The sequence below is a fragment of the Hyperoodon ampullatus genome, assembly GCF_949752795.1.
Source record: "Hyperoodon ampullatus genome assembly, chromosome: 16".
Classification (NCBI taxonomy): domain Eukaryota; kingdom Metazoa; phylum Chordata; class Mammalia; order Artiodactyla; family Ziphiidae; genus Hyperoodon; species Hyperoodon ampullatus.
Window position 1 is genome coordinate 77,367,007 of NC_136929.1, and position 269,837 is coordinate 77,636,843.

Here is a 269,837-nt window from a genome sequence, read left to right on the forward strand (position 1 = left end):
ATCAGAATAATTTTAAATAAAAAACATGAGGACATACCTGCACAGGTAAAATAGAGATTTCCATTACCTTCTGGGAGAACACCCAACCCTAATAGAATCTCCAGAATTCAGAAAGAATTGAAGTTTCATTTATATTCTGTAATATTGAGCATATTTATTTTTATCTCAGCTCACAATCTTAGAAACAATTTCAGAGTTATTAGTTAAATCATTGGATTTGGGGCATATTTGTGGTAAATGTAGTTTGGGTCATTCTTTTTGGCCTTTCAGAGAAAGTGGAAAAGTAGCATTCTTCTGTGTGTCAGACAGACTTTCCTTTTTAGCTAATTCTAAATCTTGTAAACATATGCAGTGAAAAGTTAATTTTTTTAAGGAAGAAAATGGCGTTTTGAAAATATATTTATTTTAAACTTTATATTGCTTGGAATGTTCATTGATTTGTAATGGTATTTCTTAGGTTATATTGAGATCTGATTCCACTCCAAGGGTGGATAAAGAACCATTAGGCTGTTCAGGAACCAAGTAGAGCTCATTCATTTTCAAGGGGGGAGCCTTAGGCCCAGGCTGGTCACCTTTCGTTGGAGGGAGCTGTGGATGATCTTAGAGCCCCAGATATAAAAATCTGGTATTGTTTCTTAAAAGACATCTTTAAAATATTGGTGCTCTCTAAAAATATAATCTTTATATTGAGTGGTTTATGAATAATGACTTTGGTGCATTAATTAGATTGTGAAACATTTTTGTTTTGTTTCTTAAACATAGGGTCGTGCACTCTTTGTAATCTCGAATGGCAGTTCTTTTAAAACTAAATGGAAGCAAAGGGCATATTTGGTGATATTAAGGAGAAAATCTTTTGCTTGGAGTCTCCATACAATACTAATGGTAGCATACTCTGTCGGTTCTAGCACATAAATCAACATCCTGCTGAACTCTTGCAGTGTAAATTATTTTATCTAGCGAGAGAGTGAACTGTGGTTAAGTCATTGATGCTTCCCAGAACTGATAAATGAAAAAAAAAAAAAACTGAAGCAAAGAGAGTTTATTTTTATTTATTTTTTTATTTTATTTAAAAAAAATTTTTGGCTGTGCCATGCAGCATATGGGATCTTAGTTCCCCGACCAGGGATCGAACCCGCACCCTGTGCATTGGAAGCGCAGAATCTTAACCACTGGACCTCCAAGGAAGTCCTGCAGAGAGAGTTTAAACAGGGATGTGCTAAGTATTTTTATTCCCATAGTAGTTAGCAGTTCTGTTTTTAAGTTTTGATAGTGTTCACCGCTGATTACTTTGCCAGGTCAGTTTTCAGGTGTTCTGTTTAGTAAGCTCCAGATCTTAGGCTGCAGTTTTGCAGCTCATAACTGCACTGCCCTGCATGGTCCTTTCTGAGGACTGACTTGGTGAAGCTGTTTGAACTGGCAGAGTACAGGGTAGAGGCAGGGAGACCTAGATTCAATTGACAGCTACGCTACTTAGGGTTTACATGGATTTCCACAGTCTGTCATCTTATCATAGGACCAGAAGTGTTGTTAATTCCCAAAGAACAAATTTAAAGCACAGTGATGGATAAAATATAATAGATGCTCAGTAAGTTCCATTCTGTTTAAAGATCATTGATAAGAACACATTTTGCTCCATTAGATAAATGTGTCCTAACACAGTCTGACACCTGATAGTCATTCACTCTGGTGGTATTATGATAGAGTTAACTATTATTTACTGCATCTTCTTTTCTAAATGAGAGAATTGATCTATTTAAGTCAGTGGTTTCAGTTTCTGTTGAATATGCTCGTATCATTCCCACAACAAAAAGTCCTAATAGTGATTCCCAAAGTAAGTTTCATGCACCACTAATTCTTTATAACTTAGCTGTTACCAAGTAATTGGAGAAATAAAACTAGTTTCTTTACTGTGTGAAGTTAAATGCTTTACTGTACAAGTGCACGTTGGGAGGCTCTAGAGGAAGATCTTAATCTGACTTTACTTACGTAGTGGCCTCTTCACAAAGCACCTTATGGGACTAGACTTCTAGGGACTATCCTTTGCAACATACTTAGGTTAATTTGAGTAATTTGTTAATAAACCACTTAAAAAAGGAAGACAAACCTGAATCTGTGTTCTTGTAAGTATAGGTTATACTAGTTATTTTTAAAGAGGAAAACCGAGTCTCGCTCCATCTCTATCTTAAGAGGTCTTTCCAGAGTAATCTCCATTTCTTTTATAACCCGTTTCTGAAGAGTAGCATGACGAACAAAAATCACTTCTGAATACACAAAGGGAGTAATTCCTGAATTAAGGTTGATTTGAACTTGCCTGTCAAGTCCAGTTTACTGGACAAGTAATTTCCCATTTATTTACTTACTTAACTTACCTCGCAGCTTGTGGGATCTCAGTTCCCCAACCAGGGACTGAACCCTGGCCCTCAGCAGTGAAAGCGTGGAGTCCTAACCACTGGACCGCCAGGGAATTCCTGTAATTTCCCCTTTATTTCAACGATGATAAAATTGCCTCTTAATATTTTAAGTTTTTTATGATTTGCAAAAAACGTTAAATTACATTGCAAAATTTTCATCTGGAAAATTCTGATCTTCATGTATCACTGTGACATGCTGTCTGAGCAGGCAGCACTATTGGTGGAGGTGTAACTATTTGAACTTCCTGACAATTATGGTCACTTTAATTATAAAAACAACATAGTAATACACATTACATGCAGATAACTGTTGTGTCACATGATATGAAAGCAACTGAAACTTCGAAAGCTTAAAATAGATCTGTTTCAAACCAAAAATAATTTGCTTTAACGTAAGCCTTTCTGTTAAGCCAAGGCAGTTTCCTATGTATGGAACACTACCTCTGTAAAAAATATACTGCCATAAAAGTTGGTTACTGTTTCTCGGTTCATGTTGTTGCTTGCTTTTAGCTTGTGTATGTTTTCTTTCCTGCTCCTTTGCTAATAAGTTACAGCTGGTTTTGAAATACCTGGCTTAGTGGAGTTGTCATCAAAGCAATCAAAGAAAAACAAAAGCATGGATTGCTATAAGCCTGGAAACAGTATTTAAAATGGAAATTATGGTACTGCCAAAGTTGTAAACCTGTTTTTTCATTTATATCCTTACCTTATACCGAAAGGATGTAAAGCTATTCAGCAGAATTTAACTTAACAAGATCATAGAATTGGTAAGGAAAATGAAGGAAAGGAAGGTAGGAACATAATACAGATAGATAGCCTTGGAGAATGGAAAGTAAATACATCACTTATAATTGGTAACTGCCAGGGTGGAAGGGAGCCTTCCTTTCCGTGTGCAGGTGCTGTGTTGGGTGCCTTAGAGCCGGCCTGCGAACGCACTCCTCCCTGGAGGCTCTGAAAGACTGAGCCAGTGGGCTGACCAAACACCATCCTACGTTTGGGTCATTTCCATAGAAATTGTAGTGGCTTCATAATGAGACTATTTGCCGGATTAGTAGCTGGTCTTATTTCAGCGCGGAGTCTGCGCGTGCGTCTTCGGTTCAGGTGCATCTCGCCCTCTTCACAGCAAACCCCAGCGTGACAGGTGCAGGTGCTGGACTCACCTTAACCACGTCAGGTTTGGGAAGGGAGAGCACACCGCGGAGGAAGTCGAGCGCAGAGTTTTAAAGGTTTTTTCTAATGCTATCTTTACTATAAAACTTCAGGTTAATGTCCGAATTTCTCGATTAGACGGAGGAGACGGAGCAGACAGAGCCTTAATGTCTGTGAAACGTACAAACGTATCGAGTGCAAAAGGGCAGGTCCATTGGTATGCGTTGGACCTGAAGGGAATCTAGTTAAAACCTCAAGTACCTTTTATTGCCTCCATCTGAAGCACCTGCTGAGTCCGGCGCCTCCCAGCACGAGGAGGCGGCCCAGCGACTAACGCGGGACCCAACCGCCTGCCGGAAGCGCCCGACTGGGCGGTGTACGCGTGCGCGGAGCCAGCCACCCCGCCCACGCTCCGGTTCTGCTGGTTACTGCGCATGCGCGGGCGTGGCCCCGCCCACGCTTCCGGCCTGGCGGGACGGTGTGCGCACGCGCAGACGCAGTCAGCTGTCCGGGCCAGCGAGGGGAGGCGGCAGCGGAGGCGAGTGGGGCGTGTTGGTGAGTAACCAGAGCAGCCTCCGTGCTCCTGTGCTCGGGTTTCTGCTCCTTCGGGTTTCCCGCCGCAGCCTGGAGGCAGCGGCTGTAGTCAGCGGGGCCGGGGCGGGAGGGAGCTGAGGAGGGTCAGCCCCGGCTGGCGGGGGTGAGGCGGAGGGGCTGCCGCCTCCCGTCCCCTCAGGGCGGCCGCGGGGGCTGAGGTGTCTCGGCCGGGCAGAGGGGGCGGGGCGGGCCGGGGGCTCGTGCGCGTCGAGCCGCGCTTCAGGAAGGTGGATTTCACCCCCGTGTCTTAGTTGTAAAATAACAGGGTAGAGTTTTCGAAGGCGGGAGGGCAGGCGCCGTCCGGGGCGGGAGACCACGCGGACCGCCCGGGCTGTTCCGCTGGGTCAGTCGGGAGGCCCCCGCGCCCCCCCGCCCCCGCGCGGCCCCGGGGCGGCCTTGGCCAGGAGACACTGTGTGCGTGGTGTGGACAGGGAGGAGCGGCGGGCCGTAAACCTGACACGTGGAAGTAGGCTTGTGTGCGTTTGAAACGTGCTTGGCCTAAGGTTGCCTCTTGCGGGAGGGTCGCGTTGGTTTTGTGGAGTTGTTCACGGCAACGCAGGGTAGCCCGCTCCTCCCTGCTGACGCAGCTCCTTGACGTGCAGCCTTCGCGCGTGCTGTCCGCCTGCACGCCCCCTTCCGCATCCTTTGCCTGCCCCTCAAGGCCCAGGTATGAGCCACCTGCTGCTTCTCTCCGCTCTCCACCCGCACGCGCTGCTCGTTCTGCTCTCAGGGCACTAAGCGGTGCCCCTCGGATAGAGGGCTCGCCACGTTGCCACACTCAGCTGCCTCCTGTGCGTCTTTCTGCCGAGAGCAGGGTCTCAGCCCTAGCGCTGGTGACTTTGGGGCCGGGGAGTTCTTTGCTGTGGAGGGTGATTCTCTAAATCGTACGGTATTTACCAGCATCCCTGGCCCCTACCCATTAGATGCCAGCGCACCCTCCGCAGAGAACCACTGAGCTGCAGTAGCAGCCACATGAGGCTTAGCATCAGTTTAATAGCAGTGTAGCACAGCACTTCCCAGCTCTTCTTGTCTCCTTTTTTTTCTTTTTTGGCTGCGCCAGGCTGCTTTCAGGATCTTAGTTCCCCAACCAGATCTTGAACCGGCCCCCGGGCAGTGAAAGCATGGAGTCCTCATAACCAGCGGACTGCCAGGGAATGCCCTTCCCAACTCTTTTGGACTTGAAAATCTTACAGCAGTTTCACAGGCCCACTTAGAAAAAATTTTAAAGATGCTAGAGATATGATAAAGTAGTGACTTAAGTTTAAAAAAATTTACTGTATTACAACTAAAGTTCAGTTAGAGTTTAGTAATGTTTATTATATATAAACAGATTTTAATTTTTCCCACCTGTGATGCTCTCGTGAACTCACTCTAATAATGTATGTGAAACAGTGTATGATTGCTAACATTTGCAATTCATGTCCCTCCGTTGAGCGTCTCTTACCGTAATCCAAAATATATTTTATTCCTATTGTTTGTTTTCTCCCTGCCTCACTAGAATGTAAGCGCCAAGAGGACAGTGACTTGGATTCCCATCACCAAGAATAGTGCTAGTGCAAGGCAGTGCCTTGGTAAATGATTATCAGCTTTAAAAATAAACTTTTAGGGCCCAATTCATATTGAAATACAGATTGATATTTAATTGCTTTTTACAGCCACAAAAGTAGGCAGGTTTCTTAAATTGCTCTTTGGAATTCTTTCATTTGAACGAAGTCAACTTTTTTTTTTTTATGGTTTTCATGTGTTACTTCTAAATAATTAGCTAACAGATTTCAAGTTGCAAATTGAAAACCTTTCTCCATCCACAAATGCAGCTGTGGAAAGTGTTTAGTACTAATAAATAAAAATTCAGATATTCCTGTCTGTATGAAGGATACACACGTATATGGGTATATATGAATGTATAATAGGACACACGCATATTTTTCTTTGTCCTTCAACTCTTCTAGACAGGATTGTGGGGCAGCTTGGATCAGGAATCGGTTGTACACTTCAAATTTCTCAGGAGACATTGGATTTTAATATTTGCCTGATTCTGACTCTTGAAATACAGGACTAAAATGAAGCCTCTTAGTAATCTGTGGATAAGTTTGCTGTGTTCTCAGACTTCCTCAGCTCAGCATTGCACACACTAATAATTCTCCCTTCTTCTTTTCTTCTGGGACTCCTGCAGTGCGTATGTTGGGCCACTTGAAGGTGTACCCCATCTCTGCTGATATCTCCATTTTGTTCAAACATTGTTTTCTTTTTTTTTTTTTTTTAATGTTGAGCCTTTTAATTTATTTACTTTTATTTTTGGCTGTGTTGGGTCTTCGTTTCTGTGCAAGGGCTTTCTCTAGTTGTGGCAAGCGGGGGCCACTCTTCATAGCGCTGCACGGGCCTCTCACTGTTGTGGCCTCTCGTTGCGGAGCACAGGCTCCAGATGCGCAGGCTCAGTAGTTGTGGCTCACGGGCCTAGTTGCTCCGCGGCATGTGGGATCTTCCCAGACCAGGGCTCGAACCCGTGTCCCCTGCATTAGCAGGCAGATTCTCAACCACTGCGCCACCAGGGAAGCCCCAAACATTGTTTTCTTAATGTTCTCCACATCTTTTAGTTCTTTTAGCATCTTTAAGACAGTTGTTTTGCCATCTGATCTTTTTCAGGGATGGTTTCTGTTGGTTTACTTTTTTCCTTTGAATGGGCATACATTCCTGTTTCTTTGTATGCCTTGTGATTTTTTTTTTGTGGAAAACGCTGGAACTCTCAGATTCTCCCCCTTCCCCAGGATTTGCTTTTTTTGTCATTCTGTTGTTGCTATTATTGTAGGCTGTTTTTGTGCCAGGGATCAGCCTGAGGAAACTTAAGGTCTTTATAAGCCTACACCTTTTCCTGGGCATGCATAGTGACCTTCTAAATTCCTCCGTATATTCAGTTGCTATTTATAATGGTCTAGTCCTTAAATGTGTGGCCCCCAAAAGGGCGAAAAGAGAAAAATGGAAGCAGGGGAGGTGCTGGCACTTTAAATCCCCTCAAAGTTGCTTCTGCTGGAGGGGGGAAGTGCTAACAACAATATGAGCCTTGCAGCGATGGCTGCCTGACTCTGTCTTTGCCTCCATGATTGGAAGTAGCTGTCAACGATCAGAATACAGATCCCCATTATTTGAAGGGCAGGGTCCTTGTTGCCCACCTTGCTCCCACAGGCTGCTCCTGGAGCTGTTGAAATTGTGTGTTCTCAGACTTTATTATGTTTGTCTACTTGGTATCCATTAATTACAGGGCCAAAGTAATGGCCCTGTAATTCCTTACATCTTCTCTGCACGTTAGCTCTCACGGGCACGTGAAAGTCATATCACAGACCTCCCAAACCACACATTATAGAATGTGTGTTTTCCCTTCCTGCCCACTAGCTTAACAATAAAGACACTGTCCCAGTTCTCTCTCTGCTTCCTTGTTCCTGCATGTGACAGGTTTCATGTGGTCCTTCACCATGTGCTGTGTCTCTCATTTCCTGGGGAACTGTGAATAACAAACTCCTCTTTCAGTGGCATTGACCTCTCCATATCCTCATTCAGCTGTATAAATTAATCCCTGAGCACAAAACAGGTATTTGTGCACACCTTCCTGAGGCAGGAAGGAGGAGTGAGGGATGGGTAGCCACTGCCAAGTTAAGTGCCCAAATTGAATGAAATTAACCAAATTTTAAGTCTTCCACTGGGAGTTGCCAGCCTTTGAATAGACTCTAGGGATCCAAGATAGTTACATCAGATAGATTTTGCCAGTAAAATTATCTAGGTATGGAGACAGTCTTCCCAGAACCTTCTAATAACCTTTATATACACTCTCTCACCATTCATTCCCATTGATACCACCTTGATGGTGTCAGCCTTCAGAACAGTCTCACCTTTCTGACCACTTTATTTTGAGGCTGTAAAATGATAGATCTGTTATATCTGCATTTTGTCTAAAAGTGATAATAGTGATAACTGTATTTTATCAGATCTCAAGAAAACATGCTGACAATTAAACTTACACTCATTTTAAAACCATTTGTTAAAGTAATTTTTAAAAGTGTATCTTAAGTCTGTGAATGTGATACCTGTGACAAGTCAAAGTCAGTCCTGCTCCAGGCAGACAGCATTCATCCACCGTGCTCCATGCAGACAGCATCCACCGTGCTCCATGCAGAGTTTCCTGTCACACTTCATAGTATTCCCTTTAGTTACTAATTTCCTGTGCTCCAGTTTCACTCATTCCCTCTTCTGCCAATTCACTTTTTGTAAAGTAGACAGTCATATGAAGGTACTAAACTGTCTTATTTAGTGGTTACAACAGATACCATATTATTAGTGGTATACTTACAACTTCAGGTAAACTGAAGGTAATATTTGTGTTCCTGTTGTGTTCCAAGGACTGTTAGGCACTTTATAGGTAGTAACTCATCTAACTCAAAATAACCCTATTAAGTAGGTGTTTGTTAATATTTGTCCATTTTATAGATGAGAAAATTGAGGCATAGAGGGGTTAAGTACTTGCTCCAAGCTATGCAGTTAGTAAGTGGCAAAGCCATGATTTAAGCCTAGGTAATTTGGCTCCAGAGGCCTGCTCTTAATCCTGTATCATGTTTTTCTGAATGTCTAAATAATAGCAGAAATACTTTTTCACAATCAGCATAAAAAATGTTATCAAGTATCTGCTTCAAGTAAGAGTTGTTTATATGATCTAGTCCAGTAAAGTATTAGAAAATCTACATCTTGAGATGGGTGTGTGCATAAATTACAGATAGTTTACAATGAAAAATTTCAAACATTTAAAATGACAGCCTGTAGTAAGAAGTTTTGTATCATGATATATGACCCTGTACACACATGTGTATTTTTTGCTAAAACATTTCACAAAGCAATACTTAACTTCTACTATAAGCCATATACTTCGATACCATTTTTTCTATTTAAAAAAAAGGTTGGGCTTCCCTGGTGGCGCAGTGGTTGAGAGTCCGCCTGCCGATGCAGGGGACATGGGTTCGTGCCCCGGTCCGGGAAGATCCCACATGCCGCAGAGCAGCTGGGCCCGTGAACCATGGCCGCTGAGCCTGCGCGTCCGGAGCCTGTGTTCCACAACGGGAGAGGCCACAACAGTGAAAGGCCCGCGTACTAAAAAAAAAAAAAAGTGCTGATGTTGTCCTACTATACTGACTTCATAACTTAAGGGAGATCATTGTACAGTGTGAAAAATATGGATAGAAGAATAGATGAGTTGTTCCATGAGATTTATTCTAAGTTCTTTCAAAAAGCTTAGTACCCTGGGGTGGCATCAAACTGTTTGGAAGCCATTTTAGGCACTTTTTACTTAAGTCCATGGGTCTCTGCAGATATGTAATAAACATTTAAAAAATTATGTGTATCCTCACTCCCAGAGGTAACCACTATCTTTTTTTTTTTTTTAAGTAGGTTACATTTTTTTTTTCCCAAGATGTTGGGGGTAGGAGTTTAGTTATTTATTTATTTATCTTTGCTGTGTTGGGTCTTCATTTTTGTGTGAGGGCTTTCTCTAGTTGTGGCAAGTGGGGGCCAGTCTTCATCACATTGCGCGGGCCTCTCACTATCGTGACCTCTCTTGTTGCGGAGCACAGGCTCCAGACGTGCAGGCTCAGTAGTCGTGGCTCACGGGCCCAGTTGCTCTACGGCATGTGGGATCCTTCCAGACACGAACCCGTGTCCCCTGCATTAGCAGGCAGATTCTCAACCACTGCGCCACCAGGGAAGCCCAACTATCTTTAATCTTCAGTTTTTTATTAACTTGCTTTTATCTTCATGTTTCTGAACTTCATTTAAATAGAATTATTTATACTATATGTATTCTTCTATAACTTAGTGACTTACATGTTCTTGAGATTCATTCCTGTTAGCATATATATGGCTGTAGTTAATTATTTTTTACTGTTGTGAACTTCCACTTGGAGTAACAAGGGCTAAATGTCCCCTCCCATCTGATATAACTAAAAAACAACAACAACAACTAAAACCAGATAAAATATGTGGGGAAAAAATGTCTCTGAAAATATTGGCCACAAGACTACAAAGGGCAGTGGTCCCTGAAAGAGGGGAACAAACAAAATGAGCCTGATGATTGCCACATCTACTGCCTGAGAGAGTTTTCAGACTGCTGTGCAGGGGAGGGAAACCCAGACAGAATCCAGAGACCTCTCTGAATTGAGGAAATAGTTCATAGATCCTGGGGAAGCCAAATGGGGCCAGAGTGCAAGGCAGAGTGCCGTACCAGAGAAAGAACCCTAGAGAACTGCAGAGGGACCTCCTTGAGAAACTACCTGAGGCTAGAGAAAACAAATACCTGGAAGGATTTGAAGGAACAGAACTCACTCAAGACTGGGAATAGTGACTGTTTCCACCAGCTGTACTGAAAAACCTCATAATTCATGGGGCGTTGGATAAAGTACTCAGAAATACTGCTATTTTGCTACAGTGGTGAGCAGTAATTAGTGCTAGACTAACTGCTCTTCTCCTCTGTACTAACAGTCTTAAAAGCAAGACCTGAAAGGATAAAATTGTTTCCAAGTAACTTTACTGTGTCCCAATACAAATCTCAAGAATACTTATATTTATAAATACTAATTTATGTTTATAAATATACTTACAGGAGTACAAAAAAATCTACCATTGAACAAGTTACATTTCATAATATCTAGCATTCAATAAAAAAAAAATTAACCAACCATGCAAAGAAGAAAATATAACCCATAATGAGGAGAAAATCAATTGTTTGAAACTGACCCAGAACAGACACAGATGTTATAACTAGTAGACAAGGAAAATGAACAATTATAACTGTATTCTGCACATTCAGAAAGCTAGAGGAAAGACCGAACATGTTAAGTAGAAATATGAAAGATTGGGTTGGCCAAGTGCCTTTGGGTTTTAAGTAAAAGATACGTTTTTCATTTTCACCAAGAACTTTATTGAAAAATGTATTCACCGTTTTGTTCCACTACCTTCTGCCATTTTTCAGGCAACTTCATAAGTCCACCTTCCCAAAACGTCTTATCTTTTTAAGCAAAGAACTGTTCCAGGTGGCTTTTACAGTCTTACAGGGAACTGAAATTTTTTCCATTAAGAGAATTTTGTAAAGACCAAAACATGGAAATCCAAAGGTGCAATGCCTGGTGAATACAGAGGATGAATCAGGACTTCTCAGCCGGAATTTCCCTGGTAGTTCAGTGGTTAAGATTCAGTGCTCCCATTGCAGGTCAGGGAACTAGATCCCACATGCATGCTGCAACTGAGACCTGGTGCAGCCAAATAAATAAATATATTTTTTAAATTAATTTATTTTTGGCTGCATTGGGTCTTCGTTGCTGCGCGCAGGCTTTCTCTAGTTGTGAATGGGGGCTTTTCTTCATTGCGGTGCATGGGCTTCTCATTGCAGTGGCTTCTCTCGTTGCAGAGCACAGGCTCTAGGCGCGTGGGCCTCAGTCGTTGTGGCTCGCGGGCTCTAGAGCGCAGGCTCAGTAGTTGTGGCACACAGGCTTAGTTGCTCCGCGGCATGTGAGATCTTCCTGGACCGGGGCTTGAACCCATGTCCCCTGCATTGGTAGGTGGATTCTTAGCCACTGCACTGCCAGGGAAGTCCCATAAATAAATATTAAAAAAAAAAAAAAAAAGAACTTCCCAGCCAAGCTGTAACAGGTTTTGCCTGATCATCAAAGAAATGTACTGTCTTGCGTTATCCTGATGGAAGATTATGCATTTTGTTGGCTAATTCCGGACACTTTGGTGAATGCTGCTTTCAGTTGGTCTAATTGGGAGCAGTACTTGTTGGAATTAATCGTTTGGTTTTTCCGGAAGGAGCTCATAATGGAGGGCTCCCTTCCAATCCCACCACATACACAACATCACCTTCTTTGGATGAAGACTGGCCTTTGGTGTGGTTGGTGGTGGTTTGTGTTGCTTGCCCCACGGTCTCTTCCAAGAGTACAGTATCCACTTTTCATCGCTCATCACAAATTTGTTTTAAAAATGGAACATTTTTATTACATTTAAGTAGAGAATCGCATGTGGAAATACAGTCAAGAAGTTTTTTCCACTTATGTGGAACCCAAACATCAAAGCAATTAACATAACCAAGCTGTTGCAGATGAATTTCAGCACTTGATTTGGATATTTTGAGTATGTCGGCTATCTCCTGCATGGTATAACGTTGATTGTTCTCAATTAATGTCTCGATTTGATCGCTGCCAACTTCAGCTGGTCTACGCAACCTTGAGCATTGTCCAGTGAGAAATCTCCAGCACAAAACTTTGAAAACCACTTCTGACACGTTCGACCAGTCACAGCACTTTCTCCATACACTGCACAAATCTCTTTTTGCATTTCAGTTGTGTTTTTCCCTATAATAAAGCATAATATACCAAAAATGTTGCTTTTTTTCCTTCTGTCTTCAATATTAAAATGGCTACACAAAAATTCACCAATTTTGATGTTTTTTTATTGGAGTATAATTGCTTTACAATGTTGTGTTTCTGCTGTACAACGAAGTGAATCAGCTGTAGGTATACATAGACCCCTTCCCTCTTGGACCTCCCTCCCACCCTCCGCCATCCTGCCCACCTGGGTCATCACGGAGCACCAAGCTGAGCTCCCTGTGCTATATCACAGGTTTCCACTAGCTATTTTACACATGGTTTAGTGTTTTTATGTCAAACTTAATCTCCCAATTCATCCCACCCTCCCCTTCCCCATCCCACCCCGACCCCCACATCCACACATTCATTCTCTATGTCTGTGTCTCTGTTCCTGCCCTGGAATTAGGCTCACCTGTACCATTTTTCTAGATTCCACATATATCCATTAATGTGCAATATTTGTTTTTCTTTTTCTGACTTACTTCACTCTGTATGACAGACTCTAGGTCCATCCACATCTCTACAAATGACCCAGTTTCGTTCCTTTTTATGGCTGAGTAATATTCCATTGTATATATATACCACATCTTCTTTATCCATTCATCTGTTGATGGACATTTAGGTTGTTTCCATGTCCTGGCTATTGTAAATAGTGCTGCAGTGAACATTGGGGTGCATGTGTCTTTTTGAATTATGGTTTTCTCAGGGTATATGCCCAGTAGTGGGATTGCTGGGTCATATGGTAGTTCTGTTTTTAGTTTGTAAGGAACCTCCATACTGTTCTCCAGAGTGGCTGTATCAGTTTACATTCCCAGCAACAGTACAAGAGGGTTCCCTTTTCTCCACGCCCTCTCCAGCATTTATTCTTTGTAGAGCTTTTTTATGATGGCCATTCTGACCAGTGTGAGGTGATATCACATTATAGTTGTGATTTGCATTTCTCTAGTGATGTTGAGCATCTTTTCATGTGCCTCGTGGCCATCTGTATGTCATCTCTGGAGAAATGTCTATTTAGTCTTCTGCTCATGTTTTTGATTGGGTTGTTTTTTTTTTTGATATTGAGCTGCATGAGCTGTTTGTATAGTTTGGAGATTAATCCTTTGTTGCTTCATTTGCAAACATTTTCTCCCATTTTGAGGGTTGTCTTTCCATATGCACTTGAGAAGAAAGTGTATTCTGCTGCTTTCTGGTTGAATGTCCTATAAATATCAATTAAATCTATCTGGTGTATTGTGTCATTTAAAGCTTGTGTTTCCTTATTTTCTGTTTGAATGATCTGTCCATTGGTGTAAGTGGGGTGTTGAAGGCCCCCACTATTATTGTGTTACTGTTGATTTCCCCTTTTATGGATGTTAGCATTTGCCTTACGTATTGAGGTGCACCTATGCTGTGTGTATAAATACTTAAAATTGTTACATCTTCTTCTTGGACTGAACCCTTGATGATAATATAGCGTTCTCCCTTATCTCTTGTCACAGTCTTTATTATAAAGTCTATTTTATCTGATATGAGTATTGCTACTCCAGCTTTCTTTTGATTTCCATTTGCATGGAATTATCTTTTTTCTATCCCCTTTCAGTCTGTATGTGTCCCTAGGTCTGAAGTGGGTCTGTTGTAGACAGCATATATATGTGTCTTCCTTTTGTATTCATTCAGCCAATCTGTGTCTTTTGGATGGAGCATTTAATCCATTTACATTCAAGGTAATTATCAATATGTATATTCCTATTACCATTTTCTTAATTGTTTTGGGTGTGTTTTTGTGGGTCTTTTTTTTCTCTTGTGTTTCCCGCCTAGAGAAGTTCCTTTAGCATTTGTTGTAAAGGTGGTTTGGTGGTGCTGAATTCTCTTATTAGCTTTTGCTTGTCTGTAAAACTTTTGATTTCTCCATTGAATCTGAATGAGATCCTTGCTGGGTAAAGTAATCTTGGTTATAGGTTTTTCCCTTTCATTATTTTAAATATATCCTGCCACTCCCTTCTGGCCTGCAGTTTCTGCTGAAAAAATCAGCTGATAACCTTATAGAGATTCCCTTGTACATTATTTGTTGCCTTTCCCTTGCTGCTTTTAGTAGTTTCTCTTTGAATTTAATTTTTGTTAGTTTGATTAATATGTGTCTTGGTGTGTTTCTCCTAGGGTTTATCCTGTATGGGACTCTGTGCTTCCTGGACTTGGGTGGCTATTTCCTTTCCCATGTTAAGGAAGTTTTCGACTATAATCTGTTCAAATATTTTCTCAGATCCTTTCTCCTTTTCTTTTTCTTCTGGGACCCCTATCATTTGAATGATAGTGCGTTTAATGTTGTCCCAGAGGTCTCTGAGACTGTCCTCAATTCTTTTCATTCTTTTTTCTTTATTCTGATCCTCAGCAGTTATTTCCACCATTCTATCTTCCAGCTCACTGATTGTTCTTCTGCTTCAGTTATTCTGCTGTTGATTCCTTCTAGGGTATTTTTCATTTCAGTTGTGTTGTTCATCACTGTTCTTTAGTTCTTCTAGGTCTTTGTTAAACATTTCTTGTATTTTCTCAATCTGTGCCTCATTTTATTTCTGACGTTTTGGATCATCTTTATTATCATTACTCTGAAGTCTTTTTCAGGTAGGTTGCCTATTTCATATTCATTTATTTGGTCTTGTAGGTTTTTACCTTGCTCCTTCACCTGTAACATATTTTTTTGTCATCTCATTTTTTTTTTTTTTTTGATGGGTGGGGCTGTGTTCCTGTCTTACTAGCTCTTTGGCCTGAGGTGTCCAGCAGTGGAGTTTGCAGGCAGTTGGGTAGAGCCGGGTCTTGGTGCCAAGATGAGGATCTCTGGGAGACCTCACTCCCCTTAATATTCCCTGGAGCCTGAGTTCTCTGTTAGTCCAGCGGTTTGGACTCGGTGCTCCCACCACAGGAGCTCAGGCCTGAACCCCGGCCTGGGAACCAAGATCTTGCAAAGAAACAAACAAAAGAGCTGAACAATAACAAATAAAATTAGAAAAATAAATATATTAGAAAAAATAAAAATATAAATAAAACAACAACAACAAGGTAAAACAGGGACTTCCCTGGTGGTCCAGTGGGTAAGACTCTGTGCTCCCGGGTTTGATGTCTGGTTGGGGAACTAGATCCCACATGCATGCTGCAACTAAGAGTCCACATTGCCACAACTAAAAATCCTGTATGCTGCAACAAACACCCTGTGTGCTGCAACTAAGACCCAGCATAGCCAAAACAAACAAATAAGTACAAGAAGGTAAAACAACCGCAACAGCAAAAAAAAAAAAAAGCCTTGGCTGTGGGGGGCGGGGCTTAGGCTCAGGACCCTCGCAGCCAGAAAAGGCCCTGAGTGGGCGTGGAGGCGCAGGGCTTAGGCTCAGCATGCCTGGAGGGGGCCTCGGAGCGCGGAGGACCAGGCCCGGGACCTCAGCAGGCTCCCCGGGGCCTGAGTGGGCAGGGGAAATGCTGGCTGCGTTCCCTTCTGATCCTCTGGTCCCCCAAGGGTCTCTCCCTGTCCCCATTGATCCCCTGTGAGTGGGCCCCTCCCCCAGCCGCCCCTCGGGGATGCTGGTCCTGTCCCGCCTCCACTTCTCCCCCTCTGTCCCCCCCCACGTCCTACTCAGTCACTTGGGAGTTCCTCCCGTCCCCTTAGGTGTCCGAGGACCCCCACCAGCACCTGGTAGGTGTCCTAATTGTGAGGAGATGCAAACTCCCCATCAGTAAGTTTTTTTTAAATGCATGCTGATATGACAGCTTGTCACAATACAATCTAACAAAACTGCTCCAAATGAAGGCAAAGACATCTAAGTGCTGCTAGAGCCATCTTACAGAAAAACCCAAATGAACTTTTTGGCCAACCCAATCAAAGAGACCCAAGTCAAACTTCTAGCCATAAAAACTACAATATCTGAAATAAAAAATACACTGGGGCTTCCCTGGTGGCGCAGTGGTTGAGAGTCCGCCTGCTGATGCAGGGGACGCGGGTTCGTGCCCCGGTCCGGGAAGATCCCACATGCCGCGGAGCGGCTGGGCCCGTGAGCCATGGCCGCTGAGCCTGCGCGTCCGGAGCCTGTGCTCTGCAGCAGGAGGGGCCACAGCAGTGAGAGGCCCGTGTACCGCAAAAAAAAAAAAAAAAAAAAAATTGAGAAATAGTGGCCAAAACCTGAGATCTCTATTGTGACCTACACAATCTTGGAAGGCATAGGAGCTGTAGTATAGGCCACGTCCTATGTGTGCGTAAAGGCAGGTGAAGAACATAGAAGCTCCGTTTGCGTGTAGGTATCGAATGATTCAGCCGTAGTTGACATCTCGACAAATATGTGTGACGGATGAAAAGGCGGCAGTTGTGTCTGTTGTGTAGTGTATTGCTAGGAATAGACCTGTGAGGATTTGTATGATTAGGCAGAGGCCAAGTAGAGAGCCAAAGTTTCATCATGAGGAGATGTTTGATGGGGTTGGAAGGTCGATGAATGTATTATTGATGATTTCTATTAGCGGGTGTGTTTTTCGAATGTTGATCATTAGTGTTCTTATAGTTGAATAACAACGATGATTTTTCATGTCATTGGTCATGGTTGGAGTCCATGTGAGAATAATGATGACATACATTGTTTTTATTATAAGCATTATTTTTGTAATTAGTTTTGTGGGGGTGTCTTCAAAGCCTTCACCTATTTATGGGGGTTTAGGGTTGATTGTGGGTGGTGGTGTTGGATGTGGTATTGTTTTAAATTTTGGTGGTTCTTTTTTAGGTCTAACGGTGTTTTTGATTTATTTAAGGGGAATGTTAGTTGTGTTTGGTTATACGGCAGCTATGACTACTGAGCAGTATCCTGAGGTTTGGGTTTCTAATAAAGTTGTGTTACAGACATTTCTTCTAGGGTTAGTGGTAGAGTTTTTGGTAGTGTTGTATGTTTTAGAGAGTGAGAAAGTAGAGATTGTATTTGAGTTTAATGGATTAGGGGATTGGGTTATTTATGATACAGGGGACTCTGGGTTTTTTAGTGAGGAGGCTATGGGTATTGCTTTATACAGCTATGGTACTTGATTGGTGATTGTGACAGGCTGATCATTATTTATTGGTGTTGTAGTTATCATGGAGATTACTCGAGGTAATTAAATAAGATTAAGCTAAGGGTAATAGTAATAAGGAAAGATAGAAAATAGAACTTGATAAGACCTTGTTGGTTTGAGGTTAATGTGGAGGCTTTCAGTTGGATAAAGGCTGTGGTTTTTGGTAGGATAATTTCTAGTCAAGTTAGTTCTAGTAGGGAGGTTGATAGTTTCTGGCTTATTGATAGGTTTAGGTGAGGGGGTAGGCGATGTACGATTGTAGGGAAATAACCTAACAGGGTGGAGAATTTAGTGGAGTTGAGGCGTGGGTATGTTTTAAGTTTTGTGTGTTGAGGTTGATTTCGAATGCGAGGATAAAGCCTAAGGTTGTTATTATGAGGGCAGTTAATTTTAGGTGTAGGGGTATGGTTATTAGGGGAGTGGTTATTGGGGGAATATTATTGGATGGGATGAAACCAGCAAAGATGCTTCCAATTAATAGGCGTTTGATGGGGTAATTAACAGGGGATTATTTTCATTAATATTGATGAAGGGTGGGAAACAAGGTTGTCCTAGTAGCTGAAAAAAATGCGAGTACTGTAGATAGCGGTGAGGGAGGTGGCAGTTAGGGTTAATAGGGCTCAGGCGTTGGTATAAGATGAAGTGGCGGCTTCAATAATGGGATCTTTAGAGTAGAATCCAGCGAGGAATGGTATTCCTGTTAGTGCAAGGCAGCCAACGATAAGGGCAGTTGTGGTGAAGAGAAGGACTTTGTATAGTCCTCCTATTTTTCGAATATCTTTTTCATTGTTTAGATTATGGATGATGGAGCCGGAGCATAAGAATAGTATAGCTTTACAAGAAAGCGTGTGTACAGATATGTAAGAATGCTAAGTAAGGTTGGTTGAGGCCAATTGTTACTATTATTCAGCCTAGTTGGCTGGAGGTGGAAAAGGCAATAATTTTTTTTTCTTTCTTTTTTTTCTTTTTTTTTTTTTTTTACGGTACGCGGGCATCTCACTGTTGTGGCCTCTCCCGTTGCGGAGCACACGGTCCGGACGTGCAGGCTCAGCGGCCATGGCTCACAGGCCCAGCCTCTCTGCGGCATGTGGGATCTTCCCTGACCGGGGCACGAACCCGTGTCCCCTGCATCGGCAGGCGGACTCTCAACCACTGTGCCACCAGGGAAGCCCAGCAATAATTTTTTTGATATTTTGTGTAAGAGCACAGGTAGCTGTGAATAAGGTGGTGAGGGCGCCTAGAGAAAGAGTTATTGTTTGGATGAGTTTGTTGTTTTCTATTAGAGGGTAGAAGCGGATAAGTAGGAAAATTCCTGCTACAACTATTGTGCTTGAGTGGTGTAGGGCTGAAACTGGGGTAGGGCCTTCTGTTGCTGAGGGGAGTCGGGTGGAGTCCGAATTGGGCTGATTTTCCAGCTGCAGCTAGTACGAGTCCTATGAGGGGGAGATTTAAGGGGTCTTGGTTAAGTATGAAGATTTGTTGTAAATCTCATGTGTTTATATTAGGTAGAAATCATGCCATTGCTAGGAGGAAACCGATGTCTCCAATGCGATTGTATAAGATTGCTTGGAGGGCGGCTGTGTTTGCGTCTGTCCGTCCAAATCATCAGCCGATAAGTAAGAAGGATGTGATGCCTACTCCTTCTCATCCAATGAAAAGTTGAAAGAGATTGTTAGCTGTGACGAGGATAAGTATAGTGATGAGGAAAAGGAGGAGGTATGTGAAGAATTGGTTAATATAGGGGTCAGAGTGCATATATCATATTGAGAATTCTATAATAGATCATGTGATAAATAGTGCTACAGGCATGAATATGAGTGAGAAGTAGTCTATTTTTAAAGCTAAGTGTTAGCTTGAGGGTTCGGATGGTGATTCAGTGTCAGTTTGAAATAAGTGCTTCTTGGTTTGTGTGGAGATATATTATTGCTGGGATTAGGCTAGTGATGAAGGCACAGGATGATATTTTTGTTGGTATTGGTTGCTTTTGTAGAATTTTGTGTTGGGTACTAGGATGGGAGCGATTAAGATTAGTAATGTGAGTAAGGCGGAGGAGGTGAATAGATTTATTACTTTTATTTGGAGTTGCACCAATTTTTGGTTCCTAAGACCAATGGATAACTACTATCCTTTAAAAGTTTGAAAAAGACACATTGTTAAGTGTGGAGGCATGAGTTAGCAGTTCTTGCAATACTTTTTCGGTAAATAAGAAGTTTTGGTCTTCTGTTACTAGTTCCACAAATTAGTCTTTTTATTAAACTATATTTACAATAAAGGGGACCTAGGATGATTTTAGGATTTAGTGATAGGAGTTGCAGGGGTACACTATGTAGGGCTATTAGGGCCTGTCCTCGCGTGAAGGCAGGGGTGAGGTTGTTGATGTGGTGTGTGTGTTTGCCGCGTTGTGTTGTGATTAGAATATATAGGGAGTATAGGGCGGTAACTACAGTGTTTTTTCCTATTAGGATAATGGTGAGGTCTGATCATGAGAAGGCTGACATGCCTACGAGTAGTTCTCCGAGTAGGTTAATAGTCGGGGGTAGAGCGAGACTTGTTAAGCTTGCTCGTAGTCGTCAAGTGCCTCTTAGTGGGAGGAAAATTTGTAGGCCTCGTGCTGAGATTATGGTTCGGCTATGAATTCGTTCGTAGTTGGAGTTTGCTAGGCAGAATAGTATAGAGGATGTGAGGCCATGGGCGGTTATTAGAGCGGTGGCTCCTGTGTAACTTCAGGGTGTTTGGATAAGGACGGCTGCAATGACGAGTGCTGTATGGCTAACCGAGGAGTATGCAATGAATGATTTTAGGTCTGTTTGGCGTAAACAGATAGAGCTAGTTATGATTATTCCTCACAAGGAAAGCATGAGGAAGGGGTAGGCTATGTTTTCTGTCAGGGGATTGAGCATTGGTGTAATTCGTCGCATGCCGTAGCCCCCAAGTTTTAGTAATGCGGCTGCAAGGACTATTGAGCCTGTGATAGGGGCTTCTACGTGTGCTTTGGGTAGTCAGAGGTGTAGTCCGTAGAGGGGTATTTTTACTAGGAAAGCTATTATGCAGGCTAGTCATATGAGGGTGTTGGATCAGGATGTGGATAGTGGTTGGGCTCAGTGTTGTAATAAAAGGAAGTTTAGGGTTCCTATTGTATTCTGCAAGTATGTTAATGCTATTAATAGAGGAAGAGACCCGATTAGTGTGTAGAATAGGAAGTAAAGTCCTGCGTTAAGTCCTTCTGTTTGGTTACCTCAGCGAGTAATGATAATGAGGGTGGGGACTAATGTGGCTTCAAATATAATGTAGAATAAGATTAGTTCTGTGGCAGTAAACGTTATAAATTAGAAGTGCTTGTAGTATAACTAGTATTGTGATATAAAGCTTTTTTCGAATGAGTGGTTCTTTGAGAAGATGGGATTGGCTTGCCATTAGTGCTAAGGGGAGAAGCCATATTGTTAGTATTAGGAGTGAGGTGGAGGGTGGGGTCAGAGAAGAATGTCAGGGAGTAAGTAAGGCTGTTGTCGTTGAGTTGGTTAAGGAGGAGGAAGCTTGTAAAGCTGCTTAGTAAGCTCTGAGTTGTGGGGTTAATTCAGATAAAGTTGCTTTTTGATAATCAGGTCAGGGGTATTAATATGACAGTGGGAATAATAAACTTTAGCATTGGAGGAGATTGAGGTTTTGTACATAGTCAGTGCCGTATGTGTTGGAGATTATGACTAGTAGGGCTAGTCCAATGGCTGCTTCGCAGGCTGCGAATACTAGGAGGATAATTGGTATCATGCTGGCTAAGGTGAAGTGTGAGTTTAGGATTGTGAGGGCTGCTAGGACGAACAGTGATAACATTATACCTCCCATGCAGAGTAGTGCGGATATTAGGTGGGATCGGTATATTAGCAGACCTACGAGAGATAGGGTGAAGGCTATTATGATGTTTATATGGACTAGGGACACTTGGTAGTTGTGAGTTTGAGTCACAGCCTAGTGGGTCGAAATCACTTGTTTTATTTTAAACTAAGTACCATATTCGGCTCATTCTAAGCCTTTTTGAGTCCACTCGTAGGCTAAGCTGGCTGCTAGTAAGGAGATTAGGAATAGGGCTATGGTAAATATTGTGTTTAGATTATTTGTTTGGGTTGCTCAGGGGAGGGGAAGTAGAAGGGCGATTTCTAGGTCGAAAAGGAGAAAGGTGATTGCTACTAGGAAGAATTTTATGGAGAAGGGTAAGCGGGCAGATCCTACGGGGTCAAATCCACACTCATAGGGGCTTGTTTTTTCTGCATATGTGTTTAGTTGAGGTAGTCAGAAAGCGATAAGTATGAGTAATAGGGCCAGTGTTGTATTTGTTAATAGTGTTAATAGGAGATTTATTGTTCTTTTTCGGGGTGTACCGAAACTAACTGATTGGAAGTCAGTTGTACTTGTTGATACTAAAAGGACTATGAACCTCATCAATAGATAGATACATAGAGAAATAGTCATACGACATCTACGAAATGTCAGTATCAGGCGGTGGCTTCAAAACCGAAATGGTGGTTTGATGTGAAGTGGAATTTTATTTGATGTAAGAAACAGACAGTGAGGAAAGTGGATCCGATGATGACATGTAGTCCGTGGAAACCTGTGGCTACAAAAAATGTAGACCCGTAGATTCCGTCTGAGATTGTGAATGGGGCTTCGTAGTATTCTGATGCTTGTAGTAGAGTGAAATAGAGGCCAAGTATGATTGTGATGAAGAGGGCTTGGAGCATATGTTTTCAGTTTCCTTCTATGAGACTGTGGTGGGCTCAGGTGATGGATACGCCAGAGGCCAGCAGTACGGAGGTGTTAAGGAGTGGGGCTTCTAAGGGGTTTAAGGGGTGGATTCCTGTTGGTGGTCAACACCCACCTAGTTCGGGAGAAGGGGCAAGGCTTGAGTGGTAAAAGGCTCAGAAGAAGCCTGTGAAAAATAGGACTTCTGATAGGATAAATAGGATCATTCTGTATCGAAGTCCCTTTTGGATTGTTGGTGTGTGATGACCTTGAAAGGTGCTTTCTCGGATGATGTCTCGTCATCATTGGCATATTGTTAGGATGTTTGTTAGTAATCCTAAGATCAGTAGAAATATTGAATTGAAGTGGAATCATATGATTAGGCCTGATGTTATAAGAAGTGTTGAGAGAGCTCCCGTAAGGGGCCAAGGACTAGGATTTACTATGTGATATGAGTGGGTTTGGTGGGTCATTATGTATTGTCGTGCAGGTATAGACTTACTAGGAGAGTGAATACGTAGGCTTGAATTAAGGCAGCAGCGAATTCGAGGATGGTTAGTAGGATGAGAATAGTGAATGTGATGAAAGCTACGGATAGGTTGATGCTTATTAGTACAAGGGTTGTTTTTCCAATTAGGTGCGTTAATAGGTGGCCTGCTGTAATGTTGGCGGTTAGTCGTATGGCTAGTGCTACTGGTTGAATGAACAGGCTAATGGGTTTCGGTGATTACTAATATGGGAATAAGAAAAGTAGGTGTGCCTTGTGGTAGAAGGTGGGCTAAGGATGCTTTTGCTTTGTTGTGGAAGCCTGTAATAACGGTACCAGCTCATAGGGGAATAGCTATTCTGATGTTTATTGAGAGTTGTGTGGTAGGTGTAAATGAGTGGGGTAGCATTCCAAGAAGGTTTGTAGAAGGAATAAACAGGAGAAGTGAAATAAGTATTAGAGATCAGGTTTGGCCTTTAGAGTTATGTGTATTTATTAATTGTTTTGATGTAAGTTTAGTCAGTCATCGTTGGATAGAAACTGTGTGGTTGTTAGTCGATTTGGTGTGGGAAATAAGATAGTAGGGAATATGATAATTAGAGTGGTGACAGGGATTCCTAGCATTACTAGGACTGTGAAAGAGGCAAATAGATTTTCGTTCATGTAGTATTTCAAGGGGTTTGTTGTTTTTGTGTTTTGGTGACTATTGACTTAGGGTTGGGGGAGTAGAGATATTTTGAGATTTTTAGTTGTAGTAGCGTGAAGAGGGTTAGGAATATTGATAGAATAACAAGGAGTCATGTTGATGTATCTAGTTGTGGCATATCATTAAGGGGAGCTTTGGCTCTCAGTCTTTAACTTAAAAGGTTAACGCTAGTTTAGCTTCTTAATGAGATTATAGCATGGATGTAGATCATTTTTCAAAGTTCTCTAAGGGTACTAATTCAAGAACAATTGGTATGTAACTATGATTTGAGCCACAAATCTCTGAACACTGTCCGTAGAATAAGCCCGGTTGTGTTGATACTAGGGTCGTTTGGTTTAGGCGTCCAGGGATTGCGTCTGTTTTTAGGCCTAGAGAGGGCACAGCTCATGAGTGTAGTATGTCTTCGGAGGAGACTAGCATTCGGATTGTTATTTCTATGGGTAATACTATTCGATTATCCACTTCTAATAGCCATAACTCCCCTGGTTTTAGATCTGATGTTGGAATTATGTAAGAGTCGAAATTTAGATTTTCATAATCGGTGTATTCATAGCTTCAGTATCATTGGTGGCCTATTGTTTTTACGGTAAGAGAGGGGTTGTTGATTTTGTCCATTATGTAGAGGATTCGTAGGGAGGGTAGGGCAATTAGGATTAGGATGATGGCTGGGAGAATAGCTCAAATAGTCTCTACTTCTTGGGCGTCTGTTGTGCTGGTATGTGTTAGTTTAGTTGTGAGTATTAAGGTAATGATATATAGGACTAGGGAGCTAATTAGGAAGACAGTTATTAATGTATGGTCATGGAAATGCAGAAGTTCTTCTGTAATGGGTGATGTTGCATCTTGGAAGCCTAGTTGAAAGGGATATGCCATGGAGATATACAGGATTTTCACTTGTGACTTAAGTTTGACAAAGTTATGTAAGACTTTACTAATATCTCATTTATAAAGAAAGACATAATGGTTATGGTGTTGGCTTGAAACCGATTAGAGAGGGTTCGATTCCTTCCTTTCTTGATCACTTTGGGTTGACGTATGCTGGTTCTTCGAATGTGTGATACGGTGGAGGTCATCCATTCAGTCACTCAAGGTTAGTGGAGGTGAGGTCTACTGTTAGTACTTCTCGTTTGGATGTGAATGCTTCTCAGATAATGAAAATTATTAGTATGACTGCTGTTAGTGAGATGAAAGAGCCTATTGATGAGATAGTATTTCATGTTGTGTAGGCGTCTGGATAGTCTGAATATTGTCGAGGTATGCCGGATAGGCCTAAGAAGTGTTGTGGGAAGAATGTTAGGTTTACACCTACGAATATGATTACAAAGTGGATTTTTGCTCATGTTGAATTAAGTGTATATCCTGAGAATAGTGGGAATCAGTGAACGAACCCTCCTATGATAGCGAAGACAGCTCCTATTGAAAGTACGTAGTGAAAGTGGGCGACTACGTAGTAGGTGTCGTGAAGTACAATGTCTAACGATGAATTGGCTAGGACGATACCAGTTAGATCCCCTACTGTAAAGAGAAAAATAAAGCCTAAGGCTCATATTAGGGCGGGAGATCATTTAATAGTCCCTCCATGAAGTGTTGCCAATCAACTGAAGACTTTCACTCCTGTGGGGATAGCAATAATTATGGTAGCTGATGTAAAATATGCCCGTGTGTCAACGTCTATACCGACTGTGAATATATGATGAGCCCAGCCCATACGATAAAGCCTAAGAACCCAATAGAAACCATAGCTCACACTAGTCCCATATACCTGAAAGGTTCTTTTTTACCTGAGTAGTAAGTTACAATGTGTGAAATTATTCCGAAGCCAGGTAGGATTAGAATATATATCTCGGGGTGGCCAAAGAATCAATAGGTGTTGATACAGGATTGGGTCTCCCCCTCCTGCAGGGTCGAAGAAGGTTGTGTTTAGGTTTTGTTCAGTTAGTAGTATGGTAATTCCAGCTGCTAAGACGGGTAGTGACAATAGAAGTAATACTGCTGTAACTAGGACTGATCATACGAAGAGAGGTGTTTGGTATTGGGTTATAGCAGGTGGTTTTATGTTAATAATAGTTGTGATGAAGTTAATGGCTCCGAGAATTGAGGATACACCGGCTAGATGTAGGGAGAAAAAAGTAAGGTCGACTGAGGCTCCTGCATGTGCTAGGTTTCCGGCTAAAGGGGGGTATACAGTTCAGCCTGTGCCTGCACCAGCTTCAATTATTGAGGATGCTATTAGTAATAAGGAAGGAGGAAGTAGTCAGAAGCTTATGGTATTTATACGAGGAAAGCCTATGTCAGGTGCTCTGATTATTAAAGGAACTCATCAGTTTCCAAACCCACCGATTATGATGGGTATGACTATGAAAAAGATTATTACGAAGGCATGGGCTGTACTAGTACGTTATAAACTTGATCGTCTCCGATTAGTGTACCAGGTTGACCTAGTTCACCGCGGATTAATAAGCTTAGACCAGTACCTACCATTCCTGCTCAGGCACGAAATAACAAGTATAAGGTGCCGATGTCTTTGTGGTTGGTTGAGAATAGTCAGCGGTTTATGAACATAGGTAAAATGGCCGAGTAGGCATTAGACTGTAAATCTAAAGACAGAGGTAGAATCCTCTTTTTGCCAAGTCCTGTAGTGAATAGTCATTTTGAATTGCAAATTCAGAGAAGCAGCTTGAATCCTGCCGGGACTTCTCCCGCCTTTTTTTTCTCGCGGTGGGAGAAGTAGATTGAAGCCAGTTGACTAGGGTATTTAGCTGTAACTAAAAGTTCGTGGGAGATGTATCCCTCCAATCTAGTGAGGATTTAGCTTAATTAAAGTGTTTGACTTGCATTCGATTGATATAGTCTTGCAATCCTTATTAGGCAGGGGTTAAGTAGATTGTAATTGCTTAGAGCTTTGAAGGCTCTTGTTCTGATTTAACCTAAACTCCTATAGTAGGATGGAGAGTATTGGTGTGAAAGGTAGGAGTATTGTGGATATTACGATTGCTGTTGGTAGGAGGGTTATTCGTTTTGTGGAGTGAAATTGTCATTTTATTTTTATGTTGTTTGTAGAGGGAAATAATGTTAATGCTGTGGAGTAGGTGTGGCGTATGTAGAAATGTAAGTTGAGTAGTGCTGTAATGGCTATGAATGTTGGCATAATAAGAATGTCATTTTTTGTTAGTTCTTGGATAATTATTCATTTGGGTATAAATCCTGAAAGTGGGGGGAGTCCTCCTATGGAGAGTAGGGTGAGTATGGTGAGGGTTGTGGTGAAGGTGCTTTATTTCATGTTTGAGATGATAGTGTAGTGGTGGTTGAGTTTTGGATGAATAATATGAATATTGTGAAAGTTATTGTGATGTAGATTAATAAGTTTAGTAAGGTTAGGGTCGGATTGTATAGTAGGATAGTTGTTATTCATCCTATGTGGGCGATTGATGAGTAGGCTATGATTTTTCGAAGTTGTGTTTGATTTAGTCCGCCTCAGCCTCCAATTAGGATAGAGAGTAAAAATATAGTTAGTATTAGGTTTAGATTAACTGATGGTGAGATTTGGTAGAGGATTAATAGTGGTGTGAGTTTTTGTCATGTGAGTAGGATTAGGCCTGTAGTTAGAGGGATGCCTTGTGTTACTTCGGGTACTCAAAAGTGCAAGGGGGATAGTCCTAATTTGATAGCTAGGGCTATTGTTATTAACATGGATGCTGTTGGGTTAAATAGTTTTGTAATGGTTCATTGGCCGGAATGTATTGAATTAATAATAACAGCTATTATGAGTAGTGTGGATGCGGTAGCTTGTGTTAGGAAATATTTAGTGGAGGCTTCTGTGGCCCGGGGGTGAGAATTTTTTATTATGATGGGGATAATGGCTATTATGTTTATTTCAAATCCAATTCAGACAAATAGTCAGTGGGAGCTGGTGATTACGATTGCTGTGCCTAGAATGAGGATTATTAAGATAATAATAAGGACGGGTGGATTTATTAGTATGGGAAGGGTATAAACCAACATTTTTGGGGTATAGGCCCGATAGCTTATTTAGCCGACCTTACTGTAGATTATAGTGTAATGTGGTAGCATGGAGAACTTTGAATTCTTAAGGGTAGGTTCGATTCCTATTACTCTAGAAATAAGAGGGTTTAAACCTCTATTACTTACTCTATTCAAAGTAACTCTTTTATCAGACATATTTCTTGTATTTTATGTTTGAGGAGGAATGCCTGCTGTTATAATGGGTAGTGAGACGTGTCATATACAGAGGGCTAATGTTAGGGGGAGGAAATTTTTTCAGAGTAGGTGTATTAATTGATCATATCGGAATCGTGGATAGGATGCTCGGATTCATAGGAAGGATATTGTAAGTAGTAGTGTCTTGGGAATGAGGTTTGTTGTGTATAGTTCTGGTGTGTAGGGGTCATGGGATGCTCCTAGGAAGAGAATGGTTGTGAATATATTTATTATAATGATGTTAGCATATTCTGCTAGGAAGAATAGGGCGAAGGGTCCTGCTGCATATTCTACGTTGAAGCTGGATACGAGCTCTGATTCTCCTTCTGTTAAGTCAAAGGGGGCTCGGTTGGTTTCTGCTAGGGTGGAGTTGAATCATATTATGGCTAATGGTCAGGAAGGGAAGAGTAGTCATAGTTATTCTTGTGTTGTGGTTAGTGTGGATAGGGTAAAGGAGCCGTTTATTAAGAGTACTGACAGGAGGATATGGCTAGTGTTACTTCATATGAAATTGTCTGTGTTACTGCTCGGAGGGCCCCAATTAGTGTGTATTTTGAGTTAGAAGCTCAGCCGGATCATAGAATGGAGTAAACGGCCAGGCTGGATATTGCTAATATGAACAGTACTCCTAGATTTATGTTGATGAGAGGGTATGGTATAGGTAAGGGGCATCATATTGTGAGGGCTAGGGTTAGGGCAAGAATTGGTGCAATGATAAATATAGTAGTGGAGGATGTGGCTGGTCGTGAGGGCTCTTTAGTAAATAGTTTGATTGCGTCAGCAAAGGGTTGGAGTAGGCCACGTGGGCCTACGATGTTTGGTCCTTTTCGGAGTTGTATATAGCCTAGGATTTTGTGTTCTACTAGTGTTAGGAATGCTATGGCTAGGAGGATGGGGAGTATGAGTATTAGGATGTTAATTATAAACATTTTGTTGGGGAGAGGATTTGAACCTCTGGGTGTAAAAGTTTAAGTTTTATGCAATTGCCGGACTCTGCCACCTCAACAAAGCCCTGATCTTGGGCAAGTATAATTTGCGCTTGTTTATTAAGTTAAGATTAAATCATTAATTACTTGAAGGTGCTTGTTTGAAGTTGGCCTTATTTCTCTTGTCCTTTCGTACTGGGAGAAATGCGTAATAGATAGAAACCGACCTGGATTACTCTGGTCTGAACTCAGATAACGTAGGACTTTAATCGTTGAACAAACGAACCCTTAATAGCGGCTGCACCATTAGGATGTCCTGATCCAACATCGAGGTCGTAAACCCTATTGTCGATATGGACTCTAGAATAGGATTGCGCTGTTATCCCTAGGGTAACTTGTTCTGTTGATCAAAATTTTGGATCAATAAGTGATATTACACTTTGGCTGGTAGGCCTAGGTTTTAATCACTCGGAGGGTTTTTTGTACTCTGAGGCCACCCCAACCGAAATTGTCAACCCATATAAAACTTTGTTATCCCTTGGTGGTTTGGGTTTGTGATTTTTGGGTTGATTAATTGAAGCTCCATAGGGTCTTCTCGTCTTATTTTGTTATCCCCGCCTCTTCACGGGGAGGTAAGTTGTTGTGGAAGCCTGTAATAACGGTACCAGCTCATAGGGGAATAGCTATTCCGATGTTTATTGAGAGTTGTGTGGTAGGTGTAAATGAGTGGGGTAGCATTCCAAGAAGGTTTGTAGAAGCAATAAACAGGAGAAGTGAAATAAGTATTAGAGATCAGCTTGTGATCTCAGGAAAACTGTAAACCCACAGATCCAAGAAGCTCAGTAAACTCAAAGCATAAGAAACATGAAGAAAACTACACTGAGACACATCATAACCAAATGCTCAAAACCAGGGACAGTGAGAAAAATCTTAAAAGCTACCAGGGAAGGAAGACACAAACAAAAAGTAAGAAAACTAAGGGTGACAGCAGATTTTATGTTGGAAATAATGCAGCTAATAGTGGAGGAATCTCTTTAGGGTACTGAAGAAAAAAACTCAACCTAGAATCCCATCGCCCCCCAAAATAAAATCTTTCAAAAAGTAAGGCAATGTAAATAAAGACAGTTTTAGACATACAAGCTGAAAGGATGCATCAGCAGTAGAACTGTGCTACAGGAAATGTTAAAAGCCATTCAAGCAGAAGGAAAATGACAACAGATGAAAATATTAATCTGTACAACAAAATGAAGTTGCACTGTAAGTGGTTATGAAGTAGGTAAATATATAAGGTTTTTAAATTTAACAGTGTGATGTGGAGTTTATAACAAATGTAAAAATAAGATGTTGGTCAAACAGTAACACAAAGAATTGGAGGAGAGAAATGAAAGTTATATACAATTATAAAATTTTTATGTAATACAAGAAGTGATATGTTATTTGAATGTATGCTGTGATGTATATACTGTAAACCTTAAAGCAACCACTTAAATAACAAAGCTATAGGTAGCAAGCCAACAAAGGAGAAAAGAGTGATACAAAATGTTTTCATTGCTATGTAGTACCCCACTGTAGGAATATAGCAGTATATTTTATAATGTCCAGTGGGTGGATACTTCAGTAATTTTAGTTGTTGCTAGTACACATTTCTACTTTGAACATAGTTTACGTGTCTATTTATGTGAATTACAGGAGTTTCATACAGTTACATGATCTATATGTATATGTAGATACAGAATTACTGAGTTGAAGCAGGGGTAAGGTCAAATTGTTTTCCAAAATGTTTTCATCAGTTTACATTTCAACAGCAGAACAGGCAATTTCCATTACTCCACATCCCCCAAAAGATTTGGTATTATCAGTCTTCTTAATTTTAGTCAATCTGGTAGGTATATAGTGGTGTCTCATTATTATCATAATTTGCATTCTCTCATCCCTTTTACTTTTCATCTCTTCCTGTACCCCTCCTTTATGATCCTTCACTTATCCTGTCAGTGACACCCAGGAGCCTTAGGTCACCTAAAAACAGTGACATTCACACATAAAAAGATCTTATTAAGGGAATCTACTGTGAATTAGCTGCATGTGGCCATTGGAGTACCAGAAGAAAGCAAAACATCTTTATAGTATTTATGGTAAAAATTTCACTCTGCAAGGAATCATACAGGTGTGTTTCCTTTATACAACTCACTTTCAGTTTGGATCCCTGCTGTGAGATAAAAATTTTTTTAATTGTTGTTTGATGGAAAAGAAAAAACAAACATCACTTATACTCATTTCCCTGCAGGTGTGAAATGAGCAACTCTGAAGATGAGGACCTCCCCCAGCTCTCTTCCCATGCCCTTGCAGCTCTGCAGGAATTTTATGCTGAGCAGAAACAGTACACCGACCTCGGTGGCGATGACAAGTACAACATTGGAATAATAGAAGAGAACTGGGTAAGTTAATGCATTCCCCACCCATCAGGAAGTGTTGGTGTGGAGCCTATTCTGTACCTAGTCCAGTGTTTGTCTGTATCTGACCTAATACCCAAGTTTATCTCACTCGTCACTACAAAGCTGATAACCTGTTCAGGAGCTAAGACAGCAAGCAGTCCACGAACATTTTAAGACAATAAATGCAGATTTTCCTAATTCTGACTCTCAGGCTGCCTGGTGATCAGAGGAGGGGACATTTCAGATAGAAGAACAGCATATCATTATATCCAACACAAACTGTGCTTCCTTCTTGTATACAGGTGCATTCTGTTGGTTGTTATGGAGCCCAGCAATCCTTGAGAAAAGGGAAAAATTGATCATTGCAGTAATGGGGTAACTGGACTTAAACATGTAGTAAAAAATAGATGAAACTGAGTTTTAAAGAAGATATTAAGAGTTTCTGGGGCACAGTATGTATTTTAATTGTATTTTTATGGTCTAAAATAGGAATTTAAAAAAGTGAGTTCAGGAAAACCTAACCTGGAATATAGAAATTTACATTTTTGAAGGAGATAGTTGAGAAATAGATGAGGCTTGAAGTGTGTCTGACTACCCCTTGATAATAGATTTGCCTCTCTTCATCACTTTGCAGCTGGAAGGAGGTGTGTGTGTGTGTTTAAGCAGACTTTTACATTCTGTGTCAAGTTTAGATCTCTTAAGTTATATACAATTTTCCTGTTTACCATCTGTTTGAGACTGGGACAGAAATGTTTCTTTGTATTTATTCTAAATGTTCCACTTGCTCAGATGCCTCACTGCTTCCCTTCTTTATGTGCTTCTGTCTTTAGCTTGATTCTTTGAATAGTTAACATTAGAAACTTGAGGTACGTTATTATCCTTGAGGTGGTCTTTTTCTCTTTTCCTTCTGCTTATTTAAATACTATGTACTTTTTTCTGATTCTAAAAGTAATGTATGATTGTTGTAGAAAATATATAAAAACATGAACAAAAAAGCAAAAGTCACAACTCCACTACCTGAATTAACTATTTGTATATTTTTGACACTTTCTTTTGGTTTGTTTTGTTTATAAAATTAAGGAGATCTCCCAGGAAGTTGGGGGGAAAAAATGATACAAATTATAGAAAGAAAACATAAAACTAGAGGATAAATCCAGGAAGCTCAATATTCAACTAAGTGGAGTTCCAGAAAAATAGAACTGAAAACAAAGAGGGGAGGAAACCTTCAAAGAATGATATTAGAAAATTTCCCAGAGCCAAAGACCCTCACTAAGACACATGATTATTATGACTGAAAATTCTGGATATAGGTGACAAAGAAGATCCTAGAACCTTCCAGAGAAAAGCATGTCACCTACAGAGTCTCAGGTCTACAAGTCACATTGCACTTCTCAGTAGCTTTACTAGAAACTAGAAAAAAGTGGAGTAGTTCCTTCAAGATTTAGAGTAAAAATCTGTTCAGCCTGGAATTCTACACCCAGCTGAGTTATCAAATGTTAGGATAAAATTAAAATGTTTTAGACATGGTAAGTCTCACAACATTTACCTTCCTACGCACCACTTCTCACAAGCTGCAGGATGTTGGGAGAATTAGGGATAGGTTCAAGAATCCAAGCAAATGAAACAATCATGTATTAACTCTAGGAAAAACAAGAGGTACCATACCAGAAGGAAATGCAATCAGAGGATATTACTTGGCCCAGCAGTGAACACTGATAATTGATATAGTATGTATTGATATAGTAGATATAAATTAAAAGGATAAACTCTATGCCGGTTGTAAAGTGATTTCACTCATTCCTCTGTCACAGCAGCTGAGCCAGTTTTGGTACACTCCGGAGACCGCCCTGCGCCTTGCAGAGGAAGCCGTGGCAGCTGCTGGGGAAGGTGGCAGGTGAGATCAGTTTCATTTCTCTTTTGCCTTTTAATCTAAAGTAATATTTTAAATGTCCTTCCTATATGAGACGTGGTTGGTAAGAAGGCTGAACTGTCATCTGCAAAACCTATAGTTCGTGATTCGCAGAACATGAGGAGGTAAGAACTGCTTCACTGTTGAGTCTGGGGACACACACAGAAATCTATTCAGTGTAAGGTATCTTATCTCTGTTCCTTATTTTAACATTTTCTGCCTGTTTTATACCCCTAGAGTTTGCTTTAAAAGAAATCTTGGCCTTTTTGAAGTTTTAAGAATAGATTTTCTTTTTTGTTAATTTGGTTTTTACTTCTGTCAAAACTTTGCACGCATGTAGTCAAATGGTCCTAAAAGACTTGTTCAAAAACTAACCCATTGTTAGTTTTCCCCTTGTCCACGCCCTCGCCTTTTCAGCTCTTTCATTCTCGTTATTTACAAACATTTTAAATAACGTTTATATTGGCACTTCTTGACTTGTCACTTGTAGACATTATTTCTTGACTTCTCACCTTAAGAGAATGAGGATTTGGCTCCCTTCATAGGCCACAACTGCCACGTATATGTCTGCTTTCCGTCCACTCTCCCAATAGAGTTATACCTTTTTCTTCTTTTTTTTAAATGGCTGGACTCTGCTAATATTTTGTTGAGGATTTTTGCTTCTATGTTCATGAGTGATACTGGTTTGAAATTTTCTTTTATACTCTTGGTTTGGGTTTCATACTGGTTTTGGGTTTCATACTGGTTAATGGTAGCTTCATAAAATGAGCTGGGAAGTGTTGCCTGTATTTCTATCTCCTGGAAGTGATTGTGTAGAATTGGTGTTAAGTTATATCCTAATTTTGGTTAGAACAGGGTTTATGTTGTTAGGACAACATAGATGTTCTTTACAGCCGAGTCTTTTCCTTTTCTGTACAATGTTTCATCTTCCCTGAAGAAAATAATTCTATTTTTTTTAAAGTATTTCTATGTCCATATTACCAATTAACTCTCAAATTCTCCCCAGTGGTATAAATCTCTTATCAACAAATTCAAACATATTTTTCAGCTCCTTGAAAAAAATGACTTCCAGGGCTTTGCAACCTGTTCCATCTGGACTGGTTGATTTCTGGTTTTGCTGCAGCTCTGGTCTTGGTATTTCCTTCACCATCATGCTGAGGTGTCCTTTTACCTCTCTCTTGTTCCAGACTTCCTGTGTCCAGTACCCCAGTTCTTAGTTTACAGCTTTATCCTGGTTGGGTATATCCTTCAATAGTTTCCATGGGAGGGAAATTTTTAAAACCTTTCATGTCTGAGAATGTTTTTATCCTACCCATTCTCTTCATGTGTTAGTTTTGTTGGGTGTTGAATTCCAGGTTTTGAGGGCATTGCTTCATTGACTCCACGTTTCGGTAGTGCTATTGGAAAGTACAGTGCCATCCTGATTTCTTGTGGGAAACGTGTCTTTTCCCATCCCTGCCTGCTGCTCGCTTAGGATTTTCTCTTGCTCCCCAGTATTCGGTGTGTCTTGGAGTGGAGCTTCCATCTGTTGTACTGGGTGAAAGCCCTTCCATTCTTATAACTCAGGTCCTTCAGTTTGGGAAAATAGTCCTAAATTATTTGATTTTCTTCCCACTTCTTTTTTCGATTCCTCTTTCTGGAATGCCTGTTATTTGAATGTTGGACCTATCTACTTTTTTTCTGTCCTTTTTCCATCTTTTGACCTTACCTTCTGAGAAAATTCCTCAACTTTATCTTTGAAACTTTTTACTTAGTTTACCATTTCTGCTGTCATATACTTAGTCATCTATACCATAGTTCTTTTTTGGGTCTCTGAATATTTATTATTGTATCTTGTTCATCCTTCTGAGGATATTTTAGGATTTTTTTAAAAGGAGTTTTCTCCCTACAGTCTCTAACGAACTGCACACATGCATCTTCTGTTTATTTTGGCCTCTGGTATTAGATGCTTTCCTTGAATGTCTGCTGGCCCCCTGCTGTCTGTCCGTATTTAAGGGTGAGGCGCTCTAGGGCTGGAGGTTCTGATACCGGGGCGGGACTTCTCTACTCGGGTGTCTGCAGATGGCTGTTTCCCCATCAACGCCCAGGGTCAACATGTCCAGGCCTTTCCTTGTGGTCTGGTCAGAGCCCCAGGAAGTCTTCCTGCCTGGAAGTCACACATCTCGTTGACCTCATCCCAGAAGGCTTATTTCTGAAAGAGGGTTGGGGGTCCCGACATCCAGTGGGTTTAATGTGATCCTTGCCATTTCCACGTGGTACCTCACCACTAGCTGTGCCTGGCACCCACCCCCAACCCAGAGAACATCCCTCCAGTTTCCTACCACAGTTGTGGAGGCTTGGGATAGGGAAGAGAATCCTGGGGGTGCATTTCCTTTTGAATAGACCTTTCAAACAGTTCTCCTGTTTGTTGCCCCACCGTCACCCCCTGCTTCTTGAGTTACCTGGTTGTGCAGCTTCCTGAGCCGTGGGTACTGTGCTGTCAGCCAGGTTCCTTCTCAGCTTTCCTGGCTGCCAGTTTGGGACTTGGCTAAATGAATGTGTCCCTCTGCCATCTTTAACTGGAAGTTTGGAAGTTTAACTTGAAGTCCTAAGGTTTTCTTTTTTCTGTCCTTTTTCTTTTAAAATTATATGTAGTTTATTACATTTTTCTTAATGACATGTTTTTAACATGAGGGCTTTGGAAGCAACTTACTTTTTCTGAAAGGCATCTTCAGTATTTTTAGGAGTTATGTCATAATTTTAAAGATGAGTAATAAGAGTAGCATTTATTGGGTACTTACTGTGTGTCTCCTGGGTAAGTGCTTTCTGAGGGTCATCTTGTTTAACCCTCACACCTCTGGAGGTAGTTCCTGTTACACTGTCTATCCTAAAGACGGATGCTGAGGCCCACGTGGTCACATTACTCGCACAAGGGCCCCAGCTGTGAGCAGCAGGCCGTCCGCTTCCCCTGCCACTACACCCTGCTCTCGGGCCTTCCTCCACCTCAGACCACTGTCCTTCCGCCTGAAGTACCTCCTCTGGGGTTTTTAGGGAAGGAGGTGCTGCTGTGGTTCAAGTCCTCCGCACCCCCGGGCCAGAGCTCTGGCAGCAGCCAGGCTGGGGTCTGGTCCCCATAGAAGGCAGTCGGGATGCCCCCAGACTTCCTTACGTGCTTCACGTGCATTTGGGCCAAGAAGCCTTTGAGCCCCGCGTGGGCACCTAACCAGACGTGTAACACTTGTCCGAAGAAATGCATCTCACGGTTTTAAAGCTGAGTTTAATTTTCTAAATAAGTAGTTTTCTGAATGATTTTATGTGTGTGTGTGTATATATATCGACACATAATAAAAATCTAAAAGTGACAAAAGGGATGGAGACAAAAAGTCTCTTTCCCATTGTCTGCAGACAAGCTGTGTATCTCCAAGAGGTAAGCATAAACCCCACTCTGTGAAAGCGCAGTTTACACTCTCCTGAACTTGACTGTCTTGGAGAGTAATGACAACACGTATTCCACTGTAATAGATGTACCACAGTCAACTGAGTAATTCAACATTTAAGTTACTTCTAGCATGTTTGGCAGTTGGCTTTAAAAGTTAACTACTGGAACACTACCCATTCGTTAACTGGAGATGCTTGTAACAAGACAGATTCTTTAATTTACTTATACAAAAAGCAGCAGAAATTCGAAGTAGTCTGTCTGCACTGAGACCTAGTTTTAATGTACTTTTTTGGAAAACTAAAGTTATTTGGAGTTTTTTCTTCAAGATTACAAAGTAACTTCAAAATATTTAGTATGAGGCTAAAAAGTATTTATTTGAAATAAATGTTAAGAGACCACCATGAAAATACTAAGTAAATTCAGGTCATGGGCTTCATAACCCTTGTCCTAATAATGTTTTACAACCCTTGTCCTAATAATGTTTTACGTTTTTTTTTTTTACCATGAAAAACACATTTGTCCTTTCATATGAGTGGTAGATTTGTAACCAGTAGATTCCTTAAAAGTGAGGCAGTAGAAAGTTTTCTCTCAAAATGTATTGCTGTTATTACTTCAGTTTGCATTATTGTTTCCTTTAAGAAAATCTGAACACAGGGACTGTGGTTTTTCAGTGAAGTGGTTATTTGATGCCATACGCTGTCATAGAGCTCAGTCGTGAGTTGGCTCCTTTTGTTCCAGAATAGCGTGTGTGAGTGCCCCCAGCGTTTACCAGAAGCTGAGAGAGCTGCACAGAGAAGACTTTTCTATCTGCATCTTCGAATATGACCACAGGTTTGCCATCTATGGAGAGGAGTTTATCTTCTATGATTACAATAACCCAGTGGATTTACCTGAGAAAATTGCTGCACACAGTTTTGACATTGTAATAGCAGATCCCCCCTATCTCTCCGAGGAATGTCTCAGAAAAACGTCGGAAACCATCAAGTACCTGACCCGGGGCAAGATTCTGCTGTGCACAGGTAGGTGCCGAATTGGCAACGCACATCCCATGACTTTAAACAAGGTTCTTCCCCTCTCCGTGCCCCAGTTGCCTTATCTGTACAGTGGGGCTGAGATGCTACCTGTCTCTCAGGCAGGGTTGGGGAGAACTAAGTGGCATGATGCCTGGGAAGTGGGGTCCGGCACTGGGTGAGCGCACCAGGAGTACTTGTACTCGTCGACGTCAGGATATAATAACAGTATCTGACTCAGCCTGTACAACTGATGAAAGAAATTTGGAATCTCGGGGGTTAAAGTGGATGCCAAAGGTTACAGAGCTAGACATTAGATTAGGTTTACCAAAGCTGAGAAGGAGACTTTGGCACTGGTGATGTGGATATATTTTCTTAAGGTGGATATACTGGCATTTGACTGAGAACGAAAATGTTAACTGCTGGTCTCCCTACTTCGGGCATCCAGGCCTGCTGTGTGGGCCCTGCTTCCCCAGTGCAGTGGGTGCCAAGGACAGGGCTGGAGGGAGGAATGGGATTTGTCAGCCAGAGGCTGGTGTGAATGTATTGCTACAAGTTTGCACGATTCGCTACTATTGAAAAAGGGGTTGTTGACTCAAAGTTGGAAAATGGTGGTTTTTAGTAATTACTTTTGCTTTCCTTATGTTACTTTGTGGAATATAATTATTTTCTTAAGTATCTCAGCCTTGCAGATGTAGGAAATTAAATGAAAAAGAAAAGGAAAAAAGTAGGTAATTTGCATAAATGTTGGAGGACGTAAACAAGGAATATAGAACACTGACCTTCCCCCTCATCGCTGAGTGGTACCGTCAACACCGCTTCCCGCGTCTGGTCGAGAATACCTCCCTGGCCGGCCTGGTGGGTGTGGAGCTGAGACACGGTCGGCGCCTCAGTCTCCGGGCTCATCTGGTTGTTCTCTTCAGGTGCCGTCATGGAGGAAGAGGCAGCAGAACTTCTTGGAGTGAAGATGTGCACGTTTATTCCAGAACACACTCGAACCTTGGGAAATGAATTTCGCTGTTACGTGAATTATGATTCTGGGCTGGACCGTGGACTGTGAACGCAGCTGGTAATACAATGTAGTAAAGGACCCATGTGACATTTCCCTCTTTTTATTTTCTTAGTAGATTGAAAAGCTACGACCTCCCCATCTCCCTCACAAACTGGGGCTCTCCCTGGCCTAATTTTCAAGATGAAGAGGACAACATCTTGTTGTGATTTCCTTAGTGAGGGCATCCCTAGAGCTTGGGATGCTTTTGCCAGCTTGAACCAGTGGAATTACATTTGGAAGAAGTCATAGAAGCCATCTAGTCTACTCTCCTCACTTAACGCAGGTAAAGAGCAGTAGTAGCACAGGCAGCTTAGTGATTGCCCAGGACCTTGGCCTCTGCCGTATCCCGTGTACGGGTGGCTGTGGACACCTGCACGTGCTTTGACAGCCATGCGGTTTGGAGTTGTAGCTGAGGACGAGGGTTGTGTCCAGTTCACAGTTGCCTCCCAGGAGCTCAGTGCCCAGAAGAGGGCACATGCTCAGTAAATATTTGTCAGAGAAAAAATGCAAATACAAGTTGCCTTTCTAGATCTTCCATTGGAAATGCGTTACCTGTTAACAGCTAACGTTAGTTAAACTGATGATTAATACAGTTTATGGAACAGCAGTATTATCCCCCTGCAAACCGTTTACTCTCCTTCAGTCCACTCCTCTGGTGTTTGCACTATTTATGTTTGAGGAGTGGCTAGAAAATGTTACACAACGGTGGCAATGCTTGAAATAATTACCCAAGGTTTGAAAGGCAATTTTTCTTTTTAATACGTGGATTTTCTTTGTTGACATTGATCTGAACCTTCTGTTTTCTGGACAAGAATGTATGCTAGATATACCACCACTAGGCTTACCTTTTTTTTTCCCCAGAGGTTGAGCACAGAAGTAAAATTCCCCAAATGGTACAGAACTACCCACAGCTATCAATTTTGAATTGTTTATTTGGAAAATATGAATTTTGCTCAGCAGTGTTTTCCATGCACAACCTCTGTCCATATTTGGTACAAATTGAAAGTTCTCTCAGTACCTTCTGTCCAGATCAAACCAAGGCTGATTGTAAGTAGGGACAAGAGCACATAAACAACGATGCAGAGGCCGACTCTGCAGGTGATCTTCCTGAACATTAACCATAAAATTAAGATAAAGTGAAGACCTTAATTACCACTGTTTCCTCTGAAAATTAGTGGAGCCCATCAGAGCAGAGTCCAGCGAGAAATGCACAGCCAGCATGCCTTTCACCTACAATTGTTTTAAGGATTTTAAAGCAAGTTAAGAACTTTACTTTTACAAGTAATTGTGTTCGGGGACAGACTTAAGCCTAAAGAAAAGGGTAAAGGTTTAGCTCACTTTGCAGTTGCAGACGACGACTCCACTCCTGATTTCTGGGAATTGAAAGTCTGCAAGTGAAAAAAAATTCTAATTGTATAAACCTGCAGCGATTTATACAAGTATGAGATTCTGGGGTGAGCTGAGCCTCCCAGAGGGAGGGCAGGTCCTATGCAGCCATGTCCACTGGTGACCATCAGCAACAGTGGGATTCAGGGACCCAGGCGGGCTAGAGGGTGAGGGTTCCACCTGCACTTCTAAAAACTCCTGCTGATGAAGTGAAAAACAATGTTTATAAAACGTTTACATGTCAAGTACAGTGTTTTTAATATACTTGCTCAAAGTGGCTAATATAAAAAGTTTCTGCCCCTACTGAAAATAGCTGACTAAACAAGAAGGTATATATTCTACTTTTTTTTAAAAAGGTGCTAAAAAACAGGTGCTAAGTGTCTGTCTGTCCTCGATCTTGTGAGGCTCTGTCCCCTCCCAGCGGTCCTTGCAGCGCTACCACCCATGGTTGCAAGGGGCCGGTGGCCAGGAGCCTCAACGAACTCTGGCGAAGTGGGTCACCTGTGGTGGCCCCAGCCTTGGGCAGCCCACGCAGGGCTGCCACGTGGTTGGTTCCCGACACCTTTCACTGCCCTGTGCTCCTGCCCAAGAGGAAGCCTGGGGGATGCAGGAGGTCAGGCTCGCACGCAGTCCAGTCCAGCGCTGGGTGCTCCGTCCGAGTTTCCTTGGGGCCTCGGGGTCCCCGGGTTGGGGATGGCTGCTCAGGGCTGGGCCGGCTTCTCCAGGCTGGAGTTGGTGCCGTCTGCATCCTTGTCCGGCCCGGGCATGCAGGTGCAGCCCACGGGGATGGTGATGTACTCCTCGGTATAGACGGCGCGGCCGCCCGCACAGGCCGGGGTCCGACGCAGGACCACCGCGGGCACGAGCACTGGGGCACTGCGCAGCCGCACATCCTCCTCCCCGCGCGGCCCGGTCAGGCAGCCCCGGCACAGGCAGTAGGCCTCGGGCAGGTACCTGGGGAAGCGGCCGGGGTCGTAGGAGATCCTGCGGGGAGAGGACAGGCCCTGAGGGCTTGGCTCCTGGGCCGGTGGGCACTGGGGTCACTGACTAATAAGCGAAGGGCTGAAGCCGAGCAGCCACTGGCCTTCACTGTATTTAAGTGAAGACAGTTTACGGCCGTCCCTCAGGCCACATTCCCTGAAAACGCTTTCAGACTCGGCACCAGTGCGCGTAGGACAGGTGTACACCACACAGCCCGCATGCGCAATGAGATGCCCCCAGCCGCCCCGCTTTGCGCCCTCACCACCTCACAGGCCCAGGCTGGGCGGACCCTGGCCTCCCCGCCGCTGACAGAGCCTCAAGCAGAGGCGGCTGCCAGACACCTGTCCAGGGGACCCTGGAGAAGGCCCTGCGTCTCACTGTCCATCAGGGTCCACGTGCCCTCCCCTGTGTCGGCACCAGGATGAGCCTGTGGCTGGACCCTGCCCCTCACCTCCCCGAAACCAGGAGGTCACTGATGGAACCCAGGACTCCTCCCTAACGTCACCTTGCATGGGGACACTTGCCCCACCTCGGGATCGCCAAGACCCCAAACTCTCATTTCCATTCATCTGCCCTCTTACTTTTGGAGCTGGGTCCTTGTGACCCTGAAATCTCAGGTCACAGCTGTGACCTGACCTCTCAAGGGACACACACATCCATACATCCACCATGCACCACGCCCGGGAGGGCCCCCCGAGTGCTGGCCCGAGGGGAGCCTAGGAAGGAAACGAACCAGGCAAGATGTGCCCAAGGGTGCCCACCCCTGGGACCTGGGGCTCCGCAGGGAGGGCGTGGCTAGGCTTCCAGAAGCTTCTCGTCCCTCACACGCAACCTCTGTAGACTAGTGTCCCTCGGCCCTCACCGTGCAGGACTGCAGGGCACCAGCCAAGCTAAGAAGTTTCCCGATGAGAAGGACCTTTTGACAACCAGTTATGAAAGTGCAGAGGCAGGAAGGCACGCGATGGGTAAACTGGGCCGGGAGGCAGAACCTGACCAGCTGTCAAGCATGGGGGGACTGGAGGCCATATCAACCAGGCCAACTGCCCATGGCCTGTGGACAGCCTCAGAAATGGTATCTTCACGCAACAACAAATCCACTTGACACCAACTATGTGCCACTTACACAGCAGGAAAGAACTAAGGCGGGGTCAGGCCTGCAGCCGGAGGGAGGGAGGGGGCCTCAGGGTGCCGTCAAGATGGAGGGTGGTGCTTAAACTCAGGGGCCACGCTACGCTGCCCTGCCCCTGAGCACCCCAGAGGGACATTTCTGAGTCCTTGGCCACCATGTGGATGTGGGGATGAAGTCGGGGGAAAAGTCGGGGTGCCCAGGAGGATAGCAACGGGGGAGCAGGAAGGCCTGGCTCCGACTCCCTTCTCACTGCCGTGCAAGGAACAGCCCTGGAAATCTGTGCGCCAGCAGGAGGAGGGCGGCAGGGCCGGCCTGCGAAGGCACCTGCCTGCCCCCCGGGACACGGAGACCCACAGCAACTCCATCCGGCCCGCGTGCCCACAAAGAGTTGAAAATCTTTTATAAGCATCTCATCACTTTTCCCTCGCTGCTGCCTTTGTAAGAACTTTACTTTTCCAGCTTTTCCACCCCCATAATGCCTCATTCCCATCCCCTACACGGGCACAGGCCCCCCAGCATCCCCTGTCGGGCAGGGGCGGTCATGTCAGGAAAAACCCCAGCTCCTCGGCTTCGCCTTCCGAGGCCCCCACGACCAGCCCCTCACCCACGTACTTTCCCGGCCGTCCGCGTGCCCGACACCCGCCCCCCGAGCGGGACGCCTGGCAGGGGCCGCGGCTAAGCTTTTGCTCAACATGAACTCTCCCCCAAACCAATCTCAGCCAAGACTTACCATGTTTTAAGGTCCAATGCAAGTCATTATCTTAAGAGTTTTCAGATTTCCTTAGTCAGATTTAGCCTCTTCTTTCCCCATATTCTCAACACCTTGGGCCTCTCAGACAGAACTGCACATTTTCCACGTCTTCCCCTGGGAGGGAAGGGTAAGGACTGTATCTGGACGCACTCTCGTGCTCTAACAAGCCCACCACAGCGCCCGCACAGAGGAAGAGTTCAGTAGATGGTACGAGGGTGGTGGTGAGTCTGGACTCCTCAGCTTCCTGTCCTTCAGACCCTGAGGTCAAGATTAGACCCTTACTTACATTAGAAGGAAAGGGAATTTATAATATCTGCAATCACATTCAACATTGTGCTAGTGGTGTTTCCTGCAGTAGGACTATAGATGAAATACTATAATAATCTACCATCCAAGGACTCACCCTCTCAGGGGGTAAATATACGAAGAAACAGAGTTAAACCTGGCCATCACAGCAGAGGAGGCTTCCTGGTAAAGTGGAACCTGGGTGGACTCATCCAGATGAAGAAGGAAAAAGGGCATTTAGTGCAGAGGTCAAAGCCTAGGTTTGAGGGACCACGTCAGGCGCCGCAGCACAGGAGAAGAACTAAGCTGGGGCTGGAGCCTCTGTGAGGCCTCCAGTTGCTAACAGGAATTTGGATCTGACCCTGAAGGCAACAGGGAGGATGTTAGAGAAGTGACCCAATCAGATGGAATTTTAGGTCCCTCAGACTACAGAGTGGAAGCCAGTCTGGAGCCCAAGAGAGATCTTGGCTGGAGATGGAGATTTTTAAATTATTAGCATATGAATAGTGGTTAAGTAAGATCATTCACATAAGTGTATAGAGAGATACCAAATAAAAGAAACTCAACAGAGGTTTCATTCCAAGAGGGAAAAAAGAGGCAGGGGAACCTAAATATTAAAAGAGCTTTGAGAAATCATCAACAAAATGAAAAGGCAACCCACTGAATGGCAGAAAGTATTTGCAAAGCATATATCTGATAAGGGGTTAATATCCAAAATACAAAGAATGCATATAACTCAATACCAAAAGAACAATCTGATTAAAAAATGGGCTCAAGACCTGAATAGACATTTTTCCAAAGAAGGCATATAGGTGTCCAACAGGCACATGAAAAGATGCTCAAACATCGCTAATTATTAGAGAAACGCAGATCAAAAGCACCTCACATCTGTCAGAATGACTATTATCAAAAAGACAAGAGGACTTCCCTGGTGGCGCAGTGGTTAAGAATCCACCTGCCAATGCAGGGGACACGGGTTCGAGCCCTGGCCCGGGAAGATCCCACATGCCGCGGAGCAACAATGCCCATGGGCCACAACTACTGAGCCCGCGCTCCACAGCCCACGAGCCACAACTACTGAAGCCCGCACGCCTGGAGCCCGTGCTCTGCAACGAGAGGCCTGTGTACTGCAATGAACAGTAGCCCCTGCTCGCTGCAACTAGAGAAAGTCCGTGCACATCAACGAAGACACAACACGCTCCCCCCTCCCCAAAAAAGACAAGAAATAAGTGTTGGCGAAGATGAGGAGAAAAACGAAACCCTTGTGTACTGTTGGTGGGAATGTTAAGTTGGTGCAGACACTGGAAAATAATATGGAGAATCCTCAAAAAACTTAAGAATAGAACTACTAATATAGCAGTTCCACTACTGGGTATTTATCCAAGGAAACAAAAACACTAACTTGAAAAGATGTATGATCACTGCATTATTATCACAGCATTATTAGAACAGCCAAGACATGGAAACAACCTAAGTGTCCATTGACAGATGAATGGATAAAGAAGATGTGGCACATATATACAATGGAATATTACTCAGCCATAAAAAGAAACGAAAGTTGAGTTATTTGTAGTGAGGTGGATGGACCTAGAGTCTGTCCTACAGAGTGAAGTAAGTCAGAAAGAGAAAACAAATACCGTATGCTAGCGCATATATATGGAATCTTAAAAAAAAAAAAAAAAGTTCTGAAGAACCTAGGGGCAGGACAGGAATAAAGACACAGAGGTAGAGAATGGACTTGAGGACACGGGGAGGGGGAAGGGTAAGCTGGGACGAAGTGAGAGAGTGGCATGGACATATATACACTACCAACTGTAAAATAGATAGCTGGTGGGAAGCAGCCGCATAGCACAGGGAGATCAGCTCGGTGCTTTGTGTCTACCTAGAGGGGTGGGATAGGGAGGGGATATGGGGACATGTGTATGCCTATGGCTGATTCACTTTGTTGTACAACAGAAACTAACACAGCATTGTGAAGCAATTATACTCCAATAAAGACGTATAAAAAAACAATACTGTATAGCATATTCGAGAGTTGCTAAGAGTACATCTTAACATTTCTCATCGTGCACAAAACTGTGTGGTGACGGACGTTAACTAGATTTATTGTGATCATTTTGCCATATATGCAGATATTGAATCATTATATTGCACACCTAATAACTAATAATAACATGTCAACTGTATCTCAATTTAAAAAATGGAGCGCCTTGAGCAGAGTGATATAAGTACTGGGGCATCGCTGACCTGGTTTACACCAGCCGACCAGGTGCAGCTAGGAGTGGAGCCCCAATTCCCAAGTGTTTTCATCTGGATGAGAAACTATATGGTTGCTTTAAAAACATATCAAACCCTTAGGGACACTGGACAAAACAATGGACCAGCACTGTTCAAAAGCATCACAGCCACGAGAGACAAAGGACTGAGGGGCTGTCACAGACTGAAGGGCCCTGAGCTGCAGAGGCTGGGCCCTGGGGCAGGGAAGAGGCACGAGTAGGAACCCTCTGAAGGTCACAGTTCAGAATATGGCACCGTATCCACGCAGCGCCTCATCTTGGTAATTTTGCTGAGCTGTGATGCTGACATTTGGGCAGTCTGGGTTAGGGGTACAGGGATTTCCTTGCACTAATTTCACAGATTTTCCTGTTACGTTTAAATTATTTCAAAGCAAAGAATTAAGTAATAAAAGAAAAAACTTTATGTTTTAAAAATACAGGACAATCAAGAAAATCTAAACTGGACTATTTGAAGATAAGAAGGAAGTATTCAGTTTTAGGTGTGTTCAATGGTATTGCGGTTTTGTTTAACAAAAAGTCTTTATCTTTTAGAGAAACTGCCAAACTCGTGTGTACACACACACACACACACACACACACACACACAGTGACCGTGTGCCTCTGAACCTGTCTCAGCAGGTCAGCAGTGAGCCTCCTGCGCACAGCCAGGGGTCGGACACACCCGTGCATGGGACCCAGGGGAGGCCCAGGGGTGAGGTGAGGCCAGAGGGCTGGGCTCGAAGGTGGTGGGGGAGGGAGCCAGGGGGAGTGGCGCGTGCGTGTGTCTACATGCGTGTGTGCGGTGGGGCAGGGACTTGCGAAGAAATCTGCGATGTGGCAGGACCCCTGAGCCCAGAGCAGAGAGTCTGGAGTTACGGGTCCCGGAAGCCACAAGGGGTTGTGAGACGCAGACAGGCTCAGGCTGACAACGGGAAGCTCATGCCGACGGCAGTGTAGACGGCGGTGTAGACACAGCCATGGGACAGAATCGGGTGTGGGAGGGAGGCCCCAACCTGAGGGCATAAAGATCCCTTTCAAACAACTGGGGTTTCTCTTTCTACACAGGTGACAGTCCCCGTGTCACGTGCTAGTTTTGTAGGTGGACCTGATGGCCGCCTGGATGTGGTGACGGGTCAGAAGCCTCCTCCGACTAAAAATATCCCCCGACTCCCGCCAGTTGGCCCTAGGGACTGAAGTTTCCACTGTCACAGGGATACCTCTGGCCAAGGCACTGTGACAATGGGACCCCTGCCCACCCCACCTGGGATGGGAACATGGATGGCTCAGCATCAGGGTTTCGTGGCCAGCGTTTCTCTCAGGATAGAAATGTGCTACCACGGGACGGGGTGCAACGCATCCATCCCACCCGACACCCAGTACTGCAGGTGGGGGGCTGGCGGCGACCACGACGGGGGGTGGGCGCGGGGCTCAGGAGGAAAGTCCAGAAGCCCCGGGACACGGGACAGAAATGGGCCCGTCACCCCAACCCCCGGCCTTGAGATTCTGGGAAAATCCTCAGGAGTGCTTTCGGGGTAAAGAAAGCTGCCAGCAGGGATCCTTTGTCACCCCACAAGGACACGCGGTCGAACGGCCCCCAGTGCCCACCCCCTCGGCCTTCCCGCTTCTGCTGCCACCGTGCGCACCCAGCCTGAGGGAACACGCGGGAGCGAGGCCAGGTCCCCTCTGCAGGGACCCCACGTGTGAAGCTTGGCCGCCGGGAGCGACAGCTGGCCCAGCTTAATCCAGAAACAAAGGGCGTGCGGAGACGGGATGGAAACCGAGCCCAGAGGAATGTGAGTGACGGCAGGGCCAGGAAAAGAGCCGCCGGGCCCTGGACGGGGTAGGAAACAATTCGAGGCAGTTCCCCCGCACTCCCCCCAGGAGCGCAGCAGGTCACGGGCGGAGCTGCCACGGTGCTTATGCACAAACCCAGCCCCCCTCTTTGCAAAGCACAAATGAGTTCAATTTCAAACAGCAGAGGCTGTGTGATCACGTCTTTCACAGCAATCCCAAGACCCCAGGCCCCAAAGCCAGGAAGAAGTGGGGAAAGGCCCCTCCGCCCAGAAGCAATGGATGGAACCAAGTGGCCTCAACAGTCCAGGGTCCCCAGACCCCAAGGCCAAAACAGACTTTCTTAAAGGGGTGGCCTGGAGTCAGTGTCCTAAACCTACAATTTTGGTCCAACCTGGTTACCAACCAGCGACACTGGACGAGTCATCGCCCCTGCTGGTTCTCTGCAAAGTGCAGGGGATGGATTTGATGGGCAGGCTGCTTCCTCCACCTTCTTGATGGCAGGACTAATAAAGTGATATTTTTATCAACGTTTTCTGCTTAGAAAAGACACCTGTAATCGACACCTGTAATCCCCTGAGTTTCTAATATATCGGAGACTCTCCCCAAAGTAATCTATGAAGTCAGTGCAGTTCTTGTAGATTTCTCTTAGAACTTGGCAGGCTGATTCTAAAACTCGCACAGAGAGAAAAGGGCCCAGAACAGTCTAAACAGCTGCGAGGAAGCACAGGAGGGGCTCGCTCTACCAGCCTTCAAGACGCTGCTAACGGGAAGACATCGGGCGCCCCCAGTGTCTCTTCCCAAGCGCGTTTCTCCTGGACCTGGGCTATTAAGGCAGAAACAAGGTTTCCAAACTGTGGTTTTCAGAACCGTGTGGCAAGGGGCCTGTTCAACCCCGGATTCCCACGCTTCCCTCCACACTCAGGAGCTCAGCCTGCTGGCCGCCAAGTGACCGCCTGGCTCGTGTCTGGGAGCCCCGGACAGAAGCCCCCAGCACCTCCGAGGGGGTGACTGCACACAACCAGGGCACTTCCCCACCACCCCACCCCCAATCTCAGGACCCTCCCGCTGGACGCCCATGCCAAGGAGTCTAATTAGCCCACAAGGTCACTGCTGAGCCAGCATGGACGGTGGCGCTGGCACCTGGCTTGCTCTCTGCTGGGATGCTGTCCCCTCCCCAGGGCTGTGGAGCTCAGGGGGACGCAGGGCCGGGCCGGGCTTAAAAGCCCCCTGGACAGTCCTGACCAGCCCCGGGGAGGCCGCTGGGCCCGGGTCTGAGAGACCACAGGGCACTGAGGCAGGTCTGTGGTTCCCTGTGCAACGGGTTCGACCGCCAGGGGTGCAGGGACAGGAGATGGCAGCCTCCTGCGCGGTGCCGCCAGCCCTCCTGTTGCTCAGGTTGAGCCGGACGGGCTTTCACCGCGGCTGCCAGGAAGCCCTGAACATGGCCCTGCCCGACGAGAACCTGAGTGTGTGTGTCCCTGGGGAACAGGACATGGGACCAGCTGGGAGGCAGACAGGCCTGACCGCATGGACCCTGAGGCCGTCCCCGCGGGCGCACCTGGCCCTATGCCGGCTAGGACAGCCAGGGGTCAGTGACCCTGGGCCGAGGCCACTGTGCTGCGATCCTGAGCCTGGCCTCGGACAGCCCTGACCCCAAGCCAGGGAGGCCGATGCAGACCCACCGGCTCCTCTGCTACCAGGCTGGTCCCCGCGGAGCCTGGAAGGCCCGGTCCACCCCCCAAGACCCAGCCCTGCACGAGGGGCCCGAGGCCCCCAGGGGCTCAGCCCTACCACCACGGGGCCCTTGGAAAAGGGTGACCCAGTGACTCCGTGCAAGACCTGTCCACCTGGGAGCTCAGGGAAGAGCAGAGACACTTGGAAGGAATCTGGAAGACGATTCAGGACAAAAGCCCTGCCGAGGGACAGAGAAAGGGAACCAGGGAACGAATGAGCCAGAGCTTCTCTAGGGCCCTTTTCTCCCTCAGGGCAGATGCCACGCATTCCGGGCAGCTGGGAAGAATCTCTTCCAAGGAAAAACAGAGCTCCTGCCACGGCCGTCCGGACTCTCCGTCCAAGGAAGCTGCAGAATCTGGCATTAGAGCCACGTCCGCTGCGTCCGTCCTTGGGGCGGGCGGGCCAAGCACCTCGTGCGCGGTGTGAGGAAAAATCCACACGGAACATGAGCCCAGACGCTGCGCCTCGTCCTGGGAGCATTTTGGAAGGTCATTTTCCCCTTGACCGCGGGAGCCAGGCACTCACTGCTCTCCTTCAAGCCTCGTGTGTCGTTTCTGCAAGACCGAGGCCAAGAGGACGTCGGCTCGCGGCAGGCGCGCTCGCCCCCCAGTCCTTCCGCCGTATGAAGGACACAGACATTTGATTCAGGGGACGACGGCGTGGAATATTCACTCATCTTACGTAGAACAAGACCCGGCAGTCAGAGAAGACAACCTTCAAAGCAAAACGAATGGCCTATTTTCAGGAGAGACCGTCACCCCACGACGGCGCTCCCGACAGCGCTTCTATTTTTCACTCTGGAACGTTGGTGGCCGCAGCCCAGCCCGCTGTGTGCTGAGCAGCTCAGAGAAAAAGATCCATGCAGGACTTGGACCAATTAAAGTCACTTATGCATAAAAATATTTGGGGGGAGAAATACCATTTCCTACCAAGCTGCCCTAAATGATGAGTTTCTCCTTCTCTACCCCGGAGTCTGCCTGCGCGCAACGCCGAGTGCTGTCACTGGAGCCCCGCCCCCGCCAGCAGTTGACGGCCTCCGTCCTTTCCTCCCTCCCTGCCCTTCATAACAGAAAGGACACGACACCTGTGCTGATACACAGGCAATACACAGATACCCGGGAAGCCAGAAAGGCTTTGCTTCTAAATCATGAGAATAACGAAGCCGGGCGCCAGGCGGCAGTGAACTTGCCAACGAAAAACAGACAGAAGCAAGGTCTCCCCAGGTTGAAAGATGACCGGGGCCGGCGGGCGGGCGGGTTGGCCGGTGCTGCCCCCTGCCGGCCACCTCCCTGCGAGCCGCGGCTCCCGTCCGTGGGGAGGAAGAAAGGAGGAAGAAAATAAACTGGACACAGTCTGACCGTGCACCCGGGGGGAGGGGGCGCACGAGAGAAACAAGCGGGAACATTAGAAGGGGGCGGACCTTCTCTACCACGACGCTCCTCACCTCTGTACTTTCTCTAATTAATATTCTTTTACAATTTTAAGGACAACATAATGAAGAAAAAGCGATGTCCACAGCACCGCCTCGCACAGTGGATTGGACAACTGGGCGACACTTGTTGGGGAAGGGGCGCGGAGGCGACGCTCGGGGGTGGCGTGGCGGACGCAGGGTCGGAGGAGGGGCGAGCAGAAGCGCCCTTCCTGTTTCTGCCCTCCTGAAACCAGCGTAGCTAAATATCCGCCCACCGGCTCGTGGGAACCTGCAGGTCATCCCCGCGGGCATCTCGCTGGCCCGGCCGGAGACAGTGGTGACCTTCCCCCTGCCACGAGCTGGGAGCTGTCGCTGCTGCCGCCCCTGCTCCCAGCGTCCCCTGCTGAGAGTTCTGGCCACAGAGCAGAGCCAACCTGGGTTCTCCGTGCGAAAATTCCACTTTCCTGGCGCTTCCTAACACCCGGCCAGCGCCCCTGCTGGTACCCCCCGTGCAGGCTCATCCGTACAGGGCCGATGTGCCCACAAGCGGGTGGTCCCCCTGCCCCTCCCGTTAGGTCCCTCGACCTCCCCGTCACCCCTCCTCTCCTCTCCTCCTTGTCCTGTTTCTTCTTCTTTCCATTTATTCCCTTGCTGCTATTGTGACCCATGGAGTTGTTTATTGCAAAATAAACGTAGGTGTAGTTGCTTAAATTCCCCGGAGGAATTTATAAAGAAAAGTAGCAAAGCCTAAAAATAAATTGTTGTGCATTATTCACATCCTAGAGAAAAGTTACCTTTAGACTAATACCCAAAATTGAGAAATATAAACAAGTAAAAATTACTTGGAGTCTTGGTGGATGTGTATCTTTGGGGTGTCAACATAAATAAGCAATGTGTATCTTTAAACTGTAATAAACCTCAGTATTCCTACAATATGTTTCTTACTATGTCAATGTGACTTTAAAAAACTTACTGAGCAATCACATTGATTTTATTTTTGTCGTATTTGTTTCTAAAGCTTAAGAGAAACAAACATGATGACACAAAGTAAATGAGAAAATACTTTTATATTCTGGGGGCTGAATGTTGCTTTTCTAACAGCCCGTATGTGGGGAGCACAGCCAGGGGACCAGAGCGGTCTGGACCTGGGTCCTGGCTCTGTCCCCACCCAGCTCCTTGTGTCCCCAGGCTGTGGCTCCCTGGGGCTCTAACCTCCGTGAAGGCAAGTAAGGCCTCTGCCGGGAGCCCATAACCAGCGAGAGCAAACAGTTCCCTTGGAGCCAAGACTCTTGGGAAATCGAAGGCCGGCGTGACCCGCTGAAGCTTCGTTTCTTTAGTATCTGCTCTTTCCTCGTGGTTGGTAAATTTCCCTTTCGGCTCTCCATTTTAAAGTTAAGATGTTTTGGCCCCTTTTTTGGAGCTTGGCCGTGATGGTGGAGCAGGAAGACCCCCAAGCTCACAGGCACACCAAAATGACAAATATTTACAGAGCAACTACCAATAAAAAAAAGACCAGAACCTACCAGAAAAGATGTTCTACAACTAAAGATATAAAGAAAGAAGCACTATGAGGTGGAGATGGGTAGTAGGGGCAGAGAGTATACACAGGACATGATACTGTGCATAGAGAATCCTAAAGACGCCACCAGAAAACTACTAGACTCATCAATGAATTTGGTAAAGTTCCAGGATACAAAATTAATACACAGAAATCTGTTGCTCCTATATACTAACAATAAAATATCAGAAACAGAAATTAAGGAAACAATCCCATCTACCATTGCATCAAAAAGAATAAAATACCTAAGAATAAATCTACCTAAGGAGGCAAAAGACCTGTAGTCTGAAAACTATAACATACTGATGAAAGCAACTGAAGATGACACAAACAGGTGGAGAGTTATGTTCTTGGATTGGAAGAATCAATATTGTTCAAGTGACTATACTACCCAAAGCAACCTACAGATTCAATGGAATCCCTATCAAATTACCAATGGCATTTTTCATAGAACTAGAACAAAAAATTTTTAATTCATATGGAAACATAGAAGATTCCAAAGAGCCAAAGCAATCTTAAGAAAGAACAACAAAGCTGGAGGAATCAGGCGCCCTGACTTCAGACTATACTACAAAGCCACAGTAACCAAAACAGGATGGTACTGGCAAAAAAACAGAAATATAGCTCAATGGAACAGGATAGAAAGCCCAGAAATAAACCCACGCATCTATGGCCCATCTATAACAAAGGAGGCAAGAATGTACAATGGCGAAAAGACAGTCTCTTCGATAAGTGGTGCTGGGAAAACTGGACAGGTACATGTAAAAGAATGAAATTAAAACATTCTCTAACACCATACACAAAAATAAACTCAAAATGGATTAAAGACCTAAATGTAAGACTGGATACTATAAAACTCTTACAGGAAAACATAGGCAGAACACTCTTTGACATAAATCTCAGCAATATCTTTTTGAATCCACCTCCTAGAGTAATGGAAATAAAAACAGAAATAAACAAATGGGACCTAATTAAACTTAAAAGCTTTGCACAGCAAAAGAAACCATAAACAAAATGAAAAGACAACCCACAGAATGGGAGAAAATATTTGCAAATGATGCAACCAACAAGGGATTAATCTCCAAAATATACAAACAGCTCATGTAGTTCAATATCAAAAAAAAAACAAGGAACCCAATTAAAAAATGAGAAGGCCTAAATAGACATTTCTCCAAAGAAGACATAGAGGTGGCCAAAAAGCACATAAAAAGATGCTCAACATCACTAATTATTAGAGAAATGCAAATCAAAACTACAATGAGGTTTCACCTCACACCAGTCAGAATGGCCATCATCCAAAAGTCTACGAACAACAAATGAGGGACTTCCCAGGTGGTCCAGTGGTAAAGAATTTGTCCTGCAATGCAGGGAACATGGGTTCAATCCCTGGTCGGGGAACTAAGATACCATATGCCGTGGGGCAACTAAGCCCGTGCGCCACAACTACTGAGCATGCACACCTCAACTAAAGAGCCCTAGTGCCACAAACTACAGAGCCCACGCACTCTGAAACCTGTGCACCACAACTAGAGAAGAGAAACTCACACACTACAACTAGAGAGAAGGCTGTGCGCCACAACTAGAGAGAAGCTCACACACTGTGAGGAAAGATCACGCATGCCGCAACGAAGACCCGACACAGCCAAAAATAAAAATTAATTAATTAATTAAAAAAAAAAGAATTTAAAAAATGAACTATAAATGCCGGAGAGGGTGTGGAGAAAAGGGAACCCTCCTACACCATTGGTGGGAATGTAAATTGGTGCAGCCGCTATGGAAAACAGTTTGGAGGTTCCTTAAAAAACTAAAAACAGAGCTACCATATGATCCCACAATCCCACTCCTGGGCACATACCCAGAAGAAAACATAATTCAAAAAGATACATGAAGACTTACCTGGTGGCGCAGTGGTTAAGAATCCACCTGCCAACGCAGGGTACATGGGTTTGAGCCCTGGTCCAAGAAGATCCCACATGCTGCGGAGCAACTAAGCCCATGCGCCACAACTACTGAGCCTGCATGCCTAGAGCCCGTGCTCTGCAACAAGTGAAGCCACCTCAATGAGAAGCCTGTGCACTGCAGAGAAGGTAGCCCCTGCTCACCACAACTAGAGAAAGCCCGCACACAGCAGTGAAGAGCCAACACAGCCAAAAAATAAAAATAAATAAAATAAATTTTAAAAAAAAGGTCTACAAACAATAAATGCTGGAGAGTGTATGGAGAAAAGGTAACCCTCATACACCATTGGTGGGAATGTAAATTGGTGCAGCCGCTATGGAAAACAGTATGGAGGTCCCTCAGAAAACTAAAAACAGAGTTACCATATGATCCTGCAATCCCTCTCCTGGGCACATAACTGGAAAAGGTGAAAACTCTAGGGACTTGCCTGGTGGTGCAGTGGATAAGACTCCGCACTCTCAATGCAGGGGGCCCAGGTTCAATCCCTGGTCAGGGGACTAGATCCCACATGCATGCCACAACTAAGAGTTCACATGCCACAACTAAGGAGCCCTCCTGCCACAACTAAGGAGATCGAAAGCCACAACTAAGGAGCTGGCAAGCCACAACTAAGGAGCTGGTGAGCTGCAACTAAGGAGCTTGACTGCTGCAACTAAGACCAGGTGCAACCAAATATATAAACATTTTTTAAAAAGATGAGAACTCTAATTCTAAAAGATACATGCACCCCAGTGTTCACAGCAGCACTATTCTCAATACCCAAGACATGGAAGCAACACAGATGTCCATCAACAGATAAATGGATCAAGAAGGTGTGATATATATACACAATAGAATATCAGCCATAAAAGAATGAAATAATGCCATTTGCAGCAACATGGATGGACCTAGTGATAATCATACTAAGTGAAGTCAGACAGAGAAAGACATATCATATGATATCACTTATGTGTGGAATCTAAAATATGGTACAAATGAACTTATTTACAAAACAGAAACAGACTCAGACATAGAAAACAAACTTGTGGTTACCAAAGGGGAAGGGGAGGAGGATTAATTAGGAGTTTGGGATTAGCAGATACAAACTACAATATATAAAATGGACAAACAAGGCCATACTGTATAGCATGGGGAATTATATTCAGTATCCTGTAATAAACCATGATGGAAAAGAATATAAAAAAGAATATATATACATATATGCATGTATATACATAACTGAATCACTTTGCTCTACACCAGAAACTAACACAAAATTGTAAATAAGCTATGGTTCAATTTAAAAAAAATTTTTTTTAAACCAGTTCTAAGAGGGAAGTTTACAGTGATACACACTCAGGAAAAAAGAAAAATTTCAAATAAACAACCTAACCTTACACCTAAAGGAACTAGAAAAAGGAGAACAAACAAAACCCAAAGTTAGTAGAAGGAAAGATATCATAAAGATCAGAGCAGAAATAAATGAAATACAGACAAAACAAAACCAATAAGAAGATCAATGAAACTAAGTGCTGGTTCTTTGAAAAGATAAAGTTGATAAACCTTTATCCAGACTCATCAAGAAAAAAGAGAGAGGGCTTCCCTGGTGGCACAGTGGTTGGGGGTCCGCCTGCTGATGCAGGGGACACGGGTTTGTGCCCCGGTCCGGGAGGATCCCACACGCCGCGGAGCGGCTAGGCCCGTGAGCCATGGCCGCTGAGCCTGCGCATCCGGAGCCTGTGCTCCGCAACGGGAGAGGCCACAACAGTGAGAGGCCCGCGTACCGCAAAAAAAAAAAAAAAGAAAGAGAAAGGGTCCAAATCAATAAAACCAAAAATGAAAAAGGAGAAGTTACAACTGATACCACAGAAATACAAAGAATCATAAGAGATTACTATAAACAACTGCATGCCAATAAAATGGACAACCTAGAAGAAATGTACAAATTCCTAGAAGTGTACAATCTCCCAAGACTGAACCAGGAAGAAAGAGAAAATATGAACAAAGCAATTACCAGTAATCAAACTGAATCAGTAATTGGGGGGAAAAAAAAGAAAAAAACTCGCAACAAACAGAAGTCCAGAACCAGATGGCTTCACGGGTGAATTCTACCAAAAATTTAGAGAAGAGTTGAAGAGTTGATTCCTATCCTTCTGAAATTATTCCAAAAAATCAGAGAGGAAGGAATGCATCTGAACTCATGCTATAATACCAAAACCAGACAAAGATATCACACAAAATAGAAAACTACAGGCCAATATCACTGATGAACATAGATGCAAATATCTCCAACAAGACATTAGCACATTGATTCCAATAATACATTAAAAGGACCATACACCATGATCAAGTGGGATTTATCCCAGGGATGCAAGGATTTTTCAATATCCATAAATCAATCATTGGGATACACCACACTAACAAATTGAAGAATAAAAACCATTATGATCATCTCAATAGATGCAGGAGAAGCTTTTGACAAAATTCAACATCCATTTCTGATAAAAACTTTCCAGTAGTGGGTATAGAGAAAACATACCTCAACATAATGAAGGCCATATATGATAAGCCCACAGCTAACATCATACTCAATGCTGAAAAGCTGAAAGCATTTACTCTAAGATCAGAAAGAAGACAAGGATGCCCACTCTCACCACTTTTTATTCCACATAATATTGTAAGTCCTAGCCACAGCAAACAGACAAGAAATAAAAGGGATCCAAACTGGAAAAGAAGAAGTAGAACTTTCACTGTTTGTAGCTGACATGATACTATACGTATAAAATCATAAATACAACCCCAAAAAACTATGAGAGCTCATCAACGAATTCAGTAAAGTTGCAAGATACAAAATAAATACACAGGAATATATTGCATTTCTATACACTAACAATGAACTGGCAGAAACGGAAATTAAGGAAACAATCTCATTTACCATATCATCAAAAAGAATACTTAGGAATAAATCTAAGGAGGTAGAAGACCTGTACTCGGAAAACTGTAAGACACTGATGAAACAAACTGAAGATGACACAGATAGAAAGATACACTGTGTTCATTGACTAGAAGGATTTATACTGTCAAAATGACCATACTACCCAAGGCAATCTACAGATTCAAAGCAATCCTTATCAAAACACCGATGACATTTTCCACAGAACTGGAACAAATAATTTTAAAATTTGAACGGAAACACGAAAGACCCTGAATAGTCAAACCAATCTTGAGAAAGAAGAACAGAGCTGGAAGAATCACACTCCCTGAGTTCAAACTATACTACAAAGCTACAGTAATCAAAATAGTATGGTACTGCCACAAAAACAGACACACAGATCACTGGAACCAAATAGAGAGCCCAGAAATAAACCCACACACTTATGGGCAATTAATCTATGACAAAGGAGACAAGAATACATAGTGGAGAAATGACAGTCTCTTCAATAAGTGGTGTTTGGAAAACTGGACAGCTACATGTAAAAGAATTAAATTAGAACATTCTCTAACACCATATACAAAAGTAAACTCAAATTGATTAAAGACCTAAACGTTAAGATCTGACACCATAAAAGTCCTAGAGGAAAACATAAGCAGAACACTCTCTGACATAAATTGTAGCAATATTGTTTTCAATCTGTTTCCTAAGGCAAAGGAAACAAAAGCAAAAATAAACAAACTTAAAAGCTTTTGCACAGCAAAGGAAACTACTGACAAAAAACAATCTACTGAATCGAAGAAGGTATTTGCAAGTGTTATGACCAATAAGGGGCTACCATCCAAAATACATAAACAGCTCATACAACACAATATCAAAAAACAAAAAAACCAATTAAAAAATGGGCAGAAGACTTGAATAGACATTTTTCCAAAGAAGATATACAGATGACCAACAGGCACATGAAAAGATGCTCAACGATGCTAATCAGAGAAATGCAAATCAGAACCACAATGAGATATCACCTCACACCTGTCAGAATGGCCATCATCAAAAAGAACACAAATAACAAATGCTGGCGAGGATGTGGAGAAAAGGGAACCTTTGTGCACTGTTGGTGGGAATGTAAATTGGTGCAGCCACTGTGGAGAACAGTGTGAGGATTCCTCAAAAAAAAAAACAAAACAAAAATAGAACTACCATATGATCCAGCAATTCCACTCCTGGGTATATATCCAAAAAAAAAGAAAACACTAATTCGAAAAGATACATGCACCCCAATGTTCACTGCAGCATTTTTTACACTAGCCAAGATATGGAAGCAATCTAAGTGTCCATCAACAGACAAATGGATAAAGAAGACGTATATACATATAGAGTGGAATATTAGCCATAGAAAAAGAATGAAATTTTGTCACTTGCAGCACTGTGGATGGACCTGGAGGGTATTATGCTTAGTGAAATAATTCAGACAGAAAAAGACAAATACCATGTTGTCATTTGTATGTGGAATCTGAAAAAAACAAAGAATATAACAGAAACAGACTGACACAGAGAAGTAGTGGTTGGTTACCAATGGGGAGAGGGAAGGGGGCGGGGCAAAACAGGAATTTGAACTTGTTGTCGTTAATACCGAACTGTCCTGCAGACAAGCTGTGGCAGTCACACCCCCGGTGTAGGGAGAGCCTTCCCCGCACACCGTGCCAGCTCGGCTGGACGGGCGCGCCCACCAACACAGCTCTCTCAGTACAGTGATTTTTTTTGTTTGTTTTTTTTAACAAGAGTTAGCTTTTTGTTTTTTCTTTTTAATTTATTTTGGGCTGTGTCGGGTCTTTGTGGCTGCGCAGGCTTTCTCTAGTTGTGGCGAGCGGGGGCTACTCTTCATTGCGGTGTGCGGGCCTCTCATGCGGTGGCTTCTCCTGTTGCAGAGCACGGGCTCCAGGCGCGTGGGCTTTAGTAGTTGTGACACACGGGCTTAGTTGCTCCGCGGCATGTGGGATCTTCCCAGACCAGGGCTCGAACCCCTGTGCCCTGCATTGGCAGGCGGATACTTAACCATTACACCACCAGGGAAGCCCCTTTAATATTTATTTAGTTGGCTGCACCAAGTCTTAGTTCCAGCACTCAGGATCTTCGTTGCGGCATGCAGGATCTAGTTCCCCAACCAGGGACTGAAGCCGGGCCCCCTGCATTAAGAGCGTGGAGTCTTGGGCTTCCCTGGTGGCGCAGTGGTTGAGAGTCCGCCTGCCGATGCAGGGGACGTGGGTTCGTGCCCCGGTCCGGGAGGATCCCACATGCCGCGGAGTGGCTGGGCCTGTGAGCCAGGGCCGCTGAGCCTGTGTGTCCAGAGCCTGCGCGTCTGGAGCCTGTGCTCCGCAACAGGAGAGGCCACAACAGTGAGAGGCCTGCGTACCGCAAAAGAAAAAAAAAAAAAGGAAATAAAGAGCGTGGAGTCCTAACCACTGGACCACCAGGGAAGTCCCAGTACAGTTTTAATATGCCTGAGGGCGAGGTCTGCCCACCTTTCAGAGTTGGGGTCATGTGAGTTCCCTCCATGGGGACTGACCACGGCCTCTGTCTTCCTTTCATCGGGTCTTTTTTTTTTTTTTTTTTTAACTTTTATTGGAGTACAGTTGCTTTACAATGTTGCTAATTGCCACTGTACAGCAAAGTGCATCAGCTATACGTATACATATATCCCCTTTTTGGATTTCCTTCCCATTTACGTCACCACAGAGCACCGAGTAGAGTTCCCTGCGCTATACAGTAGGTTCTCATGACTTTTCTATTTTATACATGGTGTCAATAGTGTGTATGTGTCGACCCCAATCTCCCAACTCATCCCACCCCCTCTTCCCCCCTTGGTATCCATACCTTTGTTCTCTACGTCTGTGTCTCTATTTCTGCTTTGTAAATAAGATCTATACCAATTCATCGGGTCTTTTTCTTGGTTTGTAGGAGCTCTTCATGAAACAAGCCCTTTGTCACATGGGTTGCAAGTATTTTTTCCCAGTTTGCCCTTGTATTTTTTTTTCCAATTTTGCCAAGAAAAAATGGCAGATAATTATGTAATTAAATTTATCAATCTCCTCTTTAATGACTTTGGGGGCCTGTGAGCTACTAAATAGGCCTTCTCCACTCAAGTGTATAAATATAATTGACTGCATTTTTATGTATTTTTGTGGTTTTACTTTTCACGTTTAAGTCTGAGTCATCTGGAACTTATTTCCATACAAGAGTGAGATCCAATTGTATCTTTTCAGCTGGTTACCCAGTCCCAACGCTATTTATCGAATGATCCATCTCTCCCCTAAAGATACGGAAAGCACCTTATACTCCTAATTTCTATTTTAAGGCCTAGCTTACACAGCTGAAGTGGTCCTTTCTGTGCCTTTCAGGTTTGACGTGCAGTCCATTTCCCCATCCATCTTTAAGAGTTCTCTGTTTGTAGCCTTAAATAGCACTTCTGAGTCTGAGCTGACGCAGCACAGGTGAGGCCGCTCTTCCGCCCGCGATCCCGCCCGGCAGTAACGTCTAAGCACACCACTTAGAAGAGGCTCCGGGGTGCCACGTGTATTGCTTTTTCTAATGTTCCCAGAAACTCGGGAGGCGGGGAGGTGATCCGAGGTCAGGGCGCAGGGCGCAGGGCGGGGTCTCCTGGCAGGGCCGGCTTCAGCGGCCAGCCAGTCCCCTGCAGCGGGCTGCAGTCCCGGCCCGTGCCCATCCTGGAAACCATCCTTCCCGCAGAGCGTGCAGCCATCGGGCCTCCCCGTGCTCACTGAAGGGCGAGCTCACGAGGCTCGAAATGTCTGAAAAACGATGCAGGCGTAGCTCCTGGCCCAGGCCCGTGAGGAGCAAAGGCTCCCCAGGCAGAACCGTGCGATGCCGGGTTCCTGACAGCTACCTGCCCCGGCCGCGCCCTGCTCCCTCCACTCTGGGGTCTTTCCTGGGGACACACAGGCGTCAGTGCCAGCAACGTACAAGGGCAGCTCAACGCCACCACGCGGAGCTCTCGGGCTGACACCTCCCGGTCTGCGCTCCAGCCCCGACCTCTCGCGAGACCACACCTCCGCCCGCGTGCTCTCAGGGACCGAACTCAGCAGCCCGGCCCTGAACTCGTTTCCTCCAGGGAGCCTGCTTCCTCATCCTGTTGCTAAAATACGTCCACAACCCAAGCCAGACGCGTGGCAGACGCGCCCAACAGGAGGTCCTGAGTAACAGTTACTCTGCTGCCTCGTGGTCCTCGTGGTCCACGGGCCGCGGCCTGGCCTGGGAGGAGAGCATAGTTTGTTGTTCCGCGATGCCACCTCGCACGTCAAGGGTGTGACATGAGGCTAGAAAGAGAGGGGCGGGACAATAACCCACCCTTTGGGGCCCTGGGATTGGTGGGGAGAAAGAGGAAAAGGCGGAGAAAAAGCACCAGCGTGAATGGCTGACAGGTGTGTCCCGAGGGCACCAGCCGCTGTCGGGAAGAGCCAGCACGCGGGGCGGAGGGGGCTGCGCGCCACGGCAGGCGGGGGAGGTCTTCCCACGTCCCCGCACAGCCCACCGTGGGGACTGGGACGCTGTGGGCCCCTCCGTCCCACACGGAACCATCCTCCACTAAGTCCCTTTTTCTTTAAGCAGTGCCATTCACATTGGTCCTGGTCTCACCTCCTCCACCATCCTAGCTGCGTGTGTCCAGTTTTCGCCCCTCAGGGACAGCTTCTCGAAACACGAGTGGCTGTATGGCTTCCTCGATCGAAAAAACACCCTCAAGGACAAATATCAACCTTGCAACACTGCTAAGGGCAAACCCAGGCCTGCGCTCCCCGCCCCCCGCCCCCCCGCCTGAGCTCCTCACTCCCTTCCTTTCCTCCGGGTCACCCCGTCCCGTTCCCGAGGCTGCAGCGGTGAGGGATCCCACCTTCTCCAGCCTGACTGAGAGCCCCTCAGGACGGTGACACTCCGCAGCGACAGCAGGGAAGGAAGCGGACGGCCATACGTGCGCTGAGGGCACTCCGGCCACACTGTGCCCCGTCTGCACACCGCTGCTTTCCTGCGAGATGACTTCTCCCCCGAGCGACCCCGGAATGACGCCCGTCCTCCAGCTCGATGCCCCTCCGCCCTCCCCCTCCCCCCCGCTAAAACCACCGCACACTTAACTCCTCGTGTCCAATCACGTCCCGCCTCGTTTGCTCCCCGATGACCGCCACCCCCCCCCCTCCTGTCGACCACAGGCTTGACAAGCTCAGAGGGTCCAAGGCCAGCAGCACCTGGACCAGCACAGGCGCCCGAGAAACGTCCGCAAGACCCCACATCAGACCCCGCACAGACCTCCTGCGCAGAGTCCTCTAACAATCAACGAAGGCTCCCCGGGCTCGGCCGCGTAGACCCCACTTAACCACGTACTTGGCAAGACACAGGTGCTCAAGAAACTGGGGCGTCTCAAAGACCGGAAAGGTGAACGGAGGACGCGGGTCCCTCGGAGGGAGCTGCCCGGCCTCTGCGGTAAGGAGCTGCTACCGCTCCGGCGCCCCCCGCGCCCCCCGGCGCGCCCGCTCACCTGTAGGCCCAGGGCGACACGCTGCGCAGGTTGGTGGGCGGCCGGAAGCGGCGGTCGGCGGGCCTGCCCCCGGCCGGGCAGCTGGCGTTGCGCGCCTGCTCGCGCGGGCCCAGCTGCAGCGTGTGGTGGAAGGCGCCGAGCACGCCGGCCGCCAGCCGCCCGTACAGCTGCTCCAGGAGCTCCTCGGGCCGGTCCGCGCAGCCCCGCGCCCGCGCCGGCCGCCGGCCCGCCCTCGGGGCGCCCCCCGCCCGTCCCGGCGACAGCGCCAGCAGGACTCCGGCCACCAGCGCCCAGACCTGCGGGAGAGGCCGCGCTCAGCGCCGCGCGGAGGAGGGGCCCGCGCCCCGCCCCGCGCCCCCGCCCCCAGGGCCCCGCCCCGCGCCCCCCGCCCCGCGCCCCCGCCCGGAGCATGGGTGCTGACCACGCCGGCCCCCGCGCGCCCTCCCCGCCCGCGCGCCGCCCGCGAGCACCCCGGGGCCCTCCCCCGCGGCGGCCCGCTCGCCCCCCGCCGCCGCCGCCCCGAGCCGGGGTCCGCGTGGGCCGCGGGTGCGCGGTGCGCGTGTGTGTGTGCCGGCCGGGCTGCTGCGCCGCGGGCTGCGAGTGCCTGTGACGGCGCCCGGGCCCCTCGGCGGCCCCCGCGTGTCCTGGGCGCGCGGGCCCCACGAGGCGGCCCGGGACGGAGGGCGGCGGCCCCCGGCGCCCGGGGACCGAGACGCGACCGCTGCGCCGCGAACTTACCGGCGGCCCCAGCATCGCCCCGAAGTGGCTCCGGTGGTCGCGGAGACGCGGACACGTCCCGAGCGGAGCCGCGCGGCGCTGAGCGGAAGGAGGCGCCTCGGCTGGAAGGGAAGTCGGCCGGGTCCGGCCGCCGCGAAGAGCCTCCCGGAGGAAGGCTCCGCGGGAGCGGGACGGGCACCTGGAGAGGCGCGCGGGGGCCTGGAAGCAGCTTCTTCGCCACGACTTCCTCTGAGGGACTGGAGATGGAGAGCGTTCCGAACGGGGGGCGGGGGCGCTTCTCCTTCCCCCAGACACCAGGAAGCGGTCCTTGTCTGCCCCACTAGCACCTCCGAAATCCAAAAACCAAACATTCTACCCAGCTTGCACTTTTATGGCTGGAACTGGGCATCCTTGGGCGCTACGGGGTCGGGAACTCCTGCTTCGTGATGCCGGGACTGTAAGCACGTGCAGTCATGTAAAATAAGCCTAATACTTTGTAAATAAAGAAAATATACTTACACGAGGGAATTCTATTTCAAGAACCAAAGCAAACGTGCTCGTTCGTTCATTCTGTAAATGAATGCTTAATGCTTTTTAGGTGGTGGGCTAGTGAATACGGTCATTTTACGGCAGTCATACTTGGCCAATGAAAACAAGTGATTGGTAACAGCTGAAAGGTTTTCGAAGGTATAGAAAATACATAATTTATGGTTCCCTAAATGCTTTCCAGCTTAGGTATTTGACTGCCTTGTAAATAAACTACATTTCAGTTATGCTGTGTAGAAAAACAACACTTTTGTATGCCTTGAATATTCTATAACTGAAGAATTTAGGAATTGTCCTATTGACTGCTCAAAATCCCACAGAAATCTCCAATTTAAGCCATTTAAGCTATTTACAGCTTGGTGAGTAAACGTTTGTTTTGAGGTTACAAAACTTTTAATGATTAGTAGAGAAATTGTGTTCTTTCTGGTAAAATGGGAATAAACATATCAATACACAAACACATACTGTTTTTTTAAAATTTGGTAGAAGTGTGGGAATCCTTTAGGAGACAGCAGTTTCATCCTTTGAAAGGTAAGGCGATACAGCGCCAGACGCCTCATTCCGTATATTATTCAACAAAATATCTTCCACTGTCTAATAACATGGTAACTTCTCTCTCCTCCCCTGTTGCTTGGAAACGAAAGTATTTACTTTCCAACACTTTTCATTTTATGAAAGATCATAAACTACTGAAGATGCCTGCCCACTTGATAGAACATAAAATTCGTTTCTGTGATGCTAAGCAGAGTTGAGAAATTGTCTTCTCAACAGGTGCAAAATGTCTGTAGTCAATTGCCCTCAAACCTGAACATATTTATGAACGTGTGAAATAAACATGCTCATAGTTCAATCCAACATTAAGACGAGTGAGAAAAAGGCAAAATACTCAAAAGCAGCCTCATCATGTTCCCTTGGAAGCTAACTCCTCTGCGGTGTCCTCGGCTGAAGGTGCGACGAGAGCCGTTCCTCTCTCAGCCCCCAGATCACTCAATCCCCACAGCGCCAGGCCGTCTGTAGCTCCCTGGCATGGGAGCCGGGGTAGGGGTGGCTACGTCCACTTACCTTCCTGGGTTACTGACGGATCCAAACCTCCTTCCCTCCTCCGAAGGTCAGGTCTCCCCACCACGAGTTCTATCTGTCGTCTTCTCGGGCAGCACCTGGAGGTCCCACCACGCCTTTACCTCATTCCCGCACCTTTAACACCTGTGGAGGAGCCACCCAAGACCCGGCCTCTAATTGGCTACCCCAGCTCCACCTGCTTTCCCCCAGCACGTCTCGACTCTGGAAGCCTGTGCTCACCCACCGCGACCCCTGCGCTCATTACCGGGAGCGGCTCCCCGTCCGTCCGAGTGTGAGTGGCCCCCGACACCAGCACCTTCTCTCCGCACCTGTCCTGTACTAGCTGTCTGACCTCGTCTGCTGACCCTGCCTTTCCACCAGCCACCCCACGCGAGTCCTAGTTTCCCTTCTCGGCTGGGGCAGAGTTGGTGGTTCGACGCGATCACCACGGCCCTGCAAATACCCTAGTCCCTTGCTCCTTTTTCCGCTCTGTGACATTTGCCTGGAACAACCCCACTCTGTTCCGTTCATACAGCCGGGCGTGCGCCGCATCTCAGATGGCCATTCCACACGCGGGCCCGTCCCACTTTCCGAGTTATATTCTCCTCCCGAGATGATTAGCTTCCGTCTCCCTCCTCGGATCTCTCCTCCCCACCTCTCGCCCGGCTCCGAATGGCTCCGAATGCATGTCGCTTAGCCCTGCTGCTCGCGGCCCTCCTGACGCACAGCGCACGATTTGTTTGCTGCTTTCCCGGGGGCCCTAGCGTGGCAGCACTGGCTGACCTGACGCGACCACGGCGGCGTCGTTGGCACCCACCTCAGAGAAAGGCAACCCCGGCCGGTCGGCGCCTCCGCCACAAACGCTGCCATCCTGCTTTCTTCTCTTGCTCACAACCCGCACGCAGGCCCCCGGTAACTCTGCTGAGCTCTCCCTCCCCAACGTGTGCTGGGCCGCGGCGACCCTCCCACGCACGCCACGCTGCGGCTGCAACCCGCCCCCGCCCGCCGGCCCCAGCCAATCCCCGCAGGGCGGTGGGCTCGCGCTCCGTAGGTTAGACCACATCACGTGCCTCCGCTGTTACGGCGGCAGAGTGAAGCCTCAGGTGCCGCTGGGCTCCACGAGGCCCGCCCCCGCCCCAGGGCCCCGGCCCTTCACGCCCCCCCGCCCCCCCGCAACCACCACGACGCGCGCGTCTCGCTCACCGCACCGCTGTCACTCCCCGGGCCGCTCCTCCACTTCACGCTCTTCACCGCCCTTGACAACACCCAAAGCCCATTTAAAACTACATTTATGGTCTGGCCCCGCCAGAAGTTACGCTCTTTGAAGGCAGGGTCTTGCTGTCTCGGTCACGACCGTAGCCTCAGGCTCTCGCACACACTAGCCGTTTAGGGCATTTGGTGAACGCGTGCCCCATCGGATCATGACCTTTTCTGCAAGCAGGGAGTGTGCATGCCGTGGAGACAACGTAAAACGAGGCGGAGGGTCCATCCTCTCTCGTGAAGTGTTACCCACCAGCCACGTCCACCCTGACTGCCCACCACCGCACTCCTCGGGACGGTGCCCACCAGCCAGACATACCGTAAGAAGGATGCACGCAGTCCTGGCTTCGACCCCGCACCCCGCGTTTCAACGGGAAGCACAACTCGAGGCTGCCGGCGCTCGGGGCTGAAGGGACCACGGAGAAGAGCGGGAGGGTCACAGGCTGCCGTGTTCTCTGACGACTTTACTGGCCCCAAACACAACTGCCTGACTAGTGTCGGAATCCCCACAAAGCAACTTACCTTGAATGACGACTCATCAAGGGTATGCCCAAGCACAGTATTTTTCAGCTGCAAACCATGAAATCACTATAGTGTTTCCATTACTCACACTGTTTCAATGAAATTACAGAAAATGCAGCACACACTGTAGTAATCAGTGAGTAATAATACTTACGTGTGTGGAGGTACTAGGTAGTGCTACAAGATCTATTACTGTGGGTCCATGTTTTCAAGAGGGTAAGTCAGTCTCTGGCCTAAAGTATTATTTTCACATGTTTTTATTCCATTAAAAGCAAAACAAAATTTAAATCCATACTCATAGAACAGAATACACTTATTTAAAGTTTTGACAGTGTGCAAAATTAAAGTTTGGGTATTTAATCCAAACTTTAACATGAGTATTATCTTGTAAGGCGATTCCTCCCCTTTAATTAATAAATAATACATTAAATAAATATTATTCTGGAAGCAAATCATCTCCTAATTCTTCATCAGCAAAATCATCCTCGTCGACTCTCTTTTTGGTTGCAGTTCTGGGTCTTTCTATTTGCGGGCCAAGCGGATCCACATAGGAGGCGTCTAGGTTTCAGAACAGATGGTTGCATTAGAGGAACAGGGAAAAACAGCAAATGTGAAACCAATGAGGCTCATCGTCACAACTGAACAACCCAGAATGAAGAGAAAGGCTCTCCCAAGTCATGTAAAACTTGTCTGTGCTGGAAAACCCTTAATAACACCCAGGTGGACGCGTCTGCCCGCCCCTTCCAGTCCAGACCTGCCAGGCCCCGGCACTTGCCTAGCTCCTTGTTACTGCTGCTGTCGTAAGGCTCCTCCGTCCTGGGCAGGGCTCGGAGCTGGACGCTGAGCCGCTCGCCTCTGCTACCGGCACCACAGTTCTGGCCACCGTCTGGAGACACAGGAACAAAAACACACGTGTTCAGCAGGCCGGGCAACATCACACTGCGTTACGAATCTTAAAGTCTACTGATTTGTCAAGAAACGGGAAGGCTGTTTCATTTGACAGCCAATTTCCAAAGGATGTAATTCTTGTTTTTTGAAATTTAAAAGAAATCTCTTGTTGGGAACCTATAATATAGTCAAAGCATCACTCAAGAGGAGGCTGTATCAGACCCTTTCCACCGTGTGCTTGGAGACACTGACGAACACCCCCTGGCGCGGAGCGGGGCAGCGGGTCGGGGGAAGGGGCTGGGCCGTCGCCCGCGTGGAGCCTGGGAGCCATCTGAGGCCTGGGCAGGTGAGGAGCGGGAGAGGCCCAGCGAGCCTGGCCCAGGCACCGCCCCCCAACTCTCTTCACAGGCCTGGAGAACGGCTACAGAAGAGGTCAGATGTGCCCGGCAGAGGAGGATAGATTCTGGCCCAATTTAAAGAAAAACCTTAAGAGGATGATAGAGTCCAAATATGGAATGGAAATAGTGCATAAGAGACGTTCACACCCAAGACAGAATAAAAATTAGACTGAAAAACGCAATAAACCATTAAGTATCACACACAGTAAACGACCAACAATTTTAACACGAAACCTTCATAACCCAGTACACGGAGTCAGTCAGCAAACCCGCTGTCCCCCAAGGGCAGACGGGGCCGCAGGAGAGGCCACCCGCCCGGCTCCCGGCCTCGGAAACACACTGTCCCTCGCACCCCTCATCCCCGCAGACGCTACAGGGAGGCCATGTGGACCCTGAACTCGTGGAGCTCAGCTCTGCCTGTGCATGTGGATTGGATTTGTTTTTCTCAACTGATGTTTTGGCACCGAGCTGTTAAAACGTGAAGCCAAAATTTTGCATTTAAGGGTAATGCATTTTTTATTTCAAGTACTTAAAACAAGTTCATTTCATTTTAAGCTTATTCTGTAAAAAACAAACTAAAGTACTGAAAATCCTGCAAAGCTCTAAAGCAAACGCTGCTGCTTTCCAGTGCGATTTGTGTAAGTGATAATAATAACACACTGTTTGCCCAGCACCGGCATGTGCAGGCGGGCCTCACACCACCTCCCGGGGGGAACCCCCTGTGGGTGACGGAGCCCGGAGGCTGGGTGACCAGAGAATGCCACATACGTGAACGTGGGTTTGGTGGTAGTAGTGGTGGTGATCTTTTACATACACGAGGCCGCATGTAATTTGCATTCTCTCCTTTGAGATACAGCAGTGGTTCTCCAGGTGTGGTCCCGGGACCAGCAGTGGCAGCTGGGACCTGGTCAGAAACACAGGACCCCGGGCCTATCACTGGGGTTGGGGGCTTGGGTCTGTTTTAACCAGCCTTCCCAGTGACTCTGCTACACACTCAAATCTGAGGACCCCTCGTGAGGAAGGGCGCTGAGGTCAATCAGCAAATTAACAGAGAGACAAGGCTGCAGTGAGACCAGTCTGGTGCACAAAAAAAGAACAATTTTCAAGGGCCCTCAGGCATTTCAGAAACAGCCATTTTATACAAACGAATAATTTTGATGACATGTTCCCTATGGTCTTCTCTCCTAGGCAACACTTTTAAAAACCTAGTTGTAGGCACTGCACTTAATTTTAACACATCATACTTAACCAGCTCCAGGCTGGCCTCACCTGGATCCATACAGAAAACTGTCCCTTTCCCCTACTTGAGCTGCGGGTCTCGTCCAGACAGAGCGCCAGAGAGTTCCAGGCTGAGACGTGCGCCGCTGGGTCTCCAGGGGCAGAGGTGGAAGGTGGTGGGCCCCGGGCACCCTTCAACACGCAGGCCGTGCTGGGAGCTCCTCCAGGGGCCCGAGGGATGGCCAGCAACCTCGGCCCACGGCGGGCTGCAGGGGGCGGGGGTGGGACGCTGCTGAGGGGGGGCTCGTCCACGGGGCCCAGGGTGTTCCGGGGGCCGCGAGGCGAAGCAAGGAGGAAGCCCGGTGGGCTCAGACCCCAAAGCTGGGCGGGCCGGGCCCTGGCCTGTGCGAGCTGGAGGCGGGCCGAGAGTCAGGCTCCGGGGACAGGCAGGGGCCCCGGGACAAATTGGGGTGTCGGCTATGACGGGAAACCAGGAACAAAAGGGCAAGTGTAGAGAGAGAGAGGCAAGCCCCCCGGGAGCCAGGAGCTGCTTTAAACCTGCCCCAGAGCCAGGCCCACGATGCCTGGCCCGCAAGGCCCACGGCCAGAGCTTCGGCTCCAAGAAGCGTGTTTGTGCCCCAGGACTGCCTGTTTGTGCTGGGCTGCAACGCGCTGGATGGGAGAAAGGAAAACTTACTAAGAGAGAAACAGCAGTGGCGGGGAGGGTGGCCCAGGAGGCGCCCTCCTCTGCGCGGGGTGGCACCTGGGAGGCGGGCCGGGGGCCACTCTCTGGGGTGGACACCATCCTCCGGGCTCCAGCTCAGCACCGGCAGCTCTCAGGACACCTCGTTCGGAGGGCTGGAGTCTCCCAAGTGGACCCTGAACGTGAGGACCCCCGGGGGCCTCAGCGACACTTCACAAGCCCACGGTGACCAGGGAAGGCCCTGCGGACCGAGGGCAGGCTTGGTGATGGGTGTGCGTTAGGGACCGCTTGGTTACTCTGAGCTCAAGATTTTCATCGGAACGTGGAGGACCCTTAGAGGGTGGTGAATCTGGTCCTAGAACTCAGTAAGTACCTGACACTTCCCTGGGGGTTACTCCTTCGAGGGACACGCAGTTCAAGAGCTCACGCCTTGGCCGGCTGGCGGGCTTCCCAAGAGCAGCCGAGCGAGAGCGGCGGGCTGCCCGGACCCCCCGAGCTGCTTCAGCACTTTTGGTAGACGCAGGCCCAGAGCCCCTCAACGACAATCCGAATTCCAAAGAGCTCTAAAGCCAAGTTTCCAGGCAGCAACACAACTTCACGTCAAGAATAAAACCTGACTTGACCTGCAGCTATTCTGGGCCATCACTTATCCTTAGTGTGAATATTCACGCTTCACTGAAGTAGTGAGACTCCTTTGACTCGGAGGTGCTCCCCAGGGGAGGTATAGGGTACGTGGCTAATGCATCACAATACATACTTCTCGAAACTCCGCAAAAGGCTGAATTCCACCGCAGGTGGCCCCGCTGGACAAGGGACCAAGAGCTGCCGGGACAGGTCTCCAGACCAGGACCTGGATGGAGGGCCACCCACACGCACGGGGCGGGGAGGGGCAGAGCGGGGAGGGGAGGGGCGGCCCCGCACACGCAGGACCCAGGCTCAGGGCCGCGCTGCCAACTTCTCAAGCTCTGGGTGACGGTCTCTGGGACCAGGGACCCAGGCCAGGACTGGGGCTTCTGCTGGAGAAGCGGGACTGACCCTCGGAGACTCCAGATGTCCCGCTGGACCCGGCACAGCACTGGCTGTCGGCGCCTGGCGCACCCCCGCCCTCGAAGGCGGTCTCCGTCCCCGCTGCGTCCCCACCCCCGCCAGGCGGCGCCCTCAGCAGATCAGGTCTCGCGTGTCTTTCCAAGTCGATCCTGATTTCCTGGAGGGCAGGGGTCCCGTCTCATTCGTCCCCATGTCCTCGGCACCCAGCGTGCATCCAGTAAATGAACGAACGAAAGAAAGACCTCCCTAAACCGAGGGTCGCATTTCTCTTTGTCGTGACTCCTGACCACAGACAGACACAACAGGATGAAGTCGGGTCCTGTCTGCACGACGGTGCTACGTGTGGACATGATACGGATACCAATTTAGCATTTGTTTTTCTAATTAGTTTCTTTAAAACCATCCAATTTCCCCTAAATATAACTTCTACTATCCCCTGAAGTGGAGACAGAAGGTAGATTTTGCTGATGGGGAAAAGGGAGGATAACTTAACAAAGCTTCTTATTAAGTAACAATGTCCCCAGCAGTCACAGAATCGCCCAAAACGACAGCATTTGCGTGGCTGGTCCAGAGACACACAGTGGCCACGGCTGGGACCACAGCCGTCCCTCCCAGTGCCCAGACCGGCACCACTTCTACACTACAAGTGTACAGGTCTGTCAGCATCCAGGTGACGACCCCAGGCCCCATGGCGCCTCCTTACAACATAATCTAAAAAACGTAACACAGTAAAACCCACTAGTATGGACACCTGTGATAATCTCTCCAACGTGAACTGTCTATTCATCAATTAGCAGAAACAGGTCCGTTTATTCAGGAACCAACACCCACTAACACCTACAAAACACTCACTTACACAGCAGGCTGATGCTCACAAAAGTAGAGTAGGTGAAGTTTTACTGTGTATAAAACAAACAAGCAGGACATTTTCAGATTACTTCAAGGTGCTTCTAGAAGCCCATGTACTAGAAATCTGTCAACCGGCACCTCCAGGGGGACAGGGACACTCACCACTGCCAGCGCTCCCGTCTCTCCTGCCGCGGAGACCCCCGCTGCCGTCCCTGCCAGACTTGGTGCGCTAAAGCAAGAAGGCGACATGTTAGAAAGGACATACTGGACGTCAGCTGTACTGTAATGAAAACAGGAATACATCATAGTCCTTCAAGGTCAACGATAACCAAGCACCGATTTCTAAAACACACGTTAAACTGTGCGTCCCTCAGGCCTTACTGTCCTGCCTCCCGAGGCTGGGCTCACCGGGAGCGGCCCCTGGGTCGGCCCCGCAGGAGGAAGGCCCGGCTGCCTTGGAAGGAGGAAGGGGGAAACCCTGAGAAGGGCCACCAGGCCCGCCAGACACGCGAACGGCACTCTGGCTTCAAAGTGCAGGCTCGCCCTTGCTTCTGCAAACAACTTAAAAACCAAGTATTTCCCAGATGTGAAAGCTCAGGTCTTAAACGCAGTAGCTGAAGGGCTGGAGGGAGAAGGGGACCTTGCGAATAGGCTATTTCTGCTTTAGCCCCACTTGACACGATTAAAGGACAACAGGGTTTTGAAAGTCAGCTTCCACAATAAAGGCACTGTTCAATCTCACAAAATACCTAAGATCTGCCCAACAGTCTACTTTCTTAGACACCAACTCACCCTTAAGACATAAGCATTATCTCCAAACTGTGACATTCTTAGGTTTCTTTTTACACGCTTCACTGTGCCTAAGTTAGAGCTTCTGATTAAACGCTGACTCCAGGCTCTTGTATGAATAATCGTTTGTTTAGAGAAGAGGGTAGTCAGTGAGCAGAAACAGATGGCTTTTGACAACTATTTACAGTTGAATTAAAATTTCTTAACGTAGATTGGTATCTTATTTAGATCTTCAATAACATAAAAATAATTTCATCATTAATTCAAAGGACACCATTTATTCCCCCAACCCTGACAACTCCCCAAATATTTATAAATTATCAGGTCACAGGTGGGATTACTGACATTGTAGTCTCCTAGGAAGAAAAAAAACCAATCTTTTTCAATGATTCAAGACTCATTTCTGTAGAGACACAGATGTAGAGAAACAAACGTATGGATACCAAGGGGGGGAAAGTGGCAGGGGGGTGGGGTGGTGGTGGGATGAATTGGGAGATTGGGATTGACATGTACACACTAATCTGTATAAAACAGAGGACTAATAAGAACCTGCTGTATAAAAAATAAAATTCAAAAAACAAAAAGACTCATTTCTATAAAATGAAACACTCTCCTAAAACTTAGGACTTTCAAATATATGTAAACATGCTTGAGTTTTTTCTATTAAAAGAAACCTCCCCAGAACTCCATCTCTCCCTCTGCCTTCACAAACAAAAGAAAATCTAAAAATGATGCAACAAAATAAATATTTTAATATCTCTAATCAGATTTTATTTCAGAACTTGGTTTTCATCTATCCATAGATTAATAATTGCCAGCATATCTGTAAGACCTAGACAATGATAAAATAATTAAACTCATAAAGACAAATGTCCACATAACTTGAAACTTTTTTCCAAATCAAACGTGGGAAAAGATCTAAGAAACTGTAAGCTTAGCACAGGACAACCTAGGAAAGTGAGCACGTGCGTCAATGACCGTGCCCCGTCACACTGTCCTTGCGCCAGTCTAGAACTTTCCCATGCTTTGGCTCTCACCCGCCTTTGCCTAATTCACCCCTTCAAGCCCTCGCTTTTTTCTAGCCTGGAAGCCCCCTGCCATGGCAAGCACATCTGCATCAAGACCCCCAGGTCCCCACGTGGCCTGCTTCGCTCCCAGGAGAACCCAGAGCCTGCTGACTCAGCCGAGCCCCATGGATCCAAGTGGACCAGCGCGCGCTGTGGGCTCAGACTCCATCCTCCTGGGCCCGGGACCGCATGCCCCCTCCCCGGTGCGGCCTCCTCCTCGTGGGCTCCTCCCCCAGCTCCACCGGCTCCTCCCCCAGCTCCACCGGCTCCTCCGGCCAGCCCTCCTCACTCCCCGAGGCCCCTGCGACTCCATTCACTCGTCTGTGGGCGGAGGTCAGGGTTCTCATCCTCTTCCACCCAGTTGCCACTGGAAATCAATAAACCCCACCGTGACCAATCCTGTGTCCCCATCACCACAGCAGCCGGAGCAGCGAGTCCGTTTGGAGGTTACAGAGATGGCAATGTCACAAATGAGACCAGAACGTTTACCAGCACACAGGCTCGATAAGGTTCTACGTTTAAAGCAACGTGACCTGTGGAGACTTCACCAAGTCTTCTCTCAGACCATCCACACCCAGAGGCCGGGTCGCGGGGCCTTCAGGGGACGGGAGGAAGGGGAGCCCTCAGAGGGTCAGGTCCCGCCCCCCCCCGGGGCCCCGGGAACTAAAGGGACAGGGAGGCGGTGACAGAGCGGGGCTCCGTCAGGCAGGGTGGAAAGGTCAAAGTGTCCGCTACATTCACACCATGGCCCTGAGGGTCTCGGGGAGGAACGCTTCGGCCGCGTGACTGGAGGGGGTCAAGGTGAGGTCCAGTTTGGGGGAACCTTCTGGAGAAAGAGAACATGAAACTCTGAAAATAAAGTAGGCACAACAGTAGCAACTTATTGAGAGGGGCCGGTGCACACGGGCCCCGCAGCGAATGCTGGGGGCGGACCACAGGCCCAGGGACACAGGCGCACTGCAGTGTCACATTTTGTTCTCAGCAGGAGACACTGCCGCCTCCTCAGAGTTTCAACACCTCATAAAGTACCCAGGAATCAGGACTCACTTGCAGGGTTGTGAGGTACGGAAGCGGGACTGACAGAAGATTCCCATCACAGCAACACTGACACGTCAAACGGCCACAGAAAGGGGCAAAAAACGACAGAGGCCTGCCTTTGCTGACATGGGAAGCTGCCCAGGTTATCTTCCTCAGTGAGGGGAAAACTCAGGTTACAAGACAATATTTTTATAGAAATCCACTTTTGCTTAAAAAAAAAAAAGTCCCATTTAAAAAGCGTATTAGGGCTTCCCTGGTGGCGCAGTGGTTGAGAGTCCGCCTGCCAATGCAGGGGACACGGGTTCGTGCCCCGGTCCGGGAAGATCCCACGTGCCGCGGAGCGGCTGGGCCCGTGAGCCATGGCTGCTGAGCCTGCGCGTCCGGAGCCTGTGCTCCGCAACGGGAGAGGCCACAAGAGTGAGAGGCCAGCGTATCGCAAAAAAAAAAAAAAAAAAAAAAAAAAAATACTCACCTAAAAAGCGTATTGATATATGTTTGCATATATTTGTAAAAATGCCTGGGATGATGAAATGTCAAAATGCTAACAGTGATCTCAAAGTCGTGGTTGAATGATTTTCACTTTTTCCTTAACACATTTTTATTTGAATTAAAACGTTACTTACAAAAGTAATCTACCTGAATTTTTAGAATAACATTTGTTTTTTCAATAATATGAAAAAAAAAAGATGCCATTCCCACTTTGGGGGAAACAATGAGAAGAAGGTACAAAGAGAAGAGAGGAGGCAAGTAGATCTAAATAAAATGATGGAAAAAGTCAACAGGTAAGTGTTGGCAGAGTGTCTTCTCCCCGCCGGGAACACACGACACTGCTCTCCTGCAGGGGACAGGCAGAGTCTCCAGGACCCGCGCAGCCCCACACTGTCACACTGTCACCTGCCCCCGGAGGACAGTGGGCACAGGACCCGAGGGTGAGGGCTGCAAACTCTCGCGATTTGACATTTCTGACATCCAAGTATGTGGTCATTTTCTAGCAGTGTCGGTGACAGACTGTGACAAACCTAAGTTCACCGTGGACGGTCTGTGAAGGCCAGCCGAGAACACTGCCCTCATCTTACTGACGAGAACCAGCTCTGCAGCTGACCGGGGTTGAGGAGGAAAGCCCAGGGCTCCGTCCACCATCCTGGGCTTTTATTCCGTAAGAATTAGATTTTTGTCTTAGAACAAGGAGCAGTTGTTACCTAGTTAAGGATCCTTAAGAAGATGGGCTCTGACTTCAAATTCAAGAGAAAACAGAATTTAAGACGCTTCTTTGCAGCTTCAACTCCAAAGAACCCACGAACGTGGCCGCACCTTCCTGCCCTCGGACCTCTCTCACACCTTCCCGTCTCCACGCCAGGCCCTGAGGTCCAACCACACCTCCCCCGGGGACCACTCGGACCCCTGGTCATGGGCCGAACCCCATCCAGTGCACACGCTGCGTGTCTCTGCCGGGCAGCAAGCGACCTGTGTTTGTCTCGTTCTCCTGCCAGGTGACGAGCAGCTGGAGCACCTCGTCCATGTCAAGTGTCTCCTGAACAGGTGAACCAAGGACTCAGCACAGGGTGATGCCAGCAGGCGAGGACTCCACGGCCTTTAACCAGAGCGTTGCGGGAGTCTCACCCTGGAAAACGTCACGGCCCAAATCACCACACACTTGATATCAAGGATGAATGCTATATAAATTATCTTCTGTGTTTTTTTTTTTCCAGAAGGAATTTTCTTTTTTTTTTTTTTTTAAGATGTCGGGGGTAAGAGTTTATTAATTTATTTATTTATTTTTGCTGTGTTGGGTCTTCATTTCTGTGCGAGGGCTTTCTCTAGTTGTGGCAAGCGGGGGCCACTCTTCATCGCGGTATGCGGGCCTCTCACTGTTGTGGCCTCTCTTGTTGCGGAGCACAGGCTCCAGACGCACAGGCTCAGTAGTTGCGGCTCACGGGCCTAGGTGCTCCGCGGCATGTCGGATCTTCCCAGACCAGGGCTCGAACCCGTGTCCCCTGCATTGGCAGGCAGATTCTCAACCACTGCGCCACCAGGGAAGCCCTCTTCTGTGTTTTTGTTGAACTTTATAAATGCAGTAACGTATAAAATGGGCAAAACATTCTTGCAGCTTTCATTACATACGTAAACTTTAAAAATTTTGCATTTTTCCTTCACAGTTAATTTAAAGCTGTGCCTTTATGAGATCTTCATACAGAATCTTTTTCCTTTTAAGAACTATGACCAAAAGGGTTTCTGCTCAACTAGCTTCTGGTAATAACTGGAAATTTGAGGATAAGTACCAACTATATTTTACATTAGTTTTGAATGTCACATATTATTTTAAGTTGGCCAAAAGAAAGAATTTCTTGAAATTATTTGATTTCTTTGGGGGGGAAATGGCAAATACTGGGAGAGGAATTCTCCTTTTGAATATTGTGAAAATTCAGAATTCGATTTTTAAAAAGGAACAAATTATTAACGTACTTCATCTGTGAATGAGCAATTAAAACTTTGTGTTTCGTAAACTATCTCTTTCCCCATCTTCTTTTTCCCTCCTAAGCGTTTCCTTTTGTCCCTTAATCCTCTTTGCTGTGGGCTGGTATTTTTCTCTTCCTTGGCATATTTAAAATACTCAGCCTTCAACTCCTGTCTTCCCATTTTGCTCTCTTCCATTTGTGCAATGAAGTTTGAAGAGTTCCTTGCAGTTAATGTTCTTCTGTTCAGCGAAGCGGAAACGCAAACTGTCTTAAAACCCAACACTGCTGCGGGGTGGCTCCACCCCACGCCCGGGACTGTTTGCCACGGCTCTGCGAACAGGGCACAAAGCTCCCTCCCCGCCCAGGAACACAGGCCCCCAGCACAAAGGGGAGAACAGCCGCCTTCTCCATAAATGTTCCAGAAGAGGACGCACTTCTCTGAAAAGTCAGTCCAGAGAAATGAATTTCTAGTTTTAATGCTTTAAGATTGGAGCTAGGGGCCGGGGGAGGTCCATTATCCCGATCCACATAATCCTGAATCTGTTTATCTTTCCTTCTTAGGTCTACACAAATCCCTTTCTGTTTTAAAACAGTTTTTAAAAATCCACGGCCTGATTTATTTTGTGTTTACTTTTCCCCTTAAAGCAGATTCTGTATCCTGAGCTGGTATTTGATCATTTGAAGGCAACCCTTTGGGAGCATAACACTACACCAGTGCTTGTTGAATGTCTGTGAATAAAAAATTAGTTTGAGAACTTGTTTAAAAGCCACATAGATTCTTGGACTCCATACCCAGAGATTTTAATTCTGGGGTTGGGGTAGTCTGCGGTGAGGCCCAAGACTTTGTAACTGTAAGAAGCCCAGGCGATTCTGAGGCTCTGAGGGTCCACAGGCCACACTTGGAGAGCACTGTTCTGAGGCCCTAGCTCTGATCAAATTAGAGTGAGCTCACAGAGGTACATTCCAGTTTAGCTCATGGAGTGAGCTACCAACTTCCCGGATGCAGGAAAGGAAGGACTATACATCAACTGAAAGTTATTACTCGCATCATCCTTTTTCTCTCCTATCCGTAAGGGAGCAGTGCGTGGCAGCCAGGAGCCTGGACTCGGAAGCTGGCCCTCCTGGATGTGAATCCGAGCCCTAGCCCCCAACAGCTGTGTGACCTGGAGAAAGTTGCTTTGCAACCATGGGCCTCAGGTTTCTCATCTTAAAGAACAGTAATGCTAAAACCACATCCAACATCATAGCACAGGACTCCTGTGATGATGAAATTAGCCAGTACACGCAAAGGGCTGGAGCGGCCCGCGCTCGTCACGCGCTGGGTGTTGCCGCCGCTGGTCGCTGATGTCCGGCTGAGCAGACGTCATCAGGTGGAAGGAGGGGAGACTGCAAGCGGAGCAGGGAGATCAGGAAAGGCCACCCAGCCTCTTCACTTCTCTTCCTTTCTGCTGCCAAACTTCTGCCGCTGTCAGCACTTGCAGGGGAGAGGGCGGGGTAAAGACTGGGGCTCAGCCCTGCACTCCTTCTAGCAGCTCAGGTAAAGGCGTGGCGTGGTTATCCAGGACATCCCTGGTCTCAACCCTGTGGCTGGTTCCCAAACGTCTCCAGCTAACGATATGGACAAGCTCGACTACAGACGCTCACAGAGGCCCACAGAGCTTTAGCAAGGAACACCTGAAAGCTAGACAGACTGTAGAAAGTCACCAACTGGAAAAAAGATACCTAACCATGTGGAAATATTCAAAGAAATCAAGATACATCCGTACAACAGGTATTACACAGGCCTCGGCAGTGATTTTATGAAGAAATCCTAATTACGAAGGAAAAACGTTAAGTTTTTGCACTGAGACAGATTCTAAACAGGAGACACACAGGAAGAGTAACAAGAAGTTTTAAGTTCAAATTTAGAAAAGGATAGCATCCTTACTTCAGGCGTTTGTGACATTTGGTTTCATAACGAACAGCGTCTCATGCACCACGCAGCCAGGAAACAGGGTGCCCGCCCCACGGCTCACAATCTAGACAAACGCACGGGGACATGCAGCGATCTCCCGAGAAGGCTGCTCTCGTACGCACAGGACTCCTTCTCTGTAAGCCTATGCTCTCTTTCCTAGGACTGACCTTTTCCACTAATTTCCCCCTCAATTTTGTGTTCATACGCAAAATATAAGTGAGAAAACATCAAGAAAATGTTTCTCTTTATGTAAGATGTAATAAGCAGTCCTGAAGAACAATGAAGAAACTGATCTCAAGGAAACAGAAAGAAAGTGCTCTGTGGATAAGGACTGTGACTTAAAGGAAGACGAAGGAACGGCTGGGACGAGAGGACGTACCTAAGTGATGCAGGCACAGTGCGGCAGTGATAAGGCGTTAGGAAGAGAGACACTGCTCGAGCACAGTGACACAGCACTCACTTGGGTAAGCCGGTAAGGTAAGCACTGCGTAACTTAAACGCATCAACTGTAACTCGTCTGAGCTTACTAAGTGTCCTTAATTACGCCATGGCGAGTACAACATAAGGATAAGAGGTCAGGTCTATGACAGACACAGACAAAAGCTGACTATGTTCACTGATACACAAATATTGTGATGAAGAGGAATCAAGAGGCTGAGTAGTAATTAGAAAGGAAAAGCCGTTTCAGTGACATTCGATACTCATTTACAACAGTAAAATCACAAGCCCCCATGAGCAAACGAGAACAATCAGGACAGGGGTTGCAGTGGCGGGGGAACCATGGGGTGACGGCCCGCCGCGTCAGAAGGAGAGGAGTGCCTGTAGCGGCCCAGGCCATCTAGATTCAAGGAGGGCAGGGGCTGGCGGGGGCTCTGAGGAGGGTGCGTGGCGGGCACAGGTCTCGAACTGACCCCTCAAGTTCACTTCCCAGGAGTCCTCGGAATCCATGTTTCCTAAAGCCTGAGTGCGGCCCCGGAAGCAGGAGCTAGAAGGCTCCGGCTCCTCACTGGGGTGGGGGGCGTCCGGCCGGGAGGCCCACTCCCACTCGGCTGCGGGGTCAGCACATGGGCCCCATGTGGGATCCAGAACTTGCCTGAGCTCATGTGCACCGTTCAGTCACCGTTCATAAGTGACAAACTACTGATGCTTAAACTTACAAAGTCTGAAGACTTCCAGATGCTCCCACAGTTCTACACTAAGTAACTTCACAGAACTAGTTTTGAGCTCCAAAGAATTTCATGGTTTGAAATAGATACTTCCTTTTGATTCTTCTTAATGAAACAAATGTAATAGTAATTATGATGATAGTTATGATAATTTGAACTTCCAATTTGTACTAGTTTAATTTTACAAAACTTTCACACAGGTTATCTAATTAAATTAGCAATTGGTACGTGGTATTCAGCTGGTCTTCACAACAGCTTGTAACTATATACCCTAGCAGTGGCATTTTAATACCAACTTGATGTTTTATAGGATTTTTAAGGTCATGCTCATAACGCTTTTACAACTGATCATTTAAAAAAGAGAATAAAACAATCAGGTCACATCTTCAAAGCAAAAACAAGATAACCACATTTTGAAAGCAAATACGAAATTTAGATTTAATTACCCAAGGTAATTAAATTCTTGCAAAAGCTTAAGTTTAAAGAATTTTCTTTTTATGAAAGGCAGATACTCAGAAATCATGTTAAAGTTTTAAATATTCTAGGCTCAAGCACGGGAGGGATTATGCTCTCACAGAAGTAAAACACTGCAGGGAACACAGAAATACACCTGCAGCCTCTGTATCAGCAATCCTCAGAGTTGTGTCCTACGATGCAACAGTGAACTGCTGTCGTAGGCAAGTGACTGTCTCCTGGTTTCCACAGGCCACGAGGCTCTCCAGCTGAAGTTATGCCTACAAATTAACCTGCAGCTACTTTGTACTGGGGAAATTACAACTGTTAGTCTATTAGTAGATTTCCACTAAAGACTACACTAAATCTATTGTACTTTCTCTGATCAGGAACTAGATTTTGACTGAATTTTATCCTAAAACTAGAGTTTTAGTTATGCCTCCTTTTATGCCACAGCAGAAAAATAACTGCAACTTAATTTTACTGACAGAAGCCCAGACATCACTCAGCTGAGCTACAGAAGGCTGACATTTTCAAAACTGACAGCAGTTTTCGGCTCACATGACATACCTGTTCCCTGATTTCTTTCATTTTTTCCAATCTCTTGAGTTTTGTTGCATATTCTTGAACTTCTTTTAATCCAATATCTGTGCAGAGACGAACCAAGAAACGTAGACCTAAATTACGAAAAATATTTTTAGAAAAGTATTTATCCATGGTGTTCAAAGAACAATAAATCAATAAACTCAGTCTTCTGGGACCCAGGTAGGAATGCTGCTCACAAACAGTGTTTGTTTCTCTTGAAAAATCACTACACTTTGTATTCCTGGCCCTCTGAGAACTGACCTCCTGGGAAGAGGGTTTAGAGGGACTCTGCCCGCCTGCAGAGTGGTCTCTCTCAGGAGAGACCACAGCATCTATAACCCGAGTCTTTACCTCCTTACCTGCTTCTCCTTTATACCACTTACGACTCCTGACATACTATATACTTGTTTATTGTCTTTTTCTTCCCACTAGAATCCAAGCTCCACGAGGCCAGGATTCTGGTCTGTCTTGTTTTCTGCCACACCCACAGGGCGGAAACAGTGCTGTGTACCAGCACTGCAGTCACCCCATAAGAATTTGTATGTTAGTGACTAATTCATGACCATTAATGTATTACAAAAGTAATGGTACTAAAATAATCTAAAATGTCACACATTACTACTGTGTAAATTGCCTATGTATACATTTACCCTGATAATGCACAGTAAGAAGGTAATTTATATTTTCTACAAATAATACTCAACTATCTCTCTTATCTACCCATCCTTGGAAAGAGTGGCTTAGGAATATTTAATGTAAAATAAAACCCACTGTTTTTGGTAGATGTCCTCTGAAATTTAGCATATCACCTGTAACTCTACAGAGCAGGTCAATTTTTGATAACTGAAGAATGTATTTTAAGACAAAATCACCCTTTGGGTTCATCAAAAAAGTACTCTGCTCAAAGTGAGACCTTACATGAGTGCAAGTGTTTTTCCTATGCTACCATAAGGTAGACTACTGATTACACCTGTTTTGAAAATTAAACAGGCCAAAGTACCTTGGACATTCCCCACAGCACAGATAATCACTCAACTTTTTCTTTTTTTTTAAACGCTTTAAAAAAAAATAAATTTATTTATTTACTTTTGGCTGCATTGGGTCTTCGCTGCTGCACGTGGGCTTTCTCTATTTGCAGCAAGCAGGGGCTACTCTTCATTGCAGTGCATGGGCTTCTCATTGCAGTGGCTTCTCTTGTTGCGGAGCACAGGCTCTAGGCGCGCGGGCTCAGTAGTTGTGACTCGCAGGCTCTAGAGCACAGGCTCAGTAGTTGTGGCACACGGGCTTAGTTGCTCCACGGCATGTGGGATCGTCCCAGATCAGGGCTCAAACCCGTGTCCCCTGCACTGGCAGGCGGATTCTTAACCACTGCACCACCAGGGAAGTCCCAATCATTCAACTTTTACAGTGAATCTTAAACTCTCTTTAAAGAAAGAAAAGTGGCCTTGCTTGATGATGCTCCCTTTGCTGTCCAGTGCGGAGGTGCTGCAGCTACTGCAGTGGTCCTCAACCGGCAGCAGCTGCATCCCCAGGGGACACCTGACAATGTCATAACAGGAGGTGTGCTCCTGGCACCCAGTGGGTGGAGGGCAGGGATGCTGCTAGAACATTCTAGAATCCACAGGATGGCCCCAGAGCACAGGGTTATCTGATCCCAAATGTTAGTGCTGACGAAGCTGAGAAACTCTGCCCAGCAGACTGTTGGGTTTCCATTCCCCAAAAGCTATTACTGCTCTCATTTAATCTCTAAAGTATCAGTTCCCCAATGTGACTGAAGTTAAGAATCACATTAAAAGCTGTTAAAAAAGAAACAGGAAAATAAATAGATGAGGAAAAAAAAGGAAATAGGAAAAATCAGGTATCTGGGTCCACTGCAAACCTGAATGAGAATCTCTGTAGGTTGGGCTACAGATGTGTAGTTTTTACAAGTCTTACAAGTAATTCCCATGTATCCTGTTTTCCGACTGGCATTCGGAAACTGCTGTGAGCTAATGGACCCACATCTGACCAGCATTACAAAACTCCTCGCCCCTAGGCTCTTACCAAAGGCCATAATTCTGAGCTCTCTACTTTCACAAAAGTCAAATTGAGAAAAATAACACTGAAGGAACATGCAGCACATCTAACCCCTGGATCAGGCTGCGCCAAGGAAAACGTGGCCCAGAAAAGATGTTTTTACTGAAATGTGCTGTTTTGTGTGCATGGTCATTGAAGGGCAACATTCAAAACGGTCTTTTCAAGCACATTATTTTATTTGTTGGGGGGATGTTAGTAAAGCTAGGAGCTATGACGTCTTCCAGTGACCTTTTAGCTACTCTCCTCGGTGTCTCAACACGACTGAAGTAAGAGTTGAAAGGATTTTCTTCTTCCTGAGGAATTACTTTTTATTTCCTTATAAATAGTAAAGATTATAAAACCAACTGTATCTTCTCTCTTTCCTTTAGTCACAGAGCTACTCGGGGCCATATATAGTTTAGTGAGAATATGAGACCTATGAATATGGTTATTTTGTACTTTTCTGGATCCTGATCTTGTTGCTGTTACTGTAACACTGTTACTTCAGGTTGCATCAAATCCACTGTGCAACAGGATTGGAAGAAATGAACATTTTATACAAAACCAACTATATAAAAGGGAAACAAGTAACATACAACATAATGTTTTAAAATTAATTTGCGGGCTTCCCTGGTGGCGCAGTGGTTGAGAGTCCGCCTGCCGATGCAGGGGACACGGGTTCGTGCCCCAGTCTGGGAAGATCCCACATACCTCGGAGCGGCTGGGCCTGTAAGCCATGGCCGCTGAGCTTGTGCGTCCGGAGCCTGTGCTCCGCAACAGGAGAGGCCACAACAGTGAGAGGCCCACATACTGCAAAAAAAAATAAAATAAAATAAAATAAAATAAAATAAAATAAAATAAAATTAATTTGCCACCATTATCAGCAAGATTATTAATGTTCTATTTTCATAAACTCTAAAGGTATTTTTTCAGTCTCAAAAAGTTATAATTAAATGGATGGTTTAAAATGCCTTTTCTAGGGCTTCCCTGGTGGCACAGTGGTTAAGAATCCGCCCGCCAATGCAGGGGATATGGGTTCGATCCCTGGCCCGGCAAGATCCTACATGCCATGAAGCAACTAAGCCCATGTGCCACAACTACTGAGCCTTCACTGTAGAGCCTGCGAGCCACAACTACTGAACCCACGTGCCACAACTACTGAAGCCTGCGCACCTAGAGGCCGTGCTCCACAACGAGAAGCCACTGCAATGAAAAGCCCACACACCACAACAAAGAGTAGCCCCCACTCGCTGCAACTAGAGAAGGCCCGCGTGCAGCAACAAAGACCCAACGCAGCCAAAGATAAAATAAATAAAATAAATTTATAAAAAAGAATTTAAAAAAATAAATAAAATGCCTTTTCTATAAAATATCACTTTATGAACTTTATAAAATAATAAACCAAAATTTATTCTTAAAATTTCATAAAGCTTTGAAATATACATGTTTACTACTGAAGAGAATTCAGTGGTACATTTAAATCCATCAAGAATTAAATCCTATAAAAATGTGTACTTGCATAGTCAAATTTTCTGATCCTATAACCACATATTTAAACATATGTACCACAAATTACAGGTTGGTATCTATGTATGCAATTACTGTAGCAAAGGTAATTATTACATATTAGGACATAAAATGTGAGAACCTATACTTTCAAAATTACAAAATGTAGTCTCACTTACATTCAACATTTTCTGGAAATTTTCTGTGAATATCTTTGTAAGTATCTAATGCTTTTTGGTAGTTACCTATAAGTGAAGGAGAAAGAACAAACATACTAGCAGATTATAGAAATTAACAGGATTCAGCAAAATACTAATTTAAATTCAATATGCTGGCACCATTTCATTGGTTTAGAAGGATGACTTCCATGTTTGCCATAGGGATAAATAACCATTCCCAATATAACTTCTGGTTTTTTTTGTTTGTTTTTTTTTTTTTTGCGGTACGTGGGCCTCTCACTGTTGTGGCCTCTCCCGTTGCGGAGCACAGGCTCCAGACGCGCAGACTCAGCGGCCATGGCTCACGGGCCTAACCACTCCGCGGCATGTGGGATCTTCCCAGACCAGGGCTCGAACCCGTGTCCCCTGCATCGGCAGGCGGACTCTCAACCACCGCGCCACCAGAGAAGCCCCATAACTTCTGTTTTTTGTTTGTTTGTTTTGGCTGTGCAGCATGTGGGATCTTAGTTCCCCGACCAGGGATCAAACCTGTGCCCCATGCGGTGGAAGCGTGGAGTCCTAACACCTGGACCGCCAGGGAGGTCCCTCAATATAACTTCTGGAAGAAAATGTACAGATAAAATAAATCTGAAAAAGGGGAAGAGCAGAAGTAAATGGTTGAAACTTAGTTCTACTTCTTAAAATAAACGAAGTAATAACATTAACTTCAATGTTATTCACTTGGAAAAGATGAAAAATAACTTGTTTTGCAGTTTTTATTTTCAAACATTAAAAAGTTTACAGAAAGCATTTTGTTCTGTAATAAAATAATTTAGCTTCACATGGCAGCAAAGGATAGGAAAAACGAATTTTGGATCAAAGACCTTTGCTAAAATCTCAGGAAAGAGTTATGCCCTTACGTCTGGGCCTCCTGTACAAGGGGGTGGTCCGCCGGCCTCAGCGTTGGGGTGGAGGCTGAACAAGATGGACAGCGGAGCACCCAGCGCGCGGCCAGGCTGGCTAAGGTGGCCGCTCTTCCCCTGGCCTGCGCTTCAGTGCTCAAACCCAAGGAACACACACATACACATACACATACACACACACACACACACACACACACACACACACACACACACATCACAAGACAGGTGCTACATGCGCGCAGGCAACTCGGGTTCGCCCTGATGTAAATGAAATGTGTATACAGCGAGGTCTTTCCGCCAACAGGAAACACGGTAACATTAGAGACCAACCCGCAAAATGACCTGAGGCCACACCGCACCTGTGTCCCGCTGACACCTGAGGGGCTCTCGGAAGCAGACAGAGGGCCCTAAGAAACGGCGGGGACCGCTGCCAATGGTCACGGCTCGCGCTTCCCTCGGTGAGGGAGTTCTCCTCCTGGACATCTGGTTGCTCTATAAGAGGGACTGCATTTTTCACACTTAACTACATTAGCATGTTATTTTAACTACACTAAACATTTTAACCATGGTGTTAACATTTATCTCTTGCTTAATCCTGACATTTTAACAGTATCATTCACTTCACAGCTAGTCCCAAACCATTAACACACTGACACTGCAGAACAGGCCAGCAGCACAGGATGGGATAAAGACAGTCACTGAAAACACAACCAGGATGACTAGTGACATCTGCTGTACAAAGTCAAGTCCTGCGGCCCCAGTTCTGGGCTCTCCTCAGCTTTCCAGGTGTGAGAGGCTCACACATTGGGCAGAGCACACAGGATGTTTACAATGAGGTGACTAGATGGGACTTCCCTGGCGGCCCAGTGGTTAAGACTCCCCGCTTCCAATGCAGGGGATGCGGGTTAGTAAACGTAACTTTTATCTGTACGTAGTAACCACTGTGTCTTTCATATAATGCTTGAAATGTGTACTTATCAAAAGTTAATCTTAATAAATAAATCTACAATAGGAACACATTTATATGCATAATTACCTAAAAGATAGAAACAAGCAACATATATTAAAGTGAATAAAATTAAAGCATTTACCACTTCTTCTAAAACAACTAGCTACCATCAGCTGCCATTTCACTTGTGTAGGCCTGTAAAATAAATAAATTATGTGAAATTAGAGATGAAACAAAAATAATCTGTGATGGCCAAACGGTTTTATAAAGCTAAGCTACATATCTGTACTAGCTTTCAATTACTTTTTGACATTTCATTAGGTCATCTTTATTATTAACAACAGCATATATACAACTTCCTTCATTATTATCTGTCATACTGATATTAGGAAATTTAAATTTAGAGCCCTTCAATTAACTCACACCTTTGTTTAGACATCCTTAGAAGAACCGACTCACCAGTTTGGGTAAAGACCACAGCATTCTATTTTAACCATTTTTATTACCTGTGCTATATCTTTTTTTTTTTTTTTTTTTTTTTGCGGTACACGGGCCTCTCACTGTTGTGGCCTCTCCCGCTGCGGAGCACAGGCTCCGGATGCGCAGGCTCAGCGGCCATGGCTCACGGGCCCAGCCGCTCCGCGGCATGTGGGATCCTCCCGGACCGGGGCACGAACCCGTGTCCCCTGCACCGGCAGGCGAACTCTCAACCACTGCGCCACCAGGGAAGCCCCCTGTGCTATATCTTATACTTAGTACCTAAGGCTTAGAAACCTAGGTTTAGGCTTGCAAATTTAGTATCCAAGAGGCAATTTTTTTTTTTTTTTTTTTTTTTTGTGGTATGCGGGCCTCTCACTGTTGTGGCCTCTCCCGTTGCGGAGCACAGGCTCCGGACGCGCAGGCTCAGCAGCCACGGCCCACGGGCCCAGCCGCTCCGCGGCATATGGGATCCTCCCAGACCGGGGCACGAACCCGTATCCCCTGCATCGGCAGGCGGACTCCCAACCACTGCGCCACCAGGGAGGCCCCAAGAGGCAATTTTTGACCTTGTGTTTGAACAATTAGACTTCAACTAAAAAGAAAGTAAAAAAGAAATCTATTCATTCTTTTTTTCCCCTTAAAAATAAATGAATTTCTTTTCTAAAATAAACAAGACCAGAATTTCTAAATACTACTAAAAATTTCTGAGAAAAACAAAATTTGAAGGAATAAAAGACGAGGGAATAATTTAATGCTCTCCTCACTTCTCTTTTATTTTTTTTCAAATTGAGGTATAGTTGATTTACAATATTAGTTTCAAGCGTACAACAGTGATTCAAAATTTTTATCGATTATACTCCATTTATAGTTATTATACAATATTGGCTCTATTCCCTGTGCTGCACAATACATCCCTGTATCTTGTCTATTTTATACGTAGTAGTTTGTACCTCATAATCTCTTACCCCTACCATGTCCCTCCCCGCTCCCGTCTCCCACATCTAATGTTAAAATTCAATTCGGCCAAATACAAAACACAACATGATATATCCCAATTATCTTTGAATAATGTATAAAACATTCTGATATGAACTTAAAGACATTTTTAAGAGTTTGATTTTTTTTTTTTTTTTTTTTTTTTTTTTTTTTTTTTTTTTTTTTTTTGGTCCGCAGGCCTCTCACTGCTGTGGCCTCTCCCGTTGCGGAGCACAGGCTCCGGATGCGCAGGCTCAGCGGCCATAGCTCATGGGCCCTGATTTTTTTTTTAATAAGTTCCCTCACTTTGATTTCTGTTCTGTCTGAAGTTAATATTGCTACTCCTGCTTTCTTTTTTTAAAAATAAATTTATTTATTTATTTAATTTTGGCTGTTTTGGGTCTTTGTTGCTGCATGCAGGCTTTCTCTAGTTGCAGTGAGTGGGGGCTACTCTTCGTTGCGGTGCACGGGCTTCTCATTGCGATGGCTTCTCTTGTTGCAGAGCACGGGCTCTAGGTGTGTGGGCTTCAGTAGTTGTGGCACGTGGGCTTCAGTAGTTGTGGCTTGTGGGCTCTAGAGTGCAGGCTCAGTAGTTGTGGCACACGGGCTTAGCTGCTCCGTGGCATGTGGGATCTTCCCGGACCAGGGCTCAAACCCGTGTCCCCTGCATTGGTAGGCGGATTCTTAACCACTGCGCCACCAGGGAAGTCCTGATTTTTAATATATAATGTATATCAATTACAAATTGAGACCAATGAAACATTTCAATTAGGACTCTTTCAGAAATGAAACTTTGTCTTTGGAATGAGTCATTTTCTGATTGATAAAGAAATACTTGTTTACTGAGATGTGAAAAAGAAAAATACACACAGAAAAGTACCTTGAAGGTATTTTTTAAAACATTTGCATAAAAAGGAAATATATTTATCATAATAAAGACCAAGTCAAACAAAACACAATACAAGAAAATTGAAATGATGCCTGAATGTTCACTAATAACTGCTCATGAACTCAGTATGTCTATCAGATTGTAGACATTTAACTAAACATAAAATCGTAATGGTTACCTACTGTATAAGAGAAGCTCTTTCAAAGTACTGAATGGCTTTTTCACAAAACTGGGTGTCGATGTAATAGGCCCCGAGCCACTCGATGACTTCAATATTGGACGGGAAATACCTATACGACTGGAAAGGGAGGTGTGACAAAAGAACTTCAGTCACAACGCACAGTTCACTCCCCAACATCTTCCCCACCGGCTGTATTAATTTATTCAGTGTCACATTTCTTACTTAAAAAGTATGAGCTGTCACAAGCACTGTTCAAGTTTTGAAACTACATAAGATTTGGAAAACTTAAGATTTGTTTGACACATTTTTCAATTATCTATAAATATCTTTTTGATGTACTGATATATGATCCGAGCCAAATTAAACATGCAATAGATTCAAAAGGGATTAAATCACCCTTCAAGGGAAAAATGCATTGGTACCTTTTACTTTTTATTAAAATAATCAAAAACTAACTTTATATTCCACAAATGTTTTATTTTAAATCATTATTTATTTAAAAGCTAATAAGCATTTATAATTTTTAAAAATTAAGAGGCCTGCTGTCTTTTTTATAACAATTCATAAAAGGCTAAAAAGCAGAAGGAAGGCAAGACTGCACACCCACCTCATAGTAATATTGGAATGCTTGGGATTTGTCCCCCTCACTGTCATATAATCCTCCCAGTTTAGACAAAGCTCTGGAGTCAGTTGGAACAACACTGATCAGCTGCATTAACCATTCCATAGCTTGATTGGGATCTTCCATTAATTCGTATCTTAGACAGTTTCAATGAAGGATAACACAACTTTTCTAAATTCATTGATCAATGAGCAAAGCTAAAACCAACATTTCATAAAAATATTTCTTAGTCTATACTAATGTGCTACTTAATACTGTTTACTCTGGATTTCGTCAGGGATGAGGATGAAAAACGGTCATACTGGCAATAACACTTTTGTCCCATATATATGTATATGGGGCATATATACATATATATACACACACACACACACCTTGCTTTTCCTTTTACTTCATTACTACCCACTAAGATTAACTGACAAATTTCTAGTAGAATAGTGTGCTGTTTTATTCAAAGTTCTGTCCAAAATTTGTTCTTAATAAAAATGCCTGAATGCTGTGTTTCAATTATTCTACCTCTCTTAAATGTTGAACATTTTAAAGGAATGGTTTCCATGTATTTTCCGGTGAGTTTTCCCTAATTACATTACAAGCCCAAGACAGTTTTTTGTAGCTTTAATGCCTAGTAAGTCCTCTGCATGCACTCAAATAATTTATTCACACCAATACTTATTGATTACTATTTATTTTATATTAGCTGCCTTAATGAAATGAAAATATTCCAATCCAAAGCTTCATTGAAAAAGAAGAGACTTGGGGCTTCCCTGGTGGTGCAGTGGTTAAGAATCCGCCTGCCAATGCAGGGGACATGGGTTCCAGCCCTGGTCCAGGAAGATCCCACATGCCACGGAGCAACTAAGCCCGTGCACCACAACTACTGAGCCTGTGCTCTAGAGCCCACAAGCCACAACTACCGAGCCCTCGTGCCACAACTACTGAAGCCTGCTCGCCTAGAGCCCACGCTCCACAACAAGAGAAGCCACCACAATGAGAAGCCCATGCACCACAATGAAGAGTAGCCCCTGCTCGCCTCAACTAGAGAAAGCCTGTGTGCAGCAACCAAGACCCAATGCAGCCAAAAATAAATAAAATAAATTTATTTAAAAAAAAAAAGAAGAGCCCTCTATTTTTAATGATGACAAATGTGATACCATAAGAAAAACATAAAAATAAAGAAATGTATTCAAACAGCCTCAAACACAACAATTCCTTGACTGTATCTGAACTGATCAGGAACTGGGCACCAGCAGGTCATGACACTGGCACCTTCAGAGAAATGAACTGGACAAAACAAAAAGGCTAAAAGAAATAACTATGCCACTATCTGCTCTAAAATTAACATTTTTTATCAAAAAAATTTTATCTACCCTACCAGAAACACAGGAGACAGTACTTAAAATTTTTTCATCATTATCATTATTTATTTATTTATTTTTTGGCTGCACCACATGGCTTGTGGGATCTTAAGTTCCCTGACCCGGGATCAAATCTGGGCCCTGGCAGTGAGAGCAAGGAGTCCTAACCACTGGACCGCCAGGGAATTCCCTGAAGGGTCTAATTTATGCTCCATGAACATTTTGTGTGGACTCGACATGATATCCAGTTACTTCAATTACTATGTCTAAAAATTAATAATAGTTGCAACTTCTAAATAATTCCTCCTATAATGCAAATGACCCTTTAAAAACAGGATCACTCAAATCATATTTTCATCACATATTAATTTGATAGTCAGGTTTTAAAATATACCCCCATCAATTAATTCACTGGTTAAGCTTATTTAATAAGTGGTACTCAATCACCAACTGAGTGAATTAATAACTGTCCTTAAGTTTTTCACATAAGATACATATTTGCTATCTGGTAAAGGACTTGGGCGCTGTTTCTCAGGATTGCGTGAAGTTTCAGGAAACAGTCCAAAGCTTCATCAAGCCGGTTTAGCTTCTTATAGGTAAGGCCTTTAAAAAGAAGAAAGAGAAAAAAAGGTAAGCTATAAATACTAGTACTGGTAGTAATTTTCTCAAAGTAACAGAATGAATATTTAAATATAGGTAAATATTCATCCAAAAGAGAAAATAAAGATGAACACAATTAAAAAAAAAAAAGAACAAGGCTGGGCAGGAAACTCCACTAATGTTTGGCAGACACTGAATCATGAAAGCTTTAGTGCCTGTTCTGAAGTGCTGAGGGGAGCAGGAATGACAGACATTGAAAGAACAGCACAAACAGTTCAGCAATGGGCTGGGTTACAGAATGTAGTTAAAGTCAGGGAGGACTGGGACTTCCCTGGTGGTCCAGTGGGTAAGAGTCTGTGCTCCCAATGATGGGGGGCTGGGTTCGATCCCTGGTTGGGGAACGAGATCCCGCATGCATGCTGCAACTAAGACCAGGCGCAGCCAGAAGGAATGAATTTATGAATGAATGAATGAATACATAAATAAATATTTTTTTAAAAATAAATAAACTCAAGGAGGACTAAGGGACAAGTAATAAACAGTGCCAGGACAAGTGATTACGCATGATGAGAAAACCACACATTCCTCTCTTGAATTTATTCCTTTTTCAAATAAATTCAATTTTTATTTCAAAACTAAATAGAAAAAACAAAGCTATAAAAGCATGAAAGGAAAATGATTTTGTAATCTTGGGGTAGGGAAGGGCTTCATAAAGCAATAAACAAATGAAGCCACAAATTTTCAAAAACCAAATTTGACTACATAAAAAATAGAAAAATTCTGTTTCACAGAAGAAATTATAAAGCTCCCTTAAGCGACGGACTAAGAGAGGCATTTAAACATATGAAGAGGCCAAATGGACGGGGGCCTGGTGAGTGACCTCGTGCCCCCAGGCCCCCACACTCACCCCTCTTCTCCCAACCCCTCAGTGCCAGGTAGAGTTGCTAATGCCCCCTGCCCCTCCCGTCCCACCCAGCCCAGCCCCGGGAGGAGAGATCCAGCTGCCTGGACACCCCCAGGACACAGATGAGACAGACGGCGCCATGATGGGGAGTGGGCAGCTCAGCCTCAGCTGCAAACTCCTAGATACGAGGAGAAGGGCAGGCTCATCAGACACGGAGGAGAGATCGTCACAGGAAAGAGAGGATAACATGAACAAGCCAACCAAAGAAGCAGGAGAAGAAACCTTCAGAGGAAACTTCACTGAAAAGCCAAGACATGAGCCTGCACTGCATCAACATGTGTCCGCAACAGCACGAGCTCACGATGGGGTGGGGGTGGGGGTGGGGGGAATGAGGGGGACACAACGGCGGGGGCACAACCGGGGGGAGGCATGACGGGGGGACATGACTGGGAGGGGCATGACGGGGGGCACGACTGGGGGGCACGACAGGGGGACACAACGGGGGGACACGATGGGGGTCAGGTGACCTCTGACAGGCAGGGGAGGGATGGGGTGGTGTGAACCTTCAGGTCTTTAACAGTTTATTAAAGACAAAATCTGGGGCTTCCCTGGTGGCGCAGTGGTTGGGAGTCCACCTGCCGATGCAGGGGACACGGGTTTGTGCCCTGGTCCGGGAGGAACCTGCATGCCGCGGAGCGGCTGGGCCCGTGGGCCGTGGCCACTGAGCCTGCACGTCCGGAGCCTGTGCTCCGCAACGGGAGAGGCCACAACAGTGAGAGGCCCGCGTACTGCAAAAAAAAAAAAACAAAAAAAACAAAATCTGAAGTAAAAATAACAAAATGTAAAAATGTGTTAAATATAGGTGGTAGGTACAGAGGTATGCTTTTTCTCTCTTTTTTTTCAGTGTTTGAAATTGTTTGTAATTAAAAAGGAAGGGACTTCCCTGGTGGTGCAGTGGTTAAGAGCCCACCTGCCAATGCAGGGGACACAGGTTCCAGCCCTGGTCCAGGAAGATCCCACATGTCACAGAGCAACTAAGCCTATGCTCCACAACTACTGAGCCTGCATGCCACAACTATTGAGCCCGCATGCCACAACTACTGAGCCCGTGTGCCACAACTACTGAAGTCCATGCACCTAGAGCCTGCGCACTGCAACGAAGAGTAGCCCCCGCTCACTGCAACTAGAGAAAGCCCGTGCACAGCAACAAAGACCCAATGCAGCAAAACATAAATAAACTTATAAAAGAAAAAAAAAGGAAGAAAATGAGATTTTTTTCCCCCACCTATCAGTTTGGCAAAAGTTGAATTATAATATCCAGTATTAGCAGGAATTCGGGAAACATTCTCATACCACAGTGGGAGGAACCTGGAAGTCTTTTTAGAGGGAATTTCGGCTACATCTACCCAAATCTCACAAGTGTCCAGATTCTGAGTCATTAATTCCATTAAAAATAGTCTATAATCCAAGTCTTCTTTCCAACTTTCTGTTGCAAGGAACTCTTCCTCTCAATGAATTGGAGGTTTTGAAGCAAAAAAAAAAAAAAAAAAAAAAAAGAAGGCCATTTTGCTTGTTTCACTTACCAATATTGTAAAGTGCTTCAGTACAAGAAGAATCATTTCTTAGAGCCTCTTTGTAGAATTCAGCTGCCTTCTCATAGTCACCATTTGCAAACACTGTATTCCCTTTATTCGTAAGAGCTGACGGGTTGTATCTGTCAGAGTTCACAGCTAACTCTGCGTAGCTACTGGCTTGTGCGAATTCATTCTCCTGAAGTTCAAACACATACAAATTACTTGAAGTTCACTGTACCGCTTCTGCCTCTCCTGAGATTAGACACGATAAAGGGACTTTCCGAGATTACAGACAGGAAAAACAAGCATGTATTTTACATATCTTGGTCTCGCTGGACTCACTCCACAAAAGGTTTTACTTGTCAAGAAGTTTCTTACAACCGACTGCTCCACAGTCATGGTCTGGACACCACCACCACTTCCACATCAGCGGTTCCATCTCCAGCACCCACTTTCCTGTCATCACTGACTGCAGGTAGGAGCTCCCCACACCTACGGCACCCACCCAGCTAGAGGCCCCACTGCCCTGCTGCCCCGTCATCCTGGCTGCACGGCCGGTGGGTCCCGCATCACCACAGTCCACACCTCCGCTCCGTCCCCACCGCCAGTGCCTGATTAGGACGCGGCTGGGCTGGCATTCACCTGTGCCGCGAGGGCCTCCCACCTCTCACAACGTAGCTGCTGGTGCCTCGTCGGCGTGGCTGAGGGAGGGGTGCTGCTTCCCACCTCCCATCTTCCATGGTCCCTGTCCAGTGGCCGTGGATGTGGTGCGGCGGCACCTTACCCTCTGAAGGCCCTTCCCAGTCTCCAGGGCAGGGCGGGTGCAGACTCGCCCCCCGGCCCAGCTCGCCCTCGTTCCCACCCACGTCCAGCGCTTCCTCCTGCAGAGGACCCAGATCTGCGCCGGGCTGGGCTGTGGACCACAGAGGGCATCCGAGTCCCACAGACCCCTCCACCAAGTTCACGGGCACGTGGGTTGTTTCCACCCACTCCTGGTTATTATGAATAACGCTGGTCTGAACACTCACATACAAATATCTGTGTGGACTCCCTAAGAGCGGGGTGCTGTTGTCATAAACACTAAACCGTGTAACACTGTCTTTTGGATTAAGCTTCAGGCACAACTTAGAAGAGCAGTGACAGGTTGCCGACGGGGACTGGAGAGCTGTGAGGGGATGACCTCAGGGTCCCGGGAGGGCAGGGCAGCTGCGCATGGAGGGGAAGGGCTGGGGTGGGGGGAGGGGAGGGGCTGGGGTGGGGGGAGAACACGAGGCGGCTGCAGGTGCAAAGGCCCAGCTCTGGTCCAGCGACCGTCCTGCAGGGTGGGCTGAGCCTCGCTGGGCTGCATCAGCTGAGCCTTCCCCCGCGCCCCCCGCCCCGGGGGGCCTTCGTTCTCCTGTGCCCCCTCTCTGCTCTCACGATGCCTGCCCCCCAAAGCCGTCATGCTTTGCTAGTTCCTTTCCTGTCTCTCCACAGATTTGCACACTGGCCTCCTCAGCCCCCAGCCCTGTGCCCTGCTCACACCCTGGAGACACCGCCTGCTGTCTGCATGCCAGAGACGGGGCTTCAACAATTCACAGCTCCTTCTCACAGTTCCGGAGGCTGGAGGTCGAAGACCAGGGGGTCAGCAGGCCTGGTATCTGGTGAGGGCCCACGTCCACATCTGAAGATGGCCTCCTTGCTGTGTCCTCACAGGGCACAGGGCTCTGGTTCCCTTCTCCTCTAATAAAGGCACTAATCCCATCGTGGGGGCTCCCCTCATGACCTCAGCTAACCCTAAGTCCCCACCTCCAAATAGAGTCACGTTGGGTGTTAGGGCTTCAAAGATGAGTTCTGGGGAGACAATCATTCCATCCATGGCATTTATCATCAAGGCTTAAACCTCTACAGAGACAACCACACATTTTATCTCTAACCCTGATTTCCCATCTGAGATCAGCTCCACAGGTCCTCCCTCCGTCCTCCTTCTGAGATGGCCTCGCACCCACGTCCACAACCCAAGCGGCCCCCAGACCCACCCCAGCCATGCTGTCCTTCTCCACCCTGCTTCTCCAGAGCCCCTCCTTGGGCAGCAACATAAACATACCACAGTACCAACGTAGTTATGAAAAGCAGAACTCACCAAATAATACAGGAATGAGAGGTTGGTTGCAGCTGCACTCTTCACACTACTGTCCTTTTTTTCAAACATTTTTAAGGTCTCTACAGCCTAAAAATGAAATATCTGCAAGTTATTACCTTTGTAATATGACAGCATTTAGGCTTCCGTTTGGGGACAAGACCAGGGAAGGCACGGGGGTGGTTGGTGTGTTCAGGACAACAGGTGACAGACGAGAATGTCACGTGATTGTCAGCACTTGTGAAAAAGGGTTCTCAAAACTGGGAGAGAAAGCAATTCTGGGGGTGTCACAAAGTGACCTGATACAGATCCAGATGTAACTACACTCTGAAGCCATGAGCAATTTAAAGCACATTTTAACCCCCTGGCAAGTCTGAGATGCCCCGACCTGGCAGGACACTTGGGATGCCAGGCCCCTTGCACGAGAGGTGGATGAGTTCTCCACCTAGAAGTTACTGAGAGGTGCCAGAAACAGGAAAAAGATGTGGTTTTCCTTCCTTCCTTTACAATACATTTACTGAATAGAAAATGCTTGGCCGCTGGGTCCTGGGGAGCAGTTGTGTCCAAGCAAAGCCGTGCTCAGCTTCTGCAGGGGTCGCAGCTGCTGCTGCTGGACACCCGTGCGGTCCGAGCCCTGCGCCGGTGGACGCCGTGCGGTCCGAGCCCTGCGCTGGGCCACCGAGCACGTGACTCCCCTGCGGCCAAGGGCAGGAGACGTGCACACCCGGTCATAGCGCAGTAAAGAACTGCTCTCTTAAAGGGTCTTGATTACTCGAGAGAAAACCGTTGGAAGTTTCTAGACCATTAGTTTATAATCCCACAAAGTAAATTCTGGAAGAGAAAAACCCAAACGCCATACCGTCCATCTTGAGAGCCCCTTTCTCACTTTCTTTCTTGGAAGGCTCTTCCATAACAAGAAGCTCCTAAAACTTACCTGGAAGTGATTCCCTGCAGAAGCTACCTCACCAACACTACCCAACCCCCAGCTCCTCTTCGGAGCCTCTAAGCTTTACAAGCTGCATTTCACATTGAATAAGAATTGAGATGTTTTCATCTTTACTTTCAGACTGTGTCACTATAAATGTATGTGCTAATTTAAAATATAAGGCAAGTGGGGACTTCCCTGGCGGTCCAGTGGTGAGGACTCCACGCTGTTGCTGCTGAGGGCGTGGGTTCAATCCCTGGTCAGGGAACTAAGATGCCACGAGCCGTGCTGCACGGCCAAAAATAATTAATTAATTAATTAATTAAATATAAGGCACGTGAATAGGCATAACTCACATATCCACTGAATCCTCTGACTCGAGTAGACTGCAGAGGGGAAGAAGGCTGTTCTCTGATATTTCTGACATCCATAAAACAGAACCCGAAAGCAAACTAACAACAATGGTAATTTTTAAAAAACGGAACACTATCAGTTTATATTGTTGCTTTCAAAGCAGCTATTCATTATAGTCAAGGAAATGTGTTGGTTGGATCTTAAAATTCTTTTATTTGTTAATCTGTGGCTCATCGATAACAATACTTTAAGACTACGTTTAACACCAAATCTATTCTCCCCACAAAAGATTGCTACGAATCCAAATAATACATAAAGAATAATGAACCCAAAGCTATTACTCAGGAGAATTAACAAAAATATTTAGAACTTAAATCATTCATTTAAAAACATGGACAGGGCTTCCCTGGTGGCGCAGTGGTTGGGAGTCTGCCTGCCGATGCAGGGGACAGGGGTTCGTGCCCCGGTCCGCGAAGATCCCACATGCTGCGGAGCGGCTGGGCCCGTAAGCCATGGCCGCTGAGCCTGCGCGTCCGGAGGCTGTGCTCCGCAACGGGAGAGGTCACAGCAGTGAGAGGCCCGCGTACCGCAAAAAAAACAAACAAAAAAAACATGGACAGAGTAAAAACATATTTCAAATTTTAAGCTTCTAAACTACAACTATCCTGAAAAGGCTAAACATTCTAATAAAAGGAACATTCTCAGGTATTTTTGGCTTTGAAATAGGCTGTTTTCATACTGTTCTTTACACATTCAATGAATGCATCTCTAATATTTCTGTTTTTAAAAGTAAAATAATGTAAATCAATGTATAAATGAAACAGATAAAAGTTCACAATAAAATTTAGTTGTAAATGGCAAAACAAATAATGAAAATAAACATTGTTAGTTTGGGGTTTTTTTTCCCCAAGAAGAATTAGGAAAATAGACAAATCTCCGTTTTGGTTTTCTTTACTGGCTGATGCTGTCCGCTATGGGCTTCAGCTTTCCTCTGGGTATGTCTGTCCACCACCACTGGCCATCACCCCATCCACCTGTGGCTTTAGTGGAGTTCTTTCTCTGCTACAAAACAACACTATCACCACAAAAAAACCATACTCTGAGATTTCAGTTTCAGCATTTTTTTAAAAAAACATTTACAACATTAAGCCAAGTTGTAAATGAAGCATCTTCGGGCTTCCCTGGTGGCGCAGTGGTTAAGAATCCACCTGCCAATGCAGGGTACACAGGTTCGAGCCCTGGTCTGGGAAGATCCCACATACCGCAGAGCAACTAAGCCCGTGCGCTACAACTACTGAGCCTGCGCTCTAGAGCTTGCACGCCACAACTACTGAAGCCTACACACCTAGAGCCCATGCTCCGCAACAAGAGAAGCCACCGCAATGAGAAGCCTGCGCAACACAACGAAGAGGAGCCCCCGCTCGCCGCAACTAGAGAAAGCCCACATGCAGCAATGAAGACCCAACGCAGCCAAAAAATAAATAAATAAATAAAGCATCTTAATCAATGATCCTTATGAGATACGTCAATCCAATCCTTTTTGACCTAAAAGTGTTCCTTCCAAACTAAGATTGTGTTATACCTACCTCGTCATACTTAGAATACACAACAAAAGAAACACAGAGTAAAAGCAGCGATGTAAAAGAAAGCAGAAATTACATTTTTAAAACATCAGTAAAATAGGGCTTCCCTGGTGGCTCAGTGGTTGAGAGTCCGCCTGCCGATGCAGGGGACACGGGTTCGTGTCCCGGTCCGGGAAGATTCCACATGCCGCGGAGCAGCTGGGCCCGTGAGCCATGGCCGCTGAGCCTGCGCGTCCAGAGCCTGTGCTCTGCAACGGGAAAGGCCACGGCAGTGAGAGGCCCGCGTACCGCAGGAAAAAAAAAAACAAAACAGAAAACTCGGAAAATGGCTTTCTCTATTTTGTCATCTGTAACAGTACTTCTCACACAGACACGAAATTATTTTTTTGGTCCACAGATGACTCCAGCAAGATAGCAAAGACCAATCTGTCTCACTTCACTTCCACTTTTCAGCATCCCAACAGGATCAGAGTTTCATCTGTGGCATTTTTAATGCCCAAGGGTGTGATGCTCAAATGGCAGAACAGACACAAAGATACCTAGAAAGTCTTTTTATGGTTTACAAACACTAAACAATCACTCAGCACACTGGAGCCATGCACGCCGTGGGCCAGCCGGGGTGCTGCCCAGCCTTCACCACACGGCAACGCCGTGAGCACCTGCCCAGCCTTCACCACACGGCAACGCCACGAGCACCTGCCCAGCCTTCACCACACGGCAACGCCACGAGCACCTGCCCAGCCTTCACCACACGGCAACGCCACGAGCACCTGCTCAGCCTTCATCACACGGCAACGCCACGAGCACCAACCGGGCGGCTGCTTCCCCTTAGCTCACGTCCTCGGGGCAGATGCCGCTCTCCCTCCTCCCCGACAAAGGGTCAGTTACTTCTCCCGTCTCCAGGAAAACGGAAGGTCCTTAAATAGGAAGAAAGCCTGAAAACTGGCTCAGGAGAGCATGGAGGAAAGACACTGGGGCTCCCTCTGGCCCTCACTCTCTGGGTCTAAACGTGGAAGGGCTGAGTTTTCTACATTGCAGGCATATATGCTACTAACCACTGGTTGCATAAACTAGGGTATCAAGTTCCATTCTCTTTATTCTCCTTTGTGATCCCCGCCCCCTTTTAAAAAGCTGTCCTTCTGTTCTCCTGTGAGGCAGACTGTGAAAGGGGAGCACCGTTCCTCCCCACCCCAGGTGGCAGGACAGTGGTGGGACCAGTGACAGATTCCTTTTGTGCCCAACGCGACGTCAACGAGTAAACCAAACACGTAAAGCAGGTGCCAGGAGAGCTGCTCAGGCACCAGGCTGCTGCTCCGGCTCCTGGCCTCCCCCACTGCCCGTGTACGAACCCTGACTCTGAACAGCCTCTGAGCTTCAGGGAACACTTTGAAAACCTCTGGGGAAGGTTGACCTCTGGACTAGAATACGGTTTAGTAATTTAGCAGCCATGTCTTACATGGCAAGCGTTTATATTTTAAGAAACAGGACAGGGGAATTCCCTGGTGGTCCAGTGGTTAGGACTCCACGCTTCCACTGCAGCGGACATGGTTTCAATCCCTGGTCAGGGAACTAAAATCCCACATGCCATGTGGCCAAAAAAAAGGAAACAGGACAAACAGGTCAAAATTAAAAACATGCTATATTAAAGGAAATTATGTTAAGGTAGAAATAAAAATATTACTCAAATTCAGAATAATCACAGGTAACAGTAATCTAGAAAGGAGTTTCACGGTATTATCGCTTTGACCAGTTAACATTAACTTCCATCTAAACATTTTTTTTAACTTACTTGATTAAAGTCCTTTTGTCTCAGGTACATAATTGCTTTGTTTATTTCCAGATCATTTGCCAGCTCTACATACTGAGAAGCTTTCACAACTTCAACACACCTATAAAGTAAAGCGTAAAAACGGTTATTTTATTTAGTTTTAATGTATCTAGGTTTTCTTAACTGTGACTTTTCAGAAGTGTTTAAAAGTGCCCCTAGTGCTCTGGAGGACTGAGCACCTGACTCCTTCCAACACAGGCATTAAGTTACAGAGCTCTTCAGTTCCAAACCCGTTTTCTCAGCCAATTTTTCATTAGCCTCTCGCCACGTCTAATTATTTATGGTATTTTAAATAAAATTCTCATTTTAAAATTAATAAAACAACTTCAGTTTGTAACAGGTAAAACTGTTTCTATATATTTTTTCATCTTAAATGCTCTGATGGTGAGAAAAATTCTACAGAACTTGAGAATATATTTAATTTTTTGTGTACAAACTTGAACAGACTTTCATGGATCCATTGCCCAGGGCACACAGAACGTCTACTGTTAACTAAACATCAGGCAACGTGCCAATTCCTGTAAGCATGAACACATTTAGTCCTCACCACAGCCCTGAAAGACTGACATTATCTCATGTCATAGATACAAAAATAGATCGCACAAGTAGAAAACTGCCAAGTAAGAACTTGAGCCCAATTTCTATTGCTACCAAAACCCACTGCACCAAGACTAATGTTTTTCAAATTGAGGATCATGACCTTTCAAATAACAGAAGAGAAAAGATATCAAAGGGCTTTGTGCATAACAAGGGCAAGGCGGGTGCTTCATCGTCTTCTCACTGAGGGTCTGGGGTTCAAAAATGTTTCAAAGCCACTGGCTTAGACCAATAATTTAAAAATACTGGGACTTCCCTGGCGGTCCACTGGTTAAGACTCTACGCTCCCAATTCAGGGGGCCCGAGTTCAATCCTTGGTCAGGGAACTAAATCCCACATGCTGCAACTAACACCCGGCGCAGCCAAATAAATAAATACATAATTTAAAAAAATAAAATTAAAAAATAGATTATTAAAGCAGAAGATCCCTTTCTTCAAGCAGAACATTTTTTAAACCCTGATTTATAAAACAGCCCTCTGCTTGGAGTGGTGAGAGAGGATGTGAAACCCAGCCTGTCAGGCCCCCCTGGAGTACCCTCTCAGCAAAGCAGTGTGCAGGGCTCCCCAAAATAACGGGGAAACCCTCTATTCCACAACGCACGCAGCAAATGGTCACCAAATGTCTACAACGTGTGAGATGTTACGTCTGGTACAGGGCTACCAGGACACACACAATACAGCTCTTGCCCTCGAGGGGAAGCAGACCTGTAAACTGAGTTAGGTGTAAGAACCGTGGTGAAGAAATACAGGAATGGAGGGGTGGAGACACTAGGAAAGGTATTCCAGACATGTCTGAGCTCGCTTTAAGGGACAAGGATGAATCGATTTGACAAAAGGGGAAGGGTGTTCCAGGAAGAGAGGCTCACAAACCCAAAGATGTGGAAGATCAGAAAAGTGGGAAATATTTAAGACGCTGACTCATTCCCTGAGCTGCCATCAACAAATCAAGTGGCTCAAAGACAGAAGCATGATACTCTTCCCCTCCTGTTCCCAAACAGGATTCTGCAAAGGGATTAAGCCCCACAGAAAATTACTGGAGTCACTTTTTTTCTCAATTTTCTAAGGATGGAACAAAGCTCCCACCATGCTAGACAGACAGGATGCCTTAGAACCTTTGGGCTAATTATCCAGAAGAATCTATACAAGAAGAGCTGCCAACATCTTGGCCCTTGAGACACTCTTCTCTTTACTTACAACATCCTCCCTCCTTTCCCCCACTTTTATTCCTACTAATCCTTCAAGCCTCAGTCCAAATGTCACTTAATCTGGGGAGCCTTCCATGACACCATGACAACAATCTACATTAGCATTAGCAACTGGGACTAAGAAAGCACACAGCACACAATAAAGCATAACTTGTTACGTTAGTATAACAGCAGTTACAATGTTTTGTGATTGCTAATATAATTATCTGTCTACTTAGCTAATCAAGGAGATCTTAGGTGACAACCAACATTAGCTAAACTGTAAATTTCTCGAAGGCAGATACTTTTTATCCTGAACTTCCAACTGGCCTGCAGTAAACAATAAATATTTATTTTTGTTGTATACAACAGTGTAAATCAACTATAATTCAATAAAATTTTTTTAAAAAGAAATAATAGCTGAGAACTTCCCAAATCTGGGGAGAGATGTGGACATCCAAGTTCATGAAACTAAGAGACAACCCGAAAAGTTCAACTCAAAACAATTTTCTCAATGATACATTGTAATAAAACTATCTAAAATCAAAGACAAAGAGAGAATTTTTAAATCAGCAAAAGAATCTGCCTGACAATGCCGGCCCTGGTCCTGGAAGATCCTACGTGCCGTGGAGCAACTAAGCCCGTGAGCCACAACTAATGAGTCTGTGCTCTAGAACCTGCGAGCCACAACTACTGAAGCCTGTGAGCCTAGAGCACGTGTTCCACAACAAAGAGAAGCCACCGCAATGAGAAGCCCACGCAGCATAACGAAGAGTAGCCCCTGCTCGCCGCAACTAGAGAAAGCCCACGTGCAGCAACAAAGACCCAACGCAGCCAAAAATAAAATAAATAAAATTTTAAAAAGTCTAATATGACAAAAGTAATTAGTTTTGATAAGTTAAAATGTTAAATTAGTGGAAAATTTCACTCAGACTGGTTGGCATTTTATAAATACTTAAAATTTCACTTACATACCAACTACCAGATTGCAAAGACACAACTATAATCATCTTCTTAAAAAGCTAAAAACATTAGAAAATTAAAAGTATATGATTTAGTAAACATTAAGCAAATTCAAGTTAGATTTAGTAACAGTAAAACAACATTTACTATTCAGTATAATTAAAGATGAACAGAGTTCATTTACTGTGAGATGCTTGTCTCCCAAATCAAGGAGATCTTAGGTTACAACCAACATTTGGTGTTCACAGAAAGGGATACAGTGATTTGTTGTGCTATACATTGATCAAAACATATGTGGAGTACATGTACAGATACAGGGACATTTTAAGGAACTTGTTTATAAACTAGGCGAGCAACCAGTCAGGTAGAAAACCAGCCATTTTAGAAAAACACACCGTATCTGAAATGGATGGAAAAACTGGAACTGTTTATCTGAAAAGAGAAAAAACTTTGAAGAAAGCCCTTACCTCACTATCAGCAATAATTGGCAAAACCTCTGCTTCAAAACAGTAGCAGGCATGCACTATTTCCCATTCCTACCCCCATGAGAAATACAATTTCTGGAAGGATGAAAAGAGTGCTGGCTTATGAAGCAGAGAAAAGGAGGCTACAGTAAGAAAGTGCCACGGAGGAGGGTGCTTCCTGCTCCAGGTGAGCCTGGGGATCCAGGGACGGGGAGTGAAGTGCTGAGCTGGGCAGCGGGAACCACTGACCGCCGTCTCCAGACAGTGGACAGGGGAGCCTGCAGACCTCCCCTCATACTCAACAATGACAAAGAACAGCCAGAGAAAAAGAACGTGCTCTTGGAAATGTAAAATAAAACAATTAAATGGAATAGTTGAATGAGAAATTCAAAGAAGTCTCCCAGAAAGCAAAGCAGAAGCAGAGCTGGAAAATATAAGAAAGGTAAGTGACAAGGAAGTCCAAATCCAATTGACAGAAATTTATAACTGGAAAAGGAAGTAAATTAGCAGAGAAATAATATAATATTTTCTCAAATTAAAGGAAGCAGACTGCAAATTGAGGGGTCTATTGAGTGCTTAAGAGGAAAATAGAAAAAAAAAAGACAAATTTAAACACATTATAAAATTTCAGAACAAAGCTACAGAGAAAATTATAAAAATTACCAGAAAGAAACTGCAGGTCATCTACAAATAGCAAGGATGAGACTAGCATCAGAATTCTAATCAGCAACAGTGCTAGTTAACAGTGAAGAAATGCTTTTTGAGTTCTAAGAGAAAACAAGTTACAACTTAGGGTATTACACCTGATCAAATAAATGATCAATCAAGAATGAGGACAGAATTAGACACTTACAGACATGCACAGACAGATCTTAGGGGGCTAATTCAGGAAGAAATCAAGGAAAAAATAAAGATGATGTTCAAAAACAAAGAGGATTCGGGCTTCCCTGGTGGCGCAGTGGTTGAGAGTCCGCCTGCCGATGCAGGGGACACGGGTTCATGCCCCGGTCCAGGAAGATCCCACGTGCCACGGAGCGGCTAGGCCCGTGAGCCATGGCCACTGAGCCTGCACGTCTGGAGTCTGTGCTCCGCAACGGGAGGGGCCGCAACAGTGAGAGGCCCGCGTACCGCAAAAAAAAAAAAAGAAAGAGGATCCAACCTGGGAAAGAAATGAAGGTAAACCCCAAGACGACATTCAACACCAGGCTAAGGGAACCAACAGCTTACAGAGACTGGCACAGGGAGAGTTCCGAGAGGGAGGACTCCAAATAACCTAAGAGAAGCAAAGAGTGCAAGAGAAGACAGAGAGGTAACTGGAGACACCAGAAAAACAAACGTCATGGGCCAAATATGAAGCCTCCAGAACAAACTAAACCAGGGAGACAATGGATTCCACGGCGAGAATCTGAATCGTAATGAGGATATGGTAAAGAAAGCATACGTTGCTTCCACCAAGAAGAAACACGAAAAGTAATTAGAAAACGGGAGCTGTAACTCTTCTGTACTTACTTGGTTTTCTAACCACGTACATGTACCTTGGACTTTAAAAATTCTGGTAGGGTACCACGCAGAAGAGGTCACAGACTCACTCTACATTGGTTTGAAAGATCATAGAAAAGTTTCATGAAGGGCAACTATGGATTCAATACAGTGAAGAATTTTCTAACCCTTAGAGATGTTCAGAAATAAAGCAAATGATTTGAACACCGTAAGAATCCAAGCAGGGGCTTCCCTGGTGGCGCAGTGGTTGAGAGTCCGCCTGCCGATGCAGGGGATAGGGGTTCGTGCCTCGGTCTGGGAAGATCCCACATGCCGCGGAGCTGCTGGGCCCGTGAGCCATGGCTGCTGAGCCTGCGCGTCCGGAGCCTGTGCTCCGCAACAGGAGAGGCCACAGCAGTGAGAGGCCCGCGTACCGCAAAAAAAAAAAAAAAAAAAGAATCCAAGCAGAGGATAAATGGCACCTACATGGGATGCTCTCAAGAGGATTCTCACACCAGGTGGAAGAAACAAATTCAACTACTCATCCAAAAAATGACCTAAGATTTTTCCAGCTCTAAAAACCCCTCACTCCTATCTGGGAAATATATCCACAGACAACAGCCTTTTTAGGTGTGAGAGGTATTACTCAGGATAAAAAGTTTAGTAGTACTGACAAATTTAAGGTAGAAAAAGGACATACTGAGAAAAGATAAAGTAAAAAGGAAGAGGGCACAGGCTGGAATTTATACAATGAAAGCAATTACGTACCCACATATCAAATGTAGCACACTTGCCTTAGTACTTAATTTACAAAATGACATGAACAATAAGAAAAATATGTTAGAACTTTTAGAGTGGTCTATACTAATCTTACCATATAACAGTATTTGCTTGGTAAGTAGAAATCAATATTTGCCAATTATTTATTTACTTTTCTAATAACAAAATTTTAAATCAATAAAAGTATAAACTAGAAAACATCATGTCCATCCAGTTATACTGAATTTCTCTCTTACCAATCATAACCTACAGCAAAAGATGTTTCAATTACAGGAGCAATGAGTTTTGCAGCTGTCATGATGTATTTTTCTGCCATGGCCTTCCTATAATCAAACAAACAAAAAAGATTTAGAAATATGGTATAAAAAGAGTTTCGATTTATTTCTTAAAATATAAGTGTAAACACTGTCTGGGCAGCTATGCTAGCAATCTGTTTACATATCAGGTTGAAAACCACGACTGGGAAATGCGATCAGCAAGCCATGACTGCCCTTGGGGTCAGCAGTTCTTGGTCTGTGATGCATTCTGAGGAAAGAAGGAAAGAAAGAAAGGGGGGGGAGGGAGAAAGAAGGAAGGAGAGCGAGATACACAGGACTCCGCAGCTGAAGCTGCATAATCTGCACTGTCTGTGGAAATGAAAGGGTGAAAACTGCCACTACAGAAACTGTGCTAAATACTCAAACTGAACTACTACACATCTCTATAGATTTGCCTAATCTTCACCTTTCATTTTATAAATGGAATCGTAGAATATGTGGTCTTTTGTGACTGCCTTCTTTCACTTTATCATAACGTCCTCAAGGTTCATGTGTACTGTAGCATATGTCAGTATTTCATTCATTTTATGGCTACATAATATTCCATTGCATGGATGGATCATATATTTTTTACCCATTCATCAGTTGTGGACATTTGGGTTGTTTCCACTTTCTGGATACGAATAATGCTGCTATGAATATTCCTGTATAACTTATTGTTATTATGTGGATGTATGCTCTAATTTCTTTTGGGTATGTATCTAGGAGACAAATTGCTGGGTCATACGTTGTCTATGAAGAACTTCCAGACTTTTCCAGAGTGGCTGTACCAGTTTACATTCCCACCATCAGCATACAAGGTTTCAACTTCTCCACATCTGCATCAACACTTGTTATTATCTATCTTTTTTATTCAATCACACTAGTGGGTGTGAAGTGCTATCTTACTGCAGTTTTGAGTTGCATGTCCCTAGTGAATACTGCAGTTAAGCATCTTTTCATGTGCTTATTGCCATTTGAATATGTTTTGAAAAAATGTCTATTCATATCCTTTGTATATTTTTAATTAGGTTTTGGCCTTTTTATTATTGAGTTGGAAGAGTTCTTCTACCTACTATAGAAGTAAGTCCCTTCTTGGATACATGGCTTGCAAATATTTTCTCCCATTCATTAGGTTGTTTTCACATTTTTTTTTTTTTGCGGTACGCGGGCCTCTCACTGTTGCGGCCTCTCCCGTTGCGGAGCACAGACTCCGGACATGCAGGCTCAGCGGCCATGGCTCACGGGCCTAGCCACTCCGCAGCATGCGGGATCTTCCTGGACCGGGGCATGAACCCATGTCCCCTGCATCGGCAGGCGGACTCTCAACCACTGCGCCACCAGGGAAGCCCTGTTTTCACATTCTTGATGGTGTACTTTGAAGAATGAAAGTCTTTAATTTTGATGAAGTCCAATTTACCTATTTTTTTCATACCTAAGAAACCACTGCCTAACACAGGTCAATAATATTTACTTCTATGTTTTTTTTCTAAGAATTTTGTAACTCTAGTTCTTACTTTTAGATCTATGATCCATTTTGAAGTAATTTTTCTGTATGGTGTGAGGGAGAAGTCCAACTTCATTCTTTTGCATGAGCATGTTCAATTGTTCCAGCACCATTTGCTGAAAAGACTATCCTTTCCCCATGGAATTGTCCTGACAGTTTTATTGACTATAAACGTAAGAGTTTATTTCTGGACTCTCAATTCCATCCCATTGACTTTTATGTATGTCTTTATGCTTCTAACAAAGTATTATCACACTGTCTTAATTAGTGTGGCTTTGTAGCTTGAGTCCTCGAACTTTTCTATTCATTTTCAACATTGTTTTGGCTATTCTGGATTCCTTACATTTCCATATGAATTTTAGGATCACCTTGTCACTTTCTGCAAAAACACTACTGGGATTTTGATAGGGATTACACTGAATCTGTAATCTGGGGAGCACTGCCATCTTAGCAATACTAAGTGCCTATCCATAAACATGTGATCTCTTTCCATTTATTTAGCATTTCTTCCAATGATGTTTTACAGTTCTCAGAGTACAAGTTTTGCATTTCATTTGTTAAATTTATTCCTAATAAATTATTTTTTATGCTACTGTAAATGTAATTGTTGATTTCATTTTCAGATAGCTCACTAGCAGCGTGTACCACCCCTCTACGGTATTTTCAGATAGCTCACTAGCACTGTGTACCACACTTCTATAGTATTCTGTTGATTCTTGCATGTTTATCTTTTACTCTGGAACCTTGCTGAGCTCGTTTATCAGTGGCAAATTTTTTTAGTGCATTCCTTAGGATCTTCTATATACAAGATCATGTGATCTTCAAACAGAGATAGGTTTTACTGCTCTCCAATCTGGATAAGTAAGTCTTTTAGTTACTTTTCTTTCTGTCTTTCACCATTAAGTAGTATAATGGGAAACTGCGGGTTTTTCATAGATGTCCTTTATCAGATGGAGCAACCTCCTTGTTGAAGTTTGTTTGTTTGTTAAACAAAATCCAATATGGATTTTGGATTTTGTTCTCCCCCAATTTTTCCTTTTTTTTTTTGGTTTACTGAGATGATCATGTGGCTTTTGTCCTTTGTTCTACTGATACCCTGTATCATATTAATTGAAGTTTAGATGGTAAACCAATCTTGTAGTCTTGGGATAAATCCCAATTAGTCACGGTGCATAATTCTTTTCCTATTTTGTTAGTATTTTTGGTTTGCTAATATTTTCTTGAGAATTTTTAATCTATAGTCATAAGATATTTTTCTGTAGTTTTCTGTCTCTTCTGTTTTATTTTGGTATCAGGGTAATACTAGTTCATAAAATGAACTACTTTCTGGAAGAGACTGTATAGAAATGATGTTTATTCTTCTTTAAATATTTTCTAGAATTCTCTAGTAAAACCATACAGGTCTGGAGATTTGCCTTATAAATTCAATTTCCTTAACATTCAAAGGGTCAAAGGGCTACTCAAACGATCTATTTCATATTAAGTGAGTTGTGGTAGTTTGTATTTTTTAAGAAAGTGGTCCATTTTGTCTAAGTTTCAAATTTATGTGTACAGGGTTGTCTGTAGCATTTCCTTAATATCTTTCTGATGTCTGCAGGGTCTGTAGTGATAGCTACTATTTTGTTCCTAATACTAGTAATTTGAGTCTTCTCTCTTTTACCTTCATCAGTCTTGTTAGAAGTTTGTTAACTTTACTGATCTATTCAAAGAATCAGCTGTATTGTTCTGTATTGTTTCTCTCTTCAGTGCCAATGATTTCTGTTCTTTTCTTTATTATTTCTTTCCTTCTGTTTCTTTTGGGTTGATTTTGCTCTTCTTTTTCTAGGTTTTTTATATTTTAATTGAGGCATAGTTGATGTACATTATATATATATATAAAATACATAATACCTGAAAAATATTAATATATATATATAAAATCCCTGAAACTTATATATATAAGTTTCAGGTGTACAACATAGTGATTCATAATTTTTAAAGGTTATATTCCATTTATAGTTACAAAATATTGGCTATATTCCCTGTGCTGTACAATACATCCTTACAGTTTAATTATTTTATACTTTTTCTAGGTTCTTAAGCTGGGAGCTTAGGTTATTAAGACTTTCCCATTGTCATTCTAATTGCTTTTCCCGTATGGGTTGTTTTCTCTGCCTCCTTACAAGACTTTGTGATTTTAGGGACTTCCCTTTTGGCCCAGGGTTTGAGACTCCACACTCCCAGCAGGGGGCCTGGGTTCAATCCCTGGTCAGGGAACTAGATCCCACATGCCGCAACTGAGAGTTCGCATGCCACAACTAAGGAGCCAGAGAGCCTCAAAGAAGATCGAAGATCCCGCATGCCACAACTAAGACCTGGCACAGTCAAATAAATAAAATAAATATTTTAAGAAAAAAAGACTTCGTGTTTTTAATTTTCAGAAGTTTAATCATGATATATCATGACATGGATTTTCTTGGGTTTATCCTCCTTGGGATTTCTTCAGCTCCTTGTACTGTAAGTGTATTTTCCTTGCCAAATTTAGGGAGTTATCAGCTATTATTTCTTTGGCCTAATCCCTTTCACCTCTCCTTCCCAGACTTGATGACACAAATGCTGGTTCTTTTGTAATAGTCCTGGGGATCCCTGAGGCTCTGGTTATTTTGGTTTCTAGTCTGTTTCCTCTGTTTGTTCAGATTGGATAAGTTCCGTTTTCTCTTCCAGTCACCAACCCTCTCCGGGCTCCCCTTCATTCTCCTGTTGGGTCCCTCCACTGAGCTTTTCATTTCAGCTGTTATATTCTCCAGTTCTAAAATTTCCATTGGGTTTTTCTTTATATCATTGCTTTGCTGAGACTCTATTTCTTTTTTGAGGCTATTTTGTCATTTGTTTTAAGTGTGTTCATAATTGCTTGTTGAAGCATTTTTATCATGATTGCTTTAAAATTTGTCAGATAATTCTAACATCTCTGTCATCTCAGTGTTGGCATCTATGGACTATCTTTTTTCACTGTTTGAGATCTTCCTGGTTCTTGGTATGATGAGTGATTCTTGATCAAAACTTGGACATTCCCTGGTGGTCCAGTGGTTAGGATTCCAGGCTTTCACTGCCGTGGCCCAGGTTCAATCCCTGATCAGGTAATTGAGACCCCCCGCAAGCCACAGCACAGCCAAAAAAAAAAAAAAGAAAAAGAAACTTGGACATTTTTACATTATAAGACTGAATTTTAGAAGATGTGGTATATATACATAATGGAATATTACTCAGCCATAAAAAAAGAATGAAATAATGCCATTTGCAGCAACATGGGTGGACCCAGAGATGATCATACTAAGTGAAGTAAGTCAGACAAAGACAAATACCATATGATATTGCTTCTACATGGAATCTAAAAAAATTGATATAAATGAACTTACTTACAAAACAGAAACAGACTCACAGGCATAGAAAATAAACTTACAGTTACCAAAGGGGAAGGGGGGTTGATAAACTAGGAGTTTGGAATTAAAATATACACACTACTATATACAAAATAGATAACCAGGACTTCCCTGGTGGTGCACCGGTTAAGAATCCACCTGCCAATGCAGGGAACACCGGTTCAATCCCCGGTCCAGGAAGATCCCACACGCTGTGGAGCAACTAAGCCCATGCGCCACAACTACTGAGCCTGGGCTCTAGAGCCCACGAGCCACAACTACTGAGCCTGCATGCCACAACTACTGAAGCCCACGTGCCTAGAGCCCGTGCTCCACAACAAGAGAAGCAATCGCAATAATAAGCCCGCACACCAACAAGAACCTACTGCATAGCACAGAGAACTATACTCAGTATCTTGTAATAACCTATGGAAAAGAATCTAAAATAAATATATATATAGTGAATCAACTACATTTCAATAAAAAAGTAAAAATAAAATAATGTTCATTCAGGCTCTTCAATACTACTTTCACCCTGATTCTGAGGATTTGGGCAAGTGATGTATTTTGTTATTTATGTTTGGCTGCGTTGGGTCTTCGTTGCTGTGCGTGCGCGTGGGCTTTCTCTAGTTGTGGCAAGCGGGGGCTACTCTTCGTTGTGGTGCGCAGGCTTCTCATTGTGGTGGCTTCTCTTGTTGCGGAGCACAGGCTCCAGACGCACGAGCTTCAGTAGCTGTGGCACACATGGGCTCAGTAATTGTGGCTCGCGTGCTCTAGAGTGCAGGCTCAGTAGTTGTGGAGCATGGGCTTAGTTGCTCCGCGGCATGTGGGATCTTCCCGGACCAGAGCTCGAACCCGTGTCCCCTGCACTGGCAGGTGGATTCTTAACCGCTGCACCACCAGGGAAGCCCCAAGTGATGTACTTTAAAGAGCTGAATGCTTTTGTATTTTATTGTGAAAAAAAGAAAAGTGACGTAGAAAAAAAAAGACTGAATTTTACTTAAATCTTCTGTTTTAGCTGTCTTTCCCGACACCACCGCATCACATGCCAGCTAAGGGGAGAAGCCCATATTTCCCGCACAGCCTGCTCTGACACCTATGTGGGAGGAGGTCCTTGCTTCTGCTGGGTGGGATGGGAGTCCCTGCGTCCCCCGTGGTCTTGTTACGGCTGAGTGATGACCGAGGCACTGATTCCCCACTGCCCCTGTGACACCACGCAGGAGGGAGGGTCAAGAGCGCCCTGTTACTGCTGGGTGGGGTGGAGTTCCAGGCTCCCCACGTGCTGTCCACTACACCACAGAGTCAGAGTGGTGGGGCTCCATAAGGGCCCTGGGGATTAAAGTCCTGCTCCCTACTTGGTCTGCTGGGGTACTGAGTGTCTCCTTACAGCCTTGGGAGGGTGGAAGTCTAGGCACCCACTTGGCTGTTGCTGGCATGTGTGGGGATGGGACCACAACTTTTTTCTGTGGCATTTGTCTGGAAGTTTTCTGTCTTGCTAGCCTACCCCTCACCTTGTCCTCTGGCTTTTCTTAGAGCCTTTTTACAAAATGCAGCCCCTGGCTTTCTGACTGCTAGCTTCTTCAGCTCCAAGTCTGAGCAATGTGAGGGGAATCACTGCCATGCTGTTCCTCAAGCCCCCAGGTCCCTTGATGATTTGCCCTCTTGTCTATACCTTTCTTCTCATTTTGTTGTACATACAATTTCCGGGGCTTTTATGTGTACTTAGCGGGAAGAACATGGAAAAGTACATCTACTCCATCTTCCCAGAAGTGTAAGTTTAATTTTTACTGTGAAACTAAATCCTAAAGATTAAGGGCCCTCCATCCACACAATGGAATATTATTCAGCCTTAAAAAGGAAGGAAATCCTGTCACTGGCTACACCATGGATGAAAAGTGAGTCACAAACAGACAGTACCGTGATTCCACTTCCATGAGGTCCCTAGAGCAGGTCACATTCATAGGCAGAAAGTGGACTGGTGGCTGCCAGGGGCTGGGGGAGGGGGATGGGAGTTGTTCAGTGGGTACAGAGCTGCAGTTTGGAAGATAAAAAAAGTTCTGGAGACTGGCTACAAATCGATGTGAATGCACCTACCACTACCGTTGAAATGAAGAATTACATATCTTGGTTAAGATAAATTTTATGTTATGTGTATTTTATCACAATTAAAAAAACCAAAGAGCCCTCTGTGATGTGATATAACTTCTAAGATACCTGTTGCATATTCAATAAATATTAGAAGGTGCAAGCCATACTTGACAGAGACTAGGTACCATATCGGAGAAAGGAAGAAATGAAATAAATAAAAAGAATTTTGTCTTTGGGAGTTGAAATTTAATTGGGGGGCATGATAAAAATACACAGAGACATAAATTTTTGAACAAAGGTAATATGAACAAAGTTCTAATATTGCACCAGAGGCAGAGGGAAAGCAAATTACAGAGAAATAGTAAGAGTAACTGAGTAATAATAATTGGGATTAGCATGAGGACTGGGATTATATTGAAAGAGAAAAAAGAATCCAGTAGAGTATAGAAGTGGTGAAACGACAGCACTATTCAAGAAATATACTGAATACAAGTTTTGAAAGAAATCATCAGAATGCATATTCAACTCTCTTACAGAAGTTAAGACTACATTATTAAGTTTTAATCATGAAGTGCCCAAAATATTACCTTTCACGTTCCATTTGCCTTAGATGATCATTTTTTATAGCTTCAATCACTAAATTAGTATGTGGGTCATCCTGGGGGGAAAAAATGAGTGATTCAGAAGTAAGAATCAAGAACTAGATTTTTTTTTTTTTTTTTTTTTTGCGGTACGCGGGCCTCTCACTGCTGTGGCCTCTCCCGTTGCGGAGCACAGGCTCTGGACGCGCAGGCTCAGCGGCCATGGCTCACGGGCCCAGCCGCTCCGCGGCATGTGGTATCTTCCCAGACCGGGGCACAAACCCGTGTCCGGACTCTCAACCACTGCACCACCAGGGAAGCCCAAGAACTAGATTTCTAATCAACCTCACCACTAGGCTAGCTGTATAAAATGGAGAATATATTAATCTTTCTAAACTATTTTCCCTTATGTAAAGTAAACTTTTTCTTCTTACTTCTGATTACCTATCACATTCTCCACTGAACTAACATAGATTCTAGCAGCTGATACAAGGTCAGGCTGGAAAGAATAGGGCCAAGTACACAGAAGCTGTGGTTGTTAGTACAAATGTGTGATATTATAAATTCTTAACTCAAATATAAATGCTTTAACGATCATCAATTACTTAGTATGATCCATATTGCTACTTCCTATTGAAAACATAGATGATTTCTTTCACAACATATATGACTTTTTCTCAATATGAAAGTTATATATAATAGTTAACATCTACCCAGCACTTACTATGTTCCAGGTACTATTTTAAGCATTTCACATGCATTACCTCATTTAATCCTTACAACCCTATACGGTAGGTTGTTATAATTAGTGCTATTTTAAATACAGAGGAACAAGGAGAGTTAGTTGAGTAGTGGGGCCAGCCACTATGCTGTGACACCCTTACACCCTATCAGGAAGACCTATTAGGTTCAATTTATGAAACTGACATTACTATTCACTGTGATGTATCAACACAGGCAAGTGCACAGGGTATGACTCCATATAAAATAACATTAAAGAATGACAATTTTTCCTAAGATTCTCCTTTTCGTTTTTTGACTAAAATTGTGCAATCTGTTTTAACCATAATCTCTAGCCCTATTTCAATAGCCCTGGTGTCAACCTAATTTAAATAACAAATGAAAATGATAAAACACATTAATACAGGGCTGGGAGAAACCTGAAATGTCATCCACTCCAACTTTCTCATTTCTGGAGACAGAGAAGCACAGGTAATCAGGAGCTGGCTACATAAGTCTTCTTCATACTCACATTTGGTGAAATGTATTTACCATCTTCTTCAGTTTCTAATGGAACAGCGATCAGTTTTTGGAATGCCTTCTTCATTTTTTCTTGATCTCCAACAGCAAAGTAACTAAGAATCAGGTTGAAGCCTGCCTTCAGGTTTGGTGCCACACTCATTATGTGCTCAAATGAATTGATGGCATCTGAATACTGCCCAGTTTTAATAAATGTAACTCCAATATTCTGCATAATTTTAATCCTAGAGAAAAATAAACGTGGATTCGCTTTAGAGGTCTGAACTCCCTAGTATGGCAATCAAGACATTCCACAAATAATTTCCTTCTTTTCTTTCCCACTTTACTTCTTTTTTGTTTTGTTTTGTTAAAGCTATATTGAGGTTTACTTTACACATCATAAAATTCACTTATTTTAAGTGTATGATTCAATAATTATTGCTATATTAACACAGTTGTGGAACCATAACCACATTCTTACTTTGTCATTTTCATCACCCCAAAAAGAGAACCTGTGCCCATCTGCAGTCATTCCTCGATCTCACCTCTAGCCCCAGGCAAACGCTAATTTACATTCTGTCTCTCTGGATTTGCCTTTCTAGACATTGTATATAAATGGAGTTACAATATGTGATATTCTGTGTCTGGCTTCATTCAATTAGCATAATCTTTTTGAGGTTCCTCCATATTACAGCATGTAAGAGTACTTCATTCCTTCTTTACTGCTGAGTAGTATTCTATTGCATGGCTATACCACATTTTATTTTTCCATTGACTACTTGATGGACATTTGGATTGCTTCTACTTTTTGGCTATTATGAATAATGCTGCTATAAACATTCATGTACAATACTTTGTGATAATACATGTTTTCATTTCTCTTGGGTATATACCTAGGAATGGAATTGGTCATATGGTAAATTTGTGTTTAACGTTTTAAAAAAGCAACCTAATTATTTTCCAAAGTGTCTGGGCCATTTTACATCCCCAACATATGAGGATTCCAACTTCTCTACATCTTCCTCAACACTAATTATTGTCTATATTTGATTATAGCCATTCTAATGAATGTGATCCTACCTTATTTCTAACCACTCCTCAATATAACCCCGTTTCAACTAAATCCTTTTACTCCTAATTCTCTGATCAAATCACAGTATTTTCCAGACTCTTCTCACAGTGCTCCCTTTGTCGGGAATGTTACCCCTTCGCTTGTCTTCACTTTAGTAACCAACTCAAGTATACCTCCTTCGTTAAGCCTCTCTTGACCTTTCTTGTTCTCAATAATTATTCCTTCAACTTAATTACTATACTACCTCTTGATTATGGATTGTTAAGCACTTAACATATACTATATAATATTATTATCTTTTTCTAAAATGCTCAAATTCTTGGCCTCACCTGGGTTAAAAGTACCTCAAGGGCATTGTGCTCTGTAAGTTAGATATTTGCTGATGATAATGAGATATTATGCATAATTTGAAAACAAATTATTGCGAAAAGTGGCATTTACAAAGAAATTAACTTTCACAGAGGCACTGTACTGTGCCTAGGAGAAATTATGACCAGTAAGTATTCTGGTACCCTCCTATGTTCCCATAGTTATAACCAGACCATAAGGTAATCTACTGTTTCTGCTCCTGAAATACGGTAAGAACAGGAAACATCCCAGCATCCTCCTCTTCCCCCTCTTCTAAGATTCAACAGTAACCCTTCCTCTCGCTCTTCCCTTCTCAAGCTGTAGTAAGAATGTAAGGAGGTCTTGGTTTCCAGTCTTGCATTCTGGAGTCTGGTGTGTTCTAAAGAACTGCTGTTTGATTTGGTGTTGGCAGTAAGTTGTATTACGGCGCTAACTGCTTGCAGTGTTATTCCCTATATAGGCCCATGAGCTTAGTTTTATTCCAACTGATCACATATTATGCCTTCAACCTTTAACTTCCATCACACAAATGCATGCAAGTAGTCACAAGGGGACAGACCAAAGCACTACAGCTACAACAAGAATCTAACACCTCTCATGTACAGATACCACAAAGCACTCAGCCCACTGGCAACGCGTCAGAAGAGTGACCTTGTTTCTGAAGAACGACACTTAAATTTTACAAACTTACCTCATTTCTTTATGGACACTTGGAATTTGATCTAAGGCCATTCGGTAGAATTTAATGGCTTTGGAATAATTTCTTTGCTTTAAATAAATATTTCCCATATTCACTTTCAACCGTCCTAGTTAAAAAAAATTTAATGAATATATAATATCCTACTTTTTTCACTTTTTCTATGATATTTTAGATGATCTTAATTTATATTTTTTGAAGGTCTTCTCAACTTATGAAGCTTCAGACATTAACTAAAATTCTCACTTTAAAACAGTTATACTATTTTCATGTATGTGCACACTAAACCTCTGCAAGGAATTAGAACTTAAGACAGATGGATTCCTGGAAACATGGATAGAAAACAATAGAGTGACATTATAAAACTGGAGTTGTGTTCTTCTAAGAAAACGTGGGACTTAAAAAGTATTAGATAATTCAAAATTAGACCTTCTTTTGGACGTTATTCCAGCATCTCCCAGAGCTCCAATATGTACAGTTTATCCTTTTTTCCCCACGTTTTCTACAGTAAGCATTCATGAATTGATGAGAAAAAGTGTTTCTACAAACTTGAGACTCAGCTCAAATGCAACGTCCACTCAGAAAGCTTGTCTAATCTTTCCAACTCGTACTCGAATAATCCCACACATCTTCTCACCAGGACTTGGGGGATCTTAGGTAATAATTAGCTCTCCTTAATCCTGACCCTCCCTCCACTCTATAGGGCCCACCCCAGGACCCAGGATGAAGATGCCTGTAGCTCAGGAACAAAAAGAGTACACTTACCTGGTTTAAACTATATGATGTAATAGTTTAATAAAATATTAAAGAAAATAATATTCTGATATACTTTAATACTGAGACCAAAAAATTACACAATATAGGTGTTAAATATAAACAAAGGTCTCTTGTGGATAATTATATAAGGGAAAGCATGTTCTGTAGGTTGCCATGGCTCCTTCTACTTGTGATACAGAATACTGTTTTCATTTACTGTTAGGCAATATATCTTATACCAACTGTATTTCTTCATTTGTATTTGTGTGAATTTTCATATCTTTAAGCAGGGCACCTCTATCATAAATATGAATTCGCTCAGAGCACAGATGATTTCATTATAAGAAAGCATAAAGTGAGGAAATTGTAAATTAACAGTACAAAAGAACTATACTTATTGGAAAAACTGACTATACACACTTACCTGCATTACTAAACATCTTATTTTTCACTATAACTTGATAGGTGTTTAGTGCTTCAGGATACATTTCATTAGCTGAATACTGACTGGCCAAGTTGAAAAGAACCTAAGAAAAAAATATTGCAAACAGACACATAATGATCATTTTAGGCCCCTTTTGCCTATAATCTTTCTAGAGATTAAAATACTATAACAAAGTTAGATACTTCTATCAAGATTCCCAACCCACAAGGCAATGAAGTACACAGAGAACACCTTGCATTCCAATATGAACCAGAACATTAAGACAGGTGGGAGCTTCCCTGGTGGCGCAGTGGTTAAGAATCCGCCTGCCAATGCAGGGGACACAGGTTCGAGCCCTGGTCCAGGAAGATCCCACATGCCACGGAGCAACTAAGCCCGTGCGCCACAACTACTGAGCCTGCACTCTAGAGCCCGCGAGCCACAACTACTGAGCCCGTGTGCCGCAACTACTGAAGCCTGCGTGCCTAGAGCCCGTGCTCCGCAACAAGAGAAGCCACCACAATGAGAAGCCTGCGCACCGCAATGAAGGGTAGCCCCTGCTCACCGAAACTAGAGAAAGCCCGCGTGCAGCAACAAAGACCCAATGCAGCCAAAAATAAATAAATTAAATAAGTAAATTTATAAAAAAAAGACAGGTGGAGCTTTCCTCTAAATTTCACCTAATTTTCCATGTATTCTTTCTAATTAATGGATTTGCTATCTTTTAATCTCAGGAAGACCCACAAAGAATAAATGTGTATTATTACTATTGCTGGTAATAAAAGGAATAAGGAAGATAGTGGACCAAACTCTCTTTGTAAATATAAAGTAAACATCATGTGGAATGCCTTGAACCTTAATTTGTATAGTATTGCTGCTCTATATGCAAATTTATAATTTAAATCATTAAGTTATAGTAAATTATGTTCCTAAAGGAAAAAAAATAATCATCACAAATTATTCCCAAATCTAAAGACTCCATGGAATTTAAAAATATTAGCTATAAATAGTAAACATATAAAAATTCTTCTTATTCTAAGTTCTAATGTCCTTTTTTCCACTTATTTAGCATATGAAGACTTTTCCTACTGAAAACACACCCTTTTAAACAGCAGTATAAATACCAAAGAAGTGTCTTTTCAGAATTGAATAAATTTTTCTAGAAATTAGCTGGTTTTTCCCCCCTACTCTCCTCACAGAACATTATCTTATTCACCTAGTTTGAAGTTCTCTAAAATCACAGACCAAAAAGTCCACATTAGAATCTCGTTATCGGGACCTCCCTGGTGGCACAGTGGTTAAGAATCCTCCTGCCAGTGCATGGGTTCGAGCCCTGGTCCGGGAGGAGCCCACATGCCAGGGAGCAACTAAGCCCGTGAGCCACAACTACTGAGCTTGAGCTCTAGAGCCCGCAAGCCACAACTACTGAAGCCCATGTACCTAGAGCCCGTGCACCGCAACCAAGAGTAGCCCCCATTCGCGGCAACTAGAGAAAGCCCGTGCGCAGCAACAAAGACCCAATGCAGCCAAAAATAAATAAATAAATAAATAAATAAATTAGAACCCCATTATCTCTCTAACTATGTTTGGTGACGGAGGTTAACTGGACTTATTGTGGTGATCATTTCATAATATATACAAATATCAAGTCATCGTGTTGTATACCTGAAACTAACAGAACACTGTATCTCAATTATACCTCAAAACAAAACAAAACGAATCTTGTTAAAGTATCCACACTGAATAGAACCCAAATATTAGCAATCTTCACGAGTCCTTGGCTGGTAGGTTTACAAATATTTACTACATTATTAAAAATGACTAATTAACTAACTAAAGAAGATCACTGTACAGACCAAAGATAAGAGTGGTCCCATGAACTAAAGAGTATTATTAATCTAATTCTGGGCACCTTAAGTCCAATAAGGCTTAAGGAACAAGAGAAAACAAGAAACAAAGAAGAAAAAAGAGTTCTGGAATCTATTCTCACCAAGATAACTGTACTCAACAGGTACTTCATACTTACTGAGTAAGTTAAATCCAAATTGATGTTTTCTGGGCTTGTAACTTGTTCTCGTTGTCTCACCAGGACTCTCTCTTTTCTTCCTGCATCTTTTGCCTTTTCTAAGGCCTGAAATCAAGTGTATACTGTGTAAACTCCTTTGAGCACTCACACAGAATTTGGTGCATTCGGGAAGTGTCTGCGGGAAGCAGGGGTGGCTGCCATTACCCCTGGGTTCCCTGATGCCCCACGTGCTCCTACCATAAACTCCCCTTCTACTGTTTAAACGGGAGCTCTTCCTCCCACATGGAAAGGCCGAGTGTCTTCTCTGGGAAAGAAGAGGAAGCATGGGGGTTAAGACCTGGAGCACGCCTGCCCCACGTCGAGGCTCTCCATTACCTCACCTCCCACCCCCTTTCGGTCTGACCATGTCTATCTACTTCCTTTTTCCTCCCAACTCCTGAGTCTTTGGTGTTTTAATTCAATCTCATGAGGTAGGAATTTAGGTGGATTTGTTTGGTTTCTCGGATGCTCAAAATACAGACAAGTATTGGATCATGGATCATGGATAACTGCTACCCAATACGACAACAGATCCTTAGTTTCACTCAGATCTTACTCAGGATGCCAAGAACCTTTTATCGATTTCCACTGAGAGACTGACCACAGTCACATTAATTAAACATGGAATTTTTTTTTTTTAGAACTAGATAAAAAAGCACAGGTTCTGTGAGCAATAAAAGTAGCTTATACTGAATCTTTCTAATGGTATTCATTGATCTGATAACTAAGTCACAGAAATTATATTTATGTGCTATGATGACCAAAGTAATGTGGACAAAGCAAACTAAGAAAAGAGTCAATTTAAAAAAAAGCAGCAGAGTTGGATTGCCAAGGAGCAAACCACGATTTTGCAGTTTACTTAGGATAAAATACTTTAGAGCAGTGAGGCTTGAATGAGAAAACAGCCCTTAGTGCTGTGTGTGGGCCATGGGCTCCACCTGCAGCAGGCTGTGTGTCCCATTCAGCAGTCCACCAGGCTGCAAAATTTAGCCCGCCGATGTACTGGAATTTTTTCCCCTCCTTAAATGACCGATGTGAAAAATTACAAAATCAGCCAATTGTTTTGACTTCAGAGTTTATGAAGCGGAGTTACAACTGCAGGTTCTCAAAATAATTATTTCAGTGAAAACTCTTAAGGCCAGTCCACGACAAAATGAAAGTATTTATCTAGACATGTGCTTATACAGGTACATACATAAAGATACATATGCACATACTTCATAATCTTGAATCTTATCAGTTTATGAACTCACCAATTTTAAGTCTCCACAACTGTTAGCAATACAGCTTTCTTCTACCAACTCATTTACTTTCTTCTCTAATTGTCTTATCTTTTCTTCTGGACTGTTAAAGAAAAAAGTAAGTATATTTTGAGTCATTCAACCACTAATAATACATACAAAAGTTAACCTACTTTTAACATTGTCCATCATGTGCTTATAAACTTTAAGAGTAAGTCACAGATAAGACAAATATATGTGGCCCTAAAGAATAAATGTGCCACTGTTTTTAATAACTACATTATATAATTATTTATAATAGTAAAAATAGCTAACATTTAATTTTGAGCTAAATGCTTTACCCTAATTATGTCACTTAATCTTCATAAGAATATATGATACAAGTACTACCATTTCACTGACAGGGAAACTGAGGTTTAGAAAGTTAAGTATTGGCAATCCAGTGGTTAGGATTCCGTGCTTCCACTTCAAGGGGCACGGGTTCGGTCCCTGGTCAGGGAACTGAGATCCCACAAGACACACAGGGCGGCCAAAAAAAAAGAAAGAAAATGAAAGAAAGTTAAGTACTAAGCCTGAGATCATACAGCTAGTAAGTAACGGAGCCAGGATTTAAACACATGATAAGGTAACTCTAGGGCCATGCTGTTGCATTACCATCCCCAAAGGAAAGCAGATTCTATGGCAAATGAAAACTTTATCTATGGTTAGAAAGACTGAAGACCCCATAAAAGAGAAAAATTATTTACTACCGAATAGATACCACAGAGACTTTTTTTTTTTTTTGGCCATGCCGTGTGGCTTGTGGCATCTCAGTTCCCCATCCAGGGATCGAACCCGGGGCCATGGCAGTGAAAACAACGAGTCCTAACCACTGGGCCACCAGGGAAGCCCCACTCACCACAGAGACTTCTAACAAGGTGAGGAAGTTTAAAACCCTGACTTCATTAGTAGCAAATGAAGTGTCCCCAGATCAGCCATGTTTCAAACACAACATCAGTGTTGTTTTACTACCACTTTCTTTCAATAAAACACAACACTCTGAATGTACATCACTGCCTAAATAAACTTTTACTACAAATATGTCAAAGTAAACATCAATTCTCTTAATTCTCTACAAATGGACTTTTAAAAAGAACACAGGAATAAATTTCACAGTATAGGTTTGTCTATAAAATCATATTCTTCAGTAAAACCTGGGATTAAGACAACATATTTTATTAGTTTATAGAGATTGCAAAATTCTAATAATAGATGGTGGCTTTCTAAAGGTTAGAAAGTTCAGAATTCAAAGTACGGAATTCTATTTTCAAGCTGTCTGAAACACTCTAATAAATGTCTTTAAATGTTGCTTACAGGTTGTCATAATTAAACCTAAAATATCAATATAAAAATGTAGCGCTAAAACTCTGTAAGAGAATTTTATGAAGACAGTGGAAGTCATTACCCCGTCCCTACCAGCCGCCAGGAGAATGAACTCTGTGCAGACACTGCTGGGCGCCTCCACAAGAGCCTGCCGCCGCCCCGCGTCCCCGAACGTGAAAGCTAGGCTACAGGAGAGTCTCACCCTCCTGCCTAAGGTCTGGTTCCATCAGGCATGTGTGATGAATTTCTGGCCAATAAGAAATGAAGACGCGTCTGCCTGGGGCAGATGTCTCCCAGAAAGATCCCTGCTCTTCAAAGGGGACCTAAGACTGAGCACCTTCTGACTCTAGGTTTTATCAACTACAGGAAGGTTCTGAACTCCCGTGGCCCTCCTGGAATCATGAGGATGGGCGAGCTCTTGAGAAGAGCCAAGAGAATCAGAAGGAAGCTGAACCAGCGTGAGGTTATTGAGAAGCTAAATTAACCATCCTCCAGACCTTCTGTTACGGGAGATAATAAAACATTCTGGTTGTGTGTGTTTTTTCTGATGTTTTCAGCTGTTAGCAGCTGACAGGATCCTAAATGACATATTTAAGTAAGGTAACATGTATTTATTAGCAAACTTGCTGTCATTAACTAGGATACAAAGTAAACTGACTTTCTATAGAAGTTCCTTATTAGTCAAAAAGGGAAATTATGTAATTTATACAATAGCCCAAATACGAGGTTTAAGAATTACAATTTAAAAACATGAGCCCTGGAAGTAGACCGCCTGGGTTCAAGTCTCAGTCCTGCCGTGCACTAGCCTAACCCAGCGAGCTCTCCGTGCTTCCCTCCCCCCGAACTGATGACACAAGAGCTCAGTCTTCTCAGGGAAGCTCGTGCACAGCGCAGGGCATGCAGTGATCGCACAGTGAGCACTCGGTAAATGCTGGCTGCTATCACTATTTGTAAAATCTAATGGTGCTTAAATATCAGTAAATGTACACAGCTGAATTTACACCGTAGCTTTTTAGCTACTCTCTAGTCAATGGCACAAAACTAAGTTAATTCTATAAAAAACTATATTTCTCAATATCAATATGACAAACTAACTTATACATTTTCTTAATTTTTTTCTTTGAAATATCCTTTTAAAATAAGAATATCTTATTACATGTACAACCCCATTTGGCCTTCAAGAGAATCAATATTGGCACGTATAAAAATCAGACACATCTTCAAGTCAATAATATTACAGTAAAACTGCATGGAATACACAGGGCTGCTTTTCTGAGACTTGATTCTTTTGCTAGTTCCGAGAACCAGGGATGATGCTTTGGTTACTATTCTGCTGACATGAACTTTTCATATACATAAGGATTATGTACTTGAGAAGTAAAAGTTAAGAACATGCAACAACCACAGCAGAGCAGCACAGGATTTGCATACCTGTCTTCGTTCCTGGCCTCCAGGGGCGGTGCAGGGCCCCGCGACTGACCGAGGGGGTCGAAAGCAGAGCCTGAGACACAGTCAAGAGTTCACGCTTAGTGCTCAATCCAGCACAACCGAAGGGATATGAAACCGCGCACATGCTATTTAATTTACCTATTTATTAAATGGAATGCACATTTTTTATGCTTACATAAATATTTTGCATATTAAGAAACTGGTAAGATTTTTAACATACATAAAACCATGTAAATAAAACTGTGTGTTACCATGTAAAAACAAAAATAAATATCTCTCGGTATTTATTTCTCCCCCATAGTAATCTATCCCTATTATGAACTCTAAATGGTCAATCATGTGAGTAATAACTTGGTATTAGCCTTTTAATTTTCCATTACTGGTATAATAATCATTAATTTTTGTCACAACAATTTTATTTAAAAATTATTATTTAACTTATCATATATTTAAATACTATTTTCACTTTTAATTCTTAGCTCTAACTCACATACAAATTTTAGATGTGGAACTCGGCATGTTTTGACAGATTACATGCCAGTGTAACTACCACCTCAACTGGGATGCAGAACATTTCCATCACCCCTTTCCTTTCTTAATGGCACCTAAAATAATCAATGGCATATTAGACTTTATTTAATATGGTAATATATTTACACATACAAAAACATTTAAAAAATTTTAAGATCTGAAAAAAATTAATAGCTGAAATAGAACAAACCTCTCAAAGCTGCTTTGGTAAAACCAGCTGCTCTCACTGCTGTCATGGGTCTAGTAACTCCATCCTTAGGAGAACAAGCATCATTTAAAGAGCATTCTTAAATAAGACCTGCCTCTTACTTGCAGAGCTGCACGACACACGTCGCAACACAGCCTAGCGTCTAACATTGGTTTCGTCCCCTGCTGGCTTGCTCCGTGCTCCCACCTCCTCACGTGCCGGTCTGTCTGCACTTCACCTTTCCTCTGTCAAATTTTGATTCCTTGTCTAACTGGACTTACTCCCAGTTTGAGAAGAAAAGCACTCTTAAGGATTTTTAGATAGTACCTTATGCAGCTTAGTAACTGGCTACTCCCCTACTTTTGGTTGGTCTCCTATATGCCTAAGAGAGAAACCACAGAAACTGCTGTAAATGACAGCAAAGGAAAAGCAGGTCCCAGAGTACATCCTACAAGCAAACTATCAGGCCTATGTCCATTCCCAGTGGGATTTCATTTGAGACCTGAGTAAATAAATCCAAAGAGACTTTGCCACTAAAGATTTCAAATGGTCCAAACTTTAGCCCACAGTTTAAAGAACCAGGGTCACTATATAAGTAACAACTTAAAAAAACGTTGGTAATAATATTCTAAGTCACAGGAAAGGCCCAAAATGAACACCCACACAATGGAGATACCTGAATAGCCCCTGTCATTGGTCTTCCCATTGACGATGCCAGGGATGTCTTGGACTAGTAAACAAAAAACTAAGTTAAAACGATTCCAAAAAAGGCCTACATTTAAATTTATAAACCAAAGTATAAAAGTTTTCTTTATAACTTTTTTTCCTTCATTCTATTGGCAAGTAAACCTAAACATAATTTTTTTCCATTTATCTCCCAAGGATATAGGATCAAATAATAAAACTCTAAAACAGGCATTGGCAAACTATAACCCTCAGCCTTTGTACTGGGACACAGCCGCAGTCCATTTGCCTGCACATCGTCTGTGGCTGCCTCTCTGAAAATGCTGAGCTGGGTTCCGAAGAGCCTAAATCACAGGGCCCTTCACAGAAAAGCTTGCTGTCTCCTATTCTGAAACATCACCAAAAACCAAATTTATGAGTGATACCTGCTTTGGTTGATTAATAAAGTATGCGTCACATGACACGCTGTTATATAATGTATAAGGCCACTTTCTTCATTCACAGGAAGGGACACTTGGAAGGCAAGTGCCCGGGACCTCTAGGTTCTAAAACCATTTTTATGACCCCTAAGAAATATTATCATAAAGACTAGGAAACACTATTTCACCTCATTCCTCCATTTTTCTCCCATTCCTCTGTTATTTCACATAAGTTAAAATATCCAAATTGCAGGTACTTTGGGCAAGATTTAAAGGATTTTCTTTTATGAATTTTAATATAGCATCTTTCCTCCAACGATCTCAAATAAAAGCAAGACCCAATTATATGCCTCTGAAGTTTTTCTTAAATTTTATTTTTTCATGTATTAATTAGTAAGTTTTTAAAAATTATAAACATTATGTTTAAATAACATCTAACCTCACATAAGATATACGAATGGAATACACATGACACTTGGTTATATTATATAGAAAATGAAAAGAAGTCAATCAACAAACACGAGGTTTACAGGTAGGAAAAGGCAATAAAATATTTTCTGTTATATTTAAAACCAAAATGACTAAAATATTCAAAGCTATTAATCAACAATTTATAATGTTCATCACTAACCAAAATGGAAAATATATCCAGGTCATGGGCTGAAAGGTAGCCAAACTTATTTAGAACTAACTGCCTAAACTGAACTTATGTATGAGAAAATGCATCTTCATATCTTCAGCTTAAGAAAACCTACCCCACATCCAGTAGCTACAGGTCTAGCAACTGCTGTACTTGGTATTTTAGCAGTTATCTTGGGGAGGAAAAAAAACATAGTTAATAGAATTCAGATTAAGTTATATAATAGAAAACTGGAAAAGAAATAGAAAATATAGGCTCATCAATAGAGAAATATTTATATAATATTTAGAATAATTTCTTTTAAATTATTCTAAATATTAAAGAGCCCAAGTATTTTAAGGATCAGGAAGGAGACCTATTCTGGAACTCATTTTAAAGGAGAAAAGGGACTTTAGAATGACTTGAGGGGCCAATAAGACAGATGAGTCTTCACCGTCACGCCTACCATTCATTTTGCATGATTATCACTGCCAGACGTTGGGTCTAACAACAGTCAGAGGATCTCAGGGAATCTAGGGTTGAATCTCAGCTCTCCCTCTACTTGCTTGTTTATTTTATCGCTTTGAACCTAAATGTTCTCATCTCTGAAATAAAGATACAAAGTATGGGGCTTCCCTGGTGGCGCAGTGGTTGGGAGTCCACCTGCCAATGCAGGGGACACGGGTTCGTGCCCCTGGTCTGGGAGGATCCCTCATGCCGCGGAGCGGCTGGGCCCGTGAGCCCTGGCCGCTGAGCCTCCGGGTCCGGAGCCTGTGCTCCGCAGCGGGAGAGGCCACAGCCGTGGGAGGCCTGTGTACCACAAAAAAAAAAAAAAAAAAAAAAAAAAAAAAAAGATACAAAGTATGTTGATCACAAACTTGTAACTGGAATCAAACAGGACTGCAGAGGTGAAAAAGTGCACTAAACAGGTTAGCTGTTGGGCATCTTTGTTTAAGTATTTGATTAAAACATCATTTTTAGAGGAGTTCTACTTCTGGCTTGACGGACTGCTGTTTTAAACATCTCTCCCTCTAAGAACCACTAAGGCAGCTGGGGACAAAAATATTTTTGCAAAAAATCGGTTTGGATACATTAGAGAACCATCAAGGCCATGAGGAATTACAAGGCCTCAAGCTGAGGAACAGAAGGGAAGACTGAGGGCTGAGCTGCGTCTGGGCTGCTCTTCTCCCAGGGGTGTCTGTTAATGAGGAAGGCCAGGCTGCAAGGAACAGAGCTTTTCACAGAAGACGGGGCTGAAGACATAAACGCTGGAGCTGGGCCTGCTGAGGTGGCAGCCCTGGGAATCCTCCAATATTCAGACTTGACTGACCTCCAAAGGCTACACTCAGACTGGAAGGGAAATCAGAAGGACACCAGCCCTTGTAAGACCTGAGCCCAATTTAGAATCATCTCAAACTCAACTGGCTTCAGGTGATTCAGGATTCCTTGCATCTCTGAGGCCATAAGCAAAAGTAAATTCTCTCTAGTAAAAGATATCGGTCCTGATAAGGCAGCCACTACCCACATGTGGCTGTTGAGCATTTGAAATGGGGCTCAGGCAATAGGACCTGGATTTTAAAACTTTACTTACTTTTAAATGATTTAAATACAAATAGTCACATGTGGCTAGTGGTTATCACACTAGACAGCAGAGACATACAGCCTTAAATTATCTCTAAAAATTTTCATTTACAATGCCTGGCATTCAATCTAAGACAACCAGACACATAGGAGCAAGACTACCTAACCAAAACCAAGAGAAATAAATGGAAAGACAGGCAGAAGGGGAAACATGCAATGGAAACATCAGACACAGGCTTTAACACAACTATGGTCAATATGTTCAGCGAATTAAAAGACAAGATGACAATTTCAGTAAGAACTAAAAACTATAAAAAATGGATAAATGGAAATTCTAGAACTGAAAACTGAAAATAACGTAAAATTCTGGCATTGTCCAGAAAGTAGTAAAATACTAAATTATACTAGACTTTGATAAGTTAAAGATGAGTATTGTAATCTTTACAAAAACACTAAAAAATGGCTAAAGAATGTAAGTTCCCAAGATAACAGAGGGAGAAATGGAATAATAAAAAATAATCAAACAAAAGAAGATAAGAAAGGAGAGAAAATGAAACATAAAAAAGGCGGGAAAAAACAAAAAGCAAATACTAAGGCAACAAATTTAAACCAAATCAGTAATTTCATTAAATGTAAATAGACCAAAAGAAGAAGATTATCTGACAATATTAAAACAAAAACAAAAAACCCAGAGCTCTATTCATGCTGCTAATAAATACATCTTAAATATATAGATATGAGAATGCTGGAAGTAAAAAGATGGGAAAGACATACAATGTAAACACTAGACAAGGGCTTCCCTGGTGGCGCAGTGGTTGAGAGTCCGCCTGCCGATGCAGGGGACACGGGTTCGTGCCCCGGTCCAGGAGGATCCCACATGCCGCGGAGCGGCTGGGCCCGTGAGCCATGGCCGCTGGGCCTGCGCGTCCGGAGCCTGTGCTCCGCAACGGGAGAGGCCGCGGGAGAGGGCGCGGCGGTGAGAGGCCCGCGTACCGCAAAAAAAAAACAAAAACAAAAACACTAGACAAAAGAGAGCTTGAGTAGCTCTAGCAATATACTAATATTTGACAAAACAAACAGCATTACTAGAGATAGGACATTTTATAACAATAAAAGGGTCCATTTAACACAAAAATATAACAATTCTAAATGTCTTTACTCCAAATACATAAATCAAAAACCTAAAAAAAAGAAAGAAAACCACAATCACAGTGTAAGATTTGACCATTTTTCTCATTAATAGAACTGTAGTTCCCCTCCACAAAAAAAAAAATCAGTAAAAATATAGAAAATTTGAACAAAACCATTAACAAACTTGACCTAATTGACAGATAACAGGTGTTGGAAAAACATGAAAAGGAAGGATGTGGGTCTCAGCGATATTTTTCTGTGAGAACAAATTGAAGGAAAGAGACCATTTCTCTTCTTAACTCCTCACTAATGACTAGATCTGTTCCCCTGGTTTTTACTTTTGGCGCTGGACTGATCTCTTAAGCGGACTGGATCCTACGTTACCGCTTTCTTTCCTCCCCTTGCAGCCTCCCCCACAGTGCCTTTCCTCACAGATCTCAAGGGCAATCTGAACTGTGCACAGCCTTAAATATCCAACTGTAAATCTATCTTCTAAGCAGCCTCTTCTCATTGTCCCAACTAGCGACAAAGAACTCATCTTTGTGGTCCCATAGCAATTTACACTCTCTTTACAACACATAATACATTATGCCTTGTAATTTCTATTTCTGTCCATTTTATTCTCCTCCTTAAGTTCCTCTGGAGCTAGCTGGAATTTTATCCCTCTTAAGTGAGCCCAGTCCCTTTCATATAACAGTTGCACAAATTTTTCCCATTTAATACATTAAGTAGGGTGTGATGAAAATATCATTCAAGGCGGCTGGAGACCTGAGCTCTGTCCTGGCTACAGGTAAGTGTGAGACCTCGCCTCCCCTGGCTTGTTTTCCTCATCGTAACGTGAGGATCTCTGAAGTCATTTCTAAATATGATGAAGGGCCAGCCTGGAGACATTACCACCTGTCTGATTCCTAGAATCACTAACCTGAAGACAATGTTTGCTTATTTACTAAGTCATGTGATAAAGATCTGTGGAGGACCCACAGCAGGCAAAGAAAGGACAATATGACAGTCTGCCTCCTCAAAAAGCTTACGGCCTTGTCATTAGCCAAGTGCAAGAACTTAACCTACAATTTTCTTTCCATAATGAAGGTAAACTTAAAATTAAAATATAGCTTGTGGAATGTGTAGTCAAGAATTGACTTCACCCAAAGAGAGGTCTGGCTTTGCCCTTTGCTACTGGGAGGAGATCCGCAGGCCCCTGGAATGTCCTGTCTGACACACCCCTGTTTGCCTGGGGGCTTTGGCCACCAGACAGTCTGAACTTCAGACTTATGAGCCTGAACCTCCAGGAGGGGCTGGAGACTAACGGGCAGCCATGAGGACAGTACGTAATGGACCTCCATGAAAACTCTGGACACCAGAGTGGTGGGAGGGCTTCCTTGCTGGCAATCCTCCCAAGTACCGTCACCACTCAGAGTGGCTGCGAGGTTAATGTCACCCAGGGCTCCACAGGGAAAGGATGACCAGAAGCCCCACGTTTGGACCCTCCCAGACTGCCCTGTGTCTCTCTTCTCTGGGCAGATTTAACCTGTATCCTTCCCCTGTAATAAACCGTAAGCATACCAGCTTTCAGCAAGTTCTGCGAGTCCTTTCAGAAAAGGACCAACGCTGAAGGTGGTAACTGGTGTCAGAAGTGAGGACAGGGGTTTCCCCGGTGGCACAGTGGTTAAGAATCTGCCTGCCAATGCAGGGGACATGGGTTCGAGCCCTGGTCCGGGAAGATCCCATATGCCGCAGAGCAACTAAGCCCGTGCACCACAACTACTGAGCCTGCAGTCTACAGCGCGTGAGCCACAACTACTGAGCCCACATGCCACAACTACTGAAGCCCGCGCGCCTAGAGCCCGTGCTCTGCAACAAGAGAAGCCACCACAATGAGAAGCCCGCACACCGCAACGAAGAGTAGCTCCTGCTTGCCGCAACTAGAGAAAGCCCGCGTGCAGCAACGAAGACCCAACGCAGCCAAAAAAATAAATAAATAAAAATAAAATAAAACAATTTTTTTAATTAATTAATTAATTTTTCAAAAAAGGTCAAATGATCTTCAACAAGGGTGCCAAGACCATACAATGTGGAAAGGTCAGTCTCTCCCAAATGGCGCTGGGAAAACTGGATATCCACACAAAAGAATGAAATCAGACCCTTAATCTTGTATCACATACAAAAATGAACTCAAAATGGATTAAAGGCCCAAATGTAAAAAGACCTAAAACTATAAAACTCCTAGAAAAAAAACACAGGGGAAAATTTCATGGCATTGGACTTAGTAATGATTTCTCAGCTATGACACCAAAAAGCACAGGAAACAAAAGCAAAAACAGACCAATGGGACTACATCAAATATAAAAACTTTTGTGCATCAAAGAACCCGATCAACAGAATTAAAAAAAAGCAACCTATAGAACGGGAGAACATATCTGCAAAGCATATACCCAATAAAGAATTCCTACAACTCAACAACAAAAATATCAAATAACCCAGTTAAAAAACGGGCAAAATACTTGAACAGACATTTCTTCAAAGATGATATACAAATGGCCAAAGAGCATATGAAAAGACAGTCAACATCACTAATTATCAGAGAAATGCAAATCAAAACCACAGTAAGAATCACCTCATACCCATTAAAATTGCTACTATCAAAAAAATAGTAAATAACAAGTGTTAGTGAAGCTGTAGAGAAACTGGAACCCTTGTGCACTGTTGGTGGGATTGTAAAATGGCGTAACTACTATGGAAAACAGTATGGAGGTTCCCCCAACAATGAAACATAGAAGTACCATATGATCCAGCAATCCTACTTCTGGGTATATATCCAAAGAATTGAAAACAGGGTCTCAAGATATTTGCACACTCATGTTCATAGCAGCACTATTCACAACAGCCAAGAGGTGGAAGCAACCCAAGTGTCCATGGAACAAAATGTGGTCCATCCATACAATGGAATGTTATTCAGCCTCAAAAAGGGAGGAGACCCTGACACAGGCTATACCGTGGATGAACCTTGAGGACCTTATGCTACATGAAATAAGCCAGTCACAAAAGGACAAAAACTGTATGATTCCACTTATATGTGGTACCTAGAATAGTCAAACTCATAAAGACAGTAGAATGGTGGGGGCCAGGGGCTGGCGGAGGGAGATGAGGGTTGTTGTTTAATGGGGACAGAGTTTCAGTTTGGGAAGACAGAGAGTTCCAGGGATCTGTTTCACAACAACGGGAATTAATCTAACACTACCAACGTGTACATTTAAGAACAGTTAAGATGGTAAAGTATGTGTTTTTTACCACAATAAAAAAAATTCACTTACTGGAGGTCTTCTGCCGTGACTAGTTTTCACAGCTTGCTGAAAAGCTGTGTCATTCTCCAATTCCTAAAACGAAAAGGCAAATTTAACATTCAACATGAAGTGACAATTTTTTAAAAATGTTTAACCTCGACTGTTTGGTGTTCACGATCCTCTATAATCCATCTTCCTCCATCTCCTGACATCCAGGTAGGGCTCAAGGACTCCTGTCCTCAAATCCCCCTTCACACTGTACAAAATGCCAAAGCCTCTTCCCCCCCTTAGGGAGAGGAGTACTGACAATGTCAGTCAAGTTTAAGGCCATTTCACTGGCTACTGTTTAAATGGGTGCTATCAACACACGTGGTTAAAAGATCAAGTCTGCAAGGATACGGCCTTTCTTCTGTTTCTCTTTTCCAAGCAGCTGGAGAAGTAGGAACAGAGAATCACCCCCATCCTTTTTCCCTCTCTCCCTCCCCTCTCTTCTTCCATATTCTGGACCATGGCTAGGAGCCTTACCTGAGAAGACCTTAGGACAGAAAAGGCTGTATCCTCTCCCAGAAATGGGGCCAACACTTGCTCTGGTTTCATCTCTGCTTGCCCAAGTGAAAATGGCTTTTCATCTCACGGGAGAGGTAAAGCCTGAGATTCAGACTGGAGCCAGCCTAGGCTCCAGCGGGTCCAACCTGTGATGCCACTTGGAACCAAAGCCTCCGTTGAAATAAAACGTTACTATGCTTTGCTGATTCCTGACCTATGCTCACATTCTCCCTGAGGAATCTGAGGAAAGTAACATTAGTCAAGTGCAAGATACCAGTGTTTCCGAGTTTCCTGGACAAAATGCCATTGTAGCCTCTCTCAAAAGCACCAAGCCTCTCCAACTGCCAGTCTAAGTAGCCTTTGTCCCCTGTCCCTCAGCAGCACAAGTTCGGCTCCAGCCCTCCATACATCTGTGCTCAGTTCTCACACTCACCTCTGATTTACCGCAATCTACTTCCCACAGAAACATACTTGCTGATTATTAAAAAACAAACACAAACAATACACAAAAAAATGGAGTCGATATCAATTAGCTTTTTAAAACCTTGAAGACAAAGTAAAATGTTTGTATAACCAGGATGCTAATACAATGTACTTTAAATGTGATTATGTACAAGGATTCTTCTTTAATTTTACTTCAAATAATCTTCATAACCTTCCATATCAACTACATAAAATGAAGTAAGTACACAAGTCTCAGCCATAGAAACCAGGCAACTTTCACACGAAGTACAAAGCCACGGGCTGCCTTTGAAATAATTATACTACCTTGGCACATCTTTTAGGAAAAGCCTTCCAATATTCCTAAATTATTAGTAAAATTTGATTAATCAGCTCAGTGAAGTCTCAATGACAAACTAAAAATTGTCAACAAATTCTCCAATTACAAATACCAAATCAACACAACTTTCGTCATTTTTTTCCTTTGTTCACGATTTGATTAACAATTTGCATAATCTATGAACACCTTAGCAACTGTTTCAAGTAATTCAGTTATATATTAATTTACAGCAATTAATCAAAAGAAAACCATGGGTAAACCAAATTTTTTATTTTACTGTGTGATTTATTTTTGTGTGTTATATTCTGAATATTTGCTTCAAGTTAAATAATGAAGCCACACTGTGATGACCTGAAGAGTTAGGAAGTTTCTCTGATGTTTTTAAGAATGATCATGATGATATATTAATTCCACTTGTGGGACTCTACCCAAGGAAATGTTTGATCACAATAGAGAAAATTATTTATGCATAAAATTGCTCATTGTGCTATTGTTATTAATAGGGGCAGAAAACTATAATTATCCTATAGTCAGAAAATAATCAACTGTATATAGTCGGTATTATGCAGCCATTAAAATTATATTCAAATTTTTAGTACCATGAAACTTTGTTTATGATGTAGCCGAATGTAAATAAGCAAACAGAAAAGTAAACATTAGTTCAATTCCAAACATGCTAAAAGAAAATTGTATGTGTATGCATGAAGGAAAGACAAAGCAACAAAATGTTAACCGTACTCATTTCTGACGGCTGGTATTATGGGTAATTTTGTTTTTCAACAATGAGCACATATTTTTTTTTATACATATAACTTTTACGACTGGGAGAAAGGGGGAGATTCAATGGTTTTCGTAATTTACACTAGCTTAGGAAAATGTCCATGCTTTAATACAAATTTTTAAAAACTAGTCTATGTAATCATATCCGTGTATGTATAAGTGTTTGTATACAGGGAGGGAAGAACCTGAATATATTAAAAGACAAGGGAATACAGCAAAACGTCGGGTGATATATCTAATACAGGTGATCTTCAGGTAATAGTATTCATATCATTTTATTTTTTTCTCTAATCTTATGTATTTTTCAAATTTTCTATGATGAACAGTATCTCCTAGATTTTTATTTCATATAGAGTAAGTGAATGATTTCTATTTTCTTTTCTTGCTTTCTCTCTAGGTCTCAAATTCACAGGCAAACATTTTTCTCCAGAGGAAAAAACAATTCAAAAATGACTGAAAGCCATATGAAACACTCTAGAATGAGATTTCCTAAATCAGCTTAAAGTCCTCTAAATGCTAATATTTGATTCTTAAATACTAGCAAGTAAATTAATGCCCACATCCTTCATCCTAACTTTTCTTCACAAGCTAATTAAAGATAACTTTATAAAGAGTTTTGTTTGGTTTTTGTCTTTTACAATTTGGAAACTATAACTCTCACAATAATGTAAACAGATTTAAAATATTCAAGTATTTGTCTTAGTAACAATTTCATCCTGTAATTACTATACTACTAAATATTAAGCAGATATAGGTTTGTTGACAAAAGCGAATATTCATAAAAGGGAAAAAGCAGGTTACGAAACAGTACACACAGTATGATACCATTTTATCCAAAAACATACAGAGATACAGTATACATATACACATACATATGCGCGTAGGGAAACATTTAGCGTTAAGCACTGTAAGTTAGTTAATGTTTATCTGTGGGTGGTTTATTTCTGGGTGGTTTCATAGACAGTTTCTATGATTTTAATTTTTCTTTATATTTATTTCTATTCTCTAATTTTTCTATAAAATACTTGTATAATTTAATTCAAAGAAGAAAAATAACTACATAACATTTCAAATTTAGAGCATTAAAAAAACTGATTTTAGGTACTTCAAGTGATCTAAGTCTTGTAACTTACATATTCAGATAATTAGTACAGGAGAATACAAGTATATAATTGATCCTAATTCTTTTCCATAAACTTTTTCACATCTTTATGCTGCAGTTATTACTATTGGTAGAAGTTAGTACAGTCTTCAGTAATAGCACGTTTCTAGGCTTTTAATCAACTTACTTAATCTAAAAGCATGATAAAGCAGAACCCTCAAATCCAAAATTTTCATGAACCAGCTGGTTAGCAAAGACCAATGTAAAAAAAAAAAAAAAATTTTTTTTTTTTACCTCGGTATCATAGGTTGGATTGTAGTCATTATAACCAGAATAAAGATCATCTTCATCTGTCTCTGCGGCCAGGTGTACATTCTGCATCATTTGTACCTATGAAAAAATCACTGCTGTAAATGTATTCTTCGAATAAGAAATAATTGTTAATTGAAATAAAGTATACCTATTTAACAACCTTTCTGGTCAAATTTATCTCTACATGTGTTTATGGCTTAAACTTTTTTTCATGTCAAATTCTTAAAACTAGGTATCAAAACAGACACAAAGGTCAATGGAACAGAACAGAGACCCCAAAACACCCCTGCATATACGGTCAACTGATCTATGACGAAGGAGCCAAGAATATACAGTGAGGAAAGGACAGTCTCTTCAATAAATGGTGCTGGAAAAACTGGACGGCCACATGCAAAAAATAAATCTGGGCCCCTACCTTACACCATAAACAAAAATCAACTCAAAATGGCTTAATGACCTGAAACCATAAAACTCCTAGAAGTAAACATAGACAGTAAGTGCCTTGACATCGGTCTTGGTGATATTTTTTTTGGATCTAACACCAAAAGCAATAGCAACAAAACTAAAAATAGATAAGCGGGACTATATCAAACTTAAAAGTTTCTGCACAAAAAATGAAACCATCAACAAAATGAAAAGGCAATCTACTGAATATCTGCAAATCATATATCTGATGAGGGGTTAATATCCAAAATATATAAAGAACTCATGCAACTCAACAACAACAACAAAAACTCGATTAAAAAATGGGCAGAGGGGACCTCCCTGGTGGCGCAGTGGTTAAGAATCCGCCTGCCAATGCAGGGGACACGGGTTCGATCCCTGGCCCAGGAAGATCCCACATGCCTCAGAGCAACTAAGCTGGTGCGCCACTACTGAGCCTGCTCTCTAGAGGCCACGAGCCACAACTACTGAGCCCGTGTGCCACAACTACTGAAGCCCGCACGCCTAGAGCCCGTGCTCTGCAACAAGAGAAGACACCGCAATGAGAAGCCCACGCACCACGATGAAGAGTAGCCCCCGCTCGCTGCAACTAGAGAAAGCCCGTGCGCAGCAAAGAAGACCCAACACTGCCAAAAATAAATAAATAACTTTTTTAAAAAAAGAAATAAGTCGGGCTTCCCTGGTGGCGCAGTGGTTGAGAGTCCGCCTGCCGATGCAGGGGACACGGGTTCGTGCCTCGGTCCGGGAGGATCCCACATGACGCGGAGCGGCTGGGCTCGTGAGCCATGGCCGCTGAGCCTGCGCGTCCGGAGCCTGTGCTCCGCAGCGGGAGGGGCCGCAGCGGTGAGAGGCCCGCGTACCGCAAAAAAAAAAAAAAAAAAAAAACACTGCCTAATCCAAGGTCAAGAAGATTTACACCTGTTTTCTTCTAAGAGTTTTATGGCTTTAGCTTAGATTTAGGTGTTTTGAGTTAAGTTCTCATTACTTTATGGAGATGAAGATTCACCATGAGAGCAAATGTCAATCATACAGAAATGTTCATTCCAAAATAACCCCCCAAGATATTGTCAGTGGTAGAAGACATACAAAATATTTTAACTTAAAAGCTTTAGGTCAGGTAATGGGACACCAGTGGTTCTCAGAGATCAGCGTGTGTCAGAAACCCAAGGGCTGGGACTTCCCTGGCGGTCCAGTGGTTGGGACTCCACGCTTCCACTGCAGGGTACCTGGGTTCGATCCCTGGTCCAGGAAATAGGATCCCACGTGCCATGCCGAGCGGCCAAAACAACAACAAACAAATCTATGCTAAACTGATAGGCAAAGTAATTTTGAAAAAACGAAAGAAACCCAAGGGCTTGTTAAAATCAGACTGCCACTCCCCCATACCGGTTTCGGATTCACCAAGTCTCAGGTGGGAGTCGCCATCACCCCCCTCCACCCCTTGGAATGTGGATTTCTAACAAGTTCCCAAGCGTTGCTCCTGCTGCTGCTCCTGCTGCTGCTCCGGGGACCACACTGTGAGGACCACTGTGCTCAACAGGAACCACCTAATTACAAGTCCCATTTAAGTCAATTTAGCTTACACTTCTCTCAGAACAACAAGCAACTTTTACAACTGGAGATCCTTTCTGCTGGGCTGTCCCCAAACCAAAAAAGTTCAGATCTGAGAGAGACTCGGGCTGACCTACGCGGAGGGTAGGGTGCGGTGGGGAAAGGTGAAGCACCCAGGGAACAGCTAAGGCGGCGGAGGTCCGCCACGGACCGGGTTTCCCGGGTTCTGTTGCCAAGGCAGCTCCCGGGCTAGCGCCGTCTGGACTGAGCGCGGGAAGCGCCCCCCACCCCGCTTCCCCGGGGCCCCGCCCCCGTCCCCGTCCCCACCGGCGGCCTCCCGCCCCCCCGGGGGCCGCACCGGACAGCCCGGCCGCCCAGTGGAGCGGACTGACTCCGGCCCAGGAATGCCCACCTCCGCGAGACGGGGCCCGAGCTCCTGCCTCCCTCACCCGCCGAGGCTTCCCGGGGATTTCCGAGCTTCCAGTCACGAACGCTGGGTCAGGGGCTCGAGGGCCGCGCGCGGGCTGCGGGCGGGGCCGCACGGGCCGGCGGCGGGGGAGGGGCAGAGCCCCCGCGCCCCCTCCCACGGCCCCCCCGGAGGGCGGCGGGCACCCGCGCCGCCCCGGGCCCTCTCCTACCTCGCGGCGAGGGGAGCAGGGAGACCGCGAGGGCTGCGGGTTTGGCGCGGCCTTTCCGGGACTCGGCTGAGAGCTGCGCGGCCTGGACGTTGCCACGCGCGGATCCAAGGAAGCCGCTCCCACAGTGCTCCGCGAGGGGGCGGGGCGGGGCGGGGCGGGGCGAGCCCTGTGGGCGGGGCCGAGCCTGGAGGGTGGGGAGGGGCCTGAGCGGAGAGGGGCGGGGCCGCCCCGGGGAGGGAGCTAGAGCCGAGGGGCCCCGCGGAGGCGGTCCTGGCGGGCGGTGCGTGGGACAGGAACTGGGGGGAAGCCAACGTCTCCTAGATCCTGATGAAATCATCCGGAAGGCAGATCACTGGCGGGTGGTGCTGGTTGCTATGAATAGCTCCGGTGGCCGCCGCACTAGCCTGTGAGCCCTGGAAGCGCGTCCGGGCAGCGCTGGCTGTCTGGACCCCCCCACCGCGGTTCCCCCCGGTCCCGTATAGAGCCCAGGCCACCCGCGTGGCCCCGCACACCTCGTGGTCCTGTCCTGCCCTGTGCTCCTGCCCTGGACACGTCGAGGGCGGCCCGAGACGCGCCAAAGCTGGCACCCAGCCTGAGTGACGCTCAGCAAGAGAACGAGGAATGAAGTTCTTAACCGGTTCACATCATTAAAGTTTGTCTTAAATTTTCAAGATAAATTGGCGGGGCGGTGTCTAAAGACACCAGTGTAATTAGTGAGTTTTAAACTTTAAGTACATGTTGAGAGACAATTCTCCGTGAGTCTCTTGCTTCTGTTCTGGACCATTGTAATGGTTAATGTAATTGTCAGCTGGACCATGGTACCCAGTTTTTTTTTCAAACACCAGTCATGTTGTTGGTGTGAAGGTGTTTTTCAGATGTGACAGCAGTTAAATCAGCAGACTTTGAGCAAAGCAGATTACTCTCCATAATGTGGGTGGGCCTCACCCAATCAGTTGAAGGGCTTAAGAATGAAAAGACTGAGGTCCCCAAGGAAGAGGGAATTCTGCCTCAGACGCGTTCAGACTCAGCTGCAACATCAGCTCTGCCCTGGGTCTTTGGCTACTCCCACAGCTGCCTGAGCTGGTTCCTTAAAGTCATTTCCCTCCCACTGTGTCGACTAATACGTATTCTCTAATACTCATACGACTAATACGAGTATTTTTTGACGATGTTTGTATAGGGAACAGCTTTGGAAGACTTGAGATGTTGTCTCCCTCCAGTGTGAAAGGCGGGTTATGCCCTCTCTGAGCACCGTGCTGGCCTGCAGTTCATCATAAAAAACTGACGTTTCCAAAGTTTAGGGTCCCTCAGCTGTGACACAACCTCACTGTGCGTGCAGCAGCCGCCTGCGCTACCCCTGTGGGACTGGGGAGGTGAGCGGGCAGAGGGAGTGTGAAGCTCAGGCTGCTTGCTGGGCTGTGACAATAAGGTCCTCTGTCTCTGACCAGGTGTTTCTGCCAGCTGTCAGGACACCCTGTTAGCTTGTCGGCTTGGAGATCTGGTAAAGTCTTACACAGCTCTTGAGAGTATCTAGCTACCCAGCCTGGCTCAAAGTAGCTGTTCACTACATGTTTGGTGAATTAATTCCTGAACACTGTAGAGCCCTTCAAATCACTACACTTCGATATATGGCAACCATTTTCATTATCTGTTTAGATCTCCAGGCTATACATTTGCAGCTCCCTCGATTTTTAAAAAAATATTTATTTATTTATTTTGGCTGTTAGTTGGAGCATGCAGGATCTGTTTTTTAAAAAATATTTATTTATTTTTGGCTGCGTTGAGCAGTTGCTGCGCGCAGTCTTTCTTTAGTTGCAGCGAGCGGGGGCTACTCTTCATTGGGGTGAACAGGCTTCTCATTGCAGTGGCTTCTCTTGTTGCAGAGCACGGGCTCTAGGCACGTGGGCTTCAGTAGTTGTGGCACACGGGCTTAGTTGCTCCGCGGCATGTGGGATCTTCCCGGACCAGGGCTCAAACCTATGTCTCCTGCATTGGCAGGCGGATTCTTAACCACTGCGCCACCAGGGAAGCCCGCTACTATTTTTAAAATATATTTATTTATTTACTTGGCTGCATTGGGTCATAGTTGTGGCGTGCGGGATATTCCTTGCGGCACGCGGGATCTTTAGTTGCAGCAAGGCACACTCCTAATGCAGGGGGGCCCGGGTTCGAGACCTGGTCGGGGAACTAGATCCCGCATGCCACAACTAAGAGCTCATATGCTGCAACTAAAGATCCTACATGCCGTAACTGAAGCTACCATTTATTAAGCACATGCCTACATCGGCAGACAAAATGTTAAGGTCACATAGCTCATATTACTAAAGTATAAGCTCCAGAGAGAGCAGAGATCCTTGTTTCCATCACTTCCAACCTGGAGGGCTAGGCAGCAGACAGTCATTGCATTTTGTGGTGTTTTTCTGGGCAGAAGAGGTGAAAGCTTTTCACAGGGCCTAACAAATTACTTATTAGATAAGCCAAGTGTTGCCAAGCTGGGTGGGAATCCAGTGGTGGTAACACCTGTGGTGTACTTGAGTAAACTGACGAATAAACAGTAACTATAAAACTATGTTATGAGCTCTGATAGTGGTAGATCCACAAGACCTCACGTACACCAGGTGCTAGGGACCGCATCGTGGCCCCCAAATTCAAATGTGGAAGCCCTGACCCCCAGGGCCTCAGACGGTGACAGTACTTGGAGACGGGGCCTTTAAAGGGGGACTCAGGTAAAAGCAGGCCTCGCGGGTGCTCTTGCCCCCGGGTTCCCTCACGTCCGGGCTCTCCTCACCGCCTCCTCTGTACTCTTCCATCTTCTCTCTTGCTGTCACTCAGTCTGATTTCCACACTGCAGCCAAAGTGATCACCCTTCAGTGAAGACCTGACCACCCTGTTCTCTGCTCAGAACCTCTTGGTGCCCTCTCTCCCCACTGGCCTTGACCTCTGGACAAAGTCTAAAGTCCATGTTGTGCCTTACAAGGCTCTTCAGGGGTCAGGACACAGGATTCTTCGTTGCAGCCAAGAAAAATCAATTCTTGCTAACTGAAGCAGAAAAGGAATTTTTTGGAACGTTATTGGGTAACTCAGAATTGTCAGAGAGCTTGAGGAACAAAGTTTGGAAAAGCAACAGCAGCTCAGGCAGGCAAGACCCAGCCAAAGTCGTCTCACGGGAGCGAGCTGCCAAAGTCATGACCAACCCTCCCCGTTTGCTCAGGCATTGGTCGCCCTGCTTAGCCTGCTGCGGTGGCCCTGCCATCTCAGTACCTTGAGGCCTTCTTGCCGGTGGACGCGCTGTCACACAGCTGTGCTCTGGGCACGTACCACTTTACCACTTGACCCTGGTTCCATCATAGCCACTGTGAACCGTTTCTAACCACCGTGCCCTTTGTCTGCCTTCTTCCTGGGTCTGAGCCCCAGATGGGAATGCCAGCTTGCTGTGCGTTGGTCAAAGGCCGTGTTCTGGCTTCCAGGGAGCTCAGACGGAGGGTATCTGCTCCCCGAAGCTTCCTCCCACCCATTTCGGGATCCTCCTACAATACAAAGGGTGTCAGATGCTGGGCAGCCAACAATGTCCGTGGACACGTGTCCACGACACCACCCCTCCCCTAGCCCTCCTCGCCGGCACCTCGTGCCCCGGCCATGCTTGCTTTCAAGTCTCTCTCACCTCCAGGCCTTCACGGCACACTATTCTCTTTTCCTAAAATGATCTTTCCTACTGTCCTCTTAGCCTGGCCACCTCACTCCAGAAGCCCTTCCCTAGTCGCTGAGTACTAGTTTGCTAGGGCAGCCGTAACAAAGTACCACATACTAGGTGGCTGGGTTTTTTTTTCGTGTACGCGGGCCTCTCACCGCTGTAGCCTCTCCCATTGTGGAGCACAGGCTCCAGACGCGCAGGCTCAGCGGCCATGGCTCACGGGCCCAGCCGCTCCGTGACATGTGGGATCCTCCCAGACCGGGGCACGAACCCGTGTCCCCTGCATCAGCAGGTGGACTCTCAACCACTGCACCACCAGGGAAGCCCTCAATTTAAATCAACTATAAATTTAGTTCCTTAGTCTCATTAGCTGCGTTCCACAGGTGTGTGTCGGAGACCCATGTGCAGAACTTTTCCATCATCACACAAGGGTCTACGGGCAGTGCTGGGAGGATGCAGAGAACATTAAACTCACTTGACTGCACCTGAAAACAGTTGGAATAAACTATAGTTGTTTGTAAGCGCCAAAGCATGATCTAAAGAATCATTAGTGACCCGACAGTATTTTTTTAAATATGTGTGAGGTAAATTCTTCTAAATATCTATAATAATTCAATATAGAATGTTGAGAAATGAATTATTGTTTTTATTTTTTGGTTTTTTGGCCATGCCGACTGTCTTGCGGGATCTTAGTTCCCCAGCCAGGGACTGAAGTGCCCCCTGCAGTGGAAGTGCTGAATTCTAACCACTGGACCGCCAGGGAATTTCCGAGAAATGAATTATTGCTGTATTTACATGTGCTCTTCAAAATTCTCCGTATGAAGAACTGGATATCACTTCACCGAAACACTGTTAGTCGCCACATTCATTCGGTTCGTGTTTGAGTGGGTTTGTTTAATGCCGGGGGCACATGGGGGTGGTTTGGGAAGATGTCAGGTTTTGTCTTTTTGAGGTGGCTTGTACATAACATGGTTGAACTGCGTCAAAAGGCAAGAAAAATCTCTCTTTTTTATTGCAAATGTGTCTCTATCCAGCAATGACTTTGAAAGGGAGATCTAAGTACTTTCTCTACAACCCCAGAAAAGAAAGTCAAGGTCCCTCAGGGTGACGGTCCTACCTGTCCTGCTTGCTTAACTGAGACCCCCTGCTGGTTGACTGAGCCCCTTACCTTCTGTCTTGGTTTCTCACCCTGAGCCTCCTGCCACCCCCAGAATCCTGAGCCCAGGCAGAGATGAAATCCTTGAGTGACATCTTCTCTGAGTGAATTCAGAAATCATCTGGAGGGAATTCCCTGGTAGTCTAGTGGTTAGGGCTTTATGCTCTCACTGCTGAGGGCCTGGGTTCAATCCCTGGTTGAGGAACTAAGAGCCCACAAGGGGCTGCGCGTGCGGCCAAAAAAAAAAAAAAGAGAAATCATCTGGACAGAAGCCATAGTGATTATAATGGTTATGAAATGCTGAGTTTCTGACAAGGAGCTACGATCTATCTGGACACAGTTACATTCAAGCACATGGATTCCCTAGACGATATTATACTCATCACAGCCTCTGTCACATATGGTTGTACAGGTTGTGCACTGCAGAAGGGGGCTACATCTAAGGCGGGGTTATTCACATAATAGGTTTCATAGATTTGCTGCTTATAATAATAATAAAAACAATTTTCCAGAAGATGGCAGTAAAGTATCTTGTTCTAAAACATCAGTATAGTATGACAATTTTCTGGGGGTGGGAATATAGTGTCTTGAGGAAAAGATGCCTTTTTCTTACTTACAGAAAGGTGTGAAATGGCTTATCACTTGCTCTAGGTCCTGTAGAAAATCAGCCCTCTATTACTGGTGAAAATGAAGAAATGAAGTTTAATAGGTAGAGAAAAGGAAAAAGAATTATCAGGGATATATTTCGAAATTCTAGCTTCCAAAATGCCGACTCTGTTAAAATAATAATATCAATATATTATATGTGTTATATAGTATGAATAATATAGTGTAATTTAAGCTTTCCTAGACCTCATGGGACTGTGGATATAAATGTGCTTTATGAAAATAGAGAGGAACCCTTTAGTTTTGAGGTACATGTTTCTGTCTCCTCAAAAGTCTCCCCCCTAAAATACAAACTGTCTTCAGTCTTTGGTTCCCCCCCCAAAATACACATTTTTATAGCAGTTACAAGGCTGTCCCTGAGACCCAAATTCTCGAACACTAAGCATTACCATGTATGCACAGATCCTTTCTTAACTCAAAAACATAAATACTATGGCCTTTATTCTCTTAAACCTTTATATACTTACTTCTTAAGAAATATTTTAGGGGGAGGGATAAATCAGGACCATGGGATGAACACACACACACGACTATATATAAGATAGATAACCAACAAGGACCTACTGTATAGCACAGGGAACTGTACTCAGTATTCTGTAGATAACCTAGATGAGATAAGAATCTAAAAAAGAATGAATATATGTATATGTATAATCACTTTGCTGAACACCTGAAACTAACACAACATTGTAAATCAACTATACTCCAATGAAACTAAAATATTTAAAAAATATTTCAATAATCCAGGTCTTAAAAGTAAACCGGGGTCACTGAAGAGCAGAGCTTTTGACCAGGTATCCCAAGTGGATCTTCTCGTTGCTAACGACCCTCTAGGCTGAGTGCTAGGCCCACCGATGTTGTCCCATTGGTATCTGGATGCTTTCTTGCCTCTGGGCACACAAGCCAAGCTGGTACCCTTCCTGCACCAAACACACATCAACAGTTTCTCCATGGAGTCCTGGTTCCTTTTAGTGAAAATGGCATTACAGACCAAGATTTGGGCATCGGGGGTTCTGATCCGATTTGAGATACTGGGTATTGTTAAGCCTGGGCTGTTTCAGCGAGCAGAGCTGGAAAATACCTTTTTTTTTTTTTAAAGGTATGAGTTCTTACTGATATTTTCAATTCAATTCTGACATCACAGCATTCCTCTTTAAACTCTTATTTTCTTTTATGGTGAAATCTTCCTGCTAAACGAAATCAACATATTTATTTGATTTGTCTAGAATACAAAAAAAAAAGTTAAGAATAGCAATATGATATTGGTGTGAAAAATAAAACGACAAAATGAAGTTCAAGATTTTCTTGATGGCCAGTAGGCGCATGAAAAGATGCTCAACATCACTAATTATTAGAGAAATGCAAATCAAAACTACAGTGAGGTACCACCTCACACCAGGCAGAATGGCCATCATTAAAAAGTCTACAAATAGGACTTCCCTGGTGGCGCAGTGGTTAAGAATCCACCTGCCAATGCAGGGGACACGGGTTCAAGCCCTGGTCCGGGAAGATCCCACGTGCTGCAGAGCAACTAAGCCCCTGAGCCACAACTACTGAGCCCCTGCACCTAGAGCCTGCGTGCAGCAACGAAGACCCAATGCAGCCAAAAAGAAATAATAGATAAATAAATGATAATTTAAGAAAGAGGGCTTCCCTGGTGGCACAGTGGTTGAGAGTCCACCTGCCAATGCAGGGGACATGGGTTCGTGCCCCGGTCCGGGAGGATCCCACGTGCCGCAGAGCGGCTGGGCCTGTGAGCCATGGCCGCTGAGCCTGCGCGTCCGGAGCCTGTGCTCCGCAACGGGAGAGGCCACAACAGTGAGAGGCCTGCGTACCGCAAAAAAAAAAAAAAAAAAAAAAGAAATAAAGAAACTGCCATTGCGGTGGTTTCATCTTAGAAATGAGTGGAAATACACAAGGAATTCAGCCTCTGAAACATGTCCCAAATTTACCTTAGCCATCATCTGGCCCATTTTCAGTGGCTGAATACTTGGTTATACGTGCAAGGTTTGTAATAAGGAAACTTTGGCTGTGCAAACCCATTCCAATGAATAATACTCGATTTCTAATTATGTTAGAATCTACATGTTTTCATGGGCTGGATGCAGTTTTAAGTTCATCAAGTTAACAGCTTCCTCTTCTGATCCACGGACCTTCCTCTCATACTTGAGTCTCAGGCTACCCAAGTTGAATTTCCAAAGATAAATTAGAATCTCAGGAGACTTCCCTGGCAGTCCGGTGGTTAAGATTCCCCACCTCCATCGCAGGGGGCACGGGTTCGACCCCTAGTCGGGGAACTAAGATCCCTCGTGCTGCGTGGCATGGCCAAAAAAAGAGAAAAAAGAAAAGAATCTCAGAAATCTATAACCAAGGTGTATCAAGATCAATTTCAATTAAGCTAATTAAAAGAAAAGAGGGAAAAACATGTCAGAGATTACACATTTAAACTATCACCAGGAAGTTCATATGAAAACCTCTCTACAGATTCATATGGATTTCAGACTACCTGGGTTCCAATAGAATTGATTGATAAACACCAGCTGTCAACATTTATAGAAGTCAAAATTCCAGTCTGAAACACAGAAGCCACCCTAGAAATTTCAGCAGAGTGTCTGTCTATCTATCTATCTATCTCACTCAACAGAGAATTTAATATGGAGAATTTGTTCTGTCATTCTTGGACTGAAAAGCACACAGAACGCCAGGAGGGCCGCTACTCCTGGGACTCAGGGATGCAGGAAAATTTGGGGACTAGCAGAGGAGGGGCCCGGGGGGGAGTGGAGCCTCTGAGGGGTGCGAGAGGCTGTGCCTGGGAGGTCACAAAGCTGGAGGAGGAACCAGCGGAGGTCACCCGGGCAATTGTTAGGGCGACATTAGGAGGAAGAGCAAGCCGACTTCCCCTGTGTTTTCTCTCCAGCCCCCTGCTGGTGGACTGTCACAGGAAGCCAGCTTCAGCGTCACACAACAGAATATGTATAGGAGGGTGGATGTGGAGCAGAGAGGCAGCAGTTTAGTAATAACTGGCACAGTCTAAACACCCTTCTAAACATGGTTGACCTTTTACGTCACAACAGTGAAGGTCATGCCTTCTCCTAAGATGATGCAGTTCTCTCTCCCACAGAGAGGCCCTAACCCTCTCGCTCCGAAGGGAAGAAAGAGCAAGAGCTGAGAGTCATGGCCCCCATCTCTGGGCAGCACTCTTGGTGTCCATGTCTAAGTTGTTTAAGTCTCACCTGAGGATTTTGTGACCTAATGACTAAGTATTAACGTTACACACTACCAACAGCCCTTACATAAGATAATAAGGGAAAAGGAGGAGGGAGGCAAAAGAAATTAGGTAACACACACACACACACACACACACACACACACACACAGATAAACATAAGAAAAAATGAATGGCTGCAACACGCACCACCTCTCTTACTGGTCAGAAGAACATAATATTTATGACTTCTTTTTCCAACTACATGTTGCAAGTGTACCCTCATCCAGCATCTCAGCTGATCAAGGTTTTGTGTGGTGTTTTTCTCCCTAGGTGGGAGAGGGGTGTGGTGAACCAAACATTTATTCTCGAAGGATATAAATCATCCAAAATCCTACTCCCCCCAAATCAACTTTATTGACGTATATATGTATAACTTACACATAATATCATACACTCATTTAAGTGTATATTTCAATGAGTTTTGAAAATTTATACACTTGTGTAACAATCACCATAATCAAGATACAGAATACTTCTATCGATGCAAAATTTCCCTCATGCCCCTCCTGAGGTATCATCCCCTGCACTCCCAGGCCCAGACAGCCACTCATCTCCTATCCTTACACAGTAGATTAGTCTTTTCTCAAGTCACATGTAACTTGAATCACAGGTCTGAGTTTCCTGCTATCTGGAAGTAGAGTGTTCCTATGAGTTTTTTCATAAGCCGAAATGGGTAAATCAAAGGAGCAGTTACCTTAGGACACGTCTTGCTAAGGGGAGCACAAAATAAATGGAGATGAAGCACAGATGCTCACAGACACAGTTCAGAGCTCTGGCATCTGATGCTGAGATGCTGAGTGGAGTCTCCGGGGCCGCCCTTGCTGCCTGGGCCGTGCGCTGCCCCTGTACCGGCTCGCTGAAAAACAAAGGCTGAGCACTGTTTTCCATTTTTGCCTTTTTTCACGACTCCCGTAACTGCCACTACTCTAGGGACCAGCACCTTCTTAGCAAAGAGCTAGCTAGCTAGCACTGAAGAGCAGCGAACAGCCCAGCGGCTGCCACCCCGGGAGCGCGCCCTACAGGGTGCGCACTCTGCGCGCGCCTTGGCCTGCGTGCTGCCTGTGTGGCTACGGAAACCGCTCAGATCTGGGCTGGGGGAGCCTTGCAGTCTGGTACCCTCAGCACCAGGTGCACCTGACGCTCTCCCAACTACGTGCCACTGTAGCATTTGTGCAGGAAAGAGGTGTGCCTCTGAAAGACTTCATTGCCGACTTGGGAACGTTATCAGTCTTCATAATTTCAGCCAGTCTGATGGGCGAAAGGCGACATCTTTGTTGTGTCACTTTTCATTCTCTTCCCTAAAGTGAGTTGAGTGCCTTTTCAAATGTTTATTGATAACTTGTGAAATTGCTCTGGCTCTGACATTCCTCTTTTTGCTCCTGACCGGGGAAGACAGAGGAAGGGCTCCGTGCGTCACCCGAGTCTCAGTGTCACGCGTTTCCGCTCGACAGCTGCCTAATCGTCTTGACCTGGATGACTGGTGTGCCCCGGTTTGTGCTGTGCGGACAGTGTTCTCACGGGACATGTGATGCCCTTTCCTCCGGTCTGTTTCCAAAAAGAGCCAGGGGTGGCGCGGTGACGTTTCCTTCTCACCGCGAGCAGAAACCATCTAGGCCTCTGGTAGGAGGAAACACAGCCCGGCTGCGGCGGGCTCCACGGCCTACCCCCGCCCCCCAGCTTTTCTGCCTGCTGTCCCAAGGCTCCTGGGCCTTGGCCTCATCTGCGGAGAAAGGCGGGGTCTTCCCAGAGACAACTACCAGTGTGAACTCGGCACTAACGTCCTCAGCTTAAGGCCTTGAGCTGGTGTGGACGGAAGTGGCGCTAATGTCTTCACACGGTAAGGGGATTCCAGTGATAGGTTTGCGGGGTCCTTCAGCGGTCACGCCTTGTCCTGGTCTGGAGGTGTCCCCTCCCCGTGCACCGACTTTAGGGGCGCCGTTGGGAAATGGCCAAAACGAAGTGAGTTACTGGAGTCCGAAGTGGCTGCTCTGCCACCGGGCGTCCAGTCCACGTGGTCATCCCGGCAGCTCCTCCCGTGCGCGCGCCGGGGCGAGGGGAGGTGGAGGCTCCGCGCGTCCGCGATGGGCCAGGCGGCCCCTCACCCGACGCTGTGCTAAGCGCCCCGCCTGCCGGGCCCGGAGCCCTGCGCGCCCGCGGGGAGTGTAGAGGTGGAGGCTCCGCCTGCGCCCCACCCAGGGGCCAGGCTCCCGGGCCCTGTCGCGGCTCTGGGGCGGGCGGAGCCAGTGCCCGGGTGGCGCGCGCTGCGGCTGTGGGCTTGGGCACCGCGCGGGCCATGGCGTCCCCAGCGTCCTCGGCGCCCGGCGGGGTGGCAGTAGTCGGCAGGTAGGGCTCGAGCCCGCACGGCCGGGAGGGTGGCGGCGGGGCGCGGGCGCTGTCGCCCGCTGCGGTGGCCCCGGCGCCTTCCCGGGACCCGGCCGGCCCGGGCGCGGGCGGGGGCGCACTGCGGGGCGCGGCTCCGTTTCGCCCCCGCCGCGGCCCGGCTGCGGCGCGGTGCGGGTGCGGGCGGAGTTCGGTGATGCGGCCCCAGCGGGGACAGTGGCGCTTGGCGCTGCGAGTGGACGCAGAGCTGTCGGGCCGCGGGTCCGCACAAGGGTGTTCTCTCGCGTTCCAGCCCCAGGGATGGGCGCTGGGAGGCGCGGAGGGGCCCGGGTCTGGGTCGGCCGGAGGGGCCGGCGCGGCGTGGGGGGGTGGTCTCGCGCGCTCCGGCCCGAGGCTGTCACTCGGCGAACCCGCTTGGGCGCGGGGGGCGCGGTCCGCGCGATCCGAATCCGCGCCTCCTGCGTGGCGAGGGCGCCCGATCCCGAGGGCATCCGGGTTCGCCGGGAGTTGTGTGTCAGGTTAGCAGCTTAAGTTACATCCACGGTTTTCTGGTTTGTGCTCCATCCCTCTTGTAAAGCAACTGCTGTTTTCATTTTTTAAAACAGGCGTCTGTGTGCACCTTTCCGTTGGTAAGCTAGCATAGCAGTCTACCCACTTGTCGGTAGTTGCAGTGGGTCGTTAGACGCACCTACTGGGTAGCTCAGTGTCCGGTTACAACGCCGAGGTGCTGGCCTGCCTGACCCCCGTCACAGCCCCGTCCTGAGAACAAGTCCCTGTCCGGGTGTCTCCTTAGAGCCCTCCGAGGATGGAGACAGGACGCTTTGTGTCAGCTTCCTCTACATGGAGAAGTGGAGTTACCTGTGCCTCTGTCCTTTCCAGGCACGTGGGCGTGTGGCTGCCTCCTGAAGGGATATAAAATATAGAAAAAAGTGTACTTTGTCCTGGGCGTGGTGACTATGCTTGCCTTGCACCTTTTGTCCAGGGTCAAGTGTGTATCAACCACGGCCTGGGACTGGTGTCTTGTCGGCACCCAACAATGTTGAGTGGAGTCTTGAGTTGCCTGTACAGGTGACCCTTGGACCACTCGCGGGTCAGCGGCGCCCACCGTCCATTCCCACCAGAAAAGTCAGTTTAATTGACAGTCGGCTCCTCTTCGGCTGTACCCAGCCCCAGATCCTGCTTCCCGTACGATTTACCATGTAAGACAGCCTGCGTGTAAGTGGCCCCGTGGTGTCCAGACCCTCTCGTTACGGGGTCTTCTGCGCCCTTCTCCGGCTCTGGTTCTTGCGGGAAGGAGCTATGCAGGGGAGTCAGTTTACTTCTGATTCCTTGAGGGAGACTGACGAAAGAATTAGACAAGGGCTGGCGAACTTCATTCACCACACGAATTAGGAGCCGGTCCTGTCTCCCCCGCACTTTTTTTTCTTGGCTGAGTTGGGTCTTTGTTGCTGCGCGCAGGCTTTCTCCAGTTGCGGCGAGCAGGGGCTACTCTTCGTTGCGGTGAGCGGGCTTCTCACTGCGGTGGCTTCTATTGCTGCGGAGCTCGGGCTCTAGGTACACGGGCTCAGTAGTTGTGGCTCGCGGGCTCTAGAGCGCAGGCCCAGTAGTTGTGGCGCACGAGCTTCATTGCTCCGTGGCATGTGGGATCATCCCGGGCCAGGGCTCGAACCCGTGTCCCCTGCATTGGCAGGCGGATTCCTAACCACTGCGCCACCAGGGAAGTCCCTCCCCCACACCTTTAGCACCTCCGAAAGCAGCCATCTCTGCTTCTGCGGTAGCCCTGCTTTCCTTCCCTCTTCCTCCCTCCTCCCTGTCCCCTCCTCTCCCCTCTGGTCCCTTTCTCTCTCTCATCTCCCCTCCTGTACCCCTTGTCTCTCTCTCTCTCTCCCTCCCTCCCTCTCTCTCTCTCTCTCTCTCTAAACCCCATAGGTCATTGCAAGGGGCATCCATTCAAAAAATGGGCCTGGGGAGTGTGAATTAATTGGCTAAAACCTGGTTGAGTTTCATTCTTGGATTTCAGCAGACCAAAATATACATACTTCAAAGTTTTGGGAACATACTGGGCCATTGTTTTTCCATTTTTTCTTAATAATTACCAGACTCCCTCTTAAAAGTGCACACTAGGAATACAACCCCTATTTAGTTCTTTTCCATTGATCTTTTCGTAAAGGCCACTCTTCCTCAGGGCACTTAGCTTTCCTGAGAGCATGCAGGGTGAGCCCCTTCAGAGCAGTGGGCCTGAGAGAGTAAGAGTGTGTTTTTGAAGAATTAAGAAAGGAGAGAAAACCCCCTTGGGTCCAGGGCTGTGCGAACATTAAAGGGGGAAAATCTGGAAACGGCAGCTTTACAAAATGGCAGTAGGGATGGGTCTCCCGAAGCCATCCTAGCGGTGTTGCCAGGCTGTTGTATCTGGTAGCCCTCAGCTCGCCTTAGAGACCTCGGTGTTTCTGAGGCGAAATGTGACTTCAGAGCTCCGACGCACCCTGCCTTGTGTTCACTGAGGTTTTAGGCCTTGAGCTTTGAAGGTGGGATCTGTCTAGGGAGGCCAGCGTGGTCTGTGTTCCTGGTGTGACCAGCCAAGGTCCTTGGACCCTTTAATCAGCAGAAATTGATAAGGTGCCAGAGGAGAAACTCAGGCAAGGCTTTACTGGGACTCGTGCTGAGGGGGTGTGGGGTGCTGGTGACCTTTTTCCTTACATAGGGCGAGGGTGTGGGCGGATGCACGGGTCCGCCAGAGGGGCGGCTCAAGTGGTCTGCCCTCCCCCCTGGTGGTGCTGTGTGCAGCAATCATGCACGGGACCTTGCTTTTGCCCCTAGCACCTCAGATGAGGCCGTTGGGTCTTTGGTCTTTTTGTATCTTGTTCATAATTTGTCCCCACTGCTCATGCACGCAGTTATTTTTAGGTCCCTATAGTGTCTTGGTATCTGTAGCTCGAGAAGAGGTGTGTACGCAGGTGTAAGCACTGCGGCAAAGGGTCCCGGGTCCCGGGTCCCAGCCTGTCTCACTGGGGCCCCATGTGCCCTCTTGCTTTCCCCTTTTCCTGGGCACACTCCTTTAGGACTGAGCTCAGGGACCAAGTCCTCCAAGGAAAGTTCTGCTTCTGGGACCCTCCCCTTAGGGTAGAAACTGTCATCACCAGTTGTATGTCCCTCACGCCTGGTCCTAGTAGACAGATGTTTGAGCTACTGTAACAGAGATGTGTAGTGGGAAGGCTTGCTAGGATGTTGTCTTATATCAGGCTATGCATCCCCTGAACTTGTTTTCATTTATTTTATTCCAGAATTTTACTTTGAGATGACTACATACATTCTTTATAAGAAAATTTGTGAGGCATACATTTTTTCCTGCTACTTCTGCATTAAAGCACAAGACACACAGACATATACACAGACGCGCAGAGCAAACCCTAGGACGCTGCAGCTGCCTGTCGTCAGCTCAACACTAAACATGCTTTTCCTAGAAATAATTAATAGCTCTTATTGGCAAATATTCCATGGCCAACTGAGATCAAGACTGTTTTACTTCAACTTTTGCCCAGTAAATTAGTAACTGTAGAATGGAAAAGTACTTTAAAAAGTATCTAGAGTAGACTTATTCAAAGCTAAGTGTCATTAATGATAAAATTAGAATTGAACCAATTTTGTTACTTCACTTTTCTCCCTGGCTGCTTTGCTGCCGTATAACAGAATAAGTTCATCTGCAGCAGCCTTTGAGATACCAATTCAGATCTATGAATTTAGAAGCTTTAAGGCGCGGTCCCCAACCTTTTTGGCACCAGGGACTGATTCCACGGACCAGGGGCGCACGGGAATGGTTCAGGCGGTAACGGGGCTGATGGGGGTCGGCAGATGAAGCTTCCCTCGCTCACCCGCCACACACGTCCTGCTGTGTGGCCCCGTTCCTAAGAGGCCGAGGACCAGTACTGGTCAGCGGCCCGGGGGTTGGGGACCCCTGCTTTAAGGCATTAGTCATAACGGTAAGGACCCATTCTATTCCCCAGGCTTGTAGGGGTTCAGGAAAAGTTAGCAAGATGTCCCTGGCTCTAAGGCCAGGAAGCTAATTGTATTGGGGCCCAAAGTAGGGGAGTGCTGGGGACCAGAAGGCCGTGGGAAGGTGGTGAGCCGGATCACGTTCGTCCTGGGCTGTGAGCCTGATTCTGCGCCTCTCTCTGGGGTCTGGCTGTGACTCCCTGCTGCACCTGCCCACTTGTGTCCGCCCTCCTGCCCCCGCCTGCCCACCGCTGTGTCCCCAGCGTTATCATCTTTCAGCCCCAGTACCTGATGCTGACGTACAGTTTCCAGAGTTTAGGCCCAGCTTTAAGGAGATGCGGGCTCAGTCCTCTTCAAGCACAGGGCGCTCGTGTCCACTTTGTGACGTCATCAGTGACTGACGGTTGGGGGAGGGGTCCGCCAGGAGCGGGCTTTCTGCTCTTGGTCCCTCCTCTAGAGGAATACAGGCCATACGGACCTTGAAACCCACGACAATAAAAATAAACTGACTTTGCCTTTAATGCCTGTTGTATGGAATACAACTCATCTCTCCCCAACTTTTTATTATGAAAATTCTCAAACACAGAGGAGTTGAAATACAGAAAAAAGAATACCCACATACCCACCTCTGTATTCAACAATGGTTAAAAAATTTACTCGATTTGCCTTTTCTGTATATGATTTATTTAACCAATTCTAAATATTAGAAGGTTAGTTTTTACTTTTTTGCTGGTACAAATTCTACCATGAGTAACTATGTTTGTGCATTGCTTATATTAACCTAAGATAAATTCTGGAAGTAAAAGCCCTGGGAGCTGGTGAGGGGGCATCCCCATCACCTCACCAGCACTGGGCGTGATCAGCCTCCGCCATCTGATCGGGATTTTCTCTGCTATCGTTGAACTAAGGCAGTAAAGTATGTTTTCCAGTTAATTTGTTCACGTACTTTATTCAGGTTCCCCCCTTTTGTTTGGCATGTTCATCTTTTACTTTTCAGTTTGTAGAACTTTTTGTGTATTTATCTATTATAGGTATTATTTCCTTTTGGACATTTGTCTTATGTAGATTTTTTTTTAGCCATAAACAAAGTTACGAAGATCAGTTAGTTTACCTGGCAGCCAGTATTCAAACAGGAGCATCATGGCGGCCTAGAGCGTTGTGAAGCATCTTTGATGGGAAGGTTGGAAGCAGTAGCATGAGGTCTGTCTCCCAGTGCATTTGTGGACCACGAGGAACCACAGCCTCTGGGAGATTGACATGTGACTGACTTCTGTGTGAGCCCAGCCTGGGAGCATAGTTGGGGATGAACTAGGTGTCCCAGTGCCAAACTAAATACAAGGATAAGTGATTGAATTATAGTTCTAGACATCGTTTAAGTTGCTGCTGCCCCTTAGACCAATATTGCAAGCCACAAATGCAAGCCACGTGCGTAATTAAATTTTCTAGTAGTTACATTAAGAAAGTAAAAAGAAACAGGTGAAATTAATTGTAGTATATTTTATTTAACGTAATATTTCCAAAGTGTTATTGTTTCAATGAATAATTGATAATAAAGATTATTGATGAAATAGTTTACATCCTTTTTTTGGGCCGTCTTCAAAATCCAGTATGTTTTTACACTTGCAGTGCATCCCGCTTCAGACCAGCCAGTTGTTGGTGGGTCAACTGGGGTAACCAGCATGAATGGTACTGGCCTTTACCTGTGCCTTGCAGCTTGGAGAGAGAGAGAGAGAGAGAGTGTGTGTGTGTATGTGTCTGTCTGTCTGTGTGTGTGCGTGTGTGTGTGTGTGTGTGTGTGTGTGTGTGTGAAGAGGCCGAGGATGTCTTCATGCAGGACTATCTCGTTCAGACTCTGGCTTGTGCTCTGCAGGGTTTCTTTTTTACTCCTATGCTCTAGAACAGCTCTGCAAAGATGGAAATGTTCTGTTCACCCCTGCTGTCCAAGGTGGTGGCCACGATCACACGTGCCATCGAGTACTTTGAAACGGGTCTCTACTGTTGATGGACTGAATTTTGAAATTTAATTCTTGTTAATTTAAATAGTCGCATGTGGCTGGGGTCCACCTTATTGGACAGTGCGGGTCTAGGGCGCTGAGGGTTTAACCGAAAATTTGTATGTACATAACATGTAAATGTACATTATTTCATAGTGCGGAAGAATCTGGAGTACAACCTGCTGTGTAATGCTGCTCCCTGCTCCAGAGTTGAGTAGAGATGGTTTTCGTTGTTTGCACTCGGCATTTGGGACCAGTGGCTTCACGGAGACACCTTGAAACCAGACAGTGGCCCCTCTCCAGGCTGCCTGGTTGAATTAGGGGCCGAGCGCCTGGGGCCGTGGAAGGATTTTGGTCAAGAGGAGGCCTGCTATGCTCCTTCCCTCAACCACTCTGAGGCTGGGAATGTTTCTGAACCTGAACTGTAGATTAGCTGAGTTGGGGGGAGGCGGGCTGGGGGCCCGGAATGGGGAGAGTCCTCCTTGGAGCCCGTCTCCGGGCTGCTGCTCTGGCCCCGCTTCCCCGGAGCTGCTCACACACTCACCATGGTGAAGCCTGTGGGCTGTCTGTTCCATCTACTGGGAAACAAATGATGCGCTTTGCTACCGTTTCCCCGAATGCTGGGGAGACAGAGGCTCGGGGTCAGAGACAGAGGGCTTCACGGATCACAGCAGGCCGACGGCCGAGCACCCCCTTTGCACTGGCTCCCCTTCCCCCCAAGTCCCACGGGGCGACATCAGGGGGTCCAGGTGGATCCCTGCAGATTCAGTGAGGATGTTTCAGGGGAGGGGTACTGAGCCCGCTTCCCTCGTTGGAGATGATATTAGAAACCAAGGTTTGGGCGCTATGCATTCATTTCTTTTCTTTAAATTAAAAAATATATTTATTTATTTGGCTGCACCGGCTCTTAGTGGTGGCATGTGGGATCTTAAGTTTCAGCATGCGGACTTCTTGCGGCCTGCATGTGGGATCTAGTTCCCTGACCAGGAATCGAACCCGGGCCTCCTATATTGGGAGCACGGAGCCTTACCCACTGGACCACCAGGGAAGTCCCGAGATGTGAACAGTTTTTATGTTGCCTCAAGTGCTGGTGGTGGTAGCAGAAATTATTTATTGGAGGAGGAGAAGGAAAATGCTGTCTCTGTTCTTCAGATTCAGTTACTTGGCTGACGGTGGTCAGTTGGGGGTCCCCAGGGGGGCCTTTCCCCTGGACTCCCTGCCCCCTCCCTGCTGGGGTTTTGGTCTCTGCCATGCTCCCCGCGGGGTCTGGACGGGCACTGGAGTGAGGACTCAGGAGCTCTTGCACGGAAGCAACAGTTTAAGTAGATACCGCCGTTAGAATGTGTCGTTTTAAGATATCAAAGATTTTAGGAATGGGATGCCGTGGAATTTGAAACTTTCCTCCTGGGCCTGGAATGGAAATGCTCCGTTTTCAAGCTAACGGGTGGCCTCTCAATTTCTCTCACTGCAGTGGCCTCATCGGGCGAAGCTGGGCAATGCTGTTCGCCAGCGCAGGCTTCAAGGTGAAACTGTATGACGTTGAGCAGCGGCAGGTAACATACGCCCTGGACAGCATCAGGTGAGTCCACTGCACCTGCGGAGGAAGCCAGCAGCCCATGGCCGCAGGTGGTCTTGTTTTCCGTGTCCTCAAGGCTGTAAGTCCTGTGATTTCACTCTCCTTGGCTGTCGCAGCCTTGGAGCGGGTGAAGGCCAGGCTGATGGAGAATGGGATTCACACCAAAGCAGGGGCTCAGATTATGAGGACAGGACTTAGGGCGGTGAAGACGTGTGAGGGGAGTGGAGGAACTGAGTGCAGACCCTCAGCTTCCAGCCCGCGTGAGTCAGGGAACCGCTTTCCTGTGTCACACGCCCTGGAGCTGTGTGGACTCTGCGCATCAGTAACAGAGGTCCTGAGGTTCGTTCTGACCTGTTGCTCTGACATGGCAGGACCAGAATTAACTGTGATAAGTATTGTTTAAGGCATGAGAGTAGGTGGAGTTAGCAAAGGCTGAGCGCTAAGCCGGCAGAGGGTGGAGTTTTAGGGGCCATCCCAGGAAGAGGACAAATAGGAACCAAAAGGAAAAAGGCCAAAACAGGGAGTCCAAAGACAGAAGAACCAAACTAATTCATGCCCCGCCCTCCCCCAAGATACCATCACTAATCATGGTTCCCTCTGGGGCCTGGTTTGTTCGGTAGTTACTCTCCTCCTTTGGGGCATAGCCATGATCGTTAACTTGAATGTGCATTTTGGTGTAGCAAAAGATGCTTTATCGTTGACTCTTTGAAAAGACTAATATATAGGGTATGATGTCAAGCTATAGGCATCAAGAAATTATATACCCTAGGGCCTCCCTGGTGGCGCAGTGGTTGAGAGTCCGCCTGCCGATGCAGGGGATACGGGTTCGTGCCCCGGTCTGGGAAGATCCCATATGCCGCGGAGCGGCTGGGCCCGTGAGCCATGGCTGCTGAGCCTGCGCATCCGGAGCCTGTGCTCCGCAACGGGAGAGGCCACAACAGTGAGAGGCCCGCGTACCACAAAAAAAAAAAAAAAAAAAAAAAAGAAATTATATACCCTAGCCCAACTTTGTTGTGTAACAGGTAAGAACCTAAAACCCAGAGAAGTCAAGGTGCTTCTTACATAGAGTAACATGTAGCCGTGACAAGATGAAACATCAATCTGAAAAACATAAGCAAATAAAAGAAACAAAAACCAAAAAAGGAAACAACCACCGTAAAACTAAACACCCCCTAGTGCATTGTTTTGTACTGTATGCAAGGAAGGGGAATTGGCATACGGACCTCTGTGTTCCAGGCACGTGCTATTAACCAGGGGAATTGGCATACGGACCTCTGTGTTCCAGGCACGTGCTATTAACCAGGGGAATTGGCATACGGACCTCTGTGTTCCAGGCACGTGCTATTAACCAGGGACACACAGATGAACAAGACAGAGGTAGTCCTTCCCACCAGGGTGCTTACAGCCTAGTAATCTTACTGCATTAATTCTCATAGTGAACCCCATGGGGTGGATGTTACTGCCATATATATATTTTTAATAAATTTATTTATTTTATTTATTTATTTTTGGTTGCTTTGGTTCCTCGTTGCTGTGCACAACTTTCTCTAGTTGCGGCGAGCAGGGGCTACTCTTCGGTGCAGTGCGTGGGCTTCTCATTGTCGTGGCTTCTCTTGTTGTAGAATACGGGCTCTAGGCACGTGGGCTTCCGTAGTTGTGGCTCTCGGCCTCTAGAGCACAGGCTCAGTTGTTGTGGCACATGGGCTTAGCTGCTCCGTGGCACGTGGGATCTTCCCAGTCCAGGGCTCGAACCTGTGTCCCCTGTATTGGCAGGTGGATTCTTAACCACTGTGCCACCAGGGAATCCCTTTTTTTAAAAGAAAAAAACCCAAAACTTTTATTTAGAAAGGCTGAAATGATTGTATGCTAATTTGAACAGGTAGGTTGTATAAGAAAATTCCATTTTTGATATCCTCCAAGAGTTGGATTCCATTATGTGTGCTTTGTTCTTTCTTCAGACCTAAAAAAAAAACCAACAACAACTGATTTTTCAACCAGTAGTTTATTCCCTCCTTTGCCTTGTTTAGAAAGTTTTATGATCCCTCAGACAGTTCCATCTGGAACAAGCTTTCCTCTTATCCCCCAGCCAGCCCCAGTGGGTTCACCTTTACAGGCTCTGGGACTAGGACAGGAGGTAAGACGTGTGAATGTTTCTTCACTGGGAAGTTACTGCCTTATTTTATGAGAAAACTTAGGTCTGTGAATGGTCAGGAACCCACTCAAAGACATAGTAGGACACAGAGTCCAGCCGTGGTTTATCTGACATGCCAAGGACAGGCATCTTCAGCATTTGTCTATATTGTTTGTTTTATAGAGATTCTGCAAGTATTACTTTCCATGTTAAATATATACAAAAGAACAGGTCACTTATACTAGTTTATGAAGACTAGAATAAAACAAACATTCATGAACTTGAGGTCTAGAGTAGTATTATCAATACCCTGTGTCCACCTTTTGAATCTGACCTCCAACTTCCTTTATTTTGTATATACCATTACCTTGCCTAAAAAAAAGTTGTATCATATATTTGTTTCCCTAAACAATATATGGTTTAGTTTTGCTTGTTTTTGTGCTTTATAAAAATATTTTTGTGAGATTCACCCATGTCATTGCTTATAGCTGTAGTACATCTACGTCCATTGCTATATGATATTCTACTGTGTGACTTTGCTGTTATTTATTTATATTTTATCCTGATGAACGTTATAGCTGTTTCTAGTTGGGGGCTAATGTAAACAATGCTGCATTATTATCCTTTCATATGTCTCCTGGTGCTTAAGTGCAAGAGTGTCCACAGGGTACATACCTAAGTGTGAGATTGCTGGGTCTGTTTTAATTCTGGGATTCTGATTATATGTGTATCAAACCAACTCATTCTAGCCTTCAGATCTTTTAAAGTCTCTTTCAACTTTCCATCTCCCTCTCTCTTTGCAGGACATTCTGGGTACATTCTTTACATCTTTCTTCCAGTTTACTCATTCTAGTTTTAGCTGTATCTAATCTCTTATTTAAACCATCCACTGAGTTTATTTCAGTAATTAAATTTCCATTTTAAAAGTTCTATTTGCTTCTTCTCCAAATATACCTGCTCATTTTTAATAGTTTCTCATTGTTTGCTGACTGTTTGTGGTTGCACTTTTCAAATCTTTGAGCGTTTAATACATGATTGTTTTATATTATATATCTGATAATTCCAGTACCTGGGGTTGTCTTAGATCAGGTTCCTCAGAATCAGAACCTGAGACAAAGATTCCTGGGCCAGTGATTTATTAAAAAAGTGCTTCTGGGAGAAACCAGTGAGAGACTGGGGTCGGGATAAGGAAGACAAAGGTAAGATTTGGGGAGGAGATCCAGCGTCAGCGAGTTTGCATTGGAGTCCTGGAGCATAAAATGCTCTGCAGAGTTTTCATCCCTGGAGGCTAGAGGCTTTCACACTCCTGCCTGGGTGTGACTCCCAGGCTTCTGGGTCCAGGGTGGTGCCCTGAGGGAGGGGGCAACGAAGAATTCACAAGCTGGGGGGATGGGCTGGTAAAGGGAATTCGGGGAGATCTGGGGGGATCCCCCATGCCTTCACTGCAGAAACCATAGGGGAGTTTGAGGTAAAAACATTTCTTTCCTGACTATTCCCACTTTCATTCATTCAAACACCCTGACTGAGCACCCCCTGTGTGCTGGGCATGGAGGCTGGAGATTAAGTGGTAAACACAACAGACTAAGACCCCAAACCTCAAGGGGAGGGGAGCGGAGGGGGGTGGACAGTCCAAAAGGAGTCACTGGCATGCCTGGTGTCTCAGCATCAGCTCTGGCAAACCAGGCGACTGGCCAAATCAGGGCTGCGGTGTGTTTGGTGTATCCTGTGAGCTAGGATTGGATTTTACACTTTTAAGGATTATAAAATAAAAAAGAAGAAAAGTATGTAACAGAGACCTCCTGTGGCCACAAAGCCTGAAATATCCCTATGTGGCCCTTTACACAAGAATTGCTCGACCCACGTGTTTAATAGTTGAGATTCCGGTTTCCACCCCTGACGTGTGGGTTTTCCCAGACCAAGCAGTTCTCCGACCCCAGCTGCCCGTCCTACGACTCAGCTCAGTTCTGAGATGCCTTCAAGGCTCCACAGGTGAGGGACTCGGTCCCGCAAGCCCCTCAGTCCAGACGCCAGTTAAGCCCAGTTGTCACCTGTGCTCCCGCCCTGTGGATCAGAGGTTCCCACAGTCCCCTCCTTGGGTTTGCTAACCGTGGCTAGAGCAGCTCACGGGCCCGGGAGACTAGCTACTCACTAGATTTCTGGTTTATTACCAACGGTGTTAGGGCTACAAATCAACAGCCAGATGAAGAGAGGCAAAGGGGACACGTGGAGGGGCGCGGAGTTTTCCTGCCCTCTGAGTGCCCTCCCCCGAATCTCCATCTGTTCAACCTGGAGGCTCTCTGAACCCCATCTTTGAGTTTTATGGAGCCTTCATCATTTAGGCACTGTTGATTAAACCCATTAAATCATTGCCCGCTGGTGACTGAACTCACTCTCCGCCCCCAGGTCAGGGGCAAGACTGTAATTACTGGGATGGTGCCACAGGGAACGAGCCCCTATCCTGAGGTGCTTTCAAAAGTCACCTCATTAACATAACAAAAGCCACCTTTGTTGCTCTCTTCACAGGAAATTCCAAGAGTTTTTAGGAGTTCAGTGCCAGCTCTGTGAAGATCAGCTACATCTTTCTTATTGTAAGTCACAGTATCACAGCAGTAGTAGGTGCTCAGAAGGAAAATAAAGTTTGCGGTGGTTTCTCACGGTAGGGGTGGGAAAATGTCCCCTTCTTCCCTTCTAGGTTCTTTGGCTGGTCTGATAATTAAATTGATATAAGGCAGATTAACAGGAGAAAACCAGATGTAATTCGTACATAGGGGAGCCCCCTAAAGCCATTAGGACTCACAAGGCTTAGCCGGGCAGCTGAGGCTTCTGTAAGTCTTGCCTGGGCGGGACGTCAGGATACAGAGGAGGGAAGGCCTTTCCCAGGAAGGAGAGGAGACCTTGGGATAACAAAGGCTGCCCTATTGTGCAGGTGTTTCTCCGGTAAAACTGTCTCTTCTGACCCAGGCCCCTTTTCCGATGTAAATTTAGGCCGTTGAGGGGGAAGGCAAGAGCCTTTTCTGAATCTGCTGGGTTTTGATTGCTTTTATCTCAACACAATCCTTGGGCCAAGGTGGCGTATTTTGGGGTGAAAGAACCTGTTCCCCTTCGTTGCCTTGTGTGTTTGGTGACCTCTGAGCTCGAATGAGTGTGGCCCTAGTCTGTGGAAAGCCTGGGCCTGCACTGGACCTAGTGTAGTGTGCTGCAGACTCTCCGCTGGGGGTTTTCTCAGTCATGCTCCTGGGTCGGGGGACCGAGTAGGGTCTGACTTTGTCTGCTTCACTCCTGACCCCGGGTCTCAGACACAGGCCCCTCGTGCACGTACCCTTAGGGCAACCCTGCCTTTTGCTGGTTTCAGTTCTTTTATTTTTTTAGTTGATAAATATTTTTTTAATGAAACAGCTCCTTTTTAATTCCTGCGTTTTCTCTTTTTGTTTTATTTATTTATTTTTAAAATATTTATATATTTATTTGGTTGCACCGGGTCTTAGTTGTGGCAGGCAGGCTCCTAAGTTGCAGCTCCCGGGGTCCTTAGTTGCAGCTCACCAGCTCCTTAGTTGTAGCATGCAAACTCTTAGTTGTGGCATGCATGTGGGATCTAATTCCCTGACCAGGGATCGAACCCAGGCCCCCTGCATTGGGAGTGCGGAGTCTTATCCACTGCGCCACCAGGGAAGTCCCTCTCTTTCTAAAACAGATCTTATTATTTAGAGCAGTTCTAGGTTCACAGCAAAACTGAGGAGAGGCGTAGAGCTTTCCTGTGTTCCCCTCAGCCCCAAACACCTGCACAGCGCCCCCGCTGTCAGCATCCCTCACCGGATGGTACATCTGTTACAACTACAATGACACGTCATCATCATCCAAAGACCATAGTCAATATCACAGTTCACTCTTAGTGTTGTACAGTAAGTCCCCTACATACGAGCCTTCAAGTTGCAAACGTGTGTTCGCATGTCCAGTCACGTAAGTTAGTTCCCCTGTCTGGTGTACACTGTCACGCGTGTGCATCCTCTACAAGTGGACAACCACTGTGCTTTTGTGTACCTTACTGTACAGTACTGTCTAGAGTACAGTAGTACAGTATCTTTATTTCAAGCCCAAGATGTCCGGAAGCAAGCGTAAAAGCAGCGGTATATATAGCTGATTGTGTTAGTTGGGTACCTAGGCTAACTTTGTTGGACTTAGGAACAAATTGGACTTATCAACGTGCTCTTGGAATGGAACTCGTTTGTATGTCAGGGACTTACTGTACATTCTGTGGGTTCAGACATATAGACATGTATCCACCATTATAGTATCATAAGGAAAAGTTACTGCCCTAAAAATTTCCTGTGTTATCAAATGAAACTTCATGTGCCTGATGCACAGTGAGGCCCAACAAAGCAAAATGTCAGAGTATGGAGCAGAGAAAGGTTTACTGCAGGGCCAAGCAAGGAGAACAGGTGGCTTGTGCTCAAAAGACCCAAACTCCCCAGTGGTTTTTAGGGAAAAGTCTTTAATAGGCAAAATTTGGGGTGAGCGCTTCAGGGTGTGTGACTTCCTTCTGATTGGTTGGTGGTGAGGTAAGAGAGCGGAGCTCCAGGAATCCTGTGCTCAGCCTGAAGTTACCACCCTCCACCTGGGTTCTGCAGAAGAGCTCAGACAGGTATTGCGATGTATATTCCTTGAGGAGGAGGAGGGACCCCCCCTAAGTCTGCGCTGTTTCTTGACTGTTCCTCCCTGGTCTCTGCATGCCCTCCCTTCCCTGATCAGCAGCTGTTTGAATCTGCCCTTTGGAACTCAGGGAAGATCTATTAGGCTGAACCCCTTTTCCTGCCAACAAGAAAAGGGGACACAAAAGGCTTTTGTGCCCAGGAGGGCCCCGCAGGGTGCCGCTCCACTTCACCTGTGCTCCCTCCTCCCAAGCCCTTGTCAACCACTGAGCTTTATACTGTATCAGTTTGGAATCACACAGTCTGTAGCCTGTTCACATGGACTTCTTTCATTTAATAATATGAACTTAGGTTTTCCCCATGTCTTTTCATAACTCAGTCCTTTTAGCACTGAATAATACTCCGTGGTTGGGATACACCGCAGTTTATTTATCCATTTACTTACCGGAGGACATCTTGGACGCTCCCGCATTTTGACAGTTATAAACAAAGCTCCTATAAACAAACATCCACGCAGGTTTTTGTATGGACATGTTTTCAACTCCTAAGGGTAAATACCAAGGAGTACAATTGCTGGATCGTATGGTAAGAGTATTTTTTTTAATAGATTTCCCTTTTTTTAAAAAAAATAAATTAATTTACTTATTTATTTTTGGCCGCATTGGGCCTTTGTTGCTGCATGCGGGCTTTCTCTAGTTACGGTGAGCGGGGGCCACTCTTCGTTGTGGTGCGCAGGCTTCTCATTGCGGTGGCTTCTCTTGTTGCGGAGCACAGGCTCCGGACGCGCAGGCTCAGTACTTGTGGCTCACGGGCCTAGGTGCTCTGCGGCATGTGGGACCTTCCCGGACTAGGGCTCGAACCCATGTCCCCTGCATCGGCAGGCAGATTCTCAACCACTGCGCCACCAGGGAAACCCAGCATTATGGTTTCCTGACTGCTCCTCCCTTTTCTCCGAATACCCTCCCTTCCCTCATTAGCAACTGTTTGAATCTGCCCCTTGGAGCTCAGGGAAAGTCAAGGAGGCTGAATGAAGCCTGTTTCCTACAAAGGAGAAACGGGGAGGGACATGGAAAGGACTTGTACCCCACAGGGTCCTGCTCTGTTTCCTATTGACAGTTTACACAATCCAGATCTGAACATACTAAAACCATACAAACATGGTGGGTTGTCATGACCCCAGAAAAGGTTCAGAAGGAAGGTTCTCTCCTAAGGAGGTGTGGTTAATTCAGATGCACAAGAAGCACTAAAGGGGAGGGAGGAGGCCCAGATGGGCAGAGAAAAGTTTTATGTTTAAATTTTCCTGGAAATTTACAAATAAAATTTATAAATTTATAAATAAATTCATAAATTAAATTTGTAAATAAATTCATAAATAAAATTCCTTGAAATACGAATTTTATTTCATCAAGGTGATGTAGGGAGCAATAGGAATTTATTGTCAGTGTAACAACCATTAAGGGGAATACAGTGTAAAGAACTTTGAGGAATTTATGGCATTCCTAAGTAGGTAAAATTACACTGACTTTGATAAATTTATCTTTTGTTCCCACATTAGTGGTTTGTCTGAGTCGGGGCACAGGGAGTCCCTATGGGGATGGTAGTGAGAGTCGTGCTGGGCCTCACATGCTGGGCTTTTACTTGGTTTTCTGGCAAGCGTGTTGGTGGAGGCAGTTTGGAGCTGAGAGTTTAGCTCAACAGCAGGCCCAGGGTTGGAGGGAAGCCCAGCCTGGAGAGGCGACCCTGAGCCAGCCTGGTGTGGGCTGCAGACCAGCTCGGAAAGGCCAGACGGTAGAGCTTTAGGCCTTTCAGCTCCTCCTTGTGGAGCTGAAGCTGCCAGTCCGTGTGCGAACAAGGGGCAGGCCTGCGTCCCAGCAAACTTAGTGTGTTAGCACTAGCTTTGGCGTCCGTAAAATTGTCACACGTCACAAAGTATTGTTTGTTTGTTTGTTTTTCAATCATTTAAAAATGTAAAAATCATCATTCTCTCTCAGGCCTTATGGGAACTGGACTGTAGTTTACTGACCTCTACACTTTTCAGTTCTGTTATCGTTTCATCTTTTATTTTGTAGACCTAGTTCCAACGCAGCTGTAACCAAGAGAAAACTCTTATGATTCCTAATTGAAAAGTTCTTTGTCCTACTTCTTGGGGTATTTGTATTAATAGGCCTTATTTTTTAGGTGTATCATTAAAGATCTTGGCCACTTTTAAAGTCCTTTCAGGCATCAGGGAGAACGTGGGAAAATTATAAGTAGGGTTTTCTTGTTCCTTTTTTTTTTTTTAGGCCAGATTAAAGGCTTTCCTATTTTCCTACTACTTTGCTTAATTAAGATCTAATACTTTAAAATATTATTGGTGGTCAATTAGATTGGCCTGTAAGAGTTTTCAACCAAAACAAAACAAAACAAAACAAAAAACACCAAACCAAAACAATTACTGTTAGCATCCTTGTTATAGAACAAGCAAGTGTACTGAATTCTTATGTCTTAAGACTTGAGTACACACAAATCTTTCCTCATACAGTGGCTTTGTTTTTATAACCCACATATGTGTTAAGTCGAGTTCACTTTAATACGCAGAACTGGTTGTACTTCTGACAGGAAGTGGGATTTCAGGCTATCTTGTGACTGCCTCTGCTCAGATTGTTGCTGGCAAAAGCCTCCAGGAGAATTGGGTTTGAGTGCTGTCCGGTCACCCTCCTAGGTGGGGCACCACTCAGTTTTAGGTTTTGTGACTAATGTAAGGCCACCTGCTCCCCTTTCTTAAATCATGGGATTTTCAAATGTGCCATTCCTGCACCAGAGACCAAGTTAAGAGGCTCGGATCCAGACCTTACTTTTGGGAATATTTTGGTCAGGAAGATGAGTTCTGAGTGTCACCACCTTTTCAGCCAGGAAAGAATTATCACTGCTTCTTTCAGTAAGAGAAGCATCAGCCCGCAGGCTGAAATGACTGTCAGCTCACGTCGACAGCAACACTGGGTGTTGGCTGTGGTCCTGAGAGGTTCAGGACCCCAAGATGAAGTGTCCCTGACCATGTCTTAGGCACGAGGCTTAAGGAGAGCCAACTTTATCCTTTTGTCAAGAAGCATAAACAGTGTATTTTCCCGATTGGGTTGAATTGACTGGTGGGCCATTGTTGTGCTCAGGGAACATCCTTTTTTTTTTTTTTAATATTTATTTATTTAGGCTGCGTCGGGTCTTAGTTGCGGCATGTGGGATCTAGTTCCCTCACCGGGGATCGAACCCGGGCCCCCTGCATTGGGAGCACAGAGTTTTACCCACTGGGCCACCAGGGAAGTCCCAAGGAACATCCTCTTGTGGCCCCTGTTCTGTGGTCCTTGTTGTCCCACAGGCGAGGACAGAGCTGTGCCCTCCTCTCGGCGCCCCTCGGTGTTCGATCTCCGAACACCAGCCAGGATTGGCACAGAAAGAAAGTGATTCCTGTCCCCAGAGCCTAGAACGTATTGAGCACTAGCTCCATAGTTGTTTTAACTTAGTCATAGGAACGTTTTCTAGAGCCTGTGGCTGTGTTTTTCACAGACTTTTCTGCCGTCTGCCCCGTCCTTGCGGTTTGGCTCACTTACCATATTCAGTTCTTCTGAACATCCTATAGTAGAAAATAAAATGTTGAAACTCTTTACTCCTGCATGAAAATTCTGAGTTTTAGACCTATTAAACACAAATCTTAAGTGGGTTGAAATGGTACATCTTGATTCTAAACTTGCAAAAATGAACTTGAACTGGGTCAAGTTGATTTTTGAAGTATTAAAACATTAGAAGGTAAAAGAAATTATCACAACTCATATCATGCCAAGAGTACTTAGTAAATTAAAAGAAAATAAGAATGCTGTCATCCGAGACTAATCTTTTTCTAACAAGGTGGCGAAATAAGTCACTTAAAACTCCACATATTTAGGCCTTCCCTGGTGGTGCAGTGGTTGAGAGTCCACCTGCCGATGCAGGGGACACGGGTTCGTGCCCCGGTCCGGGAAGATCCCACATGCCACAGAGCGGCTGGGCCCGTGAGCCATGGCCACTGAGCCTGCGCGTCCGGAGCCTGTGCTCCTCAACGGGAGAGGCCACAACAGTGAGAGGCCCGCGTACCACAAAAAAAAAAAAAAAAAAAAAGGTAAAAACTCCACATATTTAAATCCCATAATAGAAAGGGAGCTTGACCTCGGAAAACCCATTAGCAGATGCTTCGCTGCTTCGCTTTTGTTCTCCATTGTATGCTCAATGCTTGGCATGTATTAGGGCTCAGGAATTTGAGAGGATGGATGTATTGTAAGAAGAAAAACAAAAATCAAGTAAACAAAGTTGTAATTGGACCCAGACATTGGGGCTCCTCATGACTTGGGTCCAGTCTCCTTTCCACGTGGTGACGGGGCCGTTCTAGCCTCATGGGACCAGGAGCCCTGGCCCGGGCCATCATGAGTCTGAATGACCACCCCAGGCAGGGCAGAGGACCAGCTGCCTGTCTGGCTGGAGCCCTGTCTGCAATCGCTGTCTTTGGGTGAACTCTTCTCAGTTTCTTTACTGCCACCACTACCATGTGGCGATGGTCACTCTGAATTCGAGTCCACTAGAAATGAATCTGCTTTCTACGTGGATGTGGGTTTAATAGGACCACAGAGGTGAGCTCTGAAGCTAGGCAGCTGCCCTGGGCCCCGCCTCCTGACTAACTGAGCCCCTGGCCCAGTGACTGGGTCCCTGACTCATTTTTAACTTGCTACCCAGGCCCCTGCACTTGCTTCAATATCTTGAACCCAGTTTTGATCTGGATCCTCTGCACTGGTCTGTCCTGGATTGAAACTGACTTTTTGTTGTCCACATGGCTTTGGCCAGAATAACTGAGGATAATAGATCACAGAATGGCCACAGATGGCTCCCATCTGCGTCGGCTACAGTTACCGAAAAAAGTATGCCATCTAGTAGCTGGAGCTATAAGAAACACGCACAAGACACTCATGGGGACATTTTATCAAGTGTATTGAAGGCCAATAAAGAAGACGTCAGTCAGTGGGCAGGAGCCTGTCTGCAGGGGTTTAACAGGGACTGTGCAGAGCGGCAGCTGACCAGACCTACCTGGGCTGCGAAGTTCAGAAGTGGCCTGAGTGCCATCGCCAGAAGTTGACACCAGTGGCCCGTCAGTTCAGCGGGTTGTCGATCCTGACGTCTGTGTTCGCGGGTCTTGCTGGCCCTTGGCTGTCACTAGGACAGTTCAGATAATTGCTTCATGTTAGTTATTTACCCCTCTTCCCAAACAAATGGCTTTTGCTTTCTCTGATCTGTAAAAGTTACATATGCTAATTGTACATTTAAAATTGGGGAGAAATCAGAGTACTTTGGCTGTCTCTGAATGGCAGGGTTAGGAGTGACTGTTGCTGGGTTTGGGGACTCACGCCGACCTCCCCGTCCTGCAGGCCCGGGTGGGAGGACGCACGTGTTCCCAGGGAGGGGAGGGCTATGAAGGCTCACGTGGACTTACATCAGCGTGTGGACTCAGAACGTGACTCCTGGTCATTTCTCCCTATGAGGTTTCCTGCAACGACAAATAGGAAAGCAGGGGACACTTTGGTTAACCGGGCGCTGGTGGAATTGACCGACTGAGGCTGAAGCAGGCCCTCTGTTCCCCGGGGTGTCTCCCGCCCAAGGGAAGAGACCTCTGAGTGCCTGAGAGGGGTGACAGCGGGGCCCTGGGTCCCAGCAGGCGGATGTTCAGGCCTCCTGTGGGACAGATGGAGGGACTTTTCTTCCTACCGCATATTGAACTTCATCTGCTTCTGGAGACGCTTTCAGATTGAGGCGTCCAGGGGGCTGGGCCTGTAACCCGTGTGAATAAAGGGTGGGGAGAGAATGGAGTGGGGGAGGTGCAGCCCTTGGCAGATGGGGGACCAGCTTTGGTGGAAGGGATTCCAGATTTTAAAGGCCCTATGCGGTCAAACAAAAGAAGTCTGGGGCTCCTATTTTTATTTTTATTAAAAAAAATTTTTTTTTTGCTGTACGCGGGCCTCTCACTGCTGTGGCCTCTCCCGTTGCGGAGCACAGGCTCCGGACGCGCAGACCCAGCGGCCATGGCTCATGGGCCCAGCCGCTCCGCGGCATGTGGGATCTTCCCAGACCGGGGCACGAACCCGTGTCCCCTGCATCGGCAGGCGGACTCTCAACCACTGCGCCACCAGGGAAGCCATGGGGCTCCTAATTTTAATAAAAAGTTTGGTATTTTCCCACTTCAGAGACACTGAAAATGATAAAAATGTGATGAATGAATGAAAAGAAAGTGTCCGCACACATTCCACCGCAGGAGCAGAGGGCGCCGCGGCACGTTGTCCCGACGTCACTGGGGCCTTTGTGGAGCATCAGCTTGACGCGGTTGAGCATCCCCGGGCCCTGGGACACGTCTGGCCTGGCCTCTCGTTTCCCAGCTGGCCTCTGCCCTGTGCTTCTGGGATTTAGGATTTGTGTTGGCCGAGGCCCAGTGGACGCGTTCGTGAGCTCGGTCCTGCCTGGCTCTGCCCTCCCCCCGCTTCCTGTCCGTCTCCAGCCGCCTCAGTGCCTCAGACCTCAGGGAAGAGGGCGGAAGTGGAAAAACCTGCCCCACATCCCCTTGGCACTTCATAACAGGCTGACAGTGAGGCTGCTTGTGGAGTTGGCCGCGGACAGGAAGCAGGCCGCGCGGCCGGGGCTGCAGGCGGGCGCAGAGCACAGGGAGGTCAGGACACCAGGAATCCTCTGAAACAGCCCAATGCCTGGGTTGTTATATTTTAAACAATTTTGTTAAGGAAATGCATGCATAAAGACAGCTAATACTAGAGTTTATAACCCAAACCCACAGTCTCCTGTCCCCCGTCCCTACACCTGGGTTTAGGATCTGACCTGGGAACACATTCTGCTGTTTGGGAAATACTTGTGTTTTCTTTCTTTGATAAGTTCTTATCTTTTTAAATTAATAAATGTCTGTTTTAAATAAAATCTCAAAAACAGAAATATACAAGAAGATCACCCATTTTGTACCTAGACTGTTAATTGTTAACATCTCCTTTTCTCCTAACTTTGCTGAACTTAGGAGCCTTGAGTCCTGGTGCTGGGCTGACCTCTAGAGGTCAGGCTGGGGCACTGCAGCCTCTTAGCGGGCGCTCTAGTGGAACCCGTTCTTGGCCTCCGAGTAGTGAGTGTATGAGGCTGAGAAGCCAGCTGAGAGTCGTACATTTTCCAGGTATTTATGTTCGTCCCCTGCAAAGCTCGAGGCAGAAGTTCTTCCAAAACACTCAATGAAGGATATTGGAACTAGTGTAACTAGCTTTTTGGTTGGTTTGTTTTAGCTGATACACCACAGCTCTTCCAAATCATTTATATGACAAAACTCTCACAGATTCTGTCTCCTTTTAAAAAATTGAAGCCCGAGTCCCCTGCATGGTGATGGCCTGTGAGGGCTTCTTCACGAAGCCGTCCCAGAAGCAGGAGAGGCTGCGTCCACCTGATGCGTCGTGGACTTGTTCTCTTTGCCTGAAGCTTCTTTTTGGTAAAATAATAAAGAAACCTGTATTTCAGCACATCTTTCCATTTTTTCACAACAGTAGCAAGAAAGTTTCTCTTCCTCAATTTGTAGCTAAAGCAAAATACAAAATGCACAGCTTTAAGAAAAAAACAGAACAAGGGAGCTGGCCGACCCACGTGGGCCCTGGTGCCTCAGGAGCACTGACCTCCCCGGGACAGGGCAGGACAGGACAGGGCAGCACAGGACAAGGCAGGACAGGACAGGACAAGGCAGGACAGGACAGGACAGGACAGGACAAAGCAGGACAGGGTAGAACAGGACAGGACAGGACAAGGCAGGACAGGACAGGACAAGGCAGGACAGGGCAGGACAAGGCAGGACAGGACAGGGCAGGACAGGACAGGGCAGGACAAGGCAGGACAGGACAAGGCAGGACAGGACAAGGCAGGACAGGACAGGACAAGGCAGGACAAGGCAGGACAGGGCAGGACAGGGCAGGACAGGACAGGACAGGACAAGGCAGGACAGGACAGGACAGGGCAGGACAGGACAGGAGAAGACAGGACAGGACGGGATGAGCAGGGCTGCCCGTGCGTTACCTTGGCTCAGGGATGCCCTGCAGACACCGGCCCAGGGCCGTCCCTCCTGTCCAGGCCTCACTCACATGATGCCCGGCCTTCCCGTGGCCTCCTGTTCCCACAGTGCCCGGTCCAGTGACCTGAGACCCAGACCCTCCAGGTAACTGGCCACGCTCAAGCCATCGCCCCAACCCAGGTCCTCCCTGACCCCTGGCTGACACCCTGCACCCAGGAGCACCAACCCGACTTGTTCCCTCCAAAGGACTCCGACGGCTTAAAGATAAAACCTGTGGCCTGAAACCATGTGAAAGTGGCTGAGCCACTGGCAGAGAAATCCAGAGAATGTTCTGGAAAGCCTGTGCATGTTTGTGCGTGTGCTTACCTTGTGTATTTAACGTGTCGTGAGTTACAACCGCGCGGCCCTGGTCCACATTGCGAGGCGCCTCCTCGTGCCCTTCTCCCCAGGGGCCCACTGAGGCTGAACAACCACTGGTTTCTGGTTTTACCCACCATGGGCCTTGTTTCACCCTTTAAAAAAAAAAAAAGTTTAATTGTAAAATACATATAACATAAGATTTATTATCTCAATCACGTTGGGGTCCAGTTCAGTGATATTAAGCGCATTCACACTGTTGTACAACCGTCTGTCTCCATGACTCTTGTCATCGTCATCTTGCAAAACGGAGTCTCTGTCCCCGTTAGACAGCAGCCTACTCCAGCCCCTGGCAGCCCCCACTCTCTCTCTGTGTCTCTGTGAAGTTGGTTATTCTAGGGACCTCATACAAGTGGAGTCACACAGTACTTGTCCTTTTGTGGCTGGCTTGTTTCACTGAGCCTGATGTCCTCAAGGTTCATCCATGGTGTTGTAACCGAAAGTGGGGTCTGGCCGCTCGCCACTCAAAAGCCAATAACGAGGCCAGGCTGGTGGGAAGGAAGGTTTGCTTTATTTTGCAGGCTGGCAGCCGGGGTCGGCGGTGGGGGAGGGAGACGGACGCCTGTCCAAAGGCCAACTCCCTCCGCTGACAACCAGGGGGCAAGAGCTTTTACAGACAGCTTTTATTCTACCGGCAGGAACAGCACAGGCAGCTCTGTCACCATGAAATTGGTCGTCGGTGGTCTGACCAACGTCATCTTGATTGTTTTAGATGCAGCTAACCTTCAGTTCCACATTCGGTTTGTTTCCATCTCTTTGAGGCCAGTTCTCGGAATTGTGGCAGCTTCTGTCATGGCTACAGTCTGCTCATCATGGAGTTAACTTCTTCCACCTGGTGAGGGTTTCAGTATCTACAAGACAGCTCCCAGGATACGGCTCAGAGTATTATCTCTATCCCTTAAGGGAGAACTAAAGGCCCTTGACTATGCTTAATGACTAAACTATTATTTTTTGGTCTCCTTTGACTGTTTTCCTTTGCTTCTGCATTTTCTCACTTCTCTGATTAAACTTATTCTTTGGCTAAAGTTTTTTCACAGACAAAGGGCAGGCTGAGGACATGGGGGGCAGGGACCATAGCGTCCTGCTGCGTTTCAGTGTAGCCTGTGTCAGGATTTCCTTCCCTCTTAAGGCTGAGTACCGTTCCATTGTGTGGTTGTGTATCCATTCATCCATCTGTGGACATTGGGTTGTTTCCCTCTTCTGGCCCCTGAGCAATGCTGGTATGGACACGGGGGTACAAATACGTGTTTGAGTCCCAGCTTTTAGCTTTCGGGGGTGTACACCCAAAAGTGGAGTTGCCGGTTCATGATAGTCCTATTTTTAACTTGTTGAGAAACCACCGGACATTTGCCCCCCTGGCTGCAGCTTTTACATTCCAGCCAGCGGTGCACAGGGTTGTTTCTCCACATTCCCGCCAGCGCTTGGTTTCTTCTCTCTTCTGTTCACCGTCACCATCCTAATGGGCGTCCCGTGGTTTTGATTTGCATTTCCCTGCTGATGAGTAACGCAGACCTCTGTTTGATTTTGAATTGTTTCCGAATACTCACGGCTCACTCTGCACTGCTTTCCAGAAAAGAGATGAAGTTGCTGGAACAGTCGGGCTCCCTGAAAGGCTCACTGGGCGCCGAGGAGCAGCTGTCACTCATCAGCAGTTGTTCCGACATCCGGGAGGCAGTAGAGGGCGCCCTGCACGTCCAGGTGAGTGGGGACACCTGCCCGCCGGGGCTGGAACAGCTAGCCTTCCAGCTCCTTGGGTCAAAGGCAATGGAAGGGGTGGGCATCGTGTACCTGCAGGTCAGGATGCCGTTCACGTGACAGGAAACACTGTCTTTAACCGCCTGGTACATGGACTCTCGTCAAACCCCTGGGACAGTGTTATCTTTCAGGGGTGTTAGAATGCTGAGCAAAAATACATTTTCTGGACAGCTAACACTGTTATTTTGTTTTTCTTCTAGTTGAATGAGAGATTATGTTCTTGTTCTCATATGCAACTGTGTAAAAGCTTAAAGAAATCACCCAAAAGAAACCCTTTCATTTCTTGTGGCATTTGCATTTAGTTCTTCCAACAACGTCACTCAGCAAAAGCGGGCTCTCTGGGGGCCCTGTTCCCACCGCCAAGGATGCTCCAGGCCGAGCAGGAGGTGGCCTCGGGGCCAGGGGAGCAGCTCGGTGCCCTCGCAGGGTCCAGCCCACCCGGGCCTACAAGCAGCTCCTGACCCACTAAGACCCCGGTGTCACCCCAGCTTCTGAAATGTGACACTTACTGCCCAGGGTTGACGCGGGCTTCGCTCCGGAGCCCCTCACTGTCTGTCCAGTCAGTGCTGATGTTTCATCTGCTCTGTGACGATGGTTGAGCTGAGAATGTGGGAGCAAACCCGGGGCCCGAGCGCGTTTCCTGGTCCGGAGGCCGAGGGCCTGACGCTCCTCCAGTTCACACAGCAAAGCTCCCCGTCTCCTCCTGGTCTTTCCACCCAGATCTCGTGACACCAAGGGCTCTGAGGGGCCCCGGCGTTACTGCTTAGCCTTCCTGACGTGGCCCCGAATGCCCAGGGGTCCTCCCAGCACGGTCCCCGCAGAGGAGGGTCTGCACGGGGTTAGCTTGTTTTTTTTTTTTTTTTGGTTAGCTTGTTTTTAAGGGAAGTGTCTTCTCTTCTGCGACCCTGCTGGAGGAGGGGGATGTAGGTTGTGCAGCTCGTGGTGCCAGCAGAGACCCCCTGCAGGGCCGAGGGGACGGGGGACCGAGGGCTCCAGAGCAGACCTCGAGCCACCCACCCTGCACTGGGCAGCTGAGGGCCTTTCTCCGGCTTCCTGACCCGACACCTCGTCCTGGTCCGGCGAGGGTGGGACACCCATGCCTGGGTCGTCGTGGTCACATCAGGTGACCCTAACGCAAGGCCAGGCTCCGTTGCCTCCAATGAGAACATCAATAAATTCCTTTTTGGGGTCAATTTGCTACATAATATTTACAGGACGGAAATGAAAGTTTATAATGACACGTATGATGTGACCTGACATGTGAACATGTGACGTTTCACAGAACACTCGTTCAGACTTTTAACGGTGCCTGACTTGGCGTCTGTCTTCACTAAGTGACTTGAGCCTCTTTTCCTTTTTTTTTAAAAATTTATTTATTTTATTTTTGGCTGCCTCGGGTCTTGGTTGCTGCTCGCGGGCTTTTCTCTAGTTGCGACGAGCGGGGGCTACTCTTCGTTGTGGTGCGCGGGCTTCTCGTTGCGGTGGCTTCTCTTATTGCAGAGCATGGACTCTAGGTGCATGGGCTTCTGTAGTTGTGGCTCCTGGGCTCAGTAGTTGTGGCTCATGGGCTCCGTAGTTGTGGCTCGCGGGCTCTAGAGCGCAGGCTCAGTAGTTGTGCCGCACGGGCTTAGTTGCTCCACGGCATGTGGGATCTTCCCGGACCAGGGATCGAACCCGTGTCCCCTGCATTGGCAGGAGGATTCTCAACCACTGCGCCACCAGGGAAACCTGCAACTAATGCATCTTAATTTCACCTTATGTTTTCCAAACAAATGAGAAAATAAATCCCCCCAGTCAAAACCTGCCGGATGTGATACCATGTGTTTGTTAAGTTATATTAGGTTTCTAACAATCTGGGGATGTTAAAATTTTATTTTAAAGAATAAAGAAAGTTTGGGAGAATCCTACTCAGGTCCATTATTCCAAAAATGTTTTAGTACTTTCCTGTATTTGTATTTCTTTCCATTTCTTCTGTTTATTTTCTCTCTTTCTCTAACATACTTAACATTATACTGTAAATAGAATTTTGCATCACGGTTTTTCTTTAGGACTTTACAACCTTTCTTCCCTTCCTGTCTCTATAAGATAGGGGTACAATTTTTGGACTTTAAAAAAACACTGTTATGTTTATCATGTGATATCTAACCTGAGAGAACCTTCCATCTAAAAATGACCTTGGGGCTTCCCTGGTGGCGCAGTGGTTAAGGATCTGCCTGCCAATGCAGGGGACATGGGTTCGATCCCTGGTCCAGGAAGATCCCACATGCCGCAGAGCAACTAAGCCATGTGCCACAGCTACTGAGCCTGTGCTCTAGAGCCCACGAGCCACAACTACTGAAGCCCGCGTGCCTAGAGCCTGTGCTCCACACAAGAGAAGCCACCTCAGTGAGAAGCCTGCGCACCGCAATGAAGAGTAGCCCCCGCTCACCGCAACTAAAGAAAGCCTGCGTGAAGCAATGAAGATCCAACGCAGCCAAAAATAAATAAATTAATTAATTTAAAAAAATAATAAATAAATAAAAATGACCTTGAAGCTGAAGGGCCAAGGCCATGGCTGCATCCGCTCCCTGCCAGCCTCATGGCACCTCCACGTCTTACTGCCCGGAGGCTTCCTGCTAGCCACCCCTTCTTAGCAATTCTTTATGGCTCCCTTTTTCCCAATTATAAAAGGAAAAATTCTCATTGTAGAAAAATTAATCCAGGCTACTTGGAGACTATTTTTTAATAAAAAGAAAATGATCATTACTTCAGTGACTTGTCCAAAGTCAGGGGGCAGAGCATGTGACTTAATACAAACAACGCTTCCACCACAAACCATCCAGTCGTGGGATTTACTGAGTCCCGAGGGCCACAGCCCAGAAATGTGAGCGTAGTTCTTTGTGGTCAGTTTGTCTTCTACCCAAACCCCAGCGGGGGGGAGCCTGGGTCAGAAGGTTTCCTAACACTCTGCTGAAATGTGGGAGCGTGCAAGAATGGAACCTGAATCTCTAGAACTTAGTGCAATTTTGAAATCAAATCTTGCCTGGCAAGAGAATCTACCGTGCTGGAAAAATAAGTTTATTCTGAAAAGCCCGTCTAATGCATTGGCTGTTACAGAGCATTCAGGCTCACTAGCTGTGGTACAGAGGCTTCATCTTACCTCTGGAATTTCAGACCTGAGATCAAGGTAACTGGTAGGAGCCCTGGGAATGGTCATGGAATTATGTATGAGCTTTTTTTTTTTTTTTGCGGTATGCGGGCCTCTCACTGTTGTGGCCTCTCCCGTTGCAGAGCGCAGGCTGTGGACGCGCAGGCTCATCAGCCATGGCTCACGGGCCCAGCCGTTCCGCGGCATGTGGGATCTTCCCAGACCGGGACGTGAACCGGTGTCCCCTGCATCGGCAGGCGGACTCTCAACCACTGCGCCACCAGGGAAGCCCTGTATGAGCTTTAAGTGGACTTACCTTACACAAGCAGGACAGCAGCCGAGATCTAGAAGTAAAAATGATATTTATCCATGTACATGTGAGAATTTGCATCTGAACCTTACCTGTAAAATTTAGAAAATGCTAATCTTTTTTTTTTTGGCTGTGTTTGGTGTTCGTTGCTGAGCGCGTGTCCCCTGCATTGGCAGGCGGATTCTTGACCACTGTGCCACCAGGGAAGTCTAGGGTCTTTTCTATCCTAACAGATTTTCTGTCTACTTATTCTATCCAACATTGAGAGAAAAGTGTTGACGTCCGTAATTATGGATTCATTTCTCAATTAGTTCAAACTAGGCATATAGTTGGGCCTTGAGCTTTTATCCTACAGACTTTTTATTTATTTATTTTTAAAATTTTTTGGCCACACAGCATGTGGGATCTTAGTTCCTTGACCAGGGATCGAACCTGTGCCCCTTACAGTGGGAGAGCAGAGTCTTAACCACTGAACTGCCAGGGAAGTCCCAAGACTTTTTTAATTAGCATGTTTTGGTCCATTAAAGTTAATGTAATTATTGATGTGGTGGATTACAATCTACTGTGTTGCTTGTTGTTTTCCATTTGTTTTTTGTTCTTCTCCTCACCCTTATTTCTGGCTGGCTTTTAGATTGAATATTTTTTATCATTTCATTTTATTTCCATGATTGTTCATTATTTATACCTCTGAAAATTTTTTTGGTGATTGCCATAGGATTTATGAAATTCCTTTTTAACTAGGCATGGTCTACCTTCACGTGTCGTGTAAGAACCTTACAGCATACTCCCAGCTCCTCAGTCTTTTGTGTTGTTGTCATAGATTTTCCTTTTACACATCCTGTAGCAGCGAATACAGCTGCTGCTTTTTCTTCATACAGTCAACGAACATTTAGAGCAATTAAAATTAAATTTTATATTTACCTGCATTTTCACTGTTCCAGCACTCTTCATTTTTTTGCGTAAGCCCCAATTTCTGCTAGATCTGTGGTTTTATGTTCGTTTTGGAAATACCTTGGCCAGTATCTCTTCAAGTTTTTTATTGGTACCCATTCTCTCTTCTGCGATTTCAATTACATGTATATTAGAGTAGTTCATGATGTTCCAGAGCTTTTGGATTCTCTGTTCTCTTTTGTTTTGGTTTTTTTCTCCCAGCTTTTTTTCTCTTTGCATTTTTGTTCGGGTAATTTCTACTGACCTATCTTTCGTTTCATTGAGTATTTCTTCATCTCTGTAGAGTCTACTAATGAGACTGTATTAATTACCTATTGCTATATAACAGATTACCCCAAACAGTAATTTAAAACAACAATAAACATATATAATCTTGGGAGTGCCTTGGCTGAGTGGTTCTGGCTTTGGGTCTCTTGATGTTTCAGTTAAGGTATTGGCCAGGGTAGATAGTGGCTATTGTCTGAGACCTGGTGTGACTGGGGGGTTCATTTTCAAGATGGATCATTGACATGGCTGCCAAATTGATTGATAGGAAGCTGTGGTTCCTCCCCGTGTAGACCTGTCCGTGGGTCTACCTGAATGTCCTCGTGACATGGTAGTTGGCTTCCCCCAGACGAGTGATGCCAGAGAGCACATGCTGAAAGCTGGCCTCCAAAGTCACGTGCTGCCATTTTACACAGGTCAGGCCTATGCAGTGCGGGTGGGACCCACACAAGGGCACGCACGCCAGGAGGCAGGGGCTCATAATAGTTCCCATCTCTCTGCTGAAAGCATCTATCTGTTCACTTTGCCACTAGAGTATTTAACATGTTGAGTCATAGTTACTTTCAGTTCTCTGATAGTTCTAACATGTGGATTATCTCTGAGTCTAATTCTGTTGACTGCTTTGTCTCTTGACAAGAGGAGGTTTCCCTTGCTTTTTTTTTTTTTTTTGCGGTACACGGGCCTCTCACTGTTGTGGCCTCTCCCATTGCGGAGCACAGGCTCCGGACACGCAGGCTCAGCGGCCATGGCTCACGGGGCCCAGCCGCTCCACGGCATGTGGGATCCTCCCGGACCGGGGCACGAACCCGCGTCGCCTGCATCGGCAAGCAGACTCTCAACCACTGCACCACCAGGGAAGCCCCATTTTCTTCTTGAGTAAATCTAAGCACCGTGTGTCTTAACAAACTTCTGCTACAATGGCTGGAAAGTTGCAGAGGTGAACCAATTTGTGCAGTGATCTGATTTTTCAGGGAAAATGCTGGGGAAAAACACAGGTGCCAATAAATGATTATCTCCTGGAGGTGGAGCTTTGTGAGGTTTGTCTTTTTCCTTGGTCATATTTTCTAAATTTTCAGCAATGAACATGTATTACTTTCGTGGTAATAAAACACAAGGATTCTCTGGCAGGTTCGTTGGGGGCACCTGAGGGTGTAGTGGTCAAGACCCGGCCCTGGGAGGCCGACAGACATGGGTTCAGGTCCCGCTTCTGTTTCTTCCTAGTTACACGAGCTTTGGCAAGTTCTCAGCTCTGTGCAAATCAGCTCTCACATTTCTAAAACATGGGTAATACGTGAAGATGCTTATTCTGAGAATTAAATGAAAAGGTATACAAAGTGCTTACCACGTACCAGGTACGGGTTGAAATGCTCAGGAAATACCAGAGTTTCTTTTTATTTATTTAAAATTAAAAAAAAAATTTTGGCTGCATTGGGTCTTTGTTGCTGCACATGGGCTTTCTCTAGTTGTGGCGAGCAGGGACTACTCTTCATTGCGGTGCGCAGGCTTCTCATTGCTGTGGCTTCTCTTGTCGCGGAGCACGGGCTCTAGGCACGTGGGCTCAGTAGTTGTGGCTCGCGGGCTCTAGAGCACAAGCTCAGTAGTTGGGGCTCACGGGCTTTGTTGCTCCGCGGCATGTGGGATCTTCCTGGACCAGGGCTCGAACCCGTGTCCCCTGCACTGGCAGGCGGATTCTTAACCACTGCGCCACCAAGTCCCTGAACACATTTTTTAAAGTGGCTTTTGAGAGATTTGCACTGTGAATTTTGGTTGTAACTGTTGGCAGAATGGATGCTGGTTGCTACTTTGTTAGCAGGTGTCCCTGGACCCAGAACCGCCTGGCCCGTGTGGCAACTGCAGGCCCTGCATGGCTGGAGCACTTGAAACAATGCTGGTCAAACTGACACAGGTGTAAAACCCCCACTGGATTTCAAAGACTTACTAAGGAAAAAAGAAAAGGATGTAAAAGATCTCAATAATTTTTAGTGCCAATTATATGTTGAAATGACAATATTTGGGTATATTCAGTTAAGTAAAGTACGTTGGTAAGACTAAGTTCACTGATTTCTTTTTGCTTTCTTAATGTGGCTACTAGAAAACTGAGAATTGTGTACATAACTCATGTTGTTTTTCCGTTGGGCAGCTGGTCTGGAGCATAAGCCTCCCTGGCCCTGAACTGGATCAGTTAGTCATGGTCCCTGCTGTTCCCCTGGGCAGGGCCTGCCCTTTTGGTTACTGTTTAAAGGGAAATAACCACTTGTTTTACTTATCTTTGCACATTTGACCAAGCCTCTGCCTTGCACTGTGCTTCTGCTGGCACATTTGTTTCCAAACCTTGGGGAATATATTTGAGTGAATGATCTGTGAATGTGCTGTATGACACTATATTGACGATGCCGTTGATTGTAAGAGATCTTCCAACGTGAGAACCATTAAGGAAAAAAATGCAAATTAGAAGATGACACAGCTTTATCTAACCCTTGACCTATTTGGTGCTTTGAGTTTCTTCCTCTAGTTCATTTGCAAACGAATGAATCAAAATATTCTGTAACTTTTTGAAAAGACCTTTAGAATTATTGACTCGGTGTCCAGGAAGTTGAAGAGTCCGGCGTCGGAGGGGGACTGCCTTACCCAGCTTCTCTGTGCCTCGGCCTCGGCCTCTGTAAAGTGAGGTGATGGCGGATCGTACAGCTGCTCCGTTGTCCTGAGACCTGCGTGAGCGTCTGTGAATTAAAGCAGCGCCTCTTGTGTCAGCACCTGAGCAGCGCCCAGCACGGAGCAAAGCCCGGGAAAGAGGGATCATCCTGCAGTCCTTGTGTGTGTGTGGGGGGTGAATACCCATTTACAGACCAGGGAACCAAACTGACCAAGGTTACACGTGTAGTGAGTGCTAGGTCAGGATTTAGCTTCTCGTATCAGACTGGATTTCTGAGCTAGAAGAGAATGTAAGGTCTCTGGCTCAGTTTAGTGCCACAGGCCCTAGCGATGTATTTTCCCATGATCCAAGAATTGGATGCATGTTGCATTTCATGTGAACTCGCTTCCACATCAGCTGTCCTCACAGAGTTAGAGAGACCAGCTCAGGTGGGCAGGGACACTGACGTCCTTCCAACAGGAACAGGTGGCACTCAGCCCCAGGAAGGACACCGAGAGTGGCCCGGACCTTCTGATTTTTCACGTTAACCAGGCAAGTGAGAAGTTGGAATTTTTATTTCTGATTTTTAAATCTTGACTCCGATTTTCTTAATCACATTGTGATTATGTGTGACCTCTGGTTACAATCTGGTCTAAATGTTAATTCTGATTGACGTTAACAGTTCCCTTGGAGAACCTTCACGAGTATTTTCTTCTTGATCACTTTTGTTTTACTTCCTGCAGAGATGTTTCTCTGGGGCTGGTGGATACGTATGTAACACAGTTGTTTCGACAGTGACTTGAGGAGTGTTAGACTTTTTTTTTTTTTAATATTTATTTATTTATTTATTTGGCTGTGCCGGGTCTTAGTTATGGCATGCGGAATTCTTAGTTGCAGTATATGGACTTTTAGCCGTGGGATGCATGTGGCATCTAGTTCCCTGACCAGAGATCGAACCCAGACACCCTGCATTGGGCACGGGGAGTCTTAACCACTGGACCACCAGGGAAGTCTCTGTGTTAGAGTTTTATATCCAGTCTTTATTACAAAACACATTTTAGGTAGGAGGAGGTCTAGGAAAGACTTATCTCTCCTTAACGTAGACGTAAAAATCCTTAACAGAACTAATAAGAACCTGCTGTATATAAAAAAATAAATAAAATCCAAAAATTCAAAACAAAATCCTTAACAGAATGTTAGCAAATCAAATCTAAAAAAATACAAAGAGAATTATATATCATGACCAAGTGGGATTTATCCCAGGTATGCAAGCCTGGTTCAGTACTTGAAAATAAATTAATGTAATCCATTACAATGCACTGCTACTATTTTTGCTTTGGATGTTCACTTATATTTCAGAGCAATTGAAAACAGAACATTTATTTTACCTTTGTTTATCCATTTCCAGTGTTCTTCTTTTCTTTGTATAAATCCAGTTTTCTGTCTGGTTACTTTTTTCCTTCTGCCTGCAGACTTTAAATTTTTTTTCCTATTCATAGATTCACAGGTTGGCTGGGAATGAATTCCCTAAGTTGTTGTTCTTCTCAGAAAAGTTTTTGTTTCTTCATTTCTGAAAATATTTCTGAAATATTTTTACTGGCTATAGCATTCTGAGTTAACGGGTTTTTTTTCTATCAGCACTTAAAAATATCACCCCATGACTTTCCATCTTCTATGATCTCTCAGAAAAAGTCTTGCGACTCTTAATTTTGTTTTTGTATATATTATGTGACTTTTTCTCTGACTGCCTTCAGTATTTCTCTTTGTCTTCCATATTCAGCAATTTGAATATAATATACCTAGATGTGTGTGGATTCGGGGGTGAAGAGGGGTATGTACCCAGCATTGTGTTCTCTGAGCTTCTTGCCTCTGTGATTTGGGACTTTCATTAGTTCTTAGTATTTCTTGGAATGTGTCCCTCTGCCCCATTCCCTGTCTGTAGAAATTTTGGGATTTCAGTTACACATACGTTAGATCATTTGATATTTTTCCTACAGGTCTTGGATGTTTTATATGCTCTTCTCTGTCTTTTTGCTCTTTGTTTTTCACTTTGGATGATTTCCTTTGACTGATCTTTAAGTTCACTGATTCTTTCCCAACTGTGTTGGGTCTACTGATAAGTCAGTCGAAGGCAGTCTTCATCTGTGTTCCTTTGTTTTTCATTTTTAGCATTCTCTTTGAGATTCTCTTGTAGTTTCCATTTCTCTGCTAAAATTACCCATATGATATTGTCCACAATTTTCATTTAGAGCCTTTAGTGTATTAATCATTTAAAATTCAACGTCAGATTATACCACCATCTGAATCATATCTGAGTGGTTCTAATGATCTCTTTGTCTCCTGGGTGTGCACTTTTTTGTATGCCTCACAATTTTTTGTTTTTGAAAGCCAGACATCCTGAGTAGGACAGCAGATTTATGCCTGGGATTTGGCATGCCTTTCCTCCTGTGAGGCTTTTATTGTGAGCATTTGAGTTAATCTAGTTAGGAGTTGGGCAAGCTTTAAGGTTTGTAAATTGCTATAGTCACCCTTGGCGCATACAGGTTTCAAATTCCTTTAGCAATACCTTGTGTTTAAGATGAGGACTGGCTGGCCAGAGGGCTTTTTCCCTCAGTATCGTTTAGCCTTCCCTTTGCACTGCCCTCAGAGGGGATCTCTTTCCACGTTCTTACCCTGTCCCTTCCCAGAAGTGTTCTTCTGTTACGTTACTTAATACTTGCTATAGCCTGGGGAAGGGTCTTTCCTTGGGGCTCTGATTAAGGCTTAGTCTCAGGCAGGTACTGTGTCCCTGGGGCTTGGGGATGGGAGGTGGGGTGGAGGGGAGAGATAAGGGGGGCACCTAGCATGCATTCCTTTTCCTCCCCCAGGGATAAGGGTTTTTATTTCAGTTCCCTTCCCCCACCTACAGTGGGTTTTCAGTAATGGTAGGTTTTTTGTGCTTTTGTCTCCAGTCATTTCAGTGAATTAAGATGTATTTGTATCACATATTGAATGAGTCAGATGTTGAACCACAATTGTTCCCGATTATTCCCTTAGATATTTCTTGTTGACATTTGGACTTTGAGAACTTTATGTCTGAGACTGGTCCTAAGTATTGGAAAATTAGTGGGCCTCATAGTGTCCTTGCCGGGGTGTCTGTCTGCGTTGGGAGTAATATCGTCAATCTGCTTGCTCTCAGCACCAGAAGCTGTTGTAACATGAACAGAAAAATTCAGCCACAGGTTACTCTTTTTGGCATATATATAGACTTAAAAGAAATGATTGCTAAAAATGTAAACACTAAATTATAAAATGGTTTTGCCACAAGAGAAGGACTTTTTTTTTGTACTTAGCAAGCAATATTTTAATATTTTAAAATATTTAATATTTTAATGTCACAAGGAATTTTCCTGACACTGTTGTTGGATTAAACAATGGGCAGATGTGTGGGCATTATTAACCAGGCCAGCTGAGCCTGCCTTTGAGCTGGCCTTAGAGGTCTTTAGCCAAGACCTTGCCTAAGTTAATGTAGTGGTGCGACACACAAAGCTGTGCTACACTGCCGAAGCCACACACGATGTACGAGGTTAGGTGTTTTTATGGCACAGGGGGCTGGGTAAGATGAGGGCAAGGCCCCCCGCTCAGCGCTCTGACTGTCCTCACGTCCTTGCATCTGCGATGAAGAGGGGGGTCTTGCTTGATGAGGAGGTGGTCTCCTCAGTGAGCAGAAAGGGAAAACTAGCCAGGCCAGCGAATCAACTGATGACCAGTGGGTAAACAGAGCTGCAGACACCTTCGCCTCGGTTCTTGGTTTTTTCTTTTTTAATATTATCAGTATTCAATTTAATATTAATTTTCTTAATCTTCAATATTAATATTCTTATTATTCAATTAAGAAGAATAAAAATAAAAGTGTTATGCTACCTTCCATTATTTCTTCCATCATTTCTTCTGTAATGCTCTTCCTTTATTTATGTAAATTACTCCTTGGTTCTTAAAATAGAACTCATCCCCTTTTAATTTAAGGCTCTGAGTCAGGGCTTCAGAAGTTTTTGTTTTGTTTGTTAAATCAGGAAGAATTGCAATTTTGTTAATCCAGAGGCTCTGAGTAAACACACACCTGTTGGTGGGGTATGTGTTCCCATCAACTGTTTTACCAGATGAGTAAACCGCTGGGGATGGTCAGTGCTTGTGAAACCCTTTAAGATCTTCGGTGGGGGGGAACTTTTCCTTTCTTAGACAAGAGGTATAGGACGGATATAGAATTTTAATTTATTCTTTTTTTTTTTTTTTTTTTTTTTTTTTTTCGGTACGCGGGCCTCTCACTGCTGTGGCCTCTCCCGTTGCGGAGCACAGGCTCCGGACGCGCAGGCTCAGCGGCCATGGCTCACGGGCCCAGCCGCTCCGCGGCATGTGGGATCTTCCCAGACCGGGGCACGAACCCGTGTCCCCTGCATCGGCAGGCGGACTCGCAACCACTGCGCCACCAGGGAAGCCCTTAATTTATTCTTAAAGTCATCCTTGGGCAACACTCTTTATTGTGAGACTTGTTACCTTTTTTTCTTTTCAGTGCACATGGGAAAAGAGATCAGAAAACACTTTTTCTCAGTTACATGGGGACCTGGCTGCTGGGAGATGATTCCCCATGGGTCTTGTGTTTCTGCACATCCTGTGAGTAGAGGCACTGACTGCCCTTTCATTCTGGACTAGCTTTTCATGGATGCCCGAATAACTCACAGCCTTGGAAGACAGAGACAGTGTCTCCCTCTAGAGCAAAGGGCCACTTTGCCGTCTCCCCCTGGGGCATAGGTCGGTCCACTTGCTTGTAGTCAGTCGTAAAGGATTTATGTTCCCTAAGCTGTGACACAAACCCAGAATCCACTTGGGTCCCTTTGCATCACCCCTGTGGGACTTGAGGGGGATGTGAACACGAAGCTTATGCTGCCCGACATCCTGTCAGTAACAGTCTTTTGTCTCTGACCCAAGAGTCTTGCTTCTTCTAAGAGCATCTGTGAAACTGTGGCAGGTTAACTTGCTAGCCTGCAAATAGAGCAAAAAGCTCAGACTCTTTATACTTCCTGACACCATCCTTAAACATTGCCCTGCCTTAAAACTAATATAAAAAACGTGAAAAATAGAGGGAAAAAATCACTTTTAATGCCATCACTCTAAGATTATAATCTTAATAATATTTTATGCACATCTTTCCAAATACATATTTCAACATAATTTTAATCTTACTGTAATACAAAATCATATCCTACTTTCAATAATCAACATTCTTCTGAGTATGCAAGTAGTTCACAGTAATTGTAGAAAATTAGAAAACTTGAAAAAGAATAAAGAAAATGATTAGTGTGCCTATTGCCCAGAGATGGAGTCCCTGTTACTATTCTCTGTATTTTCTTCCAAGATTTTATGTATATTTATTATAAAGTTATAAGGAAGAATATTATACTTTTATTCACCTAGCATCATGTCTGGTGTACTTTTCTATTTCACTAAATACTGAAAAATAGCCTTGCTTGCTTTAATGATTATAGTGTCTCATTCTTTGGATGTCCTTTTTATCATAATCATCTTACAATAAGTTTTTAATCAATTTTGGAAATTCATCGTCTATTTATATCCTGCTTCTGCCTCTCGGTGTCTCTGTATTTCTTTCTATCCCACCTCCCTCCTTCTGGGACTAGACTTGCCCGTATGTTAGAACTTTTCAACATTTCTACATGCTTTTCTTGTGTTCTTTTCTGTATTTTCCATTCCTTTGTCTCTCAGTACTTCAGTCTGGATATTTTATCCTGATGTACCTTCCAAGTTATTATTTCTTTAGCTAAGTCTCACCTGCTTTTAAATCCATCTTTTGAAGTTTTTAATTGTATTTTTCAGTTGAATTTCCATTTGATTCTTTTTATGGCTTCTAGTTATACGGTAAAATTATTTAATATCTTTTAGTTCCTTAAACATTCCTTATAGCTATTAACATGTCTGATAGCAGGACTCTCTGGCTGTCCTGTGGGTCTGTTTCTAAAGTCTGTGTTCTCTCTTGGTTTCCAGTCCAGGCTCCTCTATCTATTTTGGTTTGTTTGTGAGACATTGTTATGAAAAGCTAAGGCTCTGCTTGAGGCTCTTTTCCTCCAGAGGAGCTTCTCTGGAAGAAAGCCAGGCTGGGGGCACATGTCCCTAATATAATCGTGGATTGTGATGAATTGAGGCGTGTGAAGGCTGGTACCTGTTACTCCTAGGGTACAGCCCTTGAGGGTCCAAGCTACAAGTCCTGGCAGTTACTGCCTTGGGTGCTGATTTTCCCTCACTGCTGCAAAAAGCTGCAAAAAGCTCTGCTTATCTTTGCAGGCATTTTGTGTGTGCTTCTGCAAAAAGCAGGTACCTTGAGGATAAAGGTGGAGTCAAATGTGAGGCTTGTAGCTCTGGTTTCCCTTTGACCTGAATCTTGGCCCTGCAGTTCCTCACTGCTTTGGTTGCTTCCCAATAACTTCAAACTGATTTTTAAAATAATACATTTTAAGCTTTTTAAAAGTTGTTCTCAGCAGGAGGGCTTGTCCAAACAATCCAGTCTACCATGGCCAAAGTGGAACAGTCTCCACAGATCAGTCGTTGTACATCCCCTGCTGGGCAGAGTGCTGGCCCTGGGGTGTGGTGGTAAATGAGACCTTTTGGAGGCCAAATAGGAACATTTTAATGTTCCTTCTGTTATTATGTGTGTGTTTTTTTCTCCCAGTAATTCCACTTAAGAGCAGTTTGTGATACTCCATTAGTATTCTGACTTCAACCAGATGGCACTGTGAGTGTCTGTTTGTCCTCAGGGTAAGTGGACAAGCATGGCCCGCTGGTGTGGTGCCTTTGTGTCGTTCTGCTTGCTTTTTTGTTACAGCACATTGCCTGCTCTCTTATGGCTACATGCATCTATGTTCCCCACCAGCACTTGGGCTTCTTGAAAAGCAAGGACTGCATCTTCTTGTTCTATTTCTTGGCAAAGTTCCTTGCATGGACTAGTTCCTCAATAGAGTCGTGTTTAAATTCACATGTTAAAGCTAATGTTTCGTGACTTGTCAATTTCAGACTTCCATCTACCTAAGGTCACCTCAGTGGATCTACTTTTGCAAGATTCCAAAATATTTCTAGACCAGTACACAATCACATACACCAAGAGAGGCTTCGGTGAGATGTGGCAGCGTTCTGCTTTATACTGGGCGTGAGATGGAAGTCATTGCATTAGATGCAGGCGAGAGAATTTTCTTCTATTAAAAAATGCCAGGGCTTCCCTGGTGGCGCAGTGGTTGAGAATCCGCCTGCCAATGCAGGGGACATGGGTTTGGGCCCCGGTCCCAGAAGATCCCACATGCCGCGGAGCAGCTAAGCTCGTGTGCCACAACTGCTGAGCCTGCGCTCTGGAGTCTGCGAGCCACAATTACTGAGCCCATGTGTTGCAACTACTAAAGCCCACGTGCCTAGAGCCTGTGCTCTGCAGTGAGAGAGGCCACTGCAATGAGAAGGCCACACACTGCAATGAAGAGTATCCCCCACTCGCCGCAACTGGAGAAGCTCATGCGCAGCAATGAAGACCCAATGCAGCCAAAAATAAGTAAATAAAATAAATAAATTAAAACAAAAATGCCAGAGGTCATGCTTACAATGGAGAACGACCTGTGGGGTTAGCAGCTTGGCTAGTAGCTGAATAAATGGTGGGAAAGCCAGCAGGTAGTAGGAGTCGTGCTTAGGGGGCCCATCCACTGCACGTGTCCCAAAAGCAGAGGTCAGGCCACCCTCAAGCCTCGGGGTACCGCAGACAAATGCCTGGCCTTGAGCAGACAAATGCCAGTTTAGGTCAGGAAAACGCTTCGTAAGAGAACAGACTTCTAGTCCATGGAAGGTGGGAGTCTGTTTTGAACACACAGCTCCAGGAACAGCTAGTACTGCCCCATGGGCTGCATGAAGGCAGGAAGTGTCCTGTGTTTGCTCTTCAGCCCACTTGAGACATTTCCTCTAAAGTAACGTGAGGCTAGAGGGCAGTACATACGCATCCACTGGGGTTGTATTAAATTGATTACCACGGTACAGAACTTGTCATTCATTACTTCACTAATTGATTCAACAGACGTTTACCGACTGCCTCCTTTGTGTCAGATACTGCTCTTGGAGCTGGGGATACAGCAGTAAACACAGAATAAACATTCCTGCTCTCATGGAGCTTTCGTCTTTGAATCCTGTTTTCCAGTGCTGATGTTTTAAAAAATATAACCATTTTTAAAGTGACAGTTCAAAAGAAGGGCAGTGTTCTCCTAATACTTTTATTTTCTCCTACCTGTGAGGCAGCTTTTCTGAATGTAGGAATATAAAACTTCTCCCCAGTCTTGGAGTTTGCACCATGTTTATTTGTACCCCAGTACACCCAGATGTGGTCAGCTGATTACTGGAAGAAATGGCTTTATGACATCTTTAAGTATATAGCAGGTATTTAGTAAAAATGTGTTGCTCAGTGTTAGACTACATTGCTGATTATAAATATTTTTTATCACATAAATCTGATGTTTTAGAAACATTTTACAAAATAATGAGGCTTACTAAGGTAAACCTAGTGATTTTGTAGGCAGGAGACTGGAATTATGATGTTGCTTTTCTGTAGATCATTAGATGAATAGATTTTTAAGGTTCTTCTTTCTATGCTGGCAAGTTAATATATCAGCTGGCACTGGAAAAGGGGACCAGATTAGATGAATTTGAAGTGCCTGTGAAGCATCCATGTGAAGATGGTCTGAGAAGGAGAAATAAATGTGAGTCGACTTTATAGGTTGGTGATTGAAGCTGTGGGCCTGCTTAAGGTTTCCTAGGTGAGTGGAGGCCTGGGGCTGAGCATGGAGGAGACCTGGTTCCCAGCGACTGGGCAGAGATGCTCCTCCAGAGGTTTGCCATGTTACCAGTCTTTATGGGACTAGTTTGGGTATTGATTTCTGTTCTTATCTTTATTATAGTCTTTCTATTTTCTTTAGATTTATTCTGTTCTATTTCTGATTTCCTAAACTGGATACTTGACTTATTTCTCAGAGCTGTTGTAGTTGAACTCACATACTTTGATGTGCATACTTTGATTTTATTGCTGCTCAATGCTAAGTATATTTTAATTTCCACTAGGATTTCATTTTGACCCATGAACTATCTGGAAGTTAATTTTCAGTTTTCTAAGTCTATTGGGTAATTTTTTGTCTGTGATTTCTGTCTTAAAGACTTGTAATTAGAGAAAATGGCTCATGTGATATGAGTCCTTTGGATTACTGAAGCCTGCGTTGTAATTTAGTACATTGGCACTGTTGGTAAGTGTTCTGTGTGTGTTTGGAAAGGATGTGTGTTTCCTGCAGTTGGTTGCAAGGCTGTCCATGTGCAGTAGATCCAGCTTGTTACTTGTGTTTATTTCTCCCATGGGCTTCCTGAATTTTTGAATGCTTTTTCATAATAATTGAGAGAGGGTTATTGAAATGTCACAGTGTATGGTAGGTTTGTCTGATTCTCCTTGATGACCTGTCAACTTTTGCCTTTCTGTATGGCATTCTGGGTCCTTTCCTTGCCTCTGTCTTGTTCATTAACTTTCTCTTCAGCTGTGTTTATCTTGTTGCTTAACTTACTCAGTAACTTTATTTTTAATTCCAATTTCTAGATATTATACTTAGTGCTTTTCCAAATCATCCTGGTCTTTCTGGGTTTGATTCCTTTCTTATACTTTTAATTAATTTAAACACACTTATTTTACTGGGCTCTCCTATTTTTCAGTTATGCGAGGTTCTGTTCTTTGTTCTGTCCAGGTGGTCTCATGTGTTTATAGTTTTCGGTGGTTTGTTTTCTTCAGTGTGCTCTTTATTTGTGAATCCGAGGAAAGGTGAGGCCTCTTCAGCAGGTGTGCCTCCAGGGTTTTCTTGCGTGTGTGTCTCCTGGTAGTATTATCACTAGCCCGGGAGAGATTTTTATGTAACTTTCTCAGCTTGTGAGTGTCCAGACCACATGTGTAGTATAATTTTGAACCCCAAACCTGGGTGAAATTCAGGCTCATGAATATGAATTCACATATTTGTTTTCCTCTCCCTCCACCCTGTGACCTTCCCAGCTGGAGCCCGATCAAGACAAGCTCCCTGTCTTCTCCCTCAGCAGATGGGCTGTTTTTGGCTTAAACTAGTTGACCAGTTCACTGAAAATATAGCCCTTTGAGGGTCTCGGCTGTATCACAGGGGCCTTGACTGCAGCTCCCTGAATCCTATGGCCTCTGGGTCGGCTCTTCCTGAGGTCATTTGAACGTTCTCCCTCCCCTGAGGGTCAGAGATCACTGTAGTGCTGGCGGCTCTGGTTTTCCTTACATTCCTGAGAGGTCAGCTATTCGTTTAAAAGGGTGACTGCTTTTATGTGGAGTAATCCAGTTTGTGGAGGGAGGACTTTTAGGTCTCCTGGTCCATCACATGACCGGAAGCAGGCGTCTCCATCAGTTCACGGGCGAAACTTTTATTAGTATACATACTCTTCTTTTTTAAGTTTTAAAAAATGTAGCGTGAATTTGACTATGTACCTTTGTTTTCAGGGTTATATACATTTTCTTGTTTTTTTTTGTTTGTTTGTTTTTGCGGTATGCGGGCCTCTAACTGCTGTGGCCTCTCCCATTGCGGAGCACAGGCTCCGGACGCGCAGGCTCAGCGGCCATGGCTCACGGGCCCAGCTGCTCCGCGGCATGTGGGATCTTCCCGGACCGGGGCACGAACCCGTGTCCCCTGCATCGGCAGGCGGGCTCTCAACCACTGTGCCACCAGGGAAGCCCCCATTTTCTTGTTTTAACAGTTGTTGCTCTGCCAATTGGAGAAATCTGAAGAGGGCCTATTTTTAGCTAAATTCTACTGTAGGCCACAGGTCAGTTTTCAGTAAACAAACACACAAACCCATAAACAAATGCATGTATACATTTACATTAACTATCTTTCTAAATTCACCTATTGTCTTTTCTGACTGGGAGGTAAAATATCAGGACTGCAGGATGGAGCCAAGCCCAGTGCCTCGGTTTTGGGTGGCCTGGTACTGCGGGTGGTGGACACAGTAAGCCCACCTTACTTTCCCGGACACTTCATGGTTTGGAATGGGGAAGACACATTTGAGGACCAGAGGTGAGAGGTCACGGCTCTGTTCCAGCATCCGGCAAGAAGCACATGGCTTGGTGGCTTTCTGAATGTTTAGCAGGACAGGACGGGCAATCGTAACGCCCCAGTGATTCGTGTATGACCCCACGAGCGTATACTCACTATATTTAGAAATGCTGTAAAACTATATGCTAATTGCAGGCTTATGGGGAATATCTTAAATTATAATATTTTCATGTCAAGCATTTTAACTTAATTGTAAATAAATGATTTCATAAAAGGTACAAAAAAAATCATTGGAATGAGGATGGAAATAGACATCCCATTAGGACAGCAGCTGATGCCTGTGCCCCTCTGCCTGGTCTCCCTTCCCTGTGGTTACCTGAGAAAGGGCTCCTGTTTAAAGCAAACCACTGTCATCCTGGTCATCCTCACGCCTAATCCCCAGGAAGTCACATTCCTCAGTACTGTCCACACTGGTTTTTGCTTTGGAAAGGTCTCTCTTGATTGGGTATAATTTGTTCTAGATTATTGTAGAACTCTGTTTAGGATTTATAATATGCTTTAAAAAAACTTTATTTTGATTTTTAAGGAAAGATATGAGCCTCTGGTTAGGGCACAGTGCTGTTTATTGCCTGTGATATTGACAACTTGTACTTTTCCTTTCTTTTTCTTTAACACATGCTATTTCTGCTAGAGCAAGAAGGTTTGTCTTTTTTTTTCTTGGTAATCGTGACATGCACCTCTTGAGAAGACTAGCGTAGCAGTCTATTGATGTGATGGATTTTAGAGATTGTGCTCTTGCAAGAAATACTGAAAAGAAATCGGTGATGATTAAACAGGTTGAAGCAAGAGATTTAATTAGTGCTAAGAGACAGAACTTATATGTAGATCATGTCCATCTTCAAGTTGAGAATGAATTCCCTCTGCCATGATTACAATAGGATTTTAGCTCAAATTTCCTTTCTTCCCATGTCTTTTCTGCTAAAATTGGCTAATAGAACTTCTTTGCATGTAAAATACCTTAAGTACCAAAGTCTTCTAATTAGTTTTTCTTTCTTTCTGGAAAGAACATTGAAGACTGCTTCCAGATATTTTGCATTAGCAAAGTAGATTTTCTAGCAACAGGATGCTCATCTAAAATGCCTGAATTGACTTTTAAAAATCAACTAAATTTCATTTTCCCCATGAAAGTATTTGTTTTGGAAAATGCACACGGTTGCACAGCAAGTGGGTAAAAACTTCAGCAGTGAGCTCTCGTCCAGCACCTCCTTTGCCAGGGGATCATCCAGTCCACTGACTCGTGGCCATGCCCCTTTTCCAAAACAGTCCTGCTGGGTCGAGTGCTGTCATTGGTGACTTCCACTGATAATAAAACACTAAAGTATATAAATTATTTACTTTAAAATTTCAAGTAAATGGGAGAGAACGAAAAGTTAGACCTATAATACCATCATCCAGTTTCTTCCTTTCAAGAATGGAAGGGAAAAGGGGTGTTTAAACGTAACCCCACCTTTTAAGTATCTGAACCCCCCTTTTAAGTCACGAGTAAGCTCCCTTTGAGGAGCTATTAATAGTTGTGACGCTTGGAAAGTTCCTTAGTGCTTTCCTTGTCCCCAGAGTTTTGTCTGTCAGAACCTGAGCTTGTGGTTGTGCGTGAGAATATCACTTATTATGGGCTGCATCTCTCTCCCACCTCAAAACAAACGAAACACGAACAAATAACAGCCGTTGCTTTGAAAATGCTGTCAGAGTTTAATTAAGCCAAGTCCAGCTAATTACCTTCAGCGGTGAGAGAAGTTTCACTCTGACACTTCCCATCTGGTGGCTTTCCCTAGACAGGCCCCGGAAAGACACCATGAGCCCGCCCGGGGATTCTCACCTGGCTGCACTGCTGAGGTCAGGAGAGAGCGAGCTGTGTGTCCTTCCCCGCTTCCCTCCCAGCCATCTGTGGGAACCGAGCGGCTGCAGCCGCTCTCAGCTTTGTGATCCACCCAAGCCATGACGGTCCTGAGTGACAGTTTGCAGGCCCCCTTCCTCAGGCAAGCCATGAGTAACAGCAAGGAGATGAGCTCAAGGCTTGACAGGGACAGAGGCGTAACCCTGGCCCAGTACATGGGACACAACTGGGTCACTATTGACAACAACAGCAATCAAACTTCAAGCAGATGCGCCGTTAAAGCCCTTACATAATTGTAGCAGGTTTGGGTTTCCTCTGGTTCAAGTGTTCTTGCCTCTTTGATAATCAAATGATCTGAAGAAAGGCATAGAATTTCAAGGGAGAATCTGCAGGACAGACTCACAATAAGGCCATTCACGGGACTCTTTTATTAGCTCACACTGTATCTGCATCACGTTTAGTCTCTGGCTTTACTACAAGGCTCCATTTAAACTTAACCCAACTTGCAGACTTAACTGATCCAGGAATTACTCAATACAACCAGCCAGCTACTGTAGCTTTTCCCCTCTGATAAGGGGATTTAACACAATGGGCTTCACAGTTCTTAAATGACTCCGTTTTTTTCCCCCTGTCTTTGAGATGTGGTGCTTATGTGACCTTTTGTTCTGAATAAAATTCCACATGGTTTGATTATATTTTTTAAAAGTACCAGCACACACAGTATTGACTTCTTACCCTTAGAGGAAAACGTTTAAAATCTTGTAGATGGTATAGAAATGGAATTCATGTCATAATATTTACACAGCTAATTTCACTGTATTAGATATTAACTATTAGATATTATTAAACTTGAAAATATTTTATTTTTGAGGGGTGATTCTGATAAAATTACTGGTAGTAGTTCTGCATTGCACTTTGACTTTTGCACACTCCTGGTTACCTGCTGGTGTCTGTGCCGTTTCTACTACCACAGTGCTGATAGACTAACCTGGGCACACTCGGCCAGTATGTGGACGGGAGGCAGCTGGGGAGCCTGACCTCAGAGTGGGAGGCCCTTGAGGATGGATTTGGTAGCAAACCACTGTGAGCACTGTCGGCCCCCGCTTTGGATCACACCTCAGAATAGTGGGTCTCAAACTTTAGTGAACAAAAGTCATCAGAAGTTTGGATAAAAATGCAGATGCCTCGACTCTACGCGCAGGGGGTCTGAATCAGTAGGTCTGGGATGGGGGCCTGAGAATTTGCATCTTTAGCAAGCACCAGTTGATTCTGTTATCTGACCCCACGGAGAACCATTCCTCCCGCTTCACCAGGGACTGGGAGCTCAGGGACCCTCCTGGGTAGGCGTGACCCTGGTGGGATTTCCCCAGGGGGTGGCAGGCGGGAAGGTTGCTCTGGAATGTCCAGCGAGTATCCCCTTCTGTTCCGCCTCCCTCCACAGCAGGGCGGCACCCGCTGTGAGCACCGCGTTCCCAGGGACCTGCGTCACCCGTGGGCCTGCGCTTGGGTGTCCGAGAACGTCTTCTCACCCCCAACCCCTTCTGTACGTCGTCAGAATTTCCGAGCAGTTGTTATCTGCGGTATTTAATCCGAATTTGCTTCTCTAGCCTCCTCCGTTACCGCCCTATTAAAGTAATTTTAGATTTTTAGAAACAAAGGTCTTTGTCAAAAGATTTCCAATTAGAAGCGGACTCTCAAGAAGCCTTTTGGGAGTTATGGATGTAACATGTTTGTTCATTTCATGAAGGTAAGATTTTTCCTTGCAGATAAGTTGATCTGGTGATCAGGACAGACAGGTGGTGATGACTGCTGTCGATATCCCAGCGCTTTGCCTGCAGTGCTGGCGTGTGTTCTGTTTGTAGAACCCACCCCCAACGCGGTTGAAGGACTTTTTTATTATGAGAATTTTCAGTCCGACACACAACTAGAAAATACAATTCCCATATCTGCATCACCTGGTTTCCAGAGTTACCAAGATTTGTCATACTTTTCGGCAGCATTTTTTCCCCCTGTTCTTAAATTTTGCTGGTCGTTTTTTAATTGGTTCTTTTTGGAATGACTCAAACATGAAACGCTTTGCTTGGGGTCTGAGTGCGGCGAATCTGAGTAGTAACTGGAAGATGTCCTTTTCAGGAATGTGTTCCAGAAAACCTAGAGCTGAAGAAGCAGCTTTTTGCTCAGCTGGATGGAATCGTTGGTGACCAGGTTGTCCTGAGCAGCTCCAGCTCCTGCCTCCTGCCCTCCAGGCTGTTCTCTGGCTTGGTACACGTGAAGCAGTGCCTTGTGGCACATCCTGTGAGTATGTCGAGCCTGGAGATGCAGTAAGTCTCACCTGGCTTTCCGGGAGCAACGTGTTTGGACAAATCTGCTAGTACTTTGCAACTGCTTTACTGAGATACAATTCACATATCACACAATTCAATTTATACATTTCAGTAGTTTTTAGTATATTTAGAGAGTTGTATAATATCAGTGTCTTACAAAGAATTTTATCCAAAAACCCCTTGAACTGTATCCTGTACCTCATGCACTGTGGGAGAGAAGGAGCAACACTTACAGACTTCCGCCCTTAAGTAACTGACCGTCTAGCTGAGGGGAGAGACTGCGAATCAAATCATCCCAGTGCCAAGGAAAGGTGCTACGTTACGAAAAGTCTAGACCACATGGGATTCTGCAGGTGGGTCACCTGTACTGTGTGGTTTCCTGAACTTAGCTCAGAGTAGGGTCACTTGTGCTGATGTGCAGGGTCCGGGTCCCCCCCCGAGATTCCGGTGCAGCAGCTCTGACTTAAACCCTCCTTTCTGTGGTCCCTTCCACCAGACATTGTCACTGACTGTGCCAATGTATTCACCAGGCGTGTGCTGCGAGGCGTGTTGGACCATGAGCTCCAAGTTGGCATGTGGGCACTCAATCTTTTTGAGATTAACGTGTTAATGTCAGGAAAGGGGAATCAGAGTGGGGATTCAGGGGTCATTCTGTGGACGTTTGAGTACCGAGTGGAGGTCAGTGTGACCTTGGAGAACTGGGACAGCCTGCTAGGACAGAGAGGCCGCTAACTTAGCTCAAGCCCGCCCCAGGCCAAGAACAAGCATGGGCCTCGTAGAATCGCCAGGAGACCAGCTTGACTGCAAGAGCAGGAGAAAGGTGGAAGGCTTGGTAATACTTGGGTCATGGAGAATTGTGAGAGTTACTCTGAAGAATGAGAACTGGCTTAGTTAGAGGGCAACTCCTGCACGGAACTCGGGGCAGAATTCCCAGCACGAGTGGCCAGGGCCTAGGGAGGTGAGGGGTCCTCGAGTGGGGAGCAGGGAAATTCCTCTTTCTGAGCAAGAGGAGGTTAGAGGAGGAGATGAAGACAAAGGGGAGTCATAGATGCCTGCTGGGTCTTCCGTGCTGCGCAGAGGGACAGCCTGGACCACCGTTTACGTGACTGAATGGTTCTGGATGTCCTCACACTGAAGTTTAATGGAAAGTGTAAAAGAATGGTTATAAAATAAGGAGACTTGGGGCTTCCCTGGTGGTGCAGTGGTTGAGAGTCCGCCTGCCGATGCAGGGGACACAGGTTCGTGCCCTGGTCCGGGAGGATCCCACATGCCGCAGAGCGGCTGGGCCCGTGAGCCATGGCCGCTGAGCCTGCGCGTCCGGAGCCTGTGCTCCGCAACGGGAGAGGCCATAACAGTGAGAGGCCCGCGTACCTCAAAAAATAAAAAAATAAATAAGGAGACTTAGACCCAGAGCACAGAGAAGAAAACCAAGCATTTAGTTACCACTCCATACAGGTGAAAACACCAGAGAGACCTTAATTGAAGCATCCAAATACCAAGTCCCATGAAGCATGTCATGTCTTTGCTTCCGTGACATATGTGTGTCCATAAAAAGCCTCTTAGACACCGTGATTGTTACTTGGTTGCTTCAATAAAAGGTGCAAGCCTCTTAGTCAAGAGCTTCCATTTCTAACCAGTGTTTTTACTTCTAAGTCAGTTTAAAAAACAACTGAGGGGCTTCCCTGGTGGCACAGTGGTTGAGAGTCCGCCTGCCGATGCAGGGGACCCGGGTTCGTGCCCCGGTCCAGGAAGATCCCACATGCCGCGGAGCGGCTGGGCCCGTGAGCCGTGGCCGCTGAGCCTGCGCGTCCGGAGTCTGTGCTCCGCGGCGGGAGAGGCCACAGCAGTGAGAGGCCCGCGTACCGCAAAAAAACAAACAAACAAACAAACAAACAAAAAAACCCCAACTGAATCAAATTGTTCAGAAAACACCCCCTAAGTCCTCTGACAGGAATTTTACCCCATCTCTCTCTCTTTTTTTTAAAAAAAAATTTATTTAATTTATTTATTTTTGGCTGCGTTGGGTCTTCGTTGCTGCACGCAGGCTTTCTCTAGTTGCGGTGAGCGGAGGCTACTCTTTGTTGCGGTGCGCGGGTTTCTCATTGCGGTGGCTTCTCTCGTTGCACAGGCTGTGCTCTAGGTGCACAGGCTTCAGTAGTTGTGGCTCGCAGGCTCTAGAGCGCAGGCTCAGTAGCTGTGGCGCACGGGCTTAGTTGCTTCACGGCATGTGGGGTCATCCCAGACCAGGGCTCGAACCCATGACCCCTGCACTGGCAGACGGATTCTTAACCACTGCGCCACCAGGGAAGTCCCCACATCCTGGCTTTATAGTAAAGAAAAGTTCACCTAGGAGAGACATGCTTCCAATTCTTATAATTCTGATCTTAAAAAGGCCAGAGGTTAAACATTTTTATAAGAATTCAGTGATTATAGGCAGGAGACAAGTGATTCAACTAAGGCATTGATTTGTAATTTATTTGAAATAGGTGCTATCCTCGCTTGCTTTCTAAGAAGGCTGCGACAGGGTGACCAAGGCAGGCTGGGAACAGAATAAACCTCTGAAGTGTGTGGACCAGCTGCCTCTCCAGCCAGTCCTAGGAGAAATAATTTCTTCTCTCTTCTGTAGAAGAAGTCATTTTAAAGCGGATGCTTCTTGTAGTTATTTGGTAGATGTGAGATTCTACCAATTTTCACCCAAACATGGAGGAAAAACAATTTAAAGTAAAGCATCATTTGGGGAACAGTTTAGTGTGCATCTACTTAGTGGTGAGGCTAATCAGCAGCCTTTTATGAAACAGCCTTTTCCTTTTTTTGTTTTCGTTTTTTGGCCGTGCCCTGCGGCATGTTGGATCTTAGTTCCCTGACCAGGGATCGAACCTGTGCCCCGTGCGGTGGGAGTGCGCAGTCTTAACAACTGGACCGCCAGGGAAGTCCCTCAAACAGCCTTTTCTTTAGATGTAGGAGAATTTTCTTTGAGAATCTTCAAGAGTGGTTTCTCAAAGGAAACCAAGAAAACCAGAGCTGGGTGGGCAAGCATTTCCACTGTGGACAGACCCTCTTCCTGTCTTAGCATCCATCACGATGTTGAGGCTGAAGAGAGCTTCTGATATTGTGTGACTTCTAGGTAAGATATGATTGCGGGAGCAGATGTTTGAGGCTTGACGTGGAGAAGTTAAGGAAATACCAACTTTAGGGAAGATACTGCCAATCCAATAATTTTTAATTAATTAATTAATTTTTGGCTGCGTTGGGTCTTCGTTTCTGTGCGAGGGCTTTCTCTAGTTGCGGCAAGCGGGGGCCACTCTTCATCGCGGTGCACGGGCCTCTCACTGTCGCGGCCTCTCTTGTTGCGGAGCACAGGCTCCAGACACGCAGGCTCAGTAGCTGTGGCTCACGGGCCTAGTTGCTCCACGGCATGTGGGATCTTCCCAGACTGGGGCTCAAACCCGTGTCCCCTGCATCGGCAGGCGGACTCTCAACCACTGCACCACCAGGGAAGCCCTCCAATAATTTTTAACACTGACACAGTAGACTGGCAATGACTATTGTGGAAAGAGGATGGCTGGGGGCAGGGTAGGTAGCAGCTTACGAGGTCAAGACAGCTGGGAGCAGAGAAATCCCGAGGGAGGTCAGGGTTTGGAGGTAAGCGGTAAATGTACAGGATGGCAGTTTGCACCCTCCGATGTGAACCTCAGTGTTGGTTATGATTCATGCAGTTCTGTGCTCAGGTTCTTTCGTCGTCTCCCCGCGCTGTGCATGACTTTATTTCTCGAGTTTCTGGTCACTGGACGCTGGATCTCGAGGGGCCCCATCTGCCCTGCTGCTGCCCCTTTGGAACTGCGAGGCAGCTCTGCCGGAATGGCACCCAAACGCCAGCGCTGTCTTCCTGACTCTCTCTGCTCTGTGTCTCTCCTAAGGTAAATCCACCCTACTACGTCCCGTTGGTGGAGCTGGTCCCACACCCAGAGACGGCCCCTGCGACGGTGGACAGCACCTACGCGCTGATGCGGAAGATCGGACAGTCCCCGGTCAGACTCACGAAGGAGGTGGACGGCTTCGCTCTGAATCGTCTCCAGTATGCCGTCATCAGCGAGGCCTGGAGGCTCGTGGAGGTGTGTGCGCCGCCCTCTGTCCTGGCAGCCGAGCAGACGAGGCAGCAGCCTCTGGGCACGCCGTGCGGGTGGGAGAATCAGACACTTGCTCGGTTCCGGAGACCGAGGGCAAGCTGTTCCTCTCTGTGTCTCAGAGGCTCCCCCGTACGGTAGGTCACTCGATATCCGGACGCGGTGACGGGCTCCCTTCTTGCCCTTTCCTGTCGTTACCACGTAATTATCTCTGCGACGAGCTGCATTTTCCCACTGTCTCAGATTCTGCTCCCCCCACTCCCAGTATTATAATTTTTCAGGAGGAAAAATAAATTATATTTTGAGTAAACTTGTATCCTCTAAAGGAACCCAGTTTATTTCAAGAGCTTGAGGAAGAAATAGTGGATGACTTTTTTTTTTTTTTTGGCTGTGTTGGGTCTTCGTTTCTGTGCGAGGGCTTTCTCTAGTTGCGGCAAGTGGGGGCCACTCTTCATCGCGGTGCGCGGGTCTCTCACTGTCGCGGACTCTCTTGTTGCGGAGCACAAGCTCCAGACGTGCAGGCTCAGTACTTGCGGCTCACGGGCCTAATTGCTCCGCGGCATGTGGGATCTTCCCAGACCAGGGCTCGAACCCATGTCCCCTGCATTGGCAGGCAGATTCTCAACCACTGCGCCACCAGGGAAGCCCTGGATGACTTTTAAACTTGTTAGTAGTATGCTTGTCTCACATATAGACAAGAGATTATTTATATATATATATAAATTTATATACATCTATATTTACATACATGTAAATTTATATACATATATATTTAACATCATCCTTGAATTAAAAGATTTTAGACGTGACTTTAAAAATTGCCTGGCCACACGTACTCCCACCTGCATTTGTGTGAGGGGCCTGGTCCCTGGCAGGGAGACGTCAGGGCAGCTCCACACCTGGGAGTGGTCCAGGCTCTGCCGGTCTGGGCTCCATCCCTCGCTTTCTGACGCTTCCCCAGCTTCTGCACGGGTCAGTAGCGTGCTCCGCCCACACCTGTCCTGCTGAAACTCGACAGGGTGAGTGAGGGTCTGTCCAGGTACATGCGGCGAGAAGGGGGCTCGGGCTCAATCATCTTCGCCTGGAATGGATTCACAGCCGCTAGTCCTGACTCCTGCGGATGCCTGGCAGTCCCAGCCTGAGACAGAACAGGAAAGCTGGCCTGGGGGCACCGGATTTCAGCTTCCCAGTGCAGGATACACGTGACCCTCCCACAGAACCCTGGCTCTGGCATTTGGTCACATCCCTGTTGGGTTCATCATCTGACCTGACTGCTCATACTAGCTGCAGTTCTGTGTCCTCACTATTTGAACCCAGTTAATGCTCCTACGTCTTCAAGATACCATGTTGAGATTGCCACTGTGAAGTTTGCAGCTTTAATTTCTCGGTGACTGTAAAATGTTTTGGAATGTCAAGCAGTGGTAGAAGCACTGAAGTAAAAACAGCCCCTTGGAGATCTGTTTAAAATATTTCCACCAGGACTTCCCTGGCAGTGCAGTGGTAAAGAATCCGCCTTCCAATGCAGGGGATGCAGGTTCAATCCCTGGTCGGGGAACTGAGATCCTACAGGCCGCGGGGCAACTAAGCCCGGGCACCACAGCTACTGAGCTCGCGCGCCTCAACGAGAGAGCCCACGTGACACAAACTACAGAGCCCACTGTGCTCTGGAGCCCACGCGCCACAACTAGAGAGAAGCCCACGTGCCACAACAGCAACAGAAGATCCCACATGATGCAGCTGAGACCCGACACGGCCAAAAAAATAAAGAAAATAAAATAAAAATATTTCCCCTTGTCTAGAGTACGGGAACTTAATACACCACAAGAAAAATTCACTATTACAGTGAAACCTTGCGGAGATTTTAGGGCAAATTTTACTTTTATTTGTAAGATATCTTAGTGCCTGGAAGAGACGAAGAAAAGCCCTGCAGCTGGATTTTGCTTTCTCTCATCTAAACGAGGAACACCAACTCGAGGAAAACTTAAGAGTTGGGAAGTTTTCCTTCCTCTTCTGTTTTCTGGAAGAGATTGTAAAAGTTCTGTTAATTCTTCCTTAAATGTTTGGTCGAATTCTCCAATGAAACCACCTGGGCCTGGAGAATTCGTTTTTGGTCTTTAATTACAAATTCAACAGCTTTAGTGGTTGTAGAACCATTCAGGCTGTCTGTTTCATCTTGGACGAGTTTTGGCAGTTTATGGTTTTGGAGAAGTTGGCCCGTTTCTTCTGTCGCTGAATTTATGAGCATGAAGTTGTCGGTGGTGCCCTCTCTTCCTTTTAGAGGCTGCAGGGCCTGTAGTGACATCCCTGGGTTCATTCCTGTTGTGGGTGATTCCTGTCTGCTCTCTTCGTCATGCTAGAGATTTATCAGTTTTGGTGCTTTCCTGAAGAGAAGGCTTTTTGTTTCATCGATTCCCTCCCCCTATCCCCCCACTGTGGTTTTCCTGTTTTCAGTCTCACTAACTCTGGAGGGAGGGTATCCCTTCATCCTTGCAGCCAAGCAGGAGAGAGAAATTCTAGGAAAGACAGGGTGGGAGTGGTGCGTGTGCGTGTGTGTGTGTGTGCAGCTCCTGCATGGACCTGTCCTTCGTGGGGAACCAGGGGAGCTGAGCCAAGGTCGGGAAGAGGCTGCGCGGGGCACACTGTCCCGTCCCAGCCCGTGAGCTCCGCAGGGCATCCATTGTGGGAGCAGGATGGGTGCCCCGGCAGCAAGGGCACGTGGGCGCTCACAGCCACGCAGTCCGTTTTTTCCCGGACCGTTTGGCTGCAGAATTGGGACGGAGCAGCCCCTGTTGGCTGGGAAATGCCGATGGCTGTAGTCTAGTCATCCTGTCACCCAGAGATTAGGTCACTGGGTGACAGGATCCTGTTGGCCAGAAAAGTGATTTTCAGTCGATCTTAAGCTGACACAAGCACAATAAGGGAAGTAGTGTTGTGATGACAGACTCTCGCCCAGACAACAGCTGAGCTTGTAGTGCCCGTAAATTCTTGCCCCGTTGAGGGAGGGTCCGTGGAGGCAAGCAGGAGTGAATCACGGAGCCGCCCTTGGGTTCTCAGCCCATCGGAATGTGTGGGTGGTAATGAGCTTTAAATTGCTTACCTCCGGTTTTGTTCATCCTTCTGAGAAATGTAACATCCAGGTGATTTCTACTCCTTGGGCCTCTGGTGTCTTGCTCAGGGGCTGTGGTCTGTGCAGGACCCTTTGAGAGATTCCACGCTTCCGTGGTCCAGCTTTATTCCTGGCACGAACACAACTGTTATGAGAACTGGTTTCAGCTAATAAAGTCCATCTCCAGGATTGTGTGGTAAAGTTAACAGATGAGACATATTGTGGTAAAGCCACTCAAGGGGTTCTGTTGGATGTAATTTAGGAGAGCACAGCGGTCCCTCCAGCATATTTGAAGTCACATCTAGATTACTTCCAACACCTAATACAACCTCAGTCATGTGTAAACAGTTGTTCATACAATGTCAGTGCTATTTAAATAGTCGTAAATAGGATGTAAAAACTGTGGAAACAGTTGCCTTTCCTAGCAAATTCAAATTTTGCCTTTTGGAGCTTTCTGGATTCTTTTTCCTGAATAGTTTTGATCCACGATCCGTTGAATTCGAGGATGTGGAACCCCTGGATACAGAGGACTGACTGAAAAACACAGGAATTAGGAGTCTTAGCACAGCAAACCGCTGAGAATCATCTACTCATCAGTGACCCCAGTTTGTATATAGTATTTCAGAGTTTACAAAGTACTTTCCTTTACATTTCTCATGATTTTCAGAGTTTTTCAGATCATCCAGTCCTAAAACCATGAGAGACATATTGTTATTTTTGCCTTTACAAATTAAGTGGTTTGATCCATGTTCCCCGGTCTGGTAGGGATTCAGACCTGTGCCACCTGTGTGCCGTGGTGTCTGCATTTGTAAGTGAAGATGACAATGGACTTCCGCATCAAGATCTGATGAGGGTTGGATGGGTTATGTGTGTAAAGGGCTTAGAACATGGCTGGCATATACTAATGGTTGAGTAGGTGTTATGGATTACAGTGACGATGGTGACAACCATATTTTCTGAATCCCAGAGTCCAGGGATGTAACAGCAGTCACCAGTGAGTTAGCTCTGAGCTGAAATGCTCACATGCCAGCTACACAAGTGAGGTCCTAGGGCTAAGGATGGCAGCGTGGGCTTCATCTGGGCGCTTGTTAGAAATTCAGCATCTCAGGTCCCACCCCAGCCCTGCACAATTGGACTCTGCATTTTATCAACCCCCTCCCCTCCCAGGGGATTCATGTGCATCGTAAAGGGGGAGGAGTCCTGGCTCAGGCCCTGAGACCTTGTCCTCAGCCTTGACGTATGGAATTCCATCTGTTCTAAGATAAAACTTATTTATTTTTTTTACATTTTAACATCTTAGTTTTTTTTGTTTTTTTTTTTTTTTGCGGTACGCGGGCCTCTCACTGTTGCAGCCTCTCCTGTTGTGGAGCACAGGCTCCGGACGTGCAGGCCCAGCGGCCATAGCTCACGGGCCCAGCCGCTCCGCGGGGTGTGGGATCTTCCCGGACCCGGGCACGAACCCCCATCCCCTGCATCGGCAAGCAGACTCTCAACCACTGCGCCACCAGGGAAGCCCTAACATTTTAGTTTTATTGGCAGCATTTTTCTTCCTTAATGGAGCGTTAAATGCTAATTTAACTTTCAATCAATGGAGTCTTAACTTCAATGAGACACAGTATATTCTGCCGTCTTTTTCAGTTGCCTTTTCCCCTTCCATGTTTTCTGTCTTTGTATGTCTCCTGTTTCTGACCCTCTTTATCTCTGACTCAGGGCTCATAATAGATAAACATGCAGCTCTAACCACCTTTGCTTAGTGGAAAGACTCTTACATGGTCCCAATTCCTAGTCCTAGATTTATGACACTGAATACCTCTGGTTATCCCAAAAAAAAGATGTGAAAATTGATTTTAAAACAAGATTCAATTCACTTTTGATTAAAACACAAACACAACAGAACAAACGAATGCTAGGTTTTCACTGCTCCTCCAAATCAAAGCTCCCGCCCCCCGCAGTCCCCCAGATGCTGTCTTCCCCGTCACGCTGGCCGCACGCTTGGCATCAGCAATCCTCACATGGCCTTTGGTTTCCAGAGCAGGGATGCAAACCGTAGTCTGGTTTTCCTCATTTAGTCACAGGCCTGTGTGAACAGAGTGTCCCTCCAAGGGTGACGGCCGAATCAAGCAGGCTCCCTGGGCCTGAGAGGCAGCCCTGCCGGCCACCGCGAGTCCGGTGCTCCCGGGCTGGTCCTGTAGGCTGGCCTGCGAGTTCCCAGCCTCGCCGTGAAGCTACACCTACACTGGAGCGAGCTGCCAGCTCCTTTACGGAGGGGCCGACACCGGGGGACTGACGGTGCTGAGCGGAGTTTCGGGGGAAGATGACCTAACGCTGTAGACTCACTGCCCGAATAACCCCTTAGGTTTCTCTCACGTGGGCTGTGATCGCGCAGGGGTAGGCGGTTGTTGGATTTTGCTCTTCTTTTAGAAGCCAGTGTGAGCATGGGCCCAGTTCTCCAAGTTCAGGTTCAACCCCAGAAGTTTGCTTCTCGCACATGGAGCCTTCTGAGAAGGAAGCCAGGTCAGACGGCGAGCCGCCTTGCAGCCGTCCTTTCCTGAGTCTGGGTGGGGGGGCTTTTTTCCATGAATGTCACCCTGAGTAAGTACAGGACCTGCCAATTCCTCTGGAGGAAAACCAGCGCAAACAGGTGGTGAGGATGAAAAGAAGAAAGAGCGGCTCAGGCTGAGTCACTTGCTTTGCAGGCTCTGGGATCCAGGAAGGCTGCAGAGAACCGTGGCCTGAGTGGCCCGACAAGAGAAAGCATGTTCAAAGCCGTGCTTCTGGGCAGGTGGAAGGTGGGGCTGTTTTAGAAGCTTTTGTTTAGAGAGAAGGTGTTGGAAACACCAGGGCCGCTCAAGGCTTGCCTCCCCTGGAGCGGGGCCAGTAGGAAAAAGCTGAGGCTTGAGCAGCATGTTTCGGAAGAGACCTTGGCGACACCCATCCGTGTACCTGGCAAGAAGAGTCATGTAGCAGGACTGCAGGGCAGTTAAGGCGCCAAGAAAGAGCCCGGCTCCTGCCCGCCCCACCACACCCTCAGCTGTAGGATTTCCTACATTTTACGTCTTTTAAAATTTAAACTTAAAAGTTTAGGGGTTGCGAATTCCCTGGCAGTCCAGTGGTTCATACTCTGAGCTTTCACTGCCGAGGGCCTGGGTTCCCTCCCTGGTCGGGGGACTGAGGTCCTGCAAACCACACGGCTCGGCCAAATAAAGAAAGAAAGAAAGAATAAAGAAATAAAAAACAAATTTATTTCCAAAAAAACCCGTAAACTTTGTTTTTTTGTTAGTGGGGGGGCCTGGCTGCACGGCTTGCTGGATCTTAGTTCCCTGACCAGGGATTGAACCCAGGCCCTCGGCAGCGAAAGCGCCGAGTCCTAACCATTGGACCGCCAGGGAAGTGCCTACGTTTTTCTCTCAAAGAAGTAAAGTGTCTGAGTGAATTTCCTCATGGTTGCCTTTTCCTCCCCCAGCTCTGAGCCTCGGTCCTTCCAGGAAGGAAGCTTCCTCTGTTTGCCGCTTTCAACCGGGGCCTGGGCAGCTCTCCCTGCCCCACGCAGCGCTCGGCTTCCTGTGCCGCCGGGTGCCCGGTCCATCCCTGCTTTGTGTTCATGTGCTCCAGGGTCCACGAGTCTTATGGCTGCCCGTCACCAGGCGCCCTAGGTCAAAATTCACCCCTGGAAACTTTTTCTAAGACGTTTTCCTGCCATCTCTGCATTATTTATTGTACCTCCTGAAAACATAACCTCGACAGGCTGAGGGAACTGTCTTCCCCCGGCCCCTGGAGCTCACCTTTCAGCCCTGGTCCATGTCCCTGTGTCCACCCGGCCTCTGTCTTGCCTTCCGAGGCCTGGGTCAGCTTGTCCGTGGCAGGAAGTCCATCCCCAGAGGACACTGAAGAGTTCTCTGGGTTCCGGCTGTTCGAGCTCTTTCTCCCGTGAAGTTTACCGAGCCTGCTGTGGACCCAGCAGCACTGTCATCCTCCTTAGCTTAGCCTGCTTCTCGGGGGACGCCTCAGCTGGGACTACAGGCCCTTTGGAGCAGGTGTGCCACCCCCTTCATGAGGACCATCCTCCAAATTAATTGAGACCTGCTTTCTCGGCTGTAAGTTGGAAGAGCCTCCAATCAGTGGCCTTCCGTTCAGAGGCAGATGGAGAGAGAGGGAGGCGTTTCTCATTACAGGGCAGCTCTGGAAGGACACCAGGGTCTCAGCATTTTAAGAAGCCCCAGAACTATATCAGAACCCACACCTGTGGCTCAGTAAGTGTTTCATGTCCTTCACTGACCACTGGGAGGCGATCAAATTAACGAGAGGCCACTCCTGGCCGACGCGAGTTAGGCCGCATGTGACATACCTGTGGGAGTGCAGGCACGGCCGGAAGGCGGGGGGCGCTTGGTTGCAGGTGCGTGTCTGAAGCTCCTGTTCCTGCTGGCGCCTCCTGTGCGTGGAGCTGGTCCGTCCAGCTCCCCTGAGGTTCCCTCCTGCATGGGGAGCGCCCGGCCCGGCTGCAGCCCGCAGACTCGGACGGTCTCTCTCAGGGCGGCACAGCCGAGAGACTTGATCTGCTGGCTGGGAATCATCAGTTAGTTAGAAGTCTCCCAGCAGCGATGGCCTGTAAGAAGTAGACCATTTTTGTAATAGTATTTACCCTTTTACGGGAGGTTATTTTCTGAGTAGCCACACTGGCGAGCAGCAAAACCCTACTGAAAGGAGAGATCCTGCTTGCTGATTGTTTTAGAGACAACTCCAGCCCCGTTAACAGATAAATGTAATGAAAACTCCAACCACATACTCAATTAAAAAAACCTGCTTGGCATGCCTGGGGTTACTTCAGCAGTGTTTAAAGTAAAAGCACCTATGCTAGTATTCTGACCACTCTAAAAGAAAATCAGGGACTTCCCTGGCGGTGCAGTGGCTGAGACTGCGCCTTCCAGTGGGGAGCTGGGATCCGCATGCCTCGGGGCCGGGAAATCAGGGCCCGGGGCACAGGCAGTATTGTAGCAAGTTCGCTGAAGACTTTAAGGATGTTCCACATCCCAAAAGAAAAAAAATCTTTAAAAAGGAAAAGAAAATGAAATGAAATGCTGTCACTCTAACACCTGACTGCTAATCCTCACCCACAGCTAATCTGTGGTGATGGGTTTCAGGTTCTCTGCTGTGAGCTGGAAAGTTAACAGACAGGGCGGGGGAGGCACCCCCGGTGGAGGACCGGGACCGGGGTGGAGGGAAGGCATCCGCAGGAGAACGGGCAGGGAGGCGAGGCTGCAGGTGACCCTGGGACAGGGAGCCTGAGGCCCGCCCATCCTGCTTCCCGAGGTGCAGGCGGGAGCAGCCCTGGAGGTGCGACGGGCCGGGTGTGCCTCGGAGTGGAGGCCGAGGGCTTCCGCTGCTTGGCGCCCACCTCTCTGTCGAGAGCCCCGTTCCCGGAAGACCCCAGTTAGGGCTCCACCACCGCACCGAGCCCTGGTGCGCTTACATTTGCACAAACAGATGCCTTGTGCTGTGGCTGTATTGAAGGTCCAGACCTTTTCTTTGTGTTGGACTCATAACACTGGTGTTTTTCTCCCTGAAAGCTTTGTTACAAGCGCAGCAAAGTAAGAAAAATCACATGAGGGTGTCGCTGCCGCGGCCCAGACAGCTCTGGACTATCCCTCGGATTAAGACAAAGTCTTTCCCCTCTTTCCTTTTCATTTTTTGGTTTCTTTCTGCTAAAAGCTTTATTCTTAAAAATATTCAAAGGGAAAATACCACTTATGTTCCCTGCCCTGAGTCAAATTGCTTTTATTTTTCTGCATTCTTGTCTAGTCTCTGTTAAGAATACTTTCCTCGAGGGCTTCCCTGGTGGCACAGTGGTTGAGAGTCCGCCTGCCGATGTGGGGGACACGGGTTCGTGCCCCGGTCCGGGAAGATCCCACATGCTGTGGAGCGGCTGGGCCCGTGAGCCATGGCCTCTGAGCCTGCGCGTCCGGAGCCTGTGCTCCGCAACGGGAGAGGCCGTGGCAGTGAGAGGCCCGCGTACCGCAAAAAAAAAAAAAAAAAAAAAGAGATTACTTTCCTCGACTTTTTATTCATTTCTAATGGCTTCATGAGATTTCATTTCACTGATCCTTTTCAAAAAATCTAATCATTCACCTGCTGTGGGTTGTTTTAAGTTCATTTCAAGTTTTCTGCCCTACGATGCCTCTTTGCACATTCAGTCTCCTCCTCTGGTGCCTTCTTCTCCCAGAACAATTCGGGCAGTGGGATCGCCCCGTCGGGCCGGACGCCTGCCGAGGATGCGGCCCCGTCTGCCCCTCACTTCCCAGCGGCCTGGCCGGGACCGTCCACCCCGAGCTCTCGTCTCCTTCCCTCCGTCCCCTCTGAGGCGCTGGATGCGGGGGTTTGATGTGTATGAGTCACTGTCCTGTTGCATCAGCTAAATGTGTTCAGTCAGCTCTTCTGCAGGGTCGCATGGTTTGCCTGTGTCATCCCACAGGAATGGCCCCGCCCCGCTTCCAGGAAAACACAGGGTGCTGAGCGGCTCACAGACCCGACAGCCTCTGGGTGACAGCAGGGCAGCACTTAGCAGTCTTCCCTTTTTCACCCATGAAAGTCCTGGCCTTGCCTCACCTTTTTCCTGGAAGGAAGTGTGGGTGGGGACGGGTGGATCAGGGCTTTGTCACTCTTGCTCCGGAGCCAGTTTTCATATTGCGTGTGGGAGACGCAGTGCTTAGTGAAGAGTGTAGAAAACAAAGACACGCAAGCGTACGTGACTGGAAGGAACTAACTCATGGTTCTAGCTGGTTTCTTGTGAGAAAAACCCAACTCCTCATCATCGTGATAGTCCTTAGTTTAAACTCCACCATCAGTAGCTACGTTATTACTCTGTACCGTTTGTTCACAAGGGCTGCAGGGATGGACTTTCTAAAGAGTCCAGTGCCCCGACTCAGGCTTGACTATCTCTGCACCGAGGTCCCTGGCATCTGGCTTGACACTGAACGTCTCTGGGGATCGGGGGCTAAGCCTGAGGTGGCCTCTTTCTCTGTAACCCCTTCTCCTGGGCCTCTGACAGGGAGGGTGACGCTGGACCAGCGCAGGCTTCCTTCACGCCCTTGGATGTTGCATTTCGTCATCTGAGACACTAAAACTTTTTTTTGTCTCAGTTAAGACATTGGATTGAAGCCTGGACAGCTCTGGTTGTGGGAACTTGTATATAACCTCATCCAGATTCCTGGGAGGCAGGTCTGTTCCTCGTGGTGACGGTGCTGGCCAAGGTGGAGAAGGGTTTGCACAAGAGAAACTTGAAAATTCAGCACCAAGTGTGGTGAAAAGTAGAGCAAAACAAAGTAGAAGATCAAAAGCTGGGAAATAGTAAAAAAGAACCAGACAAGGAAAGATGGCATGAGAAACGTGAGAAAAGCAAGTGACTGTGAGGCCGTGCCAAAAATACGGGCGTCAAACAAGAAAATTTAATATGAGAAGGGGGTGATCAGAAGGAAGAATATTTCTGTGCAGCTGGTCATCAGTAGAGGAAGCAGTCCCAGGGCTCTTCCTTCAGCAGGTTTTGCGTTCCTGAGCTACGCAGGACCCCCGCCGCCTCCCTCTTCTTTCGCGTCCCCGCGAAGGACAGGCCGAGCACCACAGTCCTTATTTTAAGTGGTGTCTTCCCATCCTCCTCTCCCTGCTTACAAAGTGCCAGACCCCACCACAGTCCTTATTTTAAGTGGTGTCTTCCCATCCTCCTCTCCCTGCTTACAAAGTGCCAGACCCCACCACAGTCCTTATTTTAGTGTTGTCTTCCCATCCTCCTCTCCCTGCTTACAAAGTGCCAGACCCAGGATGCCCGAGGGTAAGGACCGTGCTTTGAAATTCCACTCTGTCCCCTGCGAGGATTGGCTGGGCTGGGCTGGGCTGGGCTGGGCTGGGCCAGAGGGCCGGTCATTCAGTCACACACAGGCTTTGCCCATGTTTCTCTGAAGGTGTTTTATAGATGCAATTAGCAGCTACAGTCAGTTGACTTGAGTAAGGAGATTATTCTCAATAATCTGGGCAAACTTCATCCAATCAGTTGAACAGCCTTAAGGGCAGAGCTGAGGTTTCCACCAGCGGCTCCCGCCCTGGATCTCAGATGTGCTGGTGTCCACACTCTGATTCTTTGGCATAAATCTCTTGGCTTATCTATAAGTGAGCGGTCTGCCTCTCTGGTGGGACCCTGACTGATACATCCCAGACTTTTCATTGCACTTGAAGTTTGCACCTTGCTTGTGGGAGGCAGTCTGAGAACCTCCTGTGAGCACGCCAGGTGCGAAGTGTATGCCCGGGCCGTGGGTGTGGGGTGTGTGTTGGTGGATTGTGGAGAGTCTTAGACTTTAGCTAAAGGAGGTGAGTTGAGGCAGGATGTGTTCAGTGAAGGGGCTCCTGCCCACTCTGGCTGGGCTTCCCTCACCCAGTGGTTTTTCAGGACATGATGCAAACCACCTTTTTTTTTGTGGTACGCGGGCCTCTCACTGTTGTGGCCTCTCCCGCTGCAGAGCACAGGCTCCGGACGCGCAGGCCCAGCGGCCATGGCTCACGGGCCCAGCCGCTCCGCGGCATGTGGGATCTTCCCGGACCGGGGCACGAACCCGTGTCCCCTGCATCGGCAGGCGGACTCTCAACCACTGCGCCACCAGGGGAGCCCCAAACCACCTTTTGAACTAGCAGTGATCATAGTGTTCCTTGCTCTGTCTGAGATTTAGGAAACTTTTAACCACTTGGGGCTTTTCCTTGTACGTGTGACTTGAGAATTTTACCACGAGATAGAGGAAGTACTGATAGTGATACTGACCCCCCAGGCACACTGGAATGAGGGGGTTTCAGTCCTCAAACTGCTGCGGGGGTCCTGTCTCTATCCAAGGAGTCGTCACCAGATCCATTCATCTCAAGCGCTTGGCCCGCCTTTTACGCCATCGCAAGGATTTAGTTATTATCGATAATGTTAATCTCTAGGCCACAGGGGGCACTAAGGCTCTGGGTGGAGTGGAGCTCAGAGCACAACTTGACCTTCAGAATATCCCGAACAAACATGAAGCTTTAGTTCTGTGCTGAGTGCAGCAGGGATGAACCGGGCATTTGCCTCAGTGACATGGAACCCTAATCAGTGAGCATGCTGGCTGAATTTCTCATGGCCGTTTCTTTTCTTTGGATTTAGCGTCTGGGTAAAAACTCAAGCTTAGAGAAATCTGCCTCAGAAAATTCAAATATGGCAGAAAGAAGCAGTTCAGAAGAGGAAATATTAAAACTTTCTCTTTTCTAACTTGTTCAGCTAATGAATAGCAACTGGTAAAAGACTGACCGCCCTCCGTGGATGAAGCAGGAGTCTAGGAAGTGCAGGTCGTCTCCAACGTGAGGGCGTCGGGTGATGGAGAAGCCCTCTAACGCGTTGAGTAGTCGGGTCACTGTTAGCGCTCACGATGCTTACAAATCAACAATTAACTACTCTGGGTGGCTCACCGTGTGGGTATTTTGAAATCTTTGGAAGTCAGCTCTGAAAGTACTGAACACAGTTTTGGGAGAAGAGAGTCAAGGCAAACACCGTCGCAGGTCCAGGCTGGCTTCCAGGTCCGCATCCTTCCCAGTCTGGTGGTGGAATGGAAACTCGAGGCTGTCGGAATGCTGACCTGGGGGCCAGGGCTGAGGGAGGGTCGGCAGCCCCCGCGTGGCTGCCTTTCACTGCGCTCCCGAGCCTTGGGAGCGTTGGGTGCGGGAATGCCTTGGTAGGTGGCTTTGGGAGGCCTGGGGAGAGGACCAGGAGCCACCTTTCCTGCCCAAGACACGGCGCGGAGGGAGAGAGGCGGCCGGACCCTGCGGACCAGCAGTCGTTTCTTGGTGGCTCTGGGCGGCACCACCACGGGCTTTGTGTTCAGTGTTTCCTTCTGGTGCCGATGCCCCGCCCCCCCCCCCCCCCCCCAGCTCTGCCACCAGGAGGGGAGGGCGGGCGACTGGTGAGTATCTGAGTGAACTGAGCTGATTTGCCCTCGGTAGCAGTCGGATGAACCCAAGGATGGTTTAGAACTAATAGGAAGCCCCGGGTCCGCACCAGCTGGGGACAGCGACACGGGTGCGGCCACATCGGCTCCCAGTGGAGGACGCATGCGCCAGGCCGCGGCTCTGCAGGCGTTTACGGTGGAGATGAGCACAGCCCAGATGTTTAGCCGCGAGGACGGGCGCCTGCAGCAGCGCACGGCTCCGGTGAAGCTTGAAAGCGTGAGGTGGAGTGAAAGACGCAAGTCAGAAAAGAACGCACCGTGAATCCATCTCCAAGAAGATGAAAAACAGGCAAAATGCAGACTCCATGTTTCAGGAATGTGGAGGAGGGACTGGTTATTACAAAAGTCAGGATGTTCGCCTCTGGGCGAGTCAGGAAGCCGGCCGGGCGTGCTGGAGGGGCCGCGCTCTCAGCTCCGCGTGCGGCTCCGCGCGTCCCCATCTGTCACACGCGCGTGCGCACATGTGTGCAACCACGCGGAAAGGGCTTCTCACCCAGGGTCCTCAGTCGCCCCAAATCACCCCTGCCCTGCGGGGGCCCCCGGCACCCCGCATCCTCGCAGACGCCCACCGGGGGCTGAGGGACTGTTTTCTCCCCCGGCAGCTGGGCCGCAGGGGTGAGGGGCGCGCGGGCCTCCTGGGGGCCTGGACTTCGGCGGTGGAGCCCCCGGCCCGGGGGAGGGCCGGCGCCGGGCGCGGGGCGTGTGCGCGCCGGGGCTGAGGGTCCAGGCTTGCTCCACCCCCGACTCCCTGTTCCCGAAGCGGGGCCTCTGCACGTGGAGGAAGCCGCTCCGGAAACAAGAGCTGGAGACTTCGCAGCCACCCTGCCAGCCTGGCCCGCTTCCCTCTCCCGGCGGCCGCGCGGGTCATCACCTCGCGTCCCTGCTCCTTCCGCAGGCGACCGCGTGGAAGGCAGGGCCGCGTGAGCAGCCCCCCCCCCGACACACACACACACACACACACACACACACACACACACACACACACTGCTCTAAGCTGCCTTGCATCAAAGAATAGCACTTTTTTACGAACGCATCAAAAGCTGAGCACGGCCGGGCTTGCAGGCGGACGAAGCCTGGAGGACGGCTCTCCAGCTCTTCCGACAGCCCCAGGTCTTAGGCAGACGTGCGGAGAAGCCTTCCGCCCTTTTCTTCCGACAGGACGAGGGTTGTAGGTTAGAGAAGGGGGGACAGCGGAGGGGCCGGAGGTGGAATTGGTATCCGACCATTTCACAGCACACTCTCCCTTCAGGATCCGTTCGTATACTACAGCTCTGTGATGCCGCGTTTGATGAAACGCGTGACAGTGCTTTGCAGAGAACTTTGGGATCCTCTCTAGAGAAGTCAGGATGAGGATGATGGTAATGAAACTGTCTTTCCCGAGGACTCACCACCTTGCCGGCCCGTTCTCTCCACTTAGGAAGGAGTAGTGTCCCCGGGCGACCTTGACCTCGTCATGTCGGACGGCCTGGGCATGCGGTACGCGTTCATTGGGCCCCTGGAAACCATGCACCTCAACGCCGAAGGTAGGCTTCCGTTCCGCCGGGTCCAAGGTGGGTTCTGTGCTGTTTGGCGCTTTCATGGTTTTGTAACGGTCATCTTGCCTTTTCTTACAACTGAATAGAAACAGTGTCGTGCGGGGGGTAGCGGCCAGGCCGTCATTCACAGGGAGGGGCCGAGGTGAAGGTCCACGCGGGCTCCACGCACCTCCCTGTGTCAAGAACGGGGGGGCGGGGGCGAGATGCTGGGCCTGAGGCGGGCAGAGCTGTGCTTCCTGGGAACGACGGTGAAGTGCTTTACAGAGGCGAGAAGAAGAAACAGGACTGGGCACGTGGCCACGGGACCTCGACCGCACACACCTTCTGCCCAAATAGGAGCCGCTTCTGGGCGTGTTTGCTGAGCGTGGGTCTCCTTCCAGAAGGCGGGGGAGGCCTGAGGGAGGGGCTTCTGTGGGAGAAGGGCTGGTGACAGCTGGGGGGACAGGCCTGGCTGGCAGCTGCCCCAGAAGCCGACCTCCAGGGGCTGGGGGAGTGAGAGCCGGTGAGCTGGTGACACTGAAAGAAAAATAGCTTGAGAAGAAGGGGAGACTCTCCCAAGAATGAACCGTTCAGCCAGAGTTTAATCAACTGAAAAAAAACGACGTCATTTGAAAAACAAGCAATAAAACCTACAACAAATTAAGACAAAGTAAATCAGAAAAGCTATGCATAAAAATCTGGGGAAATGTCACCTAAATGTTATTACTGCTGCTGTCTCTTGGTGCTGAAATGATAAGTAACTTATTATCCTTGTGCTTTTTTATGTTGTCATAAATTTGTACAATTGTGTATTGTTTTAAGCATTAGGTTATTAACTTGTGAAACTTGAGTACAAATAGAAAACAAATGTTGTGTTCAGCTCCATGGTCTACATTTAACGAACGTGTTGAGAAACTGGAGCATATCCAGAAGAAGGTGACTGGAGTAGTATGTGTCTGTCTGTGTGTCTGTGTCTTTTGTGGGGCTGGAGCTAGAACAGAAGACCGGAAGCGGCCGGAGGAACTTTCTAGAACCTGGAGCTGTTGTGCGAAGCGGCCCTGCTGTGAGAGGGGAGCTGAGGGGCTGGAGGCTGGTGCCCACCTGCCAGACGCTTGGGTTGAGAGGAGACTCCTGCAGTGAGGTCGGGGGGCAGGGGGCCGGAGCAGGTGTCCCCTGGGAGTCTGTTGGACGTAGATTTTAGAGTTCCACGGTGTTTTCCTGTTAGTTCAGTCACTTCTCAGCACAGTAATTGGTGGAATATAGTTTCCAGTGAGCGAGTCAAGCAGTTTCCTAGATGCGTTGGTGCCCGGCTGCACACGTGTGCGCCCAGAAGCGGTTCAGTGTGGGCCGGTTCTCCCCGGGGCGGAGCAGGGAGACGGGCAGCGCTGAGCACGGGGCCGCGCAGAGAGCAGCGAGCAGGGCTTCCCACGATCGCGCATTAAAATGAAGCCTTGGAAAATTTCAAATGTTTTTTTCAACCAGAACCTTAAAAGTGAGGAACATATTTAAGCATTTGAAATGGACGTAGACACTGCCTGGTAACCGTCATGTTTTTCTTTTTCTTTCTTCCTTTTTTTTTTCCTTGAGAAAAATAAGATAATTCAGGTATCATGAGAAATCTATAGGGAGAGACTGAGAACAGCTTTAACTCTCAAACAAATAGAAACAGAAGCCGATGAAACCAGAAACTCAAGAATCAAATAGTGTGCAGACAGGAAGGAGGCCCACAGCAATTTTTCAAACAAAGCAGAAATGATAAGAAAACCTAATTGGCTTAATATGATAGTGGTGGACGGATGTAGTTTTCAACTTCAGAGCATTCCAGAGACCAGAGGTAGACAGTTTTGAGATCTGGCTTGGCATCAATGGACACGTTCGTTATTCCTCACAGTGTCACCAGAATATATCAGGAATTCTTCCTTTTGGATATAGTTTTATATAAAGCCGACATCTCAGGTTAAGGCTAGTTATTAGTCTTTAAAAGCTACAGTTTATCTGGAAGTGGTAGAAGTATTTTAGGATCTGTTTTTAATCTAATAAAATAGCACCTGAGAAACAGGAGGCCAGCATGCCTACTCTGTTTGGTTACTTTTTAGGGCAGCGCCGGCTCTCAGAGTGGTGGGTCTGGCTGGTGGAGCCAGCCAGCACCCCGCTGACCTGCAAGCTAGATGACCTTGGCAGGTCAATTCACTGCATCTCAGTTTCCCCACCTGTAAAAGGGCTATAGCAGCAGTGACCCCACCCCCCCGCCCGTCACAGTGGTGGCACGAGAATACACGGCGTGGAGACACTGGGCTCAAGTTAGAAACCAGTGAAATGAGCTAAATCTAATTTCATGAGAATCTGTTTTCTCCCCCCCCATCTTTTCTTATTCCGTATAAGCATCTCTTAAGAAGTTAGGTTCAGGGCTTCCCTGCTTCCCTGGTGGCGCAGTGGTTGAGAGTCCGCCTGCCGATGCAGGGGACACGGGTTCGTGCCCCGGTCCGGGAGGATCCCACATGCCGCGGAGCGGCTGGGCCCGTGAGCCATGGCCGCTGAGCCTGCGCGTCCGGAGCCTGTGCTCCGCAACGGGAGAGGCCACAGCAGTGAGAGGCCGGCGTACCGCAAAAAAAAAAAAAAGAAGAAGAAGTTAGGTTCAGAGTCTTCTAAAAAGCTAAGCTCTATGAGTTTAGGAAGAGGGTATTGTTGACAGAGCAGAGGGCATGGATGTAAAGAAGACATGGGGGAAGGGCAGATTAGTGGGATAAAAGGTGACGTGGTTTTTTTTTCCTTTCCATTTTCTTTTTTTTTTTACATAGTTATTTATTTATTTATTAGGCTGTGTTGGGTCTTAGGTGCCGTGCGCAGGCTTAGTTGCCCCGCGGCGTGTGGGATCTTAGCTCCCCGACCAGGGATCAAACCCGCGTCCCCTGCATTGGAAGGTGGATTCTTAACCACTGGATCACCAAGGAAGTCCCTAATTTCCATTTTCAATGAAATTGTTATTCTAGAGTAATTCCCACTCAATTCACCTTTCATGGTGTAGAGAAGCCAAAATTATCGTTGGAAATATTTAAAAGCCTCCTTTTTTACTCTCTAATGGAAGGGGATGTGTTGCAAATAATAGTAAGAGTGATACCTTCACTGGAAAGTTGTCAATAAGGCACACCGCGGATCCTGACTGTAAGTCACTGTGAACTTCCTGTGTCTGGAGCGAGTGGAGGCTCCCAGCCTCGCCACAAACAACAGGCTGTTTATCCTGAGAGCTGAGTGCATATTATAGAAAGTGTTTTTATGCTAATGAGACTGAAGTTTTAATTGGTTTTCTGAACAAGTTGGGGAGAAGTTATGAACTGTAAACAGTTTCACCATATTTTATTCTGTTCTAAAGAAATAAAAGCCCTTTTAAAACTACAAATTGTATAAAAGGCAGTAGGGAAAAAAAGATTCTAGAAAGCCCCTGGGAGACTCAGATGACTTCACAGGGAGAGTGAAAGAGGGACACTCGTTCAGAAAACGTAAAGTGACCCAGAGGTGAAACACGGCACCTGAATCGAGTGCCGTGGCTCGTTGCTGGGGGTTGGGGGCCGGGGCAGCTTGTTTCTCCGAAAGTGGGTGAGTTCGCAGCTGCAGCACATCTGCCTGCTCTTTTCTCACGCAGTGTCTCCAGCTTATTTGGTTCAGCGTCTCTGCTTCCCCAACACGAGTAAGCTGTATTTGTGTCTGGATTTTATCACCTTGAGTTTGAATAAACCAACAAATAGGCACAGTGAAGTAAATATTGAGCTCTGGACCGTCCCCTGGTGCTTCTGGTAAACACAGTGAAACCCCTCATCTTAAAAGGGAGCGTCCACCACTTAATTGCAGGTGCTAACGTCAGAAACGTTGCATTTTCGAATTCTCACCCTTCGAACCACTTTCTCTTCTAAGACAAAGTGGGTATCATTTTATCACCCTCTGAGAGAAGGCAAACGATTTGGGACAAATGCAGTTGAAATCAGCAAATTTAGGCTTTCACATCAATGTAGATGCAAAAGCAACCCCACAGAAGTTGTTTTTCTTTTTTAAGGTGTTAACTAGCGGAGATCATTTTTATTTTAAATGAATCGCGCAGTTTTCGTGTGGGGTCGGTGAGGGCCCAGCTCTGGATCTCTGCAAATCCTGCAGTTTTGTTTGTTCCCTTGTTATCTTTTTAGCCTGACTGACCAACTGCCGAGTCTCCCTGGTTTTGAGAGAGGTTGGCAAAGGGCCAGCGCAGCTCAGCGGCTCCGGGGCCAGGCTCCCGATGTGACCTGCCTGGCGGGCAGGAGGGAGGGATGGGGGAGGGAGGGCCACGCTGTGTGCCTATTGGCCAGTCCAGGCAAGCCCGCCCCGCGTGTGGGCAGCTGAAGGGCTTCCTCTTGGAGTCAGCCTCTGCCACGCAGCCCGCGCGCGGCTGCTAAGTGCGGCGCTTCCCCAACCCCCACCTCCCCCACCGTCCCCAGGATGAGCCTCTTGTCCATGTGCTTCTCCACCGGAATCCTAGGGCTCCATCTTCGATTGAGGGCCCGGAAGCCGCGGGCATAGTGGGAAGTCGTGTGGCCGGGGCTCAGACGCAGGTCGGGGCAGGTGGCTGACGGCGCCCTAACCCAGCAGCCACAGCCTAGCCAGCCCCTGGGGTAAAGAAACCGTGTTAAGGCCGCCGCTGCCCGGTGGGTCCAGTGCCAGCTAGAATCCAGGGATAAGAGCGGAGTGGGCAACGGATTTAGTTGAACTTGACATCTTTGGTTCTTAGAAAATGCATTCGAGCCATGTACACAAGTAACCTCATAGGTACATTGTTGAAGGAGATGCTTGTGGTGAAAACAGGATTAATCAAAGTAGGAACGTGGGCCGACCCAGCTGAGAGGCGCTGACCCGGGCCTGGAGGTTGGGTTGCTTCTCGGGCCTTTATTGCCGAGAAAAGCTTGAGTAGTGAGCCCAGGGCCGCTGACCGGGGTGCATTTCCCACCCGCAGCCCTGCTTCACCCACGGGAGGGTGAGCCCAGGGCAACATCCTCCGGACACATTCTTGGTTTGAGCGCAGACAAGAGTTCTCTGACTTGGGGATTCTTGTTTTCTTCTGCTTCCAGGTATGTTAAGCTACTGTGACAGGTACAGCGAGGGCATGAAACATGTCCTAAAGACTTTTGGACCCATTCCAGAGTTTTCCGGGGCCGCAGCTGAAAAACTGCACCAGGTGTGTAGACTCCCTGCCGGTGGAAGGCGAGGATTCGTTTGTAGCCAGGCTCTTTGCCTTGACTTTGAGGTTCCACATTCCTGACTGTCCAGAGCCCCGTCAGGGTCTCAGGGGACCCTCTGAGCGGTGTGACCCAGGAACTGGCAGGTCATTTTGACTCGTCTGAAGGAACCGTCGGCCCCTCTGGATTTGGAAAGTTACATTAGTTGAGGGTTTGCCAGGCTTCTTTTGTCTCTGAAAGCAAATTCAGAGTTTGCATAAATAGGAGTAATTTCCCTCCTGCTTAGTTGCTCTTCATGCTTCTTTCCCCTTTTTCCCTCGTCTGTTCTTTTTCTTTCCTGTTCCCAGGCCATGTGCGTGAAGGTTCCAGATGACCCGGAGCACTTAGCTGCCAGGAGGGAGTGGAGGGACAGGTGCCTCATGAGACTTGCCAGACTGAAGAGCCAGCTGCAGCCCCAGTGAAGCCTTGTGCGACCACTGTTGCCCGTGCTGGAGCCCGTTCGCTGGAAGCTGGAGCCCCTGTCAAGTGGCTCAGAGACGCTGGGAGGCCTTGGGAGCCCAGCAGGCAGAGCGTGACTTGCTCGCCACTAGGCAGGCGCCCCGGTGGACGGGGTGGTGCCCCAGACTGGGGGTCAGAGCAGCACTGGGGCCTGCGGGCTGGATCCCCTGCCACCAGGGCAGCCAAGAGAGCAAATCGTCTGAAGATTTTACCATTTATTTCCCGTGTGATTACATGTGGATACATTTCATAGCCAGTGATCGTAGTTTCACATTATTTTAATCTGCTGCAAAATATTTTTATAGTTATTTTCTGACCTCTTGCTGAGTACTCTGTGGCCCTGCATTCATGAGGCAACTCCCTTCGTTTTCTTGATGCTTATTCCAAATAAAAGCGTTTGATTCCATAAAGACGTCTTTTCCTTCTGTTCTTTCTGCGCAAGTCGGTGATCCTGATGACGGACGTCATCTCGAGTAAGCGGATCCTTTGTTCAGAGCTCTCTGTCATTCGGGGACAACCCACGGTTTGGGCCAGTGTTTCCCACGGCGCCACAGTCGGGTGTGCTTGGGAAGCCCCTTCTGGGGGTGGCGTGCAACCCACCGACGCCGCCACAGCGAGCGCGTGCCCGATGACACGGCCCGCCGTCTCCGGCCGTGAGCAGGACGAAGGTGACCCTGGGCTGTGGGGGCCGCACCCAGGACGGGGGCTGAGCAGAGGCTGGGGATCCCGGGTCAGTGGGTGTCCGCAGGGCAGCCCCCGGCAGGGAGAGGGCGCTGGAGCGCACAGACCTTCCCTCGGGCCCCGCCCCCGCCCCGTCCTGGTCTCCGGAGCCCCTCCCAGCCCCCGGCGGGAGACCCCCTTGCGGCTGCAGCACGGGGCGCTCCTGGGCGAGACCCTCGGCTCCCCTGAGCCGGCCTCGGGCTGCCCGGCCGGCGATTCTCGCCAGGTTCTGACTGGCCCTGGGGACCCTCCCAAGCTGGACCCCCTTTGCCACCCTCCCTTCGCCACGGCCGAGGTCTTGCTCTTGTTGGACAGCCCGCAGGGCCACCTTGGCCTCTGGAAGACCTGCCACATTGTGCCTTCCTGGGCTGTGTCCCAGAGCGCGGGCTCTGACAGCCACCTGCTTGTTTCAGTCTGGACCCAGGGCCGGGCGTCCCTGGCGGGTTTTCTAGGTTGGATCGAACCATACTTGGCGCTACAGCAAGCGGAGAGCTCACACATCCCCCACCCCCAAATTGTCACCTGCCCAGGTGGCGCTGGACAGGTAGGACTGGAGCAGCACAAGGACACCTGACACTCTGCCTGGAAGTCCCTCCTGTCCTTTAAAGGGCGTCGCGTCGCCAGTCCAGCGCTGGGGCTGCCCGCCTCCCCGGAGCATCCCTCGGGTTCGAGGTGGAGACATTTTGTTTCCCTCCTCGGCAGGGAGCTCGTTTGTATTCTGCTGAGGTAACAGCTCTGTTCCCGTCCCTTTGGCCCCGCGTTTCTCCTTTTCTCAGATCTCCAGGCGCACGGATTTTGGGTCACTGCCCCTCCCCCAACACACCGCTCAGAACTCACTCCTCCCACTGGCGTCCCGGCTGCCCCGGGCCCTCGGCACCTGCAGGCCTGCGGCTCCCTGGGGCTCAAGCTCTGGGTCCCAGCCAGCCAGGCCTGCGGGCGCTGGGTTTCAGCCCAGTCCCGGGCTCTGGGCTGGTACACTCCTTTCTTTTCCATAAGGATCTGAAATGACCCCTTCACATCTTTGGAAAAACTGTCTTTTAATTTTGTGTCCTTAGATATTCCGTGCTTTCTCTTCTCTTCTCTTTATTTTTTTGCGGAGAGTGGAGGTGGCTTTAACCTGAATAATTCCCGAGTAAGTTCACTTCCACCACCTCTTTTCTTCCAGAAGCTGGCTGTAGAGAAATACACAGCAGATCAAAATTTGCCTCCTAACCCTCAGGCCTCTCGTGAGGATGACTCTAAGAGGGGAGATCGTGGACACCAAACGTTTCCTCTGTTGCACTTCATGTTTCTGTGTAGAGGGTGGGTAAGCGTGCCAAGTGTGGACTAGTGGACACAGGCCCGTGGGCTGGGCCCAACCCCTCCTGGGCACGGACACCGGGTGGGTTCAGCTGGTGTCGGGGGCTGCTGGTCCCTGCGGTCTCTGCTGGGTTGATGTACCAGCTGCGGCTGAAGGCGAGGACGGTGACGCCTCCCATGTCACATGTGCGGGCCTGGTCTGTGCGAGCACCCAGGTGCCACCTCCCCCCGGAAGCCCTCCTGTCCCTCTGCCAGTTCCCTGAGACTCTTCCTGGACCCGCGTGTGTCACCTCTTCGTTCTGCGCAGCAGCTGCGGTGTCACACGTCGGACCCCCAGCCGGCTGCAAGGGCTGAGGAGTCATTCGATGTCTTGTTCCCGGTGGCACCCAACACAAAGCACGTTCCCAACAAACCAGCCCAACCAAACAACAAAGGAACTCGACATGTCCACTTCAAGCCACCTCTGGCAACGACTGGGTAACCAGCCCTCTGCTGAGGACGAATAAGAAACACATGCACAAAAATCTTAAAACATAGAAGACCTAAAACAGGATGTGAGGCATCTGGGCCACAGTCTGAAAACCCAGGGAGGGCACACAAGCAAGGACACTTCCCGGACCACTGGGGCCGCGTTAACACAGCCCGGAGCCGACAGTGGGGCTCTCTCTGCGTCAGTAAGAAAAGCAACCGCCATGTGCTAAAGCACAACTAAAGTGTCAAAGCCGGAGTTTCTTTTTCTTTTTAATAAATTTATTTATGTTTGGCTGTGTTGGGTCTTTGTTGCTGCGCACGGGCTTTCTCTAGTTGCGGCGAGCGGGGGCTACTCTTCCTTGCGGTGCGCGGGCTTCTCATTGCGGTGGCTTCTCTTGTGGAGCACGGGCTCTAGGCGTGCAGGCTTCAGTAGTTGTGGCACGTGGGCTCAGTAGTTGTGGCTTGCGGGCTCTAGAGCACGGGCTCAGTAGTTGTGGCACATGGCCTTAGTTGCTCCGCAGCATGTGGGATCTTCCTGGACCAGGGCAGGAACCCATGTGCCTTGCATTGGCAGGTGGCTTCTTAACCACTGTGCCACCAGGGAAGTCCCTGAGTTTCTAATGAAACTAAGAAATCAAAAAACCTTGGGACTTTCCTGGCGGTCTGGTGCTTAAGAATCTGCCTTCTAATGCAGGTGACGTGGGTTTGAGCCCTGGTCAGGACACTAAGATCCCACATGCCACAGGGCAACTAAGCCTGCGCCCTGCAACTAGAGAGAAACCTGCACACCGCAACGAAAGATCCTGCATGCTGCAACTAAGACCCGACGTAGCCAAAAATAATAATAATAAATATTAAAAAATAAAAAGAAATTAAAAAACCTCATCAGTCGCTTTTGGAGCTGTTACAGACTAACGCATTGTTGTAAGAAATGGCAAATAAAGGAAGGGACACATATCTGTCATCTGCCCACTCTCATCATGCCCCCGCACTGCATGCACACACGTGGCACCCACCGGGCACTAGGTGCTCCTGGACACTGGGCTCACACCTATCTCCCCAGTTCCCTTTTCTGGGTGACCCACTGGCCCTGGACCCTCCCACTGGCTGCTGGGCAGCTCTGCAGGCTTGGCCATGGGGGCCCCTCGTGGGCTTCTATTCCCAGCTCTGTGTCCCATGATGTCAGATCGATAGCCTGAAATCGGCCACTATGACCACCACGGTGTGTGTACACGTGTGGGCATCCGGAACTCAGCAAGGCTCAGAATCAAGGCCTGTTTTTGTGTGTGTGTGTGTGTGTGTGTGTGTGTGTGTGTGTGTGTGCGCGCGCGTGTGTGTGTGTGTGAAGGTTAAACCCTCACCAGCAAAGCACAAGCTAGCATCAACCTGGTGAGTCCTGCTTGGAACATACAAAGCAAGTGTTCCGAAACCACCACACAGAGGGAATCGGACCCACCTGACACTTGTTAGAAAGACAGATTCTGGGTCTCCCAGAAAGTCCTGCTGACTCGGAGTCTCCACAGGCAGGGCCCAGGGATTTGTGTTTTCCCAGGAATTCCAGGTGATGCTGGTGAGCAGCCAGCAACACTCTCATCCCTCCCCACCCACCCAACATCCTCCTGACATCTCTGCAAAGACAAGTTCTCACCCCCTCCCAGGGGGCCTGTATGACCCTTGGTTCCCGGTCAGCCATGAACCAGCCTCCTGTCCTGCTGATCTTCTCTGCTCCCGCCCTTTCCAGGACCCTTTGTACACCAGACCCGAGGGGTCTCCTCTCATGCTTGTGGGATTCTCCTTATGCAATTGGAAGGGTAGCTATGTTTCAAGAAAATGGTACTTTCCATAAGATAAAGGGAATTCTCCAAATATGTGAGATGCAAGTAAACTGAGCTCTCTTGAAGCTTTGAGTCATGTCGTGTTAAACGTGCCATGAAAGCCTTATCCAACCGGACCCGTTTCAAGGTTTGACACGTACAAGGCTCAGAGACCTGCTGCTCTGGCGGCGTGATCTGAGAAAGAAATAGTGTAAAGAAGCATCTCTTTATTAGTCCGAGATCTGGAAGCCAGTGTCCATGACGGGCCGTGCTAAGAAAACGGTCGTGACAGTGAGAAAGTTCATGTGTCACCAGAAAAGCTTTTACCTTTGATGTTAGTGAAACTTTGAAAACTGAACCAATAATTCTTCTCTAAGACTAAGAACTGGGAAAACTGTTTCTGACATAATGTAGGAAAACACAAGCCACCTGAACTAGGCACTCCTCCAAGTGTTAGGGCCACTGCTGTGCTTAATACAATAAATCCTTTAGAAAAATTCCCTGCACAGCTGAGTAAACTATGCCTTACTCAGCTCGGTGGGAAGATACCTCTTTCAGTCAGGCGTTGACATTCAGTCCTACCTATAACTGAAGATCTTCTCATAATATACATGGAACACATTCACTGTCTGTCTATCTAGATCCCTCCCTACATAATATATACTGCATATATAACTACATATAACATGTTTTCTATCCATATCATATATTATATATGGTATTCTATATATAACTATATATATATATAAAACAGTTTCTCGGGCTTCCCTGGTGGCACAGTGGTTGAGAATCTGCCTGCCAAAGCAGGGGACACGGGTTCGAGCCCTGGTCTGGGAAGATCCCACATGCTGCGGAGCAACTAGCCCCGAGAGCCACAATTACTGAGCCTGCGCGTCTGCAGCCTGTGCTCCACAACAAGAGAGGCTCTGATAGTGAGAGGCCCATGCACCACGATGAGGAGTGGCCCCCACTTGCCGCAACTAGAGAAAGCCCTTGCATAGAAACGAAGAGCCAACACAGCCATAAATAAATAAAATTAAAAAAAAAAAAAACAGTTTCTCTCCTCCCCTCTCTGTGTACATATCACATCCTTTTTCTCTTGAATAACTTCAGAAGTTGTTAGATCGATAGAAGCACTTTACCTTATCTTTAACCCATAATGGAAAACATTGCTCGTTTATGATGAGAGGTTGAAAAAGCACAATATTTTGATGGTGCTTGATATTTTCTACAAGAGAATTTGGGGATTTCAAAATACACAAGTAGAGTGTCTTCACGTCGTGTTACCAAAGCCGAGGTAAGTCCTAGTTTTCCTAGTTTAAGAGTATTAGTTCCACTCTAGTGCTCTGATCCTAAAATACAGCTTTGTCTCTTGTCTTTATCTACAGTGGAAAACCCACTGGGATGTTACAGAAGACATGTACCTCAACATTAACTTTCTTACTTTGAAAATAATGTCTGAGTTGCTATGGCAACTGAGCTCTATTAGTTGGTAAACCTTCTCACCTCACTCTAAACCACAGTACAACCTTTTATCAGGTGGTAAATTATAGACTGCTGGAGTCTGAAGAAACTTCAAAGGTCAGATAACACCATATGATGTACAGTGCTTTACAGTTTATCATCGATGACCTCATTTGTCTTTACCATTATTATTCCGACTTTGCAGATGGAACTAAGATATTGGATCACAGAGCTCGTAGGTGGTAGAGTTGGGTCAGATCTATGGTTTCCTTGCCCCAAATAATAATACTTAGCATTTTATTGTGCACTGACTGTGTTTCTGACACTGTGATGGGCTCTTTATATATATTATCTTTGATCCATAAAACAACCCTGGAAGAAAGTACTTTCTTTTTTTTTTTTTTTTTTTTTTTTTTTGCGGTACGCGGGCCTCTCACTGCTGTGGCCTCTCCCGTTGCAGAGCACAGGCTCCGGACGCGCAGGCTCAGCGGCCATGGCTCACGGGCCCAGCCACTCCACGGCATGTGGGATCTTCCCGGACTGGGGCACGGACCCGCGTCCCCTGCATCGGCAGGTGGACTCTCAACCACTGCGCCACCAGGGAAGCCCTGTCCTGGGCTCTTTGGTGCATCTTCTGTGAAATTCTGTTCAAGTCTTTCACTCTGTTTTTAGTGGGTTGTCTGTTACCATGGGTTTGTAGGAGTCCCTTCTGTATTTTGAATGGAAGTTCTTTTGGGAAACACCGTGTCTGGCAAATATTTTCTCCCAGCCTGTGGCTAAACTCATTGTTTTCTTATGGTTCCTGGGAGAGATTTTCCCCCTCTCTTTCTTACAAGTTTGTATGTGGATTTCCTTTCTCCATGCTTGTCAACTGTGGCAACTTCAACACTTTTAGGAAGTATTGTTTTTTTTATAAAAGACATGCTATTCAGGCCATCTTGGCCTTTTCTCCATCACATCTTGTCATTAGGAACAACAGTTTGAACACACTGAAAAGATAAAGAAACGAAAAGAAAAGAAAAGAAGTCATTAGGGCAACACAGGTTCTGGGTCATCTGTCTCGTTCCGTGCAGGCCAGGGAAGCAGCCCCTTTCTCGCTTGAAGGCAACTGAAGATTTATATCAAATTCCTGCTGGAAGCTTGTGTCTCATCTGCAACTGCTTTCCATCACCAGCACCACAGTGTGAAAACCATCTGTGGGGCTGAGGCTTCATTCCGGGGGTGGGGCAGGGGGGGAATGACCAGGTGGAAAATGAAAATGCCCCCGACAGAAAGCTGCTCCCTTTTCCTTCAGCCCAGGCTCCCGAGCCCGCGGGGAACGGCCGTCTGTGCTGGGCCCCGTGTCCTGAAGCTCCGTCACAGCCACAGGCCTACATGTTGGTTACAGGACATTTTTAAAACCGCCAGACCCTGTGTATCCTCGGGGATCCTGCGTACACCCCAGACCCCAGAGCTCAGTGGGCGTGAGCCGCCCGACCATTTCTCTAAAAACAACCATCTCCTAAGCCAAGGCGTTTCTTGGAACGGCCGTCGGGGTCACTGCCTGCCCTTTAGGTTTTACTGCAGAGCTGCTAACATGGCCTTTCCTTACCTTTCGCTGCATTAACCACGCGTGGGACCTGGAACACAATGGTGATATTTACTACAAATAAGAATTTGCACAGAAAAGGCAGGAACGAGCACGTAAGAGGACAGACTTCAGGAAAAGCTGCTGCTCGAGCTCGGATTCATGAGCTAATGGGCGTGAGTCGGGGGTGGGAAGAGGCTCGGGGTCTGTGCTCAGAACCCAGACGAGATGCAGGCGTCTTGTTGGACACACTCGCAATGAACCTGCGACTTTTACTCTGCATATTTCAGTTGTACTTTTTAAAAGCAACACCACGTCACCTTTTCTGGGAGAAATACTTCATGTTGAGAATGCAGAGCAGATTTAAAGGACTTTGAGGGCTTCCCTGGTGGCGCAGTGGTGGACAGTCCGCCTGCCGATGCAGGGGACATGGGTTCGTGCCCCGGTCTGGGAAGATCCCACATGCCGCGGAGCGGCTGGGCCCGTGAGCCATGGCCGCTGAGCCTGCGCGTCCGGAGCCTGTGCTCCGCAACGGGAGAGGCCGCAGCGGTGAGAGGCCTGCGTACCGCAAAAAAAAAAAAAAAAAGGACTTTGAATGAATTGGGGCTTATGTTTGAGACAGATGTGCCAATCTATCAAAAGTCAGCTTGCCTTCTTTTCCTCTTCCTGGGGGTGCAGACAGCAATCTGGGGAGAGGGCGAATTCTCCTGATGTTTTCCCTTCTCTCCCGTCTGAACCCACCCCTGGTCCTCCTCCTGCGTCAGCTGAGCCGGGATGGGCCCCTGTGGCGGCCGTGGGACCTCCCTGGGGCGGAGAAGGGAGAGCTGGGCTCCAAAGTCTTGAGGGAGGCCTCTCCCCGGCCTGTGTGTTTTGGAGAAGGCGGCAAGGAGAGGCTGGGTCCGCGCCAGCTGTAACTAATCCCTGCAGTGGGGCCCGCACGCACCTCGTGCCGCGTCTCCTGTCTCCTGCTCTGGTCGCTTCCCGTGTCCATGGGGCAGGGAGCCCGAGAGGAAGACCCAAGGCCAAGCCTCGTGGGCCAAGGCCTCGGGCTCCCCTGCAGTGGGATTTGGGAAGACGGAGGTTCCACTCGGCAGCGGGTGGCGGAGACCTCGGTGCCTCTTCCTGCAGCTCATCTCTCGGTCCTGACCCACCACACACACAGAGAGGGGCTGCCGTGACCACCCGTCCACGGTGTAGGAAACAGGCTCTCCTGAGGATGGGGGTCGAGGGGCTTTTCTGTTTCAGCCCTGAGCTGTGAAGTGTCAGGGAGACAAGACGACCACAGGCCGGGTCCCCATTCCTCCTCCAGGACTTTGTGATCCAGTCAGAGACTCGAGATTATCACACAGGAAACAAGAGGGTCACCGGTGTCCTCACAGGCTCGGGTGATGCACATGCCCAGTGGTTTGGAGGAGCCTGTGGGGTACAGCACGCGGAAGGGACCTCAGGAGGACAGAGGGGCCAAAGATGTGGCCTCTTGTGAAGGCTGGGAGGGTCCAGGCTGGGTGCGGGACGGGCGCTGAGCCGCGTGAGACGCAGGGGGGACCGCCTGCCCAGACCAAAGCCAAGGCAGCGTGTGGTGAGTCAGGGTCCCTTCCTTCCCAAGTGTGGGACGGGTCCTCTCCTGACCACAGGGCCTCTGTGTGGGGATGGGGCCTGGTTCCTGGCATGTGTTCCCTATCTTCATACAAAATGAATGCAAGAGTCTCCTTCTTGGGACTTCCCTAATGGCGCAGTGGTTAAGAATCCACCTGCCAATGCAGGGCACACAGGTTCGAGCCCTGGTCCAGGAAGATCCCACATGCCACAGAGCAGCTAAGCCAGTGCACCACAACTACTGAGCCCACGTGTCACAAGTACTGAAGCCCATGCTCCTAGAGCCCATGCTCCACAACAAGAGAAGCCACCGTAATGAGAAGCCCATGTACCTCAACAAAGAGTAGCCCCCTCTCGCCACAACTAGAGAAAGCCTGCACACAGAAACAAAGACCCAATGCAGCCAAAAATAAATACATAAATAAATTTATTTTAAAAAAAAAAGAGTCTCCTTCTCCAGCCCTGTTGCCGTTAGGGATCTGGGTCTGATTTGCAGGTGCTGGGGCCTAGGTGAGGTGGACACCCCTTTGTGCCAGGCAGCCATGGTCTCAGGGGTGCCCACTCCACGGGGAGCCCAGGACAAGCCAGTGGCTGGGAGGAGGTGGGGAGGCGGGCGCCCGCATGCAGCTGCCAGTCCCCACAATGCAACTTGGGTTGGAGCCGGGAGAACAGGTGTGGCTTCCGGGCCCGATGGAGGCTTTCAGGGCTGGAGGCTTCCAGATCCAAGGAGAGGCAGCAGCTTCCTTGGCAGCCAGGTTCTGAGGTATGGCTTTGGGAATCACTCCTGAACCTGCGTCTGTTTCTTCAGCCCTTACACAAGTAATACTGTAAACTGCTGAGTATCCTACAATAAATCTCCTGCTAGAACTCAGCTGCAGTGGCTTGTTCTGGACCTGAGCCCTCCTGACACAGCCTAACCCTTGTCTCACACACACAAACAGCAGTGAGGATCTTCAGCAATTGAGGATGAATGAAGTCATACATGAAGCACGTTGCTCCTCTTGGGAAAGAGAAAGAGGTTCTATTAAGACGGCTCCTAACAGAATTCATCCTGGGGGCTGAGAGCTAGCAAAGCTGGGCCGGAACCACTGCCACCCTGCCAGCCCCTGGGTGTGTAACCGGGAGGGTCTGTAGAATCAGCACAATGATCCTCCACTTGTGGTTTCTTACGGTTTGCTTGGCGCCAAGACAATTAAATGCTTCTCAGAAAGCAAGCCCCTAGGAGAGAGGGAAGATGAATCTCCATCTGATAATTCATCATGTCTTTTGCATCTAATTTAACCACCAGAGGAAGACGGTTCTCTCGCTCTCCCATCATCAGAGCCTGGGTCGCTCTGTCTGGGACTCCGGGCAGGGGCACAGTCGATTTCCAAAGACAAGCTGGTTGTCTGGCCTCCATCCTCTGTGTCGCCCAGTGAACAAGCCTCTAGCCTGAGAGGGAGAAGAGAACACAAGGGCAGGCGAGCGCTGTCCTGCGCAGTCCCGGCACGTGGTTACTGGGTGTGTGAGCAATGGGTCTGGGGGAAGCACGCCCCCCAGAGCCGGTCTGCAGCCCGGGAGCAGGGGTGCCGTCATCCGCGAGGTCGCCCACGTTGAGCGCTGGGGTCTGGGTGTTTGCTGATCTGCCACCAGCACTGCCCTCACTGGGCCCCCCTTGGCTCTCCAGGCCTGACCGTGGCCACATCCCTCACCATCTACCCTCCTGGCCGGCCATCTCCCAAACACAGGGTTAACAGGCTGCTCCTCTGCTGGCAGCCGTGTAAAGTGTTAACGTCCTATCTTATCTGTGCCCATGGCCTCTAAGCCTTTCCCCATTTGGATATTGAAATGTAAGATTACCAAGATTACCCTGGACACCAAGAAACCTCACCCACCTCCCATCCCATCCGGATTAGCAATGAGAATATAAATCTTGAAGCCTGAGGGGGCCTCAGGGACCGAGGCCAGGGGTCGCCAGCATTTAAAGGTCAGGCTGGAAAAGGAAGAAAGTAAAAGTGGCTGCGGAGGAGTGGTAAAGAGACTGTGATGGGACAGAAACTGAGAAGAGTGAGGTGGGAAAGAGGAGTGGCCAGAAGTGGCAGGTTCTAAAAAGAGGTCAAGTACGTGAGGACGGGGACTGATGCAGCAGGGACGGGGGGCGGTGTGGCGGCAGTGATGACAGAGGTCCAGTGGAGACCGTCTGTGAAGGGGACGGAGAAGCGAGGAAGGGGAGGTGGAGGACGGGGGTCGGGGGAGGTGAGACTAGAGGAGGTGCTCCGCACCAGAGCACGCCCGTGCTGTTAGGAGTAACCTCAGGTGATAACCCTCAGGTGCGGGGTCCAGAGGGTGCGGGACCGAGGGGTCCTCAGGCTGGACGCATCACCCACCGCAATAGGGGGACTGACAGGCTGAAGTGGACCGACAGGGAGTTCCGGTCGACAGAGGTGAGTCAAGGTCATTGGCTGAGAGGACGCAGGTCCAGAAGGCTTGGGAGAGTGAGGAAAGGCCAGCTCTGAAATGGCCACTTGTAGAGTGGGTGACGGCGGTGACTTCAGTGACTATCCCCATGAAATTGAGACACTCTTGCTCCCGCCATATTCCCGGGTCTGGGAGAAGCGGGTCTGGGTTTGGCTTCTCTGCGGGGCCTGTGCTAGCCCCGGAACACCAGCTGCTCCCTGGGGCAGCCCGGGGAGCCAACGGGGGCCCCCACGCTGCCGGGAAGGCCACCAGCCATCCTCTCTCTTGGCCCTTGGCCCCCTGAGGAGAGGTGGAATTCTGGGACACCAACACCTCCACTTCTGACCAAGTGGGTGCGTCCGAGACAAGATGGTGAGACATTTACCTTTCCACAAACCAAAAGTAAAAGAGTTCACTTAAAAAGGTACCCTCAATTACATTAAATGGGTTGTTTTAAGTGGGTCTGTTTAGACAACAAAAACTACAGGTTTTTTAACAAACAGCTTTATTCAGATATAGTTCACATACCAAACAGTTCACTGGTTTAAAGTGTGAAATTCAGCATTCTTAGTTTATTCACAGGATTGGCAACCATTGCCACAGTAAACTTGAGAACATTTCTATCCGTCCATAAAGAAGCCCCACGGCCATTAGAAGCCCCTCCCCATCCTCCCTCCCCTCCCCATTCTCCCTGCCCCCCGCAAGCCCCAATCTACTTCCCGTCTCTGTGGATTTGCCTAGTCTGGATACTTCGTATAAATGGACTTGTACAACATTTGGCCTTTTTCCTGGCTTCTTTCCCTTAGTTTAACGCTTCCAAGGCTCACCCGTGTGTGTCAGCACCTCATTCCTTTATGTAGCTTCGTAATAGTCCACTGTACAGATGGGTCACATTTTATTTTTTCATCAGTTGCTGGTCATTTGAGTTGTTTCCACTTTCAGATTATAGAGCTTTTTCTTTTCTTATAATTTTTATTTATTTATTTATTTTGGCCACGTGGCACACAGGATCTTAGTTCCCAGACCAGGGATCGAACCCCTGGCCCCTGCGGTGGAAGCACGGAGTCTTAGCCACTGGACTGCCAGGGAAGTCCCAGATTACAGAGCTTTGTTTGTTTGTTTGTTTGTTTTTGTTTTTTTGCATTACGCGGGCCTCTCACTGTTGTGGCCTCTCCCGTTGCGGAGCACAGGCTGCGGACGCGCAGGCTCAGCGGCCATGGCTCACGGGCCCAGCCGCTCCGCGGCATGTGGGATCTTCCTGGACCGGGGCACGAACCCGTGTCCCCTGCATCGGCAGGCAGACTCTCAACCACTGCGCCACCAGGGAAGCCCTACAGAGCTTTTTAAAACTACTCAAAATACAGTTTCTCTGCTCACTGTCCCATGGGGGAAAGCTCAGCAGACTCATGTGGTTCAAGCCTGGGCTCGTGCAACCGCAGGCCCCAGCAGTGCCGGCCTCGGGAATCACGCCCAAGGAACGCCGCACACAGCTGAAAGTCAGCCTCATTGCTCTTGACACACTTGTCGATTTGCTTTAATATCTACCCTGAGAAACTCCATCCCGACAGGCCACAGTCTAGCTTGAACTGGGGTCTAGTATTTTTTTAAAAGCCATGACTCAGTGTTGCCCCATTGTGCAACATTTTTCTAATTTGATAAATTGAGCTTCGTTGTATGATCAGATAGTGAGATGAAAAATATTCGTTTTGGTTACAGGCTGCAGCTGCATCTTGGAACCTTCTTCAGGCCAGGTGTGCAGGAGGTAAAACATCAACATCGGTTTAGGGCAAGTTTCCCCTCAAAGACGTGATGAAGTTTGTCAGCCTTCCAGGGATCCCTGTGGACCCTCCGGGGGTTCTCCTGTTTCTCAGGTTTCACTCCTGCTGTTGGGCCCAGGCAGGGAAAAGCCCCGACCTCCAAAGCTTGGGCCGAGTGAGGAGAAGGTCACTGCCGGTGTCAGCTTCAGTCCCCTGGAAAAAGGAAAACAGAGGCGACTGTGTTCTCTGGAAGCCGAGGCTCCCAGCACAGCTTCTCCTGTTTTCAAAGTAGGAACGTGTCCACAGCTAATATTTGGATGGGCCCGCAGGCGTCTTTCTGCTGCGGAGGCCTGGGCCGGTCCCATCAGAGACAAAGGGCTCTTGCTTGGCACCTGGGGAGAGGGGCGTTTGGCTGAGGGAGGGCAGGGCCAGCCTGATTGTGCTCTTCTTGTTTTAGGCAGAGTTTTGCAAAGGGAGCGGTTAAAGCAGAGCGTGGGGTGTCTGCTCTAGAGACCCTCTGTTTCTCCACCCAGGATGGCCGGTTCCTTCAGGCTCGGCCAAGGACAACACTGGCCCACGAGCCTGGACCACATGGAGTTCTCGCTGCAGAGACAGTGAGGAAGCAAACAGAACTCACTCGGCCCAGCCCCTCTTAGCCGGCTCTTTTGAAGCCTCACCCAGGGCGGCAACGCTCGGGCAGGCAGTGGGTCTGGGCTGAGCCTGGGCACCTCCCGCCCACAGACAGCAGAGGGTCTGAGCAGGGAAAGCACGGCCGGGCCCCATGCACACGTGGTGCAGGTGCAGCCAGCCCAGCAATGACCTGCGAGGCCGTGAACCATGTGCAGGGAGGTGGCGGGGAGTGCCACGGGGATGACTTGGTCGGTTTTAAAGGGCAAGAAGTCACCCCGGGACAGCACAGGGGCAGGGAAGAGGACTGGGGAGGGAGGGGCGGCACCCCAAGTCGAAGGAGCAGGTCAGGCAAGGGCCCAGGTGCAGCCGTGGGATGCGCTGGCGTGAGTGAGCTTAGTGATGCGTGTGGGTAGCCACACAAGCGACTGGTCGTCGATCTGCAAAGTCCTGTGGACAGTCCTCCGTGGACACTCATCACAGTTTATTAAGTTATATTTTAAATTGTCAGTCTTCTCACTAGATTGTAAAAGTCGTATCTATTTCATCAACCTTAAGAAGACTTTGGGGACTTCCTGGTGGTCCAGTGGGTAAGACTCCACGCTCCTAATGCAGGGGGCCCGGGTTCGGTCCCTGGCTCGGGTACTAGGTCCCTCATGCCACAACTAAAAGATCCTGCGTGCCCCAACTAAGGCCCGGCACAGCTAAAATAAATATAAGTAAATAAATATTAAAAAAACACAAACAAAAACCTTAAGAAGACTCGAATAACTGGAGAGCCGTATTTCATGGTCCTAGATGAAAAAGCTTAATTTTGCAAAAATGGAAACGTTCCACATTAAACTATAAATGTTTAATGTAGTCCCAATGGGATGCTTTTGTAGTGTAAATCTAGATTTAAATTCCATCAAATTTTTAAATGAAGAATCATATTTGCAATCATATATTGAAACTGTAATAATAAAATAGATGGTGCTCATGTAGGAACAGCTAGATCAACAGACCAGAGGAGGAAATTTAGAAACAAAATTAGGTGTATATGGTAATTCAGTTATTATAATGGTCACACTGTAAGTGGTGTTGGAATAACTGATTGGTCGTTTGGAAAACAAGTCACCCGAATGGGGGGGCACGTGTGCGGCCTAGGTGGTCTCAGCACACAGCGCAACGCGTCTGCCTGTGCATCTGCCAGCTCCGTGGTCTTGCACAGCCAGGGGACTTCAGTGTGTAAGAAGGAGTAACATGTCTTCTGGGCATCGGCCCCCATCTGTCCACCTGCTAAATACGCCTGGGGCCCTGCATCTTGTCCAGGAAGGCTTGTGTCACCTGTGGGGGAGTCGTGTCCTCTGAAAGACTCCTCTTTGAGCACGTGGGGTACGGTGGATAAATATCCACCCTCCAACAGCTGGATTTACATTTAGGGAGAGGCTGGCCCTTCTCCCAGGGGGGAAAAGAGCCAACCAGGCAACTTACAATGAATTCACCGGTGGGCTTTTTGGGAAAGGTTTCAAAGTGAAGGATTGCCAAGAATTTTATTAGGTACATTGAACAATATGATTGTAAACCAATTCCATTAAGATTACTTGAGTGGGGCTTCCCTGGGGGCGCAGTGGTTGAGAGTCCGCCTGCCAATGCAGGGGACACGGGTTCGAGCCCTGGTCTGGGAGGATACCACATGCCGCGGAGCAACTAGGCCCGTGAGCCACAACTACTGACCCTGCGCGTCTGGAGCCTGTGCTCCGCAACAAGAGAGGCCGCGATAGTGAGAGGCCCGCGCACCGCGATGAAGAGTGGTCCCCACTGGCCACAACTAGAGAAAGCCCTCGCACGGAAACGAAGACCCAACACAGCAAAAATAAATAAATAAATAATTAAAACTCCTACCCCCAACATCTTCTTTAAAAAAAAAAAAAAAAAAAGACAGGAGGAGCTTTTAACAGAAGCTGGTGAAAGGGCTTTGGAGAGGGAAAGCGGTGATGGTCGCACAGCCATGTGAGTGCACTTAACGCCCGAGCTGTGCACTTAAGGCGGTTAAAACGGCAGGTTTTATGTACATTTTACCACCTTAAAGAAAAGGAGGAGGAGGAAAGAGATCTGAGGGTGAGCTGCCCGCCTGTGCCCCGAGGCCCCTCTTCCCTGCCCTTCTGCGCCCGCGGGCCCCGCCCAGTGGGTGCTTGTCTCCTTTCTCCGTCCGTCGGGAGGGTCCCTTGCGCCCAGGCTGCAGCCTCTCAGGACACCCCTCCACCAGGGCCTCCGACAGTCGCCCTGCCCCCCAGCCCGCATGTCCTCGTGTCCCCGCAGCTGCACGGCCCGCACTCTGTCCCCATCTGACGCTCTCAGCGCGGAGACCACCTGCGTCCTCCCCCCGCCACCCGCGCGGGGTGTGCTCACTTCCTGCTGGAAAAAGCAGCCAACGAGTCCGAACCTCGTGCTTGTACCGCGGCCACCTCAGAGCATCTGCTGCCCACGGCGGGGCTGCACACAGAATACTCACGACCGATGATGCAAATATTTACATCCTGAACACTCAAGTGCGGGCATTTTCCTGGAGTTGGGGCTATAGAAACATACGTATAATACTGATACATTCTTTGTGAAGATTGTAAATGGAAGATATAGAAAAAAAAACTAATAATTTGCATCGTAATTCGCATTAATTTACTTATTTTTCTTACAATACATTATTATTCCTGTTACCATCAAGCAAGCCAAGGCTTATTGATAAAACGTTGTCAGGTGAGGTGACTCGGATCTCATGGTTTTAGGTGAAAACTCTGTGATTCAAGCTCAAGTGTCTGACTCCCAAGCACAGGTTTCTTTTTCAGAGGAAACACAGCTAGTATAAATTGCTGGAATAAATCAGTCATTAATGATCCATGTCAACAAAGGGATAGAGTGTGTTTGAAATAACGCAATTATTACCCGTACACGTACTAGCCCCAGAACTCACTAAAATGCTTAGAGGTTTAGGGTCGGGGCAGAAACCGTGGGCATTTGGCCTTGTCTTGCATAAGCTTTCTTTGTGGAAATAGTTGAGTAAGATAAGATACAGTCTCTTTCTCTCAAACACAAATTACGTGTCGGTTTAGGAAATCAACATACATAGAGTTGAGAGAGACTTAGGCAAATTTTAATTTTTTATAGTCATATAAGCAATTTAAGTGCAGCATAGAAAATTTTTAAAAATAAAGGTACATAAAGAAAACGATACAATCTCACATAGTCCTGCACCAGTGATAACAACCACAGACAACGCTCTGGCTCATTTGGTGGAACATGAATCCACGCTGACTGAGAAGACCACAGAGCTTCATGCAGGAGCGCCTCACAGCCCACCCGGTCCAAGCCTTCCCTTTAGAGGACAGAGCCACACAGGGACCAGGTGGCCGAGAGCCGGGGGCGGCCTGGGCCAAGGCCAGTGTTGTTTCCACCTTTCCCTCCATCCTCAGGCAGAGCCCCTGTACTCTCGGGGACACACCTCCAAGGTCACCCAGACCGGCTCCCGGGACAGCCGGACCTGCCCCCGTACCAGGACAGACAGGCTTGCGTCAGAAAGGCAGCCTGACCCTCAGAATGTCCCTCTGCTGGGCTCAGGCGGCCACCCAGCCTGAGGACGCCCCAAAATCTGCCCTCCTGTTCCCCGTTCCACCAATGACACCTCAGCAGAGTGTTAAAGTGACACGACTTTCCAGCACCCCTCCCGCCTGTTCGAGGGGCTGATTTCCACTTAGGGGGGTTTATTTGAATGGTTTCCTCCGACGGCATCCCCGGCATCCACCTGGCTTCCGGGCCAGCTCTAAACGGCTCTGGGGCCAGCTTACTGCCACGGAAGTTGGAACCGCCAGACACAAGGATCCCAAGCATTTTTAAAATTAATTAATTAATTATTTTTTGACGCTTTCTATATTCACACCTCTTGGATATTTTACAGTAAGAAAGTATTCACATAATCCTTGAGTTCTGTGGTTTTTTGGGCTGTGTTGGGTCTTAGTTGCGGCACACAGGCTCTTTCATTGTGGCGCACGGGCTCAGTAGGTGTGGCGCACGGGCTTAGCTGCCGCACGGCATATGGGATCTTAGTTCCCCAACCAGGGATCGAATCCGCATCCCCTGCATTGGAAGGCGGATTCTTAACTACTGGACCGCCAGGAAAGTCCCCCCAAGTATTTTTAACTTTGGGACTTTCTGGTGTGTGACATTTTGAAGTTATTTTGTAATGGGAAGGAAACTAGCGCCTATTGGGTCCCTGTGATGCACAGGTGTTACAACAGGTACTTCATGTAATTCTGTCCTGTTTTTCTCACAACCATCCTTATTATCCCCATTTTACTCATGAGGAAACCCAATCATATAGGTAATAAGCAGTCAAACCAAGGCTGAAATTCAGATCTAACTCTAATATGTTTTCTTCTGTGAACGCTGCTGCTTCCAGGAGTGTTATCTTAAAGTTTTCACACATTCTAAAGTGTAGTTTGTCCAAGTGACAGTCACTCCCTGGGGGCCGAGCATCCCTCTGACATACAAAGTGGCCAGTTAGCATTTATGACATACTTAGTAGATGTTCCCTCACGAGTTGTGGCGTAAAAGGAAAAAAGTCGAGCAAGGTAGGAGGCTGTTGAGTTTGATCCCAAAAAGCTCCTGAGCAGAATTGAGTTTCGATGGGGTGGAGTCCTGGGTGGTGACGGGGTGAACCCAGGCCTTTCTTGGGAGCAGCCGCAGGCCATTACCTCGGCCGTGATGAAGGGTCCAGGGCAGAGTAACGCGAACCCACCCAGCGGTGCTGAGGCGGGCTGCACGCTGAATTAGCTAGAACCCGTTTTTCTGGGAGGGAAAGCCTGAGTGAGTTAAGTGGCCCAAATCTACACCCAGACGTACAGATGACCCAGGGTGATAATCCTACTGCTTATGATTCACATCCTCTCCCTATAAAATGGGACAAACAATACTGCACTCCCTTTACATCGTGGAGACGTCGGGAGAACTTGCAGAAGTTATCTTAACCCATAATCCTGGTTACACCCCCAATACAGTCCTCTGAGTCTTTATTTCTTGCATCCCAGAACCACAGGAAAAGAAGCTTTCCGACACAAAACACAGAAATTACACAATTCAGTTTCTCCCAAATCCAGGCACACTGTTGGTTACAGACTCATAAAACTGAAAGATCTTAGACACGACTCAGTCCAGTGATGGCAGGTGTCTGCCCTGTGTCCAGTCCCCAGCGAGACCACCGTTCCACGGCGCCTCAGCGGCCTTCTTAGCTGGCACCTCCACCAGCACCCCCACTGACTGCAGCTGGCATCGGAATGGAAACCTATTTGCCATCCCTGATCGAATCCTACCCTTTCCTTTTAGAGAAAAAGTGGACGCCTGGAGAGATGAAATGGTGAAACCAGAACGGAGCCAGGACCTCACAGCTGGTCGGTGGCAGAGCAGCCCTGAGGTCTCGGCCTCTGACCTTCAGCCCCACGTCCACGTGCTTCTCACTCCTTTAGGGCTAACGAGACCCGGCCTACTAATCACTTATCCATAAGCAGGTACTGAGCCTACTGTGCACCAGGCACTGTGCCCTCAGCCAGCCAGGCAGGCGTTCATCCACCACTGACCCTTTGTCCACTCAGCATGGGCTGGATCAAAATTCAGCGAGAGAGAGACAGAGAGACAGAGAGACAGAGAGAGACAGAGAGAGACAGAGAGACAGAGAGAGAGACAGAGAGACAGAGACAGAGAGAGACAGAGACAGAGAGACAGAGAGAGAGAGAGAGACAGAGAGAGACAGAGAGACAGAGAGACAGAGACAGAGAGACAGAGACAGAGAGACAGAGAGAGACAGAGAGAGACAGAGAGAGACAGAGACAGAGAGACAGAGACAGAGAGACAGAGAGAGACAGAGAGAGAGAGAGAGGTGGGGGGTGGGGAGAGGATAGATATTATGGTGTCACTTTTCCCAGGGCTTTTAAACTTCTCAAAAAGAAGTTTGCAAAGTTAATAGTAATAAGACAGCTCGTGATCCCTCCTGACTACTAGCAGTCTTGTGAGTTTTTTGTTCCTTCTTCTGGTCTCTTCCTGGCCATTGAGCTATAAAACTCTGTATCTAGAACATGACTATATATAGTTTCGATGGAAAATCTATTATGGCAGGAAACTGAATACATTACTCCAAGTCTCGTATCACGGTTTAGGAGAGAAAAAAGATCTAACCGTCTCGGTTACATTTAAATTATCAACCTAAATAAAATGTCCGTTGAAGGTCAACTGTGTTATAGGGAAGACAGCATTGGACTAAGCTTCAGAAGCCCGGGTTCGGGTTCTGGTTCTGTTTCCCGCAGGCAGCCTGTGACACGGCGAGCCTCAGCCCAGTACTACTGCCCGTCTCCCCATTTGCAAAGTGACTTAGTGCGCTGCCTGCCTGGCGAGGCTGCTATTAAGATTAGTGATAATAATAGCCACACCTTACCGTTTGCAGCACTCTCTCACAGCACCTCGGACAGGTGAGTGGGGCAGTTGTAATTACCCCAATAAAGATGAGAAATCCAAGGCTCAGAGACGTGAAGTAACTCGCTCCAGGTCACCCAGCGAGAAAGTGGCTTCGGGAAAGCCTCTGTTCTCCGTGGGGCGCCTTCCCACACGCTCCTCCAGGGGAGGCTGCTGTGCTCAGGACCCGCACACGCCGTGTCCCGGGCTCTCGGAGGTGGAGGCTGGCTCCCGGCACGTTTTCCGGCTGCAGGAATTAGGACGAAGTGCTTGCCGCGAGCAGTTTCTCTGCTTGGACGCCGTCTGCGTGCTCCAGGCCGGTCCGCTTCCCCGCCACACACGCTAGGAACTGTTTCCACCTGCGTCTTCCTTGTTTAGGGACAGTCCGCACGCACACACGCGCACACGCACGCACACACGCGCACACTCACGTGCGCACGCGCACGCAGGTGCCACCTCCTGCAAGCACGCCTTCCAGTGCAACGGCCCTGTACCAACCCCTCAGAACGGCCCGCAACAGCCTCTTAGAGGGCTGGGAAGGTCACGGCCCAGGCACAGGTCTTGCCCAGGAAAAGGCCGGAGGAAGAAGTGGAAACGCACACCAAGTTGGTCAGCAGTCTCCCTCTGCAGCTGGCTGGCCCCAGTGCACCCGGAGACCACCAGGGACCCCTGGCGCCATCCCCCTGACTCTTTGGGGGTCTGCGCCTTACACCTGCGCTTACAGTGGCCGCCATGCCTCCCGCAGACCCGGCCTGGGCGCGGTCTCCACTCCGGGCTTTGTGGGTGGACAGCTGCGCTACAGCAGCGGCTCGAAACCTTTTTAAAGGGGTGTGTGTGAGAAAAGACAGTGCCCTACGGGCCGTGAACTTGGAGGCTTCCTCGCGCACCCTCCTTCATGGGAGCGAGATGCTGGCTGCAGCCTGAGCGTCGATCTTACGGCCTCCGGTGGGTCGGGACCTATGGCCCGCACTGCGAAGGGCACCTCTCGAGGGCGCCCTCGTGGCCCCTGCTTACCAGAGGGCAGACCCCGCTCATGGGGGCGGCTCGCGGAGCTGCCAGGCCGTCAGCCCAGGCCCCGCCCAGCCCCGAGCCCCCACAAGCCCCGCTCCCGCGGGGGGGCGGCGGCCTCTTCACTCCCCCCCGCCGTCCACGTGGTCGTCGCCCACTTGTGTTTCTTCTTCGGAGAAATGTCTGTTCACTTCCATCGCCCATTTTTCATTCAGGGTGTTTGTTTTTTGTTGTTGTTGAGTTGCTGGCTCAGGAATTCATGAAGTCAGGATTTATACTGAATCCGTTAAAAAGCTCTAACTCGATGGCCCGGCCCCTGCCGTAGTGCAGAGGCAGGAGGCCAGGAAGGTGTTAAGTTCCTGTCTGAGAAAAGGCCCAGGAGGAGTCTTGCGTTGTCGGAAGGTCCAGCCCCTGGGTCCCCGCCACCGGCTGTCAGACGGCCCCGCTCCCTCGGCTCGGGGGCGAAGCGCTGTCCTCCACCCGTGGCTGACAGTCTGCTCGGTTGCATGAGTTGGTCCCCAGGTACAGACCGGAGACGCAGCAAGAGGAGAAGCAGAGCGTGGGCCCAGGCTAAAGATAAGGCTGCCGGCAAAGGGGCGGCCCCGCTAAAGGCCACCGTCCTTTCAGCGGGGAGGCCAGCCCCTGGGGTCGCGCAAGACCTGGGCCCGGGCCGCCCGTGTCCGGGGTGGGGTCCCCTGCCTCGTCGAGGGGAGGCCAGGCCAGGACGGGGTCGCCATCAGGCGGGGTCACAGGACGATGAGGAACCCCCCCATAAGCTGGTGGGAGCCTTCAGGACCGGGAACTGTGACAGACGCGGGGAGACCCGCCATCACCACTGAGTTTTCTGTTCATAAAAATCATCTGGGGCTTCCCTGGTGGCGCAGTGGTTGAGAGTCTGCCTGCCGATGCGGGGGATACGGGTTCGTGCCCCGGTCTGGGAAGATCCCACATGCCGCGGAGCGGCTGGGCCCGTGAGCCGTGGCCGCTGGGCCTGCGCGTCCGGAGCCTGTGCTCTGCAGCGGGAGAGGCCACAGCAGTGAGAGGCCCGCGTACCGCAAAAAAAAAAAAAAAAAAAAAAAAAAAAAAAATCATCTGAATTGTCCTTCCAGAAAAAGTTCACATTCTCTCTATTACCTCCCTTCCCCTTGTCCTTCTCCCTGGGGTGGGACCTGGGTGTGGATTTAGGCTACAGGGTTGATTTCTCCCTCATGTCAAGTCCTAAACGTGCCTTCCAGGTCAGCACAAGAGGATTCGGCCACGAAGCTCCATGTCCCGTGGCTCTACCGTTCTCTGTGTCCAGGACCTTGTGGTCATCCACTTCCACGGGGTGTGGAGAGGCTCGCCTGCCCTAAGCAGCCCCGACGTGCAAGTAAAACACCACCTGCACTCACGGCCCCGCCACTCAACTCAACGAGCTGGAGTGAGCTTCTCACAGTCGTTCCTCCAACGCCCAGAAAATCATTCAATAAGATTACGACGTAAATACAACAGTCAAGATGGAAAAACGTTACAGAAGGAGATTAAAGGGAGCTTGCAGACACATGGAAACACACTGAGGATCAAGACCTCATGTTAACTCACAAATGGGACAGACGAACAGGGCACAGGGCTGGACGCTGGTGGACGTGAGTGACCGACCAAGTTGGAAAGGTCCGGCATCACCTTAGAGAATGAAAAAGACAAGACCACTAAACTGGAAAGGAGCTAACAGATAAAAGTGACAAAGGGGATCAACACAGGACCCGAGGTGGGGAAGACTCGGGCAAAGGAAACAGAAGATGCATTCAAATATGTAACACAAGGGCATTTTCCCAATTCAAAAAAAGAACAGAACTCTGAATCAAAAAAGCCACATTTCAGGAAATTCTGGTATAGAACACCCGTGAATTTCAAGGTAAAGAATGGACCCTTCAGACATCAGGCAGAAACATCAAAACACATACAAGCCCCGCACCAAAATCAGTGTGATCTCTGACATCCCAACAGCAACATCAGTGCCACAGACTCTGCGACAGCACCGGGCACCCGAGGGCACCCGAGGGCACTGGGCCGGCCCGGAGGCCGAGGAACAGGTTTGTATTTTTGATAGGCTTGTGAGAAAAATCAGAGGAATGTGTAAATCCGCCCCGTCAGGACTCCAGCGTGTTGCCCTTGACAACAGCACAGACTGGGTGAGTAAGAGCTTTAAAGTTCTGTGTCCACAGGGCAGGGAGCAGCGGGGTGGAGTGGTCGGGAGGGGCTGCCGCCCCCTGGGGGCGCTGCTGGTGCTGGGCGGAGGGGGTGGCAGTGGGTCCAGGATGCCCGTGGCCTCGGCCTCTCCTCATGGCAGAGCTGTGCACTGGGCATTGTGTTCCTGTTTCCCATCTTTGAGCAAAGGGCAGCTAACTGCAGGTGGGAAGGAGAGGAGGATGAGGTGAGGCGTCCACACAGGAAGCGGGACTCCGACCCGACGCAGGTCCCGCAGGAGGCCACCCTCTGGGGTGGGCGGGGAGGGTCCCGGCCGTCCCAGAGCCGTTCCACTGGGGGACCACACCCGCCGGTTAGACCCACCTGAGACTGAAGCGTGTACACCAGACACCAGCTCAGTGGTGTCCACTGGGGCCCGGGATGCCCCTGACCCTGGTCTGTGTTGGGACAGCTGTCCGACGAGTGTCCCCTCGAGGCAGCGGCGAAGGTGCCCACGCTGAGGAGAGCCGCTGCGTTCAGGCGGGCGAGGCCCCTTCCAAAAAGTGCGGTGTCCCTGCCCCCTGCCGCGTGGTCACGCTCTGCTGTCTGAGCAGACTGCTCCCGAGGCCCTCAGCTTTCTGCTTCCTAAATTCCGATCCCTTCTCGTGCTGCTTCCCGGAGATTCGAGATCGGGCCAACCCTGTGGGGTGTGGATTTACTCACCTGCTCTTAAAGGGCAGCGTTATTTAAACAACGCACCAGAGGTTACTGGGAGGCCCTGAGAGGTTGCACAGCTGGTAAGCAGCAGAGCTGGAATTTGAACCCAGGTTAGGATGACCTTGAGCTAAGTTCTTTCCACTGTGCAACGCTGCACACACCAAAAGCTAAACACATGGAAAATATACAGAGTAACAGAATTGGATTTTTTAAATACTAAGGTAAATCAGAACACTGTGCTGAGTCTATCAGGATTCAATTTATTAAGGGCAAATGTGAGTTCCTACACTTCGTTCATAAAAGCAGCTGCATAATTAGAGCACAGCACGGCCAAGAAAAACACACTTTGGGCTTGTTTTTAGTGAGCGCCATTGGAGCTCTGCCCGTGACTTTGGACTCAGTGCCTCGGCCCCTGCCCCAGCTTTATCACAGCATGTAGATTCCTGCCCTGCATTCCGGGTGCGGCCATGCTGGGTACCCAGCTCAAGCAGAACAGGTGTGTGTCCTGGGCAGTGACAAAAGGACTTGATCTTTCTGGTGTTGGAGGAATCTTAGGTGGCCTGCAGACAGTTAACCAGAGAAGAAAATTCACAAGAAAAGGACACCCAAGCGGCTGTCCAGCAAGAGGATGGATTGGCACCAGAACCAACACAGGAGTCAGAGACCCATTTCCACTGCACTGAACAGCTAACTTCCTGGGGAAACAGCAGCCCAGGGGGCAGTCAAGAGCGCTGCAGCTGGGGCACACCTGGCCTGAAACCCACTTCCCTGCAGATTCTCAGTGACGGCTGGAGTCCCTTTACCCATGAGAGGTGACGCCAACTGCACGTCCTGGAGGAGCGTCCAGGGTGGAGGAGAGGTGGGTTCGTGGGCCTTGCTCGGCACCAAGCCAGGCACAGAGCCAATGCCCAGGGCCAGACCGCCAGGTCATTATTTCTCACCCTAGAGCTGCCCAGGAAGCGCTGGAGGACCCGCGTCTGCCTCTCAAAAGACTTCCAAGGTTGAGGCCCTACACTTCACCCAAGAACTAATTTAGGGGAATTCCCTTGTGGTGCAGTAGCTAAGACTCTGCGCTCCCAGTGCAGGGGGCCCAGGTTTGATCCCTGGTTGGGGAACTAGATCCCGCATGCACGCCGCAACTAAGGAGCCCACCTGCCACAACTAAGACCTGGCGCCGCCAAAATAAATAAATAAAATATATTTTTTTAAAAACAGCTAATTTAGGAAGATCGACACCACTGAAAACACGACGTAAAATACCTTGTCTCACTAACAAGAACGTGCTGACTGAAGTTCTTGATTGCCAAATGGATTTTCGTCTCATCAATATTTTCGAATGGATTATTGATGAAACACTGGTTTCAGTGAGAAGACAAGCACCCGGGCTTTCCCTGCGTTTCGTGTGGTGGCGTGATGTGACCGGGCGTGTCTGGACCCATGTGACCGCCTAGTTCTGCGAGTTCTCGTGTGTCATTGGGGGTGTTGATTCATCATTTTCCTGGTTTTCAGTATTTTGTGGTCATTTATGTAGATGAGGCCTAAGTGTTTGGTTTTTCTGCTTGGAAAGTGCATCGATAGATGTTAACTTTTTCTCAGCGTGACCCGGAGTCATCAGTGTTAACGCAGGGGCATGAGCTGAATTTGCCTTTTGAAGTCTTGAGAGGTGACAGGAGGGGATGATGAGTCAGTGTTTAATAGAAGGAGGGCAGATGATGCTCTGAGGGGGCGGTTTTTCTTTAGTTTCATTGTTTTTAGCACTTTTTTTGAGCACCAGGAGTAAAATATGCAACTTGGAGCAGCTGCTTCAAAGGGACTGAGAGTCTTTGACTTTTTAATTTTGTAGTTTTTTAATAATCATGGACTCAACTCTGAAACTGCTGCTTATATGCCCTTCACAAACAACGAGCAGCTGTGAAAGCAGGTTCGTGTGTGACTCAACACACTTTCCTTGCTGGGATTCCTTGTCCTGAGGGATAAAATGTTCCCCGGAGAGAATGTCACTGACAGGGAATAGTCCAATGTCCTAAGAGGGCTAATTCTTTTTTTTTTTTTTTTTTTACTTAATTAATTTATTTATTTTGCGGTACGCGGGCCTCTCACTGTTGTGGCCTCTCCCGTTGCGGAGCACAGGCTCCGGACGCGCAGGCTCAGCAGCCATGGCTCACAGGCCCAGCCGCTTCGCAGCATGTGGGATCTTCCCAGACCGGGGCACGAACCCGTATCCCCTGTATCGGCAGGCGGACTCTCAACCACTGCACCACCAGGGAAGCCCTCTTTTTTTTTTTTTAAGAGCAAAACAAAACATTACAAACTCATTACTATAAAGACAGCTGTGTCCAGCTTCTTTAAGGATGACAAAAATGATGGCCCCATGAGGGGAAATAGCTCCATTTTGGGGGAAACCAGTGGCATCCCAGGAGTTCGGAATCTTTGAAATATTTTCCATTACTCCAAGTGATATTTGAGTATATAAGGTTCCTTTTGGTGGCTTGTGCCTTTAATTAATGATTCATTTAGAAAAGGCAAAGAAAGGTCTGAAGAACGCTGTTTAGTGAGCTCCTATTTGGGGAATGCGTTGGATCTAAGGTGATCTGGATTAAAATCTGAATCAGACCAGAGTCTGGATGCCACCTCCTCCAGCGGTTCTTCCCTGAGTCCTCATGCCGCAGTCACCCGGCCCGGCCCGGCCCGAGGACGCCACGGGCACCCACCCCTGCCACGCTCGGTTCCGCTCCGTCACCCGCCGGGGACTCGGCTCCTCGTCTGCACCCACCAGTCCTTGTCTGTCTTGTTCAGAACACTGAGTACTTAGCTAAGTACCTGTGTGTGGAGGGAATGGAAACATCTGTTGATAAATGAGTTTTTGAATGACATTCATAGAAATGAAATTGTCACCGGTCAGGAGGCGCCTGGATGCTTCCTAAGGTCACGGCACAGAAAACTTCTCCTGGGGCTGGGAGCTCCTGGAGGGGAACCTGGAGATGGAAGTCATCATGGGCGAGAATCCAGGCAGATGAAGCTCCTGGTGGTGACATTTCCATTCTTTAAATCAGGCATTTCTGTCAAAGTGCCATTATGTTTAAAAGTAGGGGATTCAGAGCTTCCCTGGTGGCGCAGTGGTTGAGAGTCTGCCTGCCAATGCAGGGGACACGGGTTCGTGCCCTGGTCCGGGAGGATCCCACATGCCACGGAGCGGCTGGGCCCGTGAGCCATGGCCGCTGAGCCTGCGCGTCCGGAGCCTGTGCTCTGCAACGGGAGAGGCCACAACAGTGAGAGGCCCGTGTACCGTAAAAAAAAAAAAAAAAAAAAAAAATGGGGGATTCACACCAGCAGTAACTGGAGCACTCACCTCGGGCAGCAGCGACTCCCCCAGGGCTGCTCTTCCCACGCATTTGGAATAAGCCCTCCGGTTACCAAATGGCCGAGAAATGCCATTTCAAGAAGACTGTGCGATAGGACCCAGAGGAGGGCTGGTGGTATGAGAAAAGGAGGCCCGGGGGCAGGAGGAGGGTGAGCGAGACCCGCGTGACTCTGGTGGAAGCTGTAAGGAACCCCGAGCGGGGAGCCTATGGGGCCCAAGGAGCCACTCGAGGGACCAGACCTATCCTAGTGTCACGGACAGTGTAACGTGAGAACATCCCAGGGCTGGGCTGAAGGAGGCGAAAGCCCTTTTGCTTCAAATCCTGCTCAACCCCAGCTTACAGTTTGGCAGTGACTTTCCCACACAGACTCCTGGGAGCAGGCGGGGCTTAGGGGGTTCCCTGAGCTGAGGCTGGAGATGCTTTAGGCCCCAGGGCAGGTACCCAGGGCAGTGGGGCTTGGGCCGTGTCCCGGTGTTCTAGCCGGGCCCAACCAGGAACCAGGGGTCCCAAGCACATGGGAGGCATGCGGGAGATGTCACCGCAGGTTTCCCACCAGGGCACCCTCGCGTGTCACTCCACCAAGTCACTGCAGCAGCCTGGTCCAGAGGGAGAGCAAACGCATTCACGCCAGGCTCTCAGCGGTGCCTGAACTCCCCGGTTAGAGACGCAGACCCCTGCTGTCGCCCCCAGAATCACGAGCACCCTGGGAGGTTCTGCTGCCGGACCGGGGCCCCGTGTGTCTGCACACACTGCTGGGCGGCACTGACTGAAGCCAGCACCTCTCAGGTGAGGCCCTCACCCTCCAAGAAAATGCTTTGCTTTTGGGCATTTTCAGCACTTCTTTTATGAAAAGGAGGTAATACTGGAGCTGCATTGCTTTCTTTCAAAAACAAAATTGGAAACTCATCTTGTTTTGCTTTGGGGTGAAACGAAGACTAGTAATTGGACCTTTTGTTTTTTTGTCTTGATTGTCCATTTTTGTAAGAAAGTGAAAACCAAGCAAAATACAAATGGCTGTAGAAAATGCTGCCTGATTCAGCAGTATGTTTATAAGTAAATGCAGCGCTAGAAACGGGGGATCCCCAGGGACGCACACCACGCCTGCTCCGCCACCGCCCAACTTCGGGTCCCCTCTGGCCACATGTTACAGAGCTCAGGAAGAGCGAGCCTGTTTCACCCAACCTCTGCTTTCACATCTTTTATAAAAACAGCTTTGTTGAGATGAACTTACATACCCAACAATTTAAAGTGTACAATTCCGTGGTTTGGAAAATATTGTATTACTAACTTCTAAAATTGTGGTAAATATATGTATATATAACATAAAATTTGCTATTTTAGCCATTTTGGGGTGTACGATTCAGTGAGTGGCATTAAATACATTCACAGTGTTTACAACCAGCACCACTGTCTATTTCCAGGTCACCTTCATCACCCCAGACTCTACGACCAGGAACACACCAGCTCCCCTCCGCCAGCCCCTGGCAGCCATCTTTTGCTTTCCGTCTCTGGATTTGCCTCTTCCAGGGTCCCTGTAGAAGTGGACTCATACAGGATTGTCTGCTTGTGTCTGGGTGGTCTCACTGGGCCTGTTTTCAAGCCTCATCCCTCTGTAGGGTGTATCTGCCCTTTACTCCATGCCGTGGCCCTTGTGTGCATGTGCCCCGTGGACCTGTCATCTGTAAATATTTGGGTTGTCGCCATCGCTTTTTATAGTGAAGGATGCTGCTGTGAATGTTTGTGTACAAGCATCGTTTGGGTTCCCGTTTTCCATTCTTGTAGGATATCCCTAGGCGTGGAGTTGCTGGATCATGTGGTAAGCTTGTTTAACTTTTTGAGGTACCACCAAGCAGTTTTCCACAGTAGCTGCACCATTTCACACCAGCCATGTACAAGGGTTCCGTTTTTTTCACATCCTCAAAAAAAAAAAAGAAATTAGGGCTTCCCTGGTGGCGCAGTGGTTGAGAGTCCGCCTGCTGATGCAGGGGACGCGGGTTCGTGCCCCGGTCCGGGAGGATCCCACATGCCGCGGAGTGGCTGGGCCTGTGAGCCATGGCTGCTGAGCCTGCGTGTCCGGAGTCTGTGCTCCGCAACGGGAGAGGCCACAACAGTGAGAGGCCCGCGTACCGCAAAAAAAAAAAAAAAAAAAGAAATTATAACCATCCTAATGGGTGTGAGCTGGTATCACATTGTGCTTTTGATTTGCATTTCCCTAACGATCAGTGATGTTGAGCATCTTTTCATGTACTTATTTGCACTTGTATACCTTCTTTGGAGATACATCTGTTTGAGTTCTTTGCCCATTTTGTTTTTTGCCATCTTTATTGGAGTATAATTGCTTTACAATGGTGTGTTGTTTTCTGCTGTATAACAAAGTGAATCAGCTATACATATACATATATCCCCATATCCCCTCCCTCTTGCGTCTCCCTCCCACCTTCCCTATCCCACCCCTCTAGGTGGACACAAGGCACCGAGCTGATCTCTTTGCCCATGTTTAAACTGGTTTTTCTTTTGTTGTTGAGTCATAGGACTTCTTTATATATTCTGTATATTAAGCCCTTACTAGCTATACGATTCCCATGTATTTCCTCCCATTCAGTAGGGTGTCTTTTCGCCTTTTGAGGTACCATCCTTGGATGCATTTGACTGCATCCTTTGATGTCCGTCAGTAGCTCAGTACATCCCTCCTCAGTACCGGCCATCGCAGAGTGACTATGAAAGGAAATACAGGATCACTGAGATTTGTCCGTCTCTGAACTGACTGATGAATTTCACAAGCTCCTCAATGAACAAGAGGTCTCGGAAGAATGGTTTGCACTTCTTATCAGTCTGACGTTACAATGGAAGGGCCTTTCGTGTGTCCCAGACCAACTGCTCAGGCTTCACTCCACTGGATTCCCAAGCTAGGCTTTGGGGGGTTCCGTGACAAAGAGAGAAAATTCTCAATGTGTAAAATGATCATTGAAAAGAAGAAAGCGTTTTTTATTCTGTCTTTTTCTTGCACTGTTTTCTCCTGTTTTTGTACCTGGACTCTCCCACCTGCCTTTTTGGTGGTTTTTGTTTTCAGGTTTAACCCTCAACATTAAAACTAGTATTTTTCTTTTTCCCTTATTCTCTCTCACTCTCTTTTTTTCCCTCCCACTGGCATTTCCACTAAAACTTATAAAGGTGATACTGCTTAAAAAGATATATATTCCTAGTAGGAGAACTGAGAAATCATTTTCAGATGACTTCTGACATTTGATAACAAGAGGAGTTTGTAAACCACACACTGGATAAACTTCAGCAAACCTCCCTCAGATTGATAATATGGTAATAATGTGATGTATCCACTCTGTCGAATGACTTTCCTCTTATATCTGCAAATAAATCTCAGGTATTTTCACATGGAGGAGACAAAGGCCCAAATCCTTGTGTTGTAACTGCAGAAGATAAATCACTGGGGTAATTTCCTCACAGGGGTCAAATGGTCAACTGGCCCAGAGATAAACCTGGGAATAGAGACTGAGGACACCTGACCTATAATCATGCCCCACCCAGCTTATTACAGTAATTAGGCCACAGGTAGGCCTTCGGCAGATGAGGGCAGAATCCTGTCTCAGCCAGCATCAAAACCGACTTCATCCCGAAGTCTGCAGCCGGGGGACGGGGTCGGGGAGCAGCTCCGGGAGGTACGAGGCTGGCGCTCTGACAGCGGGATGCTCTCCGCCGCGGGCTCCGCCCACCGCCCGCCTTTCAGCTCCCGGACTCCGCCCCCCCTCCCGTCTAAGGGGCTTCATCGCCCGCTCCTTCCTGACTTCTGGGGCAGATCTGGGCAGAGACCCTGAAAGGCAAAAGCAGGGCGGGAAGGAAGATTCGACTTCATAAAACTGGCATCAGGACAAGAGGCAAACCCTGGCACTCTGAGGCTGGTCGTCCTCCCGTCGCCTCGTGTCGGCAGTAACTTCGGAAACTCCGCTGTTTCTCAACCTTTTTGACTACGACCCACAGTAAGAAATAGGTTTTATATTGTGACCCACCACACACGCACACACACAAGCACACACGCAAGCACGCACGCAAGTATCTAAAACAAAATTTATACAAAGCAATACCTTGCAAAATGCCGTGCATTCTGATATTTTAACTCTCTTTCATTCTAATTATTTAGAAAATTCTGGGTGTGACCCATGAAACTGATTTCAAAGCCTGCCGCTGGGCTGCGGTGGTTTGGAAATCAGGAGGCTTCCCTCACCGGGGCAGTGAATACGAGAGACCCCTACCCTCCCCGCCTCGCTCTTCAGTTTCCATGTGGGGCTTTTTTTGGAAACGTGTAACTCCTAGATTTCTTCATCGTCTCTGATCGGCTGCGGATCTGAAAGCAGCATCAGCTCACACACGTCCGAGGAACTTTCCCCAGTCTCTCTAGCTCAGGATACGAAGACTTCTCAGAGCCTGGGTGACCAACGGGGCAGGAGAGACGGACCCTCGAGACAGCAGCACGGCACAGGGCGGGCCCTGCTGCACCCGGAAGCTGGGCCCTCTTATGCTGGGGCTTACAAATGGTTGAAAGAGACGGTGAGGCAGAGGGTACATAGATTTCCCCCCCCACCAGATGGTATGTTCGTTACAACTGATGAACCTACAATGATACGTCATCATCACCCAAGGTCCATCCTTTGTATCACAGTTCACTCTTGGTGGTGTACATTTTATGGGTTCAGACATGTGTCCATTATCATAGTGTCATATAGAAAAGTCACAGCCTTACAAACCTCCTGTGCCCCACGTATTAATCCCTCCCTCCCCGCAAACTCCTGGCAATCACGGGTCTTTATACTGTTTCCATAGTTTTGCCTTTTCCTGAATGTCATATGATTGGGATTGTACAGTCCGTAGCCTTCTCAGATGGGCTTCTTTCACTTCATAATGTGCATTTAAGCTTCCTCCATGGCTTTTCATGGCTTGATAATTCATTCCTTTTAGCACTGAATAATATTCCTTTGTCTGGATGCACCACAGTTTATTTATCCATTCACCTACTGAAGGACATCTGGGTTGCTTCCCAGTTTGGGCAGTTAGGAATGAAGCTGCTATAAACACCTGTGTACAGTTTTTCTGTGTAGACGTAAGTTTCAGCTCCTTTGGATAAATATCAATACCAAGAAGTGTGACTGCAGTATCTTATGGTAAGTGTAGGTTTAGTTTTTGAGAAACTGCCAAACCGTCGTCCAAAGGGGCTGCACCATCCTGCATTCCCGCCATCAGTGATGAGAGTTCCTGTTGCTCCACATCCTCGCCAGCATTTGGTGTTGTCGGTGTTCCAGATTTTGGCCATTCTAATAGTAATAGTGGCATCTCGTTGATGTTTCAATTTGCATTTTCCTGATGACGTGTGATGTGGAGCATCTTTTCATATGCTTACTTGCCATCTGCATATCTTTTTTTTTTTTTTTTTTTTTTTTTGCGGTACGTGGGCCTCTCACTGCTGTGGCCTCTCCCGTTGCGGAGCACAGGCTCCGGACGCGCAGGCTCAGCAGCCATGGCTCACGGGCCCAGCCGCTCCGTGGCACGCGGGATCCCCCCAGACCGGGGCACGAACCCGCGTCCCCTGCATCGGCAGGCGGACTCTCAACCACTGCGCCACCAGGGAAGTCCCCTCCTACACTTCTGAAGGATAACTTCACGTGCACAGAATCCTAGGCTGGTGCTTTTTCTCTCGACCCTCTCCATATTTCCCTCTGTGCCCCTCCTGTTCACGTGGGTTCTGAGGAGACAGTGAACGTAATCTTACCTTTGCTCCTCTGTGGGTGAGTTGTTCCTCAGTTTGGGAGGTTTCTATTGAAATATCCTGAAACTCAGGTTCTTTCCTCAGTCATTTCCTTTCTACTCCATAAGCCCATCAAAGCATTCTTCATTTCCGTCGCAGTTTTTGATCTGTAGCATTTCTTTTGCTGCGTTCTTAGATTTCCATCTCTCTGCTTACACTGCCCACCTGCACCTGTCTGCTGTCTGTTGATCCACTGGAGCACTTCCTTAGCATGACTTCCGCATCTGTCTTAAATCCCCAGTCTGATAATTCCAACATCCCTGCCGCAGCCGAGTCTGGTTTCGATGATCGCTGTCTCTTCAGGCTGTGTGTTCTGCCTTTCGTATGGCTTGTGATTTTCTCCCGATAGCTGGGCACGATGTCCTGGGTAAGAGGACCTGCTGTCAAGGAGCCTTCAGTGATGTGGTGGTGAGTGGGGAGGGGTGCCCCCGCAGGCCCAGGGTGAGTCTGTGTCTCTGGGGAGCCCGAGCCTCTGCATCGCCACCTACACATGTGCGTCAGGTCCCCGCCCCCTCAGCTGGGACAGGAGGGCTGGAGCTCCCTTCCCCCAGGTCAGTGAGGCTCTGGTTACATAGTTTCCCCTGAGATCAGGCCTTGTTAAGGGGAACCAAACGCTCCGGCTTATTTCACAGTGGTTCCAGAGCACGAGGGGAGTTTTCACCGTGAGGACCTGGCAGGGTTCCTGGTGGCAAAGCTCACGAAAGCCTGGTGATTCCTGCTCTGAGTGGCTCCCCTGGAGTTTGATGCATCCGCCGCAGCTCGGGTGCGCTTACCTCTGCGTGAGTTCCCACCACGCTCCCCTCGGTGGGTGAGCTGCAGTTCTCTGATTGGTCTCTCCCATTTAGGGACAGCGGTTTCCCCTCTGACCTCACTTTGCTCACGGATCTAAGAAGAGTTGTTGAGTTTTCCATTTTCTCAGCTTTTTACCTGTGGCTGAGTGTGTAGCAGCGGCTTCAAAGCTTCTTACCTGCAGAAGCAGGATCCGGAAGGCGCCTTACTGACTTTTTAGGAAGAATTTATCTGAACTATTTTGGTGTTTAATGCTCCCAGCTAAGAACTGTCTCCCAGCCCCGGGCATTTCAGGCTCCGGGCCGGCTCAGCGTAGATGTCTCCCACTTGTGTGGCTCATCTGGGGGAGTGGAGCCCAGGTCCCCAAGGTTTCTTGTCTACGAAGCACCCTTAACTAGGAAATATGGCTGCAGAGGTAGGGACTTGGGTTAAAAACTTAGATATAGGGCTTCCCTGGTGGCACAGTGGTTAAGAGTCTGCCTGCTGGTGCAGGGGACACGGGTTCGAGCCCTGGTCTGGGAAGATCCCACATGCCGCGGAGCAACTAGGCCCGTGAGCCACAACTACTGAGCCTGCGCGTCTGGAGCCTGTGCTCCGCAACAAGAGAGGCCGCGATAGTGAGAGGCCCACGCACCGCGATGAAGAGTGGCTCCTGCTCGCCGCAACTAGAGAAAGCCCTCGCACAGAAACGAAGACCCAACACAGCCAAAAATAAATAAATTAATTAATAAACTCCTACCCCCATCTAAAAAAAAACAAAAAAAAACTTAGATATAAATATGCCCCTGTGTGTATGCAATGGGGTACCACTTTCTAAATGATAGGCATGAAAGTGCTTTGGGATGTGCATGGTGCCATCGAGAGGGACGCGTGTGTGATGGTTGCCGAGGCCCCACACGGGAGCAAGTCTCCCCGTGCACAGGTCGCAAGTCCCAGCCCCGATACTACGGATGGGTCACCCCCGAGCTCCACTGCACAGAACTGCACCTTCACAGGCATCGTGACCACAGACCACCAGCTTCATTTTTCTAGTGCAGGAAAGCAGTTTGGCTTTTGATATTTGGGGATTAAAGGAAATGGGTGTGTATGTGATTCTATAGTTAATTGCGGCTGCAGACAGGTGGTGGGCTTGTTTGCTACGAGGGGCCCACCTGGCTGCACCTCATCCTCTACCTTTGGGATTCTTTGGATTCTGTGAAGTTGGGGGTCCTCTGGGGTGCCGGTCAGAGGACACACTGGTTCAACTTACTCTTCTGTAAACTGGGCCCGGGTGTTAGGAGGTGGGTTGGTCTCTGTCCCAGCATCGAACAGAGGTTGAGTTGTGTTTGCTCCCAAGCTGAGTGCAGATAGCTTTTTGCATTTTATCGTGTAATGGCCCCAGTCTTGTTTTAACATTACAGAACTAAACCACTTCCTCATAATATTGTACACACACACACACACACACACACACACACACACACACAATCGGGTACATCTGAAGCATTTGAGAATCTAGAACTAAATAAGAATAATTTAAATGCAATGAGGTAGCAATCTCCAGGTGAGAGTTTAGGAGAATGTATTAGTCAGGGTTCTCCTGTGAAACAGAATGGATATGATGTGTACATAGAGAAAGAGATTTATTCTAAGGAACTGATTCATGTAATTAGGGAGGCTGCTGAGTCCCAAATCTTCAGGGCGGACCGGCAGCTGGAGACTCTGAGAAGAGCCAGTGTTGCCATTCCAGTCTGGAGGCGTCTGCTACAGAATTCCCTCTGACTCAGAGAAGATCAGACTTTCTGTTCTCTTCAGGCCTTCAACTGATTGGATGAGGCCCACCCACATTACGGAAAGCAACCTGCTTTACTCAAATTCCATCAATTTAAATGTTAGTCTCATCCAAAAACGTCCTCCCAGAAATATCCAGAGTGTTTGACCCAATATCTGGCACCACGGCCCAGACAAGTTGACACATGCACTTAACCGTCACCAGTACACCCGTTGTCCACTGGACACCTACACACATCCCCTTGGAGCGCACTTAATCTCCGAATAAAGATACCTACAAGGCCGTGCCGCCACGTCACATGGTACAGCTATCCTTTGTACACCACAAACACTAAGTCTTTTCCAGAAAAGGATACAGCGTCCTTGCATGATGTTCACTCTTCTCCTTGATATCATAACTTATATACTAGGATGTAAAGTCAACACATCTTGTGTTACGTGATAAGGGAATAGGGGAGAGAAGAAAACAAAGATATGTGCTTAATATTTACACACACATATATTCATAACAAAACAGGAAAGGTATACTGAAGACAATCACAGTCCTCAGTTCTGTGACCGGTCACGTGGCCATAGCTGGTACTTAGAGGTACCCCTTTGCCCACCCATTCCGTAGTCCCTTGGCCTTCAGCAAGCACCTCAGCTGGTCGTGGGTCTTCACCTGGCGGGTAATGCAAACCTTCGCTCCTGAAGGGTCTGGGCCATCAGTAGTCCTGCCTCGTTGGGGTGTTGTAGTTTTCCACTGACCTTAAGCCCAGGGCCTGGTGGTGCTGAGATGCCCTAGGGATCTCCGGGGCCGCAGAATCCTCATCCTCAACTCCAGTGTGGAGCAGTCACCCAATTTCCCCTTGGCAGTAGGATCAGCCACCCCAGCCAGCAAGGAGCCCCCTTCTCTGAGGGTTGATTCCGAGGAGCCCAAGGTGGCCAGGTGGCCGCCTCCCAGTTCAGTGGAACCGCTTTTGTGTCTCCTGGTGGAAGACTTTCTCCCTGTGGAACGAGGACCCATGGGCCCAGAGAGTGTTAGGTTGTGGGGGTAGGGAGCAAAAATTCTGCTAGTGGGGCACCAGGGTGCTAGTGAGTGGTGCCACCCCCATTTCCACCCCTGACCCCTGGACTCACCAGTCCCAGCTCTGGGAGCCCCAGCACCGTACACCTGATGCTCGTTCAGAGCCTCCTGGAGACCCTTGGCCCAGCCCTGCAAGCTATTGCCTCCTGGCTGGCACTGGCACTGTCTTCCAAAGGCCGTTCTGTCGTTCTAGCAAGCCAGCTGCTTCAGGAAGGTGGGAGCATGGTAGGCCCAGTGGATTCCATGAGCATGGGCCACTGCTGCATTTCATTTGCTGTGAAGTGATTTCCCTGTTCCAAAGCAGTGCTGCCTGGAGCACCGTGACGGTGGATAAGGCTTTCTGGAAGTCTATGGACCGTAGTTTGGGCAGAAGTATTGCATGAAGTGAAGGCAAATCCGTATCCAGAGTAAGTGTCTATTCCAGTAAGAACAAAACATTGCCCCTTGCATGATGGAAGTGGCCAATGTAGTCAACCTGCCACCAGGAGGCTGGTTGGTCACCCTGAGGAGTCAGTGGTGCCATATCGGGGGCAGGTTGGCCTCTCGGCGGTGGCCACAGCCAGGCCAGCCCTGGTGAGTGGGAGTCCACGTTGCTGAGCTCACACGTGACCTCCAACTCGGCCACTGCAGCCACCTTGTTCACGAGCCCCGGGGCGGCTGAGGAGAGAGGCCGACTGGTGTCCTCAGATCAGATCAGCCCACCACTTGGTTACTGATCTCCTCTCCGGAGATCATCACCCTCTGGTGAGCACCCACACGGGACACACGTACCTCCATGTTTCTGCCCTGCAGACAGGTCTACACACATACTTCTTCCCCAGACTTCCTTGTCGCCAGTTTTCCAATCGTGTTCCTTCGGAGCCCCTGACCGTCCAGCCAAACCATTGAGCACAGTATATAATCACACGTCTGGCCGTTTCTCCTTCCAGGCAGAATGACCAGCCAGCGCTCTGCTCAGCGCTACCTTCACAGGTAACCGAATACATTGGAGCGTCTACCACAGGGCCGAGCTCTGCACCAGAGCATCTCATCACACTTGGCTAGGTTGGGGTCTTTGGCATTTTAACAATTCAGTAAGGAATTATCAAGGCCTCTTCCATTGTGGACCCAGAACACTGAATACCTCCTCCAGAAGAAATAGAATTCCTGATGCATAGAGTGGCCAGATTGCAGATCAACAGCAGAGTCATCAGCCTGATCTAAAACTGCAAATAAAGAAAAGCGAGAAAACTCTAAAATCATGGAACTACAGGGGGCGAGTGCTTTTGTTGGCTAAACAGACATTATGATCGTGGTAGTCACCCTGGGATGAAAAATACACATAGAGAAGAAGTTTTACCGAATCCTGTGATTTGAAAAGCTCTAGAATGGAATATGGGAAGAGTGGAAAACAAAGGCCGTCATTATGTAATGTTGCTTGCATTTGCTTTTTTTTTTTTTTTTTTTTTTTTTTTTTTTTTTTTGTGGTACGCGGGCCTCTCACTGTTGTGGCCTCTCCCGTTGCGGAGCACAGGCTCCGGATGCACAGGCTCAGCAGCCATGGCTCACGGGCCCAGCCGCTCCACGGCATATGGGATCCTCCCAGACCGGGGCACGAACCCGTATCCCCTGCATCGGCAGGCGGACTCTCAACCACTGCGCCACCAGGGAGGCCCTGCATTTGCTTTTTAAAGAAGTAATGTTTGTCTGATAACCTATTACGCATAAACTAAATGAAGGGAGTTAAAATTTTTACAAATGAAAAAGCAGCATAACCAGAAGTCCACACAAGGCCCTTAGTCTAGTCATAATATTTAGGAACGAAGGCCTAAGATCCACCTGAAGCAAGAAGGTGATCTGTTTACTTATAATTTATACTTCACCTATTTGCAGAAAGCATTTGGTGTAGCTTAACATTAAACAGCGTAAGGAGGGGCTTCCCTGGTGGCGCAGTGGTTAAGAACCCGCCTGCCGATGCAGGGGACACTGGTTTGAGCCCTGGTCCGGGAAGATCCCACATGCCGCAGAGCAACTAAACCCGTGCGCCACAACTACTGAGCCTGCGCTCGAGAGCCCGCGAGCCACAACTACTGAGTCCGTGTGCCACAACTACTGAGCCCGCATGCCTAGAGCCCGTGCTCTGCAACAAGAGAAGCCACCGCAATGAGAAGCCTGCACACCGCAACAGAGAGTAGCCTCTGCTCGCTGCAACTAGAGAAAGCCCGTGGGCAGCAACAAAGACCCAACACAGCCAAAAATAAATAAATAAATAAATTTTAAAAATAAAAAATAAAAGCATAAGGAAAGGTAGGTAACACTTAAATGTGAGGTTATCGGTTACGAGGGAAGAGATCATTGCTCCAGGGACCTCAGGCCCGTAGGGAGTTTTACTCCTGTTTCTAAGCCGAGGACAAGGCTCTTGGATCCCTTCCCACCTTCCTTCACAAGCTCCTCCTCTTTCCCCTCACCCCGCTTCCTCTCCCACTCGCTCTGCCTTGGAACTTCCAGTCCACGCCCAGGAAGCCACCCACCAGCTGCATACTGTCACCTCCCAAACCTGTGCCTGTCCAGGCCGACATGTCGGTGCCCAGACTCAGCACCGCCAAGACCAGCCCCATCGTCTCCCTCTCCACCCACAGGCTTGTCCAGGCACCTGGACCACACGGCCATGATCCCCCATCTAATGAGTCACCAGGGTTTGTTCCAGCAGCACCCACACGAGCGGGCATCCTCCTCCGCATTCGCACTCCGCCCCAGCTCCAGAGCTCGTTCGCTCTCCTGGGACCTCACAGCAGCCTCCTCGTGGCCTCGCCTCCCGCCCTCCGCCCTCTGCCCCCTGCACGGTCCCATGGAGGCTTCCTGGAAACTCAGGTCTGGGCATCTCAGTCCCGGCCCGGGATCTCCCCCAGCCCCGCACGGTGAGCAGGATGCTGTACCCACCCCGAAGCGGCCTGTCTCGGTGAGCAGCTGCTCCGCCCAAGCGCATTTTGGAGAGAATTCTGGTTTGTCTCTAAGAATAACTAAAGTAATTACATTCATATTGTTAAAAATATTTGTCACATATTGTGTGAATCAGGTCTTCCCAACAGAGCAGCCGACATAGTTCACCTGCGATGGCCCAGGGCCACCACTGTGGGTCCCCACGACGAGCTGTGTTGTAACAGAGTGGGGTCCGCGGGGCTCCTCAGGCCCCCCGGCTGTTCACCTCTCCACCAAGCCCCAGTCCCATCAGAGCTGCTGCTCCCCCGTCCTCTGTTGTCACCGTCAGCCCGTTTAAACCCAACGCCATCTCCCGCATTTCTGATCTTCCGACCTTTGTGTCTGTGGATATAAACACGGCTGTGAGACCGATGATCCTCTTTTTGCAGGTAATTCTAAATCGGTGGGCTCCAGTCTGAGGACTTCTCCTCTGAATCAAAGTGCAAGCGCTTCCTAACAGCCGTGTTGCTGTCCGATTACTCTCCCTCTCGTGCGGTGAATGTGATGGTGTCCTCGGGGCAGCACGATGGCTTACAAGCTTGGATGATGTGGTCTGCTCGAGGTTTGGTGAACTGACTTAGGCATTCAGCCGTGTGTCCATCAGACAACAAGAAATAAATGCAGAAACCCCAATCCGTGGCCTTGTTGTTTCCCTCTTAACCCGTGTACTCTCTCTGGAAGTTCTCCTCAAATGAATCCGCAGGCCAGTCCTCTGGGGATGCAGGGGTCCCAACCCAGGCTCGGCGGTCCCCATGCCCACCAGCACCGACAAAGTGTGCTGATCCCAATTCCTTGAGGGGTTGCCCCAATCGCGAAGCATACAGAATGGGTCAGACGTTAGGGACCGCGTAAAGAAATCAAACACCTCTCAGAGAGCCTGGGTGACGACAGAGAAAACCAGCCCAGGGCTGGCAGAAATTCCTGAGAACATGGCACTCAGCACTGAGGCCACCAGGCTCGTCACTATGGACCTTGATTGTTTTTCAAGGAGAATTTGAGGAAGGAGAAGGATCTTTCCGACATTGTAATGACTGTAGAAAGAAGCCAAAGAACCACCGTGATTGAGAGCATTTTGTCTCAAAGCCCACGTGCTCTGATGCGTGTGTGTGTCTGTATATCTGTATCTTCCGTCTCCTAACGTAAGCCCTTTAAAGGTTTGTATCATCTTATAGCTCCTAACATTGTGTTCTGAATCTAAGACACTAACTAGGTTTTTATTAACTGTTTCCCAGAGTATCCAAGTGACTTAAGTTCTATCTGATCAAAGGAACCATTTGATAAGAAACATCCTCTCGATGGTGTTATGTATATTTGGAAGCATGTGGTATTTGCCCAGGAAACAAAGTGCACATCTAAGGTGCTGGGGAAGGGCTGGGTCCCCTAGTGAGCCCTGCAGTTTTGCATGGCCGGTGAAATCTGGGTTCAGCCGGGACTTAGGAGGCATCACAGCACTTACTGAGTCACACACACACCCTTCTTGAGATTCCTGTGTTTTCTCAATCACCATCTTCCCAAACCAGATCCTGTGAGTACTAACAGCTGAAACTCACACAGCAATGTTTTCTGCCGTAAAGCCCATCAATGGGGCTAGAAAATGACTTAATGTCAGAAGTCCCAGTGTAGGGCGGACGCTGGCAGGATCTCCCGGGCTGCCCTCAGCACTAAAACAACATGAAGCCCCTCCTCCAAAAGCAGCTGGGGTCGACGCTGTCATACAGCCGTCCGTGTCTCTTAATTTTCTTCTCACCAGCCTCCAGTCCACCTGGATAATGGCAGGATGCTTCTTGAAGGGACATTTCCGTTTGATGGATCAAATATAAAGAGAATATAAATAAGAAAATGTGGGTAAGAACACAAAGGAGCACCCGGACCCGACGAGCAGGAGACATTCACGTTCTGTCTTTGAAACCCTACAGCCTGGCAAAGGCCTTGGGAGAGTCTGTCTCCGAACCACACCCCCCTCTTTTGTGTTTCTTGAGCATTGATAGCGCAGGAGAAGGGCCCTCGCACGGAACCTGGGACGTGCTGTGAGGGGACAGCCCGGGGCAGCAGAGCAAACGTGGGCTTCGGCGCAGGACAGATCTGTTCCAACACTGGCCTCACCGAGCCCTGGGGACTGACGCAGGTAACGTGACCCCTCTGAGCCTCGGTCTCCCTATCCATACAATGGGAATCCACCACCTAACCCTGCACGGTTAGTTTGAGGACTTGAAGGAAGGCATGGGAAGCCCCTAGAACAGCCTCTGGTACACGCTTGGCACCCAACAAGCGACCCTCTGTGATTTCACCCTGTCTCTGGGACTGCAGCCCTTTTAGTGTATTTTGATCTTGCCGCGTTGGATTAGCCCGAGGGGTGAACCAAGGGAGAGGGTGACCCCTCCCAGCGCCTTTGATCTGGTCCGAGGTGGGCAGCCCACAACAGTGTCCAGCGGCACAGGCCAGGGCTGGCTCCTCTGGGGTCCAGAAAGCGCACTGGGGGCTCTGTGTTCCCGCCACTTCTGTGCCTGTGGAGGCATCCTTTAGCCGCTCTGAGCCTCGTTTCTCTCTTTCGTAAAGAAGGCGTGACCTGTGCGCAGAGACCCCCGAGGCCCGACGGGGAGACCGTGCAGGGGACGCGCTCCGTACCCGCAGACCACACGCGCAGACCAGCAAGGGTCAGCCTCAGTCGGTCACTGTCCCCTCCTGGCGGCCCGTGCTTCCGCCTGCTGCCGGCCAGTCCCTGACAGAGCATTAGCTGGTCATGACCGTGTCAGCGGACGTGGCCTGGCTCGGCCCGCCCTGGGTGTGCGTGTGAGCCATACGCGGGCGGAGGCCGCCCTGCCCACCCGCTCCAGCGGGGCTGCGTCCTGGGGGCCACGGCAGCGCAGCTGCAGAGCTCGGTTCGCGTCCCCCGTGAGCCCTGGGACATCGGGGTGACCTCTAGCCTGCCCACCTCTCCCCCTGGCCCGCTGCCAGGGATGCTGCAGCAAACAAAAGTCCCAGCGTTCCCGTCCCGCGGGGGGGCGTCAGAGGGCCAGCGGGTGCCAGAACCACGCCGAGCACACGGGGCCGGGCTGTGCGGACCCTGCAGGGCAGGGTGGGCGAGCAGCCGGGCCACCCGGGGCTTGTGAGCGCCTTGTAAACACAGCGCCCGGGGAGGCCCCCGTGTGGGGTGTCTGAGCGGAGATCCGACAGAGGTGAGGGCTGTCTGGGGAGCCGTTTCCGCAGGGGCCGAGGCCCTGGGGCGGGAGGCGTCTGGCGTCGTGGAGGGACAGCAGCGGAGCAGCTGGGCTGGGCCTCTGGGGGGGCGAGGAGGCCACCTGCGGCGATGCGGGCGTCTTCCCCCAGCGAGGTGGCAGCCCGCCCCCCAAATGAGGATTCTGAGCAGGTAAGTGACGTGATCTGACTGCACACAGGACACTCTGGCTGCTGCGTGGAGAAAAGTCTCTAAGGGCCGAGCAGGGAGGCGTCTGGAGGCCCCGCAGGCGGACACACGGGCGGTGAGATCGCGGTGTCTGCACCACGTGGAGGCCGCGAGCAGAGGCTGCTTCTCCGTGTTTCCTGAAGGCTGAGCTGATAGGATTTGCTGACGGGTCGGTTCGGTGTGAAAGAGAAAGAAACGGTGCAGACGGGCCGCGAAAATCGGGTCCTGGCCGTCACCCACTCCTCCTCTCCCGCCTGGGACAGCGGCCGGCCCCTCCCCGAGACAAGCCACGGGGGCGCGGGGCTGAGAAGGACACGAGTCTGGGGGAGAAGCAGTCTCAGGTGGAGAGACTTCCAAGGCAGCAGGGCGAACTGGCGTTCATGTTCTGGAAAATGTCCGACAGCTGGCCCTCTGCGCGGAGAGCCCTGATTTGCAGCATTTGCTTATTTCTGACCATAGGTGAAGCCAAACCAGCAACAATACTGAACGTAGCGCTGGGGACAGATGTGCAGGACTGGCCCCGGCGAGCACCACGGTGGACGTGTGTGCCCGTGTGCTGCCACCAGGGAGCATGTCACCCACACGGTCGTCACGTCTCCACCTGCCCCGTTGGCCCCAAGGGCTTGAGGGACCATTTTGTTCATCATCGTTTCATCAGTGCAAACACAGAACCTGCAAGAGTTCAATCAGCCTTCCTCGAACAGAACCGAGCTTCATTTTAATGCCGTATTCAACCACGTGAAGAGTAACGCTCATCTCGCCATCACACTGAACACTCAGGGCAGGCTCATTCTTTCTATAGTTGACGTGTGATAGGCGCTGAAACAACACTTATTTATTTCTATAACACTTAGTGAAATACATCCTCCTGAGGCTGCGTATATAAGATCCCTTTTTATAAGTAGTCAAAATTGACCTTAAACTGAGCTGAGCGTCATAGGATTTTAGTTCTCATATCCTAATTATTTAGTCATTAATAACTTTTATGTTAATCAGAAGAAGAGTATGGAAAATAAACTATTAAATAATAATAAAAAGGAAGAGAGACTCTTCCCACTTTCCTTTTCTTTTCTTTTCTTTTTTTTTTTTTTTTTTTGTAAGTAGTGACTTTCCATCAAGACAAGGAATGAATTACAATCAAGGTCATTTCCCATCTAGCGGGTCCTTGTTGACTACTTTCAGGTAGCGCCTCTGTAAAATTTGTTCTGTCTCAACGCTTCATACTCTGTTTTCTTTTTCTTTTTCTTTCTTTTTGCCGCGCCACACATCTTGCGGGGTCTTAGTTCCCCAACTGGGGAGCGAACCCGTGCCCCCTGCAGTAGAAGCGTGGACTCCCAACCGCTGGACCGCCAGGGAAGTCCCCATACTCTGTTTTCCAAACAAAAAATCAATAACCTCTAACAAGGAAGAGCTAACCAACCACTCCGTGCCCCAAGGCTCTGTTGCCATGTTACTGGGCCTTTCCTAATTTGTCTCACTTACTATTCAGTGTCATCAGCTTTCCTTCATCCTAATGATATCAAAGAAATAGTGGAAAGATGGCAGGTTGAATGCATGTTTTATCTGTTCTCTTCCCCAGGCCCCATTCAAATGACCACAAAATTATATTTTTAAATGTCTAACTCCCCAAGGATAAAATCAGAGGAAAGACGGTAGCAGATGAGACCGAATCAACAAAATGTGGGAACGGAAAGTGGACGAGGGAGTGGCCAGCGCCCTCTCAGCAGCAGGGGAACAGCTGTGACCTCACTGCTGCAAGGGGGTTTGCAGTCACTTGCAAGTTCATGTCCTTGGGCCTCCAGCAGGCTCATGCTCAGAAGACAAGGGACAAGGCCGAAGAGCAGAAGGGCCCTCGCTGACAGCGCAGGAGCGCAGGAGGACAGGCAGCTGCTGGCACCCCGTCCCCCTGCCTCAGATCCCTCCCTGCTGAGAACTGAGAGCTGCTGGGGGAGGGGCAGTAGTCCCTCTTGCCCGTTGCTTCGGGGGCAGGAGTGAGAGACCCATCTGCTTCAAGGAGCGACACAGAAGAGCCTCTCCCAGGACACGGCGGGAGGTGGAAGCAAAAATCCTGGACCACCACGGGAAGGCGAGGAAAACGTTTGGGGTCCAGGATCCTACGTGTCTGCCAAGGAGTGGTCTGCAACTGATGAGGGAGGTGCAGGAAAAGCCTATTCACGTCGGATACAGGCAGTTTGGTTACCAAGGGGACAGGGGTGGGCGTGGGAGTGGGGATCCATCCCTGAGGCCAAGGTGCACAGGGCCTGCCCGAGACTGAGGCTGAAACAGGAGAGCAGAAACCCCCTACCCCCGCCCCAAGCCACACACTGAGCAACAGTGGACGGCGGTCTACTGCGAGGGTCGGGGGGCGCCTTGGAGAGAGGCCCCTCCTCTATGGCGCAGTAACGCAGGGACAGCTAAAGCTGGAAACTGGCGGCAGGGAAACTGAGAAAACCCCCTGGCTGCTGGGTCCCCTCTCTGAGCTCCGGCACGACAGTGTCCTGGTGCCAGAGGCATTGGAGGCCAGAGGTCCGCTGACGGTAATGACGGAAATGACGGTGACGATGACACCCAGACCCTGCTCAGCTACTCGAGATCTGCTAAGCCCTCCACACCAGGTCCTGACAGCAGACACACGCCCATCTCTGCGTATAAATTCTGTTTACCTAGGTCTCTGCTATTCTTCTGCCTGCAATGTCTTATATTCAATCAAAAATTACAAGACATGTGAGAGCAAGAAAAAAACACCCATTGTTAAGGGATAAAGAGTCAACAGAATGAGACTCAGAGGCGGCCCAGATGTTGTAACTACTTCTTTAAAATAGTGATTAATCTGTTAAAAGATCTACTAGACAAGGTGGACAATGTGCATGACGACTTTCAGCAGAGACATGGGAACTGTAACAAAGAATCAAGTGGAAGAACTGGAAGTGAACAAACATGACATCAAATTGAAGAATTTCTTTAATGGATGAATCAGCAGACTGAACACAGGCCAAGGAAAGACTCAGTGAACTTGCTGGGAAGCAAACAGGACAACCTTAGACTTCGCAGCAGCCACCTTAGAATCCGGAAGACGACGGTTACTACCTTCAACCACCAATGGAGAGTGAGGTTAGAGACAGTTATACGTGAAGGGTCTCAGAAAATCTGCTTTCCGTGCACCTTTTCTCAGGAACTTCCTCAAGTGTGTTCTCCACCAAAACGAGGGAGTCAACAAAGAGAAAGGAGGAAGACATGGGTTCTTTAGTCGGGAACCCAACAGACATAAGAGGCAAAGCGAGTCTCCAGGACGATGGTGCAGGGAAGGTGGCTGAGCATCAAGCCTGGAGGTCAGAGGAGGACGGAGGCTCCAGCAAGACGATCGGCTGGTGGATGCGATTACAAGCGCCGAGCTTTCACCCAGTGGGGGAGAAGGCTCACCGGCCAGAGCAGCCCCATCGGCCATCCATCCGACCAGCTGCCTGACAAGCTGACCTTCTCCTCGTTACGTCACCTCCCCCCAGCAGGTGGATCTTGTCATCCTCAGACCTGCTCCACCTCCAGAGACTTCCTGCTGGAGCTGCCTCTCCTGACACCTCCACACCTTCACACCCACGGAACCTGCTCTTCCTCCCCGTCAGGAGTTCCGCTCCTGAGCCCGCCCTGTCCTCCTGTCCCCGTCACCCTCCTTTGAAGGCAATCACCTGCCGCCCCTCCCGCTCAGCATGGGAACTCCTTTACCTATGGTTAAAGACACGACGAGTTCACCATGATTGCGCATAGTATTAAATTAGAATACTATTTCTAAACTTGACTTTGGGATTCAGGTGGTATTATTTCTGCTATTTACAAGTCTCATAATTCTGTGCAATGTAATGAGCACTATAAAATAAGTAAAAATGACCAGTCTCAGCGAAAGGATTATTGATTACTAACACAATTATCCGCTGAGGATTTTCGCTGCAAGGGGCTCTGAAGGGAGGAGATGAAGTGCCTGCTGCCCAGTGAAGGAGGTTCAGGACTTGGCTGAAGACCACATTCCCAGGACAGACCTCCAGAGAAGCATGCAAATGAATGGCAGTTTCTAGAACATGGCAGAAATTCAAGAAAGCAGGACGAGAGTGGATTCTAACTGCTAATAGGATCAAATGCCAAAGAAAATGGTCTAAGTAAAGAACACCCCAGCGGAAATGCGTCTTGGGGGAGCTGGCACATCAAGCGTGGACATGGGCTGCATTGCTATTTGGTCTAAGGCCGTGGTGCTCCAACTTTTTATTTTTTAAGCAGTCGAACTCTTACTTCAAATTGAAACAAAAGCAGA

General features: G+C 47.1%; 4 protein-coding genes across 10 annotated transcripts; 2 read left to right on the plus strand and 2 right to left on the minus strand.

Moving 5' to 3' along the window:
• The first annotated feature begins 30,860 nt into the window (after positions 1–30,860).
• EEF1AKMT1 (EEF1A lysine methyltransferase 1) lies at positions 30,861–38,533 on the plus strand. Of its 3 annotated transcripts, none has more exons than XM_079721811.1 (4): positions 30,861–31,111; positions 32,920–33,002; positions 37,174–37,454; positions 38,369–38,533. In XM_079721811.1, exons 1-4 carry the CDS (start codon positions 30,968–30,970, stop codon positions 38,503–38,505), a joined length of 645 nt encoding a protein of 214 aa, XP_079577937.1. In that variant the 5' UTR covers positions 30,861–30,967; the 3' UTR covers positions 38,506–38,533. The 3 variants fall into 3 exon arrangements, with proteins under 3 accessions (XP_079577937.1, XP_079577939.1, XP_079577938.1); XM_079721813.1 differs by having other exon boundaries at positions 37,267–37,454; XM_079721812.1 differs by having other exon boundaries at positions 32,923–33,002.
• A 2,050-nt stretch (positions 38,534–40,583) lies between these two features.
• On the minus strand, positions 40,584–62,969 carry IL17D (interleukin 17D; the record flags this gene model as incomplete). The annotated part of the gene is made up of 3 exons (XM_079721859.1): positions 40,584–40,866; positions 62,217–62,512; positions 62,955–62,969. The coding sequence occupies 3 exons, from the start codon at positions 62,967–62,969 to the stop codon at positions 40,584–40,586; spliced, it is 594 nt and encodes a 197-aa protein (XP_079577985.1).
• A 3,605-nt stretch (positions 62,970–66,574) lies between these two features.
• On the minus strand, positions 66,575–136,927 carry IFT88 (intraflagellar transport 88; the record flags this gene model as incomplete). 4 transcript variants are annotated; one of them, XM_079722111.1, is made up of 25 exons in its annotated part: positions 66,575–66,878; positions 67,096–67,206; positions 71,586–71,652; positions 80,917–81,023; positions 84,672–84,737; positions 86,665–86,717; positions 89,049–89,164; positions 89,655–89,805; positions 91,519–91,627; positions 94,112–94,298; positions 96,225–96,311; positions 100,873–100,972; positions 106,615–106,701; positions 114,255–114,325; positions 115,501–115,732; positions 117,599–117,713; positions 118,785–118,887; positions 120,811–120,915; positions 122,103–122,193; positions 124,884–124,953; positions 125,623–125,686; positions 126,296–126,349; positions 127,478–127,534; positions 133,365–133,427; positions 136,838–136,927. In XM_079722111.1, the coding sequence occupies 25 exons, from the start codon at positions 136,925–136,927 to the stop codon at positions 66,757–66,759; spliced, it is 2,478 nt and encodes an 825-aa protein (XP_079578237.1). In that variant the 3' UTR covers positions 66,575–66,756. The 4 variants fall into 4 exon arrangements, with proteins under 4 accessions (XP_079578237.1, XP_079578238.1, XP_079578239.1 ...); XM_079722112.1 differs by lacking the exon at positions 127,478–127,534; XM_079722113.1 differs by lacking the exon at positions 67,096–67,206.
• Positions 136,928–150,484: 13,557 nt separating this feature from the next.
• Positions 150,485–222,664, plus strand: CRYL1 (crystallin lambda 1). Of its 2 annotated transcripts, XM_079721776.1 has the most exons (8): positions 150,485–150,612; positions 158,065–158,172; positions 175,027–175,153; positions 197,633–197,794; positions 201,741–201,935; positions 216,469–216,574; positions 221,656–221,762; positions 222,111–222,664. In XM_079721776.1, exons 1-8 carry the CDS (start codon positions 150,563–150,565, stop codon positions 222,222–222,224), a joined length of 969 nt encoding a protein of 322 aa, XP_079577902.1. In that variant the 5' UTR covers positions 150,485–150,562; the 3' UTR covers positions 222,225–222,664. The 2 variants fall into 2 exon arrangements, with proteins under 2 accessions (XP_079577902.1, XP_079577903.1); XM_079721777.1 differs by lacking the exon at positions 197,633–197,794.
• Positions 222,665–269,837: the final 47,173 nt, after the last annotated feature.

Coding starts and splice junctions, on each gene's coding strand:
- EEF1AKMT1 (XM_079721811.1), top strand. CDS start 30,968: ATGAGCAACTCTGAAGATGAGGACCTCCCCCAGCTCTCTTCCCATGCC. Junction 31,112..32,919: donor GAATAATAGAAGAGAACTGG/GTAAGTTAATGC, acceptor CCTCTGTCACAG/CAGCTGAGCCAGTTTTGGTA. Junction 37,455..38,368: donor CAAGATTCTGCTGTGCACAG/GTAGGTGCCGAA, acceptor TGTTCTCTTCAG/GTGCCGTCATGGAGGAAGAG.
- CRYL1 (XM_079721776.1), top strand. CDS start 150,563: ATGGCGTCCCCAGCGTCCTCGGCGCCCGGCGGGGTGGCAGTAGTCGGC. Junction 158,173..175,026: donor TACGCCCTGGACAGCATCAG/GTGAGTCCACTG, acceptor ACTGCTTTCCAG/AAAAGAGATGAAGTTGCTGG. Junction 221,763..222,110: donor CAGCTGAAAAACTGCACCAG/GTGTGTAGACTC, acceptor TCCTGTTCCCAG/GCCATGTGCGTGAAGGTTCC.